Genomic DNA, 288,358 nt, shown 5'->3' on the forward strand with positions numbered 1-288,358 from the left:
TACTGCAGTTGCATATGTGAACTCCCAGCTTTTTGTGGCGCAACTTAAGAGAGGCGCCTTTTGTCATGCCACAAAAAGTTCAGCTTGGTTGTACTTTGTTGCACCACTTTCTATCCACCACTGCTACCTGGTAGTGGGTAGTAGTAGTAGAGGGGTTTTGTGGGTGCACGACAGCAAGGTCTTCAGCGCTGCTACCTGGTGTCGGTATTTCAGAACACATGTTTTCTGTTGCAGCTTCATACACTAATTGATGCTGGACTCTATACGATTTGAGTGTGTCTTCGTTTTATTTCTGAACACAGTGGAAACATTAGTTGGCAGGTACACTGTCACAGCTGCTGCAACTACAAGAAGAGCAACCTATGTTTGATTTCCTGCAAGTGTGTGTGTGTGTGTGTGTGTGTGTGTGTGTGTGTGTGTGTGCAAATCAATGACATATCCCACAACCTTAAAATACTTTTGAATGAATAAATAAATAAAGTTATGTAGGTAACCAAAAACGCAATTCATATAAACTTCGTGTTTTATGAGTCCAAGCATTGTATAAATTGTGCATTACATGAAGTAAATAGCTCCACAGTGTCATGTGGCAGCTTTTAAACTAAAAATTAGTTATTAGTAATGCCTATATCAACGAATACAATAATATTCTAAAATCCTGGAAGAGTGACGTGTCTGCAAATGATAATTATGTGCCAGCTGTATGTTAGTTTTCCATTGCAGACAGCATTTTCGTCTCTGAGTGTTATTATTTTTATAATCTTGTTCAGATATTTGCCAACAAATAAAGCTGTGAGTACAATATTGGAGTAACAGATACAGGCTTTTCTGACCATATGGCTTTAAAAATGATGATAAGGAATGAGAACAATAAGAAATGCACAGTCACTGAAGAATATGTACAAAGAAGACTTATTAATGCAAACAACATAGGGTTATTTAATAATATGCTAAAAAGGATGCAGTGGGGCATAGAACAAACTGATGATGTAGACAAAAAGTATGACAGTTTTCTCGCTGATTACAAATATTGCTACAATATAGTGTTCCCATTAAAAAGAATTAAAGTCAGTGAGAAGACAAACACATGGGTAACACAAGGGATTAAAAAAGCCAACACCTTTAGAAACCTAAGCAAACATGCTAAAATAAATACAACAATAAAATCATACTATAGGAAATATAGAGGGGTCTATAGGAAATTTTTACAGGCAGCAAAAAGGCTGAGCAATTATTGATACATTAACAAGGGAAGCAATAAATCACAATCGATTTGGGAAGTTATAAACAATTGCATAGGAAGAAGTAAAACTTTGACCCATAGTTTCAAAATTAAAAGTGAGGGTAAAGCGATAGATATACTAGACAGATCGCCAATATATTCAATGAACATTATGTAAACATAATACTGAGTCTAATTAAAGGTTTGTGCAATTCAGACAACAAAAACATAAAAGTACCAACTTGTGAAAAGACAATGTTTCTCTAGTTAGTAACAGAATGTGAAGTTAGAAATGCTATTAATAAACTAAAAAATAAAATGTCTTGTGGTATTGACAGAATTCCAGACAAGGTAATCAAATATAGTTCTACCAGACTAGATACTCACCTAACTGACATTATTAATACTTCTTTCAAAGACAGGGGTCTTCCCAACAAAGCTAAAACTCTCCATAATATAGCCACTTCACAAAAATGATAGTACAGCTGACATAAATAATTATACTCCAATGTCAGGTTTCTCTAGAGTAACTGAAAGAGTAATGTTCGAAAGGTTAGCTGACTTTCTGAATAAAAATAAAATACTGACTAATGATCAAAATGGGTTTAGAAAGTACAGATCCACAGAAAAGGCAGTCTTCCAATTCATGAAAATGGTCCTAAATGCCTTGGACAAGAACAAATTAAGCTGTGGGATATTCTTAGATTTATCTAAAATGTTTGATGTAATCAACCATGACTTATTGCTTACGAAACTAGAATTTTAAGAGGTCCAAGGACTTGCCCTCAAATGGATCAAATCTTATCTCTCTGATAGACAACAGAATATGCCTTGAAGGCAAAGAATATCTTTCAGATTAAAAAAAAATATTAGCTATGGAAGGGTTCTGTGTTAGGCCCTCTGTTGTTCATGGTATACATTAACGATTTGCCAAATCATCTGACAGTTTCAGAAACGGTGATGTTCGATGATGACACTAGCATTTTTATGAAAGGATACACCAAGGATAATCTACAGCACACTGTCTCTAGGACAATAAATGAAACAAATGGTTCAAATGGCTCTGAGCACTATGGGACTTAACTACTGAGGTCATCAGTTCCCTAGAACGTAGAACTACTTAAACCTAACTAATCTAAGGACATCACACTCCCATGCCAGAGGCAGGATTCGAACCTGCGTCCGTAGCGGTTGCGGGGTTCCAGACTGTAGCGCCTAGAACCGCTCGGCCGCCCTGGCTGGCAATAAATGAGACAGGAAAATGGTTTAGCGATAATGCTTTGATCATAAATAAGGATAAAACGCTACTGATGAATTTCAGTAATATTAAAAGTAAAGCTAGAAGAAGAGTAAAAGCTGAATTAGGGAGCTATGTTACTGCACAAGCCCCATACACAAAATCCTAGGTATATGGGTGGATGAGCACTTGAGATGGGAAAAGCATCTAGAAGTTTTGAGTAAAAAACTAAGTAAATGCTGTTATGTGCTAAGAATGTTGCAACACTGAATCATTGCTGTGTGCCTATGATGCTTATATGAACAGTTTGCTTAGATATGGTGTGATCTTCTGGGGAAATACAGATGTATTAAAACAAGCTTTCAAACTTCAAAAAAGGGCTATTAGAATAATGAAAGAGCGTCATGCAGGGAAATATTTAAAGAATTTAAAATAATGACTCTTCCTAGCTTATACATCTATAAATGTGTATGCTTTCCGAACACTTACCAGGAATTTTCAAAATTGAATAATCAGTTTCATAACCATGAAACAAGGAACAGAGATGACTTTCACAGAGACACCCACAAAAGAGCGCTCTACCAAAAAAGTGTAAACTACCAGCATAAAATACTTTTTAGTGCATTGCATTCTACAATAACGAAAATTAAAGTATTTCATAAATTCGAGGTGGATCTTAAACAATTTTTACTAACACCTAGTTTTTATAACATTGAAGAATATCTGAATATGTAAAAGTAATGTTATTTACATATACTGATTATAAAATATTTGTATTTATTATCCGAGTTTTTCAAACAAATTAAATATAAGAAACTGTATTGTAATTGACTAAATCCATAGTATGTATATTGTTAACAGATGAATAAAGAGATTGAATTGAATTGAAATGTGTTTGTGGCCCCCAGTTTATCCTTGTGCAAAATCTATTTACGGATCCAAAATTTGGGTTTCGTCTTCCTTGCATTTAACACTTTTCACAGCTCTAATGCCATAACCTGCACTATAACATATGATTTCAACTGCTGCTATACTGAAAGCTGTGCAGCTACTGTATGTAGAATTTGTGGCGCCCAGTGTGAACGGTAACTCACGATGACACTATAGAAAGCCCCAAGCGGTGACGTCACGGTAGATGCTTGTGTGAACACGGCTTTATTGATGACCTACAATCAAATATTCGAGACAGGATACAAAAATGTGGCGTGCTACATCGCCAAGAGATCGGCTTTCAATTACTCTTCGATTTTTGCAAACAGCATTTGTTATTTTCATTATAAATCTATTGTGTGTATGCTTACACTAACATTAACAAATCGGCGAAAATTTAAAGGCATTTTACTGCTAGTCTGAGCCCCTTCTTGTGAAACAAAAGTAACCGGTAAATTCGTTTCTAGGTGTTAGAATGGTACATTTGTTTTGACCCATCTGTCTTTGTGCCTTTCTCCACAGCGCCGACATTTTCGTGCTGGAATTGGGTGCAAAAAATGTTTGCAATTTGAGAAAATTTTCCATCAACTGTGAAACACTTGCAGCAAGACCCAAGAAAGTTTCCTGCGACTTGCGCATGCTATTTGTGAAAGTTAATGAAACATGAGGAACTGAGGAAGTGAACTTGTCGGGGATGTTTCTAGGTCAAAGATTTATAGTACTAGGTTTTGTAAGAGGCATGTGGAAGTTGGACGCACTAAAATGTGGGGGTATATCTTCATACGAAAGTCTCTGTCCCCATCTGACATCTGATTTGCTGTCGAGACGGAAACAAGCAATAAAGTTTAGTTTGCGTCTGCTGCAGGTGTGGCGGTGCGAAAGAATGTTGTTGTTCATGTGTTACGACGCGTTGTTTTTATTGGAAACCTGTGTTTGCTGAGTTGCTTGAGGCATCACAGCCTTAGCAAATGACATGAGGTAGCTCTGTTCGAGAGTAAAACTACTGTCTCAATTTACATTGTTGTGAATATGGAGAATACTAGCCATTTTGACGACTCGCCGGAACTGAAACCGGAGGGGGAAGGTAAATTGTTTCAGATGATACTACCCGCTTTTTAATATACCTTACGTGATACCTAAATAGTTGCAGTCGAGCATTGTAATCCAAATACAGGTTTGATAGAGCTCTCTCAACGTTAGTTTACCCTATGCAAGCCTCATCATGACTATCCATTTGCCCCTACTTACTGTTTTTAATCCTTTACAATTTTTACCTCCTTTTTTTCCTCTACCCCATTATCTCATCGACAATCGAATGTTTTATGTCGTTATTTACATCTTCATATTTTTGTTATAGATTTGTAGGTAAATTTTTGACATTGTTTGCCAAACTGACATGCATATTAGTATAATTTCTCTCGTATTAGATTGCATTTCACTCTGTTTTAGATTACCAGAGTTATTGTTGATGTGGTGTGACCGCAACCAAAACATTGACAGTACATTTACAAATCTGATATCCGTGCACAGTAGCATTGTTTTTAATTTGACAAATGTACCGTGATTTGCGTGAACAAGGTACCATTGCAATACTACTCAATTAGTTCGTCGTGTGCAGCATTCAAGAAATACCTAAAATGATCTATTATTTAAAAAGGTGTTATTTAAAGATTCATATATTCCATTAACCATGTCCATATCTTATATGTTGCCCACGATTTACTACCTGGGTCAGACTCTCCAAATATAGATATGAGTAATGTGTTACCACTGCGACTGGCGTCTTTCTTTCTTTAATTTTTGTTATTGTTGTCTATTCAGTACCTAAGTTTTTCAGTGTTTGTGTAAGTACTCGATGGTATCGATCATGCAGTGCATGTACTTTCAGATGCTTGAATAAAATGACTGAATATGAAATGAGTGTACTGAAGAAATGGTTATGCTATCTAAGTTTTTTTTTTTCTTCACACATTGTACAGTTTACTCACACCATGATTCCAGCTACAGGTTTAGAAACTTGGATTATCTTGCACAAACAGTTACAGTTTGTTGTCCGCCCTGTTCGTGCATTTTTTTTTTTTTTTTTATTATTATTTTTATATCGTGTAGAGAGATGACATTAGGGGTGTTGAATGTCAGCTTGGCAAATAATGTCAAAAATTTACTTCCATCTGTTTGGGCTTCAGATCTGCATTCCACCAGAATTACCTTGAAGATTGATATTGAAGGTAGTTTTGTACTTTTCATTTGGCTGTTGTTCTGTCCAGGGATGTAAATAGTTAGCCTATACAACTTTTTCTGAATATACCTCACAATTTTAGTTATTCCTAAATGAGAGATGGGTTGAATGTGGAACATTGATCTTGAAGTATGCTTAAATGATCCTGTTACTGCTGTTAATCTGGTTTTCCAACTCGCAACCATATTATTATCTTCCAACCTATCCAAGATCTCTAGCCACACCTCAAATACATATTTCACAACATCAGCATTTTAGGGTAGGGAGGGGGTGACACTGCCTTACTAAAATCCTGTAGCTGTTTACATCAGTTGATCCTTTCACAGACACTTCCATAAGTCTTTGGTTCGTATAGCTTTTTCTAATGAAAAAAGTGCCTTAAGATACATTGTAATATTACTGAAGCTGTTTAGTGTTTTAATTGCTAAATGAACTAAGACACTGAATTATACTTAAGTTTATGTGAAACAGTAATTACTACTGATCTGCTCTCACCTGGTGTGAAAGTAGAGGATTTGTAATGAGTAATAATGTTAATGCAGTTGCAGTTTGGAAGCTGGGTCAAAGTATTTTGAAAGCTGGTAGAAATATGACTGACTGCAATATTAATATCAGTAATAATATTGCCTCCACATTAAAATTTTCAGGTAGGCCTAATGCTAAAAGTGAAATACTTGACATGGAAAGATAATTATCACCTAGATCTACTTATATCTTTACGAGACTTTGTGAAACAGACAACAGTGTTAAAAGATTATCATGTTTAGTCATTAGTTTGCCAGATGCAAAAATTCTTAGACACCCTCCCAGTAGATGGGTTGAACCTGCTGCAACAGTATTTCAGTTTTGATGTGTGATATGTAATGTCACACATGTGATGTATATTTGGAAACAGAGGTAGAACAGAATAGTGACAATGTTCATTTTCATTGTATATAATTGTTTTGGAATACAGATTGTGGTGACATTGATCTGTATAAAGTTATAGCTAAGTGAAGATAGAAAGTGATGGTTGGCAGTGAATTGGTGAAACCAACAAATGTGATGATGTGGGAATAACTGTGAGCCTTGTTATGGTATGGAACTTTACATGTATTGGAATTTTATGAGTGCACCTTATGTCCGGGGATGGATTGTCAGCAGCTCTGAGCAGTGATGTTATCAGTAGTAGTAGTAGTCTCATGCCCATATTACATTTTAATACGTGTTGTAAATGCACAAACCGAAGTTTTAAATATACGTACAAAAAAGTCCAACTTTCTTTAAATCCAAAAATTAGCAGATTGAATAACTTCCTCAGTTACTATAGCTCCTAAACAGATTAGCCATTGCAAAGAATTTGTGCTGTTGTGTGCAAAGAAGCACCTATGTCTGATGTCAACAACTACCGCCCAATCTCTCTTCTGAGTGCCTTATCCAAAATTCTTGAAAAAGTAGTGTATTGTACAGTAGCTTCATGCCTTCGTAAAAATAAAGTTTTAACAAAATATCATTTTGGTTTCCAGAAAGGTTTTTCAACCAAAAATGATATATACTCTTCCACTAATGGAATATTAAATGCTCTGAGTAACTGGAAGTCACCCGTTGGGATTTATTGTGATCTCTCAAAGGCTTTTGATTGTGGAAATCATGGAATACTTCTAGATAACCTCAAGTACTATGGTATGAATGGGACAGTGCTCAAATGGTTTAAGTCATACCTAATTGGAAGAGTGCAGAAAGTTGAAATAAGCAGTTCACATAATATGCAAAAAACTGGTGATTTCTCAAACTGGGGAACAATCAAGAATGGGGTGCCGCAAGGTTTGGCCTTAGGTCCTGGGGCTCTCATTAAACTTTGACAAAACACAGTATATACAGCTCCACGCAGTAAATGGAATGACACCATTAATAAATATAGACTTCGATTAGAAACCGGTAGTTAAGGTAGAATATTCAAAATTTCTAGGTGTATGCATTGATGAGGGGTTGAACTGGAAAACAACACACTGACGATCTGCTGAAATGTTTTAGTTCAGCTACTTATCCTATCCCCCCATGAACCATGGACCTTGCCGTTGGTGGGGAGGCTTGCGTACCTTAGCGATACAGATAGCCATACCGTAGGTACAACCACAACGGAGGGGTATCTGTTGAGAGGCCAGACAAACTTGTGGTTCCTGAAGAGGGGCAGCAGCCTTCTCAGTAGTTGCAAGGGCAACAGTCTGGATGATTGACTGATATGGCCTTGTAACAATAACCAAAACGGCCTTGCTGTTCTGGTACTGCGAACGGCTGAAAGCAAGGGGAAACTACGGCCGTAATTTTTCCCGAGGGCATGCAGCTTTACTGTATGATTAAGTGATGATGGCGTCCTCTTGGGTAAAATAGTCCCCCATTCGGATCTCCGGGCGGGGACTACTCAAGAGGATGTCGTTATCAGGAGAAAGAAAACTGGCGTTCTATGGATCGGAGCGTGGAATGTCAGATCCCTTAATCGGGCAGGTAGGTTAGAAAATTCAAAAAGGGAAATGGATAGGTTAGAGTTAGATATAGTGGGAATTAATGAAGTTCGGTGGCAGGAGGAACAAGACTTCTGGTCAGGTGACTACAGGGTTATAAACACAAAGTCAAATAGGGGTAGTGCAGGAGTAGGTTTAATAATGAATAGGAAAATAGGAAGGCGGGTAAGCTACTACAAACAGCATAGTGAACGCATTATTGTGGCCAAGATAGATATGAAGCCGACAGCTACTACAGTAGTACAAGTTTATATGCCAACTAGCTCTGCAGATGACGAAGAAATTGAAAAAATGTATGCTGAAATAACAGAAATTATTCAGATAGTGAAGGGAGACGAAAATTTAATAGTCATGGGTGACTGGAATTCGAGTGTAGGAAAAGGGAGAGAAGGAAACATAGTAGGTGAATATGGATTGGGGCTACGAAATGAAAGAGGAAGCCGCCTGGTAGAATTTTGCACAGAGCATAACTTAATCATAGCTAACACTTGGTTTAAGAATCATGATAGAAGGTTGTATACATGGAAGAACCCTGGAGATATTAAAAGGTATCAGATAGATTATATAATGGTAAGACAGAGATTTAGGAACCAGGTTTTAAATTGTAAGACATTTCCAGGGGCAGATGTGGACTCTGACCACAATCTGTTGGTTATGACCTGTAGAGTAAAACTGAAGAAACTGGAAAAAGGTGGGAATTTAAGGAGATGGGACCTGGATAAACTGAAAGAACCAGAGGTTGTACAGAGTCTCAGGGAGAGCATAAGAGAACGATTGACAGAAATGGGGGAAAGAAGTAGAGTAGAAGAAGAATGGGTAGCTTTGAGGGATGAAGTAGTGAAGGCAGCAGAGGATCAAGTAGGTAACAAGACGAGGGCTAGTAGAAATCCTTGGGTAACAGAAGAAATATTGAATTTAATTGATGAAAGGAGAAAATATAAAAATGCAGTAAATGAAGCAGGCAAAAAGGAATACAAACGTCTCAAAAATGAGATCGACAGGAAGTGCAAAATGGCTAAGCAGGGATAGCTAGAGGACAAATGTAAGGATGTAGAGGCTTATCTCACTAGGGGTAAGATAGATACTGCCTACAGGAAAATTAAAGGGACCTTTGGAGATAAGAGAAACACTTGTATGAACATCAAGAGCTCAGATGCAAACCCAGTTCTAAGCAAAGAAGGGAAAGCAGAAAGGTGGAAGGAGTATATAGAGGGTCTATACAAGGGCGATGTACTTGAGGACAATATTATGGAAATGGAAGAGGATGTAGATGAAGATGAAATGGGAGATACGATACTGCGTGAAGAGTTTGACAGAGCACTGAAAGACCTGAGTCGAAACAAGGCCCCCGGAGTAGACAACATTCCATTGGAACTACTGACGGCCTTGGGAGAGCCAGTCCTGACAAAACTCTACCATCTAGTGAGCAAGATGTATGAAACAGGCGAAATACCCTCAGACTTCAAGAAGAATATAATAATTCCAATCCCAAAGAAAGCAGGTGTTGACAGATGTGAAAATTACCGAACAATCAGTTTAATAAACCACAGCTGCAAAATACTAACACGAATTCTTTACAGACGAATGGAAAAACTAGTAGAAGCCAACCTCGGGGAAGATCAGTTTGGATTCCGTAGAAATACTGGAACACGTGAGGCAATACTGACCTTACGACTTATCTTGGAAGAAAGATTAAGGAAAGGCAAACCTACATTTCTAGCATTTGTAGACTTAGAGAAAGCTTTTGACAATGTTGACTGGAATACTCTCTTTCAAATTCTAAAGGTGGCAGGGGTAAAATACAGGGAGCGAAAGGCTATTTACAATTTGTACAGAGACCAGATGGCAGTTATGAGTCGAGGAACATGAAAGGGAAGCAGTGGTTGGGAAGGGAGTTAGACAGGGTTGTAGCCTCTCCCCGATGTTATTCAATCTGTATATTGAGCAAGCAGTAAAGGACACAAAAGAAAAATTCAGAGTAGGTATTAAAATCCATGGAGAAGAAATAAAAACTTTGAGGTTCGCCGATGACATTGTAATTCTGTCAGAGACAGCAAAGGACTTGGAAGAGCAATTGAACGGAATGGTTGGTGTCTTGAAGGGAGGATATAAGATGAACATCAACAAAAGCAAAACAAGGATAATGGAATGTAGTCGAATTAAGTCGGGTGATGTTGAGGGTATTAGATTAGGAAATGAGACACTTAAAGTAGTAAAGGAGTTTTGCTATTTGGGGAGCAAAATAACTGATGATGGTCGAAGTAGAGAGGGTATAAAATGTAGACTGGCAATGGCAAGGAAAGCGTTTCTGAAGAAGAGAAATTTGTTAACATCGAGTATAGATTTAAGTGTCAGGAAGTCATTTCTGAAAGTATTTGTATGGAGTGTAGCCACGTATGGAAGTGAAACATGGACGGTTAATAGTTTGGACAAGAAGAGAATAGAAGCTTTCGAAATGCGGTGCTACAGAAGAATGTTGAAGATTAGATGGGTAGATCTCATAACTAATGAGGAAGTATTGAATAGGATTGGGGAGAAGAGAAGTTTGTGGCACAACTTGACGAGAAGAGGGGATCGGTTGGTAGGACATGTTCTGAGGCATCAAGGGATCACCAATTTAGTATTAGAGGGCAGTGTGGAGGGTAAAAATCGTAGGGGGAGACCAAGAGATGAACACACTAAGCAGATTCAGAAGGATGTAGGTTGCAGTAGGTACTAGGAGATGAAGAAGCTTGCACAGGATAGAGTAGCATGGAGAGCTGCATCAAACCAGTCTCGGGACTGAAGACCACAACAGCAACAACTTATCCTATTAGGGTAATTGCAAATTTTGGCGATACACATCTCAGTAAATTAGCTTACCACGCCTATTTTCATTCTCTGCTTTCTTATGGCGTTATATTCTGGGGTAACTCATCATTGAGTAGAAGGGTGTTCATTCCACAAAAGCGTCTAATCAGAATAATTGCAAGAGCCCATCCAAGATCATCCTGCAGACACTTACTTAAAGAGCTAGGTTTAGATTAGATTAGATTTACTTTCATTCCAATTGATCCGTAGTGAGGAGGTCCTCCAGGATGTGGAACATGTCAGAAAAACAACAATACATGACAAATATTTAAACTAAAACAAATAAGCTAATGTACCATTCCACAGGTGCCAAGTGGAATGATCGTCATTTTTTAATGAACACTAAGAGTCATTTTACAAATACTATTGCACTGAATTTAAAATAAAAAAGTTTTATATTTATTTATAAGGTAAGAAACATGTAATACAACTACTGTAATACTTATTTACAATGAACACATTACTGCACTGAAATGGTGCAGAAGTTAGATTATACTTACACACACACACACACACACACACACACACACACACACACACACACACACACACAAATTTTCAGTGAACACATTACTGCACTGAAATTGTGCAGAAGTTATGTTGTACTTATATACAAATCAGTTGGTTTTCCTCAGAAATTCATCAATGGAGTAGAAGGAGTTGGCCACCAATAAATCCTTTAGGCTTCTCTTAAACTGAATTTCATTGGTTGTTAAGCTTTTTATGGCTGCTGGCAAGTTATTGAAAATGTGTGTTCCTGAATAATGCACACCTTTTTGTACAAGACTAAGTGACTTTAAATCCTTGTGAAGATTATTCTTATTTCTAGTATTGATTCCATGAATTGAGCTGTTGGTTTGAAAAAGTGATATATTTTTAATGACAAATTTCATTAAGGAATAAATATATTGGGAAGCTGTAGTTAGTATCCCTAGTTCCCTAAACAGGCTTCTGCAGGATGTTCTTGAGTTCACACCACATATAATTCTTACTGCACGTTTTTGTGCCCGGAAAACTTTAGCTTGGCTTGATGAATTACCCCAGAAAATAATCCCATATGACATTATGGAATGAAAGTAAGCATAGTATGCCAGCTTTTTCATTTTTATATCCCCTATGTCTGACAAAATTCGCATTGCAAACAGAGATTTGTTAAGACGCTTCAGCAGTTCTGTGGTGTGCTCCTCCCAGTTGAATTTATTATCAAGCTGTAATCCCAAGAATTTAACACCGTCCACTTCTTCTATCTTCTTGTCATCATATGTTAGACATATACTCTTGGGACACCCCTTACAAGTTCTGAACTGCATGTAGTGTGTTTTTTCAAAGTTTAGTGACAAAGAATTGGCTAGGAACCAGTGATTAATGTCTACAAATATTTTATTGGCTGATCTTTCTAAGACTACACTTGATTTGCTATTTATTGCAATGTTTGTATCATCAGCAAACAAAACAAACTTGGCATCTGGTAATGTTACTGATGAAAGGTCATTGATATACACAAGAAAAAGTAAGGGCCCCAAAATGGAACCTTGTGGGACCCCACATGTAATTAGTTCCCAGTTGGATGATGCCTGATAGCTTGATACATGTCTCTTTCCTAATAACACCCTTTGTTTCCTGCCAGAGATATAAGATTTGAACCATTTTGCAGCATTTCCTGTTACACTATAATATTCTAGTTTACTTAAAAGGATATTGTGATTTACACAGTCAAATGCCTTTGACAGATCACAAAATATACCAGTTGCCTGCAATTTTTTGTCTAATGAATTAAGTACATTTTCACTGTAAGTGTAGATAGCCTTCTCAATATCAGAACCTTTTAGAAATCCAAACTGTGACTTTGACAGTATGTTATTTGAGATAAGATGGTTATAAAGACGACTGTACATTACTTTTTCGAAAATTTTTGAGAATGCTGGCAACAGTGAAATTGGACGGAAATTTGATGCTATTTCTTTATCTCCCTTCTTAAACAGTGGCTTAACTTCAGCATATTTCAGCCATTCGGGAAATATTCCACTGATAAACGACTGGTTACACAGATAGCTTAATATGTTACTTAGCTCAGAATCACATTCTTTAATTAACTTTGTTGATATTTCATCATACCCACTAGATGTTTTTGATTTTAAAGATTTTATGATGGACATTATTTCTGTTGGGGTAGTGAGGGTCAAATTCATATTATGGAAGTTACTTGAAATGTCTGGTCTAAGGTAATCCATAGCAGCATCTACCGAACCTGACAACCCCATCTTTTCAGTAACAGTTATAAAATGTTTGTTAAAAAGTTCTGCAACACTATACACATCTGTCACCAATGCATCATTTACTCTTAATGCTATTTGTTCCTCTTCATGTCTGGTTCTACCGGTCTCCTCCTTCACTATATCCCATATTGTCTTTATTTTGTTATCTGATATGACTATCTTTTCCTTGTAATATATTTGCTTTGACATCCGTATTACAGTCTTTAATATTTTGCAGTATTTCTTATAATGTGCTATAGCATCAACATTGGAAATGTTTCGGATTGACAGATACAGTTTTCTTTTTGTTTTACAAGATACCCCTATTCCTCGAGTAATCCATGGCTTCTTTGTAGACTTTGCTCTAACCTTGGTAAGTTTTGGGGGAAAGCAGTGTTCAAATAAGGTAAGCACTTTATTAGCAAAAATGTTATATTTTTCATTCATGCCATGAGCACTGTAAACATCAGTCCAGTGAATGTCTCTGAGGAGTGTCCTAAAATAATCAATTTTTGGCTTACTGATTACCCTCTTGAGCTCAGATTTAACAGATTTTATATCCTGTTCAGTATTAACATTTAACAGAAGGAACTGCATGTCATGGTCTGAGAGGCCATTGACTATTGGTTTTGTAATATAATTTTGTTCATTTGACTTTTCTATAAAGATATTATCAATGGCTGTTTGTGAGCAAGTGGTTATCCTAGTGGGGAACTTTACTGTGGGAATTAAGTTGAATGATAGTGTTACTAACTCAAATAGGTTCTTATTGGGAGAGTCTTTAAGGAAATCTACATTGAAATCACCAGCAACCACTATTTCTTTGTTTTTGGTTGTTAAATGGGCCAGTACAGCTTCAAGGTGGTTTACAAACAGATTAAAGTTACCTGCAGGTGCTCGATATACACTTAATATTATGAAAGATTTTTTGTGAAAATCTAATTCTGTTGCACATGCTTCCATATGCTGTTCTAGGCAAAATTTATGAATGTCTATGTTCTTAAATTTATGACAGTTCCTGATGAATGTGGCAACTCCTCCTTTCTCCATTTCTGATCTACAATAGTGAGATGCTAACCTAAACCCTGTAACACTTAAAAGTTCTATACCAGTGGTCACATGATGTTCAGAGAGGCAGATTATGTCAGCTGGGTTTGAAGACTCTAATTCATCTATGCAGATAGTTAATTCATTAATTTTATTTCTCAGTCCTCGAATATTTTGATGCAATAAAGATAGCTGACATTTCACATTGACTGACTTAAAATTGGATGGAGTTAAAATATCTGCTGACAGTTGAAAATTCTTAACCAATGGCTGTTTATGTTGATGTAATAAGCTGGAATTATGTTTTTTGATTTCTTTCTCAAATTGAAGGTTTGTCTCAGTTCTAACCTCTCTTAAAATTTGTTTTCTTTCTGTCCTCCCTACCCTAAAAAAGGGTCTTTTCTGAATCCTATAACCACTGGTATTTTACCACTCATGACAGTGCCTCCCCCCTTTAACTTTCCTGCTATTTCCCCAGCCAATTTACCCTTTCCCTTCCTGTTGAGGTGAAGGCCATGCCTAGTATAATCCCACCTACTGACAGAATCAACATGAACCACACCAATGTGTGACCCCGCACCCGACATGAGCAGCCGTTCCAGCTCCAAATTAACTCTCTTGACAGAAGAGTTCAAATGAGGTCGGTCATGGCGCCCAAGAACAGATACAAACTCAACACTGGTATGCCTCGATGCTGATGCAATCTTCGCCAGGTCACACTCTATGCTGTACCCAGGATCTCTGTCAATACTGTTACCTGCCCCACCCACTATAACCACGGTGTCTTCCTTAGTGAAATCTTTGCAAAGTGATCCTAAATCCTCTGTCACCTGCTCCAGACCAGCACTAGGTTTAAAAAAATTGGTGACCTGGTATTCTGATCCTAGTTCATCCTGCAAGAGTTGGCCAACACCTCTTCCATGGGAACTACCTAACAACAACACTTTCTTTCTCTTTACTGATTTCCCTACATTCTTACTTTTCAATTTGCTGCTGAAAGTTTGTTGTGCCCTGTCTACACCTGTAACTGCTTGAGGCTCACCAGCTTCTAACTGAAGCAACAGGTCAAATCTATTTTCCACATTCACCATAAAGCTGTCAGACAAAGTTCTAGGCCTGTTCCTCCTGTTGCCTGTTGCCACTTCCCACCTCTCTTTACCCTTCTCCCTCCTTAACCTGTCAAGATCTCCCCTGGCCTTGTCTAACTCAGCCTGAAGGGCAGCAATTTTCCCCTCCTGTTCCAGTATCTTCCTATCTCTACTACAAATCCTACAAAACCACTGATGAGTCTCATTTACTTCCCCTATTCCCACGCCACTACAGTCACCCACATGGAAAAAACTACAGCACCCATCACACCAAAGCCCCGACCTAACAATTCTACGGCAAGTCAAGCACTTTTCACTCATGATAAACGTAATAATTTATTAAGAATAAGTCAGTTAAATTACAGATAAACACGAAAATATGGTTACACAAATTTGGCCTATACGCAACTGTGTGTAAACAAAAACAAAAGTGCAAAGTTTCTGAAACAACAAGTTAAACTTTACGCTACTTTCCGGAAATGCTAGTTAAATAATGAAGAGGTACGCTAAGTTAAATTGCTGGAGAGAGCAAGGAACAACTAAACGAAATTCTATAGATTTGCTGCAGCAGAACGTAAACAGAAAATACGACTGTACGGTCTTTTCGCGTTTTCTGCTATATTACGTAATGAGAAATGAAACCTTTAATGGTACACTTAAACTTCACACTAATACACTTATTTACCACGTAATCAGTACTAATCTATGTGTTTTATAATCTAAAATAACTTATCTTTACGAGAACACCAAACCTCGCGCTAGTCGCTTGGCTGCAGGGCTTCGATCTTCACTGTAGTCTCACAATATACATATTCAGTTATGAAATCTGTTATTAACAATTGGAACGAATTCAAAAGTAATAGCAGCGTACATGGCTACAACACTAGGAGAAAGGATGATCTTCACTACTCAAGGTTAAATCTAACTTTGGCTCAGAAAGGTGTAAATTACGCTGCCACAAAAGTGTTTGGTCACTTGCCTAATAACATCAAAAGTCTGAAGGAAATTAAAAGAATTTCTGAATGGCAACTCCGTCTACTCATTAAATGAATTTTTGGATATAGTAAGTGAGTAATTTCCCCACCCCCACAAAAAATATATTAAGTGTCATGTAATATTTTGTGTAATGTAATATCGTGTATAGACACCTTTTATTAACCTGACACGTTCGACATCATTACGAAGTGTCGTATTCATGATCTATGGAACAAGTACTAATCTAATGTAATGTAATCTTTCCATAAAGTACAGGGATTTTCAAAAAGATTCATCAGATCTCGCAGGACTATGTCTTCTACATCAATGGAGATGGAAACTTGTGTTAAATTTTTACTTGTGCATAGGACTTAGTGTGTTTGTTTATTTATTTTTTAAAAGAGAACCATCTGATTTCACAAGGGTATCTCTGACATACATATGCAATCTTTGGGTACTTTTTACAATCTTGCTTTGGATCAGAGTTTTCATTTACTTTTTTGAGCAGTGCTACACTCACTGCTGTTGCTATGCGGTCTCGCAATTCTGAGGCAGAGTCATTGACAAAATCCCACAAAGAGAATCACATACCATGAGATCAGGTCATATTGGAAGACAGTAGTGGGATGTGACATTTCTACGCCACTTTTGGCAGATCCATCTTTGAGAGGAGATCATTGTTAGGAAATGCTGTTACATGCAGTTGCCAGTGTGGTGGTTCTCCATCTTCTTGAAATTGGAATTTCACAACTGTATAATGAATGTGCAAGTGAGCAAGGTGCACTTGGTAGATCGTACTGGTAACCATCGGACTTGGCACCTTGAGATAGATGTAAACTTTTTGTTTCATTCTTGTAGAAGATTGTTTTGCGAAATTGGGTGACTCTTTCTGATACAACTGTTACTTTTTTCTCACTGCTCTCTATTCAACTTGCAGCAGAATATTCTACACTTAAATCTGTTGAGTACCTTCCGAAATGTGGCCAGGTGCACGTTCCTCTGTGACATCTTTGGAGTGACCTAAAAGTATTACTTTTTGCTAATATTGCATTTGGTTAGTTTGAATTGGGAGTCCCCACTAAAAATTGTGGTTTTTGGTAACTGACAGATCTGGTCTAGTTTAGGTTGGAAGGTCACAATTTGATTGTGAGTTGCTGAAGCCAACGAATTTAAATTGAAATAAAGGTTGTGGTAACAGATTGGTTTCTAAAACTGTGAAGGAAGGGAGAGGAAAATAACTGTGTTACATAATAGGGTAATCTTGATTAGTTTTATCAGTGCTGTGTATGCAGCTTATTAACTGTGCATCAGATATGAATAGTTCACTGGACTAATTCTTCATCATCAAATTCTAGGAGAAGATGAAGTAAGCAACATTATCTGTAGAAAGGTCATTCTTCATCTGGTCATATGGGGAATTAATCATTTTGCATAATACTTACTTGAATATAGCCACCTATTGACTATTTACAGTGCATACATATGACACTAAACATTTTTCTTTAAATATTTGATTTATTTTAAGAAGTATGTAATTATTTTTAGGTATGTAATCTGCTACATAAAGATTTTTGCATTTGATGTAGCTCTGACTCGGGAGCCTTTACTGCACACCAGCTCCAAGGCACTATTCGAAATGCCTCTGCTTGGACCATTTACTGTGGTTTCCAATTATCTATTGTGGAAAAGTGAGTCGCACATTTCTTTTGTCCTACCACAGTATGTCCTGCCCCAGAAGTCTATTGTGGTACCCAGTGCAGGAATAAATAGCTAGCGTGGCTACCCCATATCAATCAGCAAAAAACTAGTAGCTGCAGGCAGAAGGTTGAAGCTCTAGATTAGATTAGATAAGATTTACTTTCATTCCAATTGATCCGTAGTCAGGAGGTCCTCCGGGGTGTAGAACATGTCAGAAAAACAATAATACATGACAAATATTTGCAACTCAAACAAATAAGGTAATGTACCATTCCACAAGTCCCAAGTGGAATGATCGTCATTTTTTTAAAATGAACACTGTATGAAAGAATCATTTTACAAACACTAATGCACTGAATTTAAAATTAAAAAAAAGTTTTTTTTATTTATAAGGTAATAAAAATGTAATGGAACTACTATAGTACTTACTTACAATGAACACATTACTGCACTGAAATTGTGCAGAAGTTACACTACTGGCCATTAAAATTGCTACACCAAGAAGAGATGCAGATAATAAACGGATATTCGTTGGACAGATATACTATACTAGAACTGACAGGTGATTACATTTTGATGCAATTTGGGTGCATAGATCCTGAGAAATCAGTACCCAGAACAACCAACTCTGGCCGTAATAATGGCCTTGATACGCCTGGGCATTGAGTCAGACAGAGCTTGGATGGCATGTACAGGTATAGCTGCCATGCAGCTTCAACACGATACCACAGTTCATCAAGAGTAGTGACTGGCGTATTGTGATGAGCCAGTTGCTCGGCCATCGTTGACCAGACGTTTTCAGGTGGTGAGAGATCTGGAGAATGTTCTGGCCGGGGCAGCAATCGAACATTTTCTGTATCCAGGAAGGCCCGTGCAGGACGTGCAACATGCGGTCGTACATTATCCTGCTGAAATGTAGGGTTTCGCAGGGATCGAATGAGGGGTAGAGCCACGGGTCGTAACACATCTGAAATGCAACGTCCACAGTTCAAAGTGCAGTCAATGCGAACTGCGAACAAGAGGTGACCAAGACGTGTAACCAATGGCACCCCATACCATCACGCTGGGTGATACGCCAGTATGGGGATGACGGATACACGCTTCCAATGTGCGTTTACTGCGATGTCGCCAAACATGGATGCGACCATCATGATGATGTAAACAGAACCTGGATTCATTCAAGAAAATGACATTTTGTCATTCGTGCACTCAGGTTCATCGTTGAGTACACCATCGCAGGCACTCCTGTTTGTGATGCAGGGTCAAGGGTAACCACAGCCATGGTCTCCAAGCTGATAGCCCATGCTGCTGCAAACATCGTCAAACTGTTCGTGCAGATGGTTGTTGTCTTGCAAACGTTCCCATCTGTTGCCTCAGGGATCGAGATGTGGCTGCACTATCCGTTACAGCCATGCGGATAAGATGCCTGTCATCTCGACTGCTAGTGATATGAGGCCGTTGGAATCCAGCACGGCGCTCCGTATTACCCTTCTGAACCCACTGATTCCATATTCTGCTAACAGTCATTGGATCTCGACCAATGCGAGCAGCAATGTCGCGATATGATAAACCGCAAACACGATAGGCTACAATCTGCCCTTTATCAAAGTCGGAAACATGATGGTACGCATTTCTCCTCCTTACACAAGGCATCACAACAACATTTCACTAGACAACACCAGTCAACTGCTGTTTGTGTATGAGAAATCTGTGGGAAACTTTCCTCACCTCAGCACGTTGTAGGTGTCGCCACCGGCGCCACCCTTGTGTGAAGGCTCTGAAAAGCTAATCATTTGCATATCACAGCATCTTCTTCCTGTCGGTTAAATTTCGCATCTGCAGCACGGCATCTTCATGGTGTAGCAATTTTAATGGCCAGTAGTGTATATTGTACTTGTGTGTGTGTGTGTGTGTGTGTGTGTGTGTGTGTGTGTGTATACACACACACACACACACACACACACACACACATTCTACTGAGAAATTCGTCAATGAAGTAGAAGGAGTTGACTACCAATAAATCCTTTAGGATTCTCTTAAACTGAATTTCATTAGTTGTTGAGCTTTTTACGGCTGCTGGCCATAAAAACTTGAAAAGTGTGTTCGTGAATAATGCACACCTTTTTGTACAAGAGTAAGAGACTTTAAATCCTTGTGAAGATTATTCTTATTTCTAGTATTGATTCCATGAATTGAGCTGTTGGTTTGAAAAGGTGATATATTTTTAATGACAAATTTCACTAAGGAATAAATGTATTGGGAAGCAGTAGTTAGTATCCATAGTTCCCTAAACAGGCTTCTGCAAGATGTTCTTGAGTTTACACCACATATAACTCTTACTGTACATTTTTGAGTCCGGAAAACTTTAGCTTGGCTTGTTGAATTATCCCAAAAAATAATCCCATATGACATTATGGAATGAAAGTAAGCAGAGTATGCCAGCTTTTTCATTTTTATATCCCCTGTGTCTGACACAATTCGCATTGCAAATAGAGATTTGTTAAGACGCTTGAGCAGATCTGTGGTGTGCTCCTCCCAGTTCAGTTTACTATCAGGTTGTAATCCCAAGACTTTAACACTGTCCGCTTCTTCTATCTGCTTGCAATTGTATGTTAGGCATATACTTGTGGGACACACCTTACAAGTTCTGAACTGCATGTAGTGTGTTTTTTCAAAGTTTAGTGACAAAGAATTGGCTAGGAACCAGTGATTAATGTCCACAAATATTTTATTAGCCAATCTTTCTAAGACTACAATTCATTTACTATTTATTGCAGTGTTTGTATCACCGGCAAACAAAAAAACACCCTTTGTTTCCTGCCAGAGATAGATACAAGATTTGAACCATTTTGCAGCATTTCCTGTTTCACCACAATATTCTAATTTACTTAAAAGGATATTGTGATTTACAAAGTCAAATGCCTTCGACAGATCACAAAATATGCCAGTTGCCTGCAATTTTTTGTCTAATGAATTAAGCACATTTTCGTTCAAAGTGTAGATAGCCTTCTCAATATCAGAACCTTTTAGAAATCCAAACTGTGACTTTTCAGTATGTTATTTGAGATAAGATGGTTATAAAGCCGACTGTACATTACATTTTCTAAATTTTTTGAGAATGCTGGCAAAATGAAATTGGATGGAAATTTGATGCTATTTCTTTATCTACCTTCTTAAACAGAGGCTTAACTTCAGCATATTTTTACCATTCAGGAAATATTCCACTGATAAAAGACTGGTTACACAGATAGCTTAATATGTTACTTAACTCAGAATCACATTCTTTAATTAACTTTGTTGATATTTCATCATACCCACTAGATGTTTTTGATTTTAAAGATTTTATGATTGACATTATTTCTGCTGGGGTAGTGACGGTCAAATTCATATTATGAAAGTTACTTGAAATGTCTGGTCTGAGGTATTTCATAGCATCATCTACAGAACCTGACAACCCCATCTTTTCAGTAACAGTTATAAAATGTTTGTTAAAAAGTTATGCAACACTACACACATCTGTCACCAATGTATCATATACTCTTAATGCTATTTGCCCCTCTTCATGTCTGGTTTTACCGGTCTCCTCCTTCACTATATCCCAAAAAAATGGTTCAAATGGCTCTGAGCACTATGCGACTTAACTGCTGAGGTCATCAGTCTCCTAGTACTTAGAACTCCTTAAACCTGACTAACCTAAGGACATCACAAACATCCGTGTCCGAGGCAGGATTCGAACTTGCAACCGTAGCGGTTGCGCGTTTCCAGACTAGCACCTAGAACCGTCGGCCACACCGGCCAGCTCACTATATCCCATATTGTCTTTATTTTGTTATCAGATATGACTATCTTTTCCTTGTAATATATTTGCTTTGATGTCCGTATTACAGTCTTTAATATTTTGCAGTATTTTTTGTAATGTGCATCAGCATCAGAACTGTTTCGGATTGACAGATACAGTTTTCTTTTTTTCTTACAAGATACCCCTATTCCTTGATCTTCAAATATTTTTTTGTTAGCTCTGTCATCAAGTGTTAATCGCTCTACCCTAACATTAATTCTATAGACATAGGTTACAATTTTGTTAATAATTACAGAGTCATATTTATTAGAAAAGAACTTAAATTCATCCGTAATATCATAATGTTTCAGTGTAGTAAAATTATGGGCATTTTCGTTGTATTTCTCCGTGGCTCCCATTTTTCCGTATTCAAAACGAACACCATCTGTTGTTTGTAGACTTAGCTCTAACCTTGGTTAGTTTTGGGGGGAAAACAGTGTTCACCTAAGGTAAGCACTTTATTAGCAAAAGTGTTATATTTTTCATTCATGCCATGAGCACTGTAAACATCAGTCCAGTGAATGTCTCTGAGGAGTGTCCTAAAATAATCAATTTTTGGCGTATTGATTACCCTCTTGAGCTCAGATTTAACAGACCCTTATATCCTGTTCAGTATTAACATTTAACAGAAGGAACTGCATATCATGGTCTGAGAGGCCATTGACTATTGGTTTTGTAATATAATGTTGTTCATTGGACTTTTCTATAAAGATATTATCAATGGCTGTGAGCAGTTGGCTACCCTAGCGGGGAACTTTACAGTGGGAATTAAGTTGAATGCTAGTGCTGCTAACTCAAATAAGTTCTTATTGGGAGAGTCTTTAAGGAAATCTACATTGAAATTACCAGCAACCACTATTTCTTTGTTTTTTGTTGTTAAATGGGCCAATACAGATCCAAGGTGGTTTATGAACAGATTAAAGTTGCCTGCAGGTGCTCGATATACACTTTATATTATGAAGGATTTTTGTTAAATTCTACTTCTTTTGCAGATACTTCCATATGCTGTTCTAGGCAAAATTTATGAATGTTCCTGATGAATGTGGCAACTCCTCCTTTCTCCATTTCTGCTCTACAAAAGTGAGATGCTAACGTAAACCCTGTAACACTGAAAAGTTCTATACCGGTAGTCACATGATGTTCAGAGGTGCAGATTATGTCACCTGGGTTTGAGGACTAATTCATCTCTGCAGATAATTAATTCATTAATTTTATTTCTCAGCCCTAGAATATTTTGATGCACTAAAGATAGCTGATATTTCACATTGACTAAGTTAAAATTTGATAGAGTTGAAATATCTGATGACTGTTGAAAATTCTTAACCAATAGCTGTTTATGCTGATGTAATAAGCTAGAATTATGTTTTTTGGTTTCTTTCTCAAACTGAAGGTTTGTCTCAGCCCTAACCTCTCTTAAAATTTGGTTTCTTTCTGTCCTCTCTACTGTAAAAAAGGGTCTTTTCTGAACCCTATCACCACTGGTATTTTATCACTCCTGACAGTGCTTCCCCCTTTAACTTTCCTGCTATTTTCCCAGCCAATTTACCCTTCCCTTTCCTGTTGAGGTGAAGGCCATATGTAGTATGATCCCACCTATTGAGAGAATCAACAGGAACCACACCAATGTGTGACCCTGCACCCGACATAACCAGCTGTTCCAACTCCAAATTAACTCTCTTGACAGAAGAGTTCAGATGAGGTCGGTCATGGTGCCCAAGAACAGATACAAACTCAACACTAGTATGATGCTGATGCAATCTTTGCCAGGTCACACTCTATACTGTACCCAGGATCTCTGTCAGTACTATTACCTGCACCACCCACTATAACCACGGTGTCTTCCTTAGTAAAATCTTTGTAAAGTGATCCTAAATCCTCTGTCATGTGCTCCAGACCAGCACTAGGTTTAAAAAAATTGGTAACCTGGTATTATGATCCTAGTTCATCCTGCAAAAGTTGGCCAACACCTCTTCCATGGGAACTATCTTACAACAACACTTTTTCTCTTTACTGATTTCCCTACGTTCTTAATTTTCAATTTGCTGCTGAAAGTTTGTTGTGCCCTGTCTACACCTGCAACTGCTTGAGGCTTACCAGCTTCTAACTGAAGCAACAGGTCAAATATTTTTTTCCACATTTACCACGAAGCTGTCAGACAAAGTTCTAGGCCTGATCCTCCTGTTGCATGATGCCACTTCCCACATCTCTTTACCCTACTCTCTCCTTAACCTGTCAAGATCCCCCCTGACCTTGTGCAACTCAGCCTGAAGGGCGGCAGTTTTCCCCTTCTGTTCTAGTATCTTCCTATCTCTACTACAAATCCTACAAAACCACTGGTGAGTCTCATTTACTTCCCCTATTCCCATGCCACTAGTCACCCACATGTAAAAAACCTACAGCACCTATCACACCAAAGCCCCAACCTAACAATTCTACGGCAGGTCAAGCACTTTTCACTCATGATAAACGTAATAGTTTGTTATGAATAAGTCAGTTAAATTACAGATAAAAACGAAAATATTATTCCACAAATTTGGCCTACACGCAGCTGTGTGTAAACAAAAACAACAGTGCATAGTTTCTGAAGCAACTACTTAAACTTTACTCTACTTTCTGGAAATGTGAATTAAATAGTGAAGAGGTACACTATAGTTAAATTGCTGGAGAGAGTAAAGAACAACTAAATGAAATTCTATAGATTTGCTGCGGCAAAACGTAAACAGAGAATACGACTGTACAATCTTTTCTTGTTTTCCGCTGTATTACATGAAGAAAAATGAAACCTTTAATGGTATGCTTGAAAGGCACACTAATACACCTATTTACCACATAATCAGTACTAAATTATATGTTTTTACGATCTAAAAGGACTTACCTTTACGAGAACACCAAAACTCGAGCTAGTCGCCTGGCTGCAGGCCTGCCAGTGCTGCTTCTTTTGAACCTGCAGTCTTCCCTTCCCTGGCTACACCATGGGAGGAGAACAAGCTTGTGTCGAAAAACTTTCCCCGCTACCTGGTCTTTGCAAGAATGGACTGGGGAACATTCACTGCCACAAAGCCTTTATTTTCATGGAATATATGAAAGGCAAGTTTGGCGAAGTAAGCGTCTCTCAGTAAGATATGCTCAGGTTCCCTGTTGATGAAAACTACTTCTGCTGCCCGTCTGCAGCTTTTCATGGTTATCATCATCTTGGCGATGTCCCAGTGCCCGTTACACTTCACCAATCTTTGAATGTGCTCCAGAGAGTCATTTTTTGTAGGGACCTCATTCTTCAAAGTGATTGACTCTGGGCCAGTCTGGAACGACAGGGTGTTCATTTTATTTGGCGTGTGCAGAAAGGCCATTAGGACAACCACACTGATAACTGCGTCTTTATTCTGACCGCCCCCCACCTCAGAAGCACCCCCCCCCCCCCCTCCTCGCCAACCATTGGGGACACCAGTAGTCCCCACTTCTAAGCCGGAGAAGCACAAGTCTTCTGCTTCTCTTGCTAGGAAGGGATCCCTTGGCTCACTCCCTTCCCAGGTTCCTACCAGTGGCAAATCAGACACCTGCCAGGGGCTGAAGAAACCCCAGGTAGCTGGTCGTAGGGCTTTGCGGTCCTCTTCAGTTCCGGAGACTGAATCATAGAAGCCTTCCCAGCAAGGGCAACCAAAGGAACAGTGTGGGAAATCGATTTCGAAGACCCCTAAGACCAAAGAAATTGTGGTGGCACCCACTCCACCACTACCTACAAGCTCAGCGCCTGAGGATGCGGTGGAGATTCGGGCGTCCGCTGAGGACCTAGACCTCGCCAGTCCCTTAGACATGATGGATGTCGCTCCCATCGGTACTCAATTGGTGGCAGCTGGTGACCCAGCGGCATAATCTGCCTCTTCGGTCCCTTCACGCCTTTCTCGACCATGGACAGTGTCATCCTCCAGTGGAACTGAGCGGTTTTTTCCACCATCTTGCTGAGCTCCGACAACTTCTCAGCCTTCACCCTTTCCTCTGCATTGCTCTTCAGAAAACTTGGTTTCTGGCGACGCAAATCTCCGCCCTCCATGGCTATTGGGGTTATTATAAGAACTGGGCAGCTTATGAGAGGGTATCTGGTGCCGTCTGCATCTACGTCCTTCACTCTCTTTACAGCGAGTCTGTCCCTCTACAAACACCTTTATAGGCTGTCGCTGTTCGGGTGTGGACACCTCAGGCTGTTACAGTCTGCAGTCTCTATCTTCCACCAGATGGTGATGTCCCGCAGCATGTCCTGGCTGTGCTGATAGCGCAATTGCCACCACCTTTTCTGTTACTGGTCGACTTCAATGCCCATAACCCTCTGTGGGGTGAATCAGTGGCAACAGGCAGAGGCAGCATCATTGAGCAAGTATTGGCACAGCTTGACCTTTCTCTTTTAAATACTGTTGCCTCCATACATTTCGCTTTTAAATACTGTTGCCTCCACACATTTCAGTGTGGTGCATTGCAAGTACTCAGCTATTGACCTTTCGATCTACAGTCCTAGCCTATTACCATTATTCCAATGGAGTGTGCGTGACAACTTGTGCAGTAGTGACCACTTTCCGATCTTTCTGTCACTGCCACAGCATCACTCTTCTGGGCGCCCCTGCAGATGGGCTATGAATAAGGCTGACTGGTACTTGTTCACCTCCATTGCCACTATTGAACCTCTTTCCAATGACACCATTGATGCGGTGGTTCAGTCGGTCACCACCGGCATCACTACTGCCGCAGGATCTGCCATTCCCTGTTCTTCTGGGTCTCCTCAGCGGAGGACTATGCCTTGGTGGTCGCCCGAGATTGCTGAGGCGATTGAAGATCGCAGGCGGGCACTCCAGCATCACAAGCGGTGTCCCTCATTGGCACACTTCATCACCTTTAAACGGCTCCGTGTGCGAGCCCGCCGCCTCATTCGCCAATGCAAGCAGGAGTGCTGGGAAAGGTATGTCTCCACCATTGGCATCTGTACCTCTCTGTCGCAGTTTTGGGCCAAGATTAAGTGACTCTATGACTATCGGACACCTGTCAGCGTACCTGCGCTTTCACTGAATGGAGCAGTCTGTACTGACTCCAACACAATTGCAAACCACTTAGGGGAGCATTTTGCTCAGACTTCCGCTTCTGTGAATTACCCACTGGCCTTCCGCTCCCCGAAAGAGCGGTTGGAACATCGGAGTATTTCATTTCACACGCACCGCCCTGAATCATGCAGTGCTCTGTTCAGTGAGTGGGAATTCCAAAGTGCCCTAGCCGCCTGCACTGATACAGCTCCCGGGCCAGATCGCATCCACTGTCAGGTACTCAAACACCTCTCGGTGGACTGCCAGCGATGCCTCCTAGACCTTTTCAACCGTATCTGGGTTGAGGGTGAGTTCCCGCCGCAATGGCAGGAAAGCATTGTAATCCCCGTGTTGAAACTTGGCAAGAACCGACTGGAGGTGGACAGCTATCGCCCCATTAGCCTCACCAACGTCCTTTGCAAGTTGCTCGAATGCATGGTGAGCCGGAGGTTGAGTTGGCTACTTGAGTCTCGGGGCCTTCCGGCACCATCTCAGGATAGGTTCCGTAAGGGCCGCTCTGCCGCCGATAATCTGTTGTGCCTGCAGTCTGCCATCCTTATGGCCTTTACCCACTGTCAGCATCTGGTTGCCGTGTTTTTTGACATCTGGAAGGCATACAATACATGGCGACATCACATCCTCTCTACGCTTCATGGTTGGGGTCCTCGGGTCCAGTCTGCTTGCGATTTTTCGTACAAAATTTTCTGTTGCTTTGTTCCTTCTGCGTGCAAGATGCGGCCTCTGGTTGGGGTCCTCGGGGTCCGGTCCACTCCCAATTTTTCATACAAAATTTTCTGTCGCTTCGTTCCTTCCGCACGCAAGTTGCGGCCTCCCATAATTCCACCCGAGTTCAGGAGAATAGGGTACCGCAAGGGTCTGTCTTAAGTGTCTGCCTCTTTTTAATTGCAATTAATGGGCTCACTGTGGCGGTGGGAACGTCTGTCTCAGCTTCCTTGTATGCTGACGACTTCTGCCTATACTTTGCTGAATGGCAGCTGCAGGGCGTTATCCGCAAGGCGCAGTCTTGGGCTGTAGCACATGGCTTCCAGTTTTCAACTGCCAAGACCTGCGTTATGCATTTCTGCCGGCGACGCACTGTTCACCCTGAGCCATGGCTTTATCTTGACGGCAAACCTCTTGCTGTGGTAGAGACGCATCGGTTTTTAGGATTGGTTTTTGACGCCCGGTTGACTTGGCTACCTCATATTCAGCAGCTTAAATGGATGTGCTGGCGGCATCTTAGCGCACTTAGTTACTTGAGGCACACCAGATGGGGTGCCGATTGGTCTACCCTTCTACGGCTGTACCAGGCGTTAATTCAGTCCCATCTAGATTATGGGAGCCTGGCTTAAGGTTCGGCATCACCTTCTGCATTGCAGTTGCTTGACCCCATCGTTCACAGTGGGATCGGACTCACCACTGGAGCTTTCTGGACAAGCCTGTCAACAGCATACTTGTGGAGGCAGGTGTCCCTCCATTGCGGTTTCAGCACCAACGATTACTGGCTGCTTATGCTACACACATTTGTAGCTTGCCCAGGCATCCCAGTTATCGTCTCCTGTTCCCTCAGTCGGTCGTCCTTCTTCTGGAATGGCGGCCCCGGTCAGGGTGTAGGATTGCAGTTTGTGTCTTCTCTCTGGGCTTGAGGTTTTCCCTCTTCCACCTCTTTTTCCAGGTCCCTCTGTGTATACCCCCATGGTGTGTGCCCAGCCCATGCCTTCAGCTCTATTCGGCACAGGGCCCGACTGACTCGGTCCTTCCTTAGGCCCTCTGCCGCTGCTTTCTTTCAATCCTTGCCGCATTTCAAGGCTCTGACGTTGTCTATACTGATGGTTCAATGGTTGCTGGTCATGTCGGTTATGCTCTTACTCTAGGGGATCATTATGAACAACACTCATTGCCGGCAGGCTGCAATGTTTTCACTGCTGAGCTGGTTGTCACGTCTTGTGCGCTAGAGTATATCCGCTCCTGCTCAGGTGAGTCCTTCGTTATCTGTAGTGACTCCCTGAGCAGTTTATGAGCTATCTAACAGTGTTTCCCTCGCTCTCGTCTGGTGATGGCTATCCAGAAGTCCCCCCAAACTCTTGCCCGTTGTGGCCGTTCTGTGGTCTTTGTGTCGACCCTGGGTCATGTCGGCATCCCGGGAAATGAACGTGTTGACACGTTGGCCAAACAGGCTGTCAGTGCACCAGCGTTGGAGATTGGCCTTTCGGAGAGTGATCTCAGGTCAGTTTTGTGGCAGAAGGTACTTCGCACCTGGGGTGAAGAATGGCAGACCCTTCCTTCACCCAACAAACTTCGGGCCATCAAGGAGGCTATCGGTGCGTGGCACCTTTCCTTGTGGGTCTCTCGCAAGTTCTCTGTTGTCCTCTGCTGGCAACGCATTGACCACACCTGGATAACACACAGCTATTTATTACGCCACAAGGACCCACCTTTATGTTGCTGTGGGTCAGCTTTGACGAAGGTCCAGATCTTTTTTGACTGCCTGCTTTTAACTCTGCTCAGGCAGAAGTTTGCGCTGCCTGATACGCTTCTTGACTTTTATCAGATGACGTTGCGATGGCAGATATAGTTTTGAGTTTTATTCGTGCAGGGAGTTTTTATTCCTTGATCTAAGTGTTTGTCCTTTTTTTTGTGTTGAGTCTGGCCTGTGGCCTATGTTTTTAGACTGGGGTTTTTAGTGTGTTTCTTGGTGGTTGGCTTTTCCTTTTTTGTTTCTATGGTCGGCTTACCACTGTCACATTCGGTGTGATTTTAATTCCTTTTTTCTAGTCTCTGTCTGTGTCTTTCTTGTCCTGAGTCATCTCTTGTCATCTCCATTGTTTGTTCTTATTCTTTGTGGGTGTTTCAAGTTCATGGACCGATGGTCCTAGTAGTCTGGTCCCTTCAATCCCACAAACCAACCAACCAACGTCCCTCTTCCTTGTCACAGTCCCATCCCCATCTCCTCTCCTCCTCTGCTGCTCCTGAGACCTCCCCTCTAGGTGCCACTCCCCCTCCCTGGCTGAAGAAGTGCTCCGCTTCTTTGGCGCCTGGCAGTGATGGGCCCTGCACCCAGCCCAGTGGCTCTTGGGTCAGAGGCCTGCTTCCACAACTCTGCCATGGGACACACAGTCTGTGTGCCCCAAGATTACTCGCTCTCTTTTGGGTCTGGATCTTTCAGAAGTCTGCTCTCCCTCAGTGCCTGGCCCATGTCAACTTCTGAAAGACTAGAAGAAGAAACATAAATCCCCCCCCACCAGTCCCCAGCCGCGCCATCTCCCACCTCGCAACCAGAGTCAGACATCTTATTTATGGATGTCACCTCGTTGTCATTGGTGGCGAATGGTGACCTAGCAGCATGATTGACTCCAGCCCATTCGCCTCCCATTTAATACCTGCTCTATGGTTATTCAGTGGAACTATAATGAATACTGCCATCCCCCTGCGGGTTCGGGGGTTAGAATAGGCCCGCGGTATTCCTGCCTGTCGTAAGAGGTGACTAAAAGGAGTCTCACATGTTTCGGCCTTATGTGATGGTCCCCTCTCATGTTTGACCTCCATCTTTCTAAATTATTCCGAAGAGCGAGCCAATTGGGGAAGGGCGCCTTCCATGGTGCAGTGTATCCGTCGTGCATTGAGACCTTTAGCCAGCTTTTTCGTCGTTGCAATGGTGTCCTGCTCGTTTTCCGTCCCTGGGTGCGATTCCCACGCTGCACTCTGCAGTGTTGCTTTTAACTGCAACGACGACCTTGGACATTTTTGCACCTAAGATCCAGCACGGTAGCCAGTCCGTTGTGGTGGGGCCGCCATGTACCCTGTGCGTTGTAGCCCCCTGACAACACAGGGATCGCTCTACTGATGCCTGCGCCGTTAACTTCCCACGTATGCCAAGGAGTAGATGCCCATCTCCCTGGGGCATCAGGACTCCCGGCAATGGCCATCCTGCCAGGTGGCTATTGCTGTGGCTGGGTAGCGCCCGTGGGGAGGGCCCTTGGTCGGAGTAGGTGGCATCAGGGCGGATGACCCGCAATGAAGCGTGGTACATCATCTCTTGCTGGCGGCCAGCCACAGCAGTCTCTAAGCATTCGAGGGCTCATTTTAAAGCTAACGTTTATGACCCCAAATCGTTCCCATCCCTGGCCACACCATGGGAGGAACGAAAGGCAATGCATGACAGTGACGTGTATTTGCCCAGGTATCTCGTCTGTACCAGAGCTGATGGTGCCTCGTTTCTATCCGTGAAGCCTCAGTTCTTTGTAGAGCATTTAGAGGACAAGTTTGGGGAGGTGGAGGGCTTATCCAAAATGTGCTCTGGGTCAGTTTTGATAAAAACGGCATCCTCTGCTCAGTCACGCAGGTTACTTGCTTGTGACAAGTTGGGGGATGTTAACGTTACCATCACCCCACATAAGAGTTTAAATATGGTCCAGGGTATTATTTTCCATCGGGACCTACTTTTGCAGTCCGATGACGAGCTGCGCGCCAATTTAGAGCGCTGTGGTGTACATTTCGTCCGGCGCGTTCATCGGGGTCCAAGGGACAATCGGGTAGCTACCGGTGCCTTCATCTTGGCCTTCGAAGGTGATACATTACCAGAGAAGGTCAAGGTGATGGTCTACCGATGTGACGTCAAACCCTATATCCCACCCCCTATGCGGTGCTTTAAGTGCTGGAAGTTTGGTCACATGTCCTCTTGCTGTACTTCTAGCCTCACATGTCGAGATTGTGGACGCCCATCTCATCCCGATACTCCATGTGCCCCGCCTCCCATCTGTGTCAACTGCGGGGAGCACCATTCACCTTGCTCGCCAGACTGCAGCATCTTCCAGAAAGAATGCAAAATCATGGAATATAAGACCCTGGACTGACTGACCTACACTGAGGCTAAGCGGGAATTTGAACGGCTACATCCCGTGTGCATGATGTCATCTTATGCCTCCACTGTCACTCCTGCTCCAGCTCCTTCAGCTGCACGTCATACCGTCAGCTCTCAGAGTCAGAGGACCTCACCTGCCCCCTTGACGATGGGGGCCGCTTCTCTCGCTGTTGCTCCCACACCATCTACCTCGGGAGCAGCACCCGATAAACCACTGGGGACACCAGTCCCCACTTCTAAGCCGGAGAAGCGTAAGTCTTCTTCGGCTTCTCTCGCTCGGAAGGGATCTCTTGGGTCACTCCCTTCCCAGGTTCCTACCAGCGGCACAGCAGACACCAACCAGTGGCTGAAGACGCCGCAGGTCGCTGGTCGACGGGCTTCGCGATCCTCTTCGGTCCCGGAGACTGACTCCAATAAGCCCTCTCAACAACGGCAACCAAAGGAACAGCGAGAGAAAACGACTTTGAAGACCCGTAAGACCAAGACCCCTGCGGTGGCATCTACTCCACCGCTACCTAAAAGCTCTGCGTCTGACGATGAGGTGGCGATCCTTGCGTCCGCTGAGGACCTCGATCTCGCCGGTCCCTCAGACGCAATGGATAGCACTTGCACGGGTGCTCCATCGGAGGCAGCAGGTGACCCAGCGGCGTAATCTGCCTTCCCAGTCCCGTCACGCCTTTCTCCGGCTTGGACAATACCATCCTCCAGTGGAACTGCAGCGGTTTCTTCCACCATCTAGCTGAGCTCCGCCAACTTATCAGCCTTCACCCTTTCTTCTGCATTGCTCTTCAGGAAACTTGGTTTCCAGCAATGCGAACCCCCGCCCTCCGTGGCTATCGGGGTTATTATAAGAACCTGGCAGCATATGAAAGGGTGTCTGGTGGCGTCTGCCTCTATGTCCTTCACTCTCTGCACAGCGAGTCTGTCCCTCTCCACATACCTTTAGAGGCTGTCGCTGTTCGGGTGTGGATGCAACAGGATGTTACCGTCTGCAGTCTTTACCTTCCACCGGATGGTGATGTCTCGCAACATGTCCTGGCTGCGTTGATAGCCCAATTGCCGCCACCTTTCTTGCTATTGGGCGATTTCAACACCCATAACCCTCTGTGGGGTGGGTCAGTGGAAACAGGTCGAGGCGCCACCGTTGATCATTTATTGTCGCAGCTCGATCTCTCGATTTTAAATGATGGTGCCTTCACACACTTCAGTGTGGCGCATGGCACATACTCCGCCATTGACTTTTCAATCTGTAGCCCTAGCCTCTTCCCGTCTGTCCAATGGAGTGTGCATGACGACCTGTGTGGTAGTGACCACTTTCTGATCTTTCTGTCACTACCACAGCGTCACTCTTCTGGGTGCCCTAGCAGATGGGCTATGAATAAGGCTGACTGGGACTTGTTCTCCTCCACTGCCGCTATTGAGCCTGTCTCTAATGATGACATTGATGCGGTGGTTCAATCGGTCACCATCGGCATCGTTACTGCCGCCGAATCTGCCATTCCCCATTCCTCTGGGTCCCCTTGGCGGCGGACTGTGCCTTGGTGGTCGCCTGAGATCGCTGCAGCGATTAAAGATCGCCGGCGGGCGCTACAGCATCACAAGCGACATCCGTGCATTGAACACCTCATCACCTTCAAATGGCTGCGAGCGCGGGCCCGCTGCCTTATCCGCCAAAGCAAACAAGAGTGCTGGGAGCGGTATGTGTCCACCATTGGCCTCCATGTCTCTCCATCGCAGGTCTGGGCCAAGATCCGACGCCTCTATGGCTATCGGACCCCTGTCAGCATCCCTGCGCTCTCACTGAATGGAGCAGTTTGTACAGACTCCGACGAAATTGCCAACAGCTTGGCAGAACATTTTGCTCTTAGTTCCACTTCTTCCAATTACCAGCTCCACTAAAGAGCGGATGGAACGTCAGAGCCTTTCGTTTCGCACCCACCACCCAGAATCTTACAATGCTCCATTCAGTGAGTGGGAATTTCGCAGTGCCCTAGCCGCTTGTCCTGATACCGCTCCTGGGCCAGATGGCATCCACTGTCAGATGCTGAAACACCTTTAAGTGGACTGCCAGCGGCGCCTCCTCGATCTTTACAACCGTCTTTGGGTTGAGGGGGAGTTTCCGTCGCGATGGCGGGAAAGCGTTGTCGTCTCCGTTTTGAAACCTGGAAAGAGCCCTCTGGAGGTGGACAGCTACCGTCCCATTAGCCTCACCAACGTTCTTTGCAAGTTGCTTGAACGGATGGTGAGCCGGCGCTTGAATTGGGTACTGGAGTCTCGGGGCCTTCTGGCTCCGTCTCAGGGTGGGTTTCGTAAAGGCCGCTCCGCCACCGACAATCTGGTGAGCCTGGAGTCGGCCATTTGTACTGCCTTTGCCTGCCGTCGGCACCTGGTCGCTGTCTTTTTCGACATGCGGAAGGCGTACGATACGACATGGCGTCATCACATCCTTTCTACGCTTCATGGATGGGGTCTTCGGGGCCCTCTGCCGATCTTTATCAGAAATTTTCTGTCGTATCGTACCTTCTGCGAGCAAGTCGCGGCCTCATATAGTTCCTCCCGCGTTCAGGTGACCGGTGTGCCCCAGGGTTCTGTTTTAAGTGTCTGCCTGTTTTTAATAGCCATTAACGGGCTCGCTGCGGCTGTGGGAAATTCTGTCTCCGCTTCCCTGTATGCTGACGACTTCTGTCTTTACTACAGCCCTACTGGCATTGCAGCTGTTGAACGTCAGCTACAGGGCGCTATCCGCAAGGCGCAGTCTTGGGCTGTAGCTCATGGGTTCCAGTTTTCGCCAGCCAAGACCTGCGTTACGCATTTCTGCCGGCGACGTACTGTCCACCCGGAGCCGCGGCTTTATCTTGCCGGCGAACTTCTTTCAGTGGTGGAATTACACAGGTTTTTGGGGGTGGTTTTCGATGCCCGGTTGTCTTGGCTGCCTCATATCCGGCAGCTCAAACAGGCGTGTTGGCGGCACCTCAATGCTCTGCGATGCTTGAGCCACACCTGCTGGGGCGCCAATCGATCTACCCTGTTACGGCTCTACCAGGCGTTAATCCAGTCTCGCCTGGATTATGGGAGCCTGGCTTATGGCTCAGCATCCCCATCTGCGTTGCGGGTGCTGGACCCAATCCTCGATAGCGGGATACACCTTGCCACTGGTGCTTTCCGCACCAGCCCTGTGGACAGCATACTAGTGGAGGCAGGTGTCCCTCCACTGCGGTTACGACGCCAACAATTACTTGCTGCTTATGCTGCCCATGTTTTTAGCTTGCCCGGGCATCCAAATTACCGTGTCCTGTTCCCGCAGTCAGTCGTCCATCTGCCAGACCGTCGGCCCCGGTCGGGTTGTCCGATCGCCGTACGCGTCAAGGAGCTTCTCTCCGGGCTTGGGTTTTTCCCTGTTCCACCTCCTTTCCGGGCACCTCTGTGTACACCCCCGTGGAGTGTGCCTCGCCCTTGCCTTCGGCTCAACTTGGCACAGGGCCCGAAGGACTCAGTACCTCCAGAGGCCTTCCGCCGCTGCTTTTATTCCATCCTGGCCACGCATCAGGGCTCTGGCATAGTTTACACTGACGGCTCGATGGTCGCTGGTCGAGTCGGTTATGCGCTAACTTTAGGGGACCATTCCGAACAACGTTCCTTGCCGGATGGCTGCAGCGTTTACACTGCTGAGCTAGTCGCCATCTTTCGTGCCCTAGAGTATATCCGCTCCTGCTCAGGTGAGTCCTTCATTATCTGTAGCGATTCCCTGAGCGGTTTATGAGCTCTCGACTAGTGTTTCCCTTGTTCCCGTCTGGTGCTGGCTATCCAGGAGTCCCTGCATACTCTTGCACGTTGCGGCTGCTCTGTGGTCTTCGTGTGGACCCCAGGCCATGTTGGGATACCTGGCAATGAGACTGTTGACCGCCTGGCGAAAGAGGCCACTAGTAAATCATCTCTGGAGATTGGCCTCCCGGAGACTGATTTGCGGGCAGTCTTACGCCGCGAAGTTCTTTCGGTTTGGGACGCTGAATGGCGCAATCTGCCCACACCCAACAAACTCCGTCCAATCAAGGCGACGCCGACTGTGTGGCGGTTGTCCATGCGGGTCTCCCGCAAGGAGTCTGTTCTCCTCTGCCGGCTGCGCATTGGGCGCACACGGCTTACGCACGGCCACTTATTGCGCCGTGAGTACGCACCTCTATGTCGCTGCGGCTCTGTTTTATCTGTGGTCCATATTTTATTGGAGTGTCCGCTTTTAGCTGTGCTCAGGCAGTCGTTCGCACTGCCTGACATGCTCCCTGCCCTTTTAACAGATGACTCTGCTACGGCTGACTTAGTTTTACGTTTTATTCGGGCAGGGGTTTTTTATCATTTAATCTAAGTGTTTCTGTTTTATCTTATTGTTTTGTGTTGATTCTGGCCTTTGGCCTCCGGTTTTAAACTGATTTTTAATGTGTTTTAAGTGGTTGGCTTTTCCTTTTTTATTTCTATGGTCGGCCAACCACCGTCACACTCTGTGTGATTTTAGTTCGTTTTGTCTGGTCTTTGTCTCAGTTTCTCTTGTTCTGTGTCGTCTGTGCTCTATTCTGTTAATTGTTTTTATTCTCTGTGGGTGTTTTTAGTACTTGGAAAAAGGGACCGATGACCGTAGCAGTCTGGTCCCTTTAATCCCACAAACCAACCAATACTGCCATCGCCTCCCTGAGTTGCAATCTCTTATTGGCTTTTACTCGGCAGCTTGTGTCATTCTCCAGGAATCTCATTTTACTAATGCTCACTCACTGACCCTTCGCGGGTTTTGTGCTTTCTGTCAGAACTGGGTCAGCCCTTTGAGGGCTTCCAGTGATGTTTCCATGTTGGTCTCTTATATCCTTCCTGACAGGCCACCTACATCTGTTGCCCTAACTGCCCATCTTCGGCGTCTCCCCCTTCCAGTCCTCCTCCTCGGAGATTTTAATTCCCATCACCCTTTGTGGACTGTGCTTCTACTAGTTGGGGACTCCTCATTGACCATTTTCTTGCGTACCATGACTTGTGCTTTCTTAATGGTGGTTCCCCTACTCATTTTACTGGTGCATAAGGCATTTTTCTGCCATTGATCTTCCGCCCTCTTCCCCTCCCCTTCTTCCTTCCCTACACTGATCGCCACACAATGACCTCTCTGATAGTGACTACTTCCCGTTGATTCTCTCATTCCCTTCCTGCCTCCCACTGACCAATTTACCACACTGGGCTTTCCATTGTGCTGATTGGTGTCTATGTATTACCATTTTCCACTTCACAGTTGCTGTCTGCTGTCAGCCAAGTCTGTGGTGGAGCACAGCCATTGCCACTGTCATTTGTGATTGTTCTTGCGCCATGCAACATCTTAAGTGGCACCTGTCCTCCGCCAGTCTTGTGACCTATAAACATCTTCGCCCCAAAGCCCATTACTTAGTCAAACAGAGCAAACAGGTGTGTTGGGAATGATTTGTCTCCTGTCTAGGTTTTTCTGTCCCTTTGTCAAGGGCCTTGCCCTTCCAGGTGGCCTTTGTACAGATACATCAATTCTCACAGAACACTTCCTCTTCCGGAAACAGCAGGCTGAAGCTTCCTGCTTACATTTTACCCCTTGTCAAGCGGAATCATACAATGAACCTTTTACTGAATGGGGTCTTATTATGGCCCTCCCTTCTTCCCAAGATTCAGCTCCTGGCCTTGATTCCACCCAAAACCAATTGATTCCACATCTCAGTCCTCTACAACACCACTATCTCCTCTAGGTGTTTAATCGTATTTGGCTCCAAGGCATTTTCCCCTCTCGGTGGAGGGACAGTGTTGTGGTTTGTTCCTTTTCTTAAGCCTGGCAAGGATTTATTGTTCCTTGATAGTTACCGGCCCATCAGCCTGACCAATATCCCTGCAAGTTACTAAAATGGATGGTGGCTTATCAACTCAATTGGATCCTTGGAATCTCGGGACCTTTTATCACCTTATGAGTACAGATTTCGGGAGAGACAATCCCTGATCGATCATCTGCTTCAATTGGAAACCGCAGTTCGACAGATATTTCTCAGTGCTGTCTTCTTGTCGCTGTTTGCTTCAATCTTAGTAAGGCCTACGACACAGCTTGGTGCCGTCACATCCTCCTCCTGCTCCATGAATGGGGTCTTTGGAGCCCTACCCTGACTTTTATTCCTGTTCCATTGGTTATTGAGAGTCTGGTTAGGTACTGTTCTCAGCTTCTCACAGACCCAGGGGAATGGTGCTCCACAGGGCTCTGTAAGAAAATGACCTCAGAAATGAAATATAAAATCATCGAAAAATGCAGTGTGGTGTGAGCATTGCTGGTTTAGCATGCACATACTGTCGATCAACTATTTGCTCTATCCTCAAGAACAAAGACAAGATTAAGGAGATAGATGCTTCAAAGGGAGTGGCAAGAGTATCTAATTAACAGTTTTGTATTGTGGACAATGTCAAAAGGTTGCTCCTTATGTGGATAAATGAAAAGCAATTGCAAGGTGATACTATTAATGAGAATTTATGAGAAGGCGAGAATGATTTTCACTGACCTTGTTAAGAAGATGCAAGGATCATCAGTGGCCAAAGAAGTGTTTAAGGGAAGCTGTAGGTGGTACGAGAAGTTTAAGAGAAGAATCGGCATCCATAGCATTGCGAGGCTCGGCGAAGCAACCAGCTCTGACACAAAGGCAGCAGAGAACTTCATCAGCAACTTCAAGATGCTTGTAGATTCTGAGGATTATCTGTCGAACAGGTTTTTAATTGTGACAATATGGGTCTATTTTGGAAAAAGATGCTTAAGTGTACCTTTACAGAAACAGAGGAGAATGCATTGCCCTGTCACAAGCCAGTGAAAGACCATCTCACACCGCTATTCTGTGCCAGTACAATCGGTGATTTGAAAATTAAACTGCTGCTTATTTACCATTCAGAAACTCCACAAGCCTTCAAGAAGTGTAAAGTCCAAAAGAGCAGGTTAAATGTGATGAGGAGGTCCAACAATAAGGCTTGGGTGATATGTGATCTTTTTTACGATTGGATCAATGAAGTGTTTGGTCCTTTGGTGAAAAAATATTTTCATGAGATGAATCTGCCACTCCAGGTCTTGCTTGTTATGGACAGCTCTCCTACCCATTCTCCAGGCCTACTAAGACCACCTCCTCGAAGAATTTCAATTCAAGATCCAACATCATTTTGTTAGACCATCCTACGGACCAGCAGATTATTTCTAATTTTAAGAAGCTCTACCTAAACTCTCAGAGTTTTGGAAATGTCACTTCAACATCATTGCTTGTGTCAAGATGATCAAAAAGGCATGGGAAGGGGTTACCAAAACAACGCTCACTTCTGCTTGGAAGAAGCTTTGGCCAGAGTGCGTTGCCAAATGTGACTCAAAGGCATTTGAGGCAGTACCTGTGGAGCCTGTAGTCAATGAGATTGTCTCTTTGGCCAAGAGCATAGGACAAGAAGTAGATAACAATGATATCGATGAGCTTGTGGAAGATCACAGCCAAGAAGTGACCACCAAAGAGCTTATGGAGTTGCAGTGTGTTTCACAGCAGGAAAATGTGGAGAGGAGTTTGGAGGAGGAGGGGGCAGTAATAGCAAAGCAGCACTTTTCTGGCACAGTAAGAGAAATGCTGAAAGCATGGGAATCAGTTGCATCGTATGTTGAAAACCATCGCCCCCAATAAATCTTAGCTACGTGCATTACAAATTTAATTGATGATAATGCAGTGTCGCATTTTCGCCAAGTGTCGAAACGTCGGCAGAAACAAATGGCTATAGATAACTTCCTAGTAAAAAAAAATTAGTTATGCATAACAAAGTACAAAATACTGCATGTACAATTTTCTTTGAATAATTGACATGAGTAAGATAAAACTTTTAGTACTTTTTCTGCAAGGAACACATTATCCTATATTACATTAATTTATACGGGGTAAATTGTTTCGCTGAGTGAGTGTTTCACAGTACGAGTAAGATTCTGGAACGATTATGCTTGCTGTGCGAGGTTCCACTGTATTCAGGCTAGCTCCCACTCGTTGGTCTCTGCGGAACGACAGCTCCAGGGTGCCATCTGGTGTGCTTCCACGTGGACACTCTCGCACAGTTTTCACTTCTCTCCCCTTAAATCGAGGGTAGTACATTTCTATCACCAAACTATGGTCCGTCCTGATCCAGAGTCCTACCTCAATGCCCAATGCCTGGCTGTGGTCCCCCTGTTTCATTTCTTGGGTGGTCTTTTTGACACCAAGTGTACTCGGTTGCCCCATATCTGTCATCTGAAGGTTGGCTGTTTGCATGAACTCAGTGTCCTTCATTTCCTTCCCACACCTCTTGGGGCGCAGATCATTCTACCCTTTTGTGCGTTTACTGGTCATTAGTTCTGTCTCGTCTGGAGTATGGATCAGCTGTCCCTTCCACAATGCTCTTCTTAGGCCCGGTTTTCCATCTTGGTATCCGTTTAGTGACAAATTCCTTTTGCACTAGCCCTGTCGATAGTCTTTTGGTTGATGCTGGGATCCCTCTCATTTTAATTCGGGGTCCCAGTTCCTGGATTCCTGTGCCATCGCTATCAGCTCTTCTCTTGCTCATCCTTCCTACTCTTATTCTTTTTGCAGCTTTGGGCTGTTGCCCGTCTGCTGCCTGCCCCCAGGTGGGTTTACTGGTTGAGCTCCACATCACTTCTGTTCACCATGACTGTCACCTTCACTCCTTGTCCTCTTTCCCATGTTCTCTCGTGACCACCACCTCCCCCCTCCCCGTCCTCCCCTTGGTTAGTTCCTCAGCCATGGCTACGAATGGGTCTTTTCCGAGGTCTGAAAGCCTCCATTGTTCTGATGTTGATCCATTGTTTGTTCTGAACACCATTTTGGATGCCGTTGGTTTTTGCACCAATGGCTCTGATCATGTAGGTTATGCGTTCGTCTTCTTTTGTCACTGAACACCATCTCTTGCCTGCCATGTGTGGGGTGTTTTTGCCGTGGAATTGATGGCCATCTGTCAGGCCATCTGTTTTATCAAACAGTCCTCCCTCTCTCGAGTTTTGTTATGTTGGACTCAATGAATGGCTTTAAGGCTATTGCTCGGTGTTTTTCCAGCCTCCCCTTCATCTCTGACAACCCTGATCTTGCTGCTGCTGCTGCTGCTGCTGATGCTTATTCAGTTGACATCCTTTTGGTTCTTGGCTTTGGGAAATGGGGGGGGGGGGGGTTGGCAAACACCATCACCACCACCACCACCACCACCACCACCACCACCACCCCTCCTGTCACCACATTCTCCCTTACCCCTCTGGGGGTGGATTTGTGGCTTTAAATCAAATGCCTTTTTGCTCAATCCTGGGCTGACTCCTGACTCTTGGGAGGCTATTCCCCTGTGTAATAAACTTCGTTCAATCAATGAGACTCCCACCGTGGGACATTCTTCCATCTGCCTCTCCTGGTGGGAATCTACCATTCTCTGCCATCTTCATATTGGGCATACTAGGTTGACCCATGGGTTTTTACTCTGCAATGAGCTGCCACCCCCCTACACCCCCCCCCCCCCCCCCCCGCCCCCCCTGCCCCCTTGTAGTTGCAGAGCTTCCCTCATGGTGATCCATATTTTGCTGGACTCTCCCTGCCTTTTGGCCCTTTGCACTAAATATGCCCTCCTACCTTTCTTGTCTCAACAGTTAGCGGCTGACTCTCGCATGATTACGTCTTTCCTCGGTTTTCTCTGCGAAAGTGGTTTATACTCTCAGGTATAAGTCATTGAATTTTTCTCTGTAGTTTGAGCCCCTCAGTTAGCATAGACTTTAGTTATATAAGCCTTGACCTTGCCTCAACACCTGCCAGCTTCTCCCTGCCCTTTCCCTACATTTATTCTGTTTCCCCATTTCTTGTGTCTTCTTCCCTTGGTGTTGTCTCTGTTCTATTGTGATAATGGTATGGTGTGGGTGTTGGGATGGGTCAGTGGCAGTGCTGGTATCCCACCGCCTGTAACATTTCTGGGGGCACCCTACTCTCCCTGTTTCTGCCTGTAGCATTCTCCTGCTTTATTTCTTCATTTGTTGTCCTCAGTGTTGATGCACTGCGTTGCTACACTGGCTGAAAAATGGGTTGTGGAAGTACAACACTGACTACTTTAAATGATGTAGCTGACAGGTGCACATTTGCGTTTCATAGTACTTTACTTTCACTGTTCGCACCCCCCCCACCCTCCCCCCCCCCCTCAAATAATACACAGTTATGTGGCCAGTGCACTGTCGTTTAACTATCGATAGGCCTCATTAATAGGTTGCAGGCGAACATTCACATACTGCTACAATAGTTACACGTATTTCGCAGTTAAGTTGATGCACTGTAGTTGATCTAACCAACACAGATTTCTCATCTGAAACTCGGCCATGGACTGACTGTCTCGGTACCAAAAATTGGGCCCTTATATATCCTCACAATAATAGATACTGAAACTACACATTGTTTGAAGTTAAATTTGCAGAAATTACAATTAAAACTTGACCCATTAAATTAACTGAATACATCGAAAAATTGGTTCTTTTTTAACAGTTTCTTCTACTGCGAGAGAAAGCCAAATTATTTGTTTAAATCATGAAAGTAACATATATAGTTACACAAACAATACTTTTGGCAAAACTGTTAATTACTTTGGAATTAATTAAGGGCTGGCTTTGCTAACATGTTTTCCAATAGAGCCAAATAGATACTTTAAGAACACTACAAGTTGTTCCTCCAAATGTTTATAATTACTACAGAATTTATATTTGTTTATACATCAACGGTAGAATTTAAGTTATGAAACCGTTACTGATTTCATTCTATAACAGAAGGTACTAACGAGGAATAGTCAAAATAAATTAGAAAATCAATTACACACATAAAACTAAGCACAAAATTAGATCTGGTGTTATATTCTTTAAAACTGAGGACCAACCTTTCTCTTTTATCGAAATGCAGATTATTCTCATGTACGTTCATGGTAATTAGTTAAGAACAACATGAATTTTAAGGAGGCAGATGGCAAAACAGGAGGGGAAGTAAAATTATCCCAGCTTGCTTCATCACATCACCCCCTCAGTGGATTGACTAGATAGATATTACAAATAGGTAACTGGGCAATTCAGTGACTACAAGTGACCCCAGAAATTGGGTTTAAAATCTACACACAAAAAAATATTAGATAAGAAATAGTACATATACTTTTCAAATTTATACAGGGTGTACGTTAAGTCCAGGAACACTTTCAACTATTTATTGCACAAGAACCAAACATTGTACAGATGTCATACATATGTCATTTGGAAGATAAGCCTTGAAAGTTTTTATTCATGTATACTGCCACAGCGAAATTAGGTGATTTTCCGACAGTCAGTGCTATTCGCAAACATGGTGAGTTCAGGTGCAGAACGAGCTTTCTGTGTGTTGGTGTTCATGAAATGGGCTCCCTGATGACCAGATCTCACTCCGTGTGGGGACACATTAAAGATCTAGTGTATGTACCACCTCTACCACATGATGTAGCAGAGCTGCACGGGAGAGAATACGGGAAGTGACTGTCACAGTCGACGATGCCATGCTGGGACAGGTATGGCAAGAATTTCATTACCGTATTGACGTCTACGGGGCCACTCATGGTACAAGTATCAAAAGTTTGTAAAAAAAAAAAAAAGAAATTGAGTTTCCCTTCAAAACACAATATGTATGACATCTGTACAGTGTTTAGTTCTTGTGCAATAAATAATTGAAAGTGTTCCTGGACTTTATGTACACCCTGAATATGAACGGGGCATATGAAATCCCCATACAGCATATTTACATACAATATATTGTACAATTGCACAAAATATCCACAAGTTATACTTTTAACAAAAAATTAAGCATCTGCATCATAAGTGATGTCCTTTTTGGGTAAGCGAAGATTACATTTTAAGATACATATCACTTTGTACAAGTCCTGCCTGACTAAACAAAATAAATCCTCATAGGTTGCAAAAAAAAACTAAATTACACTGCGCATTGCAGTTCACTTTCAGGCAGAAAATTTCACTTGCTCAGTTTAGTATTTTCCACAAGCATTTTCACACTTTTAATGAGCTTTTACACAATTTCTCTCTCACTAAGCTGTCCACACCTTCAATAGGTCCAAGTGGCAGTTAGTAAGGAAATGCACTGGTATCACTTCCCTTGGAGGCGGTTATTCTCTGCCACAGTACATGAAAAAATATCAGACACAGACAAAATACCGTACTTTAGTACACGTACTGTTACTTCTAACTTAAGTCTAAAAGAAATGTTTCACTAATGGCAAATGATAGACATTACATCATAAATAGATACATTACATAGTTCTCATAACATTACAACAGTTAACACTAAAATTGACTATAGTATAAAAGGTGTGGGTTAGAAAAAAATTTTAAAATCACTGTTAAACAAAAATCTGCTGCTCTGGTTGATCTGCCCTCCACCCCACCTTCTCCCGAGGTTGAGTCTTTTAAGCACTGATGAGAAGAATCATACATGGAAGTGGACACGATTCAGCAGCAAAGTAATTCATATTTTCTTTTCCTCTTCACTGCTTTCTCATATCCAAGTCTGCCATTCCTTCAATGAAACTTTAATGGCTACCATTGCCATTGGGCTGAGCTCTGTCAATTAACGGCTTGTTACTCTGCAGTTGGTGTTGATTTCGGGAGACAAGGTTCTCAGAAACCCAACTCCCTTCTATTAAAAATTAAGTTGTAGAAATTTGTTAATGTTGAGAGGGTGTTTGGAGGAATCTGCATGCTCATTTGCTCTGAAACTCCCATTGCACAGGTGCCACTAACCACTGCATTAGAACCTGTGGTCGTTGGTGTCTGTGTTAGAGTAATAGTATATGAATATCTACTCATCTCCAGACAGATTTGTACCCACATCACAAGCTGGTGGAGCTATTGAAACAGCTGTCTCCCCACTTCTTCCTATTCAGGGACTTCAGTGCTCACAATCCTCTGTGGGTCAGAGAAACTGCATGTAATGGAGCGGAAGAAATAGAGCAATTAATTTCAGAACTGGAAGTCTGCCTATTTAATACTGATGTAGCAGTACATTTCAGTATGGCCCATGCAACATACTCAGCCATAGATAGCACAAGTCTGCAGCCTGAGCATGTCATCTTTGGTCCAGTGGTACGTCCATGGTAACCTCTGTGATAGTGACCACTTCCCTGTCACTTCCGCTTTCTCAGACCACCAACCAGTGGAACATGCACCACACTGATTACTTTGAAAAGCCAATTGGCAAGCTTTCACCTCCAAAGCAGCTTTAGAAAGCACTGAAGATGGGGGCATTTAGGCAGTGGTAGAAGATACTGTTGACAAGATTATACAAGCAGCTGAAGCAACAATATCTTATTCTTCAGGACCTCCCCTTTGTAAACCTATGCCATGGTGGTCTGAAGAAACAGCTGCAAAGTCAAGGCACTTCATTGACACAAATGCCATCCTTCTATTGTACATTTATTAGCATTCAAGAGACTTTGAGTGAAGGCATGGTTTTTAATTTAAAAAAAAAAAAGTGTTGAGAACAATATGTATCATCTATGACGGCCAGCACACTATTGTCTCAAATATGGACTAATTACTGCTGCATTTGTGGCCACACAATGTCTACAGTGGTTCCTGGCATCTCCCTTAGTGGTGACATTTGTACTGATCTCAAGGTCATTGCTGAATGTTTCATGGCACACTTCACTGGAGGACCCGCATGCAATAACTACCATACTATTTTCCTGGCCCAGAACACTGGTGGAGTGAAACTGCATAATCTTCCGTGCACAAGCCTTGAATCATACAGTATTCCATTTACTGAATAAGCGTTCCTCACAACTTCAGCAGTGTGTCAAGACACAGCCTCTGGACCCAATAAAATTGACAATTGAATTATGAAACACCTTAGTAATGACAGCATAAAATACATCTTCGGGTTTTTCAGTATCATTTGGTGAGAAGGGGAGTTCCCCCCCCCCCCCCCTCACTCCTAATTGTGCAGAGGGCACTATTATTCCTATCCTGAAACAAGGAAAAAACCTTCAGACTTTGGCTAATTATTGACTAGTTTCTCTAATGAATAGGCCACGTAACTTAATCGAAATAATAATCATCTGACAACTGTGTGTGTGTGTGTGTGTGTGTGTGTGTGTGTGTGTGTGTGTGTGTGTGTGTGTGTGTGTGTGTGTGTGTGTGTTGGGGGGGGGGGGGGGTTTGCTTGGAAGCCAGAGGACATTAATTGCAGTTTCAAAGGAGTTTGATCATTACTGTCCATAGCAGACCACCTGATTTATCTGGAATCTGCAGTGTGCAATGCTTTTGTGCATTTCCAATCACTGTGTTCCTTGACCTGCAGAATGTGTACAGTACCACTTAGCATCATCACATCCTGTTTGTACTGCACGAATGGTGCGTATGGGGCTGCTTTCCTATTTTTATCCAGAATTTCCATCCTTCAGCAACCCAATACATACAGGAAACTGGAGTCCCATAGGGATCAGTTTTGGGCGTAACCCTCTTCGCTATCGCCATCACTGTCAATGTTATCATGACTTAGTGTGTGACAGTCATTGTATGTGGATGACCTTTGACTGTATTGCAGCTTTACGTTATTGCGAACTGCGGAGCACCAACTTCAGAGGGGCATACACAAAGTACATAACTGGATCCCGACCAATGGAAAATTCGTGTTGTGCAGTTTTGTTGGAACACAACTGTACATCCATGCCCAGAACTTGATCTCTGTAATCAGTTTCTTTAAGTTATTGAAACTTTCACATTTTTGCCAATATGTTAACATAGTTACCATAAGTACACCAGCTCAAGGCAAATTGCACGAGGAATCTTAATATCCTCAGATTTTTTAGTAGCATGTCTTGAGTCTCAGACAGCACAGTTGTTCTGTTATCCTACAAAACTCAAATTGTCTAGAATGTTCTTCAGACTGATGACAAACAGTTGTGACCTGGTGACATGGTACATCGTCATCCATAAAAATTCCATTGTTTGGGAACATAAGCAGATGGTCTCCAAGTAAGTTATTTTTTCAGTTGAACCAGAGGACCCAGTCCATTCCATGTAAATGCAGCCCACACCATTATGGAACCAACACTAGCTTGCACAGTACCTTGTTGTCAACTTGAGTCCATGGCTTTGGGGGGTCTGCATCACACTTGAACCCTACCTTTAGCTCTTAGCAACTGAAATTCAGACTCATCTCACCAGGCTATGATTTTCCAGTCATCTAGGATCCAACCAATATGGTCACGAGTCCAGGAGAGGTGTTGCAGGTGATGTCATGCTCTTAGCAAAGGCACTCGTCTTGGTCATCTGTTGCCTTAGTCCATTAACAACAAATTTCACCACACTGTCCTAATGGATATATTTGTTTTACGTCCCACACTGATTTCTGCATTATTTCATCCAGATTTGTTGTCTGTTACCACTGACAATTCTACAAAAATACTGCTGGTCTCAGTCATTCAGTGAAGGCCGTTGATGATTTTGCAATCTGTTGCATTTCTCCACGGATTTGTCTCCTTGAGCAGCATTCAGCGATCTCTCAATTGTCTTTACTCATTGAGCATCGACAGTGGCTTTCACTTTTCCACTGACGAAACTGTTTGTATGAATTTCTGGCGGCACAGTTGGTTTCTTCCTCTGCTTTACATCTTGGGCCTGTTGCTCTTTCATTTGTTGACATTACGAAATTTGTGGGGCTTATGCTCAATATGAAACTTTCTTGGTCTTCTCATGTGTCTTACCTGGCCGCTCACTGTACACAGTCCCTTAGTGTCCTACATGTTCTCAGCAGTACTTCCTGGGGAGCGGTTCGGACCACCCTCATCCGTTTGTACCGATTCCTTGCTTATTCAAAATTAGACTATGAGTGTTCTGTTTATGCATGTCCACGTCTATCTCTCTTATGCCATCTCAATACTATCCACCATCATGGCATCCATTTGGCAACTGGAGTTTTTTACACTAGCTCGGTTGAGGGTCTGTGTGCAGAAGCTGGCGAACTACCGCTGTCATACCACAGTGACTTTCTCCTCAGCAGATATGCATGCTGTTTGTCTCCAATGCCTTGTCACCCATACTATGCCTCCTCCTTCAATTACCACTTTGATTGCCAGTATGGGGTGTGTCCCTCTTTCTGTTACTTCCTGGAGTTTGCTTTTGGCTCTTGCTCCGGCAACTAAACTTCACACTACTTGCCATTTCCGCGATGGGTTTGAACTCTTCACCACCTTGGCTTCGTGCGGCGGCATGTGTTCACCTTGACCTTCATTTGCTAAGGACACTACTCCAGCCTTTTTCACGACCTTCGCACAGAACTTCACGGTAGTATCTTGGTTTACACTGATGGCTCTCAGACTGACCATGGTGTCGGGTGTGCCTTCATCGTTGGCACCGACATTTTTTGATATCATGTTCCAGAACACTGCTCAGAATTTGCGACAGAGCTCTTTGCCCTGTATCAGATTACACAGTACATCCAGCGACACAGGCTTTTCAAGTATGTCATCTGCTCCGACTCTCTTAGTGCCCTTCAGAGTCTCTTTTGTGCTGTACATCATTCATACCTTTGTGGAATGGGTCCAGGAAAGCTGTCAATTGCTCACTCATGATGGAGGCACTGTGATGTTTGTTTATGTGGGTTCCTGCTCACAAAGGTCTGATGGGAAACAAGGCCGCTGACAATGCTGGCAAGGCTGCAGTCCTCATATCTTGGCCCACTAGTTTTTCCTTTCCCTCTGATGATTTCTGTGTTGTCATGCAGGTGGTGTCACTTTGGCGTCACCACTGGTCTTCCCTTCAAAGAAACAAGCTCTGGGGAGTTAAACCTCTCCCATCTACTTGGATGACCTCCTCTTGGCCCACTCACTGTGAGGAGATCATTATAGCTAGGTAGCATATTGGGCAGTGTCTTTTTAGCCATCGTCATTTGTTAAGTGATGCTCCCCCACCACTTTGTGCTCATTGCCCTCAACCTTTGACGGTTCGCCATTTCCTGACGGGAACTCTGTTTTTAACCACTTAATGTTCTCATTTATGTTTGCTGTCTGAGTTGTCCGATGTTTTAGTGAACGATGTGCCTTCTGTTGACTGTGCTTTACTTTTTATCCATCGTAGCAATGTGATGAAGGACATTTAATATTTAGTTCAGGGCCTCTGTTTCTCTATGGCATATTTTATGGACCTTTCTCAAAGTCCCTGTTTTAAGCTGGCTTTCCTTCTGTTGACTGAACTTTCTGTGTAGTTGTTTTTAACTCCTTGTGTGTGTGTGTGTGTGTGTGTGTGTGTGTGTGTGTGTGTGTGTTTTCGAAGATTCTGTCATGGGTGTGTATGACCCAAGTTGCTTTTTGTACCCAAAAACAAGAACAAGTAAGTCTTGTCAGGCTGCCAGTACCCCATTCTCCCTCTCCATTTACTGCACCACTTCAGATTGTTATTCTGGTCAGAACTTCCAGTGGTAGTGACCATGTGTGCACAAGATGTGCTTTGGTGTGTGAAGGTGTGTGCATTTTCTTTGCTGATCAAAGTGTTGGCTGAAAGCTGTAATGTGTAACATCTTTTTGTTGTGCCTGTCTGCAACTCAGCGGGTTATCTTTATGGTGAGTGGCAATCTATCCGTTTCCTAATAGTGTCCAAATTATATGTACAGTTGACATTGTTAGTTTAGTTTATGACTCATCATCTGTTTACAGTATTATGACTTGTATCAATTATAAAATGCCTGTATTAGAAAGTTTCATTTAGTTTCCTGTAAAATGCATATTCCTTATATACAAGGTTGTGCTATCTTAGCAACGAAACGTTGTTGCTGCCCTTTGACAAGGAATGTGATGTTTTACGTGGTGATTAAACAATTGATACCTGAAGATCTACTTCTACCTACATGACTATTCTGCAATTCACAGTTAGGTAGCGGGCTGAAGCACTTTCAGATTATTTCTCTGCCATTTCACTCATGAGCTGTGTGAAGGAAAAACAGACTTAAATCCTTCTGCACGAGTTCTGATTTCTCTTGGTGTATTATGATGATCATTTCTCCCTGTGTAGGTGTATGCCAACAAAATATTTTCGCATTTGGAGCAGAAAGTTGGTGGTTGAAATTGCATTTAAGATCTCATTGCATTGAAAAACTCCACAGTTTAATGATTGTTACCCCAACTCACATATCATATTCACGACACTCTCTCACGTATTTTGTGATAATACAAAATGTGCTCCCCTTCTTTGAACCCATACTGTGCTGCAGTAAGCCCACTCCCTAAAGAGGAGGGGCAAGCATATTGCAGCAGTCTCTTTAGTGGATGTGTTGCATCTTGAACTGTTCTACCAATAAAATGCAGTTTTTGCTTTGCTTTTGCCACAACATTACCTATTTGTTCGTTCCAATTCAAGTTATTTTTAATTGTAATCCCTAAGTATTTTGATGAATTGATGGCTGTTGGATTTGTGTGTGTACTGTGTAACCAAAATTCAGTGGATTCCTTTTTGTGCTCATCTGGCTGACCTCACAGTTTTCATTATTTAGAGTCAGTTGCTTGCAACTACTGAAATTTGCCATGATCACTTACATCTTCTCAAAGCTGACGTAAATAAATTAACAATTACAAATCTGAAACGTCTCCCAAAAAATAAGAACAGGAAGTGCTGTCATTTAACATCTTACTAACACACAATTTGAAAGGACTTTGAGCAAAATTGATTTGATTCTGGAGTTTAAAAAGGAAACAAGAGGTCAACTTCTTCTTGAGGTGTCCAGGTCCAAAGAATGTCAGTAGTCACCACTGAAAAACTCTTAAAGTCCAAAAATGTCACACTGAGTAGGGCTTGTCGCCAGAAGTGTGGCATTAGAGTCAGATATCGGCAAGCAGCGGGCAGGGCAGCAGCAGCAGTGGCAACTTTGGAAATGAATAGCAGTCTTTAGCTGGTGGATGAACTGCCAGTTGTGGGCCTAGTGAGATCTTACTGATTGATGGCTTGGTGTTTTCACTAGTATCTCCCTCTGACGGCCCACACTGTGCCTTCTTGTTGCGGTCTGAATGTTGGCTGCTGTAGTGTGGAGTCGTGGGAGTTTAAGTGCTGTGGCTCATAGTTGGTCGGACTGCCGCACTTGGTGGATGGCGTGCCACAGCAGTTCACCTACAGTTACTGCATCCCTTGTAGACAGTATGTCTACCCTTATAATACTTGACATGGTTCTTGGGACTGTATTCTAGATTCATAGTGAAGTTCATCATTCTGATTGTTTAATGACAGCATTAGCAGTGAAGCCTAAGATCTCCTGTGGTACTACTTTCCGCACTCTGAATTTTGCATTGTGCTTGCACTTGCCCCACTTGTGGAATTCATGAAGCAAGATGATACAATGGTTATATGTTGACTGATTTAATATTGGTAAATACTGATTGAACTGAATTGTCATGTGATGTTAGATTTCCCACATTTATTAAAATTAAATATTACTCTTTACAGGTGTGATGTCAAGGGTTGCAGAATTAATGGAAAGGATAAAAGAGCTTGAAACAGAGAAGCAGCAAGCAAAAGAAGAATTTGGTATACAGAGAGCCAAACTGAAGGAGCTTTACTTGCAGAAAGAGGGTTTGTACATGTCTCAATTTCTTTGCCCCAATTTCTCAAAGTTCTTGCGCAACTGCTGAGTCATGTATCAGAGACCTGCCTCACACTATCCCCTCCTTGCCTCATGCATCCTTTCTTATCTGTTCCCCATCTCCAGCTTCCCAGGCAACTCCTGTTAATAATTGATAATAAATAACTTGACTTGCTGTGACTGCCAGATTGTGTGTTTGGATGTCTGTGTGATTGTGTGTGACTGTAACTATTTTTACTAGAGAAAGACCAAGAGCTCAAAAGCTTGTGTGAATACTATTTCCTGTAATGTGTTTCTGTGCACCATGCATCATCAGTTATTTTGCTCCCCCAATAGCAAAACTCCTTTACTACTTTAAGTATCTCATGTGGATACCTATAATTAAACATAAGATTACTGTAGAACTGCAATTTGCTTTCCAAAGACTGTGCATCTCGCAAATGCGAATTAAAGTTGGATCCAAGATCCAAAAAAGTAAAGAAACTGAAAAAAACAACACAAGTTACGGAATTTACCTCACAAACTGTGAGCTGCTCAGAGCAAAAGCAGCAATACAGCACTAAAAGAGTTGAAACTTACTTGATTGATTCGGCGAAAACTGTGCCAGGCTGCCACCAACCTCACAACTCCAGAATGAGATTTTCACTTTGCAGCGGAATGTGCACTGATATGAAACTTCCTGGCAGATTAAAACTGTGTGTCGAACCGAGACTCGAACTCAGGACCTTTGTCTTTCGCAGGCAAGGTCCTGAGTTTGAGTCTCGGTCCGGCACACAGTTTTAATCTCCCAGGAAGTTTCATATCAGCGCACACTCCACTGCAGAGTGAAAATCTCATTCTGGAAACATCCCCCAGGCTTTGGCTAAGCCATGTCTCCGCAATATCCTTTCTTCCAGGAGTGCTAGTTCCGCAAGGTTCGCAGGAGAGCTTTTGTGAAGTTTGGAAGGTAGTAGACGAGAAGTAAAGCTGTGAGGGTGGGGCATGAGTTGTACTTGGTAGAGCACTTGCCCACGAAGGCAAAGGTCCCGAGTTCGAGTCTCGGTCCAGCACACAGTTTTAATCTGCCAGGAAGTTTCAAGTTTTAACCTCACAACTGATTAATTTTCCTCTCCGCTCCCAGAAACCCAGAAAACTATAGTTTGGAGGAGAGGGTATACAACTTTTGCCCTGTTTTACATATTTTTCCAGCCAGGAATTTCCATTATTGGTTTGCTGAAAATTTTGTTTACTTTGCCGTTAATTTGGTTCTGTAAATGGTGACATTTTGTTATGATGGAGAAGTCTACCTTTATTTCGTTTATCATTGCCACAGAAACCTTTTAATGCCTTAGTCTCAGCAGCACTAATACAAGCATTAGCCTCCTACCGGAGAAGTTCAGTAAGTGGTGACATTTTGTTGTGAAGTAACGATGTTGGAATTTGATTAGGAAATTCTCAACCATAGTGAAACCTTGTGCTAAACTCCTGTAGGGAAATTTTCTCCATAGGTTATGTGCTTTTAATTTATTACTTCTGTAAAATGGTAATAATTAACATTTTCAGACTTGAAAAGATAATTTCTTAAAGTGTTGCTGGAGACAAAATAACTCTTCAATTTATGAAAGTGAGCATACCTTTTTCTTCTAGTTTTCTTTCTTTTGCCCAGCTTTAGCTCATTAACTGTCTATTTACTTCTCTTCCAGACACAATGAGCAAATTAAACAAGTTGTATAATGTTGACAGCATGTTCAGATATCATGCAGTTTCAGATATACCATAATTTCCCAAGGTAGCCACTTGCTATACCTGGGATTATTTAACTGCTGAGTCACACAACCAGACTCAATCTGAACCCTCCGATTAAGAGGAGAAGCCACAATTCTCTGTAGAAACTCGTGATGGTTAACCAACAATGTGTGACAAGCAGCTACATTGTACAAAATGTTGACATGGTCTTGTAACGACATAGGATGCAACACTTACGAAATGTGCCACCAAGTAATTTATTGTTAAATCTTAAACAGTACAGTGATACCCTATTTACACTACCCTGTTTTACGCAAGTCCGAAGGTAAATGATTCATCTGTTTGACCGCCGCTCACCTCTATTCCCCCCACTTTGCCCACACACTGTGTGGTTTATGAGAGATTGAGATGTGTTTCGTGTGGAATCGTTTTATCCATGGAGTTCTCTTCATTGATAGTTTCTATGTCAGAACTGATTCATCTGCATCAAACAAGAAAAGAAAATCATAATATTTGGAACTAAACGTAATATTATCAAAGACTTCATTGCGAAAATTAAATTATGTGAATTGATAAATAGTTTGATCTACTGGTATCAACAGTCAGAACAATTATAAAAGGTAAAGGAGAACTTCCTGAAGATGTGAAAAACGCTCAGTCTCTGAATTCAGGTATCATTTGTAGACATCATGGTTTTATCATTCACATGGAAACAATCCCCCCCCATGAACCATGGACCTTGCCGTTGGTGGGGAATCTTGCGTGCCTCAGCGATACAGATAGCTGTACCGTAGGTGCAACCACAACAGAGGGGTATCTGTTGAGAGGCCAGACAAACGTGTGGTTCCTGAAGAGGGGCAGCAGACTTTTCAGCAGTTGCAAGGGCAACAGTCTGGATGATTGACTGATCTGGCCTTGTAACAATAACCAAAACGGCCTTGCTGAGCTGGTACTGCGAACGGCTCAAAGCAAGGGGAAACTACAGCCGTAATTTTTCCCGAGGGCATGCAGCTTTACTGTATGATTAAATGATGATGGCGTCCTCTTGGGTAAAATATTCCGGAGGTAAAATAGTCCCCCATTCGCATCTCCGGACGGGGACTACTCAAGAGGATGTCGTTATCAGGAGAAAGAAAACTGGCGTTCTACGGATCAGAGCGTGGAATGTCAGATCCCTTAATTGGGCAGGTAGGTTAGAAAATTTAAAAAGGGAAATGGATAGGTTGAAGTTAGATATAGTGGGAATTAGTGAAGTTCGGTGGCAGGAGGAACAAGACTTTTGGTCAGGTGACTACAGGGTTATAAACACAAAATCAAATAGGGGTAATGCAGGAGTAGGTTTAATAATGAATAGGAAAATAGGAAGGCGGGTAAGCTACTACAAACAGCACAGTGAACGCATTATTGGGGCCAAGATAGATACGAAGCCCACACCTACTACAGTAGTAGAAGTTTATATGCCCACTAGCTCTGCAGATGACGAAGAAATTGAAGAAATGTATGATGAAATAAAAGAAATTATTCAGATTGTGAAGGGAGATGAAAATTTAATAGTCATGGGTGACTGGAATTCGAGTGTAGGAAAAGGGAGAGAAGGAAACATAGTAGGTGAATATGGATTGGGGCTAAGAAATGAAAGAGGAAGCCGCCTGATAGAATTTCGCACAGAGCACAACATAATCATAACTAACACTTGGTTTAAGAATCATGAAAGAAGGTTGTATACATGGAAGAACCCTGGAGATACTAAAAGGTATCAGATAGATTATATAATGGTAAGACAGAGATTTAGGAACCAGGTTTTAAATTGTAAGACATTTCCAGGGGCAGATGTGGACTCTGACCACAATTTATTGGTTATGACCTTTAGATTAAAACTGAAGAAACTGCAAAAAGGTGGGAATTTAAGGAGATGGGACCTGGATAAACTGAAAGAACCAGAGGTTGTACAGAGTTTCAGGGAGAGCATAAGGGAACAATTGACAGGAATGGGGGAAAGAAATACAGTAGAAGAAGAGTGGGTAGCTTTGCGTGATGAAGTAGCGAAGGCAGCAGAGGATCAAGTAAGTAACAAGACGAGAGCTAGTAGAAATCCTTGGGTAACAGAAGAAATATTGAATTTAATTGATGAAAGGAGAAAATATAAAAATGCAGTAAATGAAGCAGGCAAAAAGGAATACAAACGTCTCAAAAATGAGATCGAAAGGAAGTGCAAAATGGCTAAGCAGGGATGGCTAGAGGACAAATGTAAGGATGTAGAGGCTTATCTCACTAGGGGTAAGATAGATACTGCCTACAGGAAAATTAAAGAGACCTTTGGAGATAAGAGAATCACTTGCATGAACATCAAGAGCTCAGATGGAAACCCAGTTCTAAGCAAAGAAGGGAAAGCAGAAAGGTGGAAGGAGTATATAGAGGGTCTGTACAAGGGTGATGTACTTGAGGACAATATTATGGAAATGGAAGAGGATGTAGATGAAGATGAAATGGGAGATATGATACTGCGTGAAGAGTTTGACAGAGCACTGAAAGACCTGAGTCGAAACAAGGCCCCCAGAGTAGACAACATTCTATTGGAACTACTGACGGCCTTGGGAGAGCCAGTCCTGACAATACTCTACCATCTGGTGAGCAAGATGTATGAAACAGGCGAAATACCCTCAGACTTCAAGAAGAATACAATAATTCCAATCCCAAAGAAAGCAGGTGTTGACAGATGTGAAAATTACCGAACTATCAGTTTAATAAGTCACAGCTGCAAAATACTAACACGAATTCTTTACAGATGAATGGAAAAACTAGTAGAAGCCAACCTCGCGGAAGATCAGTTTGGATTCCGTAGAAACACTGGAACACGTGAGGCAATACTGACCTTACGACTTATCTTAGAAGAAAGATTAAGGAAAGGCAAACCTACATTTCTAGCATTTGTAGACTTAGAGAAAGCTTTTGACAATGTTGACTGGAATACTCTCTTTCAAATTCTAAAGGTGGCAGGGGTAAAATACAGGGAGCGAAAGGCTATTTACAATTTGTACAGAAACCAGATGGCAGTTATAAAGAGTCGAGGGGTATTAAAGGGAAGCAGTGGTTGGGAAGGGAGTAAGACAGGGTTGTAGCCTCTCTCCGATGTTGTTCAATCTGCATATTGAGCAAGCAGTAAAGGAAACAAAAGAAAAATTCGGAGTAGGTATTAAAATTCATGGAGAAGAAATAAAAACTTTGAGGTTCGCCGATGACATTGTAATTCTGTCAGAGACAGCAAAGGACTTGGAAGAGCAGTTGAATGGAATGGACAGTGTTTTGAAAGGAGGATATAAGATGAACATCAACAAAAGCAAAACAAGGATAATGGAATGTAGTCTAATTAAGTCGGGTGATGCTGAGGGAATTAGATTAGGAAATGAGGCACTTAAAGTAGTAAAGGAGTTTTGCTATTTGGGTAGCAAAATAACTGATGATGGTCGAAGTAGAGAGGATATAAAATGTAGGCTGGCAATGGCAAGGAAAGCGTTTCTGAAGAAGAGAAATTTGTTAACATCCAGTATTGATTTAAGTGTCAGGAAGTCATTTCTGAAAGTATTCGTATGGTGTGTAGCCATGTATGGAAGTGAAACACGGACGATAAATAGTTTGGACAAGAAGAGAATAGAAGCTTTCGAAATGTGGTGCTACAGAAGAATGCTGAAGATTAGATGGGTAGATCACATAACTAATGAGGAAGTATTGAATAGGATTGGGGAGAAGAGAAGTTTGTGGCACAACTTGACCAGAAGAAGGGATCGGTTGGTAGGACATGTTCTGAGGCATCAAGGGATCACCAATTTAGTATTGGAGGGCAGCGTAGAGGGTAAAAATCGTAGAGGGAGACCGAGAGATGAATACACTAAGCAGATTCAGAAGGATGTAGGTCGCAGTAGGTACTGGGAGATGAAAAAGCTTGCACAGGATAGAGTAGCATGGAGAGCTGCATCAAACCAGTCTCAGGACTGAAGACCACAACAACAACAACAACAACAACAATGGAAACAATATTAAAATTATGGCATGATAATCAAGTAAGAGTGAAAATTTGTTCTGCTGATTAGAACATGGTATACTCTCAAGCTAAGCTGATTTTTGAGAGACTGAAAGAAGCAGCTGTGGGCCAGCCAAAGATGGGGTGTTTAAAACTAGTAACAATTGGTTGATTTAGCTGATTCAAAAGTTGTAATTGGCTTAGCATCGCAGACAGTGGAGAGCGGCAGGCGCTAATAAAGACACTGTGTTGCTCTATCCACAGAAACTCCAGGCAATGATAGAAGAAGGTGGCTGTACCAACCAAACAGTATTCAACATAGATGAACCTATTCTGTTCTTAAAGAAGCTGCCTGAAAGAACTTTCATTGGGCATCAAGAGAAAACCTTTCCAGGTTTCAAGGCTGCCAAAGAACAGTTGACAGTGATGGGTGGTGCGAATCCGTTGGGTAATTGTAAGTTAAAACCTCTCTTAGTTTGTCCCTCAGAAAATCCAAGAGCTTTAAAAATTACATCTAAAGCTGGGTTGCCTGTGATTTGGAAGTCTAATACTAAAGCTCAGGTGACAGCTTCCCTTTTTGAAAATCGGTTTGGTCATCACTTCATCCCTGAAGTTGAACATTATTGCCAATAAAATAAATCCCATTTAAAATTATACTATCAATCAATCAATCAATCAATTTCGACTCGTGTGGAAGCTGTGTTTTAGCCACTGAATACAATCAGCTTGCTTCAACCGATGGATCAGTGAGTCACTGAAACATGTAAAGCTTGCTGTACGAGACAATTGTTCGCACATCTACATTAAGCTAATTGATGCCACTATCTCATTTATCACTATGTAATAATAAGTAAAATTGGCAGCTTAATGTTCTTAACTGTGCTGGTGGGAAATACGTTGTTAGTGGCTTCTAGTGAAGATTCGCGAATTTTTCTTCGGTGAGGCAGGCCTGTGAGGTTAGTGGTGGATTTGTGTTGTTGCTATGAACACGGGACAGCTTAAACTCCTCATTACCTTCCTGCTTGTTCTCAGAAAAGGTGTGGCCACAATCTGGCTGATTTCTGGTGTCCACGAGGTTAAACCATCTTGGAAGATGGATGGTAAAGCATCCACAGGTCATCTATGTATTTCTGGTGTGATGAATCTGCATTTCCTGTTGATGGTTGCGAATGTATGACACCAACATTGTGCCTTGTTCAGTGCAGGAAAATTCTGGAATCTAACTATTCAGATGTTGTCAGCAAATCTGATGGGTCATCAACATTGGCACTGTTGTGTAAATTTCTGAACCACTGAGTGGTGACACAGCGTATACTATATACTAAACTCTGGGCAGTTAATGGTCATACTGAAAGTGATAGTGGAGAAGTTATTGCAGGTTTCTCATGCATTTCAGCACTTTGAGAAAGGTTTTGCTTGTCACTGTGGCAAAAGTTGTATACCCTCTCCTCCAAGCTATAGTTTTCTGGGTTTCTGGGAGCGGAGAGGAAAATTAATCAGTTGTGAGGTTAAAACTTGAAACTTCCTGGCAAATTAAAAGTGTGTGCTGGACCGAGACTCGAACTCGGGACCTTTGCCTTTCGTGGGCAAGTGCTCTACCAAGTACGACTCATGCCCCACCCTCACAGCTTTACTTCTCGTCTACTACCTTCCAAACTTCACAAAAGCTCTCCTGCGAACCTTGCGGAACTAGCACTCCTGGAAGAAAGGATATTGCGGAGACATGGCTTAGCCAAAGCCTGGGGGATGTTTCCAGAATGAGATTTTCACTCTGCAGCGGAGTGTGCGCTGATATGAAACTTCCTGGGAGATTAAAACTGTGTGCCGGACCGAGACTCAAACTCAGGACCTTGCCTGCGAAAGACAAAGGTCCTGAGTTCGAGTCTCGGTTCGACACACAGTTTTAATCTGCCAGGAAGTTTCATATCAGTGCACATTCCGCTGCAAAGTGAAAATCTCATTCTGGAGTTGTGAGGTTGGTGGCAGCCTGGCACAGTTTTCGCCGAATCAATCAAGTAAGTTTCAACTCTTTTAGTGCTATATTGCTGCTTTTGCTCTGAGCAGCTCACAGTTTGTGAGGTAAATTCCGTAACTTGTGTTGTTGTTTCAGTTTCTTTACTTTTTTGGATCTTGGATCCAACTTTAATTCGCATTTGCAAGATGCACAGTCTTTGGAAAGCCAATTGCAGTTCTACAGTAATCTTATGTTTAATTATAGGTATCCACATGAGATACTTAAAGTAGTAAAGGAGTTTTGCTATTGGGGGAGCAAAATAACTGATGATGGTCGAAGTAGAGAGGATATAAAATGTAGACTAGCAATGGCAAGGAAAACGTTTCTGAAGAAGAGAAATTTGTTGGCATCGAGTATTGATTTAAGTGTCAGGAAGTCATTTCTGAAAGTATTCGTATGGAGTGTAGCCATGTATGGAAGTGAAACATGGACGATAAATAGTTTGGACAAGAAGAGAATAGAAGCTTTCGAAATGTGGTGCTACAGAAGGATGCTGCAGATTTGATGCGTAGATCACATAACTAATGAGGAGGTATTGAATAGAATTGGGGAGAAGAGGAGTTTGTGGCACAACTTGACTAGAAGAAGGGGATCACAAATTTAGCATTGGAGGGCAGTGTGGAGGGTAAAAATCGTAGAGGGAGACCAAGAGATGAATACACTAAGCAGATTCAGAAGGATGTAGGTTGCAGTAAGTACTGGGAGATGAAGAATCTTGCATAGGATAGAGTAGCATGGAGAGCAGCATCAAACCAGTCTCAGGACTGAAGACCACAACAACAACAACAACAACAACATCATCCAACACTTGTTAACAGAATAATCTTCCCAAGTGAGCTTTACCCCATAGATCATTTATAGTATTTGGGCACATAAATATGCATTCGATTGTGGAATTTGATTTCTTAGATTTTTTGAAAGACAGTTTCTCTTAATTGGGCATTAAATAAGAAACTATCCATTGGGAATTTAGAGAAAATAAGCTCAGAATTTAAAAGAATTTATTTGTTTTCATCCTTTCCTTTGGTCCCACAACAAATTAGATCAGGCGACCCACAATTAAGAAAGATGACTGATTTATTGTGCATATCTGAATTATGCTCTTACGGTGTCGGCTGCCATAGTGGATCAGGTGCCTGAACATGGCAGAATATTACATAAAACAGTTGATGAGAATTGCTCTCATTTATATTTAACAGGTTTGGAACCAAAGAGGATTTTCAATTATTGTGATTAAGACTGCTGGATTAAGCAATATAAGGCTTAGAATTGTTTGCACATCATTTGTGTGTTGACCACATAAGTGTGGTATTGCCAAGCCTCAGCTTGTCACACTCACAGAGAAACAATTCTACAAGCTTCAAATTTCCCTATGAGACAAAATAACGAGCACCTGTTACAGACTTTTGGAAGCAGTTCAATGTTTTGTATGCCCTGAGAGAGAGTTATTGGATGATCTTAGAATGAAATTTCATGAAAAACTTTTAATGGTGTCTGGAAAAAAACCGTGTCCAATTCCCCGCCCCCTTTACCATTGAAACCTAGGAGGGATCGGCACCAGATCCTGATAATGTAATTGAAGAGGTGGTCGATCTTATCAGACAAATTCAGACATGTATGGTGGTGATGGTCAAAAACTGCTGGATTCATACAGTCAGGAGCTGACAGTTGATGAGCTTATAGAAGCAAAACATTGAACAACCTGATTTCTTAGGACCAGTTCAATCAGAAGATCAACTAACAGTTGCAAGCTTGCCAGAAGAATTCAGTTCAATTGAAAAGAAAGGCTACAAATTAAAAAAATATATATATATACTTCAGTGGAATGTGCTTTTCTGCTATAAAATAGGGAATGAAAAATTTATTAGCATATGTATTAGAAGTAGTATTGATTTGCCAGATGAGGGATTAGGGTCTGCATAACAATAAACAACCACCTCAGTTTCCTTCTGTCTATACACCAATAAGATTGTATGGTGACATGTACTATCACTAGTTTGTTGGATTGTAACTCAGATGGTATGTACACTGGAATAGATAGCTGCTATTGGGTAACATGGTGTTTTACGTATTGTTCTATGTATATTAAATTAATTCTGATTCTTGTGATTTTCTTGTATTTGAGCACTCAACATGGCTATTTATAGCTGAGATCTAGATATGCAAGAGTAATAAAAACTAATGAGATTGTGACCGATTGCTGTGTGCCTCCCCTTGCTTGAAGACATGTACCCAGAATTATGTTTTTAAACACACGTGACTTGTGTTTAGATGAGCATCATGAATTTACTGCTGTTGACACTGATGAATCTGTAGTGGGGGAGTGTAGTGGATGTTCAGCAGTTCCTCCCGTTGACAATGTAGGAAAAGCTAGATTGCTACTTACTGTAAAGAAGACACGTCAAGTTGCAGACAGGCACGATTAAAAGACACTCACATATAGCTTTCAGCCAGAGCTTATGTCAGAAAGACACTCTCACTCACTCTTACTTACGTACTTACTTACTTTTGTTCTGTTTTTAAAAGCATTGGTAACCAACCTATGTTTTGTTTGTTTTAAAATGCCTTATTTTCTTTGGTATTTAGTGATCCTTCACAATCAACAAAGTTGCTCTTCAAATATGCAATGAACACAAGAATCAGAAGTACATTTATGTGATCAGATGTTGAATGCTAGTCAGTCATTTTCCGATTTTCCTAAGGGTGTGTGCCTTATAGTAAGTGTGGACATCCTCTGTAGATAGAGGCCTCAAATTAGGTTGTCGAAGCAAGTAGCTAGCTGGACGGTGATGTTTAGTGAAAAAATGGATTTGGTGAGGTTTAATTGAAGCCAATAAATTCCATTTGTTGGAAATGTAAATGAGGTGTTTTTGTTTGACTTTCTGCCTATAGACTTTGAACTGTATTCGTGCACTGTTGTGGAGATCATCACAGAAGTTGCCAAAAAGCCAGCTGGAGGCAGCATAGGAAGTGTTAGCAGTGTACATATTCCAGTCCATTGGCCATACCTTGGAATCTTCCTGAGTGTAGTTATACGATTACACACCTTAAATTACTGACTTTGGAATAAATCTGCAGAGCTGTACATTGTACAATTTGTCTTGCATGCTGCATACAGCTGAGAGTATGTGGATTTTGGCTACAGTTGCAAGTTTGGCTTCGCATGACGTCACAGAAGCTCCAAAGATCTACAGAAAGAATGTTTCATTCCAACTCATCAAAATATATTGTTATCTTGCTTACCTTGGTTTTTGTGGATGCCACTAGGAATATTATTGATCATCATGGCTGCAGTACAATGGCTGAACTTTTCTGGAGTTACTTTCTATGTGTATACTTCCAGTTTTAACTAATGCACAGTATAATGTGGTGATTTGTGACCATCTTTAATTTTTACAGAAGAACTAAAGAGGAGTACAGCAGAACAAGAGAGACTGAAAGAAGAAAATCAGAAGCTCAGTGATGAGTTAGGAGAAGCAAAAAGCCAGCTCCTTGTGGCAGGGTTTCACGTGGAAAGTGGGCAGCAGGCCGAGCGGAAATGCCAGGAAGAAATTGCTACATTACAGCAGTTGGTACATGGTAATAATTGTCCTTATACAACACAGTTTGTTATTCATTTGTATTTGTTTTTGCTTATCCAGGTAACCCTTATGCAACTAATCAGTACAAAAGTTGCATAACCATCAAATAAAACAAAACTTACCTCTTACTGCATTTTCTTGATTTTTCTTTAACTTTGTAGATGCAACGAGCTACTCTATTGCAGATATGTTGTGTGTCAGAGAAAGATGCTTTTCCCTGGATTTCACACGTTACCAGTCCATCACGTTCCACCACTCTGATTTCATTGTCATCGTCTTGACATGTTTACTATCACTTCTGTGAGAAAGCTCCCTCTCATAATTTTTTCGCACCTGTATTTGTTCTGTTGCACATTCCCTTTGCAAACATGCAGCAGACCTCACTGTAGTGTGAAATTATCATTACCCAATCTGTGTGGTTTACAGATTTCATGTATCATCTCCGTTTAGTCTGAAAAACAATCCTAAAAATACCAGAGAATGGTTTCTTCTCATTTCAAAACATTATTCTGCTCTGAAATGCCAGGTCTTCTATTTCCTTTTCATGCAGTGAGATGAAGCCCATCCTACACAGTTTACTTTCATTATTGGTGAGCGTACTTGTTACTGCATACTCAGCATTTGCGTCATCCCAGTGAGACCCTATGGCCATTGTCAGTCAGTTTCCTTTCCATTGTATTTACAAAGTTGTAACAGTCCCATCTGCCAATATATTCATTTGGATCAACATACTGCTGCAGTTGCCTTATTGGTGATACATACTGTATCATCATGAGATGACCGAATTTGATATCAGTTAAAGACAACTATATTCATTGTCTAAGACTATTAAAAAAAGGGCACTTTTTTATGAATAACCTTCTAGGCTATTGAAGTTGTCCATCATTTGTCCAGTATGTAGCTAGTGTGTGGCAGAATGAACAACAACTTATATATGTAATAACAGTAAATTGTTTTAATTTCATTTAACAGATATGTGTATATAATTTCGCAGGCTTCCATGGTCAGTCACTTCAGATATGTTTTCTGAGTATTGTACTGTGTCGTAATATTGAAAACTATGCTGGGGAAACCATTGTTCCAGCCATAATTACAGTGGCCTTCTTCTTGGTATACTGATGACCCAGAAGAGGACCACAGTAACCGTGGCCAAAACATTGGTTTCTCCAGCAGAGTTTTTTACATTATGACATGGTATGATACTCGGAAAACTTTTATATCAGTCGAATATGTATGCTTTTGTGAAGCCTGTACAAAATTGTTTTGTATGGTGGTTACTTTCTCAGCACAGTCACTCCTTTACATGTTGCTAGAGAGTCTGACGTCATAATAATTAATCATAGTGCTACAAAATTTGCAGGTGAGGAGACCAAGTAGGATCATCATTTGTAATTCAGGTGCCCACACCATTGTTGCTTTATGCAACCTGCAATGCTACAGCTGGCCTTCATAAAACAAGTGTGAGATTTTCATATTCTCTCTCTCACTATGTGCAAAATATTACTCCTACAGAAAAAATGAACAGGATTTTTGTAGGAAATTTAATGTAGTTAAATTTTGAAATAAGCTTTTAATAGAGTCATCTTGGGGTTGAAGCGCTTTTCTTCCGTGTTTGCTTTAACAATACATATGTTTTTGGATAGGGTCTGCCTTTAGCAAAACACAATTTTGTTTTTTAACCCAAACATGTTCCACTGAACACTCTTTATCTTTAACAGATGAAAAATAAAAGTCCACTGAAGATGCTGGAACTGCAGTGAAACATGTTTGGATTAAAAAAACAAGATTGTGTTTTGCTAAAGGCAGACCCTATCCAAAAACATGTATTTTTGATAGAGGCTGTAGTATTAGTCATTCAAGAAAAATGTACAAAAGTGACCTTCAAACACGCCCCCACTCCCACAATCAGCCCCCACTCATTCCCTCGTACTACTGTGCAAAATATTTGACTACATGAATTATCTCTAACATTTGACTTTGTTTGGTCTTCATTGACTGGCATTATAACGCCACCAGCTTACGAGGGAATGGTCCAATAAGACATGTTGAAACTTACTCTGAAATTTTTTACACAGGAAGAAGACAACGAAAGAAATGCACTGTCAAAATTTTAGCTGCTAAGAGGCACTGCAAGTGTTTTGTAAAATATGTTGAAGTTGACACATTTTTGCCACATGAAGATCGGCTTATAACAGCAGTTTATACAGCCCTGCCCACCTAGCCCACAACTTGGTGAATCACTCGTGCAGTGCCACGTAGTGGAATTATCTGGAGTTCACAGACACTAATTTTAACCATCTAAACCATGGTTTACAATGGAACAAATGGAAGTGAACATGTGTGAATGAGCATTTGTGGAAAATTCGCTACCATTTGCTTGTATATGGATAGAATCGTTAAACTAGAGGGAATGGAAGAGAACACGAGATAGCAAACATTGTCTATGAATGCTGTGTTATTACTTTTAGTTTCTAGAGCTAATATTTGGTATACAGGATAGAACTGTATCTTGTTAGAGCCACAATGCAAAACTTTGCTATTATTTTGCATGGCGAGCACACTGTTGTTGATGGAGTATGCAAAATAGCGCAGGGAAGGAAGAATTTAAGTGTCTCAATTTCTATGTAAGCATGACATGCGTGGAAATCCTTAGCACTGGTCCAAAAATGTCCTTGTATGTCAGCTGCCATTTTTCCCTGGCTTCTCATTACCATTGAGGGGAAATTTATAAAGAGAACACTAACTACCGACGTCGAACGTCATCTCAAGAGGTGACACAGCTAGCATTTCCACTACGTGTGTAGGGTCTAATAGTCATACTCTTTTTTTTTTTTTTTTTTTTTTTTTTAACAAAAATGGTCTAGTGGCAAAGCACACGCTTCTTCATTCAGAGTGTGTGGGATTAAATCCCATTTAGACCACAACTTTTTCACAATGATTTTTAACCAAGCATTCACTTCTCACAGATACTGGAGTGGCCACGAAAGATATGTGGTTCAGATTCCACGTTAAATGGCAGGTCTCCATTTTCTGATTAGGTAACTGGGGAAGGTTAGGGACACAAAAATAGCTGTGGTGGTGTCCAGTTGACAGATGTGCGAGAGGCATACGGTGTACACCAGACAGAATTCTCTTTTGCTCATGCGTGTTGGCTCCGGTGAAAACCTGGCTTTAAACTATACAAACATTTTTTTGAATAACTTCATATCGACAGTTCAATTCTTGCACATGTAATTCTGATAAAAGTGGCTAGCAGAGAAAATAAAATTATGGCAGTGTCTGATGTCACAGACCATGTCCATCAATGAGGACTTGTAATTTGTTGAAATGAAATGTGTCTTGGCAGTACTATAATTCCTGTAGGCCATTCCTTGTAATTATGTTTGAATGTTGTACATTTGACTACCAGTGAAACAATTATTTGTTTATTCCCTGTAGTCATCACAAAAATGCAAACATTTGTCTTGTACCACCTTACTTCGCAGTAACCACCAGTTTTATTTAGACAGAACTGAGATGGAGTCAGAAATGGTCCCGGCCATCGTTCTATATATTGGGCTGCGTACCAGGCATACTTGATCAAATTCATAAAGCGTGGTGAAGAAAACTGGTAATGCACAAATGACTGGAGCTTAAGAATACTGTTCTGCTGATGAACCTGAAATAAGAGAGAGGTATTGGAAATCATGTTATCTGATAATTTCTTGAAAAATGCTTTCCACTGTTGAAAAAATTCTTTATCGAGAGGTTGAATTGCAGTAGTAGTTCCAGGCAGAATCCACATTACATCTACAGATTTTTCGTCGTCCTCCACAGAAACGGAGTCATCGTTATGTCCAGACCATGTATCCAACAAAAGCAATGAATTAGTTTCTGCAGCTGGTAGGAATATGTTTTGAATGAAATGTTGAAAATTATTCTTTCCCATTTTTCCAGATTTTGATACGTCAATTAAAAGATTTTTGCAACTCATCATCATCATCATCATGGACAGTTTCCAGCCTCTGGCTGGGTTTGTTTGGAACATAAGCCTCTCCATTGTCTTCTGTCCTGCCACCACAAGATTTATGCAACTAGACAGCCCATTTTCTGTTTTTGGTCCTAATTTGCCTTGCAGTTCTTGAAGACAGATGTACAGCTGCGGAAACAGTAAACCACTCATACTTATCACTGGCATTATCGTATATGAATGTGTCACTGCATTCATTGATTGGGCAACTGACTCCGTCTTTTTTTTTACCCCGAAATGATGAAGTGTCGTTTGCGCGCAGTTCTTTCATGAAACCTGACTGATCAGCGTTATAAACAGCAGTTGCAGGGATAACGGCAAGTTTAGTCTTTACGTCAGCTATGAATTTCTCTATAGCATTGTCTTTCACTGGCAACTACTATACACGTTTACATGACATAAACTTGATAATTTTGCAACTTTCTATTCTTTGTAATTTCTTGAACCTGTGTAGCTAGGTCGATGAAGCCTGGAAATTAACAATGTTAATATCAGATACAATTCGGAGGGCCCTGTGTCATAGATCTCCATCAGTATTGGTGCATAACCTCTCACAAGCAGTTCATATGGTTTTGTGTTTCTGTTTGGCACATGTTTCTTACGTCACATAATTCGTTTTTCCATTTGTACAGTTCAGGCTCCGATTTTACAAAATGAAAATGCCTTTGCATGCTGCATAACTTCAAGTGTTTTCCCCCTCCTTTGTTTAACCAATATTTCACTGCCTTTTCTTTGCTGCTGAAAGCTGTTGCAGTACTCTTCTTCTTCTTCTCCCCCCCCCCCCCCCCCCTTGGAAGGTATTCTTCTTCAGAACTGCTACTGGCACAAATGACATCGTCCGAACCATGATTCATGGAATTGTCACAATTATTTCCTATTTCTTCTAATGTATCCACAATTTCAAACGAAATGTCTATATCATTCGAATGAATGTGAAGGAAATCAACTAACAAATGACACATACGTACGTCCTCGGGAGAAGTAGGTGATTTCAGCTGGAAACCATGTTCTTCTTATTTCGTTATTGCTAAATTGAGAACATTAATTGGATTCCACATTACTGTGAAACTGGAAGAAAAAAGGTACTGTTAGCAGGCATGCCTTATGAAAGCACAATAAATATTAATTCAGCTTTATTTTGTATTGTCAATACTTAACAATACTGCAAAAAGCAACTGGTAATTTGTAATAGATGTTACTTGAGTGACTAATTCGAGAGAATAATAACTGTGTACTGTAGTGTCGAGAAACTATCAACGAACAGTAACGTGAAACGTTTTTTACAAGCTATGATTGGATTGTGTCATGTTTCATTACTACCGCCGCCTGGTGCGCTAAGAATTTGGGAATTTTCATTTATTTTTTGTAATACTTGCAGGGCCTCTCAGCAGTTAAAATTTGACAGTAGAGTTCTTTCGTTTTCTTCTTCCTGTGTAAAAAAAATTTCAGAGTAGGTTTCGACATGTCTTATTGGACCATTTCCTTGTTAGTCGAGTGCTTACAAATTGTGAAATTGACGTTTGTGTAAATCTTACTTAATAGCTTTGTGAATTTTAACAGCATAAAAGAAACAATTGTATTGTTATATTTATCAGGCCTTCTGGCTACAAAATTCCTAATCTTGTAAGTGTTGACTTTGGATCAGATTGTCAATGTAATTAGTTTTAGTGCAATATTTACAAAAGCTGTTTTTCTTTCATTACACTCATGGACACATTTAAATTAATAACATTAACAAAGTAGCTGACTGTGCTGGTGGTGAAATAGTCCAGTCAGTAGAAACCAAAAAAGGTCAAATATTGGAACCAGTTTGTGTACTCTGAAATTTTTGTATAGTGGTTGGAGGGAGTGTCACCAACAACATACTAGAAATCCTGAAGGGTGAGGGGTGAATGTGGGGTGGAGGTGCGTTTGAAGGTCACTTTTGTATGTTTTTCTCAAATAACTTGAAAGCTGTGGCCTCCAGAGAAAACGTATCCAACCATAAAATTTAACTACATTAAATTGCCTAAAAAAAAAAAAAAAAAAAAAAAAAAAGTCCTGCTCATTATTTCTGTGGGAATAATAGTTTGCATATAGCAAGTGAGATACTATGACAATCTCACATGCAGTTTATGAAGGCCAGCTCTAAAATTGCGGTTTGTATAAAATGACAATGGTTGGAGCAGCTGAGTCACTCTGTATGACATACCTTGTCATTGATGTTTGCATTGTATGGAGTGTTGCACTGTCAGTGTGGCATTGGTGCTTTCGAGAAGAAGATATTAATTGATAATTTTCATTTAATATTGGAATCTAGTGTAAGAGCATGCCTGTTGGCATCTTAAGAAGCTAGTCCTGAAATGCCAAATGAACAAAGTCCACCCCATACTGTGAACTTCCTGGTTTGGTAAGAGTGGCTTTTCTTCAGTTCAGTTACTAACATTTTTGTTATTATCCCAATTGTGCGAGTGAACATTGCCATCATCTGCTGTTATCAAGTTTGGAAAAAAATTATGGTTATTACTGTTCATTACCAATTAAATGGTGCAGAATTACACCCTTATTTAAATCACTTGATAGTAAAGTTCAATAATTTGAATGGATGAACCAGTCATTTCATATGTAACTCTCAAATGTTAGTACATAATGCTACAGATTGTCATCGACGAGGTGGTTGGGGACTGCTATATTCTGACTACTGTGCTTTGGTCTGTATTGGTCAAAATCATGTCTGCATACCACTTGCATTTGGTGGCAATATCAATCTTGTAGTCAGTTTTGGCATGCCCTGTACTATTCTTGAAGTACATACTTGTAGAAGGCATGCAAAATAGGCATCTATGGTTACCATGACATCTTCACATTCTTGTATAAATGTATATGTGGAAAGTAGAAAATATCAAATCTGGTGAATAGGGTGGATATTTAATGCTCTGTAGTGTCTCTGTTGTCAACATGTGTTTTTGGGCAGATGCATTATCCTGAAAAAAGATGCCACTCTTTATGTTGCAAACTCTGGCCGTAATCTTTACAGTAGCTGAAATAGACTTAACACTTTTTAGTGTAGCACCCTGCTGCTACTTTGATGCCATTTGATTTCTGTTCTAAAATTATGGACCACAAATTAATAGTCACAATCAGTTAGCTTTTTTAAAAATAAAAGAGTGTAAACATAGCTGAGAAATTTGCTTTTGCTTGTGGTCAGAATTCAACAAGTATGGCACTCATTTTGCACAAGGCTTTACTGTAGTTAATTTGCTATCAAAAAGGTACAATATTCTTTCTTCTAATATGCATAAGGAGTCGGTTATTTAATACTCCTTTAATTGCTGAACGTACATTGCAATGCTGGGTGAGTGCATGAGGTGTGCTTGATTTGTGCGGGTGCGCGTGCACGTGCGCATGCGCTTGCACGGGCGCTTGCGCTTGCACGGGCGCTTGCGCTTGCACAGGCACGGGCGCTTGCGCTTGCACGGGCGCTTGCGCTTGCACGGGCGCTTGCGCTTGCACGGGCGCTTGCGCTTGCACGGGCGCTTGCGCTTGCACGGGCGCTTGCGCTTCCGCGTGCGCGTGAGAGAGGCCTGTGGCTGAAAGCTTAATGTGAGTACCTTTTAATTGTGCCTGTCTGCAACTTGATGTGTCTTCCTTACGGTGAGTAGCAATCTACATTGTCGATATTCCTACCTGGAGTTTCCATTGTTTGATTAAGGGAAGTATTGCATATTTGAAAATATACAACGTGTCTCAAGAGGAATGGTCAACATTCAGGAACAACCATTTGAAGGAAAAGTCTAGTAAAAATGGGTTCTAGAGTGATGAGCACTCATTCATCTTCGCTACTGTGGATCAAATCTCTTCTACTGAACAAATTGCTCATAACTTGTAAGGCATACATTTTAGAGCGAGAGTTTAATACACAAGTTTTTTATTGTGCTGGTCCATAATACCTCCTGCAGTGGAAGATATTTTTGCTTCACAGTATCGAAGATGAAGTTGTCTTCATAGCTCTTAAGGTACGCATTTTAGAGCCCATGTTTACTAGACTTTTTTGCTTTGAATGATCATTCCTGTCATATCCCTAAATATTGACTAATCCTCCTTGGGCACCATATATACAGATTCCTGAAGAGTAAAAATTCAATTGTAGATTCCTTCTAACATTCCCTTGGCTATAGACAGTCCAAGAATTTTATAACAGTGCAATATTCAGGTTTATCCATTTGAGTACCATTACACATAAATTTTGCAAGGAAAAAGATTCCATAGATAAAGTTGTTATATAACTTTTGTTATTGTGCAGTGTAGAGCAACATAACAAAAATAAAATTCCGTTAATACCAATGCTATCCTCAAACAAAGCTGTATGCAGTAGCCACCAGAAAGATAGCGGGAGGCGCACATCGGCACGGCATGTCACGGACGGTAATTGCCGCAAGTAGAGTCCCGTCCACCAGAGGGCACGCGAGAATTCAGCCGCGACCTCTGCTGGTGGAACAACAACAACTCGGGCAGCACGGGCCGTGCCCAGTCAGTTCACATCAGGCATGCCTAGGAGACAGTTCCCAGTCTACGCTATGTGAAGTGCGACGGAAAACGTGAACCGTGTTACTACACAATTGGCGACGAGTAGGGTCGTTCTTTCGCGTGTTGCGTCGTTGTTCCGGTTTCGCAGCTTATCCACAGCATGGAGGATTTAGTGGGGGTTTTGGTTGAGCAGCAGACGGAGCTCATGGCAATCATAAAACAAGTGCTTCCGGCGTTGCTTTCCACGCAGTCTGCTCCAGCGCTGTTCCCTCCTCCCTTTGCCCCGTATGACGAGATGACTGAGGATTGGGACGCATATGAACATCGCCTTCGGCAGCATTTCCAGGCGTTTCATGTTGCTGATGCGGAGGTATGTCGTGCTCTCTTCTTGTCTTGGATATCTCCCTCGCTGTATCAAGTTTTGCGGCAGCTAGCGCCGTTTCAGGAACACTTGTCCTTGTCTTTTGACGCATTGTGTTCATTGCTGTCCTCATATGATTGCCGCCGCGCGCATGTTGTGGCGGCTAGGGTCGAGTTCTATCAATGCAAGAAGCAGCCACATCAGTCTTACTGGGCGTGGGCCGCTGCCCTGCACGGTCTTAGTTGCAAGTGTCATTTTGTCACGGAGCAGTCACGAGAGTCGTATGCCCACGTTATGGTGCGCGACGTCATTGTTCGTTCGGCCCCTGATAGGGAGGTCCAGCAACGGGCCCTGCAGTTAGAAGACCCTTCCCTCGAGGAAGTCTTGTCCATTGCGCAATCGTGTGAAGTCTCTCATGCCGCAGGTCAACAGTTGGAAGCGTGGTGCGATGTCGCGGCGGTTAAGGGCGGCACGGCCGCGTCCACTGCGTCCGGGGTGGATGACGTGCGAGCAGTACAATCTGGCCGTTACGGCCGCTCCCGCATGGCGCGTAAACAGAGTTCCGGCCGCCGGCCTCTGTTACCGTCCTGTGCGTCATGCTATATACATCATGATCGGTCAGAGTGCCCCCGGCGTTGGGCCGTTTTGTCGCAAATGTAATAAAAAAGGACACATTGCTAAAGTTTGTCGTTCAGCCTCAAATGAATTGAAGGAAGCAGGTACAGAGGACATGGACGTTGACATTCAGGAAATTTCATCGGGCCAGGCTCCCGACGCATCGGCACACCAACTCTTTATCGAGGTGTCGGTTTGGTTGCGCCGATTAGAACTGCAAGTAGATATGGGTGTGGCAGTTTCTTTGTTGAATGCACACACTTACTCCGACCTTGGGTCGCCCCCCGTTGGTGCCAGTTTACCGGCGTCTATGCGGTTATGGTAAACAGTTCATTCCCCTACTGTGTCAATTCACTATTGACGTGACTTACAAATCAGTCACTCGGCCTATTACTTTTATTGTTGTCAGTGATGCGAGCTCCGCTAACCTTTTTGGCTTGGATGCCTTTCAAGCTTTTGGTTTTTCTATCGCTGACACCATACAGTTGGTCTCAGAGGACTTTCCCTATCAATCATTGGAATCTTTGATCTCTGACTTTCCGGATATCTTTGAGGAGGGCCTGGTGCGTGTTTAAGACTTTGTAACTCACTTAACATTGAAGGCGTCGGTTCGCCCGTGTTTTTTACGCGTGAGGCAGATCCCCTTGGCTCTCCGACCTCGGGTAAAAGAAGAGCTAGACCGGTTGACAGCCCTCGGGGGCGTTCTTCGCATTTCTTGTAGTGAGTGGGCTTCACCCCTCGTTATTGTTAGGAAACCTTCGGGAAAAATACGTCTTTGTGGCGATTTCAAGGCCACCATTAATTCCCAATTGGTGGTGGACACCTATTCTTTGCCTCGTGCCGATGAGTTGTTCTCCGCTGTGGTGGGAGGCCAATATTTTTCGAAAATCGATCCTTCGGAGGCTTATCATCAGATACCACTTGATGAGGACTCCAAACAGCTGGCAGCTGTCAACACCTCGTTTGGCCTTTACCAATACCAGCGGTTGGCCTTCGGAATATCCAGTGCCCCAGCGATATTCCAGCGTTATCTTGAGCACGTCACATCGACAATACCTCATTGTATGAATTACCTGGACGACATCATTGTCACAGGCCGCAGCACAAAGGAACACTTGCACAACCTTCGCACCCTCTTTCTCAAATTCAGGTCCGTGGGCTTGCGTTGCAACCTGCGTAAGTCAAACTTCTTCCAACCGTCCATTGAGTATGTGGGCTACATCATCTCTCGGCATGGCGTCCAGCCACTAGGAAGTTTGGTCCAAGGTATCGTCGACCTTCCGCGGCCCGCTTTGCTGAAGGAGTTACAAGCTTTTTAGGCAAGATTGCCTATTACCACCGGTTCATTCCCAGGGCTCCCACCATAGCCCGCCCCCTGTACTGCCTTCTGTGCAAGGGTGTTCCTTTTGATTGGTCGCCTGCATGCGAGTGAGTGTTCACCTCATTGAAGGGCCTCCTCATGTCAGCGCCTTGTTTGGCTACTTTTGACCCCCATAAGCCGTTGGTCCTGGCTACAGATGCTTCGCAGTATGGGGTGGGGGCGGTCCTGGCCCATCGCAACACTGATGGTTCCGAGCAGCCACTGGCATTTGTGTCTAAAACTCTTAGTCCCGCGCAGGCCCATTACTCCCAGGTGGAGAAAGAGGCTTTGGCCATTGTCTACGCTGTTACCAAGTTTCACCCTTTCTTGTATGGCATGAAGTTTCAGTTAATCACTGACCGTAAGCCGTTAATATCGCTATTTGGCCCCGCCTCTCAGATTCCAGATAGGGCGGCCCACAGACTACAGCGCTGGGCCTTGTTCCTCTCTAAGTACCATTATGACATTCATTTTCGCCCTACCAGACAGCATGCCAATGCAGACGCTCTTTCCCGTCTTCCGGTGGGCCCGGATCCTAAGTTCGATCAAGAGGAGATTATGTGTTTTCATTTGGATGTGGCATCCCACCAAGCGGTTGATGGCTTCCCGATCACTAGTTCTAGAGTCTCCAGGGAAACTGCAGCTGACCCGGTTCTCCGGCAAGTAGTTCGCCTCATTCAGCAGGGGTGGTCATCCCGACCTCCAGGCCGGGCCTCGGACCCTCTTCGTAATTATTTTGTTCTACGAGACCGCCTCTCCGTCTTGGAAGGAGTTCTCCTTCTGGCTAGTGATGATACAGCTCCTCGCGTGGTTGTTCCTGCAAGTTTGCGAAGGGAAGTCCTCATGTTATTACATGAGGGGGCACTGGGGTGTTTCCCGTACTAAAACCTTGGCTCGCAGGCATGTGTACTGGCCCGGTATTGACAGAGAAATTGAGCACTTGGTGGCCGCCTGTTCCCAGTGTGTGAGCCAACAGGAATCTCCCAGGTCAGCGTTCTCTTCATGACCGCCTGCAACCCTGGTATGGGAACGTGTTCACATCGATTTTGCGGGCCCGTTTCTCAATGGCTTTTGGCTCATTGTCATTGATGCTTATTCCCAATTCCCGTATGTGGTTCGCTGCTCCTCAACCACTTCAGAAGTTACAATCCAGGCACTAGCAAAAATCTTTTCTGTGGAAGGTCTGCCATTCACCCTGGTCTTGGACCATGGACCTCAGTTCATTTTGCAGACCTTCCAGGATTTTTGTAGGCGCTTCAGTATTCGGCACGTTTGCTCTCCCCACTTTCATCCACAATCGAATGGGGAAGCCAAGCGCATGGTGCGTACATTTAAGACGCAGATGAAAAAGTATGTGCACGAATTTCCTGTGGAGGAGGCGTTGACGTTTTTCCTGACGGCATACCGGACCACACCAATGGGAGAACGCAGCCCTGCAAAGCTCCTCCACGGGCGCCAACCTATGACTCTGCTGCACCTCGTCCGGCCTGCTCCTCGCCAGTCTTTGCAAAATGGAGTACCCGGCTTTCCACCGGGTATGTCGGTCTGGGCACGTGGGTTTGGTCGTAATCCACGTTGGATACTGTCGGTGGTCCTTCGCTGCAATGGCCGCTGGCTCTATACCTTGCAGGTGGGAGACCGGGAGGTACGTTGTCACCAAAATCAGCTACGTTCATGTTTGGGCACCCAACCTCCGACCCCTCGGGCCCGCCTTCCCCATTGCCGGCACCCTTGTTGGTTTCTCAGAGGACGCTACCGCCCCTCCCCCCTGTGACTCTGCCACACTGCAATGGTTCTCAGCCTTGGCAGCCTCCAGCAGCTCCAGCACCAGCATCGCCATCGTTAGAGATGCCGCAACAAGAGCCGGCCCCCCTCGCAGGTCCGGTTTCTCAGGAGGCTGGTTCACCTGTGGTCGTCCCTTCCCCATCGTCCCCGCCACTGAGGCTTGCCCCTCCGAAGGTGGACAAGGATCCAGAGTTCGACGGCTTGTCTCCCGCTCTGTCCTGGGCTCCGGTGGTGGGACGACGTGGGCCTCTTCGTGTGGGTCACTTCCAGCCTTATTCGAAGGTTATGGCTCGAGGGTTGGCAGATCCCCTCGACTCCAGCCTTCTGAAGGATGTGGAGGTCATCGCTCCTGCAAGATGCTCCACCTCCCGACGCAGTGGATCACGGTGGATTCACTCCCCGAAGGAGGAGTGCAGAAAGATCGCGGGAGGCGCACATCGGCACAGCGCGTCACGGACGCTAGTTGCCGCAAGTAGAGTCCCGTCCACCAGAGGGCACGCGAGAATTCGGCCGCGACCTCTGCCGGTGGAACGACAACAACAACTCAGGCAGCACGGGCCATGCCCAGTCAGTTCACATCGGGCATGCCTAGGAGACAGTTCCCGGTCTATGCTATGTGAAGTGCGATGGAAATCGTGAACCATGTTACTACACTGTAGTATTTTTATCAACTCTTGTAAACTGCCACACAGCTGGAGTGTTAGTCATTGCTGCATGTAACCCACTACAGTTACTGGGATATTATTACTTCATTCACTGTGGCGAATATATTGTCTTCCTTTTTTTCGTTTTTAAAATTTTGGTGTTGATATAAGTTAGTCAGGTGGAACTTCTACACATCATGTGTTCGGCTAACAGTCCAAGATTAGCACTGTGAGCCTAATTGGAATTCAGACTGAATTTTCGTCTTTCACAGAAACATTACTAACAAACCGCTACAACTATACTGATGCAAATTACTATTCCGTGACGGATCATCATGTTGCCAAAAGTAGCCTTGTCTGTTGACATAATAAATATGTATTAGAAAAGCTGTGGTGGTTTTGTATTAATGTTACCAAGAAGAGTTGTGGAGCTCAAGATGATCAAGATTATTTCACAAGAATGTTAAGAGTACCAGCTCAACTGCAAAACTATGCTCCGAAACCAGATTTACAACTTGTTTACCAGTACACCTCTCCGCTCATTCATCTAACCATTTCTGTTGTTGTAATTTTTAGTTCACACCTTTTTCTTTTACATGGTTGTTTCGCTTCTTCTTTTCATCTTGTCCTATCTGACAAGGGTCTTTTAAGATTTTTCTTGCTAACTATTTGAGAGCAATTGTCTGCATATCATTCTCTCTTTTTCCTGCGTGATGACTTTTAGTGTCAATGTACAGTGTACTTCACAATTCTCCTAACAGGTTTTTAAGGGTTGTTGTTGGTGGTGGGGGGTGGGGGAGAGGGGCTTAATAGATAAAGTTTTTATGAGGAACCCATGTCTGGAAATGTCATTTGCATGTAAAAATTTGAAGATAGGATTACTTTTAACTCTCCCACTGTGCATACCATATGCACACAGTGGAGACATTGACTCTGACCTGTGTGCTTCACAGGAACCCATGGCATGGGCAGTGTTTTGAGTATTCATCATTAGGTTCTCTTCTATGTAACAGAGGACACCCCCTTCAAAGTGGCTTGTCCGTAAAGCTCCACAGTCAGCCCTCCTAGTTGTGGATAGCAGCTTCTCACAATGGTTTTTTAGTCAGTTGAAAATGGTATATGATGGCATAACTGCCACAGGGACCGACGATGCCCTCTTATCAGTTTGTTTGTGTACTGTGAAGTGAGAGATTCAGAAGCAATCCTATCCTCAAACTTATTTCTCATCCAAATGGTAAGTTTGTGGGCATGGGTTTCTTGACAAAACTTAATATGCTACACTGTCGGAAAAGAAAATTTAGTACATGTGGATAGATGACGTTGGTCTTGATCCGATGACAGCATATGCCACCTGAAGGGATAGTGGGTGTACTGATAATGATTTCAAACAATGGAAAATCCAGAATGGAATGCAACAATATTATGAGATGGAAAGTTGCCACTCACCAAATAGCAGAGATACTGAGTCGCAGATGAGCACAACAAAAAGATTTTCGCACTTAAAGCTTTTGGCCAATGGCCTTTGTCAACAATACACACACATATGCACGCGCGCGCACACACACACTCACACACTCACACACTCACACACTCACACACACACACACACACACACACACACACACACACACACACACACACACACACACACACACACACACACACGACTGCAGTCTCAGCCAACTGAAACCATACTGCAAGCAGCAGCACCTGTGCATGATGGGAGTGGCGACTAGGTGGGGGAAAGGAGGAAGCTGGGGCGGGAAGGGGGAGGGATAAGTATGGTGTGGATGGTGGCCAGTGAAGTGCTGCAGGTTGGGCAGTGGGCAGGGGAGAGGTGGGGAGGGGGGGGGGGGGGGGGGGAGTAGCAGAAAATGAGAGAAATGGAGAGAAATAAATAATAAAATTAAAAAAAAGAATGGGTGTGTTGATGGAATGATGTCTGTGTAGTGCTGGAATGGGAGCAGGGAAGGGGCTGGATTGATGAGGACAGAAACTAATGAAGGTTGAGGCTAGGAGGGTTACAGGACCACAACCTCCCTGGCCTCAACCTTCGTTAGTCACTGTCCTCACCCATACAGCCTCTTCCCTGCTCCCATTCCAGCACTACACAGCCGTCATTCCACCACCACACCCAGTCTTTTATTATTATTTATTTATTTATTTATTTATTTATTTATTTATTTATTTATTTCTCTCTCTCTATTTCTCACCTTTTCCACTATACAATAACATCATCTGTGAAAAGCCTCATTAAACTCCGACAGTATCCTGGTGAGAAGTAATGGTCTGAAGATTTCTCTCTGTTAAGAGTGACACATTATGTTCTATTTGCTAGGAACTCTTACATCCAATCACACAGCTGGTCTGACATACTCTGTACACTCAAACAATGGAAAATTCAAAATGCAATAATGTCAATATTATGAAAAGGATAGTTGCTGCTCACCATATAGTGGAGATGCTTAGTCATGGACAAGCACAATAAAAAGACTGTCAAACAAAGCTTTTGGGCAAACAGGCCTTCATCAGAATACACACACACACACACACACACACACACACACACACACACACACACAAAAGCACTACAGACCCTGCCTGCTAAGACCAGAGTCAGTCTTCGTTTGACAGTCTTTTTGTTGTGCCCATCTGCAACTCGGCATCTCTGCTGTATGATGAGTAACAATGATCTTTTTCATAATGTTGTCATATTGTGTACACTCATATTTCGTTCATTAGGAGGCTGTTTGGAACTTGGCATCAATATGGGTGCCAGTACCTACTTCCTTCTGGACAAGCAGAGCAAACTGGGTTTCACATGATTGGTGTTTGCAGAATCCATGTTGATACCTGCAAAGGAGATGCCACAGTACATGAGCATGAAACAAGTTCCAAAATTCTTTATCTGTTTGATATCAGCAATACTATTAGTTATGTGCATCTGCTTGATAACCCTTTTTGAAAATGAAGATGAGCTGCACTTCCCCAATTACTAGGAATGCTTCATTCCTACTGTAACTTACAGTACATTGCTGCTACAAGAGGAATAAGTTCTTTCGTATAGTCTGTGGAATTGCATAGTCATCTCAACAGGTCCAATGGTCTTTCCTGTGTTGAGAGATTTCAGTTGATTTCCTATCCCTTGATCAACTTATTTCTGTGTATGTTGTGTTAATGTTCATATGAGAATTTAATGCAGGAAATGCAGTACAATATTCCTCGGTGAAACAGTTTTGTAAAAAGGAGTTCAGTATATCATCTTTCTGTCTGTCATCTTCCATTTTAATGGTCTCACGGTGTATGGACAGGTAACTTTGATCAGTTTACTGATTTAATGTAAGTCCAAAACTTATCAGGATTTTCTGTCATATAGGTAAATAGATATTACTTCATGTATGGTTTTCCTTACACTAATTTTGGCAATTTTGGCTTCATTCAATTTTTATTTTCCTGTGAGGTTTTGGCTATGTCTAAATCTGCAGCAAAGCTTTTTTTCTGCTTTCAGAGTACCTTTCTAACATGGCTGTTGAACCACAACAGGTCTTTCTCATCTCTTGTGACTTTGCTCGGCACCTGCCTGTCATAGGCATATTGTCCAATACTCTTCATATTTATGATGTTTGAAGTTTTCCCAGCATACTGAATATTCTATGAGGTTTCAGAATTGCAGCTGGATCATGTTGACTTCTCGCAACAATATTTTGGCTGGCAACTGTCCAGTGAAGACGGCTGGACCATTGCCAGCCAAAGTATTGTTGCAAGAAGTCAACATGATCCATCTGCAACCCTAAAACCTCGTAAAATACTCTTGATATTTGTGCATTATACTCAATATTTAAAATATTATGACATGGATAGATTGCTACTTGCTGGTAAGGTGACACGTTGAGTAGCAGACAGGCACAGCAAAAACACACACACACACACACACACACACACACACACACACACACACACACACACGCACACATGACTGCTGTGACTGTCTGCTTGGGCTAGAATACCTCAACATTTTTCAGTCTTCTATCCTGTTGGTGACCAGGAGATCTAAGCTGTTACTGCCCAAATTCAGTTTTTTGTTTATGTGCTCAAGACAATTTTCTAAGATGGCCTTTACAATAATTCCATGATTCCCTGTCCCTATTTCCTGAGTCTGTCTCTGTTCTCCTCATAATGAATTCTAGGTATGATGAATTACGTGGTACTCGATCTTTAACTTTTGTCTCACTCAGCACCTCGCATTACATCTCAAACTGTTTTGTTTCCTGAATCTTTCAGTTTAAGTTGGTGGTATTATAGTGTCATAGCAGCAAAACACTCGACATAAATGGTAGACAACATTTTGTTAGATGATGATAGTTTGACCTTCATGATATAAAATTTGAACTTATGCACTCTCTACTTATTGATATGTCAAATTTATATAACACTCGTATACTTACAGTTCAGGCACATTCACCTTCAACAGATCAGTTCAGAGATTATTCTGTTGACAGTTTCTTCTTAGCATGCCAACTGAGTAACAGTTTCACGCTGATGGGACGTCTTGCACCGTCCAGATGATGTGGGGAATTAATCAAAGGTTTCATCAGTTTGTAGCTAAGTTAACAAGTACAGCTGTGAGTGCTTCTCTTAATCTTGTGGTCTTTTATTTACATTGTTTTGAAAATTGAGTTTGTTTCTCCAGCTGTTTGCTCTGAATTTGTCTGGTTTTGAGTTTATTTTGTTTCTGATTCAGTCTCTGAATTCTACTGAGTGAGTGGTTTCCTTGTTTAGATGGTCCATTTTAGAGAAGTGATTTGCTTCCTGGTAATTTCCTAAATCCACAGGAGACAATTTGTTATTTCAACAAAGGAATTAGTAATCCTTTTGTCAGACACTGTCCACTCTAATCAGATATTGCATCTTTCTTCTCATCTCTCATCTAATTGCCTGTCAGAGTTACAGATTACTATGAATGCCTTCCTTTTTCGACTGCCATGCATGAAACGTCTCTATTCACTTCTTTAATATTTTATCAATGTCATTGGTAATTTAATGTGCCTAATGCCCAACCTCCTCACTGAGAAAAAGCTTGCATTCCACAGAATTAGCTTGCAAATAATATCCTAGTTCAAAAGAACAAAAAAATCTATGTAATGTGTGTGTGTGTGTGTGTGTGTGTGTGTGTGTGTTTTGTAATATTTGTTATGTTATATTGAGATACAGTAGTTTGATTTTCACATTTTGTCCATCAGAAACCCAGGAGTATGAGAATGAGGTGAAGCAACTTCAGAAGATCAACAAAGATTTGGAGCAAGAGGTACATCAGTTACGTGCACAAGTGCAACAGCACCAAGGCACTTCAGACAGAAGTGGACGTGATTCACCTATACTTGCACCTAGCGTCATGCTTTCTGCAGTCACTAAAACACTGGCTCGTAAAGTTGTCAGTCAGTTAGGTGCTGATGCTTCCTCTGTGATTCAAGACAACAATCTTGAAGACAGTATGAGGAAGGTAAAAAAGTATGTACGTAACTTTTTATGTGCTTCATTTTTCAACTACCACACACCAGTTCCCAGGAGAGATGGTTGTAAATGTTACAGTACAGAAACTGGCATTTGGTATGAAAGCCGAAAGAATTTGGGGTGTCGTGTGTCTGTTAGTTCATGAAATACTGTTATTTGAAAATTGCGTGGTTAAGGCTAGATTTTTTTGTGACTGAGCCTACTGTCCTTCTCACTACCCTTATGTGAATATCCTTGTCCATATTTTTTTTGTGTTTGGCACTTTATAATAAATTAGAAACAGTAGTATTTCCTAATCAGCAAACTGTTTCCGTGGTGTAATTTCACCATTACATACACATGTCTGTGCTACAATTTTCCCAGTGCCGGTACTAATTTTCTATATATTGGCAAAACATTTCAGTAATGCAGAAGCTTTCTTAATTATACATTCATAATTATGAATTGCTTTGCAAATGTTTATATATAATTATTATTGCCTACATGTACATATCATGAAGAGGGTGAAATACTTGTTTTGTGAACTTGCCGTCTGCCACATAAAGAGAAAAGAGTATTAAGATTGTTCAATGTGAGAACTGTATATGAAGTGTTCATGACTGCAGTCATTTGAATAACATTTGCTGTATGCACTTGTCTTATGACTTGTCACACTATTGTACATCTGAGTTGCAGTTATAATGTCCATTATTTATAGGGTATAGTAGCCTAGAATGCACCATCCCAAACCCCTCCATACTTAAGGGAATCCACTGAGTTGCTTTGTAAATGTTAAATAAGACAGTGACACACACACACACACACACACACACACACACACACATATGCAGACATGCATGTCAACATACACCTTGATATATTACCCAAAACAGTCAAGCACAGCTGTTTAGTTCTTGTTTGAGAACTATTACAGGAAAGTTGCAGGATGCAAACTAGGAATTGAAAGCAAGTAAGTTAATTGAACATCAGTACAAAGTTCAAGCTCCAGGAGGTTCACTTGAAGCACAGAAAATGGCAGTGGCTGAAAATTGCCTGCCATGTTGCACAGGAGCTAGTGACGTAACAGATTATGCAGTACTGATCATGATAATAAGAGATACTGTTACTTGTGGATTTAATTGAAATTAAGAGATTGTGCATTATTGACTCGCAGCACTTAACAAGCACCCTCTAAAAACACACTAGAGAATTTGTTCCGTCATTCCCAGCATTTCAGATGTGTAAAAAAACACTCTAAGTCATGAGGTGAAGTTGGGGGCAGAACAATAGTAAGAAATAGTTCAGTATTGCAGTCCTCACTTAGTGACTTTCTAATCACCTGACTGATACGCATGTGCACAATATCCAGATTTGGATTGAATCCAACTTTCAACAATTATTTTTGTTTTACTGCATTAATGTGTGTAGAAAAATCAGTAGAAAACACAAAATTAACAGAATGAACACAATTCATATGTTATATTTGGCTCTCAGAAGGACACAGCATGTGTTTTTTTACCACTTACTAGCCTTAATATCCTGTCCAAAGGCCTACTACTTCAGTGACCATCTGCATCATGTGAAGAAGGGAGTCTATGAGGCTAGTAATCACACTTTCACATTCTGCCACCTCCTTCCAGACTGCTCGAGTGACGTTCCGAAGCTAATTGTGGGTTCTTGCTGCAGGTAGGCCAGTTTTCTCACATTGTTCATTCAGTCTCTGCCCATAAGTTTTCAATGGGGCTGAGGTCTGGTGCAGGAGAAGGCCATTTGAGAAGAGGAATCTTATTCTGTTCAGGAAACCACTCCTGCACCACAGCTGACACATACAGACTGATCCTGCTTGAAACAGATTAATTCCTCAAGATACAGTTGTTACACTGATGAGATCATAACATTACATGTAATAACAGCATCAAATCAGATAACTATCCCGTGGAGCATCCCAGGTCCACAGAAACACATCCAGCCCCAAATTGCCCGATAGGCATGGCTACAGTGAGATGACTAGTGAATATATTTTGAGTTGAAATGGACACCATGCAGCTGATAGACCTAATACTGAAACATCGTTCACTGTGGAAAATACTGATACATCAAAATAAGATTACATTCTGCCAGCCACAATAAGTATTTTCCTCAGCAAATGCTAATGATTAGAGTCAACCATCATGGGGATTCCTCATGACTGCCACAAGTTTGCTTTGTAGTCCGGCCTCCCAAAGCCAGCAATGAACCTTGTTCTGCTACCTGGCAAATGCAGTAATATGTTTCATCTGCACCATATTTAAAAACTGATTTACCTGTGGTGTGTTTAATTGTTCATTATCCTTGTATGTAAGTATGAGGGGCTTCGTTCCGCTGTAGCCCTCAGTGGTCCACAGCAGTCCACCCACCCCACCGCTGCCCCATACCGAACCCAGGGTTATTGTGTGGTTCGGCCCCCAGTGGACCCCCCAGTAACATCTCATACCAGATGAGTGTAACCTCAAATGTTTGCGTGGTAGACTAATTATGGTGTACGCGTATGTGGAAATGGTGTTTGCGTAGCAATCGTCGACACAGTGTATCTGAGGTGGAATAAGGGGAATCGGCCCACATTTACCAAGGTAGATGGAAAACTGCCTTAAAAACCATCCACAGGCTGGCCGGCACACCGGACCTCAACACTAATCTGCCGGGTGAGTTCGTGCTGGTGACAGACACACCTTCCCACTTGGGAAGTAGCAGGTTAGACCGCGCAGCTAGCCTGGCGGGCTTTCATTAGCCTTGACCGATGCCAGTGTCTAGTTCCCATAGCCCTATTGCATTCTCTAGTATCATGATAATGTTTTCTGCATTGTTGCCATACCATGCTCTAGTCTCAAACACTGTCAAAGCACCACCACAAGCACAAGGATGCTGTCATGAGTACCCTATTGACAATGAGGCACGGCTCATGAATAAACTGGATGGACTCAAATGTGAAGTGTTTAGGATATCTGATCTTGATCAGTGTACTGCAATTGTTATGCAGGGTGATCATTAATAAAACCAACAAACTGCAGGGATGGATTCCTCACTGAAAATGGAGGAAAAAAGATCCTGTGAACATGTGTCCAGAAATGCATTGTTGCCACAATAGATGATACTGACAAATTAAACTTCCTCTGATCATGTGCTGTGTGTTCCTTGTGTGTTGCAGGCTGTTTTATAGATTTAGCATACTGTAAACACCAGAATGGTCCGATATGTTGAGAAGAAGCAGAGATGGTGTTTGTATACGGCCAAGCAGATGGAAAGAGTTGAGAGCCATCACAGCTATATCAAAACAAGTACCCTCACAGACACCAATCACATCACACAAATTTTGAAGTCCTTTTTGGATGCTTATGTGATCATGGGTTCTTTGAGACAGATAAACATGCAGGGAGAAGGCAGACTGTGCATACACTAGATGTGGAGGACCGGGCTCTAGAGGATATTGAGATACACACTAGTACAAGCCAGGCAAGTGGACTGCCAACATGGTGTAAGCCAAAGTACGATTATGTGTATCTTGCGTGACAGCTGCTACCATCCCTGTCACCTGCAACAAGTAAAAGGGTTATCAGCAGCTGATTTCCCACCAAGGGAAGGATTTTGTCAATGGTTTTTTTGTACCAGACCATCACAATTACAGTATTTCTGTCATCAGTCCTATTTACCGACGAACCAACTTTTACCAGAACTGGCATCATCAGTCTGCATAATCGTCATCCGTGGGCTGCAGACAGTCATTGCGGAATAATTGAGACATCTCATCAGCATCAGTGTGTGGGCAGGGATTCTTAGCGACCACGTACTTGGACCGTTTATTATTCCACAGTGCCTTGACGGAGGAACGAACTTGTACTTCTGCAGAATACTCTGCCTGGGTAGCTTGTGAATGTGCCTTTGGCAATACGATAGGTTCTGTGGTTTCTGCGTGATGGAGCACCACCAAACTTGCTCATTGCAGTTTGCTGACACCTCAAAATCCTCTTTGCCAGGTGTTGGATAGGACGCAGACACCCTGTAGCATGACCTGCTAGATCACCAAGTATTAAACCCAGTTGATTTTACCTCTTGGGGCATCTGAAAAGCGATATGTATTCTGAACCAGTTCCTGATGTGCAAACCCTTCAACAGCATGTTCACAGCACATGTGACACTATTCGGAGAGAGGCCAGAACATGCAGAAGAGTGCCCATGATGTGACTTGTGAACGCGTGCATTGCATCCCCTTTGAACACCTGTTGTGACATGGATGTGACGCAGCTCTGCACTGTGTCCCAGGATGATTTGTTGTCATTGTGTGAACACTGTCCATTTCCGGACACATGTTCGTAGCACCTTTTTTCCTCCTTTTCCTGTCAGGAATCCGTCCTTGCAGTTTGTTGGATTTATTAATGTTCACCCTGTAGAACAAAAGATGTAATGATAGCTGTAACTCTCAATGTTAGACTCTTCGTCCGTGCAGCAGAATACAGCCATCACATATGCATGTGATTCTAAAAGACTGTTAAGCAGTCTAGTATCTGTAAAATATCCACAAAGGTTTTAAGGCACTAGACTTAAGGAAAATGCTGGGATGGTTCCTTTGAAAAGGACATAGTTGATTTTTTGTGTGTGCTTCTGCAATCTGTGATCTCACTCCATTCTAATATATAATTGGGGTTGTTAAACCCAAATCTTACTTTCTTCAATGGTCTTTAAAAGATAGCTTCCAGTTTTTACACAATATTTTCTCTCTGGAAAAATCCACCCTCTCTGTGGTTAACCCATAACTGTTTTTTCCTTATTTATATCAGTTTGACAGTTTATCCAAACAAATTTGTGTAAAAATATCATGGAAACTTAAATACATATGACCAAACTATTTGTTTCTGTGAAGCGTGATCAGTGAGGGATATTAATAGCTGATCCAGTATCATATACCTGAAATGAAGATTGTCGAAAAACGTAAAGTAATTCCATGTAGATTTGAATAAGATTTAAGAGTTTAGAATACTGTCAAAATGTTAACTGTAGGTGATTTGATTCATAAATTACATTGTGTAAAGTTCAGAGCAACAAGATTGTCGGAAGGAATCTATTTAGTCCTAGAAGGAAAATCAGTATGAATAAAGGAAACGTTAAAAACATGTAGATAAAAGGAAAATTTTTTAAGGGAGTGGCAAAACTTGGTATGGGAAACTAGTTGTACTAAGTGGTAGTAGCAAAAATGGAAAAAAATAACAAAATGAAACTCTAAAGTGAAAGTACTCTTAAATGTTATTATAGAATAATGTCAACAGAAAACTAAATGATACATCATCACATACTCTTCCCCTTCTGTAAATCATAGAAATCATCTTAATTTGATTACTGAAGCAATCTCTTCATATCTACACACATACTCCACTAACCAGCATCACTACCCTATCACATAGTGCAATATTTTATGCTCTATGCTTCATTGTTCCTAATTTTGTCATATCAACAAACCTTGAGTGCCTTTTATATCTTGGTAACTTATACTTTGTTCTTATTTGTCAAAAGCTCTTCTGTCTTCATCTTTTGCACAAATAACCACTTGTGTTTTGTCATTATACACTCTGTCATTTTTTTTATATTTTTTACACCACCACACGTAAAGTGACATTTGTACTGTGCTCCAAATGTATAGTTTTGGGAATTTGCTACTCATCTTTAGGCCAATACTTGATAAAACTTCTTTCTTTTGTGTGATTAGTATTTGCTTAACTATGTGTGGGTTTATTTACTTAACTGATTTTATTATTTAATGCACTCTCCCTTCCTCAGTAGCAAACTTACTCCAATTAACAAGTTTGTTTGCTTGGCCATCCTCCACAGCAAGCACAGAAATATATGTTACGTAAATAAAAAATGCGTTCTGTTGCTGCATTGTATTTTATTCTCTCTGATGCATTTCACCTTTTTTCATTTTAAGGCATCCTCAGTGGGATCTTTGATGATAAGAGTTGTCATACACTTTCGTTTTGCTATGTATTCTTTTTAGATTATTTTAGATTATAATACAGTTCACTTTTCATTTTTTATGTAAATAAGTGATTACTTGTTGGTTTAAGAATCGTGAAAGAAGGTTGTATATGTGGAAGAGGCCTGGAGACACTGGAAGATTTCAGATAGATTATATAATGGTAAGACAGATTTAGGAACCAATTTTTAAATTGTAAGACATTTCCAGTGGCAGATGTGGGCTCTGACCACAATCTGTTAGTTATGAACGGTAGATTGAAACTGAAGAAACCGCAAAGAAAAAAGGTGGGAATTTAAGGTGGGACCTGGATAAACTGAAAGAACCAAAGGTTGTAGAGAGTTTCACAGAGCACATTAGAGAACAATTGACAAGAATGGGGGAACAGTAGAAGAAGAATGGGTAGCTTTGAGAGATGAAATAGTCAAGGCAGCAGGGGATCAAGTAGGTAAAAAGTTGAGGGCTAGTAGAAATCCTTGGGTAACAGAAGAGATAGTGAATTTAATTGATGAAAGGAGAAAATACAAAAATGCAGTAAATGAAGCAGGAAAAAAGGAATACAAACGTCTCAAAAATGAGATCGACAGGAAGTGCAAAATTGCTAAGCAGGGATGGCTAGAGGGCAAATGTAAGGATGTAGAGGCATATATCACTAGGGGGTAAGATAGATACTGCCTACAGGAAAGTTGAAGAGACCTTTGGAGAAAAGAGAACCACTTGAAAGAATATCAAGAGCTCAGATGGAAAACCAGTTCTAAGCAAAGAAGGGAAGGCAGAAAGGTGGAAGGAGTATATAGAGGGTTTATACAAGGGCGATGTACTTGAGGACAATATTATGGAGATGGAAGAAAATGTAATGAAGATGAAATGGGAGATATGATACTGCGTGAAGAGTTTGACAGAGCACTGAAAGACGTAAGTCAAAAAGAGGTCCTGGGAGTAGACAACATTCCGCTAGAACTACTGATAGCCGTGGGAGAGCCAGCCATGACAAAACTGTACCACCTGGTGAGCAAGATGTATGAGACAGATGAAATACCTTCAGACTTCAAGAAGAATATAATAAGTCAAATTCCAAAGAAAGCAGGTGCTGACAGGTGTGAAAGTGCTGACAGGTGTGAAAATTACCGAACAATCAGCTTAATAAGTCACAACTGCAAAATACTAACATGAATTCTTTACAGATGAATGGAAAAACTGGTAGAAGCCAACCTCAGGGAAGATCAGTTTGGATTCTGTAGATATGTTGGAAGACATGAGGCAATACTGACCCTACGACTTATCGTAGAAGATAGATTAAGGATGGCAAACCTACATTTCTAGCATTTGTAGACTTAGAGAAAGCTTTTGACAATGTTGACTGGAATACATTCTTTTAAATTCTGAAGGTGGCCGGAGTCAAATACAGGTAATGAAAGGCTATTTACAATTTGTGCAGAAACCAGATGGCAGTTATAAGAGTTGAGGGACATGAAAGGGAAGCAGTGGTTGGGAAGGGAGTGAGATAAGGTTGTAGCCTATCCCCGATGTTATTCAATCTTTATATTGAGCAAGCAGTACAGGAAAAAAAAGAAAAATTTAGAGTAGGAATTAAAATCCATGGAAAAGAAATAAAAACTTTTAGGTTTGGCGATGACATTGTAATTCTGTCAGAGACAGCAAAGGACCTGGAAGAGTGGTTGAACGGAATGGACAGTGTCTTGAAAGGAGGATATGAGCTGAATATCAACAAAAGCAAAATGAGGATAATGGAATGTAGTCAAATTAAATCAGATGTTGCTAACTAAAGAAATTAGGTTAGGAAATGAGACAAAGTAGTAGATGAGTTTTGCTATTTGGGGAGCAAAATAACTGATGATGGTCCAAGTAGAGAGGATATAAAAGATATAAAATATAGACTGGCCATGACAAGGAAAGCGTTTCTGAAGAAGAGAAGTTTAACACTGAGTATAGATTTAAGTATCAGGAAGTCTTTTCTGAAAGTATTTGCATGGAGTGTAGCCATGTATGGAAGTGAAACATGGTTAATAAATAATTTAGACAAGAAGAGAGTAGAATCTTTCGAAATGTGGTGCTACAGAAGAATGCTGAAGATTAGATGGGTAGATTACGTAACTAATGAGGAGGTACTGAATAGAACTGGGGAGAAGGGGAATTTGTGACACAGTTTGACTAGAAGAAGGGATCGGTTGGTAGGACATGTTCTGAGGCATCAAAGGATCATCAGTTCAGTATTGGAGGGCAGCATGGAGGATAAAAATCATGGAGGGAAACAGAGTTGAATACACTAAGCAGATTCGGAAGGATGTAGGTTGCAATAGGTACTTGGAGATGAGTAGCATGGAGAACTGCACTGAAGACCACAACAACAACAAGAAGTGATTACTTACTGTTCTTCATGTTTTCAGTTGCTATCAGTGTTTCCTCTCATCTGGTAACATGGAGGTTGCACTATTGCTCTGTTTACGAAACATAAGCATGTTTTTGTGTTTCAAACCTTTTTTGTTCCCACTCTTTGAGCATGTTTTTGTGTTTCAAACTTTTTTCTTCCCACTTTTGATTTAGTTTGCCCTTGTTGTTGTGATTCATTATCAGTCTTCTGTCAATAATAGAGACATAACACTGATATATATCATCCTGTGTAGTTTGTTTACGTACAAGTACATGTACATGTATATGTTGCCAACCTAACATAGTATATGCTGGGAAAAAAACCGCATGCATGAATTCTCTCTCTCTCTCTCTCTCTCTCTCTCTCTCTCTCTCTCTCTCACACACACACATACACACACACACACACACATGCGTGCGAGGACATATAAACATAATAGAAATGAGTAGATGTTAGTTTTCAGCATGTACTTCATTTGGTTGGCAACATGTGTGTGTACATAAACAAACCAAACAAGATGAGATACATGTCTATATTAGTGACAGGAGACTGATTATGCATCACAACAACATGGGCAAACAAAATGAAAAGTGGGAAGAAAAATGTTCAAAACTCAAAAACAAGCTTATGTTTCATAAATAGAGCGATAGTGCAACCTCCATGTGACCAGACAAGAGGAAACACTGATACCAATTAAAAACATAAAGGACTGTAAGTAATCACTTATTTACATAAAAAGCGAGAAGCGAACTGTTATATAATCTACACTCCTGGAAATTGAAATAAGAACACCGTGAATTCATTGTCCCAGGAAGGGGAAACTTCATTGACACATTCCTGGGGTCAGATACATCACATGATCACACCGACAGAACCACAGGCACATAGACACAGGCAACAGAGCATGCACAATGTCGGCACTAGTACAGTGTATATCCACCTTTCGCAGCAATGCAGGCTGCTATTCTCCCATGGAGACGATCGTAGAGATGCTGGATGTAGTCCTGTGGAACGGCTTGCCATGCCATTTCCACCTGGCGCCTCAGTTGGACCAGCGTTCGTGCTGGACGTGCAGACCGCGTGAGACGACGCTTCATCCAGTCCCAAACATGCTCAATGGGGGACAGATCCGGAGATCTTGCTGGCCAGGGTAGTTGACTTACACCTTCTAGAGCACGTTGGGTGGCACGGGATAAATGCGGACGTGCATTGTCCTGTTGGAACAGCAAGTTCCCTTGCCGGTCTAGGAATGGTGGAACGATGGGTTCGATGACGGTTTGGATGTACCGTGCACTATTCAGTGTCCCCTCGACGATCACCAGTGGTGTACGGTCAGTGTAGGAGATCGCTCCCCACACCATGATGCCGGGTGTTGGCCCTGTGTGCCTCGGTCGTATGCAGTCCTGATTGTGGCGCTCACCTGCACGGCGCCAAACACGCATACGACCATCATTGGCACCAAGGCAGAAGCGACTCTCATCGCTGAAGACGACACGTCTCCATTCGTCCCTCCATTCACGCCTGTCGCGACACCACTGGAGGCGGGCTGCACGATGTTGGGGCGTGAGCGGAAGACGGCCTAACGGTGTGCGGGACCGTAGCCCAGCTTCATGGAGACGGTTGCGAATGGTCCTCGCCGATACCCCAGGAGCAACAGTGTCCCTAACTTGCTGGGAAGTGGCGGTGCGGTCCCCTACGGCACTGCGTAGGATCCTACGGTCTTGGCGTGCATCCGTGCGTCGCTGCGGTCCGGTCCCAGGTCGACGGGCACGTGCACCTTCCGCTGACCACTGGCGACAACATCGATGTACTGTGGAAACCTCACGCCCCACGTGTTGAGCAATTCGGCGGTACGTCCACCCGGCCTCCCGCATGCCCACTATACGCCCTCGCTCAAAGTCCGTCAACTGCACATACGGTTCACGTCCACGCTGTCGCGGCATGCTACCAGTGTTAAAGATTGCGATGGAGCTCCGTATGCCACGGCAAACTGGCTGACACTGACGGCGGCGGTGCACAAATGCTGCGCAGCTAGCGCCATTCGACGGCCAACACCGCGGTTCCTGGTGTGTCCGCTGTGCCGTGCGTGTGATCATTGCTTGTACAGCCCTCTCACAGTGTCCGGAGCAAGTATGGTGGGTCTGACACACCGGTGTCAATGTGTTCTTTTTTCCATTTCCAGGAGTGTATGAAGAATACATATCAAAGCAAAAGTGTATCATAACTCTATCATTAAAGATACCACTGAGGATGCCTTACAGTGAAAAAGGCGAGACGCGTCTGGGAGATAAAATACAATAATGAGTTTACTTATGTCTTGACCACATTTTTATTATCCATCAACCTTACACATTTAAACTTTCCGTCATTTTCCAAGGCTGCAAATAAATGACATAAAAGTGGTATCACGTGATGTGAAAATATGATTCATTTCACCATTGATAAGAGGCATGTTATGATGACCCAAACTGATACCAAGTGATAATTTTGGGAGCCAAGTGGACTAGACCACCAGGCGGCACTGGGTGCATGGTGCACACTGCAGTGTGTTTTTGTTTACAATAACAATTTTCATCATTACTACCTATAAAATAATTTAATTAGTCAGTATGGGAGTTATTTACAATGTTTTGCAAAAGGTCTTACTTTACAAAACAATGTGTTAGTTTTTTCTAATCCACTGGAAAAGCGGACTGATTGGCACTGGAGCCAGCTGTCGGTTAACAAACAAATCTTTTGTTTTACTTACAACTTACAGCACGCAAGTGGCTAATATGAGTAAAAGATTATAAATATTTAATAAAAGTTAAAATTTTATAAATTACTAGAGGGTTGTAAGGAAACTGATTAAAGTTGGCAAACTTAAGATACCGCACATAAGACATTCTGTAGTTGTATGAATATAAAGTTGTTTTCTGTAAATAACAAACATTGTAGATCACCATGCCACAATTAAGGGAAGGGGAGGGGTCAAGGGGTACACAACATATTAAAAAATCCTGTAAAACAGTTTGAAATATTGTGACTCAAATGTTTATAAAACGACAGCTGCAATTAAATAACGCAAAAGCATTGCTATACTCAGTATAGGACAAAGTTGGTGATAGAAATTTCGTGAGTAGATCCTGCCGCAATGAAAATTGCCTTTAATTTAATGATTGCCACCCCAGTTCATGTATTATATCCATGGTATGCTCTTCCCTATTTTGCTGCCCTTCTTTGAACTTTTTCTATGTCCTCCGTCAATCCTATTTGATGTGGAACCTTCAAATCACAGCAGTTCTCCGATTTGTTATTCGTAATTGTTCCAGTTTGTTATTCGTAACTGTAATCCCTAATTATATAGTTGAATGTACAGCCTTTATATTTGCTTGTTTTCTCCTCTAACTGAAAATTAGCAAATTCCTTTTAGTACTCATTTGGATGACTTCACACTGTTCATTATTAGAGTAAATTATCACCTTTTTGTGCCATACAGATATCTTGTCTGAATAATTTGCAATTTGTTTTGATCATCTGATGACTTTACATGACAGTGTCATCTGCAGACAATCTAACGAGGGCTGCTCAGATTCTCTCTTAAATTTTTTATGTAGATCGTGAACAGTAGAAGTTCTGTAACACATCCTTGGGGAATACCAGATATTACTTCTGTTTTACTCGATGATTTTCTGTCAGTTCAGGCAAACTACGACCTTTCTGGAATGAAAGTCACAAATACAGATGCGCATATGAGGTGATATTCCATAGCCACACAGTTTGATTAGAATTTGCTTGTGAGGAATGATGTCCCCTGTTGATAACACTCATTACGCCATGCCAAAAGCTAGTTGTGTTTCACAAGAACAATATTGTCTGAATCCGTGTTGGCTATTTGACAGTAAATAATTTTCTTTGAGGTGATGCATAATTTTTCGAACACATTACATGTTCCAAAATCCTACTGCAAATTGATGTTAGCAGTGTTGTTGTTGTGGTCTTCAGTCCTGAGACTGGTTTGATGCACCTCTCCATGCTACTCTATCCTGTACAAGCCTCTTCATCTCCCAATACCTACCGCAACCTACATCCTTCTGAATCTGCTTAGTGTATTCATCTCTTGGTCTCCCTCTACGATTTTTACCCTCCACGTTGCCCTCCAATACTAAACTGGTGATCCCTTAATGTCTCAGAACGTGTCCTACCAACCGATCCCTTCTTCTAGTCAAGTTGTACCACAAACTTCTCTTCTCCCCAATCCTATTCAATACTTCCTCATTAGTTATGTGATCTACCCATCTAATCTTCAGCATTCTTCTGTAGCACCACACTTCAAAAGCTTCTATTCTCTTCTTGTCCAAACTATTTATTGTCCATGTTTCACTTCCATACATGGCTACACTCCATACAAATACTTTCAGAAACGACTTCCTGACGCTTAAATCAATACTGGATGTTAACAAATTTCTCTTCTTCAGAAACGCTTTCCATGCCATTGCCAGTCTACATTTTATATCCTCTCTACTTCGACCATATCAGTTATTTTGCTCCCCAAATAGCAAAACTCCTTTACTACATTAACTGTCTCATTTCCTAATCTAATTCCCTCAGCATCACCCGACTTAATTCGACTACATTCCATTATCCTCGTTTTGCCTTTGTTGATGCTCATCCTATATCCCCCCTTCAAGACACTATCCATTCTGTTCAACTGCTCTTCCAAGTCCTTTGCTGTCTCTGACAGAATTACAATGTCATCGGCAAACCTCAAAGTTTTTATTTCTTCTCCCTCGATTTTAATACCTACTCCGAATTTTTCTTTTGTTTCCTTCACTGCTTGCTCAATATACAGATTGAATAACATTGGGGATAGGCTACAGCCATGTCTCACTCCCTTCCCAACCACCGCTTCCCTTTCATGCTCCTCGATTCTTATAACTGCCATCTGGTTTCTGTACAAATTGTAAATAGTCTTTCGCTCCCTGTATTTTACCCCTGCCACCTTCAGAATTTGAAAGAGAGTATTCCAGTCAACATTGTCAAAAGTTTCTCTACATCTACAAATGCTAGAAACATAGCTTTGCCCTTCCTTAATCTAGCTTCTAAGATGAGTCGTAGGGTCAGTATTACCTCATGTGTTCCAACATATCTACGGAATCCAAACTGATCTTCCCCGAGGTCGGCTTCTACTAGTTTTTCCATTCATCTGTAAAGAATTCGCGTTAGTATTTTGCAGCTGTGACTTATTAAACTGATAGTTCGGTAATTTTCACATCTGTCAACACCTGCTTTCTTTGGGATTGGAATTATTGTATTCTTCTTGAAGTCTGAGGGTATTTCGCCTGTTTCATACATCTTGCTCACCAGATGGTAGAGTTTTGTCAGGACTGGCTCTCCCAAGGCTGTCAGTAGTTCCAATGGAATGTTGTCTACTCCGGGGGCCTTGTTTCAACTCAGGTCTTTCAGTGCTCTGTCAGACTCTTCACACAGTATCTTATCTCCCATTTCATTTTCATCTACATCCTCTCCCATTTCCATAATATTGTCCTCAAGTGCATCGCCCTTGTGTAGACCTTCTATATACTCCTTCCACCTTTCTGCTTTCTCTTCTTTGCTTAGAACTGGGTTTCCATCTGAGCTCTTGATGTTCATGCAAGTGATTCTCTTATCTCCAAAGGTCTCTTTAATTTTCCTGTAGGCAGTATCTATCTTACCCCTAGTGCGATAAGCCTCTACATCCTTACATTTGTCCTCTAGCCACCCCTGCTTAGCCATTTTGCACTTCCTGTCGATATCATTTTTGAGACGTTTGTATTCCTTTTTGTCTGTTCATTTACTGCATTTTTATATTTTCTCCTTTCATCAATTAAATTCAATAGATCTTCTGTCACCCAAGGATTTCTACTAGCCCTCATCTTTTTACCTACATGATCCTCTGCTACCTTCACTACTTCATCCCTCAAAGCTACCCATTCTTCTTCTATTGTATTTCTGTCCCCCATTCCTGTCAGTTGTTCCCTTATGCTCTCGCTGAAACTCTGTACAATCTCTGGTTCTTTCAGTTTATCCAGGTCCCATCTCCTTAAATTCCCACCTTTTTGCAGTTTCTTCAGTTTTAATCTACAGGTCATAACCAATAGATTGTGGTCAGAGTCCACATCTGCCCCTGGAAATGTCTTACAATTTAAAACCTGGTTCCTAAATCTCTGTCTTACCATTATATAATCTATCTGATACCTTTTAGTATCTCCAGGCTTCTTCCATGTATACAGCCTTCTTTTATGATTCTTGAACCAAGTGTTAGCTATGACTAAGTTGTGCCCTGTGCAAAATTCTACCAGGCGGCTTCCTCTTTCATTTCTTAGCCCCAATCCATATTCACCTACTATGTTTCCTTCTCTCCCTTTTCCTACTACCGAATTCCAGTCACCCGTGACTATTAAATTTTCGTCACCCTTCACTATCTGAATAATTTCTTTTATTTCATCATACATTTCTTCAATTTCTTTGTCATCTGCAGAGCTAGTTGGCATATAAACTTGTACTACTGTTGTAGGCGTGGGCTTCGTATCTATCTTGGCCACAATAATGCATTCACTATGCTGTTTGTAGTAGCTTACCCATACTCCTATTTTTAATCATTATTAAACCTACTCCTGTATTACCCCTATTTAATTTTGTATTTATAACCTTGTATTCACCTGACCAGAAGTCTTGTTCCTCCTGCCACCGAACTTCACTAATTCCCACTATATCTAACTTTAACCTATCCATTTCCCTTTTTAAATTTTCTAAGCTACCTGCCCAATTAAGGGATCTGACATTCCACGCTCCGATCCGTAGGAAGCCAGTTTTCTTTCTCCTGATAACGACATCCTCTTGAGTAGTCCCCGCCCGGAGATCCGAATGGGGGACTATTTTACCTCCGAAATATTTTACCCAAGAGTACGCCATCATCATTTAACCATACAGTAAAGCTGCATGCCCTCGGGAAAAATTACGGCTGTAGGTTCCCCTTGCTTTGAGCCGTTCGCAGTACCAGCACAGCAAGGCCGTTTTGGTTAGTGTAACAAGGCCAGATCAGTCAATCACCAGACTGTTGCCCTTGCAACTACTGAAAAGGCTGCTGCCCCTCTTCAGGAACTACACGTTTGTCTGGTCTCTCAACAGATACCCCTCCATTGTGGTTGCACCTACGGTATGGCTATCTGTATCGCTGAGGCATGCAAGCCTCCCCACCAACGGCAAGGTCCATGGTTAATGGGTGGGAGGATGGTAGCAGTAAGGGCCTGTAAATTACTCCTATTTCCTTTCTTTGGTATTGATATGACTTCTGAGAATTCCAGTCTTTAAGTAAGGATCTTTGACTAGCGAGTGGTAGTATATGATTGCTAAAGTATGGGGCTGTTGTATCAGCATACTCTGAAAGGAACCTGATTGGTATATGGTTTGGGTTGGAGGCCTTGCCTTTACTAAGTAATTTAAGCAGCTTCGCTACACTGAGGATATCTAAGTTACTCACATTGGCAGTGGTTCTTGATTTGAATCCTGGAATATTTACTCCATCTTCTTTGGTGAAGGATTTAGGGATTAGTATCACACTGGAGCCAGTAACAGTATCAGAAAAAGAAAACAAGGCTATGATCTGGTAGTTTGTTGCCTACCTACATATATATGTGTTTGTACAAACATGTGACTGCATGCTTTTTTTAGACTGTGTTGCATATGTATCCATTTTAACAGATGTTGCCACAGTACTTTTTATTTGAGTAGATTAAATTTATAATGATTAAGATACTCTTTGCAAAGGGTCTGTTCTTTTTTTGAAGTTTATATGTTCTGTGGCCCAACTTTGTTCTGTTTGTGAAGCATGCTCTTTATTTATGTTAAGTTTCTCACTTGATTTGTATTACTGCTTTAAAGAATTCACACGTACAGAAAAGTATGTCTTTCATACCAGCCAAGAATGGGCTCTAGCCCTAACTGTACTGTTGCATCTTACATTTCTCCTTTTACTAGATCTTTAAGGCTGTTAAATTAGTGCTTTTACAGAATTTAAAAAATCTATTTAAAACTATACTCTCACCACTTTGAAAATGTTTTCTTGTTACATTTCTTTTGGGCTGTTTCTCTGCATGATGTAATAATTTTTCTTTGAAGTCTTAAAATTGTGAACAGCACACACTATTCCTTGAAATAAGAGTTTTAGAGCTATTCATGTGTCTGAATGTGACATTTAGTGTTATTAGTTGTATGTAGTAGTTAGGTAAACTTTTTTGTGTCTTTCAGTGTTTAATTTTCTGTCGAAGTGTGTGTGTGTGTGTGTGTGTGTGTGTGTGTGTGTGTGTGTGTGTGTGTGTGTGTGTAAGAAACAGGTATCTACACCTACATACATACTCCACAAGCCATCCTCAGTTCCACTTACAAATGGTGGTGGTCGGGTGGGGGTGGGGGGTTTGGGGGTGGGGGTGGGGGGGCCCCAAATTGAGCAAGGAGAAAAATAACTGTTGATAAGCCTCCTTACTAGCCCTAATTTTTCTCATCTTTATGGTCCTTATGTGAAATGTATGTTGCCACCAATAAAATCTTTCTGCACTTGACCTCAAATGCTGTTTCTCTAAATTTCCTAAATAATACCTCGCAAAAAGAATGTCGTTTTTGCTACAGGGATTCCCATTAGAGTTTGTGAAGCATATTTGTAATACTTAGGTGCTGACTGAACTTACCTACTTAATATTTTGATAGTGTATCTTGTTGTAATCTTCGGGTTTTTCCTCATTTATACTCTTATTACCATCAATCTCTTCCCTTGCTGCCAATCTGCTGGATAGTGTGTTCATGGTGGGTTGTTTTGACCTCAGTTGGCTGAGTGCTGGTTCCCACGTTTCACTGAGACTTAACCACTGTCCATATTTATCGAGTTGTTGGTCACTGGTATAGAGACATCCTCCATTAAGACATAATTTGTAGTGATAGGGTTTGTCTTGGCACTTCAGTTTGTTCATTGGAAGATTTTTATGGATTTGTTAAATTTGGTATGTTTTCTGTGCTCATCACACTTTTCTTCAATTGTCTGTATAGTTTGCTCAATGTATGTCTTATCATATTTACACAGAATGTGATGGTCAGTTGATTTACAGAGCCCTGAGTCTCCTATCTCAATACCTAATAGTACTCTCATTTTCAGAGGTGTGTTGGTAACACATCTAATGTCATACCAAGTCAGCATTCAGCTGATTTTATTCAATACTTTGCCATCATATGGCAGGTATGCCATTGTTTTATTCTCCTCGTGTTGTGTTTGCAGGCCTATACCTTCTGTTTTAAGGCATGCAAACTTGTCTCTTACTTGATGTGAATCTTACTTTATTCTTTCTTGAATACACCCTTTTAAGGAGGTAGATTTTAATTTCTAGGCTTTCTTCATATGAGATCAGTGTACATAAGATACCATCACACTATGAGGGATGATGGTAGCTGGGAACTTGCATTTGACCAGGATGACCAAAAATGTGAGTGCACAATTCTCTTCCAGTGGTGCGCTTGATGCTGGGGTGGAGAATCTTAAAATGGTGGAGAAGTCTTGAACCTTTTCACACCAATGTAGACACACAAGAAATGTCATCAACATCTAACGAAGCATGTAGGGTTCAGTGCAGCTTTTTCCAGAGCTTTGTCTTCTAAATCTTCTATGACTAAGTTCGACAGTAATGGTGAAAGAATGCACCCAACAAAGGCACAATTTGTTAGTTAACAACAGCTGCCATTGAAAAGAGATAATATAGATGTTAGGACAAATTCAAAGAATTTAGTCACAGTGTGCTGAACTCTCCCTGATCACATTGAGGCAGTCAGAAAGTGACATCCTGGCAGAGAGGGAGACTACATCAAAGCTCACCACAAGGTCGCAGTTACAAGGGCATAATTCTTGCATCTGTTGAGTGAAATGTACAGAGTTTATGGTGTCTACATCTACAGCTACACGATTACTCTGCTACTCACAATAAAGTGCCTGGCAGAAGGTTACTACTTCTACTGTCAGAGTATAATTGCAAAATGTAAAATTTTTGTGGCAATCCAGCAGACAATAATTAAAAGGGAACCCTCCCAACAGGGTAAAAAGGAAGACCATCAAGTGCTGGCTAAGTATCAAATAAAATAGCCAGAATCCTTCCTCAACTTAACATTAAATGTATTTTTTATTCTGTGAAAATGTGGTAAGGCACATATCGGACAGACAGTAGACGGTTGAATCAAGGATTGCCAGGAGCACTGGAGAGCCACTGAATTCAACCATACCAAACATTCCACCATTATATACCACTGGATAGCTGTAGGAGACTCCATGAAATATCAACAAACTGAAGTTCTAAGACAAACTTTGTCATTAGGGGTTGTGTCTTAAAGGGTGGTATTGGGGTAATAGTGTGCAGCTGCCTGATCAATGGGTGTAGTAGGTTCACTCTCAGTAAGTGCGGGACACAGCACTCAGCTGACTGAAGGTACAATGGCGACTGAAAGTGACATCTGTGCCAGATAGTGCTGGCAGGAACACTGAGGGACCAGAGTTCATGCGCAGCATCCAGTGGTCGTGACCCCCCCTCCCCCCCCCCTCCTACTCAATACCTGAAGGTGACAGCAAGGTGTGGTGCCATAATATTGTGTTTCTACATCTACATCTTCATGGTTACTCTGCAATTCACACTTAAGTGCCTGGCAGAGGGTTCATCGAACCATTTTCGTACTACTTTTCTACCATTCCACTCTCAAATGGCGTGTGGGGAAAAGGAACACCTAAATCTTTCCATTCGCGCTCCGATTTCTCTTATTGTATTATGACGACCATTTCTCCCTACGTAGGTGGGTGTCAACAAAATATTTTCGCATTCGGAAAAGAAAGTTGGTGACTGAAATTTCGTAAATAGATCTTGCCGCAAAGAAAACTGCCTTTTCTTCAGTGACTCCCACCTCAACTCGCATATCATATCAGTGACACTCTCACCCCTATTGTGCGATAACATGAAACGGGCTGCCCTTCTTTGCACTTTTTTGATGTCCTTGGCCAGTCCTACCTGGGAAGGATCCCACACCATGCAGCAATATTCCAGCAGAGGACGGACAAGTGTAATGTAGGCTGTCTCTTTAGTGGGTTTGTCACATCATCTAAGTTTTCTGCCAACAGAGCACAGTCTTTGTTTTGCCTTCCCCACAATATTATCTGTGTGGTCTTTCCAATTTAAGTTGCTCATAATTGTAATTCCTAGGTATTTAGTCAAATTGACAGCCCTTAGATTTGTGTGATTTATCGTATACCCAAAATTTACCGGATTTCTTTTAGTACACATGTGGATGACCTTGCACTTCTTTTTGTTTAGTGCCAATTGCCACTTTTCGCACCATACAGAAATTCTCTGTAGATCATTTTGTAATTGGAATTGATCATCTGATGATTTTACTAGACGATAAATTACAGCATTCTAAGGGGGCTGCTCAGATTATCACCTAGATCATTTATGTAAACCATGAACAGCAGAGGGCCTATGACACTACCTTGGGGAACGTCAGATATCACTTCTGTTCTACTCGATGATTTACCGTCTATCATTATGAACTGTGACCTCTCTGAGAGGAAGTCGTGACTCCAGTCACACAACTGAGACGATACTCCATATGCACACAATTTGATTAATAGTCGCTTGTGAGGAACGGTATCAAAAGCCATCTGGAAGTCCAGGAATATGGAATCGATCGGAGAACCCTTGTCGACAGCACTCATTATTTCATGGGAATAAAGAGCTAGCTGTGTTGCACAGGGACGATATTTTCTGAATCCATGTTGGTTATGTTCATCAAGGACTGCAAAATGGTTCAAGTGGCTCTGAGCACTATGGGACTTAACTACTGTGGTCATCAGTCCCCTAGAACTTAGAACTACTTAAACCTAACTAACCTAAGGACATCACACACATCCATGCCCGAGGCAGGATTCGAACCTGCGACCTTAGCAGTCGCGCGGTTCCAGACTGCGCGCCTAGAACCGCTAGACCACCGCCGCCGGCCCAAGGACTGCACCTCACTGGAAAATCAAGAGCAATACAAACAATTACTTGCATTGTTAATCCATAGCCAACAAGGCCAGAATTAAAGATGGCAACTCAGTGTACATAAAATTAACACGTCACACAAATATTAACAATGTAATCTCTGTAACATATAATAAAAATGCTTTGAAAGTTCCTCTGTGGCATATATGTAAGTGTAAGGTGTCAGAAATATATTCTCTAACTTATAGTAAAGTTGTCTTCCCAAATACAACACCAGGTCTCAATCTATGATCTGACCTGCTCTCCATTTTGGCCAATAGAACATGTGACAAAAGTTTTAAATTTTTGTGTGATGCCTAGCAATACATACTTGCTGTTTGGCTCATTTAATTGCTCCATTCGTAAACAGTCAGTTTTTCTCATATTCTAATCCAAGCCATTGCATTTTACTTTTTTTTTTTTTAAAGAGAGATTTTACCAAGAAAATGTGCATAACAGATGAATAGTAGTAATAAGAATGATAAGTACTTATTTTTATTAGTTGTGACTCGAATTACAGCCAGACAAAAACACACACACACACACACACACACACACACACACACAGTGGACGTACCCTGTGGTGTGTGGTGGCTGAACAGTGCTGGGACTGGAGTTTGCCACGTGGGCTAGTGTGAGGCCTTATGGTGGATGGGGTGGGCAGGAGGAGGAAAAGATGGGGGAGGGCTTGATAAGGGGTAGCTACTGGCCTGGAGGAAGGCAGCAAATGTTGGGTGTAGGAATGCAAGAGGGTAAGAGCTATGGACACTTCAAATGGCACCCTCCTATGCCAGTCCGTTTATAGGTCATCTAGAGGAAACCTTCATAGCCTCCCAAAATTCCAGCCTCGCGTCTGGTTCAGGTTCACTGATGATGTATTCGTGATCTGGACTCAGGACCAGACATCCTATCCTCATTCTTCCAAAACCACAATACCTCCTCTCTTACCTGCTTCACCTGGTACCCCTCAGCCCAGTGTCCCACCTTCCTGGTTTTACCCTCCACGCTATGATGGCTTATCCATATTACTAGCCATTTCAGGCCCATTAACAACTCAGTTCCCACATTTTGGCAGCTCTTGCCCCCTCCACACCTAAATATTGTTCCCATTTAGCCTGGCCACCTGTGGACAGTGTATTATTTGCTGTGACAGGAATTCCCTTGCCCAGTATTCTGAAAGTCTTCAAAAGACCTTCACAAGCATGCACTGTCCTGCAAACCTAGTCTGGAAACTGATTTCTTGTGCCATGTCCTCGTACACACCTAATCCTTCTGTCACCACAAGCACCAACTATGAAGGTGCATCCACCTCATCACTAAGTATCATACTGGACTAGAGCACCTGAACTACCTCCTTTGCCATGATTTCGACTATCTATTATCAGGCAAAGAAATGAAGGACTCAGCATCTCAACTATATGGCGAGTGGCAACTTTCCTTCTCATAATATTGTGGTATTAGCTTGGTTAACCAGTTGATCAGGGAAAAATATTGAGTTCATGGTCAACCGGTTCCTTACGTAGGTTTGACTCTTGACAGCTTCATTTCCACCTTCAGTATATGTTGAGGTGCTATGATAATCACACCCTGTTCAAAGCCACTATACAGCTAGTGTTCGTAAGCCTACATCACCTAGCATACATATTTTTTTACTTCAGTGTAAAATAACATATGGAGGCATTATATTTTAAAGCAGCTGCAAAAATGGGCTTATGCTTGTTTTTATTCCAATTGTTTCTGTGGTCTTATCTTTCCATCCCATTTTATTTGGATATTGGTAGGGCTACATTCTGTCGGGTTGTTTTAAGCAAGAGTATGATGTCCCCAATGACAGAGTTTTTAATTTTTTTTATTTTTTATTTATTTATTTATTTATTTTTTTTTTTTATCTGTCAAGAAATTTAACATTTGTGACGATTCTATTCAGTTTTCTTCACATATTGCTAATTTTGCATTCTTCTGCTCCTGTTTCAAATTCTTGAAGATCAGTCATCTGCTACAGCTGACGATTGACAGGGTGGGGCAGACATAAAAAAAAATTTAGTGTGTTTTGATTGTGTTGATTTTACCCCCACTCACAATGTATTTTTTAACTTTCAAAAATTGTGGTTGAGAGACATTGTTGTTCCTTTTAAAAGTGTGGATAGGTTTCTGGACTTTATCATTAATGAAAAAAAAGCCACAAGACTGAAGCACTCGTGGCATTTTATATTGTTAGATGCCTCAGGTATAGGTCTTAGGACTTTGGTCCATCACAACTGCTCCAATTTCATGGATTTCCAGTTTAAGGTTCAGCCACCTCTCCCTTCAGCTCAGAGAATCATCACTTACCATCAATCAGTGACTGCTTATTTGGATTGGGTATGCAGTCACAGGAACACCATACTGTTGCTCATCCTCCAGTGGAATGAAATTTCATAAGTAAATCATTTATGACAAGGCTATTTGGGATTTGCACAAGGCAGGCTTAGTAATGTATTAGTTGATTCAGAACCCAGACCAGTATTTTATTTGGTTATGAAAGACTGTAATGATTTACTAAGGGGTTGCAAATAAGAAATTCAGTCACTTTTCACATATTAGAATACAGCTCAGCTGTAGAACATGGTGACATTCAGTTGAAACAAAAAACGAAAATTAATCCAGAATGAACCTTCTAACAAAGGAAGTAAATCATACTAAACTGACTGTAACTGTTATCTCAAGAATAAATTACAGTGGTAGGACCAGTTGTGGAGATAGTACCAACAGGTGTTACTAGACCACAGAATGAGTGGAAGTTCAAGGATGGGACTGAATTGTAAATGTGATCATTTATTTAGATCGTTGTTGTTGTTGTTGTTGTTGTTGTTGTTACATATAACCACCACACTAGAAGACATTGCAGTCTAATTTTCACAGTTGCTCAAGCTCAGCAATATTTAAGGGGAACAATGACACCAGCTTGGCTAAGGTGATTGAGAGAAGCTGTGAGCATGCAGCAAATTTCGTTGTGTTGCCAATCATGGGAATGTATACCATGTACTTTGGCTTTTTATGAATAGAACCAACTTTATCATGCAGTTTGCCTGAATCCATTTGTACTCTGAATTGAACAGACTTCAAAATCGAGCAAATACCCAACAATAGTATGCATTTCTGCATGAGACGGTAGAAATCTAGATATGGGCTAGTGGCGTACTTAGGTGTTTCTTGTTGTAATGTTGTCGATGCTTGCTTTGACGTATGGTGGGAATGAAAGGAGATGTGACAGCTGGTTCTACACAGCCAGTAAGAAAGTGGCAGTGAGATGATATGTTTGGAAGCAAGAGACATACTAACCTTATCATGTCAGTATAGAAACAAAATCCGATATGTCTTTGGGGGTGGGGTGGGGTCACCTCAGGGATAGCAACATATTCGAAAGAAATGGCCAGATATTTGTGACAATGAGGATATAAATTTTACAGTGCTGTTATTAGGATGATGATGATGATGATTAAAAATAGTGATACCACAGACTGCAGGGTTAGTAAGCAAAAAAGGTGGAAAAGAAAAGTCTGAAAATTAATTTTAAACATTTGTTTTTATTTGTTGTACATCTTATTATCAAAATGTAGACAATCAATAAAGGGCGTAAGTTTAGAATAAGTATAATGTTAACTTTTTGGCAGGTACTGTTTATCAATAAAAGAGCTTGTAATTTTGATTAGTCAGAATATGCTAAACATCAATTTTTCTGAAGGTGGCCTCTTAGAAAAAGGGAGGTCTTCTTATACTCAGGTAAGTATGGTATATAAGCTAATAAACTGCTCAAATGATTTTATAAGAGGGTCTTTCTGGTGTGTTCTTTCTGGTGTGTGTGTGTGTGTGTGTGTGTGTGTGTGTGTGTGTGCGCGCGCGCGCAAAATCCGATATGTCTTTGGAGGTGGGGTGGGGTCATCTCAGGGATAGCAACATATTCGAAAGAAATGGCCAGATATTTGTGACAATGAGGATATAAATTTTACAGTGCTGTTATTAGGATGATGATGATGATTATGCGCGCGCGTGTGTGTGGGTGTTTTAATTATGGGTATGAAGTCAAGTGTAACTCAGAATGATTACAAAGGCGTACATGAAAATTTTAAAGTTACTGTAGGAGTTAGTGCTTGTTTACACATTCCTTTTAATGTGCAACATGAATCTACAGAATTTCACTTGCAACTCCATCCTGTTGCTGCACGTTACAGCAACAGTGCATGGTGGAGGGTAGTACCATGTGGCATTACCAGTCATTGCCTTTCCTGTTCTTCTTGCAAATAGAACAAGAGAATGAAGACTGTCTAAAAGCCTCTGTACGAGCCCTCGCTTCTTATATCTTATCTCTATGGTGCTTACATGAAATATATGTTGATGGCAGTATAATCGTTCTGCAGTAAGCTGCAAATACCAGTTTTCTAAATTTATTCACTGATGTTCTACGAAAAGAATGTCATTTTCCCTACAGGGATATCAACATGAGTTCACGAAGCATGTCCACAATACTCGCATGTTGTTCTGACCTACCGGTGACAAATCTGACAGCCCACGTGTGAATTGCTTCGATGTCTTCCTTTAATCCAATCTGCTGCGGATTTCAAACACTATAGCAGTACTCAAGGATGGGTCACACTACTGTTGTACACATGGTCTCATTTACCGATGAATAACACTTCCCTGATATTCTCCCAATAAACCGAAGTTAACCAATCTGCTTCCCTTCTATATTCCTCACATGCTCGTTCCATTTCCTATCACTTTTCAACATTAGGCCTAAATATTTAATTTATGTTCAAACTGGTTCAAATGGCTCTGAGCACTATGGGACTTAACTTCTGAGGTCATCAGTTCCGTAGAACTTAGAACTACTTAAACCTAACTAACCCAAGGACCTTACACACATCCATGCCGGAGGCAGGATTCAAACCTGCGACCGTGGTACCGTACTAACGCTGTATTAGAACATTATGGGTTTGTTTTTTCCACTTGTTTACTTTAACTTAAATTTTTCTTCATTTAGAGCAAGCTGCTATTTGTTACACCAACTGGAAATTTTGTCCAAGTCATCTTGTATCATCCTACAGTCACTCAGTGATGACACCTCATACACATCACCATCATCAACAAACAGCCACTGATTGCTTCTCACTCGGCCTGTCAGATTATTTATTTATATAGAGAAGAAGAGTAGTTGTATCACACTTCTCTGGGGTGCTCCTGACAATACTCTTTCCTCTGACGAACACTCACCATTGAGGACAAAATGCTGGGTTCTATTAATCAAATTTTTGTCTTCAGTCCTGAGACTGGTTTGATGCAGCTCTCCATGCTACCCTATCCTGTGCAAGCTTCTTCATCTCCCAGTACTTATTGCAACCTACATCCTTCTGAATCTGCTTGGTGTATTCATCTCTTGGTCTCCCTCTATGATTTTTACCCTCCACACTGCCTTCCAATACTAAATTGGTGATCCCTTGATGCCACAGAACATGTCCTACCAACCGATGCCTTCTTCTAGTCAAGTTGTGCCACAAATTTCTCTTCTACCCAATCCTATTCAATACCTCATCATTAGTTATGTGATCTACCCATCTAATCTTCAACATTCTTCTGTAGAACCACATTTCGAAAGCTTCTATTCTCTTCTTGTCTAAACTATTTATTGTCCATGTTTCACTTTCATACATGGCTACACTCCATACAAATACTTTCAGAAATGCCTTCCTGACACTTAAATCTATACTCGATGTTAACAAATTTCTCTTCTTCAGAAAGGCTTTCTTGCCATTGCCAGTCTACATTTTATATCTCCTCTACTTTGACCATCATCAGTTATTTTGCTCCCCAAATAGCAAAACTCCTTTACTACTTTAAGTGTCTCATTTCCTAATCTAATTCCCTCAGCATCACCCGACTTAATTCGACTACATTCCATTATCCTCATTTTGCTTTTGTTGGTGTTCATCTTATATCCTCCTTTCAACACACTGTCCATTCTGCTCTTCCAAGTCCTTTGCTGTCTCTGACAGAATTACAATGTCATCGGCGAACCTCATAGTTTTTATTTCTTTTCCATGGATTTTAATACCTACTCCGAATTTTTCTTTTGTTTCCTTTACTGCTTGCTCAATATACAGATTGAATAACATCGGGGAGAGACTACAAGCCTGTCTCACTCCCTTCCCAAACACTGCTTCCCTTTCATGCCCCTCGACTCTTATAACTGCCATCTGGTTTTTGTACAAATTGTAAATAGTCTTTCGCTCCCTGTATTTTATCCCTGCTACCTTCAGAATTTGAAAGAGAGTATTCCAGTCAACATTGTCAAAAGCTTTCTCTAAGTCTACTAATGCTACAAACGTAGGTTTGCCTTTCCTTAATCTTTCTTCCAAGATAAATCGTAAGGTCAGTATTGCCTCACGTGTTCCAATATTTCTACGGAATCCAAACTGATCTTCCCCGAGGTTGGCTTCTACCAGTTTTTCCATTCATCTGTAAAGAATTCGTGTTAGTATTTTGCAGCTGTGATTTATTAAACTGATAGTTCGGTAACTTTCACATCTGTCAACACCTGCTTTCTTTGGGATTGGAATTATTAAATTCTTCTTGAAGTCTGAGGGTATTTCGCCTGTCTCATACATCTTGCTCACCAGGTGGTAGAGTTTTGTCAGGACTGGCTCTCCCAAGGCCGTCAGTAGTTCTAATGGAATGTTGTCTACTCCCGGGGCCTTGTTTCGACTCAGGTCCTTCAGTGCTCTGTCAAACTCTTCACGCAGTATCATATCTCCCATTTCATCTTCATCTACATCCTCTTCCATTTCCATAATATTGTCCTCAAGTACGTCGCCCTTGTATAGACCCTCTGTATACTCCTTCCACTGTTCTGCTTTCCCCTCTTTGCTTAGAACTGGGTTTCCATCTGAGCTCTTGATATTCATTCAAGTGGCTCTCTTTCCTCCAAAGGTATCTTTAATTTTCCTGTAGGCAGTATCTATCTTACCCCTAGTGAGATAAGCCTCTACATCCTTGCATTTGTCCTCTAGCCATCCCTGCTTAGCCATTTTGCACTCCCTGTCGATCTCATTTTTGAGACGTTTGTATTCCTTTTTGCCTGCTTCATTTACTGCATTTTTATGTTTTCTCCTTTCATCAATTAAATTCAATATTTCTTCTGTTACTCAAGGATTTCTACTAGCCCTCGTCTTTTTACCTACATGATCGTCTGCTGCCTTCACTACTTCATTCCTCATAGCTACCCATTCTTCTTCTACTATACTTCTTTCCCCCATTCCTGTCAATTGTTCCCTTATGCTCTCACTGAAACTCTGTACAACCTCTGGTTTTTCAGTTTATCCAGGTCCTACAGAAATCTAGAAGTATGGAATCATCCTGTTCCCCTCCATCCATGGTTTGTAGGATATTATGAGAGGAAAGGGCACGCTGAGTTCTACATGAGTGATGCTTTCTAAATCCTTGCTGATTTGTGGAGAGGAACCTTTCTGTCCCCCAGGAAATTTATTACATTCAAACTCGGGATATGTTCAAGCATTCTACAGCAAACCAATGTTAATGATATTGGCCTGCAATTTTGCAGGTCCGTTCTTCTACCATTTTCATACACAGGAGTTCACCTGTGCTTTTTCCAGTCACTTGGAACTTTGCGCCAGGCAAGTGATTTTCGATAAATGCAAGTGAAGTAAAATAAAATTGGGATTCCATTTGCACCTGGCAACTTATTTGTTTTGAACCCTTTCAGTTGCTTCTCTATTACAGAGATGCCTATTTCTATGTGCGCAATGTGGAAGTCTGTGGGACAGTCAAACAATGGTATGTACGTACGGTTCTCCAGCATGAATGAGTTCTTAAACATGAAATTCAAAACTTCAGCTATCCATGTTCTATATCCATTCCAGACTGGTCAATGAGTGACTGGATAGAAGCCTTTGAAGCTTTGTGATTTTAAAGGTGACCAAAATTTTCTCGGGCTCTCTTCAACTTCTTCCACCCAGCTATGGTGGTGGAAGTTGTTGATTTGCTTTGCGCTATTATCTTACAGACACACAAATTTCTGTCAACCTTTGCCTGTTGACATTTACACATTCTTTTTTTAACTGGTATTGCAAGAATCTCTGAGACCGCAGCATTCCCCAGATTTGGTTATTAAGTCAAGGAGGGTCCTTTCCATCCTTAATCCACTTACTTGGCACATTGGCTATCGTTCCTATGTGTCTGTCATAATGGAGCTGAATGATAGCCACCCATTGTCTAAGTAGGATGCTATCAACTGCTTAGCTGGTTTTTCTAGCATAAATACTCTCCTAGCCTTCTTGATGGAGTTACTATTTTTAGTGACCATTGTCATGATGATATCATAATGACTAATTACTGTCTCAATCTTCATCATCAGGAGTGCCTTATGGAAGTGTGATAGGACTGCTGTTATTGTATGTGTACATAATGATATGGCAGACAGGGTGAGCAGCCATCTGCAACTCTTTGCTGATGATGCTGGGGTGTACGGGAAGGTGTCATTGTCAAGTCACTGTACTAGGATACAAGATAATGTAGACAATTTCTACTTGGTGTGATTAATAGCAGCTAGCTCAGAATATAGAAAACTGTGAGTTAATGCAGATGACTGGGAAGATGTGAATACAGCATTAGTAGTGTGCTGCTTGACAAAGACATTTATCAAATATCTAGGCATAACAGTTCAAAGCAATATGAAATGGAACGAGCATGTAAAAATTGTAGTAGTTAAGGTGAATGGTCAACTTCAGATTATTGGAAGAATTTCAAGGAAATGCGGTTAATCTATAAAGGAGACTGGATATAACTCTAATTTGACCCATTTCTGAGTACTGCTCGAGTGTTTGGGATCAGCACTTGATCAGATTAAAGGAAAGAGTCGAGGCAATTCAGAGATGGGCTGCTAGATTTGTTATTGGTAGGTTAAAAAAACACGCAAGTGTTAGGGAGATGCTTTGAAATCTTAAATGGAAATTCCCGGAGGAAAGGCAACATTCTTTGCGAGAAACATGATCGAGTAAATGTAGAGAACTGACATTTTAAGCAGACCACAGAACGATTCTACTGTCGCCAAAGTACATTTCACATCAGGACCATGGAGATAAAGTGTGAGATATTAGGGCTCATACACAGGCTTTTAGACGATCGTTATTCCCTCACTCTATTTGCAAGGGGAACAAGAAAGGAAATGACTAGTTGTTGCACAGGGCACCCTGTGCCATGTACCATACAGTGGCTTGCAGAGTAAGTATGTTGACACTGTCGATAAGGTCAGCCTGTATTTTGCCTGTAAGGTCTAAAATATGTCAATTGCTTGTGGGTTGTCTAACTAGTCTTTCAAAGCACGTTTTTTGAAAACGTGTTCAAAAGTACTTTACAAGGCTGCTGCCCATACCACCTGCAATGAATCCATAGCTGTCCCAGTCTATACTCTGTTGATTAAAGTCACCTTCAACCAATACTGAATGATCTGGGTATTTCAGCACTACTGAGTACAGACTTTTCATGAGTGATTCTGAAATTGTTACAATGGAATCAGGTGGCCCATAAAAGCAACCGTTAATTAACTCGAGTTCACTTAGGCTTGGTACTAAGGTCCACATAACTTCAGTCAGAGCCAGTTTTTCTTTTTTTGGAGAAGGCTTTGGCCAAAATCAAACCAACACACATTCACACAAATAAGAACACCTCATGGACACGTGGCTGCTACCGCCAGTAGCTCCGACCAGAATGCAACTGTCACATGAACAGCAGTGTGGAATGGGCAGGGGAAGGCGGAGGATAGCAGGATACGAGTGTGGAGAGACAAGTGTGCTGTATGAAAGGGCTTGCAGGGATTAGGTGGTGACCTGATGAGACTGCCAAGTGCAGTGTCAGGTGGTGTGTGTGTGTGTGGGGGGGGGGGACTGCGCTTGAAAGGAGAGAAGCAGGGAAGGGGAAGAGATGGACAGATGCATTGGCAGAGCATGGACACAATGAGGGTGAGGGGACATGAAAAGGGAGGAGGTGATAGGATAGAGGGGGTGGAAATTGTTGAGTGGAATGTGTGTCAACAGTAGGTTATAGGTTACTGTAGGTTGAGGCTGGGATAATTTCGGGAGTTGAGAAAGTGTTGTAAGGGTAATGTCCATCTGAGCAGTTTGGAAAGCTGGTGAATAGGGCTGCGTCAGAGCTGGAATATTACACAGTTGCCTTCACGGTGGCTCAGCCTTTGATGGGATAAGATAACACTGTGACATGACTGGAGTAGGAAGTGCTGGGTGGGTGGGTTGAGCAGGTCTTGCACCTTGGTCTTCCAAAGGGATATGATTCTTTTGGCAAAGTGTTGGAATTAGGAGTGACACGAGCATGGACAAGGATGTTGTGGAGGTTTTGTTGGCAACGCAACACCTCTTTAGGAGGAATGGGGAGTATCTTGGATAGGATGTCCCTCATTTCAGGGCATGATGGTATAATAACTGAACCACATCAGTCACCAGGGCTTTTGATTGTCTACTATCATGACCTGAAATGAGGGACACCCAAGATCTTTCCCACAATATCCTTTCCACCCTTTCTGTAGTGTTGTTCTGTTGCCCACCCAACAGCCACAACATCCTAGTCCATCCCTATGCCACTCCCAGTCACGGCCCCTTGCCACAGGGATGCGAGACCTGCCCAATCCACCCATTCAGCACTTAACTCTTTCCATCCTGTCACAGGGTTATCTTTGCCCCATTGCCCCACCAAAGGCTGAGCCACCTGTGAAAGCAACAGTGTCGTATTCCAGTTCTGCTGCAGCCATTACACAGCTGTTTATATTTGTATGACTATCAGCCAGTTGTCCAACAGGATGAATGGCCACTGCCAAACTGTGGCCAAGAGAATAGGAGACCACCCTGTGCCACAACATGCAGCTTGGGTCTGGGTCCTGCCCTACACCACCAGCTTTTCTGAACTGCGTAGGTGGGATTTATCCTTACAAAGAGTTCTCCACTCCCGAAATTACCCCAGCCTCAACTTCCAATAACCTATTGTCCCCATACTCTCCACGCAGCAGTTTCTCCCCCTGTCCAGTCACCTCTTCCCTTTTCATGTCCCATCACCCTTGTTGTGTGCCACCCTCTGCCAATGACCCACCCATCCTTTCCCCTTGCATACTCCTCTCCTTTCATGCTCCCTGTTTTTTCCTCCCCCCTCCCCTTCCCCCGCCCGATGATGCAGATGGCAGTCTCACCCTGTAGTCCCCCAATGCCCCACCAGGGAGTGCTGTTGTCGTCCACCCCCTCCCCCTGCTATTCCTCCCCTCCCGTTAGCTTGCCCCACTCCAGATTGCTATTCATGTGACAATGCATTCTGGTTGGATATGATGGTAGAACTGTTGATATTTTTAAAAATATCGAGAAACCATACTCTTGCCACTTGTCACTAAATTGACTGCTGTTCGTTTTGTCAGTGGAGCCATCTGGGTGCTCTCTTTTCAAACCATTACTGGCAGAAATTCTGATAAAAAACTGTGCCAGCTGCAAGACAACACACAGGAACAAATACCGCATACTTGCTACATTAATTTTTTTAGCAACTTTCATAATTATTTTCATGTCTTTCATTTACTTTTTGTTATTCATAGTGTTTCCATTCAGTAACTGACTTGTGCAGTTCAGCTTCTTACAAGCGATCCACTACATCTCATGTTCTGATGTCTGTCTCTTGCCATACAATCCCCTTATTGCGTGTGTTTCTTGTCCTGTCTCCTGTTTGAGTTGTGTTAAGTCTTTTATTGTTACCAATATGTTAGTACCATAATAAAGAGTGCTTTTCTGTACAGCTAATCACTGGAAAATGGTTGAAAAGGTTGAAACCAATTGTGAAACAAAGAAAAAGTTTAAATAAAAAACAGCCGGAGTGGGGAAAAAGTGTCACATTGATTTAAAATTTAATGCTACTTTTTCACAATATTTAACTAATATAAACAACAATGTAATAGAAATGGCAGATTGCTAATCACCGTATAGGGAGACACTGACTATCAGACAGGCGTACTGGAAAGACTGCTATACATTTTAGCTTTCGGCCAAAAGCCTTCTTCTGAAGTAGAAAACACACACATTCACAGCTCGCACATACATGACCGTTGTGTCTGGCCACTGTGAACAGACTGACTAATAATAAATTTTTTTATTTCAAAAATTTTCGTTACCTTACAGGACGAGTATGGCTGGACTGACCAATATTAACATTTTTTATTTCAATGAGTGCAAAATCTGAACTTTAAAGATAGTATAGTGTGAGGACTGGGCAGGTTTTGGAAATTTATTAAAAACTTTAAACATGTTGTCATGTGTGAGTATCGTATTTTTGTCAGTCTGTCTCTTGGGATATCGCAGGCCAATTTGCATGTAGTGTTGTCATAGTGCATGTTCTTCCTGGTGTCACTCAAGTTGCTTTTGATATAAAGTAGTGCTGTATAGATATACATGGTACTCGACTGTTACCTATGAAACAAGCAAATAATCCAGGTCCAGAAACCAGTGGTTTCCCCAGTACGACTTATTGTGAATGAGTACATGAACACCTCATAACAGAGTCCCGAGGACCCAAACTACAGATGTTGTGATTACAACAGATAGTAAAGAAACCTATGTGATCTGTTTTGATTAAACGCGGCAACTTGAGTGTGTGGCTGCTTGGCCAATACGTTCTGATATTTGACAAAAGTCTTTAAGGAGATACTGAGGCAGGACCAGGTAACAGCGGCTGGTGCACATGCTCCTGTCAAACCCTCTAGAGTCCAAATGTGACAGCATGAGAGTGTTTGGGTTTCGCACAAAGAGTAGAGAGCTTTGAACATGTTTGTACATATGCTGCATATACCAGTAAACCTAACAGCTGAGTACGATTCTTACCTACTGTGTAAAAGCACTCGTCAAGGCATGTCGAGTGAGCTGCTTACACGTTTATTTACATCCTTAATTAGACAATGAGAGGCAATGGAATCAGATCTTTAATTAAAGTGAACACAGTTAATTACTTGAGACAGACGCACCGACAGCATGACAGTATGTGTTGGTAAACATACTCACACCTCATGAACACAATTTAAATTGTAAGTTTCCTGTGTACAGTTGCTGGTTTTAATTAAAATTTCTCATGGTTTTGCCCATGATTCAAATTTCATTAAATATGCAGACATTTGCTTCAAAAGTGGAAAGGGATGATCATTTCGTAAAAGACTGATGAGCCTCTTCTGTGTATAATGTAAATGTTAGAGGCACAGCTAACAAAAACTAAATATTATTCTCATCATTTGAAATGTGTAGTAACTCTAATCTAGATTGTAGGCAAACTATTTAATGCAAAATTTGTTTTTGTATTTCATTTTAATTGACATTTTAGTATGCTTTTGCCGACACTTAAAATACTATGTATACGCTGAACTGGCAAAGGTCATGTGATAGTAATACACACATGTAAAGATGGCAGTAAGTATCACATAGACAACGTATTTTACCATGACCTAAATGTCTATTTCGTACTATGGGAACAATATTTATGATGAAATTATAAATAAATAATTCATCTTCGACATTTATTAAGTTACTTAGTCATTTATTCTTGCATAATCGTGCTTTGCTGTTTTCACTCATATATGAATATGTTGTGGATACGTCATGTGTAGCATGTTTGTATTTTATTTTTGTTTTGCTAAACACATAGGTCAAAGAAGTGTTTTGGCAGTCTAGATTACAGCTTAGCTCCTTATTTGCACATTTGTGTGTGTGTGGACAAGCACACCCTTTTGGCTCTGTAAATAAAAAAAAATTAAATTGTGTACTGTGTGCATTTTAATATTTAAGAAGCATCTTCACTTTTTACAATTGCTTCCCTTACACCTGTACCACAATTGGACTCTTTCTTGGTGTCTTAATCAGTCACATATGTTCTACCTCAACATGTTCATGTTTCTAAACCCCGCACATGAAAATCTCACTTGTACTTCAGTAAACTCCTCTTTTCTGCACGTGGTGCTGCCAGTGTTGTCATCCCTCTGTCACTCAGGCCTTGGAGCAGCAGTGATGAATGACAGTACTTGTAGCCACTCTGTAAGAAGGCTTTTTGATGTTATATCAGGCTACCTTTATTTCCTCTGGCTCTTTCAACTCAGAAAAGAATAACAGAGAAATTTAAATGTAAACATCATACTGTTCAAGTAAACAAAACAAACAGTATGCTTGTTAGTCCAGAAACTGTCATTGCAGCTTGTATACTAGGTGGAGCTGACAGTGCTTTCCATTTTTTTGTTCATCTGTGTAAGAGATATGTTTACTCCATAATAAACAATATATTTATAAGTCCTGAAAACATGTCATTGCAGCTTATATACAAGGCGGGACTGACAGTGCTTTTTATGCCCCTCCCCAATCTTTGTAAGGAATGTATTTATTCCATAACAAAGCTGATTTGGTTATATGAATATTTCAGAAGGAGAAAACTAAAAACTCTTAATTAAATCAGATGTAACTGTGGAACACCTAGTAAAATTTAAGTAACTTTGGAAAGCATTGTGACTGAACATGGTGCTCCAGAAGTGACATTCCAAGCATGTGTAGGAGCTGTTGCGCACAGCAGGTTTAATTTTAGTTGTGTTTAAAATTTCTGTTCTATGTCATTAAGACGAAGATTGTGAAAGTAAGTTGATTTTAAAGATTTGGTTAATTAGCATGAAATGATCCTACTATTGAAAGTAAAATATTTTTCCTTGTATTTTAAGGCCCAAGAAGATGCAGAAGTCCTACGTTCAGTTGTAATACCACTGGAAGAAGAAATAAAAGTTTTGAAGCAGAAATTACGAAAGGCAGATGAACAACTCATGCGATATCAAAGTAATATGGTAAGTTTGTTTGTTTGTTTGTTTGTGTGTGTGTGTGTGTGTGTGTGTGTGTGTGTCTACATTACAGTAGTAAGGGTGTGTGGTATGTACTGAGATGTGACATTGACCATTTTTATTTTTAAATAATGATGTACCAACATAATGAAATAATAAGAATCAGTTGCAAATAAAAAAATTTAATTTCTCAACTTCTTTCAGGCACCTAGTGCCCTTCTGCAGAAGGTCAGTCTCATGTTCCAGCCCCATGATGTGCTTCACACTTTGTTTTTGTTGACAGATTCCCTACAAACATGCTACTCATGCTTGTAGAACCTGTCAACAAAAGTATAGTTTCATATTGACAATATTCTGAAAAGGATAGCGTGCTACTCACCATATAGAGGAGACATTGAGTTGCAGACAGGAGAAACAAAAAGACTGCTATACATTTAAGCTTGTGGCTAAAAGGCCTTCTTCTAAAGTAGAAAATTCACACAATCACAACCACTGTCTCTGAGGCCTCTGAGGCCAGACTGCATACAGCGGGGTTATATAGGAGACTTGGGTGGGGAGGGAGTGTTATCGCAGGGTAGAGGTGAGGGAATGTGTAGAGCTGCTTGTGGGAGCTTGTAGGGCCGTGGTTGTGATAGGGTGAGGCTGTTAGGTGCAATTGGGAGGTTTTAGAGGGTAAGTAGAGGAGCGGAAAAAGACTGTGGTTGCGTTGGTGAAGTAGAAGGCAGTGTAGTGCTGGAGTGGAAGTAGGGAATGGAATAGGTAGATGGAAAAACAGGGAGTAGTTAGCACTTGTCCTTCATCTAGTTATCTCCTCCTCTCATTCCAGTGCTACAGATCGTTCTATTTCACCAGTGCACCCACTAATCTCTCTTTATCCTCTTCTACATTTCACCATTTCCAGTCCACTACCCCATGCCTCTTGTTTGCAAGCTCCTCAAGCAGTACTGTACTTTCCCCACCCCACTAGTGATATTTCTCCCCCTTCCAACCCCAGCCTCCTCGTTACCCCCACCACCCACAGATTGCTTCTCCCATCAGTCACTTTTGCTGTACTCAGTCCAGTCTCAGCTGCCAGAGGCTGTGGTCATGTGTGTTTGAGTAATGCTTGTGTGAATGTGTGTTTATTTTTGACTTCAGAAGGAGGTCTTTTGGCCAAAAGCCTAATGTATAGCAGCCTTCGCGATGTGCCTGTCTGTGACTCAGTGTCTCCTCTATATGGTGAGTAGCAAGTATTCATAATAGTGTGATCATTAAATCCTGCATTTTCCGTTATAGTTAAACAATATTAAACATAGTGTATAAAGTCTGAATTTTTTGTTAACTTTCTGTCATTGCGTATCTCTCTCTCTCTCTCTCTCTCTCTCTCTCTCTCTCTCTCTCAATACATACTTCTGGTACATCAATTTACTTGCCCCCCTTCTTGCAGCAGTGTACCGTAGGTCTCTAGAAGAGCGTAGCATTCCAAAGGCTTGGAAAAGGGCACAGGTCATCCCCGTTTTCAAGAAGGGACATCGAACAGATGTGCAAAACTATAGACCTATATCTCTAACGTCGATCAGTTGTAGAATTTTGGAACACGTATTATATTAGAGTATAATGGCTTTTCTGGAGACTAGAAATCTACTCTGTAGGAATCAGCATGGGTTTCGAAAAAGACGGTCGTGTGAAACCCAGCTCGCGCTATTCGTCCACGAGACTCAGAGGGCCATAGACACGGGTTCACAGGTAGATGCCATGTTTCTTGACTTCCACAAGGCGTTCGATACAGTTCTCCACAGTTGTTTAATGAACAAAGTAAGAGTATATGGACTATCAGACCAATTGTGTGATTGGATTGAAGAGTTCCTAGATAACAGAACGCAGCATGTCATTCTCAATGGAGAGAAGTCTTCCGAAGTAAGAGTGATTTCAGGTGTGACGCAGGGGAGTGTTGTAGGACCGCTGCTATTCACAGTATACATAAATGACCTTGTGGATGACATCGGAAGTTCACCGAGGCTTTTTGCGGATGATGCTGTGGTATATCGAGAGGTTGTAACAATGGAAAATTGTACTGAAATGCAGGAGGATCTGCAGCGAATTGACGCATGGTGCGGGGAATGGCAATTGAATCTCAATGTAGACAAGTGTAATTTGCTGCGAATACATAGAAAGACAGATCCCTTATCATTTAGCTACAAAGTAGCAGGTCAGCAACTGGAAGCAGTTAATTCCATAAATTATCTGGGAGTACGCATTAGGAGTGATTTAAAATGGAATGATCATATAAATTTGATTGTTGGTAAAGCAGATGTCAGACTGAGATTCTTTGGAAGAATCCTAAGGAAATGCAATCCGAAAACAAAGGAAGTAGGTTACAGTACGCTTGCTTGTTCACCCACTGCTTGAATACTGCTCAGCAGTGTGGGATCCGTACCAGATAGGGTTCATAGAAGAGATAGAGAAGTTCCAACGGAGAGCAGCGCGCTTCGTTACATGATCATCTAGTAGTTGCGAAAGCGTTACGGAGATGACAGATAAACTCCAGTGGAAGATTCTGCATGTTCAAATATCCACCAGGTTTCACTTGTTATATGGGTTCCCTTCACAGTTTCATATGAATGCTTTGGACTTTCCTCAGGTCATACCCATTGTAAGTAGAGTTTCTTGGGCTTTCTAGTACTGTTTCCCTGGCTGAATATGAGTAGTGCAAGCAAAAGTGGATACAGAGAACGTATTATGTTGTTTGGATATCTGCACAAGACTGTGCTTATGATATGGGTTTCTCCCTTGTTTTGGAAAATTCTCTCCTATACTTTGGGTCCTTGTGTAGGCTGGACTTGACATGGATATCTAGGTGCCATTTTCTGGTTTTGTAGTCACCACTGTTTATCTGATGAAACTATTACTCCACTTATTGATGTAGTATCTTGTTTGTTTCAGGAAGATTCTATAAGCTTCCATGATGATCTTGGCACTCCCATACTCAAAGACACACCTTCATTTCAAGTGAGTATTTCAGTAAGATTTCTTTTCCCTTTTTATTTATTTTTGTCATTTCTGTTCATTTTTGTGGCATTTTGTTTGAAGGTTAAATCACCAAACAGGACGACCTCACTTGTTAACCTGTCAGGTGTTGAAAGTCCTAGTGGTGACACAGGAGGGCACCAGAATTTTCCTGCAGAATCTCCAAGTAAGTGTTACACAAGCATAGATAGTGTAATAGACTTAATAAAATAAATTAATTTGTGTGTTCTTATTTATGATAAAAGCAAACTATCAGAAGATCAAAAGTCTTTTAATAAAAATAAAGATTAAAAAATTATTAATTTTATATTACAATTGAAATAAGTGGTTCATAATAAGTGGCATTGAGAAGTATTTATTTTTTATTTCTCGATGGTGACTAATTTTGGACACGTGTCCATTTTTAAAACATCAGTGTTGTGTGACAAATACAGGTAATGGCCCACATACAGAGACTGCCCTAGAGTAATAAATTATTTCAATCATAAGACAAGTTGCAGACCTATTTTTCACTTAGCATGCTGCTAGTTTGTTTTGTATTAAAATTCAAAATGTATGTACATTTTTTAATACACATGACAGATTAAAGCTGTTTAACTGATGTCTGTTGTCTGGAACCATGTGTCATTGAATTATAGAACTTTAGTGTTAGTATTTTGCATTAGACATCTTTTGTAATTATTCTTCGTTGTTTTTATCAACTCCCCACACCTCCCTCCATATCAAATTGATAACAACTTCAGGCCTCAGGATGCGTCCTATCAACCGATCCCTTCTTTTAGTCAAGTCGAGCCAAATTTCTTTTTTCCTCATTTTGATTCAGTAACTCCTCATTAGATAGTGGATCCACCCATCTAATCATCAGCATTCTTCTGTAGTGCCATATTTCAAATGCTTCTGTTCTTGTCTGAACTGTTTTTTGTTAGTTTCAGTTCCATACAATGATAGAAGGTTGTATACATGGAAGAATCCTGGAGATACTAAAAGGTATCAGATAGATTATATAATGGTAAGACAGAGATTTAGGAACCAGGTTTTAAATTGTAAGACATTTCCAGGGGCAGATGTGGACTCTGACCACAATCTGTTGGTTATGACCTGTAGAGTAAAACTGAAGAAACTGCAAAAAGGTGGGAATTTAAGGAGATGGGACCTGGATAAACTGAAAGAACCAGAGGTTGTACAGAGCTTCAGGGAGAGCATAAGGGAACAATTGAAAGGAATGGGGGAAAGAAATACAGTAGAAGAAGAATGGGTAGCTCTGAGGGATGAAGTAGTGAAGGCAGCAGACGATCAAGTAGGTAAAAAGAAGAGGGTTAGTAGAAATCCTTGGGTAACAGAAGAAATATTGAATTTAATTGATGAAAGGAGAAAATATAAAAATGCAGTAAATGAAGCAGGCAAAAAGGAATACAAACATCTCAAAAATGAGACCCCCCAGGGGGTCCACAACTCTTTCGTGGATACGTGCGTGGCGAGCACGGGGCCCCGAGCCATTGCAGCCTTCTTTCTCTCCCGGGCTGCATTTCCTTTCCCTTCCCCTCCTTTCCCCTCCATACCCCTTTCCCCTCGCCCTCTCCTCTCCCTCTATTGGTGTCCTTGCTTATGTTGGCCCCCGCTATCCTCCTGGTTCTGTTGGTTTTACACTCTGGCTTTGTTGCGTAATCATCTCCTCCTTTTGGCATTCCTTGGTCCCCCTCTGGGGTTTGACCTCCATTCCAAAATTTCTCTTCCGTAGTGTGAGCCATTTGGGGAAGAGCACCTTACCTAGTGTCTCCGACGTGTGCCCTCCTAGTATATTCCACCTTTTCTTCTACGTCGTTGTCTGATGCTAGGGTGCATAGCCAGCACGGTAGCCAGCCCGTGTGGTGGGGTCGCTATGTACCCTTTTGGTTGAGCCCCCTGAACACACAGGGATCACACTTCTGATACCTGAGCTGTGACCTCCTCATGCATGCCTTGGAGTGGTTGCTCGTCATCCTGGAGCATCGGAACTCCCGGCAATGGCCGCCGTGCCAGACGGCCCTTGCTGTGGCTGGGTGGCGCCCGTGAGGAGAGCCCCTGATCGGAGTGGGTGGTATCAGGGCGGACGCTATGCAGATGAAACGCATAAGGGTCCAAACCTCTGGCCGCTCTTCTGCGGCCGTCTCTCTGCGTGGTACTGATTCCTCAAGTGCTGCTTCTCTTGCCCCTTCGGCCTTCCCTTCCGTGGCTACCTCCTGGGAGGAGGGTCAGGCCCGTCGTCTAGGGGCAAAACCTTTCCCCCGTTATCTAGTTTGCACCAGGACTGATGGAGATACTTTCACCAGTGTCAAGCCTTTATTCTTTGTGGAACACATTGAAGACAAGTTCGGCGAAGTGGACTCCCTGAGCAAGATGCGGTCGGGTTCATTACTGATAAAAACTGCTTCGGCTGCCCAATCTGCGGCCCTTCGTGCCTGTACCCATCTTGGCACAATTCCCGTGTCCATTACCCCTCACCAGTCTCTAAATATGGTACAAGGTGTGATTTTTCACAGAGACCTCATCCTTCAAACTGATGAGGAACTTCGGGACAATCTCGGACGGCGGGGTGTTCACTTTGTTCGGCGTGTTCAGAAGGGTCCTAAAGATAATCGTATTGATACTGGTGCCTTTATCCTGGCCTTTGAAGGGGATACCCTTCCTGAGAAAGTTAAGATTATGGTCTATCGCTGTGATGTGAAGCCGTACATCCCACCTCCTATGCGGTGTTTTAAGTGCTTGCGTTTTGGCCACATGTCTTCTCGCTGTACCCAGGACCCTCTCTGTGGTGACTGTGGACGTCCACTCCATGAGGGGAGTCCCTGTGTTCCCCCTCCTGTATGTGTAAATTGTCATGGTAGTCATTCTCCACGTTCAGCAGATTGCCCAGTCTATAAGAAAGAAAAAAAGATACAGGAGTATAAGTCTCTTGATCGTTTAAGCTACACAGAGGCCCGTAAGAAATATGCACGATTGCACCCTGTGTCCATGACATCTAGTTACGCCTTGGTTACATCTTCATCCCTTCCTCCCCCTTCCTTACCCCCGTCCCGGACCCCTCTCCTTCCCCCCTCCCCTGCGGCTCCCACACCTTCTCCTCTGGGCGCCGCTCCCCCTCCCCAGCCGGAGAAGTGTCCCACTCCTTCGGCGTCTGCCGGTCAAGGGCGCCTCTCCCGGGATGCCCCTTCCCGGCACCTTCCAGGTCAAAGGTCTGCTGCAGCGCGGCGACCGCGAGAGCCGCGGTCTATCGGCCCCCAGGTCGCCCGGTCTCTTTCTGTTCCTGATCTTGCTGCAGCTGGCTCCATTATGCCACACAGTCCTCCTCGATCTCAGCCTGAAAAGAAGAAGAAACATAAGTCCCGGGACAAAGAGCCTCTGGTGTCACCGGAGGTCCCTTCCCCGGCTTCACAACCGGATTCTGACCTGTCGTTTATGGATGTCGCCCCCTCCTTGTCGGTGACGGGTGGGGACCCGGCGGTATGACTGGATTTAGCGTGTTCAGCCCTCATTTAAACCATCGTTCTGTGGTTCTCCAATGGAATTGTAATGGCTACTATCGTCACCTTCCGGAATTGAAATCCCTTCTTTCGTCCTACTCAGCAGCTTGTGTGGTTCTCCAGGAATCTCATTTTCCTGATGCTCACTCACCGACCCTCCGTGGGTTCCGTGTTTTCTGTCGAAATCGGGTCGGACCCTTGCGGGCTTCTGGTGGCGTTTGTACGTTGGTCCGTACAGACATTGCTAGTACGTGGATTCCTCTCCAAACTACATTGGAAGCAGTTGCTGTTAGGGTCCACTTAGACTCTGCAGTCACAGTATGCAATCTTTATCTCCCTCCTGACAGGACTCTTACACCTGCTGCCTTAACCACCCTTCTTCAGCAACTTCCTCCTCCCTTCCTCCTCCTTGGGGATTTTAATGCTCATCATCCTTTGTGGGGCAGTGCCTTTCCATCTAGACGAGGTCTTCTTATCGACCAATTTATTGCAGACCACGACCTGTGCCTTCTTAATGATGGCTCCCCTACTCGTTTCAGTGCTGGTCATGGTACCTTTTCTGCCATTGATCTTTCTCTTTCTTCTCCCTCTCTCCTCCCTTCATTACACTGGTCGCCACACGACGACCTTTGTGATAGTGACCATTTCCCGTTGATTATCACGCTCCCTTCCCGCTCCCCGATGGAGAGGTTACCTCGTTGGTCTTTCCACCGTGCCGATTGGCCTCTATATACTGCACAGGTCGAGTTTTCTCCCTCTTTGTCGGGTTGTATTGATGACGTCCTACGTGACGTGTCTGACGCGATTGTTCGCGCTGCTAACCTTGCTGTCCCGCGCTCATCTGGACAATTTCGTCGTCGGCAAGTCCCGTGGTGGAGTACGGCCATTGCCATTGCCATCCGTGATCGCCGTCGAGCTTTGCAACACTTTAAGAGGCACCCATCTGTAGCCAGCCTTTCTACCTTTAAGCGCCTTCGCGCTAAAGCCCGTTATTTAATCAAACAGAGCAAGCGGATATGTTGGGAACGATTCGTTTCTTCCCTTGGTTCCACTGTCCCTCTGTCACGGGTATGGGCTACACTTCGCTCCCTCCAAGGTTGCCATCGGCAGTCCACCCTCCCAGGCCTTCACCTCCCAGATGGCATTTGTACGGACCCATTAGTTCTCGCAGAACATCTTGCGACCCATTTTGCAGTGGCATCAGCGTCGGCCTCCTATCCAGCTGCTTTCCTTCATCAAAAACAGCAGGCTGAAGCTGTCACCTTATGTTTCACCACTTGTGGGTCAGAATCTTACAACGAACCTTTCACTGAATGGGAATTTCTTTCTGCTCTATCTGCTTCTCATGATACGGCTCCTGGCCCAGATTCCATTCATAACCAGCTGCTTCAACATCTCAGTGCTCCACAATGGCACCATCTTCTTCGGGTGTTTAACCGTATCTGGCTCCAGGGTGACTTCCCTTCTCAGTGGAGGGATAGCATTGTGGTTCCTGTCCTTAAGCCTGGTCAGAACCCCCTATCTGTTGACAGCTATCGGCCAATTAGTTTGACCAATGTTGGTTGTAAGTTACTTGAACGGCTTGTAGCCCGTCGGCTCACTTGGGTCCTCGAATCTCGGGATCTATTGTCCCCTTACCAGTGTGGCTTTCGAGAGGGACGATCTCCAATCGATCATTTGCTTCGCTTGGAATCCGCAGTTCGGCAGGCTTTTTCCCAGCGCCGCCATTTGGTTGCAGTGTTTTTTGACCTTCGCAAGGCCTATGACACGGCCTGGCGCCATCACATCTTACTAACCCTTCATCAGTGGGGTCTTCGGGGCCCCCTCCCGATTTTTATCCGCCAGTTCCTGATCCATCGGTCATTCAGAGTTCGAGTTGGTACTGCTTTTAGTTCTCCACGGATCCAGGAGACGGGCATCCCACAGGGTTCTGTCTTGAGTGTCCTTCTTTTCCTCATTGCTATCGATGGACTTGTGGCCTCTGTCGGTCCCTTGGTCGCCCCTGCCCTGTATGTGGATGATTTCTGCATTTGGGTTAGTTCCTCCTCGATGCCATCTGCAGAACGGCAGCTCCAGGTGGCTATACGGCGTGCCTCTGCATGGACCCTCTCCCACGGGTTTCAATTCTCTCCTTTAAAATCGCGGGTGGTCCACTTCTGTCGCCGTACTACGGTCCACCCTGATCCAGAGCTCTATCTCGCTGCACAAAGATTGCCTGTGGTTCCACAGTTTCGTTTCCTAGGTCTTCTTTTCGACAACAAGCTCACTTGGCTGCCCCATATCAGACTCCTGAAGGTAGGATGTTTCCGTAAACTCAATGTCCTTCGCTTCCTTGCCCACTCCTCCTGGGGTGCGGACCGTTCCCTCCTCCTCCGTCTTTATCGTGCTCTAGTTCTGTCACGTTTGGACTATGGTTGTCAAGTTTATGGTTCAGCTGCTCCTTCCACGCTGCACGTGCTGGATCCAGTCCACCATCGTGGTATCCGTTTGGCCACCGGTGCCTTCCCTACTAGCCCTGTTGATAGTCTCCTGGTTGAAGCTGGGATCCCCCCCCTTTCTGTTCGGCGGTCCCAGCTTCTGGTGTCTTATGCCCTTACTATCCGTTCTTCTCCCGCTCATCCTTCCTATTCTATCCTATTCCCAGACCATGGACGTCGCCCGCCTGACTCCCGCCCTCGGGCGGGTTTACCGGTTGGGCTGCGCCTTGCGTCTCTTACCCGTGATTTTCGGCTTCCTTCTTTGTCCTGTCTTCCTCGCTCCCTCCCCTCCACCCCTCCTTGGTTAGTTCCTCGGCCTCGAATTCGGATGGATCTCCGCCGCGGACCGAAAGATTCCATCCCCCCGGTGGTATTCCGTTCCTTTTTCCGCCAAATTTTATGGGAGTTTCGGGATGCTGTTGTTTTTTACACTGATGGCTCTAAATCTGCTGATCATGTTGGGTATGCCTTCACGTCCTTTGTTGGAACGGAAAATCATCTACTGCCACCCTCATGTGGGGTGTTTACTGCGGAATTGATGGCAATTTCCCGGGCCCTTACCTTTATTAAACAATCCCAACACAACCACGTTTTGTTATGTACGGACTCGATGAGTGGCCTTCTTGCTATTGACCGGTGTTTTTCGCGCCATCCCTTGGTCTCTGCCATCCATGACCATCTCGCTGATCTTCACCGTGCTGCTTGTTCCATTGACTTCCTATGGGTCCCGGGCCATGTGGGTATCCCGGGTAATGAGCTCGCTGATCGTTTGGCTGGGGGAGCAGTTACTTACCCCCCGTTTTCTGTAACCCCTCCTGCAGCGGATTTACGGCTTCACATCAAATCCCACTTTGCACAGTCATGGGCCAATTCTTGGGAGGCTACTCCACTGTCTAATAAACTTCGTGCCATTAAGGTGAATACAGGCCCATGGCGTTCTTCCTTTAGCCTCTCCCGCAAGGACTCGACCACGCTGTGTCGTCTCCGCATTGGCCATACCAGGCTGACCCATGGTTTCCTTTTGCGTGATGAGCCACCCCCGCTATGTGGTTGTGGAGCCTTCCAGTCAGTGGCCCACATTTTGGTTGAATGCCCCCTTCTTTTGGCTCTGCGTGCTAAGTACAGACTCCCCCACACTTTACCTTTGATGTTGGCTGACGATTCCCGGATGGTCTCTCTGGTTCTAGGTTTCCTCCGGGAGAGTGGTTTTTATTCTCAGTTTTAAAGTTTTTAATCTCCCTCTGGTGTTGGGGCAGGGCGGTGAGTGTTTGGGTGTCTCCCACTGTAGGCAGTGTTCAGAGATTCCCGATTCACCTCCCTGACCGGAATCCTCTTTTCTTTCCCTTTTACTCTGTTTTTACCCCTTCTTTTTAAGGCTTGGTTAGTTTTTCTATTCCCATACGTACTTTCTGCATTATAGCAGTTGTACCTTTTAAGTCACAGGTGGTCTTGCCTATGCTGTTTCAGCATAGTGTTGGGTTCGTACTCTTGCCAACTTCCCTCATTTGTTTTTACTAATGACAACGTGACTGCCCTTTTACGTTTCCCCTTTCTCCGTTTTATTTTTCTGACTATACTGAGATGTCCCGTTAGCAGAATGGAGTCTATTTGAAATAAGGGACTGATGACCTTGCTGTTTGGTCCCTTTAACCTCAAACAACCAACCAACCAACCATCAAAAATGAGATCGACAGGAAGTGCAAAATGGCTAAGCAGGGATGGCTAGAGGACAAATGTAAGGATGTAGAGGCTTATCTCACTAGGGGTAAGATAGATACTGCCTACAGGAAAATTAAAGAGACCTTTGGAGATAAGAGAACCACATGTATGAACATCAAGAGCTCAGATGGAAACCCAGTTCTAAGCAAAGAAGGGAAAGCAGAAAGGTGGAAGGAGTATATAGAGGGTCTATACAAGGGCGATGCACTTGAGGACAATATTATGGAAATGGAAGAGGATGTAGATGAAGATGAAATGGGAGTTACGATACTGCGTGAAGAGTTTGACAGAGCACTGAAGGACCTGAGGCGAAACAAGGCCCCCGGAGTAGACAAAATTCCATTGGAACTACTGACGGCCGTGGGAGAGCCAGTCCTGACAAAACTCTACCATCTGGTGAGCAAGATGTATGAAACAGGCGAAATACCCTCAGACTTCAAGAAGAATATAATAATTCCAATCCCAATCCCAAAGAAAGCAGGTGTTGACAGATGTGAAAATTACCGAACTATCAGTTTAATAAGTCACAGCTGCAAAATACTAACACGAATTCTTTATAGACGAGTGGAAAAACTAGTAGAAGCCGACCTCGGGGAAGATCAGTTTGGATTCCGTAAAAATACTGGAACACGTGAGGCAATACTGACCTTACAACTTATCTTAGAAGAAAGATTAAGGAAAGGCAAACCTACGTTTCTAGCATTTGTAGACTTAGAGAAAGCTTTTGACAATGTTGACTGGAATACTCTCTTTCAAATTCTAAAGGTGGCAGGGGTAAAATACAGGGAGCGAAAGGCTATTTACAACTTGTACAGAAACCAGATAGCAGTTATAAGAGTTGAGGGACATGAAAGGGAAGCAGGGGTTGGGAAGGGAGTAAGACAGGGTTGTAGCCTCTCCCCGATGTTATTCAATCTCTATATTGAGCAAGCAGTAAAGGAAACAAAAGAAAAATTTGGAGTAGGTATTAAAATCCATGGAGAAGAAATAAAAACTTTGAGGTTCGCCGATGACATTGTAATTCTGTCAGAGACAGCAAAGGACTTGGAAGAGCAGTTGAACGGAATGGATGGTGTCTTGAAGGGAGGATATAAGATGAACATCAACAAAAGCAAAACGGGGATAATGGAATGTAGTCAAGGGGTGATGCTGAGGGTATTAGATTAGGAAAGGAGACACTTAAAGTAGTAAAGGAGTTTTGCTATTTGGGGAGCAAAATAACTGATGATGGACGAAGTAGAGAGGATATAAAATGTAGACTGGCAATGGCAAGGAAAGCGTTTCTGAAGAAGAGAAATTTGTTTACATCGAGTATAGATTTAAGTGTCAGGAAGTTATTTCTGAAAGTATTTGTATGGAGTGTAGCCATGTATGGAAGTGAAACATGGACGGTAAATAGTTTAGACAAGAAGAGAATAGAAGCTTTTGAAATGTGGTGCTACAGAAGAATGCTGAAGATTAGATGGGTAGAGCACATAACCAATGATGAAGTATTGAATAGAATTGGGGATGTTGAAGTATTGAATAGGATTGGGGAGAAGAGAAGTTTGTGGGACAACTTGACCAGAAGAAGGCATCGGTTGGTAGGACATGTTCTGAGGCATCAAGGGATCATCAATTTAGTATTGGAGGGCAGCATGGAGGGTAAAAATCATAGGGGGAGACCAAGAGATGAATACACTAAGCAGATTCAGAAGGATGTAGGTTGCAGTAGGTACTGGGAGATGAAGAAGCTTGCACAGGATAGAGTAGCATGGAGAGCTGCATCAAACCAGTCTCAGGACTGAAGACCACAACAACAACAACAACAACAACAACAACAATGCTACAACTGACACACTTACCTTCCAAGAGCACTTTCTAACAATTAAATTGATACTAGATTCTGATAAATTACTCTCTTTCAGCAGTGATATATTTTTTATGCTGCCAGTCTACATTTTATATCATCTCTACTTCAACCTTCATCAGTTATTTTGATGCCCAAACAGCAAACCTCATCTACCACATTTAGTGTCTCATTTACTGATCTAATTCACTCATCAACACCTCATTTAATTCAACTTCATTCTATTACCCTTCTTTTATTTGTGTTGATGTTCACTTGAGAATCTTTAGAAACACTGTCCATTCCTTTTATCCATTTTGGTTGGAGAGCACTGCAGCTCTCTTTGTAAATTACACTGTGTACACACTCTTCGTAAATTACGCAGCCACAATTGGCTGGTTGCAATACAGTATAACTCTGCTTTTACTTTACTGGGGTTAACATTTTCCCACTGTTTGACATTTTTTTCATCACTCCCATCACATTTCCTATGCCCACAACGTTAATTTGCACCCGATTTTGCATTAAAATATTTATACTTTTTCCACGATTTATGCTTTATGAAAAAATGTTCGTGGAGAAAAAACTGACGTAATTGATGTAAAATGATGCTGGCATGATGTTGGTCATCAAGTAATGTTTAAAATGTTACATGGTTAAATTTCTTGGCATCAGGGCACTCGACTCAGCGGATCCGAACCGGTAAATGTGTTAAAGTTTGGACAGTTCATGCCACATTTCCTGCCGCTCCCAAGCTCTAACCGGTGTAGTGGCTGATGGGACGGACTAGGTTCATTCAAATAAGATATCACAACCATTTCCAAACTGTCTCTACTGCCCATGCATAGCTTCATGATTGTTGTGATCATCATGACACCTTTGTCGAACCACATCTAGCATATTTCAACATTTGGCCACATGTAGCGCTAGTTGATACTGCCACTGATTTTGCGTTACTCAAATGTGTTTGGTTTAAAGAGCTCTTAATTGGAGTAGTTGGCATCAGAGCTGACATTTTGGACATGAAACATATTAAATTACAGTAGAGCAGTGGCCGTTCTGATCTGGCCATCTCTTCAGACAGGAATTGAAACTTCAGTGTGGCGGACAGTTATAACTCTACTGCTTTTCCTACACATGCATAGGAGGGACAAGCCAGCTACATATTTTTTCATGTGTAGCAAAATGAGTTTTGAGAATTTACTCCATTGCCAAGTGCAATATTTACATTACCAAATGAGTGCTGGCAGGTCGACATACACACAAAATTCAAGCTTTCCAAACAAACTGTTGCCTCATCAGGAAAGAGGGAAGGAGAGGGAAAGACGAAAGGATGTGGGTCTTAAGGGAGAGGGTAAGGAGTCATTCCAATCCCGGGAGCGGAAAGACTTACCTTAGGGGGAAAAAAGGACGGGTATACACTCTCGCTCGCGCGCGCGCGCGCGCGCGCGCGCGCCCACACACACACACACACACACACACACACACACACACACACACACACACACACACACATATATACAGACATAAGCAGACCTGTATATGTGTGGATGAATGTGTGTGTGTGCGCGAGTGTATACCCGTCCTTTTTTCCCCCTAAGGTAAGTCTTTCCGCTCCCGGGATTGGAATGACTCCTTACCCTCTCCCTTAAAACCCACATCCTTTCGTCTTTCCCTCTCCTTCCCCCTTTCCTGATGAGGCAACAGTTTGTTGCGAAAGCTTGAATTTTGTGTGTATGTTTGTGTTTGTTTGTGTGTCTGTCGACCTGCCAGCACTTTCATTTGGTAAGTCACATCATCTTTGTTTTTAGATATATTTTTCCTATGTGGAGGGATGATGTGACTTACCAAATGAAAGCGCTGGCACGTCGATAGACTCACAAACATACATACAAAATTCTAGCTTTCGCAACCAACGGTTGCCTCGTCAGGAAAGAGGGAAGGAGAGGGAAAGACGAAGGAAGTGGGTTTTAAGGGAGAGGGTAAGGAGTCATTCCAATCCCGGGAGCGGAAAGACTTACCTTAGGGGGAAAAAAAGGACGGGTATACACTCGCGCGTGCACACACACACTTATCCATCCACACATATGCAGACACAAGCAGACATATACAGAGGCAAAGAGTTTGGGCAGAGATGTCAGTCGAGGCGGAAGTGCAGAGGCAAAGATGTTGTTGAATGACAGGTGAGGTATGAGTGGCGGCAACTTGAAATTAGCGGAGATTGAGGCCTGGTGGATAACGGGAAGAGAGGATATATTGAAGAGCAAGTTCCCATCTCCGGAGTTCGTATAGGTTGGTGTTAGTGGGAAGTATCCAGATAACCCGGACGGTGTAACACTCTGCCAAGATGTGCTGGCCGTGCACCAAGGCATGTTTAGCCACAGGGTGATCCTCATTACCAACAAACACTGTCTGCCTGTGTCCATTCATGCGAATGGACAGTTTGTTGCTGGTCATTCCCACATAGAATGCGTCACAGTGTAGGCAGGTCAGTTGGTAGATCACGTGGGTGCTTTCACACGTAGCTCTGCCTTTGATCGTGTACACCTTCCGGGTTACAGGACTGGAGTAGGTGATGGTGGGAGGGTGCATGGGACATTACCTTCCAGGAATTTCTGACTTCCAGCCTTGCCTCTCAATCCTTCTTAAAAAACCTTAATCCTACTCCCAACATCACCACTGCTGAAGCCCAGGCTATCCGTGATCTGAAGGCTGACCGGTCCATCATCATTCTTCCGGCGGACAAGGGTTCCACGACCGTGGTACTTGATCGTCGGGAGTATGTGGCTGAGGGACTACGTCAGCTTTCAGACAACACCACATACAAAGTTTGCCAAGGTAATCCCATTCCTGATGTCCAGGCGGAGCTTCAAGGAATCCTCAGAACCTTAGGCCCCCTACAAAACCTTTCACATGACTCCATCAACCTCCTGACCTCACCGACACCCCGCACCCCTACCTTCTACCTTCTTCCTAAAATTCACAAACCCAATCATCCCAGCCGCCCCATTGTAGCTGGTTACCAAGCCCCCACAGAACGTATCTCTGCCTACATAGATCAACACCTTCAACCCATTACATGCAGTCTCCCATCCTTCATCAAAGACACCAACCACTTTCTCGAACCCCTGGAATCCTTACCCAATCCGTTACCCCCAGAAACCATCCTTGTAACCATTGATGCCACTTCCTTATACACAAATATCCCGCACGTCCAGGGCCTCGCTGCAATGGAGCACTTCCTTTCACGCCGATCACCTGCGACCCTACCTAAAACCTCTTTCCTCATTACCATAGCCAGTGTCATCCTGACCCACAACTTCTTCACTTTTGAAGACCAGACATACCAACAATTAAAGGGAACAGCCATGGGTACCAGGATGTCCCCTTCGTACGCCAACCTATTCATGGGTCGCTTAGAGGAAGCCTTCTTGGTTACCCAGGCCTGCCAACCCAAAGTTTGGTACAGATTTATTGATGACATCTTCATGATCTGGACTCACAGTGAAGAAGAACTCCAGAATTTCCTCTCCAACCTCAACTCCTTTGGTTCCATCAGATTCACCTGGTCCTACTCCAAATCCCATGCCACTTTCCTTGATGTTGACCTCCACCTGTCCAATGGCCAGCTTCACACGTCCGTCCACATCAAACCCAGCAACAAGCAACAGTACCTCCATTATGACAGCTGCCACCCATTCCACATCAAACGGTCCCTTCCCTACAGCCTAGGTCTTCGTGGCAAACGAATCTGCTCCAGTCCGGAATCCCTGAACCATTACACCAACAACCTGACAACAGCTTTCGCATCCCGCAACTACCCTCCCGACCTGGTACAGAAGCAAATAACCAGAGCCATTTCCTCATCCTCTCAAACCCAGAACCTCCCACAGAAGAACCACAAAAGTGCCCCACTTGTGACAGGATACTTTCCGGGACTGGATCAGACTCTGGATGTGGCTCTCCAGCAGGGATACGACTTCCTCACATCCTGCCCTGAAATGAGATCCATCCTTCATGAAATCCTCCCCACTCCACCAAGAGTGTCTTTCTGCCGTCCACCTAACCTTCGTAACCTCTTAGTTCATCCCTATGAAATCCCCAAATCACCTTCCCTACCCTCTGGCTCCTACCCTTGTAACTGCCCCCGTTGTAAAACCTGTCCCATGCACCCTCCCACCACCACCTACTCCAGTCCTGTAACCCGGAAGGTGTACACGATCAAAGGCAGAGCTACGTGTGAAAGCACCCACGTGATCTACCAACTGACCTGCCTACACTGTGACGCATTCTATGTGGGAATGACCAGCAACAAACTGTCCATTCGCATGAATGGACACAGGCAGACAGTGTTTGTTGGTAATGAGGATCACCCTGTGGCTAAACATGCCTTGGTGCACGTCCAGCACATCTTGGCACAGTGTTATACCGTCCGGGTTATCTGGATACTTCCCACTCACACCAACCTGTCAGAACTCGGGAGATGGGAACTTGCTCGTCAATATATCCTCTCTTCCCGTTATCCACCAGGCCTCAATCTCCGCTAATTTCAAGTTGCCGCCACTCATACCTCACCTGTCATTCAACAACATCTTTGCCTCTGCACTTCCGCCTCGACTGACATCTCTGCCAAAACTCTTTGCCTCTGTATATGTCTGTATATTGTGTCTGTATATGTGTGGATGGATATGTGTGTATGTGCGAGTGTATACCCATCCTTTTTTTCCCCCTAAGGTAAGCCTTTCCGCTCCCGGGATTGGAATGACTCCTTACCCTCTCCCTTAAAACTCACTTCCTTCGTCTTTCCCTCTCCTTCCCTCTTTCCTGATGAGGCAACAGTTTGTTGCGAAAGCTTGAATTTTGTGTGCGTGTATGTGTCTGTTTGTGTTTCTATCGACCTGCCAGCGCTTTCGTATGGTAAGTCACATCATCTTTGTTTTGAAATATATTTTTCCCGCGTGGAATGTTTCCCTCATATATATCATACAAAATAATTTATAAATATTTGCACCTGACAACAAGAAAAAAATTGTCAAAACGCATGAAGCTAAGCATGAAAAATGCGTAACCTGTGCAGGTTTCATGTTTAAATAATGAATGACAGCTGCAGGCTTTCCAAGAACATAGATTATGATGTGTGAAATTAAGTCAAATGTTTCTACTTCACAGGCAGTGAACAGTTCCTGTTGCACCAGTGTTTTTTATTAGATGATGAACCATTATTAGATAATAAACAAGACCCTGACAAGTATTTTGTTGCCTGTTATGCACATGTATCAAACATAGAATGCGAAAATGCAAAGGGGGTCCTATATGTAACTACCACCACTTAAAATGTTATTTCCCACATTTTACATTTTCCCACATTTTACATAGTTTCTTTAAAATCCCTTGAAAAGTGTAAAAGTGGGGTTTCATTGTATTTCCTACAGTGCAACTACCTGTTCCGTTCAGGTGCTCTTCCATGTCCTTTACTGTCTGTGACAGAATTACAGTGTCCTCAACAAATCTTAATATTTTTATTTCTTATCCTTGAACTTTAATTGTGTTTCCAAATTTCTTCTTGGTTTCCTTCACAGCTTGTTCAGTATACAGGAAAAACAAAATCAAGAAGAGCTGCAATGCTATTTCATTCCCTTTTCAACTGTGGCTTCCCTTTGTTGCCCTTAGACTCGTATAGCTGCAGACTGGTAAATAATCTTTCACTCCCTGTGTTTTCAAAGAGCATAGTCCATTGTCAGAAGCTTCGACTAAATCTGCAAATGCTGTCTGTATTACTGAGTGATTGCTCTGGACCACGGTACCAAATGCAGCTTCCCTAAGTAATGGCTTCAAGGGTCAACAAACATGTGATATTAAATATTTTTCATTATTATTGATCAAATTTAAAAATTAAAAATTCTGTCATAATCTCCTTATTAGGATGTATAATCTTATGATAAAAGTTCACCACAATAAGGCAAATATTACAAGCTGTGTGTTTGCCTTGAGTTAGCGTAACTGATGACACACAAATATGCAGAATTCATTGACCCAGTATTTGAGAGTGAGCGCACTCAGCGTGACTTGAGCAGTCATCACACACAATTTCAAACCTTTATGAAAATTTCCTCTTTGAAACCAACCCCTCCACAAAATGATGAAAGGAAAAAAGTTTATCACTTACAACCTTTTTGGTTTTCATACAGTAAAACTTCAGCACCAGGCATAATGCTTCAATTTATTACTTCTTTACTATCAGCCCTATTCACAACCATTTGTAGGCAGTATCCACATATATCACTAAATGTACCTACAAAATTATATCATTATATGACCTACAGTTCAAGGGATTTTATGTTACTTTTATAAGTGTGAAAAACTTGCTTTGCTTAAAATTATCTAAATTATAATCATCCAGTGTTTCATAATGAGAGCACTTAGTGACTTACAACAAACTTCAAGTATAATTTCGAATCTTTTCTAAACTTTTTTTGCTTACATTCTTGATGTCAAGTATTTAACACATTAACTTGTTTGTAAAGTAATTGGATGTTTGAAGCGGCTTTATGTGTGGTAGTCTGATTCTTTAAAGAATATGGAGTTTACTGGCAAACATAGGTTTGTTTTTCTCCAGCCAATCATTACAGGACAAATCATAGTGTCAATATTATCTCGGGTGCTCCTACATTTCTACGCAACACAAATTGATCTTCCCCAAGGTCAGCATCTGCCTTCTTTGGAAATGGAATTATTACATTTCTCCTGAAGTGTGGGGTCATTTTGCCTGTCTCGTATATCTTGCACATATGATGGAATAATTGTGTCATACTTGCTCACCCAAGGATCTCAATAATTCTAAGAGAATGTCTTTTACACCAAGGGCCATTTTTATACAGTAAGTAGGTCTCTCAGTGCACTGTCACTGTATCATGTCTCCCATTTCATGTTCATCTGCTTCCTCTTCCTTCTCTGTAATATTGTCCTCAGGTTTATTTCCCTTATGTAGGACCTCTGTATATTCCTTCCACCTTTCACATTTTCTTTCTTTGCTTAGTGCTGGCTTGCCGTATGAGCTTGTGATATCAGAGAGCTGCTTCTTTCTTCTCTAAATGTCTCTCTAATTTTCCTATAAGTAGCCTCTGTCTTTCCCATAGTTACCCATGCTTCTACAGCCTTGTGTTTGTCCTCTAGCCATAACTGCTTAGCCATTTTGCACTTCACCTTAAATCTTGCTTTTTAGACACCTGTACTGCCTTTTGCCAGTTTCATTTACCGGAATTTTTATATTTTCTCCTTTCATCAGTTAAATTCAATACCTCTTATGTTATAAAAGACTTTTTACTAGCCCTAATCTTTTTATCTGTTTTATCTTCTACTGCCTTCACAATCTCACCTCTCAAATTCATAATTTATTGTATCCCTTTCTCCTGCTTCAGTCAATCATTGCCTAATGCTCTCTTTGAAGCTCAGAACCACCTACGTTTCTTTCAAATTATTAGGTCCCATTCTTTTAATTTCCTACCTTTTTCAAATTCTTCACTTTTACTCTGTTTAGGGATGTGGAATAAATTAGATATACAATAACAGAAGAGAAGCAGATTTTATAAACTAAATCTATATGCTGTATTAACAAGATACTATCATTATGGTGCTTCAATTTGATGTGATTTGTGGAGGGAGATGAAAACAACAGTGGTCTTGCCCTCACAGAAACTGAGTTTATTTTGAGGTCTCACTCCCTGTGTTTCTTGTAAAGCCAAGTGGTACCCTGAAAAAGTAGTAAGAGACCCTAATTAGTTCCTTGTTAGACAAGATTCCTTTGGGAGTTAATGACCCGAATATTCTGTCTTTTGCTCTCCAACGCTTTGCATTGGAAGATTAAGTGTGGTTTGGTTTCATCCTCCTCACTGCATAGCCTAAACTTATGGGCCTCTTATCATGTGTAGATGTTTCTTAAAGTTCCCATGGCTATTTGTAAGTCCTACCATAAGTTTAATCTGTCTCTTGTACAACTACATGATTACAGAACTTCTCTTGAAACATGACTTCAGCATCATTAGCTTGCATGTGTTTGGTTTTGGATCATATGCCAATATTCTATGTGCAACCTCCTGATCCAGTTACATAGTTTTGATTTTATCATCATCTTAATGATGGTTAGAACAGGTTCCAGTCCATTAAATGGAGTCACACCACCTATCTTGGCCATCCAGCTAGTCATTGTCACCAATTCCTGAGTGGCCAGAGACCCACAGCGGGTTTACACTGTTCCTTTCCTCTAATCTCACAAGGGCATCATGACCTTTTCCAACAATCTTTGATCTCATTGCAGGGGCTGATAGAGATTTCACAAGTGCTTGGCTCTGAACAATTGTATATGTTATGACTCTTGTACCACCTATGCAAATCCTCCTCCACACGCACTCTGAAAGTGGATATTGCTGCCTGGAATGCTGTGGCCAGCTTACCTTGAGAGATTGCTCTCTGTAGTCTAAGCTGTACCCCGTATAGCCCAACTCCAATGCCATTTGTCTGTTTCAGACTCTCCTGAACTGTGCCATTGTTAATTCTTCCACTGCTCCCTTCTTTCAGTTGTTACATTGAAAGATTCATTGAAGCAACTGGAAGTTATTGTATGGACAGCTAGTATTTCCCTGGCCATCCGTACATTTATCACACTCATTACATCGGTGTGAGATTCTGGATATCTTAAAGGTATCAGTTATTTCCAGTTTTTAACCTCTCTGCCCCTGCCAGTGCTTCCATTGTAACTAAAAGGTGTAATGGGGAAATGTCCAGCATAGTCTCCATCCCAGCTGCTAATTCCACTCATTATGGGTAAGGAGGCCAAGCTACTACTTTACCAAGCTCCTTCTGTTCAACTTCATTCCATCATACTGTAGGCTCATAAATTATCACAAGTCTTATTACAGTGGTGTATATCAGTACATAATCTTGGGGTTTCGACCCCAAGAATACCTTTTGCCTTGGAACACACATTCTTCATGTGAAGTGTCCGTAATAATTTTGCATTTGAGGTTACACTTAGATACCTCACTACCACCTCTACTGGAAGAGTTTCATTGAGAAATTTGGAGATTTTAGTACATGTGCTGGATATATACAACAACAGTTTTGTTGGGACTGACACCTATATCCTGTTTTCTGCACCAGTTTTGCACAGTGTTCAGAGCACAGTGTACCATTGTTCTAATAAATTTGCCCAGTATTACTATGACTAAATGGCCTATGTATCCTTTGCAAAAGCAGCATCTAGTATTTCACCCCTCAGTGAGTTCATTCATCACTAGGTTCCAAAGTAGCGGGAACAAAAAACCCATCCTTGTGGAAACCTTATGGTGATGTTGATCACCGGTGGCTTCTACCTTTCTTCTACATACCAGCAATATTAGAAAAAGGATAGATGGCTACTCACCATAAGACGACCCATTGAGTTGACTGTTACATAACACAATTTTTTGGCCAAAGCGTTCTTCAGAGACACACACACACACACACACACACACACACACACACACACAGACACCTCATGAAGGCCACTACCAAAGGCAGCTCCAGCTGGAATGTGACTATCACGTGAATAGCAATCTGGGATGGGGCAGGAAAGGAGGAGGGATAGCAGTTTACAGATGGAGGGAGAGAAGAGTGCTGTCTGACTGAATGTTTAAGGGTAGATCGCGGCCCAATGAGGCTGCAAGATGCAGTGTTGGGAGGTGTGGTGTGTGGGGAAAAATGAGAAGTAGAGAAGGAGAGGACCAGGGAAGGGGAAAGATGGGTGGGTGCATTGGGCGGCACACAATGATTGTTGGGGACATGAAAGGACCGGAAGTGATAAGGCAAAGGGGGGTGGAAACTATTGGGTGGAAGGTGTGAGGATAGTAGGTTACCATAGGTAGGGGCCAGGATAATTTTGCAAGTGGAAAGTTTTGTGAAGCAGCCATTGAAACCAAGCGTGTTATATTTAGCTGCATGTTGTTGAACAGGGTGATCTACTTCACTCGTATCCTCAGTTTGTTGGTGACTGTTCATCCTGGTGGACAGTTGATTGGTAGCCATACCAAAATAAAAAGCTGTGCTATGTTTGCAGCAGAGCTGCTATACGATGTGACTGCTTTCACAGGTGGCTCTGGCCTGTGATGGTGTAAGATAAGCCTGTGACAGGACCGAAATAGGAAGTGCTGGGTGAGTGGATTGGACAGGTCTTCCTCCTGGGTCTTCCACATGCGTATGATCCCTGTGGCAAAGGGTTGCGATTGGGAGTGCTGTAAGGATGGACTAGGATGTTGCGGAGATTGCGTGGGTGACAGAACATCTCTTTAGGAGGGGTGGGATCTTGACTTGGCTGTCCCTCATATTTCAGGGCATGAGGATATTTAATCAAAGCCCTGATGAAGGATGTGGTTCATCGGCTCCAAGGTAGTGTTAGGTGATGAAGGGGGCACTCTTTCTTAGCTGGTTCTTGGGGGTGATAGAAGGATTTAGAGTGAGTGGTTAAATGGCATGGGAAAACTGTTTGCGAACTAGTCCAGGGGTTAGTGCCTGTCTGTGAAGGCCTTGGTGAGACTTCCAGCATAGTGGGAAAGAGAGTACTTGTCACTTAACATACGCTGTCCCTGGGTTGCCAGGCTCTAAGGGAGGAATTTTTTGGTGTGAAGGCCTGGCAGCTGCCAAAATGCGAGCACTGTTGGTGGTTGATGGCGTTAATGTGGGCAGAGGTGTGGATGGAACCATCAGAGAGGAGAAGGTCAATGCCAAGAAAGTTGGCACACTGGTTTGAGGAGGACTAGGTGAAGCTGATGGGAGAGAAGGTGTTGAGGTTGTGGAGGAATGAAGGTAGGGTGTGTTGGCCCTGAGTCCAGATCATGAAGGAACCATAATTGAATCTGAACCAGACCAGGGGCTTATGGAGGCTAAGAAGGTTTCCTCTAGATGGTCCATAAACAAGTTGGGTGCCATGTGGATGCTCGTTGCTGTGCTGCTGATTTGTTTGTATACCTTCTTATCAAAGGAGTAGTAGTTATGTGCTAGGTTAAAGTTATTTAGTTGTATAAGGAATAAGATAGTGGCTTTGAAGTCTTAAGAACATTGGGAGAGGTAGTGTTACATTGCGGAAAACCGTGGGCGTGAGGGATGTTGGTGTATAGGAAAGTGGTGTCAACAGTGACCAGTAGGCAACCAGGAGGTAAAGGGGTGTGTTTGTTGGAGAGTCACTGAAGGAAATCATTGGTTTCTTTGACGTGAGAGTCTGGATTATGGGCAGTTGGTTGGAGTTGTTGGTCATTGAGGGCTGAAATACTTTTCGTTGGGTGTGCAATGATCAATAGGAATAATTATAATTATTGGCAGGAAGAAATTAGGGAATAAGATCCTGCAACAAAGCATCTTTCCTGTTAATTTTACTAAGTTATGTTGAGTCATGTAAGCGCAAGTAGTATGTAGCACCATATGGAAAAGCTGGCCCTTGTAGACTTTAGCTTTACTACAACGTGCAGGAGACAGAATGAAATTTTCACTCTGCAGCGGAGTGTGCGCTGATATAAAACTTCCTGGCAGATTAAAACTGTGTGCCAGACCGAGACTCAATCTTGGGATCTTTGCCTTTTGCGGGCAAGTGCTCTACCATCTGTGCTATTCAAGCACAACTCACACCCCGTCCTCACAGCTTTACTTCCGCCAGTACCTTGTATCTTACCTTCCAAACTTCACAGAAGCTCTCTTTCGGAACTTTCATAACTAGCAAAAGATACATTGGTGCGGTATTTAAGTTTCAAAAAGGTTTCCTTCGAATCAAGTACGTTAGTAAGGCAAACGAGAAGTCAATAAGATCATGCTTTCTAAATAAAACTTGAAATTAAAAAAAATGAAAGAAATCAGTCAAATATTTTATGAAATGATTTGTGTAAAAGAAATAAGTAGATCTGAGAAACGTTCTATGTGCCTTTGAATGATGCTCGAAATCACAAACAGAAAATGAGGTGCACCAAATGTTTCCCTAATATATTTTGTTTCATACTTTTAGACAAATCATTACACGAAAGTTAGACATCCTTTTCAAAAATTTTGTAAGCTTTACTTTACAGCCGATTTAGAGTAATTGAAACGCTTGGCCTTAACGTTGACTGCTGATGAATTACGCTCACAACATCAAACATATGTAAAATTTCATGGTTCATTGTAATCATTAGAAATTAAATGTGTGTGATGTACTGGGATAGGTGTGAAGATCAAGTTCTTTGGCAAGACCTTAAAAATATACTTATTGATGCAGTGTAAAAGTATACATGAAACATAAAATACTGAATTGTAACTGAGCCAGTAAAAATATAAGGATGTCCCAGAATCGAACCCCAGATGTTTTCCTAACACTCATGAACTGTACACGCTACCCATACACCACAACTAGCTTTCATTCATTTGCATCAATCTGTATACTTGTGATGGTATTTTGCGTAGTTAGTCATGTGGTAGTCATTCCTCCGCATTTATTGGCTGTTAAAAGTTCTTGATCATGTAATAAGACATTCGTATTTAATTTATTGATGAGATAGTCGAATGCTCCTCTGCTCATTCACGTCTATTCGAAGAATTTGTCTGGTAATCTTTGTAGTTGATGATAATTATGAAATTCTCCATGGAGATTCATCCCTTTGTAAATTTCGTGCACAGCATTCCTTTTCGCTTTCTTTTCTTAAATCAACCTAATTCTGTAGCCTACTCTCCAGCTGCAGTATTCTACATATTAGGGACGCCGTTTTATAGAAACAGCTGGTTGGCTCTAAGCAGGCATCTGGTAGCGCGACATGGTTGCTCACACGCAGGACACCCGAGCTTTTCACCCAATGCTGCTGCTTGTCACGTATCCAGAATTCGCTCGCTTCTGTCGCTCACGTAGGACATGGCTTAAGACTGTGAGGCTGGTCAATCTGCCCTCCTTTCTTCCAAAGACATTAGAAAAACTGGTTAATGTACACGTTAGGGAAGAGAGGTTAACTGAGGTTCCTCGGCATGTAAACCAACACACACGCCAACCAGGCAAATCACATGAATAACTTGATTGACTTCTTTCTTTCTCCTTTTTTTTTTTTGGGGGGGGGGGGGGTATGGGACTAACAATGAGGTTATCAGTCCTGCGATTCAAAAGTTACCCATGTAAGATAAAGGTATCTGAAGGTATCTGCTAAAAGTGGGCAGATCCTGTCAGAGGGGTCAAACTATAAAGCTAGGAAGCTAAAAACAAACACAATAGAAGCCATAAAAGGGTAGGCCAAATCTAAAAATTGGGTAAACAGAGGGGAGGGGTAAAGGAGGGGTCTTTGAAAGGGGGAGTGGTCAAGAGTTCCAGGCCAGAAACATGAAGAGAGGCTCCAACACAGCCACCCTGCCCCTACTCCAGGAGTAGAGCAAAACCTTATAACTGAAAACAAAAACCACTTTCATATAGGAAATTGAGGACCAGTCCAACTATCTGTGAATCATCTGCTAACATTAAAGACAAGGAACCTGGAAGGCTATACTTAGTGTGAAGGGCGAAAATAAGGGGACATTCCACCAACTTACGGTCTACCGTCTGTCTGACTCCACAGCCACAATGGGGGGAGAGGGGGCATCGTTAGGCAAGAGAAAACAATTGGTAAGCCTAGTATGACCAATACGTAGGCAGTGGACTCCTTCCAAGAGGAATGGAAGGAAGAGCGTCAAACTGCAGTAGTCTGCTTGATTGTGTGGAGTTTATTACTGAGAGCAGTAGTGCATCAGATGTAAATTTACTTTTGGGCAAAGAGAGATTTGATGTGTATCTGCATAGCTGCACCTGGAATTGTGAAAGGGAATGGGGAGCAAGTATCTGCCTCTCTAGCCAAATGGTCAGCCTGTTTATTCCCTGGGATGCCCATGACTTGGGAGCCAGAGAAAAACAAATGAGCGGTTGGCACGGCCATGGGTAGAGAGGAGGTCATGGATAGCAGAGACCAAAAGGTCACAAGAGTAGCATCAATCTACAGCCTACAGCCTGCAGGCTGCTCATTGAGTTGATACATATTAAAACACTGTGGAGGGAGGCCTGAGTAACAAAATGGAGGCCCTTGTTAATGGATAGCAGCTCTGCTGTGAACACACTACATGATCACGGCAGTAAATGGTGTTCCATGCCAGTAGGAGACATAAAAGCAAATCCCATGTTATCTATCATTTTAGAACATGGTAGCATCCTGCAACTCTTCAAGGATGGTATGAACAAGATGCCAGAATATCATAGGGCCGACAGAGAACTTAGGACCCTGGAACAGGTTGGTTCTAATCCATGGTATAGGTGGGAGGGAATACACAGGGCACATTCCAGCGAATGGAGATGGAGATCCCGACAGGGGGAGAGAGATGCATTCCAATCGGCAATCCCACTGGAGGGCGGGTCTCAGGAGTGAGACGTCCCTCGATTGTAAAGAGGGCAGGGTACATTGGATTTCAGGGAATCGCCAAATGGCGACTGCATAAGACATCTGGAGGTGGCTCCGTCATATTTGTAGAGGGAGGAACCCCATTTCCACAAGGAGGCTGTGGACAGGATTAGTGAAAAAGACACAGATAGCCAGACGCACCTAGTAAAAATGAGAGGGTGAAGTGGTTTCATAGTGAAGGAGCTGCTGAGACAAAAACCTAACAACCATGATCTAGTCTGGGCATAACCAGAGCATGATAAAGATGGAGAAGAATGGCATTGTCTGCACCTCAAGATGTGGGGGCAACGAGGCAGACAGCATTAAGCTTCTGCATGCAGGTAGTCTTCATGTGGTGAATATGGGACAGCCACATAAGCTTTTTATCAAAAATAAGGCCCACGAAATGGGACTGTGCTACAAAATCGAGGCCCTGGTTGCCTAAATAAAGTAGTGGATCAGGGTGTACTGTGGACCAATGCCAAAAATGCATAGCCTGAATTTTGGAGAGAGAAAACTGGAAGCCATGGGAGACGGCCCATCAGATGGTGCCTTAGAGGTGGTGTCAGCAAATGCTACCGAGTGGGAGCTGCATCAGATGCAAAAATTGATACATAACAATGGTGGGGCAACCAGAGGCCCAACAGACGTTACAAGCCCATTGATGGTGACAAGGAAGAGTGTGACACTTAACACAGAACGCTGTAGGATACCATTCTCATGGATCTGAGGGGTGCTGAGTGAAATACCAACTCTAATCTGGAACAGCTAGTGGAATAGAAACTCGCGGATAAAAATATGATGTGGGCCACAAAAGCCCCAGTCATAAAGGGTAACTAAATGTAATGGCATCAGGTCGTGTCATATGCCTTATATAGGTCTAAGAAGACTTCGACAAGGTGTCTGCAATTAGAAAAAGCCTGTCAGATTGCTATTTCCAATCTGAGTACATGGTCAGTTATAGATCATTCTTCCCAGAAGCCACTCTGGTATGGGGACGGAAGGCTCTGAGGTTCAAGTGCCCAAGATAACTGGAATCTAACCATCATCTTGAGCAATTTACGAAGTACATTGGTCAGGCTAATCAGTCGGTAGCTGTCGAGAAACGTTGGGTTCTTCCCGGGCTTATGTACAAGGATAACTATGCTGTCTTGCCATTGCTAGGAGAAGATATCCATGGGCCAAATGTGGTTGAAGACCCAGAGTAGATGTTGCCTCTGGGTAACATCGAAATGTTGAATCATCTGGATTGTGTATGGAATCCAGGCCTGGGGCCTTATCTGAAGAGGAAAGAGCCTGCAAGAATTCCCGTTCAGTGAAGGATTCATTATATTCTTCAACTTGATGGAGGTTGAAACAGAGGGGAGTTTCTTCAACTCATCATCTCTGCCAGAGAAAGGTATCAGAATATGAAGACGATGCCGATGCTGTCACAAAGTGTGCCATGAAGTGTTCTGCAAGGACCGATCGGTTAGTACACGGAGCACCCTGATGGATAAAACCCCGGGCGGTTGATTATTGCTGGTGGCCCAGAAGAGGTACAGATCTTGGATCACGCCTGAGATGAAGAGGCAAATGCCTCTAGCTAGGAAACAGCGTTCCCATCATTCCTTTATAACCTGCTTTATAAGACAGTGAGCCTTAGCATGGAGGCACTTAAAAGCAGTAAGGTTGGTTTGTGAAGGGTGTTATTTAAATCATTGCTGTGCCCATAGGTGGTCCTGGATAGCAACTACTACATCCTTGGTCCATCACAGTCTCCACTGTCACCAAGTTCATCATGGGGTGACCAATGTAGTGAATCCATGAGAGTATGAGAGGAGATCATGAGATCAACAGCAAAAAAAAAGGTGCCGTAAGCAACACTGTAGTTGAGGAAACACAAATTTGAAGTCTGCAATAAGTTGGTCAATTAGAAGACCACTACCTGTCAAAGTGGCACTCACTCGCAAGGGGTGGTGTGCATTGAAATCCTCTTGGAGGAGGTATGTGGCTGGGAGTTTTTGTATTAAGATAGCCTGTTCAACATGACTAAGTGGCCTACCTGGATAGATGTAGACATTGCAAATGGTGACTGCTGGGGTCATTCACACGTGTACTGCTATTGCTTTTGGGTTGGTACGTATGGAGATCCAGTCACTAATGACATTGGTGGTAAACCAAGGTGCAGATTGCACCAGATGCTATCTTGGGTCTGGTACAGTTCTGACAGAACACTCAGTAGCAACAAAATTAGGAGAGTAGTCATCACAGAAGTGTATTTTTGAATAGCAAGATAGAACACAGAATAAGAGGAAACAAGTTGTATTTCCAGTAGGTGACAGTAATATCTGTTGCAATTCCACTGGATTATCGTGTGGTTGGAGTCCAGGTTAGACATAAAGGAGCCCAAGTGGTAGTCACTGATGAGGATGCGGTGATAACCATAAAAACTGGGTCTGATTTGGAGTCAGAAGAAGGGTGACGAAGTCCCCCAGGATGCCAGTGAAGCCTCATCCTTGGACTTGCGCTGCTACTTCTTCTCCATCGGAGGGATGGAGGAGGTGTTATCATTAAGGGAACAGGTGGCAGTGATGTCTGGATTGAATAGACCGCGAGCAGTTTTGGGCCTCTCAGAGCATAGGTCCCTTGTCCAACACAAATGTGCAGGTTCCTTATCTTGAGGTCGCTGGGGCGGGGCGTTCAGAGACGGGGCTCTGTCCCTAGCACGAGCCAGAGAAGAGGATTTCTCCTCTGTCTGAGGAGGAGGAGGAGGAGGAGGAAGAGCAGTTGCTTGAGGGGAAGAGATAGGAGCCATTGGCAGAGGGGGGGGGGGGGCAGTGGGGGTAAGGAGGAAGTGGGAGGAAGGGAAGATGTAACTGGGGCAAAGGTAGGTGAAAGATTCAGAGGGAAGTTTGTCAAACTTCTTCGAGGCCTCAACATTGCTGAGATGGTGAAAGATTTTTATTTTTCCACTCCCTGTGTATTCACTGGACACAGGCTGGGAAGCCAGGATCAAGAACTGAGGCAGAACTATTCCTAGGAAGAGATGCATCTGCAGAAGAGTGGCCAGAGAGTGTAACACATTTCATGAGACAAATGTCCACCCTGGTACCACCCACTCTGATCAGTGACTCATTGCCCAGAGTTCCAATGCCCCATTCTAGGCTTTCACGAGGCATTCACAGCGTAGGTACTAACAGTGTGATCCCTGTGGTGTGGCCCAGATGGCTACATAACAGCCCTACACAAGGACTGGCTACCAAGCTGGTGATCAAGCAGAGAGACAGAAGGGCTGAAGGGCTATGGCGATGGGTGGGTGGGGGGGGGGGGGGGGGTCGGGGGAGCGAGGGAAGGTGGAAGAGGGAGAGGAGGAGGAGGAGGACGAGGACGAGGAGGAGGGGGGGAAACCCACATCAAAGATGCTAGGGAGGGAGTTCTTCCCCATCTGGATCATAATTCAGTTTTAAAATTTAGAGATGGAAGTCAAACCGCCAATGGGGACCAAAAAAGAAAAGTTGAAAAGGAGGAGGAAAAGCACACAAACCAAAACCACAAGACGAAACAGTCAGGAGGATAGCCGGTCTGATATAAAGATAAACACCAATAGAGGGAAAGGAAGGGGAAAATGAAAAGGAATAAGGACAGGGAGGCAGAAAGAAGAGGAAGGTAAAGCAGTCCAGAAAAGAATCAAGACTCCAATAGCTCGGGGACCTGTGCGAGCCCCACATGTACCCACAAAAGAATTGCAGGCGCCCTGGAGGCTGAACATTTCACAAACTTGTTATGAAGGCGGAAAAAGCTCGACACTTTCAGGAATTTCCCCCTCCACCTTCCTGGATATCAAGTGAGCTTTTAGCAGTAAGACGTTCAAATCCATGGTTAGTGCTGCAGAAATGCATGGCATTGAGATCACCATATAAAAGTGGATTAAGATCATGCTAAGTAGAACAAATCAAACAGTGGAAACTCCAGATTGTAATATCACAATATTAGGAAGTAGATAGATTTCCATTGCTACTCACCATATAAAAATGACTGATGAGTTGCAGACAGGCACAGTGTAAAGATTGTCACACAATATAGCTTTCGGCGTAAGCCTTCTTCAGCAAAGGAAAAATACACACACACAAGCAAGCACTTCACACATGACTGCTACCACCTGCAGCTCCACCAGAATGCGACTGTTGTGTGAATAACAATCTGGACTGGGGTGGAAAATGGGGAGGGATAGCAGGGGATAGCAGTGGAGAGAGACAAGAGTGCTGTCTGGTCGGGCATGCAGGGACTAGATGGTAGCCTGATGAAACTGCCAGGAACTGTGTCGGGAGGTGGGGTGTGGTAGGAAAGGCAGGGAACAGAAAAGGAGGGGAGGGGGGAAGGGCAATCGAAAGGCGGCTGCATTGTCACAGAGCAAACACAATTAGGATGAGGGGATGAGAATTGAGAGGATGTTACAGGACAGAGGGGGGCAGGAACTGTTGGGTGGAGAGTTTGGGGACAGTAGGTTACTGTAGGTTGAGGACAAGAGAAAAGTAGATCACCTTGTGGCACAAAATGGAGCTGAACGCGACATGCTTGATTTCAATGGCTGCTTTACAATGCAGGCCATTTGGAACCTCCCGCTTTTCTGGATTGCACAAATGGGTTTTCCTTGTAACACACTCTGTGCTGCTGAAATAATCCCAACCTCAACCTACATTAACCTACTGTCACCATGCCTTCCCCCCAACAGTTTCTGCCCCTTCTGTCCAATCACAACCTTCTTCTTCATGTCCCCCACCCTCACTGTGTGTCCCCCTCTGCCAATGCACACATCCATCCTTTCCCCCTTCCACCCCCTCTTTGTACCCATTCCCCATTTTTCCCCCACACCCCACCTCCCGATGTTGCATATAGCCATCTTGTCAGCCTGCGATCTAGTCACTGCATGCCCCACCAGGCAACTCTATTCTCTCTCCCCACATACACCGCTATTCCTCCCCCTTCTCCATCCAACTCCAGACTACTACTCATGTGAAATTCCATTCCAGTTGCAGCTCCCGGTGATGTTTTCTTTGCTGAAGAAGGCTTTAGCTGAAAGCTATAATGTGCAACAGTCTCTTCATTGTGCCTCCCTGTAAAGTCAGTGGGTCACCTTTACAGTGAATAGCAAGTATCATTTTCTAATATTGCTGGTATTCCCACCTCGAGTTTCCCCTGTATGATTTAATGTAATGCCTTTTCTTCCATCCCACAACTCTGTGTTGTTTTCCTTTGTTCCCATTCTCTAACAAATTCTTTTTCTTAGTGTCCATTCTCTCTCTTCCTTCCTATGTTTTTCTGTTGCCTTCCAAACTGCACATGCTCTTGACTTCCGAGCCCCACTGTATCATTATGAAAAGGATAGCAGAGATGCTGAGTCGCAGACAGGCACAACAAAAAGACTAGTAAACATATAAGCTTTCAGCCAAAAGGCCTTCTTCTGAAATAGCCAACATACATACAGCTGCATTTGCATGAAAGAGTGTGTGTGTGTGTGTGTGTGTGTGTGTGTGTGTGTGTGTGTTTTGGCTATTTCAGAAGAAAGCCTTCTGGCTGAAAGCTTACAAGTTTATTAGCCTTTTGGTGTGCCTGTCGATGACTCAGCATCTCCGCTATATGAGGAGTAGCAATCTGTCATTGTGCAAAACTGGATTTTTCACTTTTTGAAGTGACAGTTTAAACTGTTGAAATTGGTAAGGTGAACCAATTAAAGGTTTCCAACTTTTTATTGTTGTTGTAAATAAAATTTCTGGTCAGATATAAGAGATGGCCTTAAGGCCCTAATCTGATCAGGCTAAATTATCAGTAAATAAATAATTTTTAAATGAACGCATTGATAGAGTCTAGATAATCAGACAATTTGTAGGAGGAGTGGCTAATAGGAAATATTTCCAATTTTTTCATGTTTGGAGCTTTCAGTTGCTAAGTGCTAACGAATGCAGGTGAAGGCAGTAGCCATCTGTGAGAACTGTAAAAACTGAGGCTTTCCCATAGATGTTTACAAAGGTTATTAGTTGGAATAGGCGTGCACTGCTGTTATGCTCAACCCACTTAAACTATCAGGGGTCAGCTTGCTGACGCAACTGAAGTGAGCCCTACAGATGGCTAGAGGTCTGTGCGGATAAGAAAAGTGCAATCCGCAAGGTTCTAATCCGCAACCGCATCTGCAGCAATTAATCCGCATCCGCAAGTTCCTTATCTGCATCCGCATATATTTAAGTTTTGAATGAGTAATTAATAGTAATAGACAGTAGTACTTAGAATTATCGTATGTAATGACATAGTTATTGTTAGGGTGCCATTTCTGCGGCAACTTAACTACTTTTTATATATACTAAGATTGTATCTGTTCATTCGGACATGTTCGAAAGAACAGATACCATCGGTGACCATGCAGCTCGTTAGAATGAAATTACAATGAAATGAATACCCTTAGTTGCTTACAGGCGTTGACACACGCCAACAGGGACAGATAAAAATGTGAGCCCCGACCGGGAGTCGAACCCGGGATCTCCTGCTTACATGGCAAACGCTCTATCCATCTGATGGTAGACAGTGAGCAGGTTTGCCACCCAGAGAGCACTTCACAGGCCACACAAAAGACACGGTCGCGGAAACGGATTAGGCGGAGGTCTCTTGGGTACAGCTACGTCGGTCGTAGGCAGGGGCTGAGGACAACAGACATCCGCTCTACCCGGGACCTGCAAGATTCCAAGGATGTCAACAGACTTGAAGTTTTCAACTAACATTGCAACATACGTACTGGGCAGATGCCTTGCTCATTATCCGCAGATGACCCGCGGATATCCGCACCGGTCACGATTTTATCCGCCAAGTAACAAATACCGCGGATATATCTGCGGATATCCGCATCCGCGCAGACCTCTACAGATGGCCCTGGCAGTCCAGATAGCATTGTTGAATAGCAGCATTTTGTCCCTGGCTGTTGCATTTATTCAGAATGAAAGAAAAATTTGATATCAACAAATTTTGTTATGGTATATGTATTAGTTTACCAGTCACTGCAACAGATAACCTAGGATTCGGCATGTGAGCCATGCCCTGGTTCGTATGCCATAGTGTTCAGCCTGGCTGCACACATCCTACACCACCACACCACACCACACTACCTGAGTGGGAAGGGGGAGGGGGGGAGGGGGAGACAGCGAATGCAGTGTATTTAGATGGCACACAGTTGCTCTGCATATGACTTTGTTTTGTATTACTAAACAACATAGATCACAAATGAAGCAGATTTTCAGTATTATTTAATTAATTTTGGTGCACTGAAGAGAGAGTACAATTTTTGTCTCGTACAAACTGTTTGCATATCGTCAGGTGTAGACAATTTGACAGATTTTCACACTCAGATTGTGAATTAATTTTGATTTATTTAGTTTTGTAATTGAAAAAGAGTTCTTTAACACACAGATGTTCATCAGAATTTTGTAACACTTTTCAACCGTTTTATGGAGATACAGGAACTCTACCTTAGAAGAGTGATGTAGACACCTTGTCCTTAAAATGGGAATGACATTGCAGATAAATCAGTTACATTTGTACCTGCACAGGGCACTTTCATTGAAATGGCAAATGGTCTCGAAAACAGATATAAGATTGGCAGTGGCCTCAGAATCTATCCTTGTAATTCTTTCAAGGCAAAAATGAATTCTTCAAACCTTGCACATTATTTAATGCCAGTGAACTTAGGGAACTGGATAATGTAAGTATCTACTTATGAGATGCTGGCCTTGTAAGTGGAACATAAATAATAGATGATGTCATCAACCATCTACTTTTAAGGTTATTTATGAATTCTACTTTGTAATTATAAAATGCAGTAATTATATGTTGACTTACAAAGAATATATTTAACAAATTATCTAACTTTTCTTATTTCATTAAAGAGACAAATAAAATGAACAGCTCTATGTCATCTCTGCTGAGTTTAAATGAGTCCCACTGCAGCTTAACCAAACAGAGCCCAGATTCACATTCTCCAGCACATGATGAACTGACGAAATCTATTACAGGTAAACCTTCTTGTAATTTGTTAGCATGCTGAGTTTTCTGAATAGTTGCAAAATCTCATGGCTGGCAGTTTGCTTTATGTCTACTAATTTTACACACTAAGTCACATAATAGCTTTAATGGGCACATTGGTTAATTTTGTTGCTGTTGAATGTCCAAGTTAAAGAATAGAGAAGAGGCCTTCTTTTGTTTGTAGAGAGGGGGAAAAGTATTCAAGAATTAGTCAGCAATCAAATGACAGTGGGGGTAAAATGTATACTTTTCTGGCACTCGTGTGAAAGATGTCAGGTTTGCTTTTAGTCTCCATATTGTTTTAGATTTCTGTAGATCCAGTGACTTGATATTGTTGTTAACAAAGAACAATATGAAATGAAATTATGGTTTGTGGACAGTTGCTCTGTAGCTAAAAGTGTGAAATTCAACGGAATTACAGTTAAACAAGGGAACACTTGTGTTAATATCTGTGGGAAACACTACAGTCAATACAAAGACTTTTTTATTTATTACCACAAGGCAAATGAATGACAGTGCTTCTCATTGAATGTCATTTTTGTTTGAATTTTGTTAGCCTACCTTGGTGAATTAGGAGGGAGCTGCTTTCATGATGTGGTGTAGCTTCCACCACTTACAGTGATAGGTAACTGCATGCTATGTCTTACCACCACCCACAGCAGAATACTTTTAAGCTGACTGGCCAAATTGATGACAATGACAATATAAAGACTGAATTGCAGGAGCTACACCACTTTTAGAATCAACCATTGGAGGGAGGGAGGGGGGGGGGGGGGGAATAAAAGAAAAACAGTAAAATTGTATCCATCAAAAATAAAAGTGAGGAAATTTCTGTGGACCAGTTTACATATTTAAGGAGAAAAAGGAGACTACACACCAAACAACAAAGTGTTGAATCTTTGACAGGTGCACACAGAATACAGAGAAAACTTTGCTAGCTTTCAGAAAATAAACGCTTTGTACTTTGGAATAAATCGTGGTTTTGTGTGTGTGTGTGTGCGTGCGTGCGTGCGTGCGTGTGTGTGTGTGTGTGTGTGTGTGTAGTTTCGTTGTTTGGAGCTCAACAAAGGAGTTATTGTGAAAGCTAGCAAGTCCCCCCCTTTCTCCCCCACCTTTCTCCCCCACCTTTCTCCCCCCCTCCCTCATTCCTACGTGCCTCTTGATGACTCAGCACTGTGGTGAGCAATCTCCTTTACTCCTAAAGTAAGAACAGAAGTGACAGGTAAGTAAGTTAAATGCTTCTCTTCTACCATGTGGGGAGTACTTTTTGCCAACTGGCCATTAACCTTTTTTATTGCAGTAGCAAAAGAGTTAGAAACATACAGATCCCACTATATTGTCAGTATAGTGCACTTGCTAGGACTTTGATCAGCCATGAGTGCAATGTAGTTAAGATCAGTGAAACATTTGCCATGTACATCTCGCACAACAAAACAAATCTTTGTAGGCAGAGCTTTTAAATGAATGCACTAAATAGACTGTTTAAGGAAATCCATGTTAACTAGGCAGCCACTTAACATTCAAAAGAAAGATACAAGAGGCAATAGGGTGGTTAAGCCATCTGTCCACATGAAAAATTGTCTTGGCTCCCCTAACATGCGCAGCTGTAAACACTTCTGCAGAAGGCACACATGACAATGACTGGTCAGAGCTGCCACTGGACACTGTGGAACAACATCCATCACAAAAGCAGATTCCTCCTGTTTGGTTGATGTGTGTCACTAAAATTACAATCGGCAAAGAACCTCAGTTCCTCTCCTCCCCACTTCAAAAACCAATCATATGTCAGATATTCTTACTGCTTACTTTGTAATATTATAGAGGCACGACCATTCAAGTTAAAATTCTCCAGTAATATTACATACCCGTATGCAAGCTTTTGCCAAAGAGACCAAAATGTTGGTTGACTTTTTACAGTAAGTTGTTGTCTACAACCCAGAAGTTATTTCTGCAAATAACGGAGGTCTAGTTATCATGAAACTGATTTTTATTTCGAATGCTATCAGAATATGTAAAAAGATTTCTTCGTGTGGTTGGTCCAACTTAAAAAATCATGTTTGTTTCCATGTCCTGCAGTTGTCTTCAAAGAACAGATTCTTTTTGTGCATTAACTCTTAGAAAGTCATTATTTGTGCAGGATTCTTGTTTGAGAGCATTGCAGAAAATATTATAATTTAATTCTGGCAGTGATGTTGTCCTTCACATTTGCAGCCAATCTATGCAGTGTTTAAGCAGACAGTTCATGTAAAGTATTAAATTTTCTGCCCAATTGAAATCGCATCTAGGCTCACACCAGCATAAACAGTGTGACACTAAATAATATGATCATGATGCCCTCTGTGCTGGCTTTATTAGTACATATGGTAGTCAGTGAAATGAAGAATGGAAAAATGAACCAGATTTTGAAAGCCATTCAAAGAAGCAGCAACATATAGATCAAATTTATGCTGTCATGTTTGCTGATTGAAATTCACCTTGCAGGCCCACACAAAACTGCATGTCCTCTCTTCTTTCCAGTATTAACTTTAAACATTTATCTTCTTTCTGTTATTACCCACAAACTTTTTTTTTTTTTTTTTTAGTTAGGAGCTTTTTCTCCGACACAGAAAATTCTATTTGTTTCACTGTTTACTATCCTTGTTTTTATGGGCTTTAGAATGGGTGAGTACAGTCTTCTTTCCTTTTGTTCGTATAAGAAACTTACTTGCATAACCATCCTGTTCAATTTATTTCTTATATACTATTAAACCAAATGCTTTCAGATGCTCAATCTGAAGAAAAACCAAAACATACCTGTGATATGTGTGCTAATTATGAAGCACAATTAGTGCGATCTCAACAAGAAGCAAGGGAATTGGAGAAGAAAGTTGCTGTTCATGAACGTTCTTTACAGCGCTACCGAGAAGACCTTTCTAAGGAGTCTGAATTCAGAAAAGAAATGGAAGAAAAGTGGAATGAAAAGAAAGAAGAACATAAAACACAAGTATGTATCGTCGGAAAGTTCAGTATTATTTAATTTTTCTTCTTGCGGCACTTACTAGTCCATCAAAACTCTTCACAGTACAGTATTATTAAGAAGTATTCTCCTTCTGCATGCTTTTTATGTAGTTGTATCTCATTTAATTTTGGCTTAATGGAAATTAAATATAGATGAATTCAACTAACAACAGGGCATTGTAGAAAGAAATATTGTCTCTAAAGGAGGCAAGAAAATAAGTACTGCTGATACAGGTATAAAAGTATACAGAACTATCACAGTTTCAGGAACGAAAAGTTCTATCCTTGGGGAGGATAGTGATTGGTTGGGGAGGTTTAAAAGAAAGAGCAGGCCACGTGTACCCCAAGATCAGAGTTGGATGTTGTGAGATTGTGGGAGACAAAAATATATTGTTACTTTTGTGAATTTCACAGAAGTGTGGACCATCTGGAGAAAAGTACCTCAAGCGGCACAAAACGTATCTATTGTGTGCAGAGCCCTGAGGCCCCTCGATAAATGGAGTAACAGCAGCATCACACCATCCAACATTACACAGTATGGGAAATAGTCTCTCTTGGGTAAGGTGGTGAGGGGGATGTTGTCATATCTGTAGTATGTATCTTTAAAGTTGCAATCTGCAATGGAGATATTGCACGGTTGGTACTTGAGCTGTGAACTCCCTCTTTATGCTGTACATTAACCTGTCTGTCATGCATGGAACGTTGGGACTTGGGGCAATGGATGCTATTCTAGGAAGCTGAAAGGTCTGCTCCATGCTGGGTACCAAAATGTTATGGCTCATGAATACAGTAGGTTTACCTACAGAGTGAGCACAGTGTATTGGGTGTGTCACCAACATCAGATCAGGTTTGTCAAGTGACTTCGGTATAACATGATTTGTTCACATTTTATCGTAAGATTAAAGCTTTAATATTATTTATATTTGTTCTTTTTTTACACATTTACGTATTAGTAACAGCAATGCTGATTAGTTATTGCTGATAGGTTGGTAATCAAAACATGTCAGAGGAGGATAAGTTAGTTTTCAGTTTAGTTACCCAAATGTCTAATCATAGTATTACTAGTAAAAGGCGCATAGTTTATGTGAAATGTTTGTGCTAAAGTACAGACATACATTTATGAGACAGATGTAGTACTGGAAAGTCATTGGTGCAAAATAAATATTGGCCAGAGTAGCAGTAATAGCGCACCGAATAGATGAGTTGATAAGTTGAGGATAGGCACAGAAGAAGATTGATAAATTTGCTGGCTTTAAAACAGTGACCTCCTTCAGAGTTAACTACAAAATTCAAGTAGACCTTCATGGATACATTGTCACAGCTAGCTACAGTGTGTCAGCACTTTAATTGTGATGGGTTTTGAAGCGTGAAGTGGGTGGGGGAAGAAAGAAGGCAGAGAACAGGAGAGAAGTTGGGGAAGGGTGACCAGCTGCTTAGAGGGGAAGACAATGGGCATATGGAATAGAAATGTATAGGATTGAACAATGTGCTGCAATGACAATTCCCATCATTGTAACTCAGGGAAGCTGGTATTGGGGGTAGGATCCAGATGCCATTTTTGTGAAACAGCTAATGTAATTAACAGTGGTTGCTCTGTAATATGTTTCACCATTGGGCAGTCAGTTCCATTCTTGACCAAAGTTTGGTGGGTGGTCATTCAATTGGATTGACAGCCGGTTGGTGGCGATGACCACACAAAATGTAGTGCAGAAGTTAAAGTGTAAATGGTGTTTGCTGTAACTGGGATAGGATTAGTCTTTTGGAACTGGATTAGAATGTGCTGGGTGGGTGCTTAAGACAGCTCTAGCACCTCCATTGGAAGTGAGCATTAACAATGTAAGGCAAGATCTTTACAAGCAAGATTGTCATGGGTCTTGCCTAGACAAACATGCTTTATTCTGTTAAAAGTTCTGTACTGTGGGGTGAAGTTCAAAAAGGGCTTGGGACTGGTCTAACACTGTGTTGCAGGAAGTGACAAGGACTTGGCCCAGTGTAGCTCATGTGCCTTGTGTCATTGACTGGTGTGGCAAATTCTGGATCATCTGGAGGGGATTACCCATGATCCTGTCAATACCAGTGTGTGTACCAGGTGGCAAAGGAAGACATTGGCAGGCTACCATCTTAAAACAGTAGTGGCTAGTGAAGCAGCTTAACTTTGCCAAGACTACAACAACAGCTCTTTGTTGTCGCCTGTTCTTCCGCAAGGCTCCTGCTGAACAAAACTGTTTCACGTAATATTCTTCTCGCATTATTTCATCTCATTAATTCATTAATTAGGGGATTGTAATATATTCCTAGAGTCGTAATTTAAAGCTGGTTCTTGAAACTTCGTTAATGGACTTTCTCGGGCTAGTTTATGTAAATCTTCAAGAATCTGTCCGTTCAGTTTCTTCAGCATCTCTGTGACACCTTCTCATGGGTCAAGCAAATCTGTGACCATTCATACCACCCTTCTCTGTATACGTAAAATATTCCCTGTTAGTCCTATTTGGCATAGGTCTCACACACTTGAGCAGTATTCCAGAATGGGTTGCACAAGTGATTTGTAAGCAGCCTCCTTTGTAGACTTATAGCATTTTCCCAGTATTCTACCAGTAAATTGAAGTCTACCATCTGCGTTACCCATACACTTGGGGGTTCCACAAAGTCCTGTTTGTGTCATGTTGTTCATTCACCAACTAAATTCCTTCAGAAACATGTAGCAATTTCAGCTTACATATTTGGCTGCCATCTGCTTTGGACCACAGGGAAGTTCCATCTATGACAGCCTGGTTGCTGTTTACTTGCTATTTTCCAGCTGTCTCTTTGATTCAGTTGTTACACCTGTTACAGTTGTTCTCCCTGGAGCAGCATTTCTGGAGTGCAAATGGTAAGGCTAGGGCTTCGAAGAAGGAAGCCATGCAATGTGCTAACTAACAAGTAGTGGTTAGCTTCCACGAGGACCTTTTCTTAACTTTACGGTTTGCCTTTCTTTTCATTAAATGCATTTTTTATATGAATTGTACACAGAGGCTACACCAGTGCATAGAATTGATCAAATATACAAATACAGTCAGTCCCCACCCAATCAAATAACTTCACTCTGACCTTGACGCCATGTTGTTACAGCACAGAATTGCTACAATGCTTTTGAGTGGGCTGCCACACAAGGGATGGCCTCCAGTTGGTATATTTCAAGAGGAACTGCATGTCACTAGTCACTACAGATGAGATAGCCATGGATTGTTAGGCTGTATGGAAGAGACTTCTTGGTATGGAATGGGTGGCAGCTGTTGAAATGAATGTCCATATCAAACCTACCAACCACCAGCAATATCTCCACTTCGACAGCTGCCACCGGTCCCGTACCAACAAGTCTCTTGCATACAGCCTGGGCACCCATGGATGTTGCATGTTAGTGATGAGCAGTGCCTCTCTCAATATGCCAAGGTTCTCACTGAGACCTTCACAGACCGTAATTACCCTCTTACTTTCTATATACAGGTAACGTGCCAAGTACTTTTGTTAGGTACTCATTGTTTTCACCATTGACATATGAAAGATTTTAAACTGTCATTGGTAGCACTTGAGTGTGCTGTTGAAACTTTATCTTGTAGAAACCATAGAAATAATGGTAGAATGTATTCATTCAGTTAAAAAATATTAAGAAGTTAACAGAACTTTGAGTGTGTGTTGTAGAATTCAGATAGACAGGTAGTATAGCAAGCAACATTTTAGTCTGTACTTGGAGGAGTGTTGGAGACAACATTGTGATTTTTTCCTAAGGCTTTAGTGTAATGATGTGTATACAAAATTAATAATACACATAAAAGTAGATGTACCTTGTGTGAGCTTTACAAGGTCTCTATGTTCAATGAAATATTCTGTTTCCGAGTGGGAAGCAGTAGTTGATAATGCTGTGGGCATTGAATGTTGGGATTAGTGCAATAAAATCTTTGCATTGGTAGTATGTAATGAAATTCAAATTGTAACTCAGTAATTGTATTAAGAATGGAGTGTAGTCAGAATCATGATAGCAGCCTAATTCTTAAAAACTGGCTGCATAGTAGTTATAATTTTCTCCAATGTTGTTTAAACTTAATATTTTTAAGTGTTCCCACAGAATGTTTAGTGATTATTTTAATATTGCTTTTGATTACAGGTGGCAGAATTGAAATCAATGATGGAATCATCTGAAGCTGCTCTTAATGATCTAAACAAAGTTTATACAGAAACAATTGCTGCAATTTCGGACCAGCTGGCACGGCTGACAAAGGACAGAGAGAAAGCTCAAAATGAACTTGAAAGGTTTGAATCCTACATTGTCATTTCCTTTTCTTTTACTGGAAACTGTAGAATAACTTATTTTATAGAAAGCGTACAATGTGATTACCACACTGTAGAAGTACTAGAGAGGAGGCAGTCAGGAACAAGAAGTATGTATTTTGATGTCCCTCAGGAATACATTTAGACCTATTCCTGTTGATATGTTATATAAATGATTTTCGGAATTCTATAGATAATAAGCATCTGATCACTGTATATCCCAAGGACACTTCTGGTGTCAATTAAACAGATAGAAAAACTAGACTTATTGAAGAGGTTCAAAACTTTTTGGAAAAGGTGACAGCTCCCTTTGAGACAACTTAAAATTTAACACAGATAAACCAAATATTATTCACCTTGAACAAAGTGCCCCAAATAGATAAAATGTTGTGAATGATGATATTCTGTCAAGAGCCTACCTGGGATTAAGTTCTCGCTCGTATATGTAGATATAGACTTTCATGGAAGTAGCAGGTTGCTCATGTCTGCTAAAAAATAACATCTGGTCTATGTATGTTACCATTATCAGGAAAGCTTAATTGTGAAATCCCAAGGACTATGTATTTTGGATTATTATATGCTTTCTGGGCTTATGGAATAGAACTGTGGTGGTGGGACCTGCCAAACTAATGTGAAATTGTGAGTGCGGGTCATGAATTGTGCTTGGATAGCTCAGTTGGCAGAACACTCACTTGCGAAAGGCAAAGATTCCAAGCTTGAGTCCAGTCTGGCACACAGTTCTAATCTTCCAGGAAGTTCCAGGTCAATACCTACTACGCTGCATAGTGGAAAGTCATTCTGGAATATGAAAAGGGTTTTCATTATGCAGAACAACGCCTGTAGAATCATAACAATAGATATAGTGAAACAGGAACAACTTGTAAAAGTATGATAGTTTTAACCATGAACACATAGGAACCCCTTTCATGATGGAAATATATTGGATCTAATGGCAAAAAATAGACCTGACCTCTTTGAGGATGTCCACATCAAAGCTTATATTGGTGAGCATGAAGTGATTGTGGCAACAATGATTACCAAAGTATAGAGGACAACTAAATCAAGCAGAAAGATATACATGTTCAGTAAACTAGATAAAAAAATTAGTAGTGTCATATCTCAATGAGGAACTAGAAACTTTCAGCAAAGCACAGGAGCATGCAGAGCAACTCTGGCTCAAGTTTAAAAGAATAGTTGACCATGCACTGGATAGATATATACTGAGTAGAACAGTTCATAATGAGAGGGAACCTCCAGGGAATACAATCACTGTAAAGATACTTCTAAAGAAACGGAGATTACTGTGTAATAGGTGCAAAACAAAGTGTAGGGCTATAGAGAGAGAAATGCTGAATGAAACACATTTGGCTGTCAAGAGAGCAATGCATGATGTATTCTATGACTACCATAGCAGAATATTGTCAAGTGATCTTTCACAGAACCCAAAGAAATTCTGGTCATGTGAAAGGCCATTCAAGGGACCAAAGTTAGTATCCAGTCCGTAGCGAATGAGACAGGAACTGAAATTGATAGTAGTAAAACAAAAGCCGAAATGCTTAACTGAGTTTTCAAATGTCTCTTTACAAGGGGAAACCCAGGAGAATTGCACCAATTTAATCCTCATACCACTGAAAAATTGAATGAAGTAAGTATTAGGTCAGTGGTGTTGGGAATCAGCTGAAATTGTTAAAATTTAACAATTTCCAGGGCCCAATGGAATGCCTATCAGATTATACATTGAATATGTGGCTGATTTAGCCCCTCTTCTTACTGTAATCTATCCTATATCCCTTGAACAAAAAACCATGCCCAGTTCTTGGAAAAAGGCGCAGGTCACACCGTCTACAAGAAGGGTAGTAGAAGTGATACACAACTACCACCCAGTATCCTTGAAATTGTTTAATTGTAGTGTGTTAAAGCATATTCTGAGCTCAGACATAATGAGACATACTTGAACAGAATGACCACCTCAGTGCCAAATAGCATGGATTTTGAAAAAATTGATGATTTGAAACCCAACTCTCACTTTTCTCACATGACATCAAGGCGGCCAGGTAGGCGAAGTATTTCTTGATTTCCGAAAAGCATTTAACTCAGTAGCACTCATACGCTTATTGTCAAAGTATGATCATGTGTGGTGCAAGTGGAATTTGTGACTGGATGGAGGACTTTTTGAGAGGGGGGACACAGTGTGTTATCTTGGATGTAGAGTTATCGTCAGATGTACAAGTAACTTTGGTTGTGCCCCAGGGAGGTGTGTTGGGACCATTGTTATTCATGTTGTATGTGAATGACCTTGCAGTCAATACTAATAGTAAAATCAGGCTTTTTGCAGATCATACTTCTATAATGAAGTACTATCTGAAAGAAGCTGCATAAATTTGTCAGTAAGATTTCAATGTGGTGCTGAGATTGGCAACCTGTTTTAAAATTCAGAAATGTAAAATTGGCACTTCACAATACGAAAAAATGTAGTATCCTATGATTATATCTTAGTCACTATTGGAATTGGCCAACTCATAAAATACCTGAGTTAACACTTTGTAGCGATATGAAAAGGAATGATTACAAAAGTTCATTCATGGATAAAGCAGGTGGTTGACTTTGGCTTATTGGTAGGATACTGGGGAAGTGCAACCCTTCTACAAAAGAGATTGCTTACAAATCATTCATGCAGCCTGTTCTGGGATATTCCTCAAGTGTTGGAATCCATATCAAATAGGACTGACAGGGGATATTGAACATGTATAGGGAAGGGCATCATGAATGGTCACAGGTTTGTTTAATCTGTGGGAGAGTGTCACAGAGATACTGAAGGAACTGAATTGGAAAACTCTTGAAGCTTGACTTAAACTGTGTTGAGAAAATCTGCTGACAAAGTTTAAAGATCTTGCTTTAAATGATTATTCTAGGAATATACAACAACTCCCTACATATCAGTCACAAAGGATCATGAGGATAAGAATAGAATAATTACTGCAGTCATACTCTCCACACTCCATACGTGAATGGAACAAGAAGAAACCGTACTAACTGGTACATTGGGATGTACCCTCTGCTTGCACCTCACGATTGTTTGCAAAGTATAGATGTAGATGCAAACAGTGGAAAATCCAGGATGGAATAATGACAGTATTATGAAGAGGGTAGATTTGCTCGCTATATAGTGGAGGTGTTGAGTCAGACAGGCACGCACGTCAGCTTTTGGCCAGAAGGCCTTCTTCTGATGTAGATAACGCGCGCGTGCGCGTTCACACACACACACACACACACACACACACACACACACACAGTGTCTGTGGCTGCTGAGACCAGAGTTTGGCTTAAGGGTTTTAGTAGTCTTTTTGTTGTGCCTGTCCGGGAATCAAAATCTCTGCTATATGGTGAGTAGCAATCTATCCTTTTCATAATATTTATGTACTAGTTTAATTTTTATCACCGTTGATGCCACGTCCCATTGTGATAGTGAGACAAGAAATTAAAATTATAAATAGGGGCATGCAAATTTACAACTGTGATATGGGGCATAAAACATGTTTAACAGAAGATTAATGTTAAATGTGATGTATATATGCAGACTTTGAAGAGACAATTGAAAATTTTTATCAAGAATGGGATTTGAACCTGAGTCTCCAGGTCACTAGGCAGGTGCACTAACTACCAACCACTGTGACTTTGCACAACTGCATTGACTACCCTAGTAGACCCACCAACCCTGGGTTCAAAACCCGACTTTGGTACAAATATTCATGCTTTGCTTTAGTCTGAAATCATAGGTGTTTGAGACTTGAAAAGGTCTCTGGAACAATATAATTTCATTTGATTAAAGCCTCTAATCCTGTGTTTCAACCAGTATCCCCTGTTCCATTCCATGCTGAGGTGAGGTGCTATTCCAATACAGTAGGAGAGCCTCTACAATACTGTTCTAGTTCAAGGGGAATACCAAGCAGACTGAGGCATGAGTGAGAATTTGGATTGAGTAGGAGGCATCATAGGGTAGTCTGTGTAACTGCGCGTAGTCACGGTGTCAGGGTGGCGTAGTGGTTAGCACGTCTGCCTTGTGAGTGGGAGAATCGCTAAGTTGGTCTAAAGCTTCTATTCAGTCTCCTGTTAACCAATCTGGTGTGGCAGGGAAGATACCAAAAGTAAGTTTTAAATTTCACATTTAAGAAATTGTTCAAGCAGGACAACTGTACAAACATACCATCATTTGACCTTTGCACCGAATCCCCTATGGAGGACATAGTAATAAGCATCTCTGGTGTAGAGAAATAACTGAAAGAGTTGAAAGCAAATAAGTCATCAGGTCGTGATGGAAACCCAATTGGTTTTTACAGTGTACTCTATTGCATTGGTACCCTACTTAGCTTGCATTTATTGTGAATCTCTCACCCAGCGCAAAATCCCAAGCGACTGGAAGAAAGTGCGGGTGACTCCTGTATATAAGAAGGGTGAAAGAGCATACCTGCAGAATTACAGACCTACGCGCTTAACATCGGTTTGCTGCAGAATTCTTGAACGTACTCACAGTTCAAATATAATAAATTTCCTTGAGAGGAAAAAATTTCTGGACATGTATCAGCACGATTTTAGAAAGGATTGCTCTTGCGAAGCTCAGCTTGCCATTTTCTCACATGACATCTTGTGAGTTATATGGATGAAGGGCAACAGGTGCATTGTATATTCCTAGATTTCCCTAAAGCATTTGACACGGTGTTGCACTGCCAACTGTCAAAGGCCGAAATACTTATTAGTATAAGCAACTGTTTTGATGCCTAGTCCATTGGAATTTGAAGGTATTCTTCGGCCAAGTTGATTTTCAAAAGGAACTGACCGCCAGCCAACTTTGTGAGCAACTTCCCTGGGCAAGGGAGGGGAAATAAAATGATGACAACTGAAGTAAGACTTGATCCAGCATTTACCACTCTCAAGCACTACTGACTATGGTCCACCCCCTCCCCCCCCAATCTTTATGTATTCTGTGCTTCATGGAAATGCTTGTGGAATATGCACCTTCGTTTAAATATTTAACTTTGCTGGGGACTTAACCCTGCCTCCCTTCCCCACTCATACCCCCTACCCCACCCCCTCCCCACCTTCCACGTCCCCATGTGCCTATTGAGCACTCTTATCACAGAGCCAAACTTCTTGTCGGAAGATCTATTTCATTTTAGTGTATTAAATGTGGTCAGAAAATTTCAGAGTTGGTTTCCTCAAGAATGTTTGAGATTTGTGTCAAAACTGTTTTGTGGGAGTGATATTTGAATGCTGAGCATAAATATTTTAAAAAATTATAAAAATCCAATTGCCATGTGGTCTTCTTTTGAGTAACTGGTGCAGCTGTTAAGGCATTTGTGTCATATCTGAAACGCAGTTTGAATCCGTGTCTTGCCATACTTATTCGATTACTGTGTGTGATATATATTTGTTCTTATTAATCTGTATTATATACAAAACAGTATATTGTTTTGACCACATTCTTCCTATGGACATAAATGTTATCAGTCAGTGCTTACATACATTAATTTATTGGCTGTACTGGTTTTGAGACTCTGGTCCTACCACAGGGCTCCTGAAGTAGACTTGAGGAGTTGCTCACTGTTCCTACTAAGTTCTGATACAGACATTGGCTAAGTGGTATCATCAGCTATGGAAAAAGACTATAGCCAATAAACAAAATTTATGAGCATTGGCTGTCAACGTTTACATTCAGAGCTAATGAGCTCATGGCCCCTGTATTACAACAACATGGCAGCTGTGAAAAATTATCCTATAATGGCAAAAACATTTGACAGTCGGCAACAGAAACCAAAACATTGCATTAAAACAAGCGTTCGGTTCACAGTGCTGTCGAATGTGGAAAAAAAACGCAAATTGGTATTCATAAGAAGAAGAACAACACATAAAATGCAACAGGAGTGTAATATGTAAGAAATTGTCCACGCAACCTGCCACTGATGATGCCTTGCAGAAAATAAAGGCGAAACGTGTATGGCACTAAAATTGTGTTTTATTCAGTTGCTGTCATACGGTCCATAAGTAAAAATTATCAATATACAGTAATATTGCATGCAACTGAGGAAGACAGGACTACAAAAAGTTGAAGATATCCTATAATGTTTTGAGAAAACGCATTACGTGGTTACACCATTTAAAGCTACACATGATCATCTTCATCTATACTTATCTGCCTCCTCTACGAATGAGTAGGTATGGAAAAGCTTCAGGCGATTTATTTGCTTGGAATGTAAATTGTATGTCCTTTTTTTTTTCATATTGATAATTGATATAAATATAGCAGTTTTAAAAAATGTTAATTCAATATTTTCATCAACAGGCTTCAAGCAGAAAATGATAATTTAGTGGGCAAACACACAGCCCACTCAGAACAACTTCAGAATGAAATAATCAATCTGCCTGATAAAGTTGAAGTAAGTTACTTGCTAGCAGTTGTTTGTCATAGATTTAAAAACTCTTGTTGTATTTTACAATGGCAGAACATCATTTGCATATTTTTTCCAGTTTTATTGATATTTGTAAAACAAAAGTACTTCCTGTAGACCAGGCAGTAAGAGTGAAAATATGTTTTTCTTCACTATCTTTGCAACATGTCGTAAAACTTTGCAAATATAACTGTAAAACTAACTTGGGATAGTTCTTAAATTCGGGTGTCAGACATTTAAATAATAATAATAATAATAATGTGTTTCAAATAAAACTTTTTTAATTTTGAAAGTCCACACCACAAGAGATGACAATGTACCTTCACAACAAAAAAATTGTAAAAGTAGTTAGTGAAAGTGCTGTGTGCTAATATCTAACACATATTTGTAGAAGAACATAAAGAATGAAGTAGGGAACAAAAAAATCTTGACTATTGGAGATGCTGTAGAATAAAGCAAAATGTTTCTTGTCTTAAGAAGACTTTTATCACAGTTGTAAAATATGATATAACTGGGGACAGAAAAAAATAGTTTTGTTTTATTGTCACATTCGTTGTTATTTTTTACCACACTTGGTTGTTTTTTTTACCACATTCGGTGCTATTTTTTGAAACATCTAGTATTATTTTTTGCTATATTCATTTTTGTTTTTGCAAATTAGTTAATACCTTTGCCAAATAAGTTTGGTGTATTTATTTCTCAAATTCTGTCATTTTTGCCTCAGTTGGTATCATTTTCAACCAAAGTAAGTGATGTTTTTGGCAAGTACTGTGTAATTTTGTTGCCTAGGTAGGTGTTATAGTCTGACAGATTTGGTGTTATTGTCTGCCCTATTTGTCGCTATTTTTTACCAAATTTGGTGTCATCCCCCCACCCTCCCTCCCAACTGAATTGTGTGTGTCTCTTTTTTGCCATGTTTGGTGCTTTTTAACCAAATTCAATGTTGTTTTTTGCCATATTTGGTGTTATTTATTTTGCCAATTTTAGAGTCTGTTCAGTTCACTTTTTTAATTTAATTTTATTTTTTTAATCAAATTTGAGGTCAATATTTGGCAAATTTCCCATATCTTTTGTCAAATTCTGGGCTATTTTTGCTAATATTGGTGCTATTTATGTCATGACATCGAAGTTGCTTGCGCAGAAAATTAATTGACAGTTAAGATTATAAAAGAACGTCAGCCTTGAGAGGATAAGAAGCAAAAATGCAGTTTTAATACCCAATAACTGTCGGTTACAAGAAGTAGTGAACTACTGTCTTCAGATTTATAACTTTTGTATATGGAAAAACTACAGATTTCATGATGTCTCGTAAAAATTGCCAGTTTCGCATCACTTCACTCAAATTCAGAACTTTTGCTTTGTTTTTTGCATTACCATTTCTGCAAAATTTTCTTGTCCCTAGCTACAACTTGTAATACAGTGACTGCAGAAATAAAGAAATCATAAATCAAAGAAGGCAACTTCTGGCTTGTCCAGAAAGAAAAATGATGGCAGAGGAGTGAGAGCACTGTTAGAAGATGAGTTAGGTACATAAAAAGCAATGCTATTAAAACCTCATCCATAACCAGGTCTGGACAGTAATATATTGCATGTGATAACTGACTCACAGTCAGTGACATTTTGTCACCATGAACATTTTAGTATGAGCACTGCAATAGCAGAACTAAAAGAAAGTGTTTGAAATGCAACCAGAACCTCAGTGTTGCAAAGGGACAGGATTGTTTCAAACTCTTCCACAATAAGTGAAGCAGTCTGCACTATGCCTTTGTATTTCAGAGTTATAAATTTGTTGTTATCCTTGCATTTTTATGCCATGAAATATGAGTTCTAAACTGTGTAATAATTTACTACCATTTCTATCAGACAAAAGTAAAATAAGAACAATATTTTATTCGTTACAGTTCTTTGTAATATCAAATATGGTGCAGCAGCTGAAATAAAACCTGATCAGCATGATCTGCTAGTGCTTCTCCCGTAAAATTTTTAGTGAGAAAATTTTTTACAATTTTTTTCGTCATCTAATATGCCAAAATATTCAGCAAATTCACCTTAATTCACTGTTGTACTAAACATTTTTAAGGGCGGAATCAGTTATATACAATATATAAGATCCTATGTCACACTTCCATGGGCCACACCCAAAATTAATTCTATTTATGTTAATGACTCTATCTAGGATAGCTTGCTGCATTCTGCCCGTTCAAAAGTGCACAATCCTCTCACAAACCGGGTAAATTTAGGGTGCAAACCTATTTTCCTTACTTGTAGAGATTCCTGTTCAGATCGAGGTCCTGTTCTCATCTCTAGAGAAGTCCTGTTTAGTAAATGCTTATTACTAATGACGTACCACCCTGTGTCATCAACGTCATTTAGCTCTGTCTCAGGGTGACCATACACCAGTGCAGTATGGTCCAGTTTTATGACATCCAATAATAATTATTAGGAAAGTGGTGGGATATTGTTAATGACTGTAGCCGATACTGAAAGGTTTGGGGTCTAAATGGATAGTTCAGCTTATTCAGTCAGATTGAAGCTCTCAACAGTATTGGTGGTACACAACACAATAATAATAAAAGCCCAAAAGTGTGGAAGCATGTTTAACCGGAGTGTTGAAGTGGACAGATTATCAACAAAGTCAGTCTGTCCCTGCAAATTCACACATTTTATGTGTCAGTTGACCAGCTAAAACTACACAAGTCCCAACAAATCTCAAAATGGATGCAAAGTTCTTCAAGAAAGGTCGTCAAACAGTCAAAGTTTGGCGCAGCAACTCACTGAATTCTGAAAGTCGCAACTGTGACTAAGTTGTTCTGTGATCAGTTTGATGTACATAGAAAATTTGAGGGTACAATGGGACCTTGATAATCCAATATGCTTGTGGAGCTGTCAATGCCAGATTATCAAATGTCAGACAATGGAAAATCCAGGATGGAATAATGGCAGTATTATGAGAAGGATAGATTGTTACTCACATTATAGTGGAGATGTTGAGTCGCAGATAGGCACAATGAAAAGACTGTCAAACAAGTAAGCTTTCAGCCAAAAAAGCATTCGTCGGAATTGGAACCCCCCCCCCCACACACACACACACACCACGCGAATGCAACTCACACAACAAACATGACAATAGTCTCTGGCCGCTGAGGCTCCATTGGTTTGAAAATATCAGGAACAAGCTAATTAATAAAAATAGTTACCCTGGATTTGGTGCAGTTTAATTAGAACTGCTGTCTTTAGGATACCATACGACACACATCTGACGTCGAGGGTGTGGAATAAGTCAGACTGGAATCTACCACTGATGATTTAGTTGGGGAACATTTCAGATCTACTAACTTGTTTCTTGGATTGAGCTTGTTTTTGACAAAAATTACTTTATATGTTGTGTAAATTTATAAATTTAGAAGTGTTGTATTGTTGGCTATTCGAGTGAACTTCTCAAAAGTGCTTAAGACTTCTGAAGCCTCAGCCCAAGAGATGCAAGTTTTAAGTGTTTCTTCGTCATCACCCTCAGTTTATGGTGCCTCCTGTGGGTTGAGAACAGTTTGTAATGTCAGTCAGTCAGCTCTTCTTTGATAGCTAAATTTCTGTCAGTGTCAATCCTTCGTTAACTTCTCCCGAACGCTCTCAGTTCATTAGTGTTTGCAGAATTTATCACAAATACAATTTCAGAGTGATCAGTTGTTGACACGTCGTCATTTACAATGCTTTCCATCTCGGTTTTTTTGATCGGTGGCTCTGTACATTATTGTATTTTTCACGTGTTTGTTTTTTCTTCTTTTAGGAGAACTTTAATGTGTTTGGAAAACACCTTCACTGTCAGCATAAATTTTTTATATTGCTGTAGTCTATTTGACAGTTGTACAAGTAACTAAATATTGATGCAGTATAATGACTTCATTAAGTAACTGTTAAATAAAACTGCACAGCACTAATGCACTGTAAACATACCATAGGTCTAGTGAATGAAGAGTTGTTGATGGTAGCACATGATTCTGACATTTCTCTAACGCATCCAACTGTACTGCCACGTGCACTTAGCTAAAAATATGGGAAAATTTCTGATTTGTCCTGGACTTCCAGGTTTGCCGGATTATCGAGCGCTGAATTATTTCTGTCTTACTGTATCTCAACCTGCAACTTTGTGAAGTTTTGTAAGTATTACAACTGTACTCACGCTAAATTTTTCTAAGTACTGGAAATCAAAGAAAGTGTTGTGTAACTGAAACATTCAGCCACATGCTACCAAGACTACCAGAGAAACTAGTCACACGTAATTGACAATTGCATCATATCCCTGCACCGCTAATACAAGTATGTCACCGCACTGCTGGAACAAGTGTGTCGCATGCTTCCATGCTTGGGCATTATATTGGGTATGTACATCCTACACGTTAGTAAATAAGCAATTTTGAGCTTTAACCACATAAATTGAAATAATTCTTAAAATGTAACCCATACAGAAAAATTGAAACTATCAGCATATTTGTGATTAGCCTGTATCTCTTGAACCATTGCAACCATTATTAATATTCTTCTGCTTTTGACTTCAAGTGCTTGTAACACTACTGAAAAATATGAGATGTGTTCCAAGTAAGGCCTGAATGAAGCTTCACCCATGCAGTGCTGTCTACCAACTCTTTAGGAAACTTTTGCATTTTTGGTTTGATTCAACAATTGTTTACCAGTCAATGAGAGCAGATCGCAATGGCTGAGACAATCATACATCATGCCAGTTTTGAAGTGTGCTTTGTGATTAGATTTTGCTGGCAAAAGGATCTTCAGCTGCTGAAATCCATCATCAGTCACGCCTAGTGCAAGAAACTGAAATATTGAGTGATAAACAAGTTCAAAAATGGTGTCAAGAATTTCAAAATGGCTGCACAGATGTTTACAATGAACTGTCAGTGGGCTGGTAGGCACAGTAATTGAACCAGGAACATTGTCAGTCACATGAACCGTAAACTTGATAATCCGAAAATGTCACTTGAGCCTCAATGTACAGGATTGTCACTGAACAACTTGGATATCACAAGTGTGTGCAAGATGGGTTCCAAAAATGGTCATTGATCAGCACAAAGAGCAAATAATGCATAGTGGACGACAGTTTTTGGAGCGGAGTGCTGTAGACAAAATGAAGATGATTTGTTTTCCCCACATTGTAATGGGTTACAAGGTATGGCTATCGTACACAAATGCAGAATCAAAACAACAGGTCATGCATTGGTGCCATTCAAGTTCTTCCAAACCAAATAAGTTTAAACAATCTCCATTTTTAAACTGAAAAATGATGGCCAGCATTTTTAGGGGTGGAAAAGACGTCTTTCCGATAGATTTCATGGACCATTGGTCAACAAGTACAAGTGTCTTGTACTGTGAAACGCTAATCAGACTGAGATGACCGATCATAAATCGACGCCACAGGAAACTTTCATCTGGCACAATCCTCCTTCACAACAACACACGCCCTCACACTGCTGCTGAAACCAAGGAGAAGATTCAGGCTTTTTGTTGGAAACATGCACTTGAAAAAGTGCCTGGGTGGACAATGATTTCATAATGAGGATGAACTGAACACAGGCATTACCAGCTGATACAAGTCAAGGCAGAACTTTTTAATTTTTATTTATTTTTTTTAATTTATTTATTATTATTATTATTTTTTATAATGACCAAACAGACCTTAGTTTCGGTAGTTTTGGAATATACCTCATACATATAAATAAATGCTATGAGGTGTGTCAGGAAAGTAATGAGACTAACGATATTGTGAGCGATCTGGCAAAGCTGTGTTGTTCTAGTTGTGTAGGCCAGTGTTTTCACCCCTTCCAGATGCTCAGTCCAAGTTTCACCTCCATACTGCCATCACTTAATTTTTGAGAGTGCCATCAGTGAATTTGTGTTTTTGTTGTGTGTTGCGAAAAAGGAACAGTGGAATTTAGAGCAATGGCCATTACGTTTTGTGTTAAATTTGGGGAATCCTTGAGTGAGTGTGACATTTCTAAAGTTTGAAACATTCCTATGGGAAACATTCCTTTGAGGATAAATTTCTCCCTGGAACAAATCCTGCTGACAAGTGTTTTACAGAGATGTCCTTGAAAGAAAAAGGGTGAACTGAGTGAGACCAGGCATCACAGACAAGTGGATGCTGCATTATGACGATGCCCCATGTCACATGACCATTTCCGTCATGAAATTTTTTACCTTGAAAGGCATTCCTGGTGGTCCATAGCCCTCCTGTTCACCTGATATGAGTCCTTGTGACTTTCTTTTCTTATTGAAATCGAAAAAGTCTTAAAAGTACATCATTTTGGGATTCTGGAGAACATATAAAAGAATGTGACTGACATTTTAAATGTCATACCAGTTAAGCCTTTCAGCACTGCTGCCAAGACTGGGAATGACAACTCCACCAGTGCACAGCTGCCAAAGGGGACAATATCGTTGTTTGAAAAAAATAAAAACTTTGGTAGATGAAAAGTCAGTCTCATTGCTTTTCTCACACACCTCGTATAAGGTCATTTTACAGTATAACAAGCATAGGCTAATGCATTTGCTTGTTCGGATAAGATGTAATTAGTGTATTATATTTTATTGATGGATTTTAATTAATCATGACTGGTGTCTGGAGTAAAACAATTAAATTAAATTACATGGTATAATTAAATATTGCTTGCTCATCTAGATCTAGTGGTTTGTTTTGGGGTGAAATTAATTTGCAATATGAATGTAACATGACTGGTTCCACATCATGATGATTTATCGTACAAAATGATCCATGGAACATGGAACTAACTAACTAATTAATTTTATTTTAGGCACTATTAATGTTCATAATTTGAATGAATTTAGTGATCTTCTATTAACTATAACTAATTGTCTATGCTGTGGTGCTGTTGGGCACCTATTTCATGTGATTCAGGTTAAAATGCTTCACATAACACTGGTTTTGCATATTAAATGAATCTGCTGGTGCATCCACAGTATTCCCGAGTTTGAGTTGCCACAATTTCTGTGGTTTGTTCAGTGGTAGCCATTGGCGCTGTCATGTACCAGCAGAATTTTACCCACTGGCCATCTTGAGTTACATTTAACTCCTGGCTATGGGTGCATTAGCAAGAGGTAGCTCAGAGGGCCCATCCCTCTCGTGTCAAACCCCCCCCCCCCCCCTCCCATCTCCATGTTTACATTGCTTTGGCCATGTGCCAGGCATGCAACCCTTCTCTCTCCAGGTTGTAAATGACGCGGGAAAATCCTGAGAATTTCTTAAATCACAGGGCATTTGACTTGTTTAAAACTTATCACTTTAAGGACCAGCCACTTAGAAGAATTTCGAGCCCAGAAGATCAGATATTTACGTCATTATTTTAAATTTACAGGCACATTTGTGTGATGTATCTTAAAGTATAACACATGCAAAAAAAAAAAAAAAAAAAAAAAAAGAGAGAGAGAGAGAGAGAGAGAGAGAGAGAGAGAGAGAGAGAGAGAGAGAGAGAGAGAGAGACCAATATTGCATGTGAAATCTTAGCCTCTCATGTAGCTTATTAATCTTAGAGACCAATATTATATTATGTGAAACTTTATTTTTTCTTGTAGGTACACTAAGTATATTAATGTAAACCATTAACTTTTCCTCTTTGTGTGTTCATGCTACTTAACTGTAATCTTGCTATTGGCTGACTATAACACGTGTCCTATGCTCTGGGAGGTCGACGGTTCAATCCCGCGTCCGGCCATCCTGATTTAGGTTTTCCGTGATTTCCCTAAATCGCTCGAGGCAAACGCCAGGATGGTTCCTTTCAATGGGCACGGCCGACTTCCTTCCCCGTCCTTCCCTAATCCGATGAGACCGATGACCTCGCTGTCTGGTCTCCTTCCCCAACACAACCAACCATCCTATGCTCTGAATATCTGCTGCCATCGGCTGGCGAGATCACGTGGCATGAGAAGTGATAGGCTTACAGAAGGGCATCGCAATCGCGAATTCAACACCCCGGAACCTGACATGCTGTGTTTGGTGGAATTTGAATTTATACTTTTGTAATACAAAAATATGCAGTGTATATGTTGCTGCACATCAAAGGTCTTTCTAAAACTTCTCTCCTTTTTTTTGCATCGAAGGTCTTTTCAAAGCTTCTCTCTTCCCCCTCCCCCTCCCCCTCCCCCTCCCCCTGAAGTGCCAGTGATGGGAAGTTCTCCGTCAGCATATAAAACGTGAATCATTCAAAAGATAGATAAGTTTTGCAGTTCTGAGGGAAAGTCTGCAGAAAACCTATTGTCACTTAGCACAGAAAAAGTGTATTTTCCCCCAGGACAAAGTACATTTTTTAGCTGGGATATCCGGGAAAAATTCGGGATTTTTTTTCCTTGTCTGCGTATACACCTCCTCTCTCTCTCTCTCTCTCTCTCTCTCTCTCTCTCTCTCTCTCTCTCTCTCACTTAAGTGTCTCACAGTGTTGTGTGAGGGCTTGTCACATTCCATACTATTGAAGTGTCTCCAAAGACTCCTGCAAAATGATTTTTATTAATAGAATTATTTGCCAATAACAGAATTATGGGCCAATTCAGGTGATCACCACCACTATTGTTTCCTCTTATCCGGTTCCTCCCATTAATACCTTGGAGCTTTCATCATCTCATAAATTTTCCTTTTTAATACCTAGATTGGTTTAAGGCAACTTTATCAATTTTACTTACTCTTCAATAGCGTTGTCTTACATTACGCGTGTTCGTGTTAGGATTGTTAACTACCTTTTCCTTGTGTATTCTTAAATCATTAGTCCATACTACAACTATCTATTACCTGCTCTGCAAATCTCCACAAGCCAGGTAGCAATGATCCCTCATTGTCTGCAACATTTCAGATAAAATAATGGGAAAGACATGTTTAACCCCAAATTAGTGATCGCTGGCAGTAAATTTGTTGTCATCAGTAAACTTGGATTATTTATGAAGAATGTTGGTTTTCTATTTTAAATTTCTGCTATCATTGTTACAGGATCTTCAGGAACTCCTGCTAAAATTCCGTGAGGAACTCATTTCAGCTAAAGTAGCAAAGGAGGCAATAGAAGCCAAGGAAAATGTTCTCCGTTGTGAGATACAGTTGTTGCAGGAGGAACAAGGAAGACGAGAAGATGTTGAGAACACATTGAAACAAGACCTAGGTGACATGAGGTATACAATGTGTGGCCACTTTTCTTTTCACATTAAAGCTACATATTTTATGTGCTGATTTATTTGCAAGATGATGGTGTGCTTGTGTGTGAGCACGTGGACACATGTGTTTGCGTGTGGAATATTACAGCTGGTTGATATGCACCTAACCACTTGATTTCTAACTTCTCTCCTATGCTTAATAAATTAAAGGGTATTTTTAGCAAACAATGTACTTTATTCATTTTAAAATCACTGTAAGAATACTAGAGTTTCAAACGCGCAGCTCCAGAATACGGAAACTGATGCGAGTTAAAACTCGGGCTATGTGCTAGGCTCTACCAAGGCCATGGTGAGATAGACCCCCATCAAGACCACAGGTGCAGAGGGGGTGCAAAAACTGCCTAGGTTTTATTTTTATTTAATTAATGAAGGGTGCAATGAGAAGACAATTTAAGAATTACCCAGGAGAGGCTTGTGAGTTCTGTTGCCGCATGTGTTCCTATCTTTTGCCTGCAAGAAGAAGGGGTGAGGAGAGTGAGGCACATAGCCTTGGCAATTCTGGCAGGGGCACATGACCACAGTGGTATTGCTCTGGCTATGGGCCCAAACTCTCTGGTCCTAAACATTGTGTAGATCTGCAGACAGTTGGGCAAGGAAGGGAGAGAGGCAACAGGACTCACTGGGGTGCAGGGAAATGTCTGTCCAGGGAGCCTGTGAGAGCTGGCCCTAAGCTATGTTTTGTTAAGGGGCAAGATGGAGACAGGGAAACAGCTTGGTCATGTCACTGTGATTGCAGCTCCAGGAGCTAAGGGCGTGGAGGAAGCAAGGGGCACCTGACACTTGCCCCTCAGTGCTGGGTGGAGAAAGGAAATCACATTTGTCACTGTGGAAGCATACGCTGATATGAGGGGTGAGAGATGGGTAGTGGCAGGGCTAGGCCTGGCTTCTGGCAGCTTAAAGTAACACTGTCTCTTTGCAGTGGAAACAAGTCTGATTACCTATGGTCTGTCACTCTTACTACATCGAAATCATGTCATAGTCAAACTGTTTGATATAATACTGAAAAAATACACGGCATAAAAATATATTTGAAAATTTTTGGTGGGACCAGGGTCCTCTCGCCCTTACAAATGCAGCACCTCTGTGCCTGGGATTATTTGTTAACTGTAGGAAGCAAAGTAAGCTGCAGAATTTCAAATGAATTGAGGGTACAAAATTAGTGCAATTGAACATGTGTCTCAAACCATCATTTGTTGAGTAATATGTATTTTATATTGCACTGATTTGATAATATAGTTTATAAAAGTGTTCCTGATATTGGTTAGACAGAACTTGATATAAAATACAAAATTTTTGTAGGATTATGTTTGTACTTTAAATTTATTGTTTAGATGGTAGAGAGGAGGATAAATATTTTGCTCAGACTCTTCAGTTTTATAAATATTCCGTTTACCATTCTAAAACTTAAAAATGTTAAAGTGTATACATAACTAAGTTTCTGTTTGTAATTTATTATAAAGAATTATATTTGCCTGTTTTCAGCACTGGGTGTTCAGTAAATTGTCTCTAGGTAACCAGTTTTACCTGGGATTTAAAATTTTATGGTTGATAAGTTGGGTGAGGGAGGTCAAGGAACAGACATATTTATGGGGATTGTATTTGGGATGTTGCATCAAAGACAGTGTATTAGCTATCCCCTGCAGTGACATGCAAAATAAGACCAAATTCAGACTGCTGCCAGATTCAGGAACACTTTGGTATTCAGAGTACATATTCACTGAAGAGCCAAAGAAACTGGTACACCTGCCTAATATCGTGTAGGGCCCCCACAAGAATGCAGAAGTGCCATAGCATGACTTGGAATGGACTCGATTAATGTCTGAAGTAGTGCTGGTGGAAATTGACACAATGAACGCTGCGGGCTGGCCATAAATGTGTAAGAGTATGAGAGGGTGGTGATTTCTTCTGAACAGCACATTGCAAGGCATCCCAGATTTGCTCAATACTGTTCATGTTTTGGGATTTAGGTGTCCAGCAGAAGTGTTTAAACTCAGAAGACTGTTCCTAGAAACACTCTGTAACAATTCTGAATGTGTGGGGTGTCACATTGTCCTGCTGGATGGCACAAGTACATTGAAATGAGCGATGGACATGAATGGATGCAGATGATCAGACAGGATGCTTACATACGTGTCACCTGTCAGAGTAGTATCTAGACGTATTAGGGGTCCCATATCAAACACCAATTGCACACGCCCCACACCAGTACAGAACCTCTACCAGCTTGAACAGTCCCCTGCTGACAAGCAGGGTTTGTGGATTAATGAGGTTGTCTCCATTCCTGACACGTCCATCTGTTCGATACCAGGCAACTTGTTTCCAGTCATCAACAGTCCAGTCCAGTCTCTCAGCTACCCATGACAGAATGTTTACAAAGAGCAACAAAGAACGCCCTCTGTATCAAGATTGATCGTGGCAACAGGGGCAACAGTATTGGTGTATCTTCGTCTTCTCTGCATCAGGGGAAATCACAACATTGGTTACCCCACTGACACTGCGTGATGCTCCAGACGTTGTTACACTGTCTGTGTGGATCTATGTTTGGCTGCAAATGAGCCTATTTTGTGACTCAGGATAAATGATGTAACTGGCATTGAGTGTGGCTCTGTAGAACCCATCACTTTCCTGTTCAAAAGACAGTCATTAGGCTTGTAAAATTAACTTCCAAAACTTACTGGAATTCTGATTTAATCACTCAAAGAGGCTTCTGATATGAATAATTTGAATTTGCGCCAATTTCTGTGTGGAGCTCCAGCGGTGATGATAAGAAAATAAAGATTTCAGCCTTTTCCAGTTTTTTATTTATTTTATTTTATAATACCAAAAATGTTGAGCAATAAATTCCATATTGCGTGAGTTCTAAAACTTTGCTATTTGGTTAATTTCTCCTGTAGGAAAGTTATGTCAAAAAACGGAAATCTTTCACACTTTTCAAAAAACAACCATTTTGTCACTATAAAACACACAGCATCTGAAAATTGGCCAGTGTTACACAAAATTTTATAGGAGAATAGTTGCAGAGCAACAAATTGTGTCTTCAGAAAGACAGTGACTAGAAACCTAGCTCGTAAATAAATATTTCCATTAGTCAGTTATATGGAAATCACATTACTAATGACCAACATGAACTTTCTGCTTTAAATTCAATGAATTTTTGAGTATTCAGTTTTTTATTTTTGTTATTGGTACATAATCCCTAATCTACTTGTTATCATAACAGTAGTTTTGAAAACTATGAAATTAGCAGAATAATGTTATTTAAGTACAAAAAAATTGTTTACAAGGGTATTAGTGAAAAGAAAAATGTTTGGTTTATTAATTGTTGATTTATGATTAAAGAAACTTAAATCATTTAACAGTAAATTGAGTTACATATGTTTATACAAATTAGTGTTACAGTAATACAATGTTACTTCTTTACATGCTTGGAGAATGCGGCTCCTAATGATATTAACTCTGGTTCTTCTGTTTTAATATTCTCAGTGGGATCTCTTCTTCCTTCCATTATTTCACTATCTATATCACATTCATCAATTGGAATGTCAGTTGCAACATTGGTACAGGATTGGCTTTTTCATAGTTTGCAAATGATGGAATACTTAATGTTGTTTTTCTTCTCAGAACAATCTCCATGGCATCCTATGTCGCATGTGCACACCTAAATGATTTTCAACAGATGCACAGTTGCTGCTTCTTTAATAGTGGGAACTGGCAAGAGGCTGAAATTTGAAACCTTCCAGCCCTATTGCAGTGAATTTGGTGGATAGTTTTTCCTATTTTGTACCTGCAAATATGTCCTCAGGTAATGCTGTCAAGGAGCTGCTTCTAGAGGAGGCAAAGAGGCAAGGTTGAATGATTTATTTGGTGTACGTTTTTCAACAGTTTGATACTGAGGCACATTTAATGGCTTTGTTTCATCTTTGCAGTACCATGCTGCTATGAACTTCTGCCCAGCCTCATTGGTCTCATCATCAGTAGCACCAGAATTGCTGAATAACTCGGCTGCTTGCTGTAGGTGGTTGTTCGTCTGCAGTGCCTTGAGAAGTTTGTTTTCCATTACACACAAAAAAAAAAAAGGGGGAGGGGGGGGGGGGGGCAAAAGTCGTGTTGCACCCACTGAAGGCATGTAGGAACATAATGCTATTCAATACTTGAGACAACTTGAACTTTAGATGGCTGTAGACTACATTGCCATGTCTGCCTTTGCCTGGCTTCAGTAGAAAAAAGTTGGAGGACAGTAGAGTTGAAGTAGTCATAATCACAAGAAGGTTGGTGTCCTCCCAAACGGCAACAACACAGCGTGCTGAGTAATGTCAACAGCAGTAGCTACAATTAGAGTATTCACATCCTCAGCAGCTTGCTTAATGTTGAAGTGCTCATGCACACACAACAGCCAACTCCAGCATCTTGGGCTAAAATGCAACGTCACGTGGGATGCAGGCAGCAATCTGGAAGGCGTGGGAAACAGGAAAGGATAGTAGTGTATGATTGGGGAGATAGTTGAATGCTGTCTAGTGGAATGTGCAGGCACTGGACTGCCAACAGGTGCAGTGTGAAAAGGTTGTGGGGCAAGGTGGTGTGTGAATGGGGGGTGGGGGGGGGGGGGGACTGAGAGGAGCCAGGGAAAGACAGGTGGATGGGTTGGCAGAGGGCTACAAATTAACAGGGTGGGAGATGGGAATGGGGAGGAGATGATAGGACAGAGGGGGTGGAAGCTGTTGGGTTGATAGTATATTACCCTAGGTTGAGGCCAGGATAATTAAGGGAGCAAAGAATGTGTTGTAAAGACACATTACCCTAGGTTGAGGCCGGGATAATTAAGGGAGCAAAGAATGTGTTGTAAAGATAACTCCCACCTGTGCAGTTCAGAAAAGCTGGTGGTGGAGGGAAGGATCCAGATGACTCGACTAGTGAAGCAGCCATTGAAATCAAAGTGTGTTATGTTCAGCTGCATGTTGTGCCATTGGATGGTCTACTTTGCTCTTAGCCGCAGTTTGGCCATGGTAATTGATTACCTATTATGCCCTGTATTGAGGGATATCCTACCTGATATACTTCCCATCCCTCCTAAAGTGGTGTTCTGTCAGCCACCCAACTTCAGCAATATTGTAATCCATCACTAAACCAGTCCCAATCCCAACCCCTTGCCACAAGGACCATATACCTGTGGAAGACCCAGGTGCAAAATCTGCCCAGTCCAACCACCCAGCACTTCCTATTCCAATCCGGTCACAGGTTTATCCTACCCCATCAGGGACCAGGCCAACTATGAAAGCAGCCATGTCATTAACATTTCTGCTGCAATCGCTGCATAGCTTTTCATATTGGTATGAATACTAACCGGCTGACCACCAGGATGAAAGACAAAAGATTATTCTGTGGCACAACATGCAGCTGAACATAAAACACTTGATTTCAGTGGCTGCTTCACTAGCCAAACCGTCTGGATCCTTTCCTCCAGAACAAGCTTTTCCGAACTGCGCAGATGGAAGTTATCCTTACAACACATACTCCTCATCCTTAATTATCCCAGCTTCAACCTTCAATAACATACTGTCCCCACACCCTCCACCCAACAGTTTCCACCCCTTCTGTCCTGTCCTGTCCTGTCCTGTCCTGTCCTGTCCTGCCATCTCCCCTTCATTCTCACCTTCCACCGTGTATATTTGCGCCTTCTGCCGACCCATCCACCCGTTTTTCCCGCATCCTCTTGTTTTTTGCTCCTTTTTCCCCCCACCTCCTTGCCTCTCAACCTCCTGATGCTGTGTCTGTTGGCAGTGTAGTCCCTGCACATTCCACCAGACAACATTCATCTCTCTCCCCAATTGTACGCTACTATCCCCACACCTTCCAGATTGCTGCCTGCATCCCATGTGGTGTTGCATTCTGGCCCGAGATAATGGAGTTGTCGTGTGTGTGTGTGTGTGTGTGTGTGTGTGTGTGTGTGTGTGTGTTTTACTGGCAAAGGCTGTGGCCAAAAGCTACATGGGAGTGTCTTTTAATCGTGCATGTCTGCAACTTGATGTGACTTCTTTATGGTAAGTAGCAATCTATCTTTTCCTCCATTGTTGATATTCCTATACGGAGTTTCCGTTGTTTGATTCTGTTTCTTCTTTGATATTTCACAGTTTGATGCTCTACAACCATTTAAAATTTTGCATCAATTCCATCATTTCTCAGATACTGCATATGTTTAAGCAATGAAACAGGTTTTATGAAACATGGGAAAAATTGCTGTTTTCTGGCATGTCTTTTCTGTATGAAAAGTTGATCAAATAGTAGAGTTCGTGTACCCAATCAATGCAGAACTTAATGCCCCACATTTCTGGTAACCTTAGATTTTTTGTAGGTAAAAGCTTAGTTTGGTGAAGGGGGAAGTCTGAAATTTGTGTGTGTGGGGCGGGGGGGAGGGGGGGGGGGGGTCCTTTTTTTCTCCTCCAGAGATGAAGCTCCACTCAGAAAACAGGACAAATTCAGATTATTCATATCAGAGACCTGCTTGAATCATAAAAACAGTTTCCAGAGTTCCACTAATTTTTGGAGGACAGAACACCGGTTTTCTTGGCCTATCATGGGATCCTGACAAATGCCTCAGAAGGGCACAGGCAGATGCTGTCAAACTTTGATACATACTGGTAGCTGTGTCTCCTTCCTTTCATCTTCTATTTCTTCTTCTTCTTCTTCTTCTTCTCCACTCTCTGTCTCTCTCTCTCTCTCTCTCTCTCTCTCTCTCTCTCTCTCTCTCTCTCTCTCTCTCTCTGTCTCCTGATTGGTTTGATGCAGCCTGCTACGAATTCCTCTCCTGTGCCATCCAATCTTCCAATCTCTGCCTTCCTGTACACTTTTTACCCTCTACAGCTCCCTCTAGTACCATCAAAGCTATTCCCTGATGTCTTAACAGATGTCATATCACCCTGTCCCTTCTTCTTGTCATTGTTTTCCATATTTTCCTTTCCTTGCCCATTCTGCGGAGGACCTCCTCATTCTTACTTCATCAGTCCACCTAATTTTCAACATTCTTCTACATTTATACTCCTCCAGCCACCCACCGGTGTTTCAGTTTTCACAGTCCTTGTTTCACTACCATACGGTGCTGTGCTCCAAATGTACATTCTGAGCAATTTCTTCCTCAAATTGATGCCTACGTTAGATACTAGTAAACTTCTTTTGACCAGGAATGTCCTTTTTGCCAGACAAAGTCTGCTTTTTTTGCCCTCCTTTCTCTGTGTCTCATGGGTTATTTTGCTGCGTAGATAGCAGAAGTCCTTAACTTCAGCTACTTCGCAATCACCTATGTTGATGGTAAGTTTCTTGTTCTTTTCATTTCTCCTACTTCTCATTACTTCATTTGTTCTTTATTTCCCCATCCGTATTCTGTACTCATTGGACTGTTTGTTCCAGTCAACAGATCGTGTAATTTTTCTGCATTTTCAATAAGGATAGCAATGCCATCAGTGGATCTTATCACTGATATCCTTTCAAGTTGAATTTTAATCCCACTCTTGAACCTTTGTCATTGCTTCTTTGATGTAAAATTTAGTAGCAATGGTGAAAGACTACATCCCTGTCATACACATTTTTTAATCTCAGCACTTTGTTCTTCTCTTCCAGTGTTATTGTTTGCTGTTGGTTCGTGTACATATTGTTTATCACCCATCTTTCGTTATAGCTTACCCTTATTTTTCTTAAGAGTTTGAACATCTTGTACCATTTTACATTGTTGACTGCTTTTCCAGGTCGACAAATCCTACGAACTTTCTTGATTTTGCTTCAGTCTTGCTTCCATTATCAACTGTAACGTTAGAACTGCCTCTCTGGTGCCTGGGCATACCTTTCCTAAAGCCAAACTGACAGTCACATAAGAGATCTTCAGTTTTCTTTCCCATTCTTCTGTGTATTATTCTTGTCATCAACTTGGCATGAGCTGTGTTATGATTCTTGCACTTGTCGGCCCTTGCAATTCTTGGAATTGTATTAATAATGTTTTTTCAGAAAGTCTGATGATAATTGGGAGTCTCATACATTCTAAAAACCAAAGTGAGTAGTTGTTTTGTTAATTTTTCCCCTATGATTTTAGAAATTCTGGTGGAAAGTTGTCTATCCCTTCTGCCTTATTAAGTCTTAAGTCTTCCAAAGCTCTTTTAAATTTTGGTCCTAATACAGGATCCCCCCTATCTTTTCCCTATTGACTCCTGTTTCTTTTTCCATCACATTATTAGACAAGTACTCCTCTTCTTAGAGGCCTTCAGTGTTCTCATTCCAGCCATCCACTCTCTGCTCTGCATTTAACAGAGAATGCCCATTGCACTCTTAATGTTACACAGTTGTTTTTAATTTCACCAAAGTTCATATTAATTTTTCTGTATGCCGAGTCCTCCTTCTGACAATCATTTCTTTTTCGGGTTCTTCACATATTTTGTGCAGCCATTTCAACTTAGCTTCCCTGCACATCTTATTTACTTCGTTCCAGAGGACTTGTATTTCTGTATTTCTGAATTTCCCTGTACATTTTTGTGCTTCCTTCTTTTGTTGATCAGCCATGATTTCCTTGCAGTTAGCTTCCTTTTTCGTAAGCTTTTTCTTTCTAACTTCCATTAATCCCATTTTTAGAGATGTCCCTTCTTCAGCTGAATTGCCTACTGAGCTATTCATTATTGCAGAATCTATAACATCAGAGAATTTCACGCATACATCTTCATTCCATAGTATTTCCGCCTTCCACTGCTTCGCACATTGAATCGTCCTGACTAGTCTATTAAAGTTCACACTACTCTTCATCATTACTAAATTATGCTCTGTGTTGGATATCTGCTCCTGGGTACATCTTACAATCCAATATATGATTTTGGAATATCTATCTGACCATGATGTTATCTAATTGGAATCTTTGGATATCTCCTCATGTGATTCTTGAAGGAAGTATTCACGATTACTAACTGAAATTTATTGCAGAACTCTCATGTTAACACTTGATGCCCACACTCCTCTTGTGATCCAGACACTCAGCATATCAGCTCTGTCTTCAGTTTACCATATAAATCTTGTATAGGAGGTGTTGTGATTAGGTCTTCAACTTTGGCATGACACTGTTGTCTTAAAGTGCCCACGGAGTTTTGTATTTTAGTAGGTTAAAAATTCTGTGGTCAGTCACAACAGTTTGCACTACTTCTTCTAGTATATGAAGGCTTAATCATGTTGGGATCACCACTGTCAGAGCGGCTATGGCAACAGCTGTCGAAACTACTTACATGGATGTGTTCAGGTAAATCAGCCTTGATAGCACACAGATTATCAGCACTTCTGTAACTGTAAACAACAAACATTTACTAACAAATACATGTGAAAATTAAGCAAGACATTGAGGCTTATAAAATGCAATAAATTAATGCTAGGCATGATGTGTGCCTTTTAACAAAGAAGTTATCACTCTCTACTCCTCATGGAGAGTTGATAACTAAATAACTGCCAACATCAAACAAATATGGCTTCTGGTGGCTGGTCTGTGAACTCATTCATGGTTATGGAACACAGTAGGCGACGATCTTATTCACCACAAAATAGTTATAACCATAGATGTAATGGAATTGAAATATTTATTTGGAACATGTAGTCATTAATGGAGTTAAATTTCAAAGTTTAAATTCATCATAAATGTGAAACCATATTTGTTCCAGAAAAAAATTGGAGCATTATGAAAAAGAAAGACAACATAATCATGAAAAACAAGGGAAACTGGAAACTGCTTTGACTGGAAGCCAGCGTATGGTGACAGATCTGAAGAAAAAAGTGGCAGAATTGGAAAAAGATAAGGTTGTTATAAATACTAACAAATTTTAGTGTATTGTCTCCATTTATGAAATATGAGGAGTTAATGTTGCTGTACAGTAGACTTGGTGTAATAAGTGCAATGATTTATTCACATGGTATATTACAAATTTTTGCCTGTTATGATGCTTACGATGTGTGTGTTGTTATCTTAATATTTTCCTAGGTGAAACTTTGTCAGATATTGGTGAGTTTGGTGCTCATGTTGAGTAGGTTTCATATTTCTTGTGTAGCTCATTATAGAATATATGAATGTTAAGCTCAACTATGGTACTTTCCTTGCATAATTCCGTCATGAAGCTGAATTGACTAAATCATTTCTGTAAGAAAGTGAAATGACATTCTGTCAGATATGTATTCCACTTACACTTTCCAGGTAAAATCTGTCTTCTAACTTTCAGAAATAGATGTATCTTCATCCTGCAAAAGAATAAAGGAAGCTATCTCAAAATTTTGTAGAGGGGGGGAGGGGAATGTTCAAAGCAACAAGACTGTCTGGTGCAGCTGAGATTAGAGCTACTTGATTTTGTTAAGTGTGCTTCTAAAAATGATCCACTCTCTGTTAACTCGGAACAAAACTCCATTTATTGAAGAGTAAAATAAATATGTCCAATCACTTACATTAGTGAGATGATGTCTTACGTAAGTGTAATGTCACCCTTTACACACTGGGAAGGCTAACAGAGATTAAGTAGTAGAGCTGAAATTGTAACTATGTACAATTACACAGAGAATGAAAGAAAGGCAAACACTGTTGCTGTAGAATCATCTGTGGCAGTGTGTGCAGTTTCACTTGACTGTGTGACGACCATCACATGGCGGATGACAATGATATTTCGCTACAAGACTATATGCAGTTGGGAGATACATCCAATACATTGTGTCTGGGGAGATACTGCAGTATAATATGAGAGGGTAAACTGTAGTGCTCCTATTTGTGCCTCATTTATGTTCATGATTCAGTCTGCAGTTCCCTTGTTTTTGACCTCGTGAAAACCACCTTTGGAAATTGTAATCACTTAGTCTTTCAGTAACATTTATTACATGGAATTTTGTCAGTTGTAATCATCATCATAATCATCATCTCCTCTCAGTTTCTTTGGAAATCCTGGATCTTTTATAGTGGTAGTAGTCTTGGTTTTGCCAACATATGGGTATTTGGTTAGATTAGGGAACCTCTAGGCCTACTTATAAAAGCTGGCATTTGTATCGTAAGATTTTGTTTTTAGTCTATGGTTTTATTCATGATTTCTATGCCTATTGTTTCACCTCTTTCTGAGGGAAGCACTGTCAATGATTATGCAGGTATATGTTAATTTCTGTCAAAAACAAATATTTCAGTCACTTTACTGGTATTCCTTTCAAAATTTTTACTAGCTCTAGATGTCCTCCCATAAAAGCATTTGTTTATACAATGCAGCTTAAATGCTTGCAGGGCCTTATTACAAAAAAAATCCTTATCCAAGATCATGAAGCTGACAAAACTGACTTCTGGTTCCTATTTTATTAAATATGCTGATAATGAATTCTTCTTTTGCTTCTTGTTAGAACAGCACCATATTTCACCTTTAATTTTACAAAAAATGTTGAAAATGAATTAAAATTATAAATTACACTAGATTAGAGGAGGTTCAGTTCAGTTTTCATTCCATAGACTCAAAAAAGGAGATGCTTCTCATGGGTGTGGAACATTTCAGAAAGTGTAACACAAAAACATAGAAATTTTTAATATAATACGCACTTCCCTGATCATTTGTCAGGATATTGTCGAGACATGTGAATACATTGCAGTAAACTGGAACTGCTAATACTTACAGGATTAATACACTGTCAGAATGATACATAGTTATCCACTTTTAATTAATTTATCGTACACAAAATACCTAATTTTGACTGTTGTGACCAAGTGCTGTCAAAACTGAAATCTAAGAAACATTTTTACTTACGCTGGTCCAACAGTCCCTGCTAAGACATTCATCCATAGAGTAGGAGGAGTTGCCTATCAAAAAGTCTTTCAGACTCAATTCAAATTGTGCTTTATCTGAAACAAAGTTTTTGATGGTTGCTGGCAATTGATTGAAGATGTGTGTTCCTGACTATTGGACCCCATTTTGAATCAAAGTAATTTGACTTAAGGTCTTATGTAGAGTGTTCTTATTCCTAGTATTGATACTATGTATTGAGCTATTGATTGGAAATAGAGACATATTATTTGTAAGAAATTTTTTAAGGAATAAATATACTGAGAAGTAGTGGTTATAATACCCAGTTCCTTGAACAGGTTTCTACATGATGATCTTGAATTTGCACCACACGAGTCTTATTAAATGCTCCTGCACTCTAAAAACTTTTTCTTGGCTTTATTAGTTATCCCAGGCTGTGATCCCATATGACGTAATAGAATGAAAGTAAGTAAAGTATGCAAGGCTTTTTTTATATTTATATCTCCTACATCTAACATCATTTGCATTACAAATACAGACTTGTTTAGGTGCTTTAGCAATTCTGTGGTATGCCTTCCCCAACTGAATTTATTATCGAGTTGTAATCCCAGAAATTTAACACTGTCAACCTCTTCGATCTGCATGTCTTTGTATGTTATACACAAGCTGGAAGGAAATCTCTTACAGGTTATGAACTGCATATAGTAGGTCTTTTCAAAGTTTAATGACGGTGAATTAGCTTTCAATCATTTATTAATATTGGTGAAAATTGATTAGCAGCCATTTTGAAGTCTATACTTTACTTTCTACTTATTGCAATATTTTTGCATCATCTGCAGACAAAACAAAATTAGCATCTGGCACTTTAACAGATAAGAGATCATTAATTTAGACAAGAAAAAGCAATGGACCCAAGACAGTACCTTGATGAATACCATATGTGATTAATTTCCAATCAGTCATACAGTCAAAGGCTTTTGACAGGTCACAGAAAATGCCGGTAGCCTCAATTTCTTATCTAATGAACTAAGTACATTCTCACTGTATTTGTAAGTAGCCTTCTCTGTACCAGAACCTGTAAGGTACCCTAACTGTGACTTTGACAATATGTTATTCACAGTCAGATGCTTAAGAAGATGCTTGAACACAACCTTTCCAAATATTTTTAAAAAAGCCAGCAAAAGTGAAATTGGTCAATAGTTTAATGGCACCTCTTTATCCCCCGTCTTGTAAAAAGAGTTAACTTCAGCATATTTTAGCCAGTCTCGAAATGTTCTGCTGAAAAGAGATTGACTACACAGATAACTTAAGATAGAACCAACTCATATGAGCACACTGGTTAACTGTGTTGCTATGTCATGATAACCACTAGAGTACTTTGATTGTAAAGATTTTATGATGGATGATACTTCTTTGGGAGAAGTAAGTATCAGTTCCATTTTACCGAAATTACTGAGTGAGGTGGTGCAATGATTAGCACACTGGACTCGCATTCAGCAGGACAGCAGTTCAAACCCTCATCCGGCCATCCTCGTTTAGATTTTCCATAATTTCCCTAAATCACTTCATGCAAATGATGTGATGGTTCCTTTGAAAGGGCACTGCTGACTTCCTTCCTAATCTGATGGGACTGATGACCTCGCTGTTTGGTCCCCTCCCCACAAATCAACAACAAGAACAACTACTACTACTGAAACTTCCTGGCAGATTAAAACTGTGTGCCCGACCGAGACTCGGTCGGGCACACAGTTTTAATCTGCCAGGAAGTTTCATATCAGCGCACACTCTGCTGCAGAGTGAAAATCTCATTCTGGAAACATCCCCCAGGCTGTGGCTAAGCCATGTCTCCGCAATATCCTTTCTTTCAGGAGTGCTACTTCTGCAAAGTTTGGAAGGTAGGAGACAAGGTACTGGCAGAAGTAAAGCTGTGAGTACCGGGCGTGAGTCGTGCTTCGGTAGCTCAGTTGGTAGAGCACTTGCCCGCGAAAGGCAAAGGTCCCGAGTTCGAGTCTCGGTCGGGCACACAGTTTTAATCTGCCAGGAAGTTTCATATCAGCGCACACTCCACTGCAGAGTGAAAATCTCATTCTGGAAACATCCCCCAGGCTGTGGCTAAGCCATGTCTCCACAATATCCTTTCTTTCAGGAGTGCTAGTTCTGCAAGGTTCGCAGGAGAGCTTCTGTAAAGTTTGGAAGGTAGGAGACGAGGTACTGGCAGAAGTAAAGCTGTGAGTACCGGGCGTGAGTCGTGCTTCGGTAGCTCAGTTGGTAGAGCACTTGCCCGGGAAAGGCAAAGGTCCGAGTTCGAGTCTCGGTCGGGCACACAGTTTTAATCTGCCAGGAAGTTTCATATCAGTGCACACTCCGCTGCAGAGTGAAAATCTCATTCTGGGAACTACTACTACTACTACTACTGAAGTTATGTATAGAGACTGGTTTCAGATATTCCATTGCACTATGTCCTGAACCTAATAAACCCAAGCTGTCAGTAACAGAAACAAAGAACTTTTTTTAAGAGGTTTGCAACACTACATGCACTTTTTACCAATACCTCATTTATTTTTAGAGCTATCTGTTCCTGTTCCTTTCTGGCCCCTTCAGTCTGCTTCCTCACTATATCCCATATGGTTTTTATTTTGTTCCCTGTTATAATTATCTTTTTCTCATTTTAAAGCGGCTTGGATTTCTGGAGTACTTGTTTCACTATTTTGCTGTAGTCTTGGTAATGCATTACAGTGTTAACATCAGAGCTGTTCCTAGATAGTAATTATAGTTTCGTTTTTGTCCCACATGATACCTTTATTCCTTGTGTAATATATGGTTTGTTTTGAGAGTTCTGTTTGATTTGAGTTATGTTTAGGGGAAAACAGTTTTCAAATGAGGAAGTAACTTTATTAAAATGAATGCTTTGTATTTTCCGTTTTAGTCAGAAGTATTGTAAACATATATTCAGTTCATGTCTTTGAGCAATTTCCTAAAATTCTAAATTTTTGGCTGATTTATTACCCTCCTGTAATCAGATTTAATAGCTTTAATATCCTTACAAGTTTCAACATTTAACACATGATGCTGTATGTCATGACTACATAACCCATTTACTATTGGTTTTGTGATTTGGCTTTCTTCCCTAGATTTGTCTACAAAGATATTATCAATAACAGTCCCAGAACATTTACATACCCTAGTTGCAAAGTTCACAGTCGGAATTAAATTGTATGACAGTGTTGCTGATTTTAGTAATTGTTCATTGTCAGAGCTCTTCAATAAATCTGCATTAAAATCACCAGCAGCCACTGTTTCCTTGTTTTTTATTATGATATGGGCAACAGAGCTTCCAGTTTGTTTACGAACAGGTTAAAGTTTTCGAAGGTGTTCTGCACGTACATACTATTATAAAGGACTTATTAAGAAATACTACTTCAGTATAATGGAAGGAAACATTCCACGTGGGAAAAATTATATATAAAAACAAAGATGAGGTGACTTACCGAACAAAAGCGCTGGCAGGTCGATAGACAAACAAACAAACACAAACATACACACAAAATTCAAGCTTTCGCAACAAACTTTTGCCTCATCAGGAAAGAGGGAAGGAGAGGGAAAGACGAAAGGAAGTGGGTTTTAAGGGAGAGGGTAAGGAGTCATTCCAATCCCGGGTGCGGAAAGACTTACCTTAGGGGGAAAAAAGGACAGGTATACACTCGCACACATGCACATATCCATCCACACATACAGACACCTACTACTTCAGTTGCACAAGCTTCTAAGTGCTGCTCTGAGAGAAATTTATTATCGGTATTCTTGAAATTGAAACAATTTATGACAAATGTGGCAACTCCTCCTTTCTCCATATTCCCTGTACAGAAGTAAGAGGCTAACTTAAATCCTGAAACATTTAACATATCTATACCAGTTGTCACTTGATGTTCAGAGAGACAGTTTATATCAACTGGCTTGCTCAACTCGAATTCTTACTCACTCTTCAGATATTCTGATGCAGTAAGTGTAGCTGATCTTGTGCATTGACTGAATTAAAACTGAATAAACATAATTTTTCTACCAATTTCTGAACATATTCAGTTTCAATTAAAGGCTGTTTGCATTAATTGTGTATATTAAAATCAAACAATGGAAAATCTAGGATGGAATGTAACAATGCGAGATAAGGAAAGTTGTTACTCACCATATAGCGGAGATGCTGAGCTGTGATAGACACAATAAAAGGATTCACACAATCATAGCTTTCGGCCATTAGGGCCCTTTTGACAAAGGCCTTAATGGCCGAAAGCTATGATTGTGTGAATCTTTTTGTTATGTCTATCGCGGCTCAGCATCTCCTCTATATGGTGAGTAGCAACTTTCCTTCTCTCGTATTGTATATTAAAATTAGCTTTTTGGCTACCCCTTTTATCAGTGTAAATGTAATTTTCAATCTGCCTCTGAACATCTTTTGTTTCTGCCCTCCCTACCCTAAAAAACTGTGGTACTTTACCACATGTGATTGTGCCGCCACTGGAGGAGAGGATTAACGTGGGATTCAGTGAAAAGGGAAAAGTTATACCAGAATAGAAATCAATAGAGGCACATCGTTCACAAAGTTCGTATCCGCCTTGCGGGAAGAAAATCCTGATGATGATGAAGCTTTAAAGTTACCATATTTTCAATTTTTTTCAACTGAGTGGTATAATTAGCACAGTCAAATGGGTTATAGAGGTCACAAAAATTTCAGCTGATGTCTTTTGTCGTTTAAAGATTTTACTCAGTAGTTAATGAACTAATAGACGCCAAGAACTTTCAGAAAGCACAATTATGACATACACAGTATATTACTTATGCAGATTCCAAGATGTTCAATAACACATTAAACTTTGGAAAAAGTAATGAGTACTTTCATATTCATATCTACAAAATATCACACCCTTTATGCCAAAAGAATGAATGAGCATTGATCTAGTTTTGACATAAAAGTGACTGAATGTTTCAGTCTTAAAAATCAATGTTGGTGATTTAAGATATTGATTTGAATCTGATTTATTGGTACCATTTTCACAGATGGTGAGATAAGAGATTAATAATTATTCCTTTCTCCCCTTGGGAGGTGGTGGGATAATTGTAAATTGATTGTTCTGCAATTATCAAAGTGTGCTGTATTTACTAGAAGTAAATCAGTTATACTGGATACCAGTTCCAATTTTATTACTTCAAAATAAACAAAGAGATTAAATCGACAGTAAAACTGTAAGGCAACAATCTGATCCACAGAAACCTCTTCACTGTCTGGTTCAGGTGTATGTCATGCACCGTTTCAACACACAGGAAAGGGTTGTAATATTACTGATATTTCCACATATTTGTCTGTTTCTCATACATTATGAGCAGGATACTTGAGATTTGCTGCTGCTATGAGAAGTTTGCCATGTCAACAGACATGTTTTCTGAAAGTTCTCCCTTTCTTCCTGAGGTTACTTTACTGAAGGCCCTTTCAAATTCTGTCTAATAAAACACTGAAAGAGGTTTATTTCTTTCATTGTGTATTGCAATTTTGGGGATACCTTTCTGGTCATTTCTAGAGTTCACAAAATCGTTGTGCAGCATAGTTCAGGAGATAAAAGGACGAGGATTCATCATGCAACTTTGTATGGTTATATTGACTTTTGTTTTCTATATTAGAATGACAAATGGACTATTAGTTTAGCTGGTTCTTGCACAGAGTGATACATTTAGACACAAATGGAGACTTCTGCTGCTGAACTCCACGTCTATCTGACAAAATCAACACTTGTATAACTTCTAGTGGCGCAGTGATGTTACCGTACACACCATCTCCATCCTATTACACAAGTAATAAGTGCTGTCTTGATTCCCCAGATTGTATATAATCAAATTTGACAATGTCCGTTTTCTCAGGTGGGATATTTGGCCACAGAGACCCTTTGCAATGTTAAACAGGGAGTGTAGATAAAATTTTTGCAGCTACAACACTTGGGTTGCTTTGTGCTGGTATTTTGTCTTCCCTACACTTCTTTTGAGCCAGGTTTCTCCTCTGCAATGTTTGCCATGGTCATCTTTGCTTCAATAGCTTCTTGTTCTTGCTCAGTGAATTAAATGTGTTGCATTTGTAAAACTGATCTTTTCTTTGGTCTACAGAACTCTGAATTGTACTCCTGGAATATTTGCCAGTGTGTTGGAAAAGAGATGTTGGCTTTATAATTGTTGTACATTTACATGGGTGTACCGGGAAGAATGGTCAGTATTCAGGGATATGATAGTAACCATCATTTGAAGCAAATATTTCATGTGGACATATGCCCTAGTCTGAAATGTTCCTGAGATACATTGGTATTTATTTTCTATATTATTTAATTACTTTGTCAGGTTTTCACACGTACAACACTTGGTAAACATTATGACATGCATTTTACAAAGTATTGACAGAAAAATAAGTATTTTTAACACATTCACATGTAAGGATTATCGTACACATCACATTACAGTTGTTGTACGGTTCATAATAAATGTTAGAATATCCCACTGTCATCTTCAGTGCATTTGTGTCCTCTTTGGAAAATGTCTTGTGTTGCTTCTCTGAATGCCTCTACACATTCCTTAATAAGGGCAGCAGCGTCCATGATATGACCAAGTGGTTCGTTTCGAATTTACTCCTTCCATTTGTACGTGTCAGACTTCATTCAGCCCCATAAACAAACATCTAATGGCATCAGGTCTGGTGATCTAGATGACCAGCTAATTGTACTGTTACAACCAATCCAGTGATCAGAGTATGTGCGGTTGAGGGTTTCCCTCACACTTCTGGTAAAATATGGAGGGGCTCCGTCACACTGGAAGTACATTGCAATCCATGTGGCTAAAGGCACGTTCTCAGGGTGTCCAACAAATGAATTTTCCAAAATCTGCAAGTAATTCTTTCCTGTCATTCACTTTTCTAAAATGACTGGACTTATCAACCTATTACAGATCACGCTGCGCTAAACACTGATCGGAAAACAAACTTGGAAATTGGTTTCCACTGTAGTGTGTGGATTTTCCTGCTACCATTGATGATTATTACAGTTGTTGTTGACTACATTCTGTGTAAATGTGGTTTCATTTGTGAATAGTATTAATGGTGGATGCAAGTGATGATAGTCATGTAACCAGTGACAAAATTCTAATTGTTTGGCATTGTCACCATTGTGAAGATTATAGGACTTGGAGGCACCATTTCATAGTGTGTCGCTGTTCCTGCACAATTTATTAAACTACACGTTCAGAACAAAAGTGTGAACTTGGAAGAATACATGTTTCATGCGTTGTGGTGAAAACTCTGGTAAACACTCTGCGATCAGGAATTTGATGTGTTGGAAAACGTCAGTGGTATTTTTAAACAGCAGTACTACCATCGCACATTGATGATGGGTGAACCAAGGCTATCTCCTGTGAAAAGTTTTCTTTTACAAACCTGAAGGAAGTGGTATGTCGGCCATCAGCAAATAGGATAGAATCATCAGTTTTTTTAGTTTCACAATGTGATTTTTTCTTAGTCTTGTTTGGAAAAAGAAGAATTTAAGTTAATTTTGCACAAAATGTCTTTTTTTCTTGAATGTAGAACAGCAGTCTTATAATATGAGAGCAATTTTACATCAGCACTTACTGGAACCTTTTTTGCTGCATGATATTTTGTTACCTGACAGATTGTGATACAGCGTTACCAGGTGTTGTACTGCAATACGTTGTAAAAATGTATCTGGTTGACTACAAACATTTACATTTATGTGAGTGCCATTCCTTTCATACAGGATGAAGATTCCTCTAGTAATCTGCATACTTTCATTGGTGGTCTCCTGTTGAATCATGAATTTTTCCAATAAGAATCTGTTACGAACTTAACCGAAAAGATGATCATCTTTTCTGAATGTAATCGGAGTTGAACTTCATTATTCCGAATTGGATTTACTTTTCTCTTGATGGTGTCATTAAATGACAAAACTCTGAGGTATTGTATGTCTGGGGCGGGGGGAGATAATATTTATTTTTGTTGTTATTATGATTGCAGTTATGCGATATTAGCTGAAAATTTTTATTACAGACATACATCAGCTGTATTGTATATTACGTACATATTGAGAATTCCACTAGAGGTTAAAATTCTTATCTTGAACGTGTATGTATACTAAAATTCATATGTTACGTAACTGATATTACGTATGTAATTAAATTATAATAAATTAAAACTCTTTGCCTTTACAAATGTCTGCTTGTGTCTGTGTATGAGCGGATGGATATGTGTGTGTGTGTGTGGGGGGGGGGGGGGGGGGGAGGGGGGGGGGGGTGCGCACGTGAGTGTATACCTGTCCCTTTTTCCCCCCTAAGGTAAGTCTTTCTGCTCCCGGGATTGGAATGACTCCTTACCCTTTCCCTTAAAACCCACATCCTTTCATCTTTCCCTCTCCTTCCCTCTTCCCTGACGAAGCAACCGTTGGTTGCAAAAGCTTGAATTTTGTGTGTATGTTTGTGTTTGTTTGTGTGTCTATCGACGTGCCAGCGCTTTCGTTTGGTAAGTCACATCATCTTTGTTTTTAGATATATTTTTCCCACGTGTAAAGCTTCCCTCTGTTATATTCATATCATTAATTAAATTGTTTGTTTTATTTGATTGTCAGGAGAAAATGGAAGGTACTATCAGTGAACTGAAGGGGCGTATAAGTTCATTGCAGCGGGAACTGACTGAAGCAGAAACTGTCCAGAAAGACTTTGTACGCCTTTCGCAGTCATTACAAGTACAACTGGAAAAAATTCGTGGTTCAGACACTGAAGTCAGATGGCAACATGAAGATGATGTTGAAGTCTGTCCAGGATGCAGACAGAATTTTACTATTGCGCGGAAAAAGGTACATACTTCTGTAACATATAAACTACTTGTATGAAGTATTAATTGTAATTATAGTCTGCCAAACAACAGACAGGTAATAAAAGATCTGATCTCTTTGGTTCTCTAAGGACAGTAGGTTAGCGGTATGCTTCTAGGTGTTCAGCTTTTGGTTTTTGAATATCCAAATTATCTTTGTCATTACAAATAAGTTATTATATTTCAATGTTAAAATGTCAGCTCAACTACCTACTTAGTGTAAAAAACCACTATAATTTACATGTTTTGAAGGTGAAGCCATCATCATCAAAATAACAATACAGGTGTCTCTAAAAGTGAGCAAAATAAGACACAAGCAAAAGCAATAAAAGTAATAGTAATATAATGTGGCTATCTTAAGATGAGTGTTCACATCATCATCAACTGATAAAATATGGTACCCTGGCTGTTGGCAGCGGCACATAACTGTATGCATACACGGCTCATGTATCTTCCTGAATGCCACATCCTGCAGGCAGAAACTGAATTAACATGAGTGAGCACTTTGTGAATGTAAACATGAAATCGAAAGAGAATACTGAAGAAACAAAGATGTATAAATATGTTGGGTATCCTAGAAATTTATATCTTGTCCTGAACAGATAGCTGTGAAGTCAGTAATTAATGGATATTAAAAAAGATCTGAAAAGTTTCTGAAAAAGTTACTAGTGCCACATGTGAGCTGTTCGTTTTTTTCATTCTCCCACATATGTATAGTAATCTCAAGTTGTTCTAATAGACATAGTTTCTTGATTATATTGTATACATAAAATTGTGAGATCCTCATGTGTTAAATTGTTAAGCTGAACAGCATCCCTATGTTCCTTGTACTCTAACTTAAATGATCTACCACTTTGGCCTACATAGCTTGCATTACACGCGTACACTGAATTTTATAGATATCAATCCTCTTGTCTGCATCATTTAATGTTGTAAATTGTTTCTTAGCATAAATCACAATATATTGTTGGGCTTAAATGTGGCATTGACTTTAAATGATTTTAGAGTTTCTCTGAGAGATTACCGTAGTATGGAATTTGGCACACTGTGTCACTGTCACTGTCCTTTACATCCGTGCATGAATTCTTGCGTATGAATTGATTCACAATGTTTTCAGGGTATCCATTAACTCTCTCTAGCAGTTTCGTGATGTTTAGCTCATTCATCAGGTCTTGAAGCACTGTTTCTATTAGAAATCGAAAGGAGAATGTTTTTGGCTGTTTGGATGACGCAAAAAGTTGGTGGCAGCAGGTGACCCTGAGGCGTAAACTGCCTCATTGAATGTTCCATGCCTTCCCAGCCTCATGATGTCATCCTCCATTGGAATTGCGGCGGATTTTTCCACCGCCTAGCTGAGCTACGACAACTTTTAAGCTTTGCACCTACTTTCTGCATTGCCTCCCAGGAAACCTGGTTCCCAGCAATGTGGACCCCTGCCTTCCGCGGCTATAAGGGATATTACAGGAACCGTGGGTGGAGTATGCGTTTATGTCCTAAACTCAGTCTGTAGTAAAACTGTGCCCCTTCAAACCCCTCTTGAAGCTGTGGCTGTTGCTGTAGAGCTTGCCGATGTTCTTTAATTGCCCCAGCAACTTCTGGCGACCACCAACGGACTGTCTTTCGCTGGGGGCACCCTAAAGAACAAGGGATCTCTTTTTTTCACCACAGAAACGATCGTTGTAGTGACCTGCTCAACCACAACATCGATGGCTCCATGTGCGGGACATTCAGCGGTGCCAGCAACAAGAAATAACTGTCTGCAATGTATGTCTTCCTCCAGATGGTGCCTTACCCCTGAACCTATTGGCTGCACTGATTGATCAGCTCCCTAAATCTTTCCTACTTTTGGGAGATTTTAAATCCCATAACACCTTGCGGGGTGGCACTGTGCTTACTGGGTGAGGTAGAGATGTCGAAAATTTACTGACCAGCTCGACCTGTGCCTCTTAAATACAGATGACCCCAATCATTTCAGTGTTGCACATGGCACATATTCAGCCATTGGTCTCTCGGTCTGCAGTCCTGGCCTTCTCCCATCTATCCACTGGAGAGCTCATGACGACCTGTTTGGTAGTGACCACTTCCCTATCTTCCTGTCACTCCCCAGGCATCATGCCCATGGATGCCTAACCAGATGGGCTTTAAACAAGGCAGACTGGTAAGCCTTCACCTCTGCTGTCACCGTTGAATCTCCCCCACGTGGTGCCATCGATGTTGTGGTTGAGCAGGTCATTACAACGATCATTTCTGTGGTGAAAAAAGAGATCCCTTGTTATTTAGGGTGGCCCCGGAGAAAGACAGTCCGTTGGTGGTCGCCAGAAGTCGCTGGGGCAATTAAAGAGCATCGGCAAACTCTACAGCAACATAAGTGGCACCCTTGCCTTGAGCATCTAATAGCCTTTAAACGAATCCATGCCTGCGTTCGCCAGATTATAGAAAGACGGAAACAGGAGGGTACGTCTCAACCATTGGGTGCCATACGTCACTTTCCCAAGTCTGGACAAATATCAGGTGTGTTTTTAGGTACCAGACGCAAACAGATGTCCCTGGCGTCAACATCGATGGCTTGTTATCTACCGACACAAATGCTAATGCCGAGCATTTTACTGAACACTATGCTCGTGCTTCTACATTGGAGAATTACCCCCCAGCCTTTCGCACCCTCAAACGGCAGATGGAAGGGAAGTCCTCTTGTTTGCTACATGCCACAGTGAACCCTATAATGCCCTATTTACAAAGTGGAGCTCCTCAGTGCCTTGCACATTTCCCCAATTAAACATCTCTCGTCTGACTACAAGCAACATTTCATCGTCGTCAACTGGATCTGGTGCAACAACGTCTTTCCATTGCAATGGTAGGAGAACACCATCATTCCCATGCTCAAACCAGGTAAAAACTTGCTTGATGTGGATAGCTATCGACCCATCAGCCTCACCAACATTCTTTGTAAGCTGCTAGAACTTAAGGTGAACCGGAGCTCGTGTTGGGTCCTAGAGTCATGTGGGCTACTGGTTCCATGCTAGGGCGGTTTCTACAAGGGTGGCTCTACTACTGATAATCTTGTGTCCCTCGAGTCTGCCATCTGAAAAGCCTTTTCCAGATGCCAACACCTTGTTGCCATCTTTTTTTATCTATGAAAAGCTTACGATACGACCTGGCAACATCACATCCTTGCCACATTATATTAGTGGCAGAAGTGCTGGCAGCACTTCAATGCCCTCTGTTGCCTGAGCAGTACGAACTGGGGGTGTAGATCACACTACGCTGCTGCAGCTCTACACAGTCCTTGTTCAATCCCACCTTGATTATGGGAGTGTGGTTTATGGTTCGTCGGCACCCTCAGCATTGCATTTACTCGACCCAGTGCACCACTGTGGTGTTCGCCTAGCGACAGGAGCTTTTAGGAAGAGTCCGGTGACCAGCGTCCTGGTGGAGGCCGGAGTCCCTCCATTGAAGGTTAGGCATGCACAACTGCTCACCAGTTATTTTGCACACATTCATAGTTCTCCTGTGCATCTGAATTACCGTCACCTTTTCCCAACCACTGCGGTTCACCTCCCGCACTGTGATTACGTTGCAAGGTTTTTCACCTTTGGGAGACAGAATGGGCATAATCTCAGTACACACAACAAACTGTTTGCCATTAAGGAGACTAGGAGACTACGAATGTGTGGAAGGCCTCTATGAGGGCCTCTCGCAAGGACTCTGTGGTTCTCTGCCGGCTCCACAGCGGCCACACTTGGGCGACCCACGGCTACCTCCTGCACCGTGAAGGCCCACCTCAGTGTCGGTACGGCACTCGGTTGACAGTGGCCCATATTCTGGTACACTGTCCTACTTTGACTGCCCTGAAACGAACTATTCGGTTACCGGACTCGTTGACACTAATTTTATCTGACAGCACCTCATCGGCTGAATTAGTTTCATGTTTTATTTGTGATGGTGGGTTTTATCATTTTATCTAAGTTTTAGCGCACGTCCATTGTCCCTCTGTGTATGTGCTTTTAGGGTGGAGGTTTTAATGTGTTTTTATTCTCATGGTCAGCTAGCCATGGTAATCTGCTTTCTTGTTTTAATCTCTTCTACCTTTTTTTGCGTGTCTCTTTGTTTTTCTTGTCCTCTTTTGTTTATTGCCCTTCTGTCGTTCTTGGGGTTTTTCCTTTCTTTCTGTTTTGTGCTGAAAGGCTTATTTGTGTTACTCTCATCCTTGCGGTATTGTTTTATTCAGAACAAGGGACCGATGACCTAGCAGTATGGTCCCTTCACCCCTCTTCTAAACCAACCAACCATGGGTGGGCCCTCCAACGCCATAAGTGCCACCCACCCATGGAGCACCTCGTTGCCTTAAAATGGCTCTGTGCCCGGGTCCGTCAACTCATCAAACGACGGAAGCAGGAGTGTTGGGAACGATATGCCTCTGCTAGTGGAACACCAACCTCTCCTTACCAGGTTTGGACCCAGCTCAGGTTCCTTTATAGATATCAGACCTGCAGATATATCTGGAATTTTCACACTTGGTGCTGTATATGCCTATCCAGACATAATCGCAGAGCATCTTGCCGAGCATTATGCTCATACCTCTGCATCTGAGAATTACTGACTTGTCTTTCATCTCCTGAAACAGAGGGTGGAACACCACCACATATCTTTTACTCCATGCCACCTTGAGGCGTATAATGATCCCTTTAGGGAGTGGGAATTTATCAGTGCCCATGCCGATTGCCCTGACACATCCCCTGGAACAGACTGCATCCATTCCCAGATAATTACACATCTGTTGGCAGATTGTCAGTGCCACCTCCTTGCCGTCTTCAATTCGCATCTGGAGTGATGGCAAATTCTCATCGCACTGGTTATCATCCTATCAGTCTCACCAACGTTCTGTGCAAGCTGTTGGAATGTATGGTGAGCCAGCAGTTGTGTTGGCTGCTTGAGTCTCGGGGCATTGTGGCTCCACCACTGACTGCTTGGTGTACCTGGAGTCTGCCAATCCGAATGGTCTTTTTCCCGGCAACACCACCATGTTGCCATCTTTTTCGACCTGACAATAGCCTACGATACCACCTGGTGATGCCAAGTCCTCGCTACTTTGCATGAGGGGGTCTCCGGGGCCCGCTCCCAATTTTTATACAGTACTTTTTGTCACTCCTCACATTCAGAGTTCAAGTCAGTGATTCACTCAGTTTGTCCCACATCCAAGAGAATAGGGTCCCGCAGGGCTCTGTACTGAGCGTCCCACTCATTTTAATTGCCATTAATGGTCTTGCAGTAGCAGTGGGGTCCTCAGTATCCCCCTTCTTATATGCTGATGACTTTTGTACTTCCTTCTGCTCATCGACTGCAGGGAGCCATACAAAAGTCATAGTCATGGGCCCACCCTCATGGCTTTCAGTTTTCAGCTGCCAGGACTTGCGCCATGCACTTCTGTTGTCATCGTACTGTGCACCCACATCCGAACTTGACATCGCTGATGTACTTAATGTAGTGGAGACTTACCGTTTTTTGGGAGTAGTTTTCAACACCCACTTAACTTGCTTTTCCATCTTCGTTGGCATAAGGAAAAGTGCTGGCAGCATCTTAATACTATTCCGACTTGCGACAAGAGCTTTCCGAACGAGCCCAGTGAACAGCCCCTTGTGGAAGCTGGCATTCCTTCATTGTGGATCAGGCGACAACAACTGATTGTGAATTATACTGCACACACATCCTTTTCCCTAACACAGCGATCCATCTCCTGCATCACCAGCCCAGATCGGTGATTCCAATTGCAATTTGTGTCCGGTCACTTCTTACTGAACTCAAAACATTCCCTCTGCCACGTTTCCTGCAGGTCCACTCACGTGCAAATCTATGGTCCGTGCCTCGGCCACAACTTTCCTGGACCTATTGAACGCCAAAAAGGCTCAGTTCCAATTGAGGTCCTCCACTGGCAATTTTTCTCTACTCCCAGCGAGTTCCAGGGCTTATAAATAGTCTACACTGATGGCTCGATTGTCATGTTGGCTTCGCTTACCCTCAAATTGGACGTACTGAACAGTGCTTCTTGCCAGATGGCTGCAGTGTTTTCACTGCGTAGTTGGTAGCCATCTGACACGCTCTTGAGTGTATCTGCTCCTGTGCAGATGAGTCTATCATCATCTCCTTAAGCAGCCTACAAACTCTCGACCACTGCTTCTCTCGCCATCCTTTGGTAATGACTATCCAGGAGTCTCTTTATGCCCCTGGAAATGGTGTACATTCAGTGTCCTTCATTTGGACCCCAGGACAGGCCAGGACTCTAGGCAGTGACCTTGCTTACCAGCTGGCCAAACAGGGTACCAGTCAACCAACTCTGGAGGTCGGCCTGCCGGAAACTGATCTCCAATGGGTCTTATGCCGTAAATTTTTCGGAATATGGGATATTGAATGGCTTACCCTCAGTAAACCAATAAACTACGTGTTATGAAGGAGACAATGAATGTGTGGCACTCATCCATGCAAGCTACTCGCAAGGACTCAATTGTCTTTTGCTGGCTCCCCATCGGACATATTTGGTGGACTCATGATAGCCTCCTCTGTCATGAGGACCCACCTCAGAACAGTTGTGGTTCACCCTTGACTATCGTTCACATCTTATTGGGCTGCCCAATTTTAGCCACTCTGTGGCAGACTTTTAACTTTCACACCACACTGCCAATGGTATTGGGAGACAGTGCCTCAACAGCTGTATAGTTTTACTTTTTATTTGTGAGGGACGATTTTATCTCACGATCTAAGTGTGAGTGTCTGGCCTTCTCTCCCAGGCCTCCACCCTCCTTCCATTTTAACTCTTCCTCATGCTTTCTTTGCTGTTTGTTCACCTTGGTGTTCATCTTTTTCCTATGTGTGTTCCTCTAGCCTTGTCTTGTAGGCTGGAGATTTTAGTGTGTTTCAGGTTGCCTGGCTCACCCATATTTCTTCTTGCAACGGCCAGCCCAGGCCATCTGCTATGTTCATTCAATACTTTCACCAGCTTTCTTCCTTTTAATGCATGTTCTCCCCTTTTGTCCTTCCTCTTTTGTTTTCTCTTTCATTGTGTTTCCCAATTACTTTTCCACCCTTTTTACTTCCCAGCCTTTTTTTGGGAATGGTTTTACACTCCGGTGCGTTTGATTGTGGAAAAATGGACTGGTGATCCTGTAGTTTGCTCCCTTTCTCTTCAAACCAAAGAAGCAAATAAATGCTGACATGTACAACAATGCATTACCAGAATCTACAGAAAAAAATAATAGATAGAAACCATTTCCAGTCAACAGTGAACGATGACTTGCTTAAGCAACAATTAAGACTATTTCTGTTAAGCATATAGAGTATTAAAATATTGTGTGTTACATTTTGCTTAATTGACATGTGTAAAATTTCAAGAAATGTGTGTGGTAATTGAGGGATGGTCCAGTATCTTTTGTACTCTGTTCAGTCCTAGATTCACAGAACCAGTAAATAAATAAATAAATCATTCTGTCTCATTATGACTGACAGTATGGCCACAGTTTTCTTTTTCATGGATTGTGTGGGCAAGCTGTAGCACCCACCACCCAAATAAAAGCTCATGTTGTTGAATGGTAGAGTGAAAATGGCTTAAATTTTTATGAAACAGAAGTGAGATGGCACAGTGGTACGATGCTGGGCTCGTATTTGGGAGGACAGCAGTTCAAATCCCTGTCCAACTATCCACTTTAGTTTTTATAGGTTGTGTTGCACAACTTTGATAAATCATAGAAATAACATATTGTAACCCATAGAACTGCTGTATAATTTATTTTTAATCATATGACTGGTTTCAGGCAGACAAATTTCCAGTACAAATTCTTGTTAACAACAGGTGTTTTATACATATAAAAAAACATTGTCAACAGTGTTATTAAGATAATCATCTATGAGGCAGGACTTAATCCTTTTCTTGTCAGTTCAACCAATCACTTGATAGTGTGACATTGAAATGGAAAATGGAGAGGGTGAAAAATGAGTGATTTTTCTGGCAGTAGTATAATGGCAGATGCAAGACTAAATTCCATTTATGGCGTAAAATATGTCTCGCCATGTAATGAATTGTTAGTGAAAATCTGTATTAATTAATCCCATTTTTATTTCAGCAACATTGTCGACATTGTGGACGCATCTTCTGTCCTTCATGTTTAACACATACTGTGTCAAGTGGACCTAACAACCGACCATCTAGAGTTTGTGATGTGTGCCATACTTTGCTTGTGAAGGATACTGCACCCTATTTCAGTACAGAGCCACCACATACTCCAGATTAACTTTGGAAAATATTATTCCTGGTGTATTTTAGATGTTAACAATTTTGTACATTGTATATATTACATGTCCTGTTGTCTGTTGCAAGATTATTTTTGACATAACACTGTAAATCCCATTTGCCCTATACATACATGCATGCATGTAATGTTCCTTTACATACATCTCTTTATTATCCACTTTATATTCTGTACTATGATTGTCTCATTACTTTTCTAGTCACTGTTAAGAGTTCCTTATAAAAGTGGAGTCTTTTACTCAGTATGTGATAAATATATTTCTTTTTGATGATGGTGCTTGTTTGTAACACTTTGACGGGGTATGGTAATGGGCTGATGTAACCTAAAGCAGTTTGACACATCTACAATTCAAAGACATATTTTAGGAAATAAAAACTCAAATGTCTTAAACCATATAAAAGAAATGCATGTAGATGAATGGTATTTTTAACACAATGGGCATTTTACAGAGGATAACAATGTAAAAAACATGCAATTGCAGTACAATAAAGTATTCTAAAATTAAATAAAGTATGGTGAACATGTTCCGCCCATTGTAATAATAGTGTGTAACTTGTTTCTTCTGATTTTCTTGTAAATATTAAATGATCATTCTTGTTTAATGGAAGTTTATAATGAAGTTGATATAGTTCGATATGTTTATGAAATTGTTTCGTAGAAATGATATTATTGCGCAGACAAAGGGATTTCGTGTAAATAAACTTTTTTATTGGTATGTGTAGTTATGCATTTTACTACCAATTCTGTCATAAATTCCTACGGTATATGAGAAAATTTAAGGATGTGCCAGATTGCAGGACTTGCAAATGTGAGGATCTCTAATCCTGGCTCTGATCTCCTTCATTTCTTACAACACTTCAGTGGTTTATTTAACAGGTCCTGTCTTTATTTAAATTTCTATTGTGTCAGAGGAATGTGAGGACAGGAGATAAACTTAACTGAAAATTGAGCCAAATTATGCAGGGAATGTATTGGTATTGAATGCTGTGTTTAATTTTTATTTACTGTGTCCATTTTATGGAGTTCAACTTTTAAACATTGCCTCATGTCTCACGGTTTAAGTGCTTAATCAGTGTCAGGAGTTCTTCCTTATTCTCAGTTAATGATGTCTTCAGTGTAATTCGAGTCTTATCCATTAGCACGCGTAAGAAACGTGCGTGGGGTGTTGGGCACAAAATCAAAGATGATGAATATTTATCAATTAAAGTCTATGGAATTCATGCTGTTTCATTGAAAACTGATATTTTGAGCCCATGGCTGTATGTAAAATACAATTCAATTCTCCCAAAGAAGAAAACTGCAGCCAACCATTATAAATAATGCTATTTACTTAGGAACAGTGATGTACCTAATTAAAATACCAGAAGGAAAGATATATTTATTACTCTACATTAAGGTTGTCTTTAGCACAAAAAGTGGTGCATAATGCTGCAACAAAAACCTTTGATAGCCTACCCAGTGATATAAAATGTCTGACAGTCACCAGAGTAAAAATTGAAAACAAACTAAAAAAAATTCTCTTTGACAACTCCATCTATTCTGTAGAAGAATTTCTATTACTGGAATGTGTAAAAGGTGTTAGGTAGGAATTATCAATTCACATCTGAAGATTTTGTGAACTAACTAACTTAACAAATGTTCAGTATTAAAAATTAAGTTGCAATACGTATGTAAAATGATTTGTTCCATATAATTACAATTTCAGGTGCAAAGGAACACAAAACTAACACACACACGCACACACACACACACACACACACACACACACACACACACACACACACACACACACACGTTGAGTAGTTTTTGCCACTTTGGAAGACTGTATACAAAATTGGCGATATCACAGGTAAAACGGTATTAAAAAATTTTACTCTGACATGTTATGATATCTACATTGATGAGACAGTGGGAAATTTACATTTCAGACTGGAAATCAGGTTCATGAAATTTTGTAAAAAAGCTGCATTGACTATTTCTACTCATTGATGAGATACTGTGGTGATTTGTATGTGTGTTTGTACATTTGTCTCTCTGCCCACAACTCATGGTGTTAATCGTTAGTATCACTGGCTGTAGATCGCAGTGTCCCAGAATCAATTGCTGGCTGGGTCAGAGATTTTCTTCGTTTGTATACTGAGTGTTTGTGTAGTCCTAATCATTTTCTCTCGTCTTCATCATAAACATGTGCAAGTTGCCAACATGGCATCAAATAGAAAGACTTGTACCAGGCAGCCGAACAGCCATTGCCCAGTAATGCCATGCTACTCCATCTTTTCTCCCTTTCAGTAGATTCATGAAGCTGCTTTTCTCAGTATGATTATTGATCACCTGAAAGTAATTGAATCAGCCATTTCAAAAATGTCTATCCCTACCACGTTTCCAGTTTAGTTCGAAATCTGGAAATACTTGAAGAAATTCGCATTCCCTGTGAAAAGGTCATATCATCCTCAGTCCTATGTGAGTGATAGTAAGTCATTAAAAAAAAAAAAAAAAAAAAAAACCAAACCTCAATCTCCTGCTATATGGCCTCTTTGGAGTCACTAGCTTTTATGTCGCATATTGACCACAGCAAGTGCTGCGTGCTGAGGATATGTTTGTGTCGACAGTTGACAGTGCTTCATTGTAGGTTTGTGTTACACTTTTGTTTACAATGAGTGAAAGTGATAGTGTCGGTGATTGTGAGGATGTAAAGAAAACGAAAAAGGGTAGTTCAAGTCAATGTGTTGGAATAAAAGGAGCAAAAGTCCAAGGGGAACAGCATGTGAGCTACAGTGGAAATGTATCAGCAAGCAAAATAGGACCTCACTGCAGGTAGGTGTGGTTACTGATGTCGAGCCTAGAACACAGTGCATAATGCTGCAACAAAAACCTTTGATAGCCTACCCAGTGATATAAAATGTCTGACAGTCACCAGAGTAAAAATTGAAAACAAACTAAAAAAAATTCTCTTTGACAACTCCATCTATTCTGTAGAAGAATTTCTATTACTGGAATGTGTAAAAGGTGTTAGGTAGGAATTATCAATTCACATCTGAAGATTTTATGAACTAACTACCTTAGGTGATAATTGCCTTATTGGGCGATAATCATAGAAATTCTATCTTAATAAGTTTGTAACTGTTCCTTGAAAAATAGGCTGTTTGATCACAAGTTGGTTGAATATGTTGGTGTTTTCAGATGCTCGGTGTTTTCAGATGCCCAAGAAAGCATTTCAGGTCTCTGTCAGAGCAATCATAAATGCAAATATTCACACCTATGAATAGCTTTGCTGATAAAGATACACAGAATGGTTATTTACAAGGTCAAATTGATGTAAATCTGGTAAAAAGAGAAAGAAAGTCAAGTAATACAAATCCCAAACTGCGAATGGCTAATTTTCGTTATCATGTGAGCAGTGATGGAAGACAAACACACATTTCTAAAAATGTGTTCTTGAGTCTCCATGGAATAACTGAGAAACATGTTTCTTGTTTAAATCATCTGCTACTGCTAGACAGCTCACTGGTTGACATGCAGGGCAAGTCGGAGGGTTCAAGACGGTAACGTAATCCCTGTAGAAGTATGTTGCCTGATTAAAGGTCATATTGACTCATTTCCTGTTCTTTAAGTCCATTGTTCGAACCACACACAAAAAAAGTTGGATATGAAGCAAATGCATGCATTGTTTAAACTACGATATCTTGATGCTAAAGTGAACTACAAATTTTGTTTGAAATTCTTGAAGAAAAATTTTGATTACAAATTTGGAAAACTGCAGGTTGATACATGCTTGACATGTGAGGAACTGAACCAAAAAAATAAAAACCTGTATTTGAATGACAATGTGAAAAGAGTGGCTAAAGTGGAACTCATAGTTAAGGTACATAAAAACAGAGCCAAGAAATTTTACCAAGAAAATTAATGTAATCAAGAAGGCCCAGGAAAACAATAGTGTAGGTGTCATTACTATCCACTAGATGCAGAACAATCCACTACTGAATATTCCAGTGTAGGAAGTGTTTTATTACAGATAATTGTGTGTTTTAGAATTTCACCTTGCCAATTTACGGGATCATAAGGCAACATTTTTCTCATACCATGAAGGGCAGGCTTATAAAGACCCAATGAAGTCTGCTCATTGCTAAACAAGTATTTTCAGGAAAATGTTCTCAAAGAGGCAAAAGAGCTACATATCTTCTCAAATGAATTCCCTGTCAAAATAAAAACAACTCTGTGATCAGATATTTCTTAGCTGCAGCATTGTCTGGACAATTTGAGAAGATTATTCTTTAATTTCCAGAGGACAGTTACTGCTGCTTTGTGATAGGGCTTTTTCTGCAGCAAAGAGACTTACTCACAAGACTGATTCAATATACAGTCCAGATGAAGTCAACACACTAATACAGAGAACAAGTTCCACTGTCAAAGTTCATCCATTGCAAACTAGTGACATAATTGATTTTAAGGCATGGTGGCCTAAACATTATAAAAAACTTGTCTTACCCAGGAAATCACTGGCTAAATTCCACGTGAACAGAAAGTGACCTCACAACTGTTGCAGCAAATGGTGTGTGAATATTGTGCAAGTGACCTGGCTTGTTGAAAGCATACCAGTGGATAGAAGACTTGCAGCAAGAAGATTTTTTTTATTAGGGAAGCCTGTGGGAGCCATACCTGAATGCCAGAACTACCAAACACTTCTGCATAAAAAGGAAAACCAATCAAATGGTTCAAATGGCTCTAATCACTATGGGACTTAACATCTGATGTCATCAGTCCCCTAGACTTAGAACTACTTAAACCTAACTAACCTAAGGACATCACACACATCCATGCCCGAGGCAGGATTTGAACCTGCGACCGTAGCAGCAGCGCAGTTCCAGACTGGAGCGCCTAGAACTGCTTGGCCACAGTGGCCGGCCAAATGTCCAATCAACGTGACATTAGGAAACTGTTTAAGTACGTTCCAGACAATAAATTGGACTTCTACAATGATCTTTGTGAATGGCCTACAAATGCCCTGAATGAGCATGAAGAAGACTTTTGATGATTAACAGCTTTTCTGTTTTGTACCATTCTAAACTTAAAAGAAAAAAACATACCAACATAAGGATCCTGCTGCAGTCTTTATTACTCACCTTTTTTTAACACTTATTAACTTGACACAGCTGCAAGGTATCAACGAATCATAGAATATTATTTTTAATGAAAACAATTTCACTCAAAAAGGCCACATCTTCGCATCAGCTGCTTGACCATAACATAGGTCATGTGGTGTTCTGGCAGAGTATTTTATAGCTACATTCTGTTAAATATCCTACATATAGTGTAAATATAAACAAACACTTCTACTCTTCACGTTTGCAATCCTAATGGTTTTTTATTTCTCCTGAAAATTTTCCTTTTGTGGATACATGAATACATGACCTTTTCAAAATGCCTGATTCAATTAGGAGTAACTTCAATTTGCTAGCTAATGATGAGGTGAATTTTACTTTTTATTGGAGGGGTACATATGGGATGTCTCAGAATTATGGAAAGAATGTTTGGAAAAGGTCTTGAACAGAATTCTAGACATGTGGCGCAATATGGGATTACCTTAGATATTATGACAACTAACCAGCATAATTTCTTCAGGTCATTCAGTATAGGTGCAAGACTCTTCACCCACCATGCACAAAGCCAAAAGGTTATTATTTGGATGTGAAAGAATTGTAAAGGAAACTAAAATCTGATTAAAGTTATGTCGTCTACCTAGTTAATTCGTTGTTAATGAAGTGTGTGTAGCAATTTTTAGGGAAATTTGATCATATTATTAAATTCTGGATGAGCATATGTCAACAAAGATAGAGGTGGTTTGTAAAAAGTCTGCTGTGATTTATGAAGAAATGAAAGAAATTTGGCGGGTTAAACAAGTTAAAAAGACACAGATGGAGAAATAAAGCTACATTCCACTAATCAAGAACAGTTCATCTTGTGACAATCATTCAGCTGCAGGAATCACTACAAACTTTTTTAAAAAGGTATGTGTTAATGACAGACTTTGCAGACTTAGAGGAAAGAAGAATAGTTAAAAATAATTTTGAACGGTAAACAACTATTAAAAACTACATTCAACTATGTTAAACAAAAAAATGTACAAAATGTTGAAGGCATCTGGGTAGCACATCCTGTGTGCAGCTCTGAGCAACAGCCCTGCTTGTGGCGAAGCAAGCTGAGATATTCTTACTTCCCCCCTTGTTATGGCATCTGCCTCCTTAAAATTCACTTTTTTCTTGACTAATTACCATTAACATATGTGAGTGTAACCTGCATTTTCATAAAAGAGAAAAGTTGGCCCTCAGTTTTAAGGAATATAACACCAGGTATAATTTTGTGCTTAGTTTTATGTATGTCATCAATTTCCTAATTTATTTGGGTGATGCCTAGTTAGTATCTTTTATTGTAGAGTGAGATCAGTAATTATTTTGTAACTTAAATTCTGTTGTTGACTTATTAACAGATATAAATTCTGTACTAATTATTAACGTCTGGAGGAATAATTAATAGTATTCTTAAAGGATCTATCTGGCTCTGTTCAAAAACATGTTAGCAAAGCCAGCCCTTAATTAATTCCAAACTAATTAACAGTTTTGTCAAAAGTATTGTTTGCGTAACAATATCTGTTAATTTCATCATTTAAACAAGTAATTCGGCTTAACCCTCAAAGTAGAAGAAACTGTTAAAAACGAGGAAGTTTTTGATGTATTCAGTTAATTTAATGATTTATGTTTTAATTGTAATTTCTGTAAATTAAACATCAAACAATATATAGTTTCAGTGCCTGTTATTGTGATGATATATAAGGGCCAGATTTTTGATCCTGAGACAGTCAGTCCATGGCTGAGTTTCAGACAAGGAACCCGTATTGGTTAGTTCAACAACAATGCATCCACTGTGAAATAAGTGTATTACGCTGTGTGCTGAAACAATGACAGTGTCTGTTCAATACGTACAATATTACATGGCAAGAACTGTGTGGTTAGGTTTTTACTGCCCGGAGATTTTCAACAGTAAACTATTGTAGCAGTATGTGGATGTTTGCCTACAAACTATTAATGAGGCTTATAGAAAATTAAACAACAGTGCACTGGCCATATAACTGTGTATTATTTGGGGGGTTGTGAGCAGTGAAAGTAAAGAACTGTAAAACACAAATGTGCACCTGTCGGCTACATCCTTTAAAGTAGTCAATGTTGAACTTCCATCCCCATTTTTCAGCCAGTATAGCAACGCAGTACATCGACACCAAGGACAATCAACGATGAAATAAAGCAGGCGAATGTCATGCTGTAACAAAACCTTCAGTTTCATCTGTTATCAAAAAAATAATGGATAGAAAGAGATTTGGAAACACTGAAGCAACTGCTTCTGTTTTATATATTACAAATCATGACATTTTTGATTAACTAATTACCATAATTAGTTGATAAACTTACAAAATTCAAGAGCGTAATGAAGAAAGAAATGTCATTTGTGAAACATGGCGTTATTTATAAGAGAGAAGTTTTTTGATTTGCTAATTATAGCAGCTAAAAATTGTAAGAGAAACTAGTTTAAGGAGATTACACTCTCCATCGTACCATACTGAAAGCAAAGTCATTGGGATCTTGCTTTTTTTCTTTTCTGTGGGTACAGTAGGAAGTGTACAAAAATAATTAAAAACACCTGCACAAATTTACTGTAAGCACATTGTTCCCAAACTAGGAAAATTGTAAGTTAAATAATTTTATTTTAAAATGGATTCACTGAGACATTATCACAAAACTTCACTTTAAAAATGAAAATAATATTATGAATGTATGCCCCAAATCATCAAAGGAAGTTTTGTGGAAATGGTACCACTGCAGAAGCAACAAGGAAAGTAATTTTATTACAGCACTGTACAGTTAAGTTTGTGACACTTTCCCAATTACTGGTGTATATAAAAATGTATGAAATTGTAAATTACGTCTGCAATGTTTACAAATAGCACTGAAGGCCCCGGCAGTCCATTAATGTGATTGATAATTAATTGTAGCAATCAGTTTACAACATGATAATTGTAAGTCAGCACCTGGTTACATTCCATGTAAAGATCTTTCCCAGTAGATAGAAAACAAGTCATTCCTAATATTACTTTTAGACATTATTTGAACTTTCTTTATCCATTGCTAATTGAGTTAAGAGATTCATTATTATTTTCACTGTTAGAATTTTCCATTCATTATCACCATCTGACAAAGTAAATTGCCTCACAAATTTCTTTTAATATTCCAATAAATTCATTGGCAGAAGTAGACCCCATTGATATTCCAATAAATACATTGATAAAAGAAATTAGTTTTGTCCTACCTTTTTTATGTTAATAACTCAGGTTAAGGTAACAACTCACAGAATAGTCAAGTTGTTGACAGGCACATAAACAAGACTGAAATCTTCAGTAGCATTTGGGCGAATCGTTTTCCAAGCTGGAGTGCACACACACCTCTACTTTTACTACTTTTACATTATGCTGGATGAATATATAATACCTGGATTGCAGATAGAAAGGGGTGAGTGGTGTGGTGAAGGGAGTGGGCAAGAGATGAGGAGTGGAGGGAAGACTTGGGAAGAATAACTAATAACTCGGAGGGAGGCAGCAGGTATTCAGAATAGAGATGCGTGAGGGAGAAGCAGAAAGTGCATGAGATGGGAATCTGACATATTGGCACCTGAGAGTGATGATGATGAGGAATAGTGCTTTGGGAAGGGGTGACAGAACACAGAAATAGGAGACCAGGTGATGAGAGTGGGTGGTGCAGGATGAGTGAAGTTGGGTCCTTGGACAGGCTGGAGGTAGGTGTGAGGCAGGGGGTTAGTTGAGACTGAGACTAGAAGGATTATTGGCAGGAAGGATGTGTTGCAAGGGTGATGCCCACCTACTTAGTTCAGAAAAGTTGGCGCTGGGAGAAAGGGTCCATGTGGCACAGGTTGTGAAGCAGCCACTGAAATTGAACACATTGCACTGAACAGCGTTTTCCACCACTGGGTGGTCAACTCTGCTCATGGCCATAGTTTGGCTGTGGCTATTCGTTCAGTTGGACAGTTGTTGGTGGTCATGCCCACATAAAATGCTGCACAGAAGTTGCAGCAGAGTTAGTATATGATAGCTGCTTTCACTGGTGGCCTGCCTCTGATGAGTAGGATAAACCTGTGATGGGACTGGAGGAAGATATGTTGGATGGGTAAAATGGACAGGTCTTGCATCGGAGCTTCCACAGGGATATGAATTACATGGCAAGAGGTTGGGAGTGAGTTTGGCTTATGGATGAACCAGGATATTCCATAGATTTGTGGGCAGCAGAATAACGCTTCAGGAGGAGTGGGAAGTATTATAAGATAGGATTTTCCTCATTTCGGTTCATTACAATAGGCAGAACCTTGGTGGGAGATGGGGGTAATCCATGTTTGTGAAGGACTTACTGTGACCATCAGCATATTGGGCAAAGGAATTCTTATCACTGCAGATGTGCTGTCCATGGGTAGTCAGACAATATTGAGACTTTTTTTGTTGTGGAAGGAATGACAGCTGTCAAAATGTGGGTACTGTTGATGATGAGTGTACTTTACATTGATGGAAGTGCGATGGAGCCATTGGAGAGGTGGTCAACATCCAGGAAGGTGTCATGTTGACCTGAGGGATTTAGCAAGGTGTGCAGTGGTTAGACACTGGGCTCATATGTGGGAGGATTATGGTTCAAATCCATGTTCAGCTATCCAAATTTAGATTTTCCATGATTTCCCTAAATCGCTCCAGGCAAGTAAAGGGGTGTTCCTTTGAAGGGGTACAGCTGACTTCCTTCCCTATCCGTGAAACAATCCAAACTTGTTCTCCATCTCTAATGATTTCAATGTCGATATGACATTAACCGTATCTTCCTTCCTTCCTTTTGAGCTGAGGAGGACCAAGTGAAGTGAATGAGAAAGTGTGTTGAGGCTCTTGAGGAATGAGCATAAGGTGCCTTAGCCCTCATTACAGATTATGAAGATAACATCAGTGAATCTGATCCAGACAAGAAGTTTGGGTTTTTGGAATTCTTGGGAGGTTTCCTCTAGGTGCCCCATAAAGAGATTGGTATAAGAGGGTTCCATTTGATTTCCCATGACTGTATCAGGGATTTGTTTGTATATCTTTCTGTGAAAGTAAAAGTTGTTTGTGTGAAAATGTAATTAGTTAATGCACAAGGAATGAGGTGGATTAGAAGGCAGAGGGTGTTGGAAGAGGTAATGTTCTTCGGCATTGGAGATGCGTGCATATAGGGAGGTGACATGGGGGTGGGGGGATGCATGTGAAATAGGCGAGGCTGACTGAGAGTCAGTGAAGAGACTGGTATGTACCTTTAATCCTTTAATAATTAAAACATATTTAGCATATATTTCAAAAATAAAAGGTCAAAACCTATCTTCCTTTTTTATAAATAATACACTTACACTACCAAATAAATTTAAGATGACCAATTTTGAAAATCGGCGAAGTGGGACACATATTACCCATTAAACTAACTAGATCCATGTTCTTGTGTGTGGCTAGGGTTTGTAGGGCTAAATATTTAATTTTAGAATGATTATAATAGGCTGGAAATTATGAAAAAAAGTATAACATGTCAGTACCAAAACACGTTTATTCTCCTGACAATGAAAAACATGAAAGATCACACAGAAGTTTTCAACATAACATTTGAAGATGGCTCTGACATATCACACACTATTGTTTTCTTCATTCTATGACGTTTTCTGGGGCATATATGTCCCACCATAAATAAATTTTGTACAGATTAGCAGAATTAGAGTCATTCTCAATGGAGAGAATTCTTCCGAAGTAAGGGTGATTTCAGGTGTGCCACAGGGGAGTGTCACAGTGATGCCGTAGTATATCGAGAGGTTTTAACAATGGAAAATTGTACTGAAATGCAGGAGGATCTGCAACGAATTGACGTTTGGTGCAGGGAATGGCAACTGAATCTCAATGTAGACAACTGTAATGTGCTGCGAATACACAGAAAGAAAGATCCCTTATCATTTAGCTACAATATAGCAGGTCAGCAACTGGAAGCAGTTAATTCCATAAATTATCTGAGAGTAGGCATTAAGAGTGATTTAAAATGGAATGAGCATATAAAATTAATTGTTGGTAAAGCAGATGCCAGACTGAGATTCATTGGAAGAATCCTAAGGCAAATGCAGTCTGAAAACAAAGGAAGTAGGTTACAGTACACTTGTTCACCCACTGCTTGAATGCTGTTCATCCTTGTGGGATCCGTACCAGATAGGGCTGATAGAAGGGATAGAGAAGATCCAACGGAGAGCAGTGCGCTTCGTTACAGGATCATTTAGTAATCACAAAAGCGTTCCAGAGATGATAGATAAGCTCCAGTGGAAGACTCTGCAAGAGAGACGCTCAGTAGCTCAGTACGGGCTTTTGTTGAAGTTTCAAGAGCATACCTTCACCGAGGAGTCAAGCAGTATATTGCTCCCTCCTACATATATCTCGCAAAGAGACCATGAGGATAAAATCAGAGAGATTAGAGCCCAGACAGAGGCATACTGACAATCTTTCTTTCCATGAACAATACGAGATTGGAATATAAGGGAGAACCGATAGAGGTACTCAAGGCACCCTTCGCCACACACCATCAGGTGGCTTGCGGAGTATGGATGTAGATGTAGAATTACTGAGATGTGTAGTAATTTTTCAAAACAATGTCTTTGATATATAAGAAAACACAATTAGTTACTTCAGGCATTCTTGGAATGGATAAGATGGCGATTTGATCAGATTTACATGAAACAGAAACACTGTCAACACGTGCCACCCTGTCTGATAGCCCACAGCCTTCTATATAGCCACACCATAATCCACAGTATTTTGCTCCAAATTTCGAAAGCACTTCATTACATGCTAGCACCAGACAGATATGTGATATAGACATCCCAGTGGTCAGAACTTTACATTACTTTAGTGGGACATACATGTCCCATCAACCACAAAAGTGTTAATATGAGAGGTTAGGCTATGGGCAATTGGTCGGTCGACATAGTGGAGAGTCTTTTAGTGCCTGGACAATCAACAGGTTTTAATGAACAATATGCCAGTCCATAGCTTTTCTTTCTATTAGTTTTCAGTTTAATGAAACAACCAAATGAACTAGGTTCTGCAGCCATGTCAGCTATATAAATGTTTTTCAATCTACTGGTTTGAGAGGCTTCACTTAATGTGAGACAACCAACTGACACAAGTCTTCAACAGTTATGTACATTAGATGAATTTTTTTTTACTCAGTCTCTGGGTTTGAGTGATTTCACTTACATATATTCACAACATTTTATCCTGCGGTAAGGCAACATGCTAGGGGCTGGACATGTGGGAGAACCACCGGCAGTCTCCTGCTGCAGCCAGAAGCACAGCCATTGCAAGGAGAAGGCATGGCTGTGGAGCAGTGCAACAGCCAGCTGTCACAGGCCATGCCGTCATGCCAGCTGCGCTCTTGGTGACTGCGGCAACATGGGGCTGAAATGGAGTGTACGAGAACACACAATCTGAGGGGGCTAGATTCGAATTGTTTGAATTAATGGACATTGTCACATCTTTACAGTAAAACATAATGTAAACAGTTGCTAAAATATAGCAATGTTCCTTTCTTCTTCCTGTACCCCTAAGGGAACTTTAATGCTCAACTTGGTACCTCCAAGCTTCATTAATTATATGTTAATTGCATCTGGTACAACTTAAATCCAACAATATTTTAGTCAGTTTAGAATGATGACAACAAGAATTACTTTATTCAGTACATATTTAAATGAAGATATATGTGTAATCCGTACTTCAACTTCGGCATATGTGAGATATCTTCACTTCACGTATCCCCAGGGATAGGGCTATCCCAGTTGTATACCACTACCTTAGTTCAAGTAATGGAAGTACTGCAGACTGGTTTCATGTGAAAAGAAAGATTGAATAACTTAGTCAGTGTGCAAAACTACAATGGACTGTCAATTGTTTTCATATGGTTGCTCCCACTGACTGGTTTCACTTGTAACAAATGAAAGAAGGATAATCCAACTGGTAATAAAACTACAACCACTTGAAACAATTATTTTCATTCAGTTGTTCCCATGACTATACCCTTTTTCGGTTGGTGGTAAAACCTGCTATAACGGGGTGTCCAGCATTGTTAGGTTTTTGGGTTTTGGGAAGTATGTAGCAAGTGTGTGTGTGGAGGGTCTTTGGATAAGGAGACTGATTCAGTGGAAAGATGCTGGGATGGGCCTAAAGATTTGAGTATGGATTGGAGATCATGCTAGACTTCCAGTATGTTAGGTGAGAGAGGGTGGCAGTCAAAGTTGGATTGTGTTACTGGTAGAGACCATGTTCGATGTTGTGATTGTGATAGCTTTGGTTAGACAAATTGGTAGCAAAATAGTGTTTCCACTGTAGGAATCAGTATATAGAGAACAGATCTTTGACGAATCTCACATGATTGAACTTGTGGGTGGGGCTTAAGGTGAAGTCTTTGGAGAGGATTGAGGTTTGTGGCAGATCACTTGATAACAGTGTTTTGTGTTTGTTTAGGTTCTGAGTTTTGTGGGATATTGGGAGAGAATTTTGGGGATATGACAGATGTATAAGATCAGCAAGATTAAAACTGTGTGCCGGACTGAGACTCGAACTCGGGACCTTTGCCTTTTGCGGGCAAGTGGTAGAGCACTTGCCTGCGAAAGACAAAGGTCTTGAGTTCAAGTCTCGGTCCGGTACACAGTTTTAATCTGCCAGTAAGTTTCATATCAGCACGCACTCTTCTGCAGAGCGGAACTTCATTCAAGGTTGGCAAGATAGGTTTGGATGCTATGAGGGTTTAAATTTTAACAATTTCAGATCTTTCTCAATACCACTGACACTAATATCTATTACACTCATGTTTTCAGTGATGTGGGAATTAAAATTGAGCAATACTCCTGAGTTTTCCTTTGTAAAGTAACATTTGAAAATGAAGTTAAGCATTTCTGCTTTTACTTTGCTTTCTTCAGTTTCAGTTCCTGTCTCATCCATGAGTGACCAGGTGCTAACATTGGTGTCTCTAACAGCATTTCTTTGAGTTTTGTGAAAGATGTTTCCACAATATTCTGCTACAGTAGTTACTGAGGGTTGAAGCATACTCTCTTGATAGCTAGATGCATTTTATTCAGCATCTATCTATCTATAGCCTCCTGCTTTCTTTCACACCTGTTATGCAGAAGTCTCTGTTTCTTTAGGAGTTTCTTTACATTGATTGTCTATCATGGAGGGTCCCTCCTACCACAAACTGTTCTACTGGGTACATAGCTATCCTGAACATGATCAACTATTCTTTTAAACTTGAGCCTAGTTCCTCTATATGCTACTGTCCTGAGCTAAAAGTTCAAGAGTTGCTCCTCGAGATATGGCATTATTGCTTCTTTATCTAGTTTACGAAATATTCCTACTTGTTTTAGTTGCCCTTTGTACTTTGGTAATCATTGTTGCTACAACTGTCTAATGGTTACCAGCTTCAATGCAGACATCCTCAAAGGGGTTAGCTCTATCATGAATGGGGTTCTGAACCATCAATTCTGGGTAGTTTATGTTCCACAGGATTTCTTGTCACAGCTACCATACCACAAACAAAACTGCAGCTATCCCATTTGATGGTTGGTTGATTAAGACTTTTACTGCCATATGCTTAGTGATGGATGTTTCACCGCCTGTGCAGGCCAGGTTACAGTGTTAGGTTTGAGGCTCTACTGTGGCCAAGTGGCAGTCAATGTGTTAAAATCTCCACCGATGATTACAGTATAATTTGGGAACTTGCACACTACTGTACTGTTGTTTTCTATAAAAGTTGTTGGTTACATCAGGAGGTGAGTCTGGTGGTCGATAGAAGAATCCTGTTATAATTTGATGCCCATCCCTGACATTGAGTCTTTACCAAACAATCTCACATGCGGCTTGAATTCCCATCTCGGTAGATTTGAGTGTCTTGCCTATATGGTAAATACTCCACCACCATTTTCAATTAACCTATTCTTTTGATATGTGCTTAAATTTTCTCTAAGAATCTCACTGCTGTCAACCTCAGGTTTTAACCAGCTTTCTCAGTGGCCAACAGTGTTCTCCGCCACAGTGGCTATTCATTCGGGTGGACAACTGGTTGGTGGTCATTACCACATAAAAGACTGTGCAAAAGTTGGAGCTTGTTAATGATATGACTGGCTTCACAAATGGTCCTGCCTCTGGTCAGATAATATATGCCTGGGGACTGAAATAGCAGGTGCTTAGTGAGCAGTCCATTGCCCAGTATGCTGGATATTTTAATAATCCCTTGACAGACTGGCATTATTCTTCAAACTTAGTCTGCAAGCAAATCTCTCCTAACATTTCCACACCCACCTATATTCCTCCGACAAGCACCTCTGTGAACCAGCTGCAAAGGAGTAACCTCTCATTACCCATTACCCAATATCATCCCAGACTGGAACAGTTTAACCATATACTTCACCAGGGTTTTTACTTCTTATCGTAACCATAAATGAGGTACATTCTACCCACAATCCTTCCAATGTCTCCCAAAGTAGTGTTCTGCCACCCACCCCATCTACGAAATATCCTGGATCATCCTTATGCCACACATGCTTCTTATCTGTTGCCACATGGGCCATATCTCCGTGGAAGAGCCAGGTGCAAGACCTGACTCACCCACCAAGCACACGCTTTTCCTGTCCCGTCAGTCATATCTGTCGTGCCATAGGTAGTGCCTCCTATGGGTGCAGTAATATCATACACCAGCTCCACTGTATTTTATTTCACTGCCATGTGGGCATGACCACCAACCAGCTGTCCATTTTAATGAATGGTTTCCACTTCAATGACTGCTTCACAGACCATGCATCTGGATCCTCTCCCCTCATACCTTCTTCTCTGAACTACATACTAGGGTTGTCTAAAGAGTTCTTGGCCTGATAGGAACAATGAGAATTAATGTTATCAGAAACCTTTATTTTCCAACAGTCTCCTTTAAGACCAAACAATGAAAAGCCTAGGATAGAAGGACAACAAAATTATGAAAAAAGTAGAGTGCAATGTTCTACACTCTAAGACAAAAAAAATGAAGCACCACAAAGGAATTATCTGAAGGGTACAGAAATCAGTTGAATTACATGTACAGACAAACAAATGATTACAGTTTCTGTCAATCTGGGTGATTTAATCAAGAGAAAGAGCTTCACAAATTGAGCAAGTCAATAACATGTTGGCCGACCTCTGGCCCTCATGCAAGTAGTTATTCACCTGAGCATTGATTGATAGAATTGTTGGATGTCTTCCTGAGAGATATCATGCCAAATTCTGCCCAGTGAACATGTTAGATCATGAAAATCCTCAGCTGGCTGGAGGGCACTGTCAAAACGCTCCAAACCTTCTCAGTTGGAGAGAGGTCTGGAGATTGGCAAGTACAAACACAATCAGTGGAAACTCTCGCTGTGTGTGGATGGGCATTATCTTGCTTAAATGTAAGCCCAGGATGGCTTGCCATGAAGGGAAACAAAATGGGGCACAGAATATTGTCGATGTACTGGTGTGCTGTAAGAATGCTGTGGATGACAAACAAAGGGATCCTGCTATGAAATGAAATGGTGCCTTGGATCATAGATTGGTATTCCATTGCTGTCCAGAGTGTTCCCATACATCTTCGCTGGTCATCAGGGCTCAGTTTGAAGTGGGACTCAGCAATGAAGACAATTCTAATCCAGTCAATGTGATTTCAGGCTGAATGTGCCAGACACCATTTGCAAATGGGCTTGTCAGAGTACTGAGGTCAATGGCAGTCAGCGCAAGGGACACCTTGAGTTCAGCCCTCTTTCTGTGAGCCACCTATTATTGCTCCATGGTCACTGAAGCTCCACATGCACATCGGTTTGACAATAATGAAAAATCTGGGGCTCTGAGTGCCTCTCTGATGGTAGCTCAGCCCTGACATTGTGTCATCTCTGTAGGTCCCTCCCTTCCTTCTTGATGCTGTTTTCGGCCGTGATTCACCCATTCCCACCAACATCATAGAATGGTGGCATTAATCCTATTCAAATGTTGAGTGATTCACCGACTACTCCATCCGGCTTGTTTGAGTTAAACTACACGTCCTCTCTCAAATGCGGACATCTGTATGTATTGTTTACGCACCTATCTGTGAGGCACATTTACTGTCTAGCTGAATGCATGGAATTAAATTTGTAAATACTTTATGCCCCAGTATCAGAATGTCCCCGGTTTACTATTCTTGTCAGCTGCACAGTGAAATTGTGTTGCAGTGTCACACATTCAACTATCAGCTGCCAAAGTCTACAATTTTGTATTTTCTGCCGATACCTGTATGAATATCAGTTTGTGACCAATTTGCATAACTCCTTTGTGGTGCATTATTTTTTTTCACCAACACACTCACTAGTCTTTCTTCCTATTTCAACTTCTCTCCTTTACAGTCCCTGAGCCCCAAGCCTCCTGACTGCTCCTAGTGGGACCCACAGCTCTTTTGTGGGTGTGTGTGTGTAGTGTGCAAGAGCACCCCTAGCTATTGCAGCCTTTCTTCTCTCCTAGGCTGCATTCCCTCCCCAATATCCACTGCTTCCCATCCTAGTGCCTCCCCCTCCTCTCCCCCTCTTTCTCCCTTGATGTTTCCCTTTATGATGACCTTGCTGTTCCTTCAGCTACGCTATTCCTTTTTGGTCTTGTGTTTCCACTCTCCACTCTCCCTACTTCCCCCCCCCCCCTCCCCCCCAGCCCTGGAGTTTTGACCTCCCTTTCTAAATTCTGTTTCCATAGTGTGAGCCATTTGGGGAAGAGCTCATTCCTAGCATCTGAAGTGAGGGTTCCTCTCCTGTCTCCTCCTCCCCCATTCCTTCCCCACCACAGCCCCCCCACCCACATCACCAGCACGTGTAGGCAGTCTGTGTGGTGGAGCTGTTGTATACCCATCTGGCTAATTCCCCTGACAACACAGCAGGGATCACAGTTAAAGTATATGAACTGTCACCATCTCTTGTATGCCTTGGAGTGGTTGCTCATCTTTTTTGGGCTTTGTACCTCATGGCAGGAACCATTTGACCAAGTGGCCCTTTGCTCTTGCTGTGGCTGGGTTGTACCTGGGCAGATGCTCTGCACAAGAAATATGCTGAGGTCCATACTTCTGGCTACTCTTCTGCGGCCACTTCTTCAGACAGGAACTGTTCTCTCTCTCTGCTTCTACTTTTGCTTCCTTGGTCTTTCCCTCCCTGGCCACCCCCTGAGAGGAGTGTCAGGCCCAACAGCTTGGTTTGTTCTAGGGCAGATGACAAGACTTTCGCCACTACCAAACCTCTCAGTTTTGTAGAACATATTGAAGACAAGTTTGGTGAAGTTGACTCACTTCGAAAGGTGTGATCTGATTAGAACTTAGAAACCCTTCTACCAGATAATCGGCTTCCCTTCATGCTTGTGAGCACTTTGGAGACATCCCAGTGAGATTTACTTCTCACCACTCCTTAAATATGACACAGGGTATTATTTCTCATAAAGACTCCTCCTTTAGTATGATGAGGAACTAATCTGGAACAGTGCGGTGTTCATTTTGTTCAGCGAGTCGAGAGATCCTAAAGACGATTCCATTGACATCGGCACTTTCTCCTGCCTTTTGAGGGGGTAACCTTCCACAAAAAGTCAAGGTATGGTCTATCACTGTGACATGAAGCCCTATGTGCCACCTCCCATGTGCTGTTTGCAGTGTCTCCATTTTACATGCCTTCACAGTGTGAGACGAATCCTGTTTGTGATGACTGTGGCTGCCCTCTCCACATGGGGCGTCCTTGCATCCCATCGGGCAAGTGCATGAACTGTTCTAGCCCACTCCACATTCTCCTCTCTTGCCAGATTGCTCTATCTATAAAAAGGAAAGGAAGATTCAGGAATTCAAAACCCTTGACTGTCTATCCTGCTGTGAGGCCCAACAAAAATTTGACTATCTCTACCCAGCATCAATATCTATCTTTGCTTCTATTGCATCCTTTCATCCTCCTCCTCCTCCACCTCCTCCTTTTTCATCCTTACTCCTGTCCTGCCCCTTCCCTTTCCTCTTCCCTGGTGGTCCCCATACCCTAACCTCATGGAACTACCCCTTCTCCTCAGCCAGAGAATAAATTCTCTTCTCCACCACCCACCCGTCATAGATCTCTCTCTAGGAACTCTCCTCTCCTATGTGTCCAGGACAAGAAGCCTGTTACTTTGAGTTGGATATGGGACCCATGCATTGTGGCTTTGAGGCTGGTTGTTCTCTTTTGGATCCCAATATTCCTGCGGCTTGCTCTCTTCACAACCACACCTCCTCTCGTCCTCTGAAAGACACAAAGAGGATGCATAAGTCTTGGGATGAGACTCCCCTGACATCCCAGAGAGTGCACTCACTCCCTATCAATCAGGATCTGATCTTACATTCATGGATGTCAATCTGTCCTTACCGGTGACAGAAACTGTCTCAGCACAATGACCAATTACTCATTCTGGCCTGTTCGACCTTCCATCCAGCCTCTTGTACTAATTCCCACCAATGGAAATGTAATGGTTGCTATTGTCACCTTCTGGAATAGCAGTCTCTTCTTGCCCTCTACTCTGTAGCTTGTGTTGCATTGCAGGTATCTTGTTTTATGGATACCCTTTCTCCAACCCTTCATGATTTCCAAGCCTTCTGCTGGAACCAGGTCAGCCCTTTGCAAGCCTCTGGTGGTGACTTTACGTTGGTCCAAATGGACTTTACTGGAAGCAGTGGCCATTTGGATCCATTTAGTCTCCACAGTAACAATATGCAGTCTATATCTGCTCCCAGATTGGGCTCCTACACTTCCTGCTCTTCTTGCCCTAATTTGACATCTCCCTCCCGTGTTCCTTCTCCTAGGGGATTTAAACGCTCATTACCCTCTGTGGGGTGCTACTGCGACCGCTGACGGGGCAGGGTAGTTGAAGACATGCTGGCAGGACTTGAACTCTGCCTCCTCAATAATGGAGTGCCCTGTACAAGATGGGCGGATGGGACAGCGGTGGGCATTTTGGAAAGAGCAGGACAAAGTTTCTTCTGTCAGGCCATTTATTGGCAAAAGCTATGCTATAGGGAATACATTGTTGGGCCAAGGGAGGTGAGCATGAGCCAGAAGGTAAAGTATGGCGAAGGTTGGTGTCTGCGAAAACTAAGTCCACAGTGCCACAGCACTGGGAGAAGCAGATGTTCACAACTACAGGGCGCGCATTCGACTCGCAGAAGAGCAAGAAAAACAAGAGAGTGGGCCCAGCAATGGACGGCCGGGTATATTCGACACACCACGCAGCTTCCTCCACCCTGATTGGTCAGGTTCAAGAAAACCGTGTGGGCAGCATAGAACTTTCGAGAGCGCATAGCGTACCCTTGTCAGCACACAAGGGAGGCGCGTAGTCAAGGTGCCCTTCCTTGGTGCTGACTTCCTGTTGCTAGACTGTGGGATGAAAGAATGTACAGGCAGCTGACAATGCTGGCCGTGGCTTGGCCATAATGGAAAATTGAAGTTACCACTGGGAGCTAATAAAATAAATTAAAATTTTCCTACTGATTGGCTCATCCTTTGCACTTCTCCTCCGTCTGTAGGAGTGGATAATGTATGTGAATTTGCTCAATGTAATTATTATTTAAATGTAAACAATTTTAGTTCACAAAACGTAGTAGATGTTATTTGACTTAATGGTTCCCACAGAAGACAGCAGGAGCCTTAAACTATGGGAGAGTGTAGAGACTCTAAAGACCTCCTAGGGGTCACAAAAGGACTTACGCATGTCAACAATATTATGTGTTTACAAGAATCATCATAAAACATCAAAACATCATAAAACATCAAAACAAAATTACATTAATGAAATACATGAGAACAAAACGTAATAGCTGGAATGAGGCAAACATGCCAAGTGTTCTTGTTGTTAGGATGAAGTAAAAGTGCCTTGTTTGCTTAAATAAGTTGGAAATTTGAACATATCACCACTGATGAGTCATTACGGGAGTGAGTGGCATGAGGTGGTGTGGTGTGTTGTCCTTAGCAGGCAGTGCGCAAGCTGCCGGCGGGAAGGGGCGTAGCAGCACAGGGGGGTTTGAGGGGAGATTCACACATTCCAAACACATTTAAAAAAGGAGTTATCACTAAGGGAACACTTCACTATGCTACACTAGTTTTTCCACATTAGTTGATATCACAATTGCACTCTTACAACTAAGGGAGAGCACATGCCTGATAGGTTTTCTGCTTAGTTGCTTAGTGTTTTTGAGTTATGGGCAATATTCGCCCTGATTCTGGGGTTCCTGTGGCGCTGGGTATAATGGTTGTGTATAGTATAGTGGCTGTTTGCCATTCATTTAAGTGTGCTAAGAGACGATCATAAGAAATTTGCCCTTTTTCATATTTTAAGAGGTCATCAATAGACGCTAAGAGGTGGCAATTTGATACATTATACGGAACCGGCAAGTTAGCTGACAGAGGGACCACGAAAGAACTTTTGGATAGAAAAAATGTAGGTAAATGGGTGTGAACACTAAGTAAGCCATGGTGGCGTGAAACATTGTAATCGGTGTTCCAACAGCAACCGTTTGCTAAAGATCTGCGCAGATTAAGGCCTAACTGTGTTAGTCCACATGGATTGAATAGTTTTGTGTTGGAATACGCCCAGATAAGAGACTCCAAAAGGTGTTGTACTGTTGAAAGTTGACAGATGAAAGTAGGTAGGATGGTGTAGGCCGCGAAACCGAAATGTGAAGGAACGACTTTAGACAACTAAGAGTCTGCGAGGGTGCCAGCCACGCCATGTCAGGTACGTGCCCTCGCAGGTTGGTTCTCTTGTTCATGCAACAGATTAGGTATATGGCCAAAGATTGCTCGTTCACACCCATTTATTTACGTTACCTATCATAGGGGTAGGTATGTGGCATGTCCCTCCAGATAAACATTCAAATACAAATGAAGATAAAACATGGTTACATCCTAAATTATCCTTCCAAAATAAACAAATCATATATACTAAGATGGTATCTGTTCATTTGGACATGTCTGAAAGAACAGATACCATCTTAGTATATATATGTAGTTAAGGCTCACCGGCCACTTGACCATCTTCTTCTTCTGTACGAATGCACAAACAGTGCCCGAACTCTTACGAGAATCGGCAATGCTCCACGAGTAATGAGTATAATGGGTGGGGGCACTACGAATGTAGTGCGGGACAATACGTTGAGAATGTGGGTTTCGCAGGAGGCGAGCCAGAGATAAATCCCTACAGTCACGATATCGTCTGTGTCCTCGATGGCTCAGATGGATAGAGTGTCTGCCATGTAAGCAGGAGATCCCGGGTTCGAGTCCCGGTTGGGGCACACATTTTCATCTGTCCCCGTTGATGTATGTCAACGCCCATAAGCAGCTAAGGGTGTTCATTTCATTGTAATTTCATTCTAACGAGCTGCATGGTCACCGATGGTATCTGTTCTTTCTGACATGTCCGAAAGAAGAAATACCATCTTAGTATATATATAGTTACGGCTCAACGGCCACTTGACCATCTTCACTTCTGTGCGAATGCACAAACAGTGCCCGAACTCTTACGGGAATCGGCAACTCGCTGCGAGTAATGAGTATAATGGGCGGGGGCACTACGAATGTAGTGCGGGACAATACGTTGAGAATGTGGGTTTCGCAGGAGGCGAGCCAGAGATAAATCCCTGCAGTCACGATATCCTCTGTGTCCTCGATGGCTCAGATGGATAGAGTGTTTTTTTTTTTTTTTTTTTTTGGTGGTTTTAGGGCGCACAACTTCAATGGTCATTAGCGCCCTGACTACTCTAAGAATGCACCGCGAGGCACAAGTTGACCACAACAACTAAAAGGGAAAACACGATAAAAGACAGACTGACAGGCATAGGATTAAAAAACAGCATCATCAAATGTCCTTAGCGAGGTGTGTCAAATTGATAAAACGAAGAACACTAGCAGCTGCTCGTGGGTCATCCGCTAAAATGGCATCGACAGTATTTGGCAGGTTAAGATCGAGGCGCAGTGTGTTAAGATCTGGACAGGACATTAAAATGTGTCTAACCGTCAGCAAGTGCCCACATGGGCAGAACGGCGCCGGCGCAGCCGTCAGCAGATGGCGATGGCTGAACCGGCAGTGTCCAATTCTTAACCGGGCTAAAACGACCTCCTCCCGCCGAGAAGGGCGTGAGGAGGACGTCCAAGCCACGGGAAGAGGTTTTAAGGCCCGAAGCTTGTTGTCGGTAAGTGCAGCCCAATCGGCACGCCACAGAGATAAGATGCGCCGACAAATCACCCTGCTAAAATCGGACGAAGGGACGCAACAAGAAGCTGTTCGAGGCTGGAGGACCGCAGCCTTGGCCGCGGCATCTGCAGCTTCGTTCCCAGGGATACCGACATGGCCCGGAACCCACATAAAGCTAACTGGAGAACCGACGTCCACCAGCTGCTGAAGAGAGCGTTGGATCCGGTGTACGAAAGGGTGAACCGGGTACGGATCACTGAGGCTCTGGATGGCGCTCAGGGAATCTGAGCAGATGACATAAGCAGAATGTCGGTGGCGGCAGATGTAAAGAACAGCCTGGTAGAGGGCAAAGAGCTCAGCTGTGAAGACCGAACAATGGCCATGGAGCCGGTATTTGAAACTTTGTGCCTCGACAATAAAGGAACACCCGACCCCGTCATTGGTCTTAGAGCCATCTGTATAAATGAAAGTCATGTCGATGAACTTCGAACGAAGTTCCAAAAAACGGGAGTGGTAGACCGAACCGGGGGTGACCTCTTTTGGGAGCGAGCTGAGGTCAAGGTGAACGCGGACCTGAGCCTGGAGCCAAGGTGGCGTGCGGCTCTCGCCCACTCGAAAGGTTGCAGGGAGGGAAAAAGTAAGGTGTTGAAGGAGGCGACGAAAGCGAACGCCAGGGGGTAGCAGGGCAGAGACATACAACCCGTATTGACGGTCAAGAGAGTCGTCAAAAAAGGAACGATAAGACGGATGGTCGGGCATTGACAGTAGCCGACAGACATACCGACAAAGCAGTATATCGCGCCGGTAGGTGAGTGGCAATTCGCCAGCGTCAGCATGAAGACTCTCTACGGGACTGGTATAAAATGCTCCGATCGCAAGTCGTAAACCCCGATGTTGTATGGAGTTGAGGCGGCGTAAGATGGATGGCCGTGCAGAGGAGTATACGAAGCTCCCATAATCCAGCTTGGAGCGGACGATCGACCGATATAGACGAAGTAGGACGGTTCGATCCGCTCCCCACGACAGACCACTGAGAACACGGAGGACATTTAAAGAACGGGTACAACGGGCGGCCAAATATGACACATGTGGAGACCAGCTAAGTTTCCTGTCAAATGTAAGGCCTAAAAATTTGGTTGTCTCCACGATTGGGAGAGCAACGGGACCGAGTCTTAAGGACGGTGGGAGAAACTCTTTGTATCGCCAGAAGTTAATACAGACCGTCTTCTCGGCAGAAAAACGGAAGCCATTGGCGACACTCCAGGAGTAAAGACGGTCAAGAGAACGCTGAAGACAGCGCTCCAGGACACGTGTACACTGCGCGCTGCAATAGATGGTAAAATCGTCCACGAAAAGGGAGCCTGATACATCAGCTGGGAGGCAATCCATTATTGGATTGATCGCGATGGCGAAGAGAGCGACGCTCAAAACTGAGCCCTGTGGCACCCCATTCTCCTGGCGAAAGGTGTCGGACAGGACAGAACCCACACGTACCCTGAACTGTCGATCCATTAAAAAGGAACGAATAAAAAGAGGGAGGCGACCGCGAAGGCCCCATGTATGCATGGTGCGGAGGATGCCCGCCTTCCAACAGGTGTCGTACGCCTTCTCCAAATCAAAGAACACAGCCGCGGTCGGGCGCTTCCGCAAGAAGTTATTCATAATGAAGGTCGACAAGGTAACCAGATGGTCAACAGCAGAGCGGCGCCTACGAAATCCACATTGTACATTGGTAAGTAGGCGTCGAGACTCGAGCAGCCAAACCAATCGAGAGTTAACCATTCGCTCCATCACTTTACAGACACAGCTGGTAAGCGAGATGGGTCGATAACTGGAAGGCAAGTGCTTGTCCTTCCCCGGCTTAGGAATCGGGACAACAATAGACTCGCGCCAGCATGCGGGAACATGTCTCTCAATCCAGATGCGATTGTAAGTACGAAGAAGAAAACCTTTACCCGCAGGAGAAAGGTTCTTCAGCATCTGAATATGAATAGAATCTGGCCCTGGAGCAGAGGACCGTGATCGGCCAAGTGCGTTTTCGAGTTCCCGCATGGTGAATGGGGCATTATAACTTTCACAATTCGAGGAGCGGAAGTTAGGTGGCCTAGCCTCCTCTGCCTGTTTGCGGGGGAGGAAGGCAGGGTGGTAATGAGCGGAGCTCGAAACCTCTGCGAAAAAGCGGCCGAAGGCATTGGAGACAGCCTCAGGGGCCACAAGGACGTCATTCGCGACCTTCAAGCCAGAAACTGGTGAGTGGACCTTAGTGCCAGATAGCCGGCGCAGGCTACCCCAGACAATAGAAGAAGGAGTAAAACTGTTGAAGGTGCTTGTGAAAGCAGCCCAGCTGGCTTTCTTGCTTTCTTTGATAATACGACGACACTGAGCACGTAATCGTTTATAATTGATACAATTCGCCACTGTAGGGTGGCGTTTAAAAGTGCGTAAAGCACGTCGACGAGCACGTAAAGCGTCTCTACATGCTGCGGTCCACCAGGGGACCGGTACGCGACGTGGAGAAGGAGGAGGGTGAGGGATGGAATATTCAGCAGGATAGAGTGTCTGCCATGTAAGCAGGAGATCCCGGGTTCGAGTCCCGGTCGGGGCACACATTTTCATTTGTCCCCGTTGATGTATGTCAACGCCTGTAAGCAGCTAAGGGTGTTCATTTCATTGTAATTTCATAAATAAATCAATCAGGTAGCAGCAGCAGACCAAGACAGACCCAGCAACAGGCAAGTAACCGCTTTTGTGTCATTTACGAGTTCCTAAACAGGAGCGAATTTTTTCATCATCTGTATGCTTTAATAGTTCAGTTTCTTGAGTTTCTGCGTGTAAATTTAATATCTAATAGCAACAGTTGTCGCGTTTTTCGTTTGTGTCGGAAAGTAAACCGATTTTGTGACATATTACAAATTCCAAATCTGTGTCAAATTATTTAGTTTCACCTGAGTGCTTTGGTACTTAGGTCTTTGAATATCTGTGAATTACTAGACACAGATCGTGCGTTGTCGTCAGGGTCTACAGTAGAGTTGTGCGGCACATGCTGATAATCCGTTTATCTGCATAGTTTAGTTTTCCATGGTCTTTAGTATGGACAGGGACTGCGATTGTTGTGTGCGGATGCGAGCCGAGTTGTTGACACTTCGCTCTCAGCTTCAGGCTGTGATGGCTTCAGTTACACAGCTTGAGGCTGCAGTGGATGGGCACCACTGTTGTGGGCCGGCCGTGGGGATCCAACTGACGTCCAGTACGTCAGAGTCCTCCGATCGGTCCTCACCAGAGGCCAACCCAGTTAGTGCTCGCACTGAGCTTGACCCCTCACCTGTGGTCGAGTGGGAGGTCGCCCCGGGGCAAAGCAGGCAGCGAAAAACTTCCCAGACAGCCGCACCTAAGGCCTCCCCAGTTTGTCAGACAAACAGGTTCCAAGTGCTGTCTGTGGCTGACACTGTCAATGAGCCAGATGCCGTCGCCTGTACTGTTTCAGAGCCTACAAGATCCGGGAAATTGCAGAGGGTGGGATTATTAGTTTTTGCACACGACTATGTGAGACAGCTGCACTTTGTCTACAAATGGCTCAACTCAATGGCTACACTTCTAAGCACTGTTTATTACATAGCAGTTTTCCACAAAATAGTTTAACACAACGAATTAAGGATGCAACTTTATTCAGGCCCTGCTACCACCCAGAAGTATGGCACAAAATTGTCAAAGTTTTAAAGTGCCAGCACATTTGGAATTTTCCATGCAATTGTTGACAATGTACTAGTGGTGGATAAGTGCAAATCCAACATTTTCAGGTTTTAGTAAAAAATACAGCCTTTTATGTCAATTTTATTTTCAACATATACATTCAAGATCAACACTAACAACTTTACAACCTTTAACTTTATTTCTCAGTACTCTGTTTTACATCATAATGAAAACTTTCTCAGTTGTCAAGTGAATATTAACACAGCAATATTGGATAATAGCTCCAAGAAGAGTTGGAAATTTTACACCTAGGCTTTGATATTTTTGTTCACTGAGACTAGAATTTTCATGCTGCTACTTCATGCTTCAACAGCAAATTCAACTATCCCGCTGATGTCCAGTTCCGCTCAAAGAGGCAAGTCTGCAAAATGTAATTGGGAAGTATAAATAAATGCATACTTTCTCGAAGTTTTAATTTTTCTTAAGTTAAAAATTAATGTTAAACTAGACATTGTTTAAGGAGTATGCAATCTATTATTCAAAATTTGTTTTATTGAAATTTTATCACAGAAATTAAGAGGGTTGACTTTTTCCAACTGCTAAGCAGCCATTATCAGAATTAAATAACATAAGAGACAAAAGTCAAATGGTTATTGTAGGATCCAAAAACTAGAAGTGCACATGCATTTTTTCTGTTCTTTAGTTCTGACAGCTGCTTAGCACTTAAACCCAGTCCACCATATCAATTCCTACAATCAAGAGAAAATAACAAACCATTAATACAAATATTGGTTTTGCCAAATATTTTAAAACACTGTGCAAACTATTATATGAATCATGTTGAATCATGTCTATACGAAAATTAGAATTTTAAGAGTAGATGACATGCTTAAGTTCTGAATTTATTTTTGATATGTATGCCAAGGTGGGTTTAATAATGTACTAATTATCCAGCCTTGACAAGAAAGGAAATAGTTGGAAAAGTGATATGCTGATAGTGAAGGCTGGAGTTTGTGCTGGTACATTAATATCTGTTCTTTATAACTTCTTTGTGTTTTAGGCATCAAAAGTTAGCATTGCCTTGTGATATGAAACATGAAACCCCGGTGACTCAAAAGAAATTAGAAACTGCAAAAATAAAAAAGGTGGGGATTAAATCCGGAAAAAGAAAAGTGAGCCAATCACAGACGATTCAAAAGTGTAAGGACACACATAGATAGACCGCTATTACTATTATGGCAAAGCTGCCATCGTCCCACATCCAACCAATCCCGGTCTGGCACAAATTTTCAACTTTTCCCACTGACTTAAATCAATGCCCACTGGCAGCTGATGTCAATTCCTTTGTATCTTAATTCATACCGGCTGCAGGATCAAAAAGTGTGTCTTTTGGACACCACATATACGACAGTGTCAACGCTACAGATCCAGGGCATCAATTGTGCATGATAGTGGAGCAGTAAAAACTTTTCAGTGAAAGCACTTCAACTAGTGGTCCAGAAAATGAAGAGGTAAACATACCAGCTGCTTCTCAAGTATTTCCATATTTAGATAATGCCTTGCAAGGTTTTGATGCTCAAAAGAAAGCAAACAGTATTAGATATTTGTCCTGAAAAAAGTGACTGACTTAACGACTCATAAGCAGGTACTTTTGCATGGACTGATCAAAATGAAGGATTTTTAAGTGTTAATTCAACAGAAAGTGCACATGTATTACATATTTTTTGTTTAGGCTGTACTACTAATGTTCCTACTGCACCTACCTCTATAGTAATAAAAATTCATGTTATAATTATATCTTGTTCTTTACCAATAAATTAAAGTACATAGTTTGATTATCTGAATGAACTGATTTTCCACACACCCATTTCCCCCAATTAGTTCAGAGAATCGACACTACTGTTTTACAAAATCAGATAGAGGTAATGCAGGAGTAGGTCTAATAATGAATAAGAAAACAGGAACATGGCTAAGCTGTTATGAACAGTATAGTGAATAGCCAATCTAGATACAAAGCCACCATCCAATAAAGTAGTACAAATTTATATGACAACTAAGCTCTACAAATGAAAAGATTTAAAGAACATTTGACAAGATTAAATAAATTATTCAGATCCTTGAGGACGATCAATTAACTGTGACAGGATACTAGAATTTGATAGTAAGGAGGAGAAATTTGGGGGGAAAAAATATTATAATTCCTGGAGAAGAAATAAATACTATTAGGACTGCCAATGACACTAATTCTGATAGATGGCCCACAAAGGTCAGCTGAATGGAACAGATTGTCTTGAGGGGTTGTAACATCCGATTAAGTCAGGCAGTGCTGAGGAAATTAGATAGGTAAATGAGAAACTAAATGTAAGTTATATTATATGGGCACCACAGAAAGCAACCATGGGTGAAGTAGAGAGGATACAAAATTTAAACTCACGATAGCAATGTAAGTGTTTCTGGAAAAAAAAATTTTAAAATCAAGGATAAAATTAAGTGTTACGAAGCCTTTCCTTAAGGCATTTGGCTCAGGTGCAGCCATATGTGGAAGTGAAACTTCCACAGTAAGTAGTTTAGCTTTTAAGATGTGGTGCTACAGAAAGATGATCCAGATTATCGAGTGATCTTATCTAGTAACTAATTAGGTACTAAGTCAAACTGGGTAAAAAAATTATGGCATAACCTGACTAAAGGAAGGGATTGATTGATAGGACACATCCCAAGAACCAAGGAATTGTGGAAGCAGTTTTATTACAAGAATAAAACTTGACCACAGTAAGCAGCTTCCAATCTATTTATGTGGGAGTAGTAATGCAGACTTGAAGTGGCTATCACAGGATAGAGCAGTGTCGAGAAATGCGTCATACCAGTCTTCAGACTGAAGATGATGAAACCACCACTTATGTAATGTGCTGATTTTTTAATCCCTCCCCCAAAAATATATATGTAGTCCGAAACACCAAAGTCTTACATCTTAAAAACAATTTGGGGTAGTTACAACTGAAAGTTCAATGCACAATGACTACTTGTGCGTGTTTCATGTAGCACATCGAGCCCTGCTATTGAATTTGACTAATGCACCCATTTAATTTGTTCACAGCTCAAACACCCCACTCCGTCTCCAGGCCAGGATTGGCCTACTGGGACCATCCGACCGCCGTGTCATCCTCAGTAGAGGATGCAGGTAGGAGGGGTCAGCACACCGCTCTCCCGGTCGTTATGATGGTATTCTTGACTGCAGCCACTACTATTCAGTCAAGTAGCTCCTCAATTGGCGTCACGAGGCTGAGTGCACCCCGAAAAATGACAACAGCACACGACGGGCTGGATGGTCACCCATCCAAGTCTGCTCAAACAGGTAACTACAAATTTATCATTAGTTTACTGTAGGTTCATCACTTACGATTTGACGTTTTGCACTGCCGCAGAGCTTCATTGAAACCTTCACAAAGTGAAAGGTCACTCTGCTGCTGAGCGCACTGTAGGAACTGCTTTATTTCCCACGCACAAGGTCCGGTTGGTTCCGTTGGCTGGTTACTGTAACTCTGTTGTGGTCCTGGTGCTTGTGCTTCAGGAACAGCGTCGGCACTAGAGCCACCACCCCCACTGAACATTGAAGTAAGGCCGTGTCCCAATGTATGACCCTGTAAATATGTGATACAATATTATTAACGATTTTGATATTTTCCACTTCATAATGCAGAATAATCTTGACTAAATATAAGAAAGAACTTACCACTGCAGAACCAACAGCTACTCCACCAGCCGTTGCTGCCATCTGCTTAAACATAGACGGTTGCTCTGCTTGCATCATTGGAGGTGCTGCTTGTTGAGGATGAGGATGAGCTGGCTGGTTGTGCTGTGGTGCACGAGCAGGCACTGGGGCAGCTCTAGAAAGAAGGAAAAAACACACTATATTGTGATACTTTAGATGTTAGTAGCACCCCATGGGGTATAATGCACATGATTTTGTAGAAATACAACAGCCAAAATAAAGACTTATATTTTCCAAGGAGTAAGTCAATTGTCTGCAAAATGTGGGCATTAGTAATTTTACTGACTGGGATCAACATTGCACATGAATTTACAATATTTTGCAATCTTCATTTTAATGTAAAGAGCAATTTTATTGAAGATACAGTCTACGGAAATCTAGAATTTGATTGCTGTCAAGATTTTAGTAACCGGAGGTCACAGTTTAACAACGGCATCATAAATATCACATAAGCTATTTTTGATACATGATACCTTATATAATCATTTGTGACTAAATTTGTCAGACTATCATCCTTAGCATTACATTCACAGCTACTTTAAAATGTTTTTGTATTTACATTTTACGATGAATTACATCTTTCACATCTTTATCCATTAATGAAGAACATGGACCAAGCCAAGCAACCAAACTCCCTCATGACAAGTACATGTTTTGCAGATAGACAATGTGAAGAATGCTTGGATGGCTTAATTGGTGAGAACATCTTACACAAAACTGGAGGAGGGGGAGGAGATGTCTCATAGCTTACACAATACTACAAGCTCAGGTTAAAGTTGCAGTACAGCACAGTTTTAATCTAGCAGGAGGTTTCAACAGTAAAAATGATCAAAAACATTTTTGACCATGTATTTAGTATTGTGTACCAAATGACAGTTTTCAGCATTTCTTTGATTTATGAAAGTTAGTCAAGATTGGGCCCATCTGTGATGCCTTGTTTTGTATATACACTGTTTCTTCAAGTTCAAACCTCATCTGGAGCCTGCATGTTTTATTAGCCATTCAGTGTAAGTCACAGAAGTGACTTTCATGGAATGTGTGAGACCTCATTACAGTTTCAATCCATCCTACTAGCAAATCAAAGTTTGCCACTAACTTTAAGATAAAAACTGATTATTCCATTTTATATTCTCCTCTCCATCACACCTCTATTGCATTCATATTGCACAGCTGTCCCAAGCTATGGCTTAATGGTGTACTTTAAGACATTTCTGTGTTTTGCAACTTTGTATTTCTCTATACATGCCACCAGCTGCCTTGTCAGATGAATAGGTATTTTAACAGTTCGAGATTGAACCCTGTTTCAAATGTAATCAAGTCTGCCAATAGCTGAATTACCATTAGTATTATCTTAACTGTTTTAACTCCCATTCAATTTCTAATTCAGATGGAGGTGACTGACAGTGATATTTCTCTGTCATTCCAGGTGTTTACAAGGCTGTAAAAGCCTGTACTAAGTTCAAAATGATCAAGAGTTTTCTGCTTAAGGGATGAATAAAATCATCAGTGTCCTTGATAGGATTCTCACTAACACATAACAAGGCTAATTGTTTGAACCAGTACCCACTATATATACATATTTTCAAGGTATGGTTGTTTATGTAATTAAGCCAAGAAGATCTGGGCAAAGATGGAAAGTTTACAAAACAATGTGAGCAATGCAGCAGCCTGTACAGAGTGCCCCAGGAGGAATTATCAACATTCAGAGATACGAGAGCAAACACAGGCACTGAAATACATACCTTTGAGGTATGAGCACTTACCTTTGTTACTGTGAAACACATCAACAAGCGTTCACAGCTCTTAATGCATGGATTTTAGACCCCAAATCTTTCCTGTCATATCCTTGAATACTGACCATTCCTACTGGGACACCCTGTACAGCATTGAGTAATGGATAACTAAGGATAATGAAAGCAGCTCAAGAGTGCCAAAAATTAAGTCTTAGAGGACATGTTCAGGTGGACCCATACAAAAATTAGCAGCAATTACTGAAACAAATCATGGTAGACAACATTAGTGAATTACAGTGTTAAACGGAATTGTGGCCTGTACTTAAGCTATTTTCCAATTATTTTTAATATTTGTAACTGCTACTTTTTCTCACAAGACATAACATTTTCTCGTATTTAAATATTAGCTAACACTGTTGCAAATGAAGACTTTCAGAACATGTCAATGCAATAAAATATCCTAGAGTTTCTTCTTGTGTAAATTTGCAGAAGACGGTGAAGGGCAGTGTACCCTAACATGTAAGAGTTCAACTTTAATGGGATGGTCAAAAATATCTAGCTGTCTAAAAAAATAAAAGTATGTCACTAACTATGAGCTACAGAAATAGTTTTAGAGCTTCCCAAATTTCCAGTACTTCATTGTGAGCCACAGCACTGTGCAGCCATGAAAAAAATGTTATTCTGATTAATTAACATCTCAGAGAATGAGTGGATTTAATTGTAAAGGCTCATTTCCAAATCTGAAAAACACACACATTCTACAAATTCAGTGTGCAAAGTTTTCAAGCTACTTAGTGGTACACAGTTTAAAGCTTTTTGCAAACTATTGAGTGTTGAATGATGAAAGATGAATTAACAGAATATTGTTTGTGCTCCTAAATATCACTGTTCTTAGATTGGAATCTTCATACTCCAAATCATTCAAACCAATTGAATGCAAGTAGAATATGCCTTTTGAACTGCTAGAGACACTGAATTGACAACAATAAATCCAAAGAGATTTTATTGAGAATAAGTTATCATAAGACAGCAGGGTGATTAACTATCAATAAGCATTGAATATGCTTACAGTTGTCAACAAAAAGCTCTAACAATTCCAACTGAGGGCTATACACTGAACCTACTACTCTGTGCCAGGCAGGCTCTCACTTTACCCCACTAACAATATGAATCAAGCAGCAAGGTTAGCTGCCATTTCTGCCACTTAATGATTCATAAATTGAGTAGTAATCTCACTTCTGTTTATTGGGTATTTTAGAAAACAATATCCTATTACGAGCCATGAAAATCAAAGTTAAAATGGAATTGAAGTATGAAGCATCACCGTATAAATAAAGGAATTTAGTTTTCATTTCAGGTTAAAGGAAACAATCGTTTCAAATGACAAAACTGCAACATTTCAAAAGTTCTATCATTAAAGGTGTTTACAAATGGGGGAAAATTCATTTAGAAAATAAATATTAACTGGACCAGGAACTCAATAGTGGTGGAAACTAATTAACTCAGGAGTCTTGTTCCGACCTTTCTGTACACATTTATTTAACAGAAAATATTTAAATGTAATTATCACTTAGCCAATTAAGCAGATACTACATTTGTAATGTTTTTAGATATCCTTTATAGAAAAATTTGAAGATGAGGCATTTACACTGAATACTTTTTTTTCTAGGTACATGAGTGACACCTTTCTCATATGGCCGCACGGGAGGGAAAAGTTCGATGCTTTCTTGGAACACGTAAACTCATGCCACCCTAACAAACTGGAGAAGGATGGACTACTCTCATTCCAGATGTATTGGTTAAGAGGAAGGCAGATGCACCTTCAGTGGACAGTGTGTAACACGAACTCACTCACACCGACTTGTACCGGCAAGCCAGCAGTTGCCATCACCCAGCACAGAATATCTACAATCTATTTTCTACAGAAATTGATACTCTTCTGAAGATGTTCAAAAGGCACTGCGCTCTGTTTCCCTGTCAGAGGTTCCTGAAGAGGTGCAGGAAGAAATGCAGAAGGTTGCCTATTTGCCATATCTTGGGGAATTCTCCACAAACATAACATTAAAATCATGTTCCACCCACCTACCAAGATTAAGGCTCTCCTACGAAGAAGTGTGAAGGATGGCCTACATCAACAGAAATCGTGCATTTACCACATACCATGTGAATGTGGTATGGCATACACTGGCCAGATGACCAGGACCATTGACATCAGGTGCAAGGTGCACCAAAGGCACACCAGACAGGCAACAAAGTCAGCAATTGCATGAAGACCTCAAAGGGCCTAAGTATGATGATGGAGTTAGAAATAACTGCCCAGTAAATGTAGCAAAGAACACACGTGAAATGGTACCTCAGGCAACAGACAATACCTGAGGACATTCTTCAGAGTCTCGAGCAGCAATTTCAATGCAATCAGCCTGAAAAATAACACTGCAGCTGCTCCTGCCATGCAAGGACTTCAGACAGAACACCTAACATGGCATACCATGTTAACAGAATGTCCCAGATCACAGGAGGATGTAAATGATAACAATTTGAAGATAAAACAAATAGCATGGCTTGGATGTCATTCAGAACTTAATACAGCAAGACTGACAACAGATAATAACCACAAAGTATGTGCATAGTGGTCGGCAAAGCCGTGGCTAGAAGAAAATGCTAGTCTGCTTGCATTGGTCAGTGCATACCATGGACAGAGTGCCTAGCCCAACATAGGCATAAGTACCGGATTCGTTTCATACTGGAATTGGTATCAGACAGCACCTGAAGAAGACTGCAAGTCACACAGTTGAAATATCATGCAGGAAAGATGCGAATAATCAGCAGAAAGCAGATCAATCAACATGACGTATCCTATACAGTGTAATTACACTTGACACTAAGAAGATAAATTTGTGGAAGCTGTCAAATAATCCTACAATAACAAATTGTGTGGAAACATTGATCTAGGTGCAGCTATTTCTAGGACCTAAGAAGAAGTCCCAGTGTCAATTTACTTTAAAAACATTAGAATGAAAACTTCAAAAAATTTCCTTATTTTGGCAAAATGTATAACACAGCAAAACATGTTGCCTATGTTTCCCAGTGGGGACAGGACTACTGATAATTACACAAGTAAATCTTTTCCTGCTGCAGCACGCAAACAGAGCTGTAAGTAATTAAGTAATTTCTGTATTTCATATTTTCTTTCTTTCTGTATCAATGTGATGATTAGCTTACCCATATAGGCTCTAGGAGACATGTGCACCAAACTTGGTCTTTCTTACAGGGATGCTTGGAGCAGAGAAATCTGGCAGTATTAACTTTATCTTCAGTCAGCATAAAAGTGCCAACATTCATTAGCTATACTAGTATTTTGGAATTTGTTGTAACCCAAAATAACTTCTTACTAAACAAAATCATTCAAGCAACTTCTACCTCTTCATGACACTTCTGCTTTTCTAGAAATGATGAACATGTATGAGCATGTTCTACATGATGCCTATCATGGAAGCAAAGTCTGAAGCAAGTATCAATATTTTCACCTCCATCCCATCAGTATGAATCCGTAAAAAAGGTAGCACCCATATAAAATTTAACTAGTTTGCACTCTGCCCTGAGACTTTCTGCTGTAGGGTGTTCAAACAAATTACATCAATTTATTTCCAACTCTTAGGATAGTATAGACAAACAATGTAATTTCTTTCTTATCCCTTAACCCTCTTGACAATCTACTTCATTTCGCTTCAAGGTAGTTGCGCATAGCACAGTTACACAAATTCTTCGGAGACTAAAAATGTGCCAAAAATTAATCAGTACCTACTGGCCACAGCATTTCCTACAAATATTGTTCTCCAGATTAAGTCTCAGCCTACAACATTTTAATTTTCAGTGTAAAATTCGGTGCAGGAGAAATTTCAATGAATGATTTCTGTTGCATCGGGTCACAGTCAAAATGAAGTATTGTTATTTTTCTGGCAATGACAACATTTTTATTTTCATTATTTTTCCATAATATGACAGTCAATGGCATAAAAATGCTGTCAAAGGAATTCCATTTTGGAAATAGTTCTTAGACTGTGACTTACGCAGTTATTTGGGCCATATTCTTTTCTGCCCTATAATTGCTCCTCTAGAAAGAGAGTAGAATATCCATCTTCCGTGCAATTTGCAATAACAAAGAGACCCTTGCAGAGTGAAAGTTCAATCAGGAAGGTGTTATAGTCTCATTTGTACAAAAAAGCCAAGGATCCCAATCAGCTTTAACCCAAATGTCATTAAAACACACATCCCACTTCGTTGGAATTTTTAATTGTGATAACATATTTCGAACCAAATGGTAGTGATTTATGGTAAAGGAGAGCCTATCGGCATAAATTTTTTCTACCCAATATTATCTCAGTCAATGTGAATTGCTGGCTATCTATAATGCATCAAAACATTCTATGACTAAAAGGTGAAATCAATGAATTACTTATCCGCACTGATGAATTAACTTACAGTCATGAAAACCAGTTTATCTGCCTTCCTAAATATCAGTGATCACAAGTACAGACGCAGTAAGTGTTACAGCATTTAGGTTAGCATCTCACTTTGATAGAGCAGAAATGGAAAAAGGAGTTGCCACATTACTCAGGAATTGTCAAATTTAAGAACATAGACATTCACAAATTTTGCCTCGAGCAGCATGTGGAACAGAAGTAGAATGTCATAATAAATCCTTCATACAGGAAGTGTATACTGAGCACCTGCAGGTGACTGATCTGTTTATAAATCATCTTGAAGCTGTACTGAACTAGTTAACAATAGAAGCAAAGAAATAGTGGTTGCTGGTGATTTTAATATAGATAGGTTTTGCAACAAACTCTTCCAGTACAAATTTACCACAGTAACACTATCACTTAATTCCTACCATATATTTTCTAACTAGGATAGCTAATTGCTGACAGCCAGCCGTTGACAATATCTTAAAAGAAAGGTTTAATGAACACAATCATTTCACAACCAATAGCCAACGGCCTCTAAGTCCACGACAGGCAATGTCTTGTTAAATGTTAACAATGAACAACACAAAAAACTACTAAATGTAATTTCAAGAGGTTAGTCAGTAAGCCGAAAACTGATTACTTCAGAAAACACCTCAAAGATACGAACTGGAGTTCTATGTGCAGTTTTCATGACATGAATGAAAAATGTAACACTTAATAATAAAGTCCTACTTTATTTCACTGTTGTCTTTCCCCCAAAGCTAACTCACGTTAGACCAATTACGATACTATGACACACGCGACCACTGTCTCTGGCAGTCCTCAGCTTCTGACATGCCATTGACGGTAGTCACGTGTGTAGGAGGTGCATTTGCATAAATATATGTGTGTGTATGGATCATTTTAGATTCACATCACAAATTAATTTGCACATAATATGGTACATTCTGAACATTTCTGAGGTTTTTTCCAAAACAAGAAGACATACAGATGATGTGGGTTAGGGGGTCTTGCCCACCGCCTTATACCACATTACAATAATAGACGTTCTTCTCCAGAATAGAAGAAGTTGTCAAGGAAAAACTTTTTCCACTTTGTTTTCAAGTTTTACTTTACTGTCAGACATTTTATGACAGTTGGCAAGTGATGAAAAATTTTTGTTGCAGCACTGTGTGCCCCATTTTAGTGCTGAAGACAACCTTAATGTGGAGTAATGAACATTTTTCCTTCTGGTATTGTAAATATGTACATCATTGTTCCTTTTGAAATTCAGTAGATTATTTACAACAAATTTCATGAGGGGATAAATATACAGTGAAGCAGAAGTCAAAATGCCCAACTCCTTAAACAGATTTCTACAAGATGATCTTGGGTGAGCACCACATTATTCTTACTGCACATTTTTACACAATGAAGACTTTCTTTCTTCATGGTAAGTTATCCCAGGACATTATTCCATATGGCATCATTGATTGAAAATACGCAAAATATGTCAGCTTACCGATTTCTCTCTCCAAGATTTGCAATAATTCTAAGCGCAAATACGCCTGAACTAAGTTGTTTTAGGAGTTCCGAAATGTGTTTTTTTCCAATTTAAATTCTCATCCAGGTGGACACTTAAGAATTCTGAAGTTTGCATCCAATTTATTATTTCCTCGCCATGTATTAAAATTATCATTGGTGTAGTACCTCTAGATGTGCACTGAATATGTTGGGTCTTTTTAAAGCTGAGGGCAAGACCATTCGCAGAAAATCAGTCAATGATACTTTTAAGAATTTTGTTTACCATTTATCCCAGAACGTTCAATCTTAGTGGCCTTACTTTCTCTTGTGTGTATCAATGACCCTTCATCTGTAATATTACCAGTTGCACAGTTTGGTTTGTTTACAGATGATACAAACATTGCAATAAATAGCAAATCAAGTGGAGTCTTAGACTGTCTAATAAAATTTCATTCATGAACAGTGCCTAGCCAACTCTTCTTCATTAAACTTGGTAAAAATACTTATTGGCAACTAAAACTTATATAAGAGAAGAAGTTGATTTAAATTTTTAGGATTACATCTTGTTAAATTCAACTGGAAGGTGCACACTACATAATTGTTAAAGCACCCAAACAAGTCTATATATGCAATGCAAATGTTGTCAACACACACAATATAAAAATAAAAAGCTGGCATACTATGCTTATTGTTATTCCTTAATGCAAGACAGGATTTATTTATTTATCTATCTGCTTATTTCTGCTCTTTCCGCTCCCGGGATTGGAATGACTCCTTACCCTCTCCCTTAAAACCCACATCCCTTCGCCTTTCCCTCTTTCCTGATGAAGTAACCATGGGTTGCGAAAGCTTGATATTTGTGTATGTGATTCTGTTGTTTTTGCTGTGTATCTACCAGTGCTTTCCTGTTTGGTAAATCACAGCATCTTTTTTTAATGTATCTGCTTATTTTTATTTATTTATTTATTTTTTTGGGGGGGGGGGGGGGGGGGGGAGGGAAGCGGGCAACATAGTAGTAGTAGTAGTAGCAGCAGCAGCAGCTTTATTCATCTGTGGATCTCTTTTTACAAGGGTATAGGACATGTCTAAGTATTTACAAATTTAGACCAATTTATTTTAAGCTAATTCGCATACATGTGCACTTCTATTTAGAGATAATCATTAGATTTACACCTGGTAATTATTTTTTTTTCACACACACACACACACACACAACTTATTAAACAATGTAATGCTACACTGTTCACTCATATCTCACTATCATTCACTGCACTCACTCTCTCTCTCATCTCTCTCTCTCTCTCTCATATCTCTCTCTCTCTCTCTCTCATATCTCTCTCATCTCTCTCTCCCATCTCTCTCCCTCATCTCTCTCTCATCTCTCATCTCTCTCTCATCTCTCATCTCATCTCTCATCTCTCTCTCATCTCTCATCTCATCTCTCATCTCTCATCTCTCATCTCTCTCTCATCTCTCATCTCTCTCTCATCTCTCTCTCATCTCTCATCTCTCTCTCATCTCTCATCTCTCTCTCATCTCTCATCTCTCTCTCATCTCTCATCTCTCTCTCATCTCTCATCTCTCTCTCATCTCTCATCTCTCTCTCATCTCTCATCTCTCTCTCATCTCTCATCTCTCTCTCTCTCTCATCTCTCTCTCTCTCATCTCTCTCTCTCTCATCTCTCTCTCTCTCATCTCTCATCTCTCTCTCTCTCATCTCTCTCTCTCTCTCATCTCTCTCTCTCTCATCTCTCATCTCTCTCTCTCTCATCTCTCTCTCTCATCTCTCTCTCTCTCTCTCTCTCTCTCTCTCTCTCTCTCTCTCTCTCTCTCTCTGGGCCATTTTCTGTACCACAACTTTCCATATGCTATACTGAAAAACTGAGTCAGCATCCCTCTATAATGAGTGTGATGTTGAGCTCAGAAAGAGGAATAGGTGTTAGTATTGTGCTACACATAGCTTAGGGTACGTTTTTCTAGAGAAGGGAAATAACAGTGTGAAGGTTTTATGTGGATTATTATTTGTAATACATTTTTTTACCAAATCCCTACTCTGTTTCATTTAAGTGATCTTTCAATGTATAAAATTTATTGCATAACAGGTACTTTCTAGCTGCCTTTTTAAATAGGTGTATGTTCATAATTTCTTTAATCTCTTCTGGTAATTTATTGCACAGTTTTATTCCTTGGTAGAGAATGCAGTATTGAGTTTTATGCTTTTTTTCCTTGGTAAATGTTAACCGAGTCTAGCTCTTGGTCCATGGTCATGAACAGAGCTGTTTGTGCAGTAATTACTAATTTTTTTTGATGTGTACAAATGAGTGGTAAATGTATTCACAAGGAGCTGTTAAAATCCCCAGTGTTGTTAACAGATCTTTACAATGAGCTTGACTACTATTCTTGGTTATTATTCTTAAGGCTCTTTTCTGGGGTTTTAAAACTGTTCATATTTTGTATATCTGTTCCCCAAAAAAGAATGCCATAACTATGAACCGAGTGTACATATGAATAGTATGTAACTCAAAGACACTGCATGTTACACACTGATGATGGAATTCTATGGGCATAAGTTTTCCGGGCCCAAACACAGGAATTAAGAATTATTTGCAGTGTGAACTCAAGAACATACTGCAGTGGCACTTTGGATACTAGCTACTGCTTTGAATGTATTACTTATTACTCAATGACATAGCTCTTTATCTTTTTCGAACTACCAACTCAATTCATAGAATCAGTACTAGGAATAAGAATAATAATCTTAACAAATATTTGATGTCACTTTGTTGTTCACTTTTCTGGAACACACATTTTTGTGACTTTCCAGAGGTCATAAGTTGTTTTACTATCAAAGTTCAGTTTAAGAGGTGCCTAAAGGATTTATTGGTGACCAACTCCTACTCCATTTATGAATTTATTAGTAGACTCAACTGGTATATATACGACTATTAATAACAAACAATGATAGTATTAATACCACCTGACTTCTGTACAAACTCAGGGCAATAATGCAGTCAGTTGTTTAAATGATTTTTCTATTTGATGACGCATGACAACAGCTAAAATATTATATCACCTCAGTGTATTAAAAATCCACGAGGTCCATTTCACTAAGGATCTGTGGGAAATACATCAACATACTTGTGTTGCTTTGTAAAAATTTATTGTGTATCCTCCTTTGTCTAACATGGTGTGAAATCCTCACTAGGCCCTGTAAATTTACTGGAACGAATAGTAGATCTGATGTGACCTAATCTAATATAAGAAGTTACTGGACTGGATTACGTAATCTGCCGTACTCATTACGGAAATTTTTTTACCGTAAATATGATTAACGAAGTGTTAGTATGTGTAACAAAAATCCAATAGCACACATGCCGTACTGTCACGTTCTTCCTTGTCCTTTCACAAATTGTGGGGGGAAAAAAAATGTCCTGCACCAACAAATAAAAAGGCTAAGATGCGCTAATATAAATGATAAACAGAGGTTCTGAACATGTACTTCTGACCTAAGCATTTCAATGAAATATTTTATTTCGCTGTGAATAACTGTAACGACAGCTGAAGCTCACTTTTCTATTCATTGGGCAATCTTCATGACGGCGACAAAACAGGAACATACAAGTCTGATGCAATATGTAGTAATTAGTCACTTGTACCGTCTAATTTTTAAAGAAAGTTAAAGCATTTTTTGTTCATCAGCTTCATACGCCTCTTAAAGACAAACTTAGAAGTTTTTTTTAAAAAAAAAAAAAACAGCGCGGCTGATTGCTGGTTCGGGATTAACCAAAACTACAGAAACTATATCGAAACATTTCATCTGTTAAGCTTCCTTGTCAGCCGAAGATCTTACTAAATCACAAAATGGATACACCTGAAAATACTGTCCGCTTACCATTCTGGGACAGAATAATAACTACGTTTTGATTAAAAAAAAAAAAAAAAGTATAATTTATACTCAGGTGCGACATAAATTTAATTTACCTTGGGGGAGGAGAACTTCGTCCACGTCGAGGCATTTTTAAAGTTTCAACAAAACGTTGGTAAAAATTTAAGCGAAGTCACAACGAAACTATTTACCACGATCCACTCCGGCTCCACACTTATACTGGCAGAGATGTTACGTTACACCTTTCTAGAACCAATTCTCGTAGAACGTCACTGTCACGTGACACTAGCCCGTCAAGGCTATGTAATTATAAAGATACTTTACTTGGAACTTTCTGCATAATCGCTGACAGAGTTGATTTCGTATTTTCATATATATTTCCAGCAAATCACTATAAAACAGCGGGTTCCTTTCATTTTACCATACATTAAGGTTTCTTCTTATTCCGTTCACCAATGTCGTATTAAGAGAGTAGGAATTATCTATGGAGTGCAATGCGTCGATTCCAAATTAAACTCGGTGTCGATTCGCACGCAATGATCTGTTCGCAAACGTCTACGCAGAGGTTCCATAGTTTCACAGAATTGGAAATTTGCGAGTATGTGAGATGTACGCAAACTTGGAAGTTGGAGCTGGTAGTCTGAGCAGAATGGCTAAAATCTGTGGGCGTAAATCTCATCTGCGCAGACAAATAGTAGCGCGTAGATTGGAAAAACCGCATACCTAGCACGTGAAACATGTTTCAGCCAGCTGTTTGCTAAATCTACCGTTTTTCCCATCTTTTCGTAGACATCGAATTCTAAAACGGCTGTTACGTGTCAGTATTCAAGAGGTGTTATTAATAAATTTATGGAAGTATATGAGGAGGTGACACATCTTCGCAGAACGCTAAGAGCAAGGGATAGAGCGCTCGGTGTAAGAAGGCAGCTGTTTTAATTATGTAATAGATAAAACAGGAGCAGTTGACACTGCAGCAAACAGGCAAACGGCAATAAAAAGTTAAAAAAAAGATCGCTGACCTTTTACAACATAGAATCGAGCAAAGTAACGAAATCTATTCGATCAACGTCCAAATAAACAGGGTAGTCAGAAACAGTCTGAAAAGCTTGTAAGGATGTTAAAGGTAGGTTGTGGTGAGAAATAACTATTAAGAAAAAAATTCGATACATTGCGCCGTTTCCGAATTAACCAGCACTGAAGTTAGCCAATAAGGTCGCTGCGAGCGCAAATTCAAGCGGCCCGCCAGACACAATTAGTGTCAGTTGCTCCCATTGCGTGGACGATAGCGCACGATACTGCTCAGTCTTTGGCTCACGTTCAGTCCTTACTACCATCCCGTGTCCAATTTTTGTATCGCTTTCTTGTTCGGTTTCAGGAAACCAAAAGAAGAACACGTTTGGAGACACTGCCTCTAGCAAGCTGCTTGGATTTGCCTGATCGACTAACTTCAATGTTAAATAACTCAGGAGCGGCGTAACGTATCAAATTTTTTCTTAACAATTATTCCTGAGCACAACCTACCCTGGATCACCATTACTAGCTCTCTAGACTGTCTCTGACCGCCATGTATGCGTCGAGTTTGTGCTGTTTTGATACCCTATGCTTTCTGATCGATTGGTAAATACCGAGGCCCTGCACAAACAAAAGTCATCTACATCTACATATATAGTCTGCAAAGCACTGTGAAGTGCATGGGAGAGGGTATTTAGCGTGGTAGCGTATATTAGGGTTGCCACCCGTTCCAGTCACTTGTAGGGCAATTCTTCACTTAATACTAGATGTGTAAACTTTGGAATAAGTGTTTGTGGGATAATTGGCATCTGTTTTCATGAGTCTGGCAATTCAGGTTTTTAGTATTTCCGAGATTCTCTCCCATGAGTCAAACAATTCTGTGACCCTTCTTTGTATATATATTCAACGTATTCATTTAAGATAAAATTGGAAAGGCAATGGAATGTGGGGAGTTGCGATATCTGTAAATCTCCATGTCCATCCGCAAATAATTTTACCAGTCTTCAGATTCTCTGTATGTCCATTTTTATACAGATAGTTACGGGACATCGGCTGTTCAGTTGAGAATGTTGAATCAAAACATCTCTCAGCCGTCTAAATTTCCAACTGTTATTTTATTGAGCAACTAGTTTCGGCAGTGTATTAGGCCATCTTCAGAAAGCGATGATTCAAGGGATCGCTGTGTAAAAAATCTACAGATACCAGTCACTGATTGCTGGCCCCTGTCTTGACTGGGCCAGAAGTGCGAACCTCCCAACACGCTGATCATGGGATTCGACATTGAGTCTTCAGATTAGTCATGTAGCTAGGAAAGTAAATTAATACGCACAAATGGCTGTCGCTTAAGGAGCCATTGTTTTGAGTGTTTAGGTCGTTCTTCCCACCTCTCAGATACTCTTTGCACTTCATTTTTTTTCAAGACAAATTGCGAACACAGTCTACAGAAGAATTTCTTCCATTACCAAGCATAGATGCACAATGTAAGGTTATGTTTATGTTCATAACTTACAGTTGTGTAAGCAATTGTGCTTTGTGTTCACTTTATGTTTCTTTTCAAAACAAACGACATTTTGAAATGCACAGAGTAAGAGATCTAGAGTTCAGCGGTTTTGCTGTTGGAGTGTGATACAAAACAAAGAAGAAGTTTCCAAATAATAATTCTGAATCTAAAATACTGTATATTGTGATTAATTGTACAAGGAGACCAACAACTGGTGACCCCGACGTGATCTAAAGAAGAAACAAATATGGTGGCAGATAGAGGGAACAGTGATATGCAAACTGAAGTGGATAAAGTTGGTGTGAAACTGTTCTGGACTGAAAAGCCTAATGTATGCTTTCATCAGGCTAACAATTTCCAATCACAGAAAAACAGACTGAAGAAACCAAACTCAATTATTTGTTAGCACAGATTTGTCGAAAATATATGGGATCTCGTGAACACTGACGAAAGCAGCAAATATTCTTTAGCTAAAGAAAGACAGTTCATGACTTTTATGGAAAGGAAAGAATGTCGAATTAAGAAATTGGTTAGCAAATTAGAAATTGGTGATATGAAACCCAGTCAGTTGCTTTGGATAATGAAAAGCTATAGAGGAACGAAAGTTTCAGATAAAATTTTAAAGTCGCTCTGGCTAGACAAGCTTCCTGTCAGCGTCCGAAATGTTTTAATAGTCTCTAGCGTAAATGGCTGATGGAATGACGGAAATGCAAAACACTCATGAACTTCAATCATCCTCTACGGAAGTGTCCCTTGTGACATGTGATTCTTCTTTATCAGTGAAAGAAATTCTGATCGAAGAGCTGGAAACTGAAGTCCGAAAATCCAGATCGTGAGAGCGACAGTATCAATCGCGACGACGTTCTCGCAGCAGAGGCCCCAGCGAGCCGAGATATAATAGTTCAGGGAAGTACTGGTATTTCCAATTTCGCTATGGTTCAAAATGCACTCCCGAGAAGTGTGTCCACCCTTGCCAATGGAATACTAAGGGAAATTCCCATCGGCACACTCAGTAGCGGCTGAGCGTTCAGTCGCAGCGATTATACTAGGTCGACAATATCGATTCTTTGTAAGACTACTGGTTGACAGCGCCGCTGATGTTTTCTGTTACATCAGTGTGTCCCAAGAATAAGGTAAAAGAAGCAGACTACAAACTTTATGTTGTAAATGTATCTGAGATTAAAACTTATGGATCAAAGTAATTGAATCTTGATTTACCTTCAAAAACGCAGTTTTTATTGGCCGTTCATTTAGCTAATACAACAAAAGGTATAATCGGAGCAGCCTTACTTCATCGGTTTGGCTTATTGGTAGACCAGGAAACAAAATTATTAGTTGTCAGCAAAACTTAGTTACATATGGCTGCACTAAAATGTGCAATTGATTTGTCTGATTCTGTCAGTTCGCTCCATGCTAACTGTAAATACTCAGAACTACTTAAAAAATTTCCTGAGCTGACAAAACCCGCCCTTACGCTGGGAGAAATTAACCATGATATTAAACATTATATTGTAACCAGCAATGGCCTGCCAGTGTACTCAAAAACCTACAGGTTAAATCCAAATAAACTAAAGTTGGCTAAACATGAATTCCAGTTTCTAATGAATCACGGTATAATTCTCCCATCTAAATCCCAGTGGACTGGTCCACTGCACATAGTAGAAAAGCCAGATGGTGTTTGTGGAGACTACCGACGTCTTAATGACCAGATTATTCCTGGCCGCTGTCCAATCCCTCACATACACGTTTGCAAATTCCATTCTTGTGGGCAAGAAAATATTTTCTAAAGTCTATCTCCGCAAAGCATGTTACCAAATCCCATGAGCTGATAGTGATAAAGAAAAGAATACACCTTTTGGACTTTATGAATTCAATTTCATGCCTCAAGACTGCATCCAGTACCTTTCAGAGGTTTATTAATGACGTTTGAGAGATTTAGATTTCTGTTTTGCTTATCTGGATGATGTACTGATAGCTTCTAACTCTCCAGAAGAACGTATTCAATATTTAACTATCTTGTTTGAACAATTGAACAAGTTTGGTTTGAGAATTAGTGTTGGAAAATCTGTATTTGGAGTTCAAGAAATTAATTTTTTAGGACATGTGATTACTACAGAAGGTACCAAACCAGACCCAAAATGAGTACAAGTTATCACTTATTTCAAACTTACAGGAACTGTGTTAGAATTACATCATTTCCTTGGCATACTCAATTTTTAACGAAGGCATTTGGAACATGCCGCATAACATCAAGCTATTCTAAATGATTACTTGAAGAATACCGAGAAAAACGACAAAAGAAACATACAGTGGATAGAAGACACAATAAAACAGTCTGAGAAGTGCAAAATGGACCTTTCATACACAGCTCTTTTAACATTCCCGATTGTATACAATGATCTTGCATTATTTGTAGGCACTTCAGATTTTGCAACTGGTGCAATGCTTCAACAGAAAGAAGAATAATATGGAAACCAGTTGGTTTCTACTCCAAAACCTTTTCGCCATCCCAAAAGAAATATTCGGTATACAATAGGGAACTTTTCAGTATGTACATGGCAATAAGGCATTTTAAGTACCTCCCTGAAGGACGTTCATCTGCAGTGCTTACTAACTGTCTTCTTTTGACACATGCTCTTAAACAACAAAACAATAAAGCAACCCCTACGCAACTGCATCACCTACATTTCATATCAGGAATTACGGATGATATCGGACACATTTCTCGAAAAGAAAGTAGTGTGGCGTACAACCTATCCAACCTTGAAGAAATAGTACCAGTTTATTATGAGAAGACAACAGACACTCAAGTGAGTGATGAAGAACTTGAGAAACTTCACTCTTGTCCTCATATGTCTTTGAAGTTTAAACAGCATGAAACCCCTGCTAGATGATTATTATGTTGTGATGTATCAACAAGTAACATTTGTCCTTACATTCTTCAACAATTTAGATATTCCGTTTTTCAACAGTACCATAGTATGATACATCCTGGTATTAAGTCTTCAGTGAAATTACTCAGATGCAGATTCATTTCGTCAAACATAAAACGAGGTATCCAAACCTGGGAAAAATCGTGCATGGTGTGCCAAAAGAAGAAAGTGACTAGACATACTAAATCTGCTATTGGCCAGTTTCCAAGCACAGATGAACGATTTAAGGTGGTGCACATCGACCTAATTGGCCCCCTGCGTCTCTCAGATGAATTTGTATACTGTTTAAAGTGCACCAATCTACATATACATCGACATCTATACCCTACAAACCACCATGAGGTGCATGATAGAGGGTACATCCCATTGTATCAGTTATTAGGGTTTTTTCCTGTTCCATTCTCGTATGGAGTGCAAGAAGAAAGACTGTTTGAAAGTCTCTGTGCATGCAGTAATTATTCAAATCTTACCCTCATGAACCCTATGTGAGAGATTGTAGGAGGTTGTAGTATATTCTTAGAGTAAGCCGGTTCTTGAACCATTGTTAAAAGATTTTCTTGGGGTAGTTTACATCGCTCTCCAAGGGTCTGCCAGTTCAGTTCCTTCAGTATCTCTGGGACAGTCTCCCACAGATTAAACAAACCTGTAACTATTCATGCTACCCTTCTCTGTATATGTTCAATATACCCTGTAAGTCCTACCTGGTATTGGTACCATACACCTGAGCAATATTCTAGAACCAGGTGCAAGAGTGATTTGTAAGCAATCCCCTTTGTAGATGGATTGCACTTCCCCAGTATTCTACCAACAGACCAAAGTCTACCACCTGCTTTACCAAGAACTGAACTTAATATTCCATTTCATATCCCTATGAATATCAAGAGCTCAGATGGAAACCCAGTTCTAAGCAAAGAAGGGAAAGCGGAGAGGTGGAAAGAGTATATAGAGGCTCTATACAAGAGCGACGTACTTGAGGACAATATTATGGAAATGGAAGAGAATGTAGATGAAGACGAAATGGGAGATACAATACTGCATGAAGAGTTTGACAGAGCACTGAAAGACCTGAGTCGAAACAAGGCCCCAGGAGTAGACAACATTTCATTAGAACTACTGACGACCTCGGGAGAGCCAGTCCTGACAAAACTCTACCATCTGGTGAGCAAGATGTATGAGACAGGCGAAATACCCTCAGACTTCAAGAAGAATATAATAATTACAATCCCAAAGAACACAGGTGTTGACAGATGTGAAAATTACCGAACTATCAGTTTAATAAGCCACAGCTGCAAAATACTAACGCGAATTCTTTACAGACGAATGGAAAAACTAGTAGAAGCCAACCTTGGGGAAGATCAGTTTGAATTCCGTAGAAATATTGGAACACGTGAGGCAATACTGACCTTATGACTTATCTTAGAAGAAAGATTAAGGAAAGGCAAACCTACGTTTCTAGCATTTGTAGACTCAGAGAAAGCTTTTGACAATGTTGACTGGAATACTCTCTTTCAAATTCTAAAGGTGGCAGGGGTAAAATACAGGGAGCGAAAGGCTATTTACAATTTGTACAGAAACCAGATGGCAGTTATAAGAGTCGAAGGACATGAAAGGGAAGCAGCGGTGGGAAGGGAGTGAGACAGGGTTGTAGCCTCTCCCCGATGTTATTCAATCTGTATATTGAGCAAGCAGTAAAGGAAACAAAAGAAAAATTCGGAGTAGGTATTAAAATCCATGGAGAAGAAATAAAAACTTTGAGGTTTGCCGATGATATTGTAATTCTGTCAGAAACAGCAAAGGACTTGGAAGAGCACTTGAATGGAATGGACAGTGTCTTGAAAGGAGGGTGTAAGATGAACATCAACAAAAGCAAAACAAGGATAATGGAATGTAGTCGAATGAAGACGGTGATGCTGAGGGAATTAGATTAGAAAATGAGACACCTAAAGTAGTAAAGGAGTTTTGCTATTTGGGGAGCAAAATAACTGATGATGGAAAGCGTTTCTGAAGAAGAAAAAGTTGTTAATATCTGGTATTGATTTAAGTGTTAGGAAGTCGTTTCTGAAAGTATTTGTATGGAGTGTAGCCATATATGGAAGTGAAACATGGACGATAAATAGTTTGGACAAGAAGAGAATAGAAGCTTTCGAAATGTGGTGGTACAGAAGAATGCTGAAGATAAGATGGGTAGATCACATAACTAATGAGGAGGTATTGAATAGAATTGGGGAGAAGAGGAGTTTGTGGCACAACATGACAAGAAGAAGGGACCGGTTGGTAGGACATGTTCTGAGGCATCAAGGGATCACAAATTTAGCATTGGAGGGCAGTGTGGAGGGTAAAAATCATAGAGGGAGACCAAGAGATGAATACACTAAGCAGATTCAGAAGGACGTAGGTTGCAGTAAGTACTGGGAGATGAAGAAGCTTGCACAGAGTGGAGTAGCATGGAGAGCTGCATCAAACCAGTCTCAGGACTGAAAACCACAACAACAACAACATCCCTACAAAGTGTTACACCCATTTATTTGCATAAATTGGCTGATTCCAACAGTTACTTATTGATATTATAGTTATCATATAGATCGTTTTTTCGTTATCTGAAGTGCAAAATTTTACACTTCTGAAAATTTCGAGCAAATTGCCAATCTCTGCACCACACTGAAATCTTATCAAGATCTGAATGAATATTTATGTAGCTTCTTTCAGATAGTACTAAATTATAGATAACTGTACCATCTGCAAAAAAACTGGGTTTACTGCTAATATTGTCTGCAAGGTCATTAATATACAGTAGAAACAGCAAGGATCCCAACACACTTCCCTGGGGCACACCCAGAGTTATTTCTACATCTCATGATGACTCTCCATCCAAGATAACATGCTGTGTCCTCCCTACAAAAAAGTTCTCCATCCTGTCACAAATTCCACTTGATACCCCCCACATGATCATACTTTTGACAATAAGAGTGGGTCAAAAGATTCTTGGAAATCAAGAAATACTTCATCTACCTGATTGCCTTGATCGAAAGCTTCCAGTACATCATGTGAGAAAAGTGCGAGTTGGGTCTGACAGGATTGATGTTTACGAAATCGAATGTGTTATAAGATTCTACAACAAATCAGTGTCAAAGATACAGGATGGTAGTTCTGTGGATCACTTCTACTACCCTTCTTGTGGATGGGTGTGACCTGTGCCTTTTTCCAAAAATTGGGCACGGTTTTTTGTTCGAGGGATCTACGCTAGACTGTAGTTAGAAGAGGGGCTAACTCAGCCACAATTTCAGTACAGAATGTGACACAGATTCCATCGGGACATAGAGCTTTGTTCAAATTTAACGATTTCAGCTGTCTCTCAACACCACTGACACTAACACATATCTAATTCATCTTTTCAGTAGTATGACGATTAAATTGGGGCAATTCTCCCGGAGTTTCCTTTGTAAAGGAACATTTGAACACAGAGTTCAGCAGTTCAGCTTTTGCTTTGCTGCCCTCAGTTTCAGTTCCTGTCTCTTTCACTAGGGGCTGGACACTAACTTTGGTGCCACTAACAGCCTTTACATACGACCCGAATTTGTTTGGGTTCTGTGAAAGATCACGTGACTGCTACAGTAGTCATTGAAGGCATCACACGTTGTTCTCTTGACAGCCAAATGCGTTACCTCATGATGCCTATGCGAGATGTACATAGGGGACTATCTGTAGCCTCTCTGTCTATAACCCTACACTTTGTATTATACCTATTATGCCATAATCTCTGTTTTCTTGCACGTTTCTTTACTGCGACTGTATACTATGGAGATTCGCTCCCATTTTGAACTGGTCTACTGGGTACATATCTATCCAGTGTGTGGTCAACTATTCTTTCAGACTTGAGCCAGAGATCTACATCTACATCTACATGGTTACTCAGCAATTCACTCTTAAGTGCCTGGCAGAGGGTTCATCGAACCATTTTCATACTACTTCTCTACCATTCCTCCCTCAAATGGCACGTAGGAAAAAGGAACATCTAAATCTTTCCATTTGAGGTCTGATTTCTCTTATTTTATTATGATGATCATTTCTCCCTAGGCAGGTGTGTGTCAACAAAATATTTACGCATTTGGAAGAGAAAGTTAGTGATTGAAATTTCGTAAATAGATCTCGCCGCAAAGAAAACCATCTTTGTTCAGTGACTGCCACCCCAACTCGCGTATCATGTCAGTGATACTCACCCCTATTGCGTGATAACATGAAACGAGCTGCCCCACTTGCCCTATGTTGTAAGTTTCAAGCTCCTGATTGAGTTATGACACTAGTAATTTATTATCTAGTTTACGGAACGAATATATCTTTCTGCTTGTTTTAGTTGTCCTTTATACTTTGGTAATCATTATCGTCACAACTGTGTCACAGTCATTGATACCAGTTTTGCTGTGAACATCCTCAAAGAGGTCAGGTCTATTTGTTGATATTAGATCCAAAATATCTCCATCATGAGTGGCTTTCCTAATTATCTGTCTAAGAAGCTTTCAGAGAAGTCATTTAAAAAAATTTTCACAGGATGTCTTATCATGTCCACCACTAACAAAACTGTAATTTTCCCTGTTAACTGTTAGATGATTACAGTCTCCACCAACGACTACAGTATGATCACGAAACTTATGCACAAGTGAACTGAGGTTTTCTCTAAAGTTTTCAGTTACATAAGAGATGAGTCTGGTGGGTGATAGAAGGATGCAATTATCATTTTATGGCCACACCTCATACTAAGTCTTGCCCAAACTATCTCACATGCAGCTTCAATTTCTACCTTGGTGGACTTGAGTTTCTTGTCTACTGCGACAAATAAACCACCTCCATTTCTCATTTGCCTATTCTTTTGACATACACTTAAATTTCCCCAGTAATCTCACTTCTATCAACTTCAGGTTTCAACGGTTCTTTAACTTCCATTACGTTATTTTCGAGCAGAAACGGTGACACAAGCATTTTATAATTTCTGGATCACTGGATTTGGAGCCCTAACCAAATAGTGATTGACTAAGGAGCACTGTTCCAATCAGAGCTGTTCCACACATTAGCTAAGATTTGTGATTCTATATTAACTCAGACTGTGGTGTACCACCACAATCAAATGGAAAAATAGAGAGATTCCATCGAACATTGAAGGCAGCTGTCAGAGCACATTGTAAAAATAAATGGAGTGACAAAATTCCAACATTTCTTCTAGAACTGCGTTGCTATGTGAGAGAAGAAAATAACTCAACAGTTGCGGAGATGCTGTATGGCACACCTCTAACATTGCCTGATGATTTCACTGTAAGGTCGGAAAACAATTTGGAAGTAGCTCGAACAGTCCATGGGTATACTGCCGGTTCATAGTGTCCAACGGGCACAATATTTTGGCGATCAGACATGTCGCCATCGTCAGGTGCGCTGACGAACTGAGCTCCTGAGACGCGCTGCAGAATACATTGGGGCATCAAGGATTGCCCGGTCTGAGAACAGAAGTTCAAGCCATGTGGCTACGCCTTCAATAATAAAAATTGACATTAAAACAATAGCTTTTTTGGTTGTCATATTTTTTCTGCTTTTAAATGATTTAAAAATACATTAGCTGTATGGTAAAATTTTATTTTATTTATTTTATTTTTTTTATTTTTTCTTTTATTGTTTTTTTTTTCATTCGCTCACACTTTCACACAATATATACATTGTACTCACACATACATATTACAGTTAACACATTCTCACACTCATTCATTCACCTTTTTTTGTATAAAATAATAATAATAAAAAAATAATAAATACAATCAAATAAGATTAAAATATAATTAAAATAAAATAAATTAAGATAAAAATAAAATTAAAATTAAAATTAAAAGTAAAATTATTAAAATTTTTTAATTTATTAAAATTATATAAAAAATATATACACAAGATGTGTAGTCTTGTTATTCGCATAGGTCATTGGGCCATCTGGTGGAGGCCAGGTAGTGCACCCTGTGTTCAAGTTCTCGTACAAGTTCGTTATCTGACTGTTGTGTGTTTTCATAAAAGGTTTTTGCAGTGGTTCTGAATCAGTCTTCCAAATAGGGTACCCCTGTGAGTTGGTGAAGTTCGTTCATTGGGAACCGGTATGGCAGATGGAGTGCTCTTTTCAGAGCATGATTCTGAATTCTTTGTAGCCGTTGTATGTGGGTTGGAGCAGCATTGCCCCACATGACAGCGGTGTGGTCTAAGATTGGTCGCACCAGTGTAAGGTACAATATCACCCCCAGTCTTGATGGTAGTGTTGACGCTGGGTTTAATAATGGGTAAAGCTATACCATTCTTCTCCCGGCTTTCTCTTGAATATCTTCTATATGAGGTTGCCATGTCAATCGCCTATCAAGGGTCACACCCAAGTATTTTGCTGTTTTTGACCACGGGACTGGGGTGCCCCTTATCTCAATGGGCTGGATGTTAGGTGGAAGTGGTCTTCTACAAATTGCTATTGCCTGCGTCTTTGTGGCGTTAAAAGACAGTCCCCATTTCGTTGCCCATTCACTCAGCTTATTACATGCTTGATGTAGTCTTGCTTGGAGGTGTACAGCATTCATACTTCGGGAATAAATGGCTGTATCATCGGCGTATAAAGATAGGTGTGTTCTGGCCGTCGATGGTAGGTCGGATGTATACAAGACCTATAACAGTGGTCCCAGAACACTGCCCTGAGGTACTCCTGCATTGATTGGTCTGGTGGACGATGTACCATCTTGAGTGTGGACATGAAATGTCCGGCTTTCTAGATAGCTCTTCAGGAGTGTTGTGTGTGACACAGGGACCCCTATATCTAGGAGTTTATACAGGAGTCCCTCATGCCACATGCAATCAAAGCCACGAGAAACATCCAGAAATACAGCCCCGAAGAATTATTTCCTTTCCATGGCGCCGAATGCTTCCTCAACTAGGCGTAGTAGCTGCTGGGTGGTGGAATGGCCTTGGCGAAAGCCGAACTGGACGTCTGGTATCAGATGCTCTGCTTACACATGCTGTTGAAGTCTCTTTATGTATAAACGTTCAAAAAGTTTCGATATGGCAGGTAAAAGACTGATTGGTCTGTAGCTAGCAGGTGATCGAGGGTCCTTTCCTGTCTTCGGTATGGCGACGACCTCTGCATGTTTCCATGCGAGGGGGAAGTCGCCAGTTGTCAGGATCTCATTGAACGCGGCCGCTAAGAATGGTACTGCGGTAGGTGGTAATTGCTTCAACAGCTCATTTGTTAGAAGGTTTGGTCCTCCAGCCTTCTTTCCGTTTAATTCTTCGAGCTGTTTTGTAACTTCTGCTGTCGTGATCGGTTGAATATGGTCATCTTCGGCTCGATTGGCGAGGAATCTTGGAAGTCTCTCGTTGACTAGGCCAATGTGGTCTGAGTCGGCAGGGTCATTCATCGGTGTGAAGTTTTTTGCGAATACATCTGCCAAAACATTTGCTTTGGCATCTAATTATATAGTTGCCCACATGTAGTGGGGGTAACTTCTGTCCGCTTCGTAGTATGGACTTCGTCATCTTCCAGGCCGATTGGTCTTGTAGTTGTAGCAGTGCAACCTTATCTCCCCAGACTTGATTCCTGTGTTTTTCTACTTCTGCCTTAATTTCTCGTTGCAGTCGTTTTACTAGGAACTTTGTGGCTGGATTGCGCGTTGCCTGCCGGCTGAGCTCCTGTGGGCGGGCGGCCGATTTAAATCCCTTCCCCCCCGCGGGCCGCTCTCTTCGCCGTCCGCGCCCGCGCGCCTGCGGTCGCGAAGGCGTGGGCGTCGGAATATGTCGTAGCGTCGATGTGCTTGCTACGTCCGCCCTGGTCACCAGTTCGTACTTCTTGCTGAGAGTCCTCTTAATTACATTCAATGCTGGGTCCCAAGCCTTGCTGTGATTATAGCCGCAATCTCGGTTGATAAGATCTTCCCTGGTGCGAATTTCGATAGCCTCCCTTATAACGCGGTCCCAGTATTTAGAGGTATTTAGAGCCAGGATCTTGGTACGCTCATAATCCATCTCGTGTTTCTCGGACAAACAGTGCTCTGCTACCGCCGACTTATTTGGATATCTCAGTCGAGTGTGCCTTTGATGTTCTCGGCAACGATCTTCGATGGTGCGTACTGTCTGTCCGATATAAGTCTTCTCACACTCACAGGGAATTTGGTATATGCCGGTCCTCCTCAAACCGAGGTCATCTTTCACTCTTCCCAGTGTTTTATTGGGCGGGCAAAAGACGGTTTTAACTCGGTGTTTGTTTAATATACGGCCGATTTTCCCCGATAGTGCGCCATTGTACGGAATAGAGGCAGTGGCGACCTCTTTTTCCCTGACTTCATCCGTCTCCACAGGTTGTGCAGTGGTGGTGGGACGGAGAGCGCGTCTAATCTGCCATTCCGAGTACCCGTTTTTACGTAACACGGTTTGGAGGTGTTCCAATTCCTGGGGCAGATTCTCTGCGTCTGAGATGCTGCGCGCCCTGTGTACTAGTGTTTTTAGTACTCCATTCCTCTGAGAAGGGTGGTGGCAGCTGTCTGCATGCAGGTACAGGTCAGCGTGCGTTTTTTTCCTGTACACACCGTGGCTCAGGGTACCATCAGCTCTTCTCTTGACCATGACGTCCAGGAATGGTAATCTTCCTTCTGCTTCGGTCTCCATAGTGAATTTGATGTTTGGATGTATGGAGTTTAGGTTTGTAAGGAAATCCAGGAGCTTGTCCTACCATGGGGCCAGATGACGGATGTCTCATCGACATAACGGAAGAAACAAGTAGGTTTCCAATTGGATGATGCCAAGGCTTCCTCCTCGAAGTACTCCATGTACAAATTCGCGATCACCGGCGAGAATGGACTGCCCATTGCGACTCCCTCCGTTTGCTCATAATATTCCCCTTTGACAGACTGAAACCCGCTAACATCCTTGTGAACTCGAAACATCAGTGGTTTACAGAATGATCTACACAGCACTTCACCAGTGAATGAGTTAGCCAAACTTACGACAGTTTCACCACAGAAAGTTACCTGATGTGGTCGAGATGTGAAATTCAGCAAAAAGTCCATGTAATTGGCTTACTAACTGAGGGGATGATGATGTAGGTTTACATTTATATTCTTAGCCTACAGTCCTGTAGATAATTGCTATTTGTATTAACTTCATTTTTCTTTCCAACACAAATTACATTTGGAAATGTACAAGTAAGAGATCTAGAGTTCAGGTGTTTCGTTGCTGGAGTGTGATATAGGTCCTGTAACAAAAAGATAGTTTCCAAATAACAATTTTGAATTAAAAATACTGCGTTTTTGTGATTACTTGTACAAGAAGACCAACACACAGAACATCAAAATATCAGAAGTGCAAGGCTCATATTACGATGCATGAACAGAGAACGACAGCTGTGCTCCTAAAATTCGTCATAAGAATAAACCTGATGTAAACAAACACAAACGCGATTATTGGTCAGAAGCTGTAGCACACGTACACTGGTGTTGTTACGCTCTTGGAAGCGAGTACTACTTATGTATTAGATATCTTAGTACTAAGTTACATTAAATGAAACTTTACGATATTCAAATGTATTAACAGCCATCAACTTTTTTTCTTAATTACGCTTTAGCTACGTAGTTTTTATTTAAAAAATGGTGTACAGTCACAGTTTCTGCAGAGTTTGGCCCTGACTGTCGTAATGTTATTGCGCAATATGTAAATGGCTGAGGCTGCTTTCTGTTCCATAGTGAAACACGCGCGTGGAACACAATTAAAATGTGCCAAGAAATAGGCTGTTGTTAATGTTCTCATAAATTTATCGAGATAATCGGCTTTTAATTTTTCTCAGTACTGTATATACTGCAGTTGATACGCAAAGCCACGTAGAACGTGTAGCGCAGTCGGTAGCACAATGAAACGTGAACCAAATCATCCCAGTATCATTTTTTTTCTCGTTCAATGTGAAATATCTACGCCTCGTAATTATAAAACTCATCATCATTTTTTATGAATAATGCACGTCTTCTTGTTTCTAATTACATATTGGACGCGACATTCCTGTTTCCACTACAAATACAAATTCTTAATTTTCGATGTTTAATGAAAGACTGTTCATAAAGTTGTTTAAATTAAGAAAACATAACAATTTAATTTTTAAGGCAAATATGAAAAACCAAATCTTCTTTAATTGGACTATGTCCATCGTTTTATACCACAGAGGTAGATAAAGGATCGTAGAAACATGAAAAACCATCATTTTCTCAGCATCGGGCACATCTTACAATTTTTACATTTGCTATTGTACCATTACAGTCTGAACCCAACAGAACTGATCCGGAGCCAAGCTGCGGGAGTTGACCCGCGAAGTAACAATACTGTTAAGGTGCCAGACGTACTGGAACTAACGCACGTAGCTTTTTCACACGTCACTGCCGAACGGTGGCGGGATATAGAACGGCTCTTCATAAAATAAAGAAGAGAAAATGCTGCGGCTGGTTGGCTTCATGGATTCTGTTGTTGATAGGCTCGTCATTAACGTAGCAGCTGACACTTCCAGAACTGAAACGTATTTCTCGGATTCAGATAAGGAAGGAGCTAAGAGATTACCAGACATCTGACTGTAAGTAATACCTTCAGTGGCATCAATATTTAACTATATGGTGATATTCTTCAATACTCTCTTATGTTACACACAGCTTATGCAGAAAAATTACCCTTTGGTTAAATCAGGAACTTTCATCATTCTTGTTTTAATGACAATAGTACATTAGCTAAAAACGATACCGTGTTGCGGTTTTCGTCTAGTCGTCTAAGGAGCGTATTGTGGGAGATTTGCAGTGTATTATTTCATTCTGCTTAAAAATTAAATGACATTCGAAGCTGTATTGCTCCTCTGCTCGTCTTTTTTTAAGTGTCAACTGCAGCTGGTCACGCCACTGCAGGCAAGCTGTACCAGCTGACCGGCCAGTGCTGTCCAAATTAAATGCACCGGTAAAGCTGTTGTCCCGTATTATCACTACGTCGGACAGCACAAAACTACCCTTATTATCGTACTTGACAGTACTCGAGACGGCTTGGCTGCAGTCCCACGTGAAATGAGGTTCCAGCAAAACCCGGAAGAATACATAGTGCAATGTTTACATCAGGTTTAATCTTATGTTGAACGGATTATAGTGGCAGTGGGCTTTGAATACGGAAAATATGGCGCGAAAATCCGCATTGTTGATTCGAAATACACGATTTATATGATATTATTTTTCATTTATGTTTAGTGGGTGGGTCTCGCAGTTTAGTAGTAAGGAGTATGCTTGTGAGCTAGAAGGTTTTTGTTACCTTGCAAAGTAATAAATTCGAGAAATATTAATTGAAAAGTCAGATTAACTTCTCGTAATTGGGGTTCAGTCATGTAAAATCATGTACGTAACACTGTGGTCGCCTTTTGAAAGAAAAATTATTTATTTGTAAAACCCAATATTGCATTTTCGACCAATTGGCTGTTATCAAGTGGAAGTAATTGGGCCTTGGCATGTGTCAAAAGATAAAAATCATCTGACATGACATGACATGACACAAAAGCTGGTTTCACAGCATTGCATTCCCAATTATGATTTCTTGTGTGATTGTAATCTTTGACTTGCATTGTGAATATGTTGCTAGTATTATGATTTATTTTTGCATGCATCCATAGTATTTGGTGGAGTAAATGATTCCATTTAGTTTTTGTTTCATATAAAACAGAAGTTGGGTTTGTCGCACAGCTTTCTGTGGACATTTGTTCTTGCCTGCTACTCCATGTGTTAGCTGCTCGATTTAAATGTGTTATAAATATATTGTTCCTATTCTATTTTATTTTAGTTTGCTTCTGTTCTTCGTACTGTCTCGCATTTAATAGTCTTAGTGACTAAGGTATTCTTCCTAGCCAATTCTGAAACTGCAACCTTAGTTACGCAGATGTGTTCACAAGTTAACATGTACTACAAACAATAAGTTTAGCAGAAATCATTGTACTCCCACCCCAATGAAAATTTAAAAGCAAATAATACACACTGCTATGCTTTCATCATTGGACCATCTAGCAAATTCTGTATACCTAAAGTAAACTAACTGGAGTAGCATTCAGTACAATGGAACTACGTTCACACTAAGTAACGCATTCTCATTTAAAAATATGCACTTCTGATTAAGAATATTTTTGCTGCCCAATAGTACCTGGCACAATAACTACATACTCCACCACTAATACTACAAAGAATACTTAATTGCAAGAAGCAACATCATTAAAATGAAAATAATACTCATTATTTGACAAGATGTATAAAGTTGTGTACCAATTCCCTCAAAATCTGGTAACGTGAGATTCTCCGTTAAATGCAAGAAAGTACAAAGAACCAACACTAACACTATACACATGTATCTCAATCCAGCCGTTTATATACGGATTTGTAGGCAAGAATAAATGTCCACAGAACAATATCCGATGAAACCAGCCACTGCTTTAGAGGAAACAAAAATATGGAATCATTTACTCCAACCAGTATTATGGATGTGAGCAAAACTCAAACAGAATATCAGCAACATGTTCAAAATGCAATTCAGAAGGTGAAATACACAAATTAAGCCATAATCCGGGTGACAATGCGTGGAAAGTATCTTCTATCCGCTGCAAAACATAACAAATATGGACGTTTGTTTCCAGGGCTCTCGGGTGTCCAGCCGGATGCGATCATTGAAGACCCACGATATTTTGGCGAATAACCTTTCCCCTGTCATCCGGTGGTTCTGATGGAATGGTATGTCTGCCTCTCTCTCTCTCTCTCTCTCTCTCTCTCTCTCTCTCTCTCTCTCTCTCTCTCTCTAACCTTTACTTTCCCCTCCTTGGGGAAGTGTATTGAGGAGTTTGCAGCCTGTTGGCTTTTACTCCACATTGTATGTTGTGTGTGTGTGATTATCTTTGATAGTGTTGGCTCTCTGTGTATTGTGGTGGTCTTGTGGTGGTGTCTTGTACTTGCCTGAGGTTGACGAGGTGTTGGGTATTTTAAGGATTAAGGATAGGTATTAGAACTTGGGGATTTTAGAATTTTTTTCTTTGACTTAGTCGTCGAAGATCGTCATAGAACGTTTGTGCTTATCACGGAACATGTCATACCGACCTAGGGAGTGGATGCGGCTATTTCCAGATCTGGAAGAGCTCTCGTATAAAGCCCTTGTCAGATTTTAGAATCGTTCTTTGAGGAGGGGGATTTCGGCAGTGGCGTGCAGATCATTGATGGGGAATCTCATGGGTAGATGCAGTACCCTCCTGAGAGCTTCAGTTCTGCAGCCTCTGGAGTTTGTCTAGATGCTGCTTCACCACTTATCCCCAGACAGGACATGCATATTCGATTACTGGCTGTATAAGGGCCCGATAGACATTTACTCTTACAGAGCAGGGAAGGGAGCTGGTTGTGTTGAGGACTGGGTATAGAATGGACATTCTGGTGCGGACCTCCCTGTTGACCTCGTCTGTGTGGGGTTTCCACATTAGTCTCAAGTCCAAGGTTACGTCTATATACTTGGTGGATCTGTGCCAGGGGAGTCAGGATCCATGTAGATGCAGTTGAAGGGGGGGGGCATTGAGGGGGTCTGCATCTCCTGAGCCTCCAGGTGATCAGCATAGCCTGTGTCTTTTCAGGGTTGATGGTGCTGTGCAAGTGATGGGCCCAGGTTTCTGTGTTATCTAAAACCCTTTGTAGCCTATGAATGACCAGGTCCTCATTCGCATTACGTGTGTAAAAGGTTGTGTCGTCAGCATACTGTGCGGTGTGCACCAGGGGGGCTGTGGGAGTGTCCACAGTGTACAGACTGTACCAGACGGACACCAGGACCGAACCCTGTGGCACCCCAGCACGAATACTCCATTTGGTGATGGTGGCTGTTTCTGCCTTGATAGAGAAAGTTCTGTTCGTGAGATAGCTTTGGATTGGCCTGACTATGCTCCTGGGGAACCCCTATGTGCATAACTTGTATAATAGCCCTTTATGCCATACTGAGTCCAAGGCTTTGGCTACATCAAGTAGCACTATCCCACAGTAGCCTCTGTGGTTGAACCCAGCTGTGGCTGCTTCAGCCACTCTCGTGATATGTTGTGCAGCGGAGTGCTTCTGTTGGAATCCACATTGGAAATCTGGCAGTAGTTGCTTATTGGTGATGTGATCTTGTATGGGTATTAGCAGGAGGAGCTTATAGATCTTGCTGAGAGTTGGCAAGAGGCTAATTGGCCTGTAGTGGTGCGGGAATAAAGGGTCTTTCCCTGGTTTGTGTCTCGCGACCACTTCCGCGTGTTTCCAGTATGCTGGGAACTTGCGCGTACGAGTAATCTCGTTGAAGACATTCGCGAGGTGTTCGATAGCCGAGGTCGGAAGGTTTTTAACTAGCTGGTTGGTGACACTATCGTGTCCTGGCGCCATTTTTGTGTGAAGGGACCTAATTACGTTTGCCATGTCTTCTGGGGCGAAAAGTGTGGGTCCATCCTCTGGGTCCTTCTCAGCATTGATGAAGACAGCCAGTTGACGACTGACTACCTCTTCATTTTGGTCATCCTGGGGTTCTGACGCTTGAAACTGCTTCTCAAAGGTGTCAGCGAGGGTGTTGGCCATTTCAGCATGGCTGTAGGCCAGACCCCACTCGACGTGCAGTGGTGGCAACCTAACGTGTCTTTTGGTAAATTGCTTGGTTGCTTGCCATAGTGTGTGTTTGTCTATTTTGAGGGCTATGAGGCGGTTTTGCCATTGCTGGTTTCTGGGCTCATTGAGCTCTACCTTCAGCTCTCTCTGTATATGATTGAGCAGCTTCCTTGTGGCCTGATTTCTGGTGATCTTCCACTCTTTTGCCACTCTGATCTTGTGTCGGATATGGGCTAGCAAATGTTCCAGGATTTGTACTTGCTGGGGCGGGCCATCTCTTTGTGGGGGAGTGACTTCTTTCGCTGCCTGCAAGATGGTTCCTGTCAGGTATTGTAGGGCTTGTTCTACTGTTACGGCAGTAGATGATGGAGCGCGAGCTATATCAGAGGTGACCGTTTCTAGGTATCACTCCCAGTCTGTACATTTGGTACCATGGGAGAGTTACCCATTCTCCCACATGGACCTCTAGAATCACTGGGTTGTGGTCGGAGGACATTCTGTTGATTGTTGCATTGATTTCGTGCTAGTTGTTGCACTTTGGCACCTGCTCTGGAGGTTACTCTAGAGTTCCAATTGGGGTGTTTGGCACTGAAGTCGCTTACTATTATGAGTTTGCCTTCAATTTGTCCTAGAGCAGCTATGTCTCCCTCGTGTATCTCGTCTTGTGAGGGTTGGTAGGTTGCAACAATTGTTAGGGGTCCAGTGGCAGTGGTTACTTCCACCGCCACTGCTTCGATTTTATTGGTAGCTGGTAAGTATACCTGGTGGTGTGGGATCCCCCTTTTTATGTATATGGTCACTCCTTCGCTTTTGGTTGGCATGTCTTTATGGTAGATAACGTAGTTGGGTACTGTTGCGTTTATTCCCGGTTTTGGGTGGGTATCCCAATCATGCATTTGTCCATGGAGAACTCCTTGATGAGTTCTCTGAACTCGACCTCTTGATTTAAAATGCCATCTGCATTAAAGACGCACGTTGTCAGGCCTTGGATATTTGGTCGTCTATCCATGATGGAGTTTTTAAACTACTGAGGAAGTCACAGAGGGGAGCGACTGCTGGACTGCTGCCTGAAGGTCGACGAGGATCAGTGTGCTCTGCTTCTGGTCCTCCCTCAATTCCTTCATCATTTCCATGACAAGGTTCATGGTCTGCACCTTAATGCCTAATAACTGATCGAAGGGGGTGGACTGAGTGTGGGGTTCCCTAGAGCTTACTCTGTCTTGGAGGACCTGGTCATTATTGTTGTGTCTTTCCCGGTGTTTTTCTTGTGACTGTGTTTGGTGTTGTGGCGATAGGGGTACGTCTTCATGGCTTCTCGAAGGCGAAACCATCTCTGCATATGTTGTGTGTCTGGTCTTGGTTTTACCCAAGTCTTGTCCGTGTGCGTTGATGTGTTTTGTTTCTTTGTGTGACTGGATGGACTGGTGGTGTCTTGTTTGCGTGTGTGGGGGGCCGCCTTTGCGCTCTTTGCCCGAATTGAGTGTATTTTGTGGACCTCACAACCTTGGTAACCTACTGTGTTGTTTTTGTCACACAGTGCACAGCTTATTTGTGGGTCCAAGGGTTTTAGTGTACAAGACCTCGAGTCATGGGCCTTGGTGCACTTTCTGCACCTTATCACCATGGTGCAGTTGGCGGCGATATGATTTAGGCCCTGACACCTGTAGCACTGCGTCGTCTTGTTTTTGTGGCGCAGTGGCTCGGTGGTGACAGGAACAGCCAGGACCATTTTACCTCCCTTTTGTTCTGCGGGTTATCTGGGAGAGTGACGCAGTGTACGAGGCACTTGCTGTCCACTTTGCCCATCTGCTGAATAGCCTTGACGACGTATCCCTGGGCAGTCAAGTCTGTTTTTAATGCCTGGGGGGACAGTCGTCTTGGGAGGTCTCTGATAACTATGTTCTTGTTTCGTGTTTTTGTTGTGGGGAACGTGTAGTGGGCTATGTGTTTTGACTGTATCGTAGTCTTCTAATGTGTGAAGTGTTATTTTGATCTTGTCATCACCAGCAGGATTTGGCTTAAAACTGTCTCCCTCGACTTCTGTTTTCAACAGCTCAAAGAGCTCCTCGTAGTTCGGAGGAAACTCTGCGACAATCGGAGGGAGATGGTGGGTGACGCGTTTTTGTGTTTCTATTGTGTTGTTTTGTGTTGCTGTCCCTGGCTCATTAGTCACTACCTGGAACCTGTTCGGCGTGGGTTCTACTCCCCAGGCCACCGGAAGCTTCGGCTGGTGAAAGGTTTTCTTCGCCAACACGAAATCGTCCGAGTCCTGCCCGGTTATGTGGTTCTCATCCAGGGCAATGGTTTCCTGGTCCCCTCCCAGGGCGATAACAGGTGCTGTTGGGGGCGCAGGTTCCTCAGGGGGTGAAGGAGTGGTTGGGGTAGGGGTGGTGGACTGTTTCTTACTCTTGTAGTGCTTCTCCTTTCGGTCCTTCCTTGCACGCCGCTGTTTGGATGAAGTGGACTTGTGGGGCGGATTTTAGGTATTTGGATCGGGCGGAGGGCTGGGTGGAGGTGGTGTGTTTTTGGAGGATTTTGGTCAGTTGATGGGTCGTCTGCTTGCCTTTATTCAGGGATGCTATGTAGTTTGAGAGGTTGTTGGTGGCATTGGCAAGCAGGAGTGGACTTAGGACAAGGGAAGGAGGGGTGGGATCGCAAGAACTGACTACGTATGAAGCTGTTGGTGTTCTGTGCATTACTGCATTTGCTGCGTTATTTGCAATGTCCGGAACGGAAAATGGGACTTCTGCCAGGGGGGAGCCAGTTACAGCCATCGTTGTCACTGTTAGTTACCTGGCTGCATTGCTGGCCCTACTGAGCTTGTGGACGCGAAGATCTGGATGGCGGCGACGGAAACTTTCTCATTGGTTCCGCGGTCGGCTTCCAGGTCCTGGCCCACAATTTCCCATAGCCTTATGGAGAGCAGAGCCTGTCTCTAAGGCAGGTGAGACGCTCGAAACGACTGGACGCGCCTTCTGTCAACAGTGGTAGACCGCTTCGACCCCAAGGCACCACTGGAGCTCGACATCCCGCAAAACGACAAGAAACACCACAATTCTGCTTCTGGGCGTCACCAAACAAAGTATCCTTCCCGCCGTAATTGCTTACTGCAGACCTCTATTGAGCTCCCGCCGATGCTTTAATAAAAGCAAAGCTGATGATGCTCCTGTTCTGTCACCCGTACAAGCGGGGACCTATAGCTTTGTGCTACAAACAGCCAGAAACGAAGCTCAACGTCTGAATGCCATTCAGCGAGTGTCTGTGTCTGCTCATTGTCGGTGTTATTTACGTCCGTCAGTCGGGCTTCAATTCCCTGCGCCGACGGTCCGATTGCGGCCGCCGATATTACGATTGCGGCCGGCGACAAACCTACCGGCACGCACTCTGCTGCTCGACTCACTGCGGATCACATGGGTGCTGCTCGCTGCTGCTCTCGCTCGCTGTGCAAACATGCCTGGACGCGAGAAGGGAACACGAAGAGAACAAGTCGCCGCGATCGTTAGCCTCCTGGGCCCAGCGCTCGGGCTGGACGTCAGGCAGAAGAGGAAGAAGACTGTGCAGTCAATGCGCAAACTGCGGCGGTCCCCACACCGCCAACTCGCGCAGCTGTAGCTACCGCAAAGAATTTCATCGGCAGCGCACCACAACACGCCCTGAGGTGCCTGCCGCCAAGGGAGGATGCTAAGTTCACCGGACTTGGATACGATGTGACGTCATTATGACGTATACACGCCACATCGAAAACGATAGAAACCGTATATCGACTATTCGACTTTTGTGAACTTTCGAGAGGTAGTGACAGGGTGGCGCTGTGCTCTGCGCCATTCGTTTAAATGTGCTTTGCGCTCCTTGCGTTTAAATCGTGTATTGTACTGTGTTTGTGTCCTGTGCGTTGTTTTTCGTTTGCTCGTCTCTAATTATGTGTTCAGCATTCGAGAGACTAATGAGAGAAAATCTGAAAGAGTTCAGCATCGATGACGACGGGCAATTGCGTGGTTATTGTGAATCTCAAGCAGAAATTGATGTACTTCTGACCCAGCTGAAGTGCGTCGGTTATTCGTACTCAGCGCGAAGAAGCACTCAGCAGCCAAAATCTTTAGATGCGTCAAGACACTAACCTTTGGTTAAGATTACATTGAGAAATCCACTTCCCCTCATATTTCATCTCCGGTCGACGATTTTTCTTCAACAATGCCTCATATTTTTCTTTTTAAGTTCGAAATTCAATCATTCTACACACCAGTCATTACTGGACACTAAGGTACCTGTCTCTGCGGTCCGAGTGTAAAATTACTTGGAATTATGGTTGATAAGAGACTATCTTGGGATGGACATATAAATTACTTAGCTAACAAACTTGCACGAGTTCTCTTTCAGCTATATAAATTAAGAAAAAAAAGTCAGCAAGAGTATGCTGCTACAATGTAATATGTACTGACAAGACCAATTGTATGAAACCATACTAAAATATTGATAATAAATAAATATTATACAACAATCACACAATCAAGTCTGGTCGGGACATAAGAAGACTTCACTTCTTTACGAAACGTATTGTCTATGGTGTTTTCAAGGCCACGGTCAGGAATATTTCTATTAATATCCAGCTCTTTTATTTTGGCGAAATACATATACGCTGCCACACTGAGCTGTTATCAGAATCGCACGTGTCAAAACAAATCACTAGCTGACGACAGTTTAGAATCTCGAACGTTCGTAAAAGTCGATAGGTGTGTTAATCGACTAAAGAGTATATACGTCATAATGACGTCACATCATATCCAGGTTGGGTGAACTTAGCATCCTCCGCCGCCAAGTCGGCCGTTCCCGCCCCCCCCCCCCCCCCCCCCCTGCTCTGGCGAGGGGCGCGTGACGTGCCGCGTCGAAGCCGCAACTGACCAAGCGTTGGCCGACTTCCCAGCAGCCTTTGCGGCCGAAAGGGCCGCGATGAAAGGAGAGCTCGTGTCTGTTCACCGACAGCTTCGACAGCTGCGTGACGAGCTGCGGGCTGTACAGAAGGCGCCGCCTGTCCCTGCTCCCGCCTCCCCTGTGAGGCGGCCAGTGGGGGTAGACGCCGCCACCCAGGCGTCCACCGACTCTCCCCCTGCAGCAATGCATTCGGCGTCGCGCACGGATATCGACGTCGTGACGCCTGCGCTGCCTTCTCCTGTGGAGACAGACGCGGACGAAACATCTGGGGACGAGATGTCGACCGCTTCTTCGCAAGATGAGTAAGTGGCAACCGACGAAGAGCTGCCCCTTCCGCTCGCAGACGAGCGGAGTGTGCAACCCTTCCGGAAGAAAATCGTGGCGTCATTAAGGGATGGGACGTACCCTCACAGGGTCAACCCGTACCCCATCATGCCACCGCATGCGAAGCCTCCCCTCCCTCATCAACAGTGCGACCTGAGCCACACGCGTGGCATGTTGCGCGAGGCAGTGACGAGGAAAGTTCTGCAACTGCTGAATAGCCGCCCCATCGTCACCCCCTCGGACTGGGAACTCATGTACCAGGCCACAGAGAAGTGGGTGAAGGAAGAGTGACGCTCCGGCAGGCGCCAGCCCGTCCCAGAAGATCTTCCTGCAATCAACTACTTCGCTCATCTAAAGAAAGCGAAGTAGCCTGAAGCCAATTCCACCGAGAGGCCACACACACCAATAGCGCAGACCAAGGAGGAATAGCGGCAATGCTGCTTAAACTCCTGCATCTCCGGATTTAGGCGGTCCGTGAATTAGCGACTCGAGATGAGTGTTTCCGCTGTCAGAAGCCGGGGCACTTTGCCACTGGCTGCACTGGCGGACTCGCGTGTGCAAAGTCGCACCTCACACGCGAGTGCACGAAGCCTAGGGACGCCGCTGCCACACGTGCCAACTGCGGCGGTGCACACGCCGCCAACTACCATGGCTGCAGTTATCTCAAGAGCTGTGGCCGCGGGAAGGAGCGGCACACACGACGACTGCCAACCACCGCGCAAGACGAGGTGGCAATGGACCAAGATGCGGCAGACGTCCCGCCCGCGCATCACACTATCGGTACCTCTGCCGGTGTTTGCGTGAGTGGACGGCCGTGCTGCTGCCCCCGCGACAGCATTCATAAGATCGAAGATGCTATTGCCAACGTAGTCGCCGCTCTCAGATCTGTCATGGCAGAAGAGAGGGCTGCACTTCGGGCCGAGGCGGAAGAGGTGCGACTCCAGCCCGCGCAAGACCGCGAGTCACTCTGGCCTGCCAAGTCTCGCAAGGGGTGAGACGTTACGACTGCCACCATCGCCACGCAGACGGACTCTCTCCCGGCCCCTGCGGCAATGTGGGGGCTGTGGGGGAGCCCATGGACGTGGCGACAGAAATGCTGCCCTCTCCTCGAAAGGGGAGGGCCTGCAGAAACAAGATACCGACACAGCTCTATTAGCAACACGGGATGACGTTGCCATAGACACTGAACCGCCCGTCCGCCCTCCTAAGGACGAGGCGGGACAGCCGCTGCTGGGAGATAAAGTCCTAACTGCTGCGTCCAGCCAAAAACAGGACGCAGAAGACGTTGCCAGTACGCAGCCAGCAGAGAAAGAGATGGCCGTCCCGGAACTGCTGAAGGTGGTCGCGAAATCATTATGTGACAAGACATACGCGCACCACAGTCCCCCCTATCCTTCCACCGATTCTGATATTCCTAAACCTCCTCTACCCCACAAACCTTATGACTTCGGTTGGGCCATTGCAAACCTGATCGCCGTCGTTCCTAAGAGGGACTTGGATCTCAAAAACAGCTTTCCTATCTTTACCGAACATAACTGGCAACGTATTATCGGTGCTATACCAAGAATCAAGCAGAAGAAGGAGAACAAACATTCTTCTTCCTCGCACCGCTAGTTCCCTAGCATACGAGGGGGGACCCAAAAGAAAGCGGATTGTTGTCATAAAAAATTTATTGATGAACCTTTTTACAAAATTACTTCAGCACCTTCAAAATACTCTCCATTACATGCGATGCACTTGCCAAGTCTGTTTTCCCACTGTTGGAAGCATGTTTGGAGCTCTTCAAGTTTGATATTGTCCAGTGCCCTTTGCGAAGCTGCTTTTACCGCCTCCACATCGTCATAACGCTCCCCTTTTAGCGTTTTTTTCATTCGTGGAAATAGGAAAGAGTCGCACGGGGCTAGGTCCGGCGAATACGGAGCGTGGGGAACGACAGACCACCTCTGACATGCCAAATAGTGGGTCACTCGTAAGGCCGCGTGTGCTGGAGCGTTGTCGTGATGCAGAAACCAGTCACCTGATCTCCAAAGTTACGGGCGTTTCCTCCTCATATCCTCTCGCAGACGCCTTAAAACATCCAAGCGCCCAAACCACTAGAAAACCTGTGTGCGGCTCATAGCGTCCTCCTGGAAAGCTTCTTGAAGCATTTAGTGTGTCTCCGTTGCAGTTTTTTTAAGCAGGAAACAAAATTTCACATACACTCTTTGTTCTTTTAAAGTTGCCATAACGACTTCGCAGAGGTAACCCGCCAACAGTCAAAGAAACACAATACCACACTTGCAGGTTCAGCTCTACGCTGACGCCGTCTGCACAGCTGTTTCATGAAGGTCTCTACTAACACCATCCAGCGTGATAACCCTGCACTACGTCTACGAGTCAGGTTTCTTCTGGGTCCCCCCTCGTATAAGTTATTTTATCCTGTCGAGCTCAGACAAGTTTTGGTTAATCCTTTTAATCTCAGAAAAATAATTTTTATCTTATTCTTGTGGAGTAAATGTCAACTGACAAAAACTCCAATATAGTAGACCACCTCAGGCTTGGTTGTCAGTGCCATAGAGCAGAGAGAGCATACAGACCAATCCATCAGAACCACCTGATGATGGCGGAAAAGGTTATTCGCCGACATATCGTGGGACTTAAACGATCGCATCCTGCTGGACACGCAAGAGCCCTGGAAACAACACATACGCCGGGAAAGCCTCCGATCAGATATGGACGACTTTAAATCATCCAATAAGAATCCGAGACGATGGATTGTAGGGCATTAAGTGGGCTGGTAGCGAACGAAGGTCGTGTTACCGGATGTCTCCTGTGTGCGTAAATGCTTGCCACTGAAATGTATTTTCTGCACCTACAGATGGCAAGTCTGTAGTTGACTGGAGCTTGGAACTGTGTCGTGTGGAGGCACACTATATGCAGCGATTTATTGCATTCACTGATGTGCCTTAAAGGCTGGTCCACATGCAAAACTCTGTCTGTGTATATCTTATCTGTGTAGGCAATTAATAGAATACAGACCGGAAATTTTCGCAGATACTGTAGCACATATTTTCGAAAACATGTATGAGGGACTGTAGCTGCTGTCCTCTCTTTAAAAAGATGTAGCTTAAACATAAGAATTAAGAGAATATTGTCAAATGTAGGAACGAATAGGTGGTGCATAACTACCTCATTTTTGGAAAGTTATTAATTAAAAGTGGCTTATCCTTTTAGTACCAACTTTAACTGACCAACTAAACATAATAACTGTAAATTGCCAGAACAGCTGGTCACCTCAGTTAACTGCCCCAACTTCTACTTTCATTCCATGAAGTGTGATATCGATGGCACATTTATTTAATTTAACAATAATGTTGCAAATAAGGGCGGGAAAGCTGCCTTGAAGTTCAGCAATGTAGACAACATTGTCCATAGGAGAACAGCCATCTGGTGCCATAAATTGGTTAAAAATAACGGTTTGGATCGCAATGATATTTATTTATTATGACCAGTTCCGACTTTAAGTTAAAATCGTCTTCAGAATGTGAGCCCCGCAAGGGCAGAAACAGCAGTGTTACAGATAGTATTAAAGGTATGGCGTTATAAGAAAATACAGAAATATGCAAAAATGCTACGTCTTTTCTGTATTTTCTTGTAACGTCATACATTTATCACTCTCTGTAACACTACACTTGCAGCGCTTCCAATCTGAAGACGATTTTAACTTACGCTCGAAACCGGTCATAATCAACAAATATCACTGCGATCTAAACTTTTACTTTTAACCAAATGCACCAAAAGCCTTGGTGCGGTAAAAAGAGCTCTGATTTTGCCTGTTAGGTGGAGATATGTCAAGAATCCAAGTAGTCTGGCGCCAAAGATACAACAAAGTGCACATCCGCTGCTTGGAGCACTATGTGGGAAGTTCCCTTTGGCATTGGCAAAGGAAGACTAGGGGCCGTTTTCAGGTAAGAGTAGGGGCTATTTTCACGTAACGCTGCTTAATATGATATCCAGAGCTGGGTGGTGGAGACCTGTTCAATGGAAAGATTTGAACAATGAGGATATGAAGACGCCATCATCTCGTTTGTAACACATCAGTTCAGTTACGCAGTCTTTTTCAATCCGACACCATCGCCACCGCAATGACACTTGTAAGCAGCTTCCCTCAAAGTGAGCCCATCTTGTCATTACTTTTCCTTTCTGCATCCTTCGTCATTTCCACTCTGGTTAGCCCCTTGGTAAAGAGCTCCTTGTGGTCATTAGCTGCAGTAGAGCAATGAATTGTTTCTAAATATTGTGTATATTGTATACAGCCAACAAGGATTCAGAAAATATCGCTTTTATGAAACACATCTAGTTCATTATTCTCACGAGGTAATGAGAGCTATTGACAGGAGATGTCAAATTCATACTATATTTTTAGGTACTCAGAATGCTTTTGACACTGACTTCCAATCAAATTGCATGACTATGGAATATCATCTCACTTGTGCAACTGGATTCGTGATTTCATTTCAGAGAGGTCACGGTTTTTAGTAACTGACAGAATATCATCGAGAAAAATAGAAGTAATATCTGGTGTTCCCCAAAGAAATGTTACAGACACTCTGCTGTTTCTGATCTCCATAAACAATTTAGGAAACAATCTCAGCGGCCCACTTAGAGTGTTTGACTGTTTGCAGATGATGCCGTCATTTACCGTCTTGCAAAGTCCTCAGATGATCAAAATCAATTGCAAAATGATTCAGACAAGCTATCCATATGGTGCAACGAGTGGCAAGTGATTCTAAACAATGAAAAGTGTAAAGTCATCCATATGACTACTGAAAGGAATCCGCTAAATTTCGGTTACATGATAAATCAAGAAAATCTAAAGGCTGTTAATTCACCTAAATACTTAGGGATTACAATTACGAATAACTAAAATTGGAACTACCATGTAGATAATGTTGTGGGGAAAGCAAACCAAAGACTGCAATTTATTGGCAGAACACCTACAAAATGCAACAGGGCTACTAAAGAGACTGCTCACACTACACTTGTCCACTCTCATCTGGAGCATTCTGTGTGATGTGGGAGACATATAACTTAGGATTGACGGTGGACGTAGAAAAAGTCCACAGAATGACAGCTCGTTTTGCATTGTTGCAAAATAGGGGAGAAAGCGCCATGGGTATGATATGCAAATTGGTGTGGCAATCATCAAAACAAAGGCATTTTTTCGAAACATTAATTAATAAATTATTAAACACTTTTTGTTGTATCCTGTGGAATGTAAAAGTGCAGACACTGAATTCTACAACTGCTGATTCATGTATGGCCTAAGGAGAGTAAATTACTCAATTTATTTTTGCATTACATTTGTTCATATTTCATAGATTCCAAGGAGAGCGATCTGAGGGATATGGAAGGTAGTTAAAGACGTATATTCAATGTAAGTATGACACTATGAAATGATTATATGTTACTGTAGTACAGAGTTATTAATAATGATACAACAACCAGAAACATTGAATTTAAGAGTTTGTATGAGGGTACCCCTCAATAGAGTGGAAAAAGTTAACCAACATAAAGTTATTTAATTCAGTCTTAATCCTCACCATATTATCTACAGTCATCTGACTGGGAATTAATTAAATGTGGTATTCCTCAAGGTTCCATCTTGAGGCCATTGCTTTTTCTTGTGTACATTATTGACCTCTCATCTGTTACATTGCCAGATGCTAAGTTCGTTTTATTTGCAAATGATATGAACATTCCAATAAGTAGCAAGTCAAGCACAGATTTACAAATACCTGCTAATCAAATTTTCACTGACATTAATAAGTGGTTTAAAGCTAATTCACTGTCATTAAACTTTGAGAAGACCTACTATGTGCAGCTCAGAACCTGTAAGAGATTTCCTTCCAGCGTGTGTATAACATATGAAGACATGCAGTTTGAAAGGGTTGACAGTGTTAAATTTCTGGGATTACAACTCGATAATAAATTCAGTTGGGAAGGGCATACCACAGCATTGCTGAAGTGCCTAAACAAGTCTGTATTTGATATGGGTGAAAAATTTGATTCTGATGTTTTATCAAATTATACAGATATATTGTACCACTCAGTAGTATTATATTCTGAGGGTAACTCAGATAAAATCAAGTAGAGGTAAAAAATACAATAAACTGATAAAAGAAATTGTTAATGCTAATTTTCCAAAAGTATCATCAGATTCTTCAGATGCAAAAACAGGTGATGGTTTAATTCAACAATATACAGAAAAAGAAGTCAAATATGTTCAGATGAATGATGTTAGAGATTTAGTCAATAGATTAGCAGTAATCCATGGTGAAGATTTATTTGGAAATAAAAATTATCATAATGAAAAAATTGGCTTGCACAGATGTTAAGAAATAAATTTAGTAATTTTGTAATCGATAATCCAAAAGGAGTTCCATATTTGGATAAATTTTTTAATAATCTACCAAAAACGTTTTAAAAACGAGAAAAACATGGAAAAGTTTTAGTAAATTGGATTTAAATAATTTACCAAAGCCAGAGATGCATTTTCCAGGATTTAATTACTGCTGCAGAAGAAAAAATTCACAGTTCAGATGTTAGTTCAAAAGAGGAAATTGCAGCTACTGCAGTTAGAAGAATAATGCATGGAAAATGAAAATTAGGAATGGGCTTAGAATTAGACAAAAATGGATGGGGATCGTAAAATTATTAATCCTTATAAATTTTTATCTATTTAAATGAGTAGCATTTCAATTGATTTTACCTTACTGCCAAGTGCTAAAACTAAACCAATATAAAACTCAGCTGATTCTATCTGTTGTGCTGCCATTCATGTACAGCATTCCAAGGTTTGTTTTTCAACGGGATAATGCTTGCCCATATACCGCTGTTGTAACCCAATATGCTCTACAGAATGTCGACATGTTGCCTTGGCGTGCTCACTCACCAGATCTGTCTCCAATCGAGCACATACAGGACCTCATTGGATGACAACTCCAGCGTCATCCACAGTCAGCATTAACCGTCCCTGTCTTGACCGACCGAGTGCAACAGGCATGGAACCCCATCCCACAAACTGACAACCGCCACCTGTACAACACATTGCATGCACGTTTACATGCTTGCATACATCATTCTGGAGATTACACCGGCTGTTAATGTACCAGCATTTCACATTTGCATGGCTTATCCCACTCTTACACTAACCTTAAGCCTGGAAAGGAACCAAACGATCCAAAAAATGTTCGACCTATCTTCCTTTTATGCCACACCCTCAAGATATTAGGACGGCTGGCACTTAACCGAATCAGTGTCACCCTCGAAGTGAAGTTTATCCCACGACAAGCAGGCTTTCGTGCTGGCAAATCATGCTGTAGTCAGATCTTGAATCTGACCCAGCACATCGAGGACAGTTTTGAGCGTGGCCGGCCGGCGTGGCCGAGCGGTTCTAGGCGCTACAGTCTGGAACCGCGCGACCGCTACGTCGCAGGTTCGAATCCTGCCTCGGGCATGGATGTGTGTGATGTCCTTAGGTTAGTTAGGTTTAAGTAGTTCTAAGTTCTAGGCGACTGATGACCTCAGCAGTTAAGCCCCATAGTGCGCAGAGCCATTTGAACCATTTTTTTTTTTTTTTTTTTTTTGACCGTCGTGAGATTACTGGAGTCGCTTTTGTTGACCTAACAGCTGCATACGACACTATGAATCATAGGAAACTGTTTAAGAAAGTATATGACCTTACTAAGGACTACCAACTAACATCCTTTATTAGCTACTTCCTTCAGAACAGAAGATTCCAAGTTTCATTACAGGGTAAGAGGAGCAGATGGCGAACGCAGAAGAACGGTCTCCCCCAAGGTAGTGTGCTTGCTCCAGCACTGTACAATATCTACACAAATGATCAGCCAATACTAGCAAGTACTAGGCTCTTCATCTATGCTGACGACACAGCAGTAGCTGTTCAGGGGCCAACTTTTAAAGAAGTAGAGGGAAAACTGTCTCTAGCAATGGGCGAACTCTCCAAGTACTATGATGCCTACCACCTGAAGCCCAATCCCAGTAAAACTCAAGTGAGCGCCTTCCACTTACGAAACAGGGAAGCGCAGCAAACGCTGGACATCACATGGCGAAGAGAGCAACTGAAACATTGCCCAACACCAGTCTACCAAGGTGTCACACTGGACAGGCTCTAACGTACAGACAGCAATGTCTGAATGTGAAAGAGAAAGTCATTGATCGCAATGGGATACTTAAGAAGCTGATTGGCAGCAGCTGGGGAGCCAACCCGCACCTCATAAGGACTTCTGCACTTGCGCTTTGTGTATCAGCCGCTGAGTATGCTGCTCCTGTATGGAACGCTTCAGTTCATGCTAAGCAAGTCGATACTGCAGTCAACGATACTGCAAGGATCACCTCAGGATGCTTGAAGCCAACAGTGCAGAAATTGTATCCGATTGGTGGAATAGCCCCACCCAATATCCGGAGGGTCACGGCAGCAGTCAATGAGAGAGCAAAGCAGGAGAACGACCGCCGACATCCTTTGTATGGTCATCAGGCAGCAAGACCCCACCTTAAATCCCGCAAGAGTTTCCTTGCTAGGACTGCGCCACTGGAGGGAGCACCAGAGGCAATTCGTCTTGCAACATGGAAGAGCTCACTGCCTGTAGAGGTATTACCAAATGAAGAACTAGTCCCTGGCGCTAACCTACGATACCTTGTATGGAGGTCCCTCAACCGCCTAAGAGTGGGCGTCCCCCGATGCCCTGAAGAAATGGAGAATCCTTACAGCGAGAGCAGGCACCTCTTGCGACTGCGAGGCTGAAGAAGATCCAAACCACCTACTTGTATGACCCCTCCTGGACAACCCGTGCACAATACAAGGTGTTTACGAAGGAAATGACAAAGCTATCACAGCTGCTGTTTTTTGGAAATGCTGACCGGACACGGAAATGAATGATTAACCTGTGATGTTGCAATGTTGATCACTTGAATATGTTACCTGGACAAATGTGTTCCCGAAATTTCATTACTCTACATTAATTATTTTTTGGTGTTGCGATTCGTAATGTTCAACCAGTTATCGCTTCTCACGTTTTCCACAACGCACATTATATAGGTGGAAGCTGTAAAACAATTTCGTATGCATTAACTGGCGTGGATAAACTTTTCAAACACCTGTTCCTGAAAGTCTCCTCCTTCTCCTAACAGTTCACTTACATCCATAAGAAACTGTACTCCTTCTTCAGTTAAAATATTGCGAAGGTACTGATAACCTCACTACACTGTACTGACGAAATCAGAACAGCTCATTTACAGGCACCATCTGTAGAAAACAGCTGATGCTCAGAAAACAGGTAGTTGATCAGGCTAGCAGGATCAGTTCTGGCCTTGTATGTGAGCAGAACAGTGGAACTTGGTTTCCAAAATTTGGTTTTCATCTTCTGCAGATTGCGTTTAATGTAAACGTGGTAAAAGCTACTTGTTCTTATAATATATACAATGTATGTCGCTTTTAGTGTTCGCTATCAAAGGTCAATAGCAGCTATTGTTTTCCATGGTCAGTAAGCTACTTAACTACAGTCTGTGTAATTAGGTTTCAAAATGAACGATAACTAGTATCTCCTCTTTTTAAAAATTGTTTATGTATTGGAGCTTCCATTGGGGAAATACATTAGTTCAGATTGGTCTTTTTTGTCTGTATCAATCAACGTTGTACAAGAACAATTCGTTAGCCGAATTTAATTAGTCCAGATAATACTATTCTAATACGGATATAATCTATATTTAGGAGAGGATCGTGCTACAGTAATTCCATACATTTTTCGAGGTTAGCAATAAGCTTCAAGAGAGAACGTATTTTCGAACCAAACATCAGAAGTGCGTCTTTTTCGACGACGGTCTCTTGCATCACACCTTCATCACAGCTCTTTTCTCTAATTGAAATACATTAATTTAGAACCTCATATTCTTTGTACACATTTGGTCAAATATGCCATGGTGATCCACCAACCAGCAGCCGAAACCAACACACTTCCAGAATAGCGGCGACCTCTTTCAACAACAGACCAAAAGGCAAGGTAAGTATAGCGTCTCAACGTCGTGCGTGCCAAATTAGCATCACCCCTCGTGAAAAATCTTAATCCTTCGCGAATTTACGCAACCAAGGAGCTCAACACGAACATTCTCTGGCAAACTCATCAGACTGTGAGGTGTTTAAAGGACTGCTGTCTTTTCTTCGGCACGAAAAAAAAAAAAATCTTCCACTTCAATCCTGAGATCTAATCCGTAATATGTCAATAAATTGTGCTTCTAGAAGGGATTGCAAGTGTACTAAACTGTTTACTTGTACTTGGATTCCAGTCTACTCCCAGTTTTTGTTCATTTGCCTATATGAACAATTTGGCTGCATCACTCCCTGGAACTTCCACATACACGTTAAGTGATACTTTTTACTTTTGAAAGCGACGCCTTTCTGAACATTTTGGGCCACTTGTACACTGTTTAAGCAATTATCCCTCACGCCGTATATAGGATTTTGTGCGTTAGGCACAGGTTTGATGGACGTTTGACTTAAGCCAGAACAATGTCATCAGTCAAACGCTCAGGAACGGAAAGTTTTAAATAAGAGAAACTTCACACTCGCTTATAAAATGGAATATTTTGAAAAAAAAAACATATTTGCGCCACCAGCTGTACACTTGTATATTTATTTTCTATGGCTTTCAATTATAACAATCATCTTCACAGGAGATGACTGTAAGGTACACACGAGAGACGAATATGAAATGTATACTGGCAACAAAGACAGTGAGAGAAATTAAAAAAAGGTTTTTAAAGCCGTGGTACTTAAACAATATACATCAGGGGCCAAAAATATATTGTCAAATACGACAAAATCAAATGTAGAATCTGATCATACTCCATACAAATGTGCTGTACATAAGCAAAATTATATTAATTACGTTACAATATTGAAAGTTACAAATATTATGAGATCTTCAAAGAGATCAGTTGAGTGAATGGCTAAAAGGTTACAACTGTTCTTCGGTCTAGTGAAAGCTTACAATCCAAAAAATATAGAAATGACGGGCATCCATTCTCTGAAAAACAACATAGATACGTAATTGGTATAATGTAGCATGTCGACTTCAGTGTTACAGGAATTAAACAGAAGTATTTATCTGAAACTAAACACTGTGAAACGAGTCAGTCCAGAGGATTGCAATGGCGTAGGACTTTCGTAACATTATACTATGTGATAAATTACTTTTTTTTTGGTCATCAGTCTTCTACTGACTGGTTTGATGCGGCCCGCCACGAATTCCTTTCCTGTGCTAACCTCTTCATCTCAGAGTAGCACTTGCAACCTACGTCCTCAATTATTTGCTTGACGTATTCCAATCTCTGTCTTCCTCTACAGTTTTTGCCCTCTACAGCTCCCTCTAGTACCATGGAAGTCATTCCCTCATGTCTTAGCAGATGTCCTATCATCCTGCCCCTTCTCCTTATCAGTGTTTTCCATATATTCCTTTCCTCTCCGATTCTGCGTAGAACTTCCTCATTCCTTACCTTATCAGTCCACCTAATTTTCAGCATTCGTCTATAGCACCACATCTCAAATTCTTCGATTCTCTTCTGTTCCGGTTTTCCCACAGTCCATGTTTCACTACCATACAATGCTATACTCCAGACGTACATCCTCAGAAATTTCTTCCTCAAGTTAAGGCCGGTATTTGATATTAGTAGACTTCTCTTGGCCAGAAATGCCTTTTTTTGCCATAGCGAGTCTGCTTTTGATGTCCTCCTTGCTCCGTCCGTCATTGGTTATTTTAGTGCCTAGGTAGCAGAATTCCTTAACTTCATCGATTTCGTGACCATCAATCCTGATGTTAAGTTTCTCGCTGTTCTCATTTCTACTACTTCTCATTACCTTCGTCTTTCTCCGATTTACTCTCAAACCACACTGTGTACTCATTAGACTGTTCATTCCGTTCAGCAGATCATTTAATTCTTCTTCACTTTCACTCAGGATAGCAATGTCATCAGCGAATTGTATCATAGATATCCTTTCACCTTGTATTTTAATTCCACTTCTGAACCATTCTTTTATTTTCATCATTGCTTCCTCGATGTACAGGTTGAAGAGTAGGGGCGAACGGCTACAGCCTTGTCTTACACCCTTCTTAATACGAGCACTTCGTTCTTGATCGTCCACTCTTATTATTCCCTCTTGGTTGTTGTACATATTGTATATGACCCGTCTCTCCCTATAGCTTACCCCTACTTTTTTCAGAATCTCGAACAGCTTGCACCATTTTATATTGTCGAACGCTTTTTCCAGGTCGACAAATCCTATGAAAGTGTCTTGATTTTTCTTTAGCCTTGCTTCCATTATTAGCCGTAACGTCAGAATTGCCTCTCTCGTCCCTTTACTTTTCCTAAAGCCAAACTGATCGTCACCTAGCGCATTCTCAATTTTCTTTTCCATTCTTCTGTATATTATTCTTGTAAGCAGCTTCGATGCATAAGCTGTTAAGCTGATTGTGCGATAATTCTCGCACTTGTCAGCTCTTTCCGTCTTTGGAATTGTGTGGATGATGCTTTTCCGAAAGTCAGATGGTATGTCGCCAGACTCATATATTCTACACACCAACGTGAATAGTAGTTTTGTTGCCACGTCCCCCAATGATTTTATAAATTCTGATGGAATGTTATCTATCCCTTCTGCCTTATTTGACCGTAAGTCCTCCAAAGCTCTTTTAAATTCCGATTCTAATACTGGATCCCCTATCTCTTCTAAATCGACTCCTGTTTCTTCTTCTATCATATCAGACAAATCTTCACCCTCATAGAGGCTTTCAATGTATTCTTTCCACCTATCTGCTCTCTCCTTTGCATTTAACAGTGGAATTCCCGTTGCACTCTTAATGTTACCACCGTTGCTTTTAATGTCACCAAAGGTTGTTTTGACTTTCCTGTATGCTGAGTCTGTCCTTCCGACAATCATATCTTTTTCGATGTCTTTACATTTTTCCTGCAGCCATTTCGTCTTAGCTTCCCTGCACTTCCTATTTATTTCATTCCTCAGCGACTTGTATTTCTGTATTCCTGATTTTCCCGGAAAATGTTTGTACTTCCTCCTTTCATCAATCAACTGAAGTATTTCTTCTGTTACCCATGGTTTCTTCGCAGCTACCTTCTTTGTACCGATGTTTTCCTTCCCAACTTCCGTGATGGCCTTTTTTAGAGATGTCCATTCCTCTTCAACTGTACTGCCTACTGCGATATTCCTTATTGCTGTTGCTGTATCTATAGCGTTAGAGAAGTTTCAACGTATCTCGTCATTCCTTAGTACTTCCGTATACCACTTCTTTGCGTATTGATTCTTCCTGACTAATGTCTTGAACTTCAGCCTACTCTTCATCACTACTATATTGTGATCTGAGTCTATATCTGCTCCTGGGTACGCCTTACAATCCAGTATCTGATTTCGGAATCTCTGTCTGACCATGATGTAATCTAATTGAAATCTTCCCGTATCTCCCGGCCTTTTCCAAGTATACCTCCTTCTCTTGTAATTCTTGAACAGGGTATTCGCTATTACTAGCTGAAACTTGTTACAGAACTCAATTAGTCTTTCTCCTCTTTCATTCCTTGTCCCAAGCCCATATTCTCCTGTAACCTTTTCTTCTACTCCTTCCCCTACAACTGCATTCCAGTCGCCCATAACTATTAGATTTTCGTCCCCATTTACATACTGCATTACCCTTTCAATATCCTCATACACTTTCTCTATCTGTTCATCTTCAGCTTGCGACGTCGGCATGTATACCTGAACTATCGTTGTCGGTGTTGGTCTGCTGTCGATTCTGATTAGAACAACCCGGTCACTGAACTGTTCACAGTAACACACCCTCTGCCCTACCTTCCTATTCATAACGAATCCTACACCTGTTATACCATTTTCTGCTGCTGTTGATATTACCCGACACTCATCTGACCGCCGGCCGAAGTGGCCGTGCGGTTAAAGGCGCTGCAGTCTGGAACCGCAAGGCCGCTACGGTCGCAGGTTCGAATCGTGCCTCGGGCATGGCTGTTTGTGATGTCCTTAGGTTAGTTAGGTTTAACTAGTTCTAAGTTCTAGGGGACTAATGACCTCAGCAGTTGAGTCCCAGAGCCATTTGAACCATTTGAATTCATCTGACCAGAAATCCTTGTCTTCCTTCCACTTCACTTCACTGACCCCTACCATATCTAGATTGAGCATTTGCATTTCCATTTTCAGATTTTCTAGTTTCCCTATCACGTTCAAGCTTCTGACATTCCACGCCCCAACTCGTAGAACGTTATCCTTTCGTTGATTATTCAATCTTTTTCTCATGGTAACCTCCCCCTTGGCAGTCCCCTCCCGGAGATCCGAATGGGTGACCATTCCGGAATCTTTTGCCAATGGAGAGATCATCATGACACTTCTTTAATTACAGGCCACATGTCCTGTGGATACACATATGATAGTGTGAAGGCAGCATAGGCAATACCCGTAACACCTAGATAGATGCATTCGGTGGTATGACTAGTTGTCTATATGGGCTAAGCCAAGATCATTATGTACGACTTTTACCGTCAGCTATTGATTCTCATACGACCCAAATGTTACATCAGTAATAGTTGCTGCTCACTTTAATTAAGGTAATTTAAAGATGAGCAAGATTAATTGTTTATCACAAATAGATGTTTTCTACGCCTCTTTTCCGCGTCGATCTACATACACTAGTTGCATCACCTGCAATTTATCACGTAATATAATGTTTCCAAAGTCCCACTTAACTGACTGATAAATACCTTCTGTTTTATTCCTGTAATACTAAGGTCGACAAACCACATTGTATCACGTTATGTATCTATGTTGTTTTTCAGAGAATGGATGACATGTTATTACTATATTTTTGTTACTGTAAACTTTGACTAGACCAAAGAACATTTGCAACCTTTTAGGTATTCACGCTTTATATTTGTTTCAATTGACAATCACATAATACACTCCTGGAAATTGAAATAAGAACACCGTGAATTCATTGTCCCAGGAAGGGGAAACTTTATTGACACATTCCTGGGGTCAGATACATCACATGATCACACTGACAGAACCACAGGCACATAGACACAGGCAACAGAGCATGCACAATGTCGGCACTAGTACAGTGTATATCCACCTTTCGCAGCAATGCAGGCTGCTATTCTCCCATGGAGACGATCGTAGAGATGCTGGATGTAGTCCTGTGGAACGGCTTGCCATGCCATTTCCACCTGGCGCCTCAGTTGGACCAGCGTTCGTGCTGGACGTGCAGACCGCGTGAGACGATGCTTCATCCAGTCCCAAACATGCTCAATGGGGGACAGATCCGGAGATCTTGCTGGCCAGGGTAGTTGACTTACACCTTCTAGAGCACGTTGGGTGGCACGGGATACACGCGGACGTGCATTGTCCTGTTGGAACAGCAAGTTCCCTTGCCGGTCTAGGAATGGTAGAACGATGGGTTCGATGACGGTTTGGATGTACCGTGCACTATTCAGTGTCCCCTCGACGATCACCAGTGGTGTACGGCCAGTGTAGGAGATCGCTCCCCACACCATGATGCCGGGTGTTGGCCCTGTGTGCCTCGGTCGTATGCAGTCCTGATTGTGGCGCTCACCTGCACGGCGCCAAACACGCATACGACCATCATTGGCACCAAGGCAGAAGCGACTCTCATCGCTGAAGACGACACGTCTCCATTCGTCCCTCCATTCACGCCTGTCGCGACACCACTGGAGGCGGGCTGCACGATGTTGGGGCGTGAGCGGAAGACGGCCTAACGGTGTGCGGGACCGTAGCCCAGCTTCATGGAGACGGTTGCGAATGGTCCTCGCCGACACCCCAGGAGCAACAGTGTCCCTAATTTGCTGGGAAGTGGCGGTGCGGTCCCCTACGGCACTGCGTAGGATCCTACGGTCTTGGCGTGCATCCGTGCGTCGCTGCGGTCCGGTCCCAGGTCGACGGGCACGTGCACCTTCCGCCGACCACTGGCGACAACATCGATGTACTGTGGAGACCTCACGCCCCACGTGTTGAGCAATTCGGCGGTACGTCCATCCGGCCTCCCGCATGCCCACTATACGCCCTCGCTCAAAGTCCGTCAACTGCACATACGGTTCACGTCCACGCTGTCGCGGCATGCTACCAGTGTTAAAGACTGCGATGGAGCTCCGTATGCCACGGTAAAACTGGCTGACACTGACGGCGGCGGTGCACAAATGCTGCGCAGCTAGCGCCATTCGACGGCCAACACCGCGGTTCCTGGTGTGTCCGCTGTGCCGTGCGTGTGATCATTGCTTGTACAGCCCTCTCGCAGTGTCCGGAGCAAGTATGGTGGGTCTGACACACCGGTGTCAATGTGTTCTTTTTTCCATTTCCAGGAGTGTTATTTATACATTTGAAAATTATAATAATTTATTATGTGTGAAGTTACCAAGTGTACTTTACTTCAAATGGCTCTGAGCACTATGGGACTTAACATCTATGGTCATCAGTCTGTACTTTACTGTAGTAGTGTTTATGTTCAGACTCTTACGACAGTTATGTACGATCTACTTTTGGCTGTGTGGTATTTGAGACAATGTATTTTTGGCCCACTGAGATACACTGCATTAGTACTACGATTCAAAAAACCTTTTTTTTTTTTATTTTACATCAATTTGTTTGTTGCCTGTACATATTTTATATTCGTCTCTCTTTTGTGC

At 41.6% G+C, this 288,358-nt stretch overlaps 2 protein-coding genes and 1 non-coding gene across 4 annotated transcripts; 2 read left to right on the plus strand and 1 right to left on the minus strand.

The window, feature by feature from the left end:
* Positions 1 to 4,184: 4,184 nt before the first annotated feature.
* LOC126418927 (rab GTPase-binding effector protein 1) lies at positions 4,185 to 204,560 on the plus strand. 2 transcript variants are annotated; one of them, XM_050085958.1, is made up of 15 exons: positions 4,185 to 4,473; positions 51,312 to 51,437; positions 62,604 to 62,783; positions 81,306 to 81,577; positions 116,790 to 116,909; positions 119,826 to 119,891; positions 119,973 to 120,075; positions 151,779 to 151,904; positions 154,677 to 154,897; positions 159,053 to 159,198; positions 165,554 to 165,647; positions 174,658 to 174,833; positions 184,550 to 184,685; positions 195,304 to 195,531; positions 203,660 to 204,560. In XM_050085958.1, exons 1-15 carry the CDS (start codon positions 4,419 to 4,421, stop codon positions 203,825 to 203,827), a joined length of 2,217 nt encoding a protein of 738 aa, XP_049941915.1. In that variant the 5' UTR covers positions 4,185 to 4,418; the 3' UTR covers positions 203,828 to 204,560. The 2 variants fall into 2 exon arrangements, with proteins under 2 accessions (XP_049941915.1, XP_049941923.1); XM_050085966.1 differs by having other exon boundaries at positions 81,306 to 81,565.
* Positions 204,561 to 226,225: 21,665 nt separating this feature from the next.
* On the plus strand, positions 226,226 to 226,299 carry Trnat-ugu (transfer RNA threonine (anticodon UGU)). The gene has a single exon. It is a non-coding gene; the product is annotated as a tRNA-Thr (tRNA).
* Positions 226,300 to 231,013: 4,714 nt separating this feature from the next.
* On the minus strand, positions 231,014 to 246,503 carry LOC126418938 (coiled-coil-helix-coiled-coil-helix domain-containing protein 10, mitochondrial). Its single transcript, XM_050085978.1, has 4 exons — positions 246,344 to 246,503; positions 234,619 to 234,772; positions 234,286 to 234,526; positions 231,014 to 231,309 (listed from the first exon to the last, which is right to left on the minus strand). The coding sequence occupies exons 1-4, from the start codon at positions 246,376 to 246,378 to the stop codon at positions 231,296 to 231,298; spliced, it is 444 nt and encodes a 147-aa protein (XP_049941935.1). The 5' UTR covers positions 246,379 to 246,503; the 3' UTR covers positions 231,014 to 231,295.
* Positions 246,504 to 288,358: the final 41,855 nt, after the last annotated feature.

This window comes from Schistocerca serialis, chromosome 1 (assembly GCF_023864345.2).
Source record: "Schistocerca serialis cubense isolate TAMUIC-IGC-003099 chromosome 1, iqSchSeri2.2, whole genome shotgun sequence".
Lineage (NCBI taxonomy): Eukaryota > Metazoa > Arthropoda > Insecta > Orthoptera > Acrididae > Schistocerca > Schistocerca serialis.

Coding starts and splice junctions, on each gene's coding strand:
- LOC126418927 (XM_050085958.1), top strand. CDS start 4,419: ATGGAGAATACTAGCCATTTTGACGACTCGCCGGAACTGAAACCGGAG. Junction 116,910..119,825: donor TGCGATATCAAAGTAATATG/GTAAGTTTGTTT, acceptor TGTTTGTTTCAG/GAAGATTCTATAAGCTTCCA. Junction 120,076..151,778: donor TTTTCCTGCAGAATCTCCAA/GTAAGTGTTACA, acceptor ATTTCATTAAAG/AGACAAATAAAATGAACAGC.
- LOC126418938 (XM_050085978.1), bottom strand. CDS start 246,378: ATGCCTCGACGTGGACGAAGTTCTCCTCCCCCAAG. Junction 234,773..246,343: donor CGAAGTTCTCCTCCCCCAAG/GTAAATTAAATT, acceptor CCTTCTTTCTAG/AGCTGCCCCAGTGCCTGCTC. Junction 234,527..234,618: donor TAGCTGTTGGTTCTGCAGTG/GTAAGTTCTTTC, acceptor ACATATTTACAG/GGTCATACATTGGGACACGG.